The sequence below is a fragment of the Bactrocera tryoni genome, chromosome 2 (assembly GCF_016617805.1).
Source record: "Bactrocera tryoni isolate S06 chromosome 2, CSIRO_BtryS06_freeze2, whole genome shotgun sequence".
In the NCBI taxonomy this organism is placed as follows: Eukaryota; Metazoa; Arthropoda; class Insecta; order Diptera; family Tephritidae; genus Bactrocera; species Bactrocera tryoni.
Genome location: NC_052500.1, coordinates 23032760 through 23247439, shown reverse-complemented (window position 1 = coordinate 23247439; position 214680 = coordinate 23032760). Strand labels below are relative to the sequence as shown.

The 214680-nt window shown below is 37.3% G+C and overlaps 8 protein-coding genes across 16 annotated transcripts; 4 read left to right on the top strand and 4 right to left on the bottom strand.

The window, feature by feature from the left end:
* The first annotated feature begins 5071 nt into the window (after nt 1-5071).
* LOC120768036 (39S ribosomal protein L13, mitochondrial) lies at nt 5072-9561 on the top strand. 4 transcript variants are annotated; one of them, XM_040094532.1, is made up of 7 exons: nt 5072-5207; nt 5265-5388; nt 7017-7270; nt 7341-7492; nt 7777-8515; nt 8600-8928; nt 8998-9561. In XM_040094532.1, the coding sequence occupies exons 1-7, from the start codon at nt 5184-5186 to the stop codon at nt 9458-9460; spliced, it is 2085 nt and encodes a 694-aa protein (XP_039950466.1). In that variant the 5' UTR covers nt 5072-5183; the 3' UTR covers nt 9461-9561. The 4 variants fall into 4 exon arrangements, with proteins under 4 accessions (XP_039950466.1, XP_039950469.1, XP_039950468.1 ...); XM_040094534.1 differs by lacking the exons at nt 5072-5207; nt 5265-5388 and adding an exon at nt 6729-6786; XM_040094533.1 differs by lacking the exons at nt 5072-5207; nt 5265-5388 and adding an exon at nt 6756-6889.
* A 3969-nt stretch (nt 9562-13530) lies between these two features.
* Nucleotides 13531-81441, bottom strand: LOC120767958. Of its 3 annotated transcripts, XM_040094348.1 has the most exons (7): nt 71286-71820; nt 18375-18534; nt 17828-18306; nt 17563-17757; nt 17345-17476; nt 15414-15723; nt 13950-14152 (listed from the first exon to the last, which is right to left on the bottom strand). In XM_040094348.1, exons 3-7 carry the CDS (start codon nt 18146-18148, stop codon nt 13950-13952), a joined length of 1161 nt encoding a protein of 386 aa, XP_039950282.1. In that variant the 5' UTR covers nt 18149-18306; nt 18375-18534; nt 71286-71820. The 3 variants fall into 3 exon arrangements, with proteins under 3 accessions (XP_039950283.1, XP_039950282.1, XP_039950281.1); XM_040094349.1 differs by having other exon boundaries at nt 13531-14152; nt 17828-18534; XM_040094347.1 differs by lacking the exon at nt 71286-71820 and adding an exon at nt 81350-81441 and having other exon boundaries at nt 17828-18534.
* LOC120767957 lies at nt 74730-83419 on the top strand. Of its 2 annotated transcripts, none has more exons than XM_040094345.1 (6): nt 74730-74824; nt 74912-74999; nt 79718-80006; nt 81481-81709; nt 81778-83152; nt 83222-83419. In XM_040094345.1, exons 2-6 carry the CDS (start codon nt 74951-74953, stop codon nt 83350-83352), a joined length of 2073 nt encoding a protein of 690 aa, XP_039950279.1. In that variant the 5' UTR covers nt 74730-74824; nt 74912-74950; the 3' UTR covers nt 83353-83419. The 2 variants fall into 2 exon arrangements, with proteins under 2 accessions (XP_039950279.1, XP_039950278.1); XM_040094344.1 differs by having other exon boundaries at nt 74912-75003.
* Nucleotides 83420-84790: 1371 nt separating this feature from the next.
* On the top strand, nt 84791-85835 carry LOC120767959. Its single transcript, XM_040094350.1, has 2 exons — nt 84791-84872; nt 84931-85835. The coding sequence occupies exons 1-2, from the start codon at nt 84798-84800 to the stop codon at nt 85780-85782; spliced, it is 927 nt and encodes a 308-aa protein (XP_039950284.1). The 5' UTR covers nt 84791-84797; the 3' UTR covers nt 85783-85835.
* Nucleotides 85836-85893: 58 nt separating this feature from the next.
* Nucleotides 85894-86536, bottom strand: LOC120767960 (replication protein A 14 kDa subunit). The gene is made up of 2 exons (XM_040094351.1): nt 86155-86536; nt 85894-86093 (listed from the first exon to the last, which is right to left on the bottom strand). Exons 1-2 carry the CDS (start codon nt 86392-86394, stop codon nt 85992-85994), a joined length of 342 nt encoding a protein of 113 aa, XP_039950285.1. The 5' UTR covers nt 86395-86536; the 3' UTR covers nt 85894-85991.
* A 278-nt stretch (nt 86537-86814) lies between these two features.
* Nucleotides 86815-92962, top strand: LOC120767849. The gene is made up of 13 exons (XM_040094148.1): nt 86815-87307; nt 87987-88144; nt 88217-88477; nt 88557-88753; nt 88822-88905; nt 88967-89241; nt 89360-89437; nt 89505-89693; nt 90003-90182; nt 90332-90650; nt 90712-90876; nt 90948-91242; nt 91307-92962. The coding sequence occupies exons 1-13, from the start codon at nt 87304-87306 to the stop codon at nt 91787-91789; spliced, it is 2688 nt and encodes an 895-aa protein (XP_039950082.1). The 5' UTR covers nt 86815-87303; the 3' UTR covers nt 91790-92962.
* Nucleotides 92963-92970: 8 nt separating this feature from the next.
* LOC120767850 (probable RNA-binding protein EIF1AD) lies at nt 92971-93944 on the bottom strand. Its single transcript, XM_040094149.1, has 2 exons — nt 93779-93944; nt 92971-93674 (listed from the first exon to the last, which is right to left on the bottom strand). Exon 2 carries the CDS (start codon nt 93663-93665, stop codon nt 93180-93182), a length of 486 nt encoding a protein of 161 aa, XP_039950083.1. The 5' UTR covers nt 93666-93674; nt 93779-93944; the 3' UTR covers nt 92971-93179.
* A 2467-nt stretch (nt 93945-96411) lies between these two features.
* On the bottom strand, nt 96412-169993 carry LOC120767376 (protein cappuccino). Of its 3 annotated transcripts, none has more exons than XM_040093355.1 (9): nt 169479-169993; nt 163195-163552; nt 137928-138494; nt 126597-127163; nt 110692-110852; nt 98292-99144; nt 97256-98230; nt 96810-97107; nt 96412-96744 (listed from the first exon to the last, which is right to left on the bottom strand). In XM_040093355.1, exons 2-9 carry the CDS (start codon nt 163514-163516, stop codon nt 96636-96638), a joined length of 3852 nt encoding a protein of 1283 aa, XP_039949289.1. In that variant the 5' UTR covers nt 163517-163552; nt 169479-169993; the 3' UTR covers nt 96412-96635. The 3 variants fall into 3 exon arrangements, with proteins under 3 accessions (XP_039949289.1, XP_039949288.1, XP_039949290.1); XM_040093354.1 differs by lacking the exons at nt 163195-163552; nt 169479-169993 and adding exons at nt 145615-146055; nt 148492-148709; XM_040093356.1 differs by lacking the exons at nt 163195-163552; nt 169479-169993 and adding an exon at nt 148492-148709.
* Nucleotides 169994-214680: the final 44687 nt, after the last annotated feature.

Sequence of the window (214680 nt, the reverse complement as noted above, 5' to 3'; positions counted from 1 at the left end):
AACCAAAAAATTTAAATTGATTTGAAAAAAATTTAATTTGAATTAAAAAATTAAAATTGAATTGAAAATTTTTTTCCAGAGCTCTGAATTTCCACGCTTCTTGTTTGCAACTAAAAATTTTTCAAAACTAATTTTCAGAATAAAAATTTTACTTAAAAAAATTAACTACAAAAAGTTAAAAAAAAAGTTTTGACTATAAAAAACCAAGAATGTACGTACATCTGTATGTATGTACATATATACATATTTGTTTGGATTCAAAAACATTTCGACTTTGAAAATTAGAAATTAATTTTTTTAATTAAAAAAAGATATCTAAAATTATAAAAATAGATTTTTCAATAATTCTCAATTTTACGTTTTTAAAATCAACACAAAAAAAAACAAAAGCTATAACAAAAACTTATTTTTCCAGAGCTATGAATTTTCATGTTTCGGTTTTTTTATCCAAAAAGTTATCAAAAATAGTTTTCACAATAAAAATTTTATTTTTAAATAAGAAAACCACAAATTCAAAACTTATTTGGTGAATTAAAAAAATATATATTCTTTTAACATTTTTTTTTGTGGATCCAAAAAATTTTCAGAAATAATTTTCAAATAAAAATAAAAAAAATAAAAATTTTGCATCAAAAAAATAACTCACAAAAAATTACGAAAATTAAATTTCGCCTATGCCTATATATGTATGTACATTTGTATTTGGACTTAAAAGCAGTGGCAACTTTCAAAATTCGAAATTAATTTTTTTTTAATCAAAAATGAAAAAACTTTAAATAAATTTATTTTTCGAAAAGTTTTCCAAAATTCGAAATTAATTTTTTGAATTTTAAAAAAGTCAAAATATTAAAAAAAATATATTTTTCAAAAATTCATTGCTTTCAAGTTTTCCAAAATTCAAAATTAATTTTATGAATTAAAAAGGTAAAAATATTAAAAAAATATAGTTTTCGAAAATTCATTGTTTTCAAGTTTTCCAAAATTCGAAAGTAATTTTTTGAATTAAAAAAGTCAAAATATTAATAAAATATATTATATATTTTCCTAAATTCAGTGTTTTCAAGTTTCTCTAAATTAGTTTGACGAAAAAAAAATTATTTTTCGTCAGCTATTTGCTTTTCACTTTCGGATCTAAACGCTTAACAAAAATAGTTTACACAAAAGATATTTTATTTCTAAATAAATAAAACACAAACAAATTTCCAAAACTAATTTTTTGGGGTATTTGAAAAAATTATAATGTAATAATTTCATTAATTTTACATAAAAAAATTGTATTATTTAAAAAAATTTATGGAAAATTAATTTTTCAAAACATTAAGATTTTTTTTTCATAAAAAACTGTGGATATCCAAAATTATGCATTTGAAAAAAAGGTAATATAATACCTGAATTCATTTTATACAAAAAAAAAGTTATAATATAAAAAATTTTGTGAAAAAATTATTTATCTAAAATACTAGAAAATTTTTTTCCCTGAAAAATTGTGAGATACAAAAAATTATGCATTTCATAGTACATGCCACTCAGCCCAAATGTATGCTATGTAATTTTTTTCAAATTATTTTTTATATTATAAATTTCCGAAACAAATTTTAAAAACTCATATATGTACAGCTTTTAAATACTTTCAGCAAGCCTAAATGTATGCTGTGTGAAAATGAAGCTTATTATTGTTCAGGCATAAATAATATATTTATCTTCATACTTAGTGCTTTAACAATGAAAAAAATAATAATTAAAAAGCAAGAATTAAAAAAAATTAATTTGAATAAGTATATGAAAAATTAAAAAGAAAATTATTAAAAGAAATTATTAAAAGAAATTATTAAAAAAAATATTAAAAAAGATTATCTAAAACAAATTATATAAAAACAAAATTATTTCCAAAAAATATTAAAAGAAAATTTTTAATTATTAAATTTTTATTTGAAAAATCAAAAACGAAAAAAATTATTTAAAAAATTTCAGATTTCCAATACATAGCTAAATACAAGCATATGTACATTTTGTCGCAATTTTTACAAAGTACCGTTTTTTGCTGCGAAAATATTCGCACGAAAGTGCCATTCAAATGTTAACTAAACACCCAGCATTAGAAAAAAGAATAAAAGTCTTTATTAATATACAATGTAAATTAAAAAACAAAAACATTTATGTAATATAGCTAAAGAACATACATAGATAAGTAAGTAAACAAAGAAAAATGATTGTATATAGTATGATAAATAGGTACTTAACAAAAATTGTAACTATTAACATTATAACTAACTCAACAATAAATCTTAAAATGATTATGACAGAAATAAATTTAAATAAAAATTTGTTAGTTTTTAGTTGTTTCAGTATGTGAAACAGTTGTATTATGCATTGTGAGAAATAAAGTAATAAAAAACAAATAATTAAAAAAACAGGGGCAGAATGCTGCAGGAGCGTGTCGATATGTATGTTGCTTTTACAGGCTGCCAACAACAAAGGGGCACACAAGCAGCGCTTGCAAGGCCAGCATTTTCTCATTTCTATGAAGGAAGGCAACTAATACAAACTAAATTAAAATAAATTTTAAAAAATAATAAAAATGTCACACTGTAACTAATTTTAGTATTCATAGAAAATGTTTGAAAATTATAAAAAGGAATGAAAAACAAAAAACAAATAAACAAAATATTATTACAATATTGAAATTGAGTTGTGTTGTTGCTAATTGAACTTTTTTTACCTAACTCTGGAAGTTTATTTCAAACTAAGGCACTAACCGTTAAGAAAGCAAGACAGAGGGCCATTTTTTTTCGAAGGTGCAACAGACGGGCATTAAAGCGAGCGAATATCGGGCTGCGGAGAGCATCTCTTGAAAATTAAGACATAAATATTTAAAGCATTTGAATCCATCAGATCTGGACTGCCTGATTGTCAAAAAGAGTTATCAAACAATAAGTTGGATATTGTCATCAGAAATCAATCGCTTATGGACAAAATGTTCGAATTTAAAAGTTTTGGACTCGGAATAAATAGAAAGATACTCGGAAACCCTCCCACAGCTCATTTCAATACCCTCACTTAGGAGAAAAAATCTTTTGAACGATTTTTTCCTCAAAAACCGGCGATCTGGGACACAATTTTTATTTTCTAAGTTTCTGGGTAAACTCAAATTTAAATTTTCTTGAATAAAAATATGCCCCATGCGATTCTACAAATTTCTGCATTTTTAGATTTTCTCTACAACCAGTAGTTTAGAAGTTATAAGCATTTTTACATTCATTTGTATTCGGCGGCTGCTTGCTACATGCTCCTGGTCGCCTGGTAGAAATCCGAGATTTTGGCACCAAATTGAATGCAATTTTTCTGCAGCGGCGGCGGGTGCACTGCAAATTTGCGTGGTGTGTTGCATACGCAAAGGGGTAAAAATCGGAACACGGATGCGGCTATATACAACGCCCGGAAGCGGGACCTCGACCGGAAGCGAAGTAACGGTACCACGCTTCCGGTCCGAAGTCCCGACCGGAAGTGACAAACCGGAAACGGAAGTATACCTTATTTGACCGGAAATGAAATGACGGTAACATACTTCCGGTCTGAAGCCCAAACAGGAAGCCACAAACCGGAAACGGAAATTAGTCAACCCGGATGTTGTGAAACGGAAGTCAACTTCCCATCCGTTTCCGGTTTGCGACTTCCGGTTTGGTCCTCAGACCGGAAGTATAGTACCGTGATTTCATTTCCGGTCAAGGACCTTTTCCGGTTTCCGAGTATTGTATATGGCCGCATCCGTGTTCCCAATTTTGCCCCTTTGCGTATGCTATACCCACCGCGCAAATTTGCAGTGCACCCGCCGCCGCTGCAGAAAAATTGCATTCAATTTGGTGCCAAAATCTCGGATTTCTACCAGGCGACCAGGAGCATGTAGCAAGCAGCCGCCGAATACAAATGATTGCAAAAATGCTTATAACTTCTAAACTACTGGTTGTAGAGAAAATCTAAAAATGCAGAAATTTGCAGAATCGCATGGGGCATATTTTTATTCAAGAAAATTTAAATTTGAGTTTACCCAGAAATTTAGAAAATAAAAATTGTGTCTCAAATTGTCGGTTTTCAAAGAAATTATGCAAAATGCCTTAGTATTTTGATTACATTATTTAGTTAAGGTACCAGGTTAAAGCTTTAATAAAAAAAAATATTAGGGTTACAAGAAAAAAATGCGCTCCTCGATTTGCTTCCTTTCATTTAAAACATTTAACCAAATCCTTTAATTGGACAGTTTAGACCTTTCTTTGGCCAGCTGAGAATATCTGGAGGCTCGATTTTTTCAGAGATCTGCAGAAAATCTCGTATGGAATTCCTTGAAAGCATGAAATCACCCCCCATACCAAATTAAGTAAGAACATCTTACATTCATTACATCGTACATTTGTACAACTAGCATACTACTAAAGTGTGAGCTATTCATTAAAGTGAGATTCCTTCAATTCCACTTATGACATGGCTAAGTCCACTCAGCTCGTCATGCTGATCATCAATTGTTTTTTTGTTGTTGTTTTGACAATTCTACATTTTAATGGTTTGAAACTAAATATCTAAAATCAAAACGGATAAAAACTGAAATTTCAATCAATGACTTACTTTTAGGTGCTAGATTTAGTTTTGTGCTGACTAGTAAATTTTTTCCTTCGAAAATTAAACAATTACAACTCATATATTGAAATATAGAAATAGGCAAAACTCGTTCACTGATATGTAAAAATAAAAAATAAAATATTATCTTTGCCAACTTCCCTTTACTGTTTCGTTTCCATACCATCCCTATATTATTTCATTTTTAACATCAAAACACTATCAGCTGACAACAAGCGTCGCCACTTAGAAAAAATAAATTAAAGTGTTTGTTTATTTAAATTATTGCTGAATTATGCGCTAACAACATTTCAGCAAGTTACTAAAAAAGTTTATAAATATTTCATATAAACATATTTTAATTGTTTTGTAGCTCCTGTGCAACGCTCTTCGCATAATTATGCAGAATAATTGAAGTCAAATACAAATCATTTTCCGAGTAATACCAAAAACTAACATCTGGCAACACGAATTCGTTCCAAGCACACCGTCCTCCAGCTGAAATGTGCAGCTAATTAGAAAATTGTTATTTAACAACATAAATCACTAAAGTATTGAATTAAAAACGCTAAAACATGTCGATTGTGAAACGTGTGCAGGTAAGCGATTATAAGAAACTTAAAAATACATTAATAATTGTTAATATACGGTTGTAGCAATGGGCAACCTTTGCGAGAACTTGGCACGTCTATGATTGCACCTGGCAAAATCCCTTCGAGTCGGCGCTGCTAATAAAGACACATTTGATGGGCTTGCATAAACCCATCTATCATCCAATGAGTGAGTAAATCCGTTTCATAAATATTAATGTTAAAGCCGGTTACCAGTATTTCGCCTGTGCGCATTTAATTTGATTTTACATTACCGGTAAACGTAATTTCTTCTAAGTGTCTTCGTTTCTTACAAAAATGGTAATGAATTCCAATATGCTCGTATATTTATTTAAAAATTTTAATTTGAAGTGCATTTGTTTGAAACCTTTGGTAAATATTAAATATTATTTTCCTCTTCAAAATCAATTAATGCGCTTTACTTTTAGGCTGACACTGATTTTCGGCTTTAACTTTAATGGTACTCAAGTATAGCACAATTTTACACTTCTGCACTTCCAGATGACTGTGGTGATCATGTTGTTTGCATCAATACCAAAGAAATTGCGTTGCCCGGTGATGAGTGGATTAAGCGCGTTTACTTCCATCACACCGGCTATCCAGGTGGTGCTTCATGGACGCTAGCGTGGCAGTTGCACGAAAAGGATGCTACGATGATTATCAAAAAAGCTGTATACAATGCGATGCGTGGCAATTTACAACGTAGACACACCATGCAGCGGTTACATTTGTTCGCTGATGATCAGCTGCCGGAAGAAATACTAGAAAACATAACAAATCAAATTAGAACACCAAGAGAAGTGCCACAACGTCTGGATCACATTGATAAGGAGACGCTGGAGAATTTCCCATCTATTATGGATTATCCAAAAGATTATGTTTTACGTTAATAAGTGGAAGTGTGTTTAATAATGTTTACTATTAAATAAAGTTGAATTGTGAAAACATATAGAGATGTTAACTTGCTTAATTGGGATCTTTGCAATAATAATCAATTAAAGTAAGCGGAACACATATCATCAAGTAATATGAAAATTAACACAGCGTTGCGAGTTTTTTAAATAATTTTTAATAATAGTTAAGTTTCTAATATCGTCTTTGATTATAATTTATTTTTTTATATACAATCCTAATTACCGGATTGACAAAAAAATAATTTGATGTTTATAATTAAAATGCAAAAAAGAAATTGTTTTAAAATTCACATATTTTCGTACTTTGTGTTCCGCCATTTTTTTCTTTATTTTTTTAAAACGAAAATTATTTTAATTTTAAAACCGATTATTGAGTTAATTTTTTTTGATAAATGAGCTATTGCTTTAACAATCACAATTTATTTACTTTAAATGTGAAATCGATAGGTTATCGATAACTGCTATTTAATATATGACTTCGCTGCTGTCTGGTTACACTGAATGCTGTGATGTTTGGTTTTAACTGTGTCATTTGTATTTGTTTTGCTTGGATTATTCCATTACGCTTTGCAGATTATTCGTGAAGAAATCTTCAACAATTGTACGTACATTTAAGTGAGAGTCTTTTTTTCAACACATTAATAAAGAAAAAGGTGATTTCATTCCGTTTTTTGGAAAAAAGGAAAAACGTAATAAACATACTAATTTAAACGCGTACATACTTATATGTGTTCCTGTTGAACGTAATATACATATGTAAGTTGCATTTAATAACTCCGACGTCAGCAGTTGCGATAAGATTGGCAATATTTATTACATTTTTACGAAGCAGATTAAAACTTCGAGTAGCACGTACTTATATATTTCTTAACTCCACTTTTAGCAAACACACGTTCAGTTAGCACTCATCGACGCATTCTACAACAACCTTTCGCCAGCAGCAGTTCACTGATTTACGCTCAACAGCAACGCAATATGGGTCGTTTAAGTAAAGTAGATCCCAGCTCTTATTCCGAGCCCGAGCGCATTGTTACCAAACATAGCGCCTTCAAATGGACCGTCGATTTTACAAATACAAAACTGTTGGGCAGTGTAACGCATAAATTTAATGTGTTGGAAGCAAACTTACCGGCTATTGTAAGGATCGCATTATCTCTCGCATTTTTTCTTTATCTGTATTTGGTATTTGCTTTCTCTTTGTGTACAGCTGTTGGATGTACGTGACATCAGCATAAAGAATGCATCTATACTCTGTAGTGGCGGCTCAGCCATACCCATCAACTACTTTATCAGTGATCCAGTGGATGATATTGGTGCTAAGTTGACATTGGAGCTACCGGAGGGTACTGCTAAGGGAGAGTAAGTAATAAATTTAAGATTTTGAAAAAATTTAAGTTAGCGCAGAGATAGTAGCAAATATTTTATCGATTAACAAGGAATTGTAGCCAAGTCAAAATTATCTTTATTACTGGGTAGACCAAAAATTATAAATCATTTTGTGGTAAATTACAAACCAAATTTGCTTATCGCAAAATGTGGTCACTTATTCGCTCACTTGTAACGGAGTGTGAAATGTAGATAGTGAAATAATTGTGCTTTTCGCTGTAAAAAATATTCTTGAATTATTGTTTTTTTTCCATCAGCCTACTAGTACGCATCGACTATGAAACTTCCAATCGTGCTAGCGGTCTGCAATGGCTCACACCCGAACAAACACTGGGCAAGCAACATCCATATCTATTCAGTCAGTGTCAAGCGATTCACGCACGTTCTGTATTGCCATGCCAAGATACGCCCGCCGTAAAATTCACCTACGAGGCTACAGTGGAACATCCAAAGGAGTTGACTGCCCTGATGAGTGCTTTAGTTGAAAAGAAGGAAACCGGTGTAACCAAATTCAAGCAGGAAGTACCCATACCAGCATATTTGTTGGCTATAGCAATCGGCGATTTAGTTTCGCGTCCACTCGGTCCCCAATCCAATGTCTGGGCTGAAGCTGGTATTGTAGAAGCGGCCGCGGAAGAGTTCTCCGAAACGGATAAAATGTTGAAAACCGCATCGGATATTTGTGGACCCTATGTTTGGAAGCAATACGACTTGCTCGTGATGCCACCATCTTTTCCTTTTGGTGGTATGGAGAATCCTTGCCTAACCTTTGTAACACCAACAGTGTTGGCTGGTGACAAGTCTTTAGCTGATGTAGTGGCGCACGAAATTGCGCACAGTTGGACAGGTAATCTAGTAACAAACAAAAACTTTGAGCATTTCTGGTTGAATGAGGGTTTCACGGTATTTGTGGAAACGAAAATCGTGGGACGCTTGCAAGGCGATAAGGAGCGCGACTTTCATATGCTGCGCAATCTGACGGAGCTGAGAGAGTGTGTAAGTACACAATAGGTATTTAGATGAGTTTAATATATACAAAAGTTATAAAAAAAAATCGTTAATTTCACACTTCCACCTTAGATACGCACCCAATTGGCCAACAACCCTGAACTCACTAAGTTGGTGGTGGATCTTTCGAACTGTGGACCAGACGATGCTTTCTCCAGCGTGCCCTACAACAAGGGCTCAACATTCTTACGCTACATTGAAGATTTGCTGGGAGGACCAGAGGTCTTCGAGCCATTCCTACGTAGTTACTTGCAAAAGTACGCCTACAAATCGGTTGTGACTGATGATTTCAAAAGTGCCTTATATGATTACTTCAACAATACCGATAAAAAGGATAAGCTAACCGAAATCGATTGGGACTTGTGGCTTAGCCACGAGGGTATGCCACCAATAATACCAAAGTGAGCACACAAGCTTCAAAGTATATGTAATATTTTAATAATACAATATTTCTGTTCAAACACTTTCAGATTCGATGAAACACTCGCTGCTGTTTCGGAACAATTAGCGAAATTGTGGAGCACCAAGTCCACCACTGAGTTACGCGCTGACTCTGATATAACTAAACCGATTTCTTCACATCAACTAATCGATTTCCTCGGCAAATTAATCGAAAGCAACGAAATTGTTGATTTGAATGCGGAAAAAATCGAATTCCTAGAGAACACTTACAAGCTAAAGGACACCAAAAATTCCGAGGTGCGTTTTCGGTTTTTGCGTTTAGTCATTAGAGCGCGGTTGCTGAAACGTATCGATGAGATTATTGCATTTGCCAATTCCAACTTCCGCATGAAATTCTGTCGTCCCATATATCGTGACTTGGGACAATGGCCGGAGGCTAAACCTATTGCGATTAAAAGCTTCGAGAGTGTCAAAAATCAAATGATGGCGGTTTGTGCGCACACCATCGAGAAGGATTTGGGCTTGAAATAAGCATTTATTAACTCTTACTTTTTTTTATAAATCGTTAAACTAATGTATTAACTGGACGCATAATATTTTTTTTATTAAACAAAGTGTTTAACCAAAGAAAATTCGTTTTTTTTTTATCAAAAGGTTGAGTTGAAATTCTTAAAAAAAGTATTACTGTACATATGAACAGCAAGTAACTGTGGGTGTTCGAAGTTTTTAATGTTGAGACTGTATAAAAAAATATATGTTTTGAATAAAACGCAGCTTGAGACGCTGTTCCCCCCGTCGATTGTAAAGCTTTTTGTGCGCGCACTTTTTGATATTAGTGTTTTATTAAAAAATAAGCAAAACTACGATTATAACAAGATGATTTTCTCTTCCATGCTTAGCCATCATTATTTTACTGATTTTCTTTAATTTTTTTTGCTTTATTTTTGCGGCTGTTTTCTAATGTTCTTTTCGTATGTGTTTTTGTTTACTCTTACTTTGTCAAACGTCACAAAATCAGTGTTGTCGGCTAGCATTTCATTGTATTCATGATTTATTTTGTTTTTTTTTAATCATAATGATTCAATGTTTTTTTGCTTTATATGTTTTTGTTGCAGTGTTTTTTCGTTCATTGTTTTTTCTTCTTATTTTTATTTAAATCTCTTTTTATACTTTTATAATTGTTTCAAGTTACATTTGTTCTTCTAATATCAAATATTATAACTACCGGCTGCAGGATATTTTCCAAAAAAAATATATATATTATTTTAATTATTTGGATGTATACATTTATGAATGATTTTACAGTTTCTTGTTTTCATTTTTTTGTTTTCATTTAATTGATTTTATATTTCTTTCTTATTCGTTTAATTACTGCAAATGATTTATTTATTTAATAGTTTCGCAAATTTGTTTTCGAATTACTTATTATTTTTTTATGTGCCTACAATTTTGTTTCGAATTCTGACTTTTTTGTGCCTATATGCTTTCAAAACCCTAACTTCGTTTAAACGTACATGTACATACATACATATTTATTTCTTTATTCATACATATATCGACGTAGTTACTACAAATGTTGCTGCTGAGGGTTTGCTTGAATGTCGTCGTGCATACATACATATGTACATACAAACTTGTTGCTGCATTAAAGTCTAGAGACAAGTGCGCTTGCACTTGAAAATTGTATTGAAAGAGGGAGAATATTTTCCAATGGCAAGGTAGTGGGTTTTCAGGAAATTTATTGCACAATTGGGTGAATTTCGTGGTTTGGTGAAATTAAAATAATAATTTAAAGTAATAATAAATATATTCATACATATGTATGTGTACATATTTATTTAATATTCTATAAAAATAAATAAAAATATAAAAAAGTAAAAAAGAATTATCCTAAATAGAAAAGCTAATGATTTTCAGAATTTAAAAATTACAAAAATTAACACTGAAATTACGAAATTTACTAGCTTTCTATTTTTGTATATTTTTTAAATTATTGAATTCAGAAAGAAGATACTAAAGTTGTATTTTAGTCTCATAAAACATTTTTAAAATATTTATTTTGTGTAACAAAATTATTGTAATATACATATATAAAGCTATTAATCGTAAATAAAAAATTTTGATTTTTTGAAAAAATAAAAAAAGCAATGAAAATTAAATGTAAATATGTAACGTTAAAACAAACGTATTAAATTTTACTTTGATACAATTTTTGATGTTATGTAAAATAAAACTGACTTTAATTGCAAAATTTTTAAGCTTTTGAACTGAAATTATGAAATTTTATTTTAATTTAATTTTAATTTAAAAAAATAGCCGAAATTATAAAACTTTGTAATTTTTTTTACATTTAAATTCATGAAATGAAACTTCAATGATTAAACATTAGAAAACTTATGCAAAAGTTGTATTTCAGTCCCAACATTTTTTAAAAAATTTTTCCACTCCTTTTTTGAGTACAAATTGAAATTTATGAATATTAAATTTCATTATTGTACAAAATAAGAACAAATCATTTTATAAGAATTTACAAAATTATATAAAATTTGAAAATAATAACAATGAATAAAAAACAAATAAAATTAAAATTAAATATAAGAAATATAAAAAAACTAATAGCAACAAAATAAAAAACTAATTAAAAGAATTTAATAAAAATAAAAATTATTTAAAAAAAACCAATGAAAGTACGAAATAATAACATAAAATAATTTAATAAAAATAAATAAATTTTAAAATTAGTTTAAAAAAAAAACAATTAAAGTAAAAAATTATTGTAAAAAAATAATGTATTATATTTCAAACTTTGATAAAAAAATTTTAAAATTATATGTATGTTTGTATATTAAAATATGATATTTAAAATAATGCAAAAAGAATTAATACTAAAATTAAAAAAAAAAAAAAAACTGAAATATATTTTTTTTAAATATTATAATAATAAGAGTCAGAAATAATTTCAAAAACATAAAAACGAAAAATAAATAATTTAGAAATGTGTTTGTTTTATTAATTAAAAGCAAAATAAACAAAAAAGTGCTGCTTTGAACATTGTACTTTCGACTTCAAAAAGTTGTTTGTTTATAGATAAAGTATTTGAAATATATGAATTTACAAACACAATAATTGTATATTAAATATTTTGTATAAACAAATTTTTCTATACTAATATAAATATTTTATTTTAATTTTCAAAATATTTATAAAATTTCCAAATAAATTATAAAAATTTAGTAGCTTCATTTTAATTTTTTTTTTTTTCAAAAAATATAATAAATTATTTATTTATTTATAAAAATATACAAGATTTATAAATAATTAATTATTAGTTTATAAGAAAATAATGTTCTCAGAAAGTTTTGTCATTATTAGCAAAAACAATTATAAAAATTATTAAAAAAAATAATATAAAAGAGTAAAAACCCACTTACATAGTACATATGTATGTATGTACTATGTGAAAAATATTAACAAATTGTTATAAAAATAAGAGGAAAAATATTTTTTTAAACATTACGTTATAGGTAAAAAATTATCATAGAAGAAACTTAAAAAAATTAATATAAAAAAAAATTAAGAGAAAAAAATACTTTTTAAACATTATTTTATTGGAAAAATAAGAAATTATTATTAAAATTATTTAAAAAAAGTAATATAAAAAAACCAAGGCAAAATAAGTAAAAAAAATTAGTATAAAATTATAAAAAAATAATATAAAAATAAATATATATAAGAGAAAAAAATATATTTTTTAAACATTGCATTACAAGCAAAGTAAAAAAATATTGTAAAAATAATTTAAAAAATGACAATAAAAAAATAAGAGAAAATTATATTATTTAATCATTACATACATCACATTACATTTATACAAATAATTAAAGAAATAATAATAAAAAAAAATGTATCATAAAAAATAAGAGAAAAAAAATTGTTTAAATTAATAATAAAATTTTGGCAAACTCACCAAATGTCAGAAATTTCTAAAAGTATAACTTGGAGTGGCTTGGACTACAAGCCAATTGCTTTCTCTTACTTTACAAACTTACATTTAATCTTTAGCAGCAAATGCAGACAAATGTATTTTTTCAACAACTTCGTAGTTTCTCGACATCATGGGACTCACAAAAATCTGAGTCCCTTTCAAAATGATGATTTCTAAACACTACTGGACGCTTTATTTGGCGCTGCCAACGTTTTGCAACCAAACCAATTGGTTATTCGATATTTAATTGCTATTATTACTTTTGGATTTTCTTTTATATTTTATTCTTTATATTTATTTCAGTACCTAACATACATAAATACATATGTCTGATCGTTACCTACGTTTACAATGTAATTTTAATTATTCTTTGTCGCCATGCTACTTCGTCTCCGTTATTGCAGTGTTTAAATTCATTGAATTCTTAGTGTTTTGCATTTACCATAATTTTTTATATCTTCCTTTATTTGTTTCGTAATTCGTTAAACTCTGTTTTACACACACACATTTAAAACTATTATTTATGTATTTATTATTGTTGCTGTTGTTTGCCTTTTTCACTTGGGTTTCATTTAAATGTTTGTTTCTTTATTTACTTATGTTTTGTTTTTCTTTGTTTTTGTTCAGCTATAAACAATTCGTTACAATTACCAAATGCATTTTGTTTAAATAGATTTTTCTTCAGTATTCGTTGCTGAAACAAAATTCAGCTGCTTAATTATGATTTTTTATTCATTTCTCATACCCGCAGATATACTTTTGCTTTTGCTTTTGCTTTTCTTATTGTTTTGTTGCTTCTCTCTTACTCTCTTTATCTCCCTCCCTAACTGTCTGCAAAAACTAATCGTTAATATGTGTTGCGCATTTTCTTTCAATGCCATTTTTGCAATGCATACGCCTTCTTTGTTTCTTTTGTTGTATTTTTTTTTGCAAATTTTTTTATTAATTTTTTTTGTTGTCTTAATTGTTTTCTATTATTATTTTTTTGCATTTTATATTTTAAATTTATTACATTATTATGAGGAATAAAAACTATCACGCACTAGAATTATCATTGGATCGGGATGTGGATGGACCGGCCCCAATGTCATCGCCTAGGACGAATGTGGGACTCTGGCGGGACGTTGACGCAACTGGTTGATAATGATAGCCTTCACGGTAACGAGTATTTGGTTTCCTGGTTGTTTGGGTGTGACCCAGTGTTGGTCTTTGGTTAATCAATTCATTGGGTCGTTTGGCTGTAAGTAAAAAGAGAATTATGGATATCTTTTTGAATGGAGAGTAATACTACTTTTAAAATTAAAAAAAAAATAATATTGAAATTGTGTAATTTCATCCAGTCGATGAAAAGCTACTATTCCGAATTTCTTCCAAGCTGTTCTCAAGAATTTAGACTGTCTCAAACCTGACAACTTTGCGGATTTTGAGAAAGGGTTTGGAAAGGATTCCAAGACGTTCTCAATAATTTTTGTTCTTATTTAAATATTGAAGCCATTTGACCACCGTAAACCTTGTGGCGTCCCCAAAAGCTTAAAGCGTAGCCTTGCACATGTATGACAAATGCACAAGATATACACCATTGTTTCCGTGGTGCTTTACTCTTGACATTTCCTGAAGTCTTCTAGGTCTGTTAACCCCATTATACAGGCGTGTGCCCCCACCAGTGAATATTCTATGTTCCTCTAGTCCTTTTTATATTTCCGATCTACCGTTTAAAACAAGACTTTTGCACCCGAAAGTAGATTTCTCCATAGCCTTTTAATTTTCTTTGTCATGCCCCTGTCCGGGTTATCGTATGGACAATGCATAATGTTGCACAGGATTTCGTGTGACAGCCGTACATGTTGGCAATCTCAACCGCTATCTAAATGCACTCGATGTCTTTTCTGCTTGAAATATACTACAGAGGTCTAGTCTCTGCCTAACCCTGGGCAGCATATCGCTGCACCAACTTCGTCCTCCATTTTCGAGCCGTTCGTATACATTTTTAACGTGTTGCGCGCAGCTAACCCGCTTTTAGCCAAACATATTCTCAAACTCTGAATCCTCTTTCCTAATTGAACAGTGCGAATTTACCCACCGATGTATGCCGGAAGGTTTTATGTGTTAATTCTCCGCATATTGTGCCGCAAGTCTCTAAGAACATTCCATTGGGTTCCGGAAGATAGATAGGTCTTACAAACGCTATGGAAGAAAGCCCCCACGATGGGCCGAGCACCTGCCTGCACGTATATATGGCATTGCTCGCCTTTCTTACTCTTTCTTCCGCATTCTGCTTCCCCAGTAGTTGACTGTCCAGGTATTAGATGCGGTCTTTGAGAGAGAATTGTGTCCCATGTATCGAAAGGAGGCTTAACGGAGGGATTTTGTACTTTTTAGTGAAAGCAAAACAGATCAGTTTTGTGGATTCAACCCCACACCCGTTCTTGCAAAAATATTTTTCGATTCGATGAAGTAAAAGCTAGGAATTTATACGAAATTCAATAAGTTGCTACTCACCAGGTATATAAGGCTTTTGATTATAGGACGACGACGATGATATTCGATTGTATTGTTGTTGTTGTTGCTGTTGCTGATTATTGTGATTTGATTCGCTGTGTGCAGTGCTATTATTTCGATTGTTATATTGTGTTTGATGGTGTGTATTCGGCACATCAGTACTCTCGATTGGACTCATTGGTGTCATTTCACGATCTTCGATATACATTTCGCTGGCATCATCGGGCACCTGACGATAATATTGCGTCCATGGCCATGAGGCGATGCCAGACAGTATAAACGACTCGATGGCACAAATGTAACCGATAAACTGCGGAGAAAGAAAAATTAAATTTTATGAAATTATTTTTGCTTCTACGAATCGGAGTAGCTATTCGATCACTGATTCTGGTTGTGTGGTTCTACTTATTGCATACTAGAAATTCGCTAATTATATTAATCTATGATAGAATGGATAATCCTTATTTATAGGGGGCTTAGTGAGGACTTTTCTAATATGAGCATTAAAAGAGCTCTCATTGATATCTAAGAACTCGGTAAGTCAGATGGTATAACCGATATAAGCGCCGATGGGAACACATCTGCTGATAACTGTACGATTATGGAATCGGAGTTACCCAATGATTACAGACGGTCGACCGCGGATGCAAAAATTGTATGTCATACAATATACGAGACTTCGGTTAGGGACAGGATGCTTTCTGATGTTCCCTGAGCTCCGAATACACAATTTAGGAATCTACTGACATCTACACAGAAGGGTGTTAGAATATTTAATGTTGACGTTCTGAAATTATGGGTTCTAGAGCTCGAGTTTCGACACGAGACTCACGTAATCCTTCCGCAATTACGGTCCGCATCTTATTAAGTATCTGACTACTTAGGCACATGACCTGCAATAATTGACTATAATCAAATGATATTAATCGCCATTCTATTTGATTCAGTTCTGACGAAACAGCTCTAAACCTCGAATTTGATAGCTTTTCACGAAGAATGGTTTGGGTATTTGCCACAACAACTTCACCAACATATCTAGATCAGATGTATCGCTATTACACTAACTTTCTTATTAAAAAGATGATCCCAGCCACTTCGCTAGGTTCTCGGAAGCTGTGTCAACCGAGACATTTCAACCACAGCCTGGAAAAGCCCGGGAATAGATGAGAACGTGAAATTATGAGTCCCCTTCGACTTCACCATACAGCTTTGGTAACGGGCGTTCGACAAAATATCTTATCGCACCGCGTATGTTCCCATTGAACAGTGTCTAGTCAGAATACTTACAATTGCAGCGAGATTGACTTTGCTAAGTGCAAACAGTTCGGAGGAGGACCTCTTACGATACACTTAGGGCCAAAAGAATAGTGCAGTCACACAAGTTCTGGTTATTGACCAGCGGCTGCCAAGCTCACTGGATTTCTATAGACCTAGCGCTAGAACGCAAGAGAACATCAGATAAGAATGACTAAAAAAAGAATGTCTAAAAAGTAGAAAGAGCTTTGCTTAAACTGTAGGCCTAAACTGTCTAGTATTAACCGACTGAATATTAATGAATCTAGAAAAGAGACTTCAGAATTTAAACTACTTTGTTGCAATCTGACATACAAGTAGTTCAGCGAATCAAAAGACAGCCGCTACGCTGGCTAGGTCATGTCATCCGAATGGATGAAAATACTCCAGCTCTGAAAGTATTCGACGCAGTACCCGCCGGAGGAAACAGAGGAAGTAGAAGACCACCGCTCCGTTGGAAAGACCAGGTGGAGAAGGATCTGAAGAAGAAATATGACTGGCGCGCTGTCGTTAACTCGGCTATAACCGAGTAAAGAAGAAGGAAAAGATTTGCGATTGAGGACTTTCCTCCCGCAAAACATCTCTTGTGGATCGAATAAATAAAAACAATAATTTATACTCATAGTTTCTTGACATACCGCTGAAGTAAACAGTGTGTCTTTGGTGTGCTTGTTGACCAAAACGTATTCCTCAGCATAGAGCACCATATGCATGACCAGTGTCGAGCTCAAAATTAATATCAAACCAATGCTCAGGTACATCCATGTATTCTGCAAGAACCATAAAATATAAATAAAAAATATTTATTTGGAAAGCTATAAATTATATTAAAATTGATAAAAAATCACTTGCTTACAACTTTAGTCCAATTGAATGGGAACATGAGTGCTATATGTGAAATGTCTAGAAATAACATCAGACAGGTGATTAGTAGGGAGAAGATCGCACAGAAGACCATTAATCTCAAGCGTCCGATGAGTGGCAGTAAAAAGAGGCCGACTTGTACCGTGCCGGCGGAGCATTCGCAGGCTAGACAAGCGGCTGACGATAACTGCATAGTAAAAAAGAATATATTATATATAAATACATAGTAGCATAGTATTAATGATTTGACCACTGACCACCAAGAGAATACGCACAATCCCTGTAGGCGTTTTCAAGTGTTGCGGATCACAGTGTAGGGCTACACCCCATGGCAGTGGCGTTTGGCCGCTGCGCTGTTTATAATTGGCGTGCGAGTCCCACGACGTGCACGTGCCCAGCGGCGATTCTAAGGATAGTGACAGCTCACCGGCTCTGCTGCCAGCTATTTCAAAATCCTGTTCATCATCCAGCTGACAGCAGACCGGTTCTAATTCGCGTATTTCGTCCAGTAGGAGTTCTATCTCGTCCGTCCCATATAAATCAGATACAGACGGTATATAACGTTGGGTTTGTTGCATTTCCCGCTGCGGGGGTTGTCCCACATCACCGGATCTTGTGCGAAATTATGATGTATTTAAAAATACCGAAAAATAACACACCAACCGCCAATTTGATGTTTTATGTTGACACTTTGTTGGACGTTAAAGTGGCGCCCACCCCTTAAATCGATGTGCTCCTTTATGCCAGATGTCCAATAAACAAACCGGCGCTTAAATATATATATATATATAAGTATGTTTATACCTTGAATGTTTGTATGTAGTAGTTATTATTAGTAGTAGACGACGGATGGGAGGTATCGTGTTAACGCTGCTGCAAATATGTTTGTAGAATCTGTTTCGAGTTGGGAATTGTAGCCAATTTAGAAGGGTTTGCACTTAACGGACGATCTTCAATGTAAAATCTGTGAACGGAAATGTATTAAATATAGTGAAGTGCTTATATTTATTATTTTTATTAGCCATACATAGAAAGCTATAACTAAATATAATATTTATAAAAAACAAAAACAAACAAATAAATAACTTAAAGGACTAACAGAAAATCAGTTATGATGAAAAAAGCTGCTAAAAACACTTAATAATAAAAAAAATTAATTCCTTAAATTAAATTATTGTTTCTTTAAGCTTTTAATTTTCAAATAAATACTTTTGATTTTGAAATATTAATTGTTTTAATTTTCTTTTGTTTTCTTATTGCCTGTATTGCCGATTCTCACTAGCATTTCGAGGATTGCCTTTTATATTTGAGGATTAGAGAAAAAAATATTTATTAATCATCAAAAGCTTAATTGTTTTGAAAAATATGCTCGATTAAGGTCTATACACTTTTGCATCCGTCTGATTTTAGTCAAACCAACTTTCGAAGCACTTTTGCCACCTTGATTGAGGTATCTCCACAACATGCGTTTTGAATGCATAAAACGCGGGTTCGGGTATCGAAAAACGTTGACCTCTTTGTTTATCTCTTACGTACGGGAATAAAAAGAAGTCATTCGGTGCCAAAACAGGACTATCAAATTGATGTTTTGAGTGCTCAAACATGCAGTTGTTTCAGTTGATGGATGAGAGATCGTATCGGTGGTTTGTTTTCCTGATTTCATGAAAGACAACTTACAAAAAAATGGTTGTGCACCATCGATGAACTCGGACTAGTCTTTCATTGACAATAATCGATGTACTGTTGCTAGGTTAATCCACGGCGAAAATTCTAAAAGATAACCGCCCGAAAATGTTAGCGATTTTTTTTCATTTTTTGGCCAAGATGAAAGACAACTCTACCATATTCCCAGAATACACCACGGTGCCAAAACCCGAAAAATAAAAGGCAACATACATAATTTAAGCTATTTCATTATCAGATCGTTTGGCTGCCGGGTTATAGTAGAATCGCTGGAGACTGCAAAACCGATGAGCTAGCAAGATGAAGCAGCCTTGCCCTGCTAACAGCGGGTGTTTTCGCTATATACCTATGAACCTCACGTGGTCGACGACCAGCTTCTGTGCGACTGCGAGGTCCTTCTGTCCTAGAGTAGAACGCAGGAGTTCTACTGAAGTACCTGACTGAGTGAATGAACCGAGAGTTCTTAGTAGACATTGGACAAGCAATTATGTGGTAAGACTAAAAATCTTGTCGGACGCAAGTTCTCAATGTTGTATGGAAGAAAGTGTGGTAGAAATATCTCAACAATCATACCTTCGGCCATACCTTACACGCCACTTCAAGAAATTTGTGATGGGGTTACAGCGCACTGTCGATTTATGATGTTGTTTATGATCACTTTTATAGAGGTTTTAGGTATCACAACGGACCGGCGACATAAGCAGTCCAGGTAAAGTCTAGTTATAATGAACCTAAAAATTGAGTCCTTAGTGAGAAAGTAAAAACATTCAAAAGATTTTTCGATCAAGCTTATAAGACAGATACTATAGAGACAAGTATTTTTGAAATATAAAAAGTTTTTTCGGAGATCCGACCAGAAAGTGTGAATATTCTCTGTTAATAATAATATTTTCAACAATGCCGATTTTGAAATTGGGTGGCAAATATTGTATGTAATATATGTATATCTTGAGAGCAAAAAGATACATCAATGCCTGCGAGTGAACTCAAGACGACAAAGAGTCAAAATTCCAACTGGTATTTCACATCACACCACCGCCATACTTTCACAACTCAGTTTCGGAGGAGGATCAATGTTCTGAAGTCTTACTTTGCATTCTTCCGATCTAAATAGAGAACTAAATAGAGAAGGTACCATCTTCTATAAGAGTGTACAGCTGCTGGCGTATGCCGATGATATTGATATCATCGGCTTCAACACCCGCGTCGTTAGTTCTGCTTTCTCCAGGCTGGACAAGGAAGCACAGAAAATTGGTCTGGCAGTGAACGAGGGCAAGACGAAATATCTCCTGTCATCAAACAAACAGTCGTCGCACTCGCGACTTGGCTCTCACGTCACTGCTGACAGTCATAACTTTGAAGTCGTAGATAATTTCGTCTATCTTGGAACCAGCGTAAACACCACCAACAATGTCAGCCTAGAAATCCAACGCAGGATAACTCTTGCCAACAGGTGCTACTTCGGACTGAGTAGGCAATTGAGAAGCAAAGTCCTCTCTCGACAAACAAAATCCAAACTCTATAAGTCACTCATAATTCCCGTCCTGCTGTATGGTGCAGAGTTTTGGACGATGTCAACAACGGATGAGTCGACGTTGCGAGTTTTCGAGAGAAAAGTTTTGCGAAAGATTTATGGTCCTTTGCGCGTTAGCCACGGCGAATACCCCATTCGATGGAACGATGAGCTGTACGAGATATACGACGACATCGACATAGTTCAGCGAATTAAAAGACAGCGGCTACACTGGCTAGGTTATGTTGTCCGGATGGACGAAAATACTCCAGCTCTGAAAGTATTCGACGCAGTACCCGCCGGGGGAAGCAGAGGAAGAGGAAGACCTCCACTCCGTTGGAAGGACCAAGTGGAGAAGGACCTGGTTTCGCTTGGAATATCCAATAGGCGCCACGTAGCGAAAAGAAGAAACGACTGGCGCGCTGTTGTTAACTCGGCTATAATCGCTTAAGCGGTTTCTACGCCAATTAAGAAGAAGAAGTTATTCTGGCTGGGTAGTTATAACTGTGACGAAAGCATTCTTTGAACAGAAATATTGAGCCGATGCAGTTTCGTGGAGCGGACTATGGTGGGGCCGGTATATAAATGAAGCCTCAAATTTCACTCGACCAGTAGTAAATTAACGGTTTTATAATTTTAGTAAAAGTGGCTCTCATTATAAAACTAGTAGCTAGTAAGGTAATAAATTTACTCCGCTGCGAGCTCTGATATAACACTTTTTAGAATGGGTTCAATGATACCTGTAAAACCATTGGTGTTGTCCTTAATAAAGACAAAATTCTTCCCATATATTTTGCTATTACTAAAAATATACACTTTTCTTCTTATCTTTAAGGATCCGCAAAATCCGGATGACACGCATTTCCTTCATTGGGATCTTTTTATAGACAGCTTTCACGTTGTTAAAAACGTTATTCGAATATTTCCATATACACAAATATATTACCGTTACACCGTTTTCTAAAACCTGTATGATATATGTAGATACTCTGTTCGAAGTTCTTTTCGACTTCCTTTCAATGGTTAACGGTTATTTTTGTTTGCACGCAAATCGGGTTCATAAATAACGAACGAATGCGCCCAACCAGGCAGACAACACTCACGAGTCAAGTCAACTATAAACAGGCCAAGTCAACTAAGTGCAACTTTTGCACATTACCGTTAGAGTGTGGTGCAACGTGCGATTTGTGTGACAACAACAACTGCAATGCATTGGTGCAACAATATGTCGGCATATTATGCCCAAGATACACATACCTACACACAGACACCACAATCAACACCGAAGCGAACTGCAATGCACGGCCGAACCGGCAAACTAACGGCGCGTGCTGACTCTGTGAACGCCTCAAGGAGTTGCGTATGAAAGAAGGTGCAAAAAATCTATGGCTTTTATGCACTTCAATTGACAAATTTTGTTCGACGATGAGCCGGATGCACAGGCGACGACGACGACAATCGTTTAATGGTTAAGAGTCGCTTGCTGGATCAGGAGGGTGAGAGGTAAGGTGGGTGAAGGCGACAAGTGGTGAATGCGAGTTTTGACCGGAAATAAGTGGGGGCAGAGCGGTGCACTAAAGCCGTTTATATGCAGATGAGCATAATTGATTTCATATTGAATGCACTCAACACGACTACAAAAGCAAATGGGGTTTATCTATGGGCTGTGTGCTCAGCGACTACCGCACTATGCAGAAAAGTTGATATTAGTATGCAATCATATGCCACCGCCTACAGTCATATGAAAATATAAAGGACGTTGTAAGTTTTATTATGCATTTTGAGAGATCCGGTAGGAAATTTATGGGAAGATAAATATTGGAAGTACTTTCTTTAACATTTTTGGTGTAAGCTTTCTTTCGGGAATTAATCTTTTCATGCCGAACATGAAGCGTATGTACCAAATCGAAATATTTACAGGACGGTTCAAGGCTTGAAATAGGAACAGCAACGGAGCTTTTCTATACTAATCTTTCTCAGAAGATAGCTCCAAACTTAAAATCTACGAGACATATGGGCCTACGTACTAACCAACAATTCCATTCACATTCTGGTGGACAGCCAAGCAGCATTTAACGTTATCGGTAGGGTCTCTACTAAGTCTCTGCGTTAGGTTACGCAAGGAGACAATAACTAGAGCCTGAGTGGAAAACTTGATGAAAATGGGTACCCAGTCATATAGGAACAGAAGTAAACGACAAAATAACAAATTGGCTTGTTCGGAAGCCAACGGAAATAATAATTCAGCTCTTTCCCTTAACAGGCAAGAGGGAATTTAGTAATATTGTAGTTGTTATCACTGAACCATCTCTAACTTCCCACATTCAAAAAATTGGTAAAGTAGATTCGGCGAATTGAATCATGCGTGGAGGAAAAAGAGACGCTAGAACACTACCTTCGCGAATGCATTTAGCCGGTTGAGGCGAAATATCTTCCACAGCTTCCAAAGTTCCAACTTAAGTGATATTGGGAAACTGTGGTGAAAAAATCAGGTATTTCGCCAAATCCACTTCATTGCTGGATAAGGCCTAATACATACTGGTCCAAATATAGCCTTTGATGATCTTGCCAACCAATACAAACTTTCTTTAACGTTCCAGATGTTCGTTATAAATATGGGTTTCGGGAATCTAAAATTTCTTTTGTCACATCTTGCCTTCCCGATAACCATTGGCCGATAAATCAAGGCTTGGTTAATATGTCGGTCGTTCCTTTATATTGCTTGCTTATAGTGTTCCTATATTGAATACCTATCGGACCCATCAGGGATAATTCTATTTAGTTTGAGAACACTTAAATTTTATATATATGGTATACTAGGCGCTAACATCTTTATAAAATACCTGGCTCAGCTTTTTCTTCTAATTGTCTACAATTTTTTTTTTTATGTAATTGTGGTCTGGTGGAACTAATTACTAATTTTATCCTTCAAAATACTTTAGGCCGTATAAGAATGCCTTTTGTAAGTATTTTCCAACTACTTGATGTATCAGTTCACTTTGCTAAGTCGGGTCTCCAGCTACTTTCACCTCTATTGGCCGGCGTTTGCAAGACTGAGTCAGAAACATCTCTAGAATCTTACCATCGGCGAACCAAAAGACATATCCGAACTGTGATAGGCTCGAAGCGAAGTTTAAGCGACCACAACGGACCGCCGTCCTAAGCTGTACAAGTGAGATACTTCTTAGTATCGACCTCGGTCTTAGGGTCTATTATTGAAATAAAAATTCTGTGTAAATTTAGAAGGTTCACGCCTAAGATTTCATATTAAACGTTTCCGTTCTTAGACAATCGATTCTCATAACTGGAACGGACACGAATTTTATATCCGGCTAAGCACTGTTAATTCGAGATCCTAACCCAGGTTAAGTTAGATTGGATGGCTGATCCACAGAGATCGCACTTGAACTACTACATATAGAGTTCTTTGTGAAGCCATCGAGAAGTACATAGAACTTCTGTGTTCGATCAAAGTTGTACAGGTGTTTAATTTTCATTGACACCAGTTCGGTGGTAGGTATGCGCACCTAAGTAGTTAAACCATGACCTTCCAAACGCGGAACAGTTAAGAAGGAAATGTTGAGATGCTTCCACCTCGTCTTCTTCCATACAGCTTCTGCAGCTGGCGTCCGCTATTATTCCCTACCTTACAGCATGGACGCCGATAGGGCAATCGGCTCAAGATCTCTTGCGATCGGTCCTGGGCAAAAAGGATATTGCGATAGCGCTGGCCAAGCTCACGCGAAACCCAGCTATCTAGTAGCAGAACACAAGAGGAGAAAGGAGCACCGACCTTCTCCTATTCTACTGATAGCGGTTCTATGGTGCCTTTCCATGCTAGTTCATCAGCTACACAGTTACCTTCTTTTTCGCTATGGCCTGGCACCCATATCAGGCTTATCACAAAGTGATTCGATGTCATTGATAACAAAATTAGGAATTCCTTAAGCGGCTCTGAACGCACTGTTAATGAGATCAATGCTAGTATAGCTGCCCTGTTATCCAAGTGGGATGGTCATTTCTCTGAAAGCGATCCCAATCCATCTCTAAACGAATTTTACTTGTATACAAGTAAAACGGCTTGAATCGAAAAATTAAATAATAATAAATAATGTTTTTTTAACAGTATCTTCCGATAATGACATATTTTCCAAGCGAGTACTTCACTTCGAAATTCCTACAGGGTCATCGGCATATTAAAGTCCCTACTGCATAATGCAAGTATTAGATTATACATACATATAAGCTGATAGGACATTCATGCATCGATGCACCAATACAAATGGGTATATACACGAGTACACACGAGTGAGCATTTATTTTACGAACATATGTGTGTGCGCGCCTAATAGTATGCAAAGCAAATAGCACTTTCAATGGGCTATTGTGTGTGCGATATTGGTGCAAGCAATGCCTGCTTCACGGAGGAAACGCGCAAATAGCTTAAAAAAGAATTCATATAAAAATACAACAACAATGTAGTGTGTTTTGTTGTACTCTAATGTCGTTGCAATTTGATTGTTTTCCCCGCAACGCGAACTATGAAGTGCATGCACCACTTGATGGATGGATGTCGTTGATCGTGCGCCTGCGGAAGTGTAAACGAGCGACAAATAATGCCGCGTACCATGAAAAGTAACAATAGCAACAACATGCGGTATTGAATTCATGCATTTGCACACACTCCCAGCCCCCACACATACATACATTCATATTTGAGTGATAGCGCACGTAACGGCTGCCATTAGGAAGTTAGACGTGTTGCAAATACTTGCTCTAAGTATTTATTAAGTGTTTTTAAGGAGTTGAAACGCTTCTCGATGATATTCTGTGGAAATCGCTTAATTAAGTGCTTCCCATTTAATATGCAGTGCTTATAAAAATAAGCGCTTATGTGTGTGTAATGGGGGCATTGAGCGGCAGCTCCTTAAAAAATGCAGCATCAGTCGAAGGACACGCTTAGTAGTGAGCTACTCAGCGATTTGTAAGCATTTTTTACCCATGCATGCTTTCTATTGTTTGTAAAGAAGCATTCAAGGGGCAGAACAATGCCTGTCTTTAGATATAAAGAACGTGCAAAGAGGTGCTTGAGTGTATAATTACACTACATGTATATTAACTGCAACATTTTCTCCCCCTATTTTGCTGGCTAATACAAAACAGAGGCGGAATTTAAACAATGGAAAATATTGTAATATATACTAGTTCGCATACCGTCCTATATATAAAGATTTCCAATATAAGTGATATGATTTCTGTACAAAAAAAAAAAAAATTCGGAGGCCATTCAATGTAACTATTTCTTGAAATTATCGAATCTCCAAATTTTTCTTGCAATAATTTGGTTGTTGCACGAGCTTGTGTGCCACGTAGGCCGACTTGTTCGAACCAGATGTTATCAAGATCAACTTCTTCCAATTGTGGCCATAAAAAGTTGGTTATCGTCGATCTATACCTCTCTCCATTGACAGTAGCCACGTCACCAGCTGCATTTAGATGAATGTAAGGGTTTGGAAGGATGGAGCCATGTGTAGAAGTTTACGTAAGTGAGGAAAGTTCTTTGAGCGCAATTCACTTGGGAGTGGCCAGAAACGATTCTTTTACATGCGGCTCAAGCAGCTCACGACCTCCGGTCTTAGAACATTTATCTTTTGGGTAGCCAAAAAACATCCGTTTGAAGGCGGGCTAGAGTGAGAAGGCGAAACATCCCTCCACAGGGTTGTGCGCTGGGTTTGGGACCCGACGCATAAAAAAAAACCCTCCAATGAAAAGAAGAAAACAGCTACGAATGAGAGACCTTCCTTTAGATGACGACCGCTGCTAACGTTTTAAGGATTACGATTTAAGAGCAAACACCTGGAATGTCCGCTGATCAGCTGACTGATGTCCTCATAAGAGTAAAGGTTTATATCACCGCTGTCCAAGTAGTGTGTTGGACGGGACAAGGACTGAGACGAGTAGGTCCTTATAGCATTTACTACAGTGGCCATATAAAGGAGCGCGAATTTGGGATTCATGATGGGAGAGAGACTCCGTCGCCGAGTCCTGGCGTTCACTTCGGTGGATAAACGTCTAGCCAAAATCCGCATCAAAGCGAAGTTCTTCAAGATAGCGCTGATTTACGCTCATGCTCCGACTGAAGAGAAGGACGATGCGACCAAATATGTCTTCTTTGAGCACTTGGAGCGCACCTAGGAAAGCTGCTCCCACCATGATGTCAAAATCGTGCTTGTCGACTTTAACACCAGGACGGACTAAGAAGTTATATTTGGCACAACGGTCGGTAAATTCAGTGTCCATGATGAAAAAGCCCCAAAAGGGTTAAGGCTGATCGACTTCGCCAGGGCTCGAAATATGGTTATCTGTAGTACGAGATTCCAGCATAGGAAAATTCATCAAGCTACCTGGCTGTCTCCGTGTCGAAAGGCCACCAAAATAAAGTAACAGCTGCTACGATGACGATCGCAGTGGAAAAACCAGAGACGAGACGCATTTGCAGATAAAAAAAGAGAGAGTCCGAAATGCATGAGTACGAAGAGCTTGACAAGCTGGCCGACAATGGTAGTGCTCGAAAATTTTACTAAAAAATGCGGCAACTAACGGAAGGTTTCAAGACCGGAGCATACTCTTATAGAACTACCAGAGATGATCTAGCGACTGATCCCCAGAGCATACTGAAATTATAGAGGGAACACTTCTCCAGCCTGCTGAATGGCAGTGTAAGCATAACACCAGGAGATGGTGAACTCGATTCCAGAACTGACAACAATGGAGTGGACGTTCCGATGCCAGCCCATGGAAAAGTTCGAATAGCAATCACTCGTCTGAAAAACAACAAAGCGGCGGGGGCCAATGGATTGTCGGTCGAGCTATTCAAATACGGCGGCGACGAACAGATACTTAAGTGTGACACTTAAGTGTGCTCTGGTCAATCCACAAAAAGGGAGACCCCACTAACTGCACCAACTAGTGCCGCCGCAAGTTCTGCTTTCTCCAGGTTGTAGAAAAAAGGGAAGCAAAGGGGTTTGGTAATGAATGATAAGTGAATCCTGTCATCAGAGAAACAGTCGACTCCCACATCATAGATAATTTCGTCTATCTTGAAACCAGCATTCTGATCTGTAAAATCTAAATGAAATAAATACACAACTAACAAGCCCAAAGCCTAAAAAAATACCCCCACACATGCCTGCAGCTACCTCATTTATGCAAATGCATTTTCAAAATTAATTAAAATTGACTTAAGCACACCCTGTGCAATTATGCCGCCTTAATCCAATATTGTTGCGCTGTCGAATGAGAGCCCGAAACTAGTTTTAGGGGAAGTTGCTTACTTCTTAAATAATGAATCACAAACAAATGTATGTGTGTGTATGTATGTGAATGTCCTTGCAGCATTTTACTTCAGTTTTATGTGAAAGGATGCAGCAAACAAATTCCCCTGCTTGCTTACCTTACAAAGATGCAGCTTAAAAAGTTTTATTTCAGAGAATGACAGATGAGTGTGTGTGTGGTTGTTTGTTCATTACTATACATACATATGGCATGTACGCTAAGTATGTCAGAGTCTTATTTGCGAATATGCAACAACTCCGAAAAGTTGGCGCGCGTGTCCTTGCTCCACTTGCCACGCCGGCAACAATAACAAACAATCCGATGTTGTAGCCAAGCAGCCAAAACGAACGAGTCGGTCAGTATTGTTGTATATATATATGTATGTACATATATAAGCTGAACAAAGCATAATACTAAACTATAACAACAACAATAATAATATAGCTAGGATAATAGATTGAATGGATTTCCTTTTGATTATGCTTTATTCGTAAATTTCACATCATTTCACAGTTTCAGCTGAATTTAGGCCAACATGGCAGCATCTGCAAACGGGCTTTACCTCGACGAGTACATACCGATTTACATCTTCATTCGCATTCGACATTGTCTGTCCGCACATCGGTTTTATATGTATGTTTGATGGGGTGTTAACAACGTGCTGTCTGTTTCATTGACTATTTCTGGTGGCCGAGTGAAAGCTGAGCGATTGTGCAACACGCTGTGCACACCAGATTGAACGAGAATGCTTTTTGCTGAGATTTTTTGTGGGTTTATGCATTGATTGATATTTACATATTTATATATACATATATACACAAGCAGCTACGGGATTATGGGCTTTATTGTCTTGTCTGCTTATCCTAAAGAATATTCTTCGTGTTGAGGAAATAGTTATGATGGTTTCCCTTTAAGGATTCAAAAATATATAATATAGTTTTTCGTACTTTATGTCATTGAAACTGCCAATATTATGGATCACTATTTCCTTTATGTGTCTACATTTGCCCGCTTCATAATAGCGAACGTTCTTAACCCAGTTATCCAAGACCAAGTAGTCTCCATCTAACACTTACGAGGATGATTCAATAAGTAATTAGTTTCGCCGCTCGAGGGCGATAGTATAGCAAGACAGATTTATTGTTGCCAAGTTCTCGTAAACGAAGACAGTTGTCAAATTTCTGAGATTCCTTTTTTTGATTTCAAAAAAAAATGGGAAAAAGAGCGATCAGTGCTTCAATTTTGGAAGCGAATCGCACAATGAGATTCCGATCTTGATGGTCTGTATCACTCTGCTACTTCGATGCTCCCTATCAAAAATTAATTTAACGAGTTTCAATGTGGTTGCATGTCCGAACGCCCAGGCGTCCCTTAAATGACTACTTTGGAGAATAACATAACATATGTATGTATGTTCAACCACAATCTCGTATTGCCAGATAGCTTTTTGAAGGCGCGCGATGTAGCTGAGACAGTAAGCAACTCCAAATATCTCGCGAGTGACATCCTGCATTAAATATTGGATAAGAGAAAGCTGCCATCGCGGCTTCTTAGCAACGGAAACCACGAGAATTCACCACAGCTGTAGTTGATGCTATTTATGGGCAGTTCTTGCTCTGACTGGGTACCGTCGACCCGTTTGAATGCGGTTCAACTGATACACAACGGAGTTCAAGGAACGAAAAGGAGCCGAAACAGTGGACATCACCCGATCCTATACAGAAGAATGCGAACATTATTCCATCAATCGAAGCCCGTCCATGTTTCAACGTATTTCTTTGATACTCAACAGAATCTAAGAAACAGTCGAAACAGTGGACATCTTGCGATCCAGTTCCGAAGAAGGCAGAGATTGTGTTCTGAGATTCACAATATGTGAGTGAAAAAGGTAAACCCCATTTAGCGAAAAAATTTGTACTCTTTCACCATGATAGCGCACCGGCTCACACCTTATCCATCTAAATAGTATTTTTTGAATTGGTAACTACTTATTTCTAAACTTAAGAAAGTCATCAGTTGGGAAGAAATTTGTGTCGAATAAGAAGTTTATTACCGCCACGGTATCTTACTTTCCAGACTCCATAGCAATATATTTTTTATATGATATATGTTAATGAAGTTGGAGCATCGCTGGGTCAAATAGTCGCATCTTTCCAAAACTTTGGGTTTTCTTTTGTAAGCTAAGTACTTATTCGCCAGCCGCAACCCATTTAAGGGTGTTTCAATATGGCGTCGAATTTACCGACCGTTCAGCCAAAGATATCTTCTTTGTCCACTCCGGCGTTAAAGTCGTCAAGCGTGGTTTTGACATCGTGACGGGAGCAACTCTCTTAGGATATGTTGCAGAGCTTCGCTTTGATGCGGATTGTGGCTAGACGTTTATCCACCGGGGTGAATGCCAGGACTTGGTGACGGAGTCTCTCTCCCACCACGAATCCCACAACAAATTTGTCCTCCTTTATATGGCCACTGTAGTAAATGGCACAAGGATCTACTCGTCTCAGTTCTTGTCCCGTCCAACACACTACTTAGACAGCGGTGATGTAAACCTTTACTCTTGCGAGAACATCAACCAGCTGAGCAGCAGCAGCTTTCCAATTAAGAGACCGGACATTCCAGGTCGTAAATCGTGATCCTTAGTACGTTTGCAGTGGTCGTCACCTCACAACATATTTAAGTAAATTCCGTTTCGCTACTACTTTTTTTGCTAAGCTTGAGCTCTATCGTCTTGTTATAAATTTGACAAGCATATTTGGATTCAACGCAAAGTAGTTTCAGATGTGTGATTCGGCTGGTGTAAGCGCCTTTCACTCTATTTTTATTTCATTATGCCAGTATTTATACCAATTTGTTCGATTCACTTAGTACTGGCAATAAGAACTGACCATATCTTCTTAAGCGATTGTAGTAATCTTAAATAAATGAACTCTCCACACTTTCGATTGCCGAAGTGCAACAAATAGTTATACACTTAATGACCACAGCAACAACAACACAATCATCAGCGTTGCTATGTAGTCGTAGTGTTGTAGTATGGGAAATGTTGATATAATCCGATATAGAGCATTGGTATATAAATCGTACATTCGGTCAGCCAACATAATCGTTTTCAGCGGTTTTAGCGAATGAGCGAATGAACAATAGTACGCAACTGAGCACACACATACCACAAACATATAATGAAAGCAAGTATGAGTGAATAGAGCTCCATTTGAGTGTGCTCCAACATGCAGTTCGACTCATTTGTACATTTGTGATACAATGTGACTCGTAAACTGAGACTCTTGTTGCGGCTTTATCGATTTTCATCAGCGTGAGGTGAGCCAAATGGTCTGGCTGCTGACTGTTTGTTCGCCGTTCGTTTCGGTTGAACTAGAATTATTTCAGTTTACTGCGGCTGACTGTGGTTTTGTTCTGGCTTTGGTTTTTGGTTTGGTCTCCTATGACAAGGCTTTCTTAGCAACGCATGTACTATTCGGTGTTGTTGTTGTTGTTGTAGTTGTAGTAATTATTGCCTTCATTGGATTCAAAGAGCGAGGGTAATAGCCTTACGTTGTTAAAATTAGTATTTCTGTGAGTATGGCTCGTACTTACATGGGCATGGCATGTGTTGTAGCACTTGGCTTGTTGGCCTAGAAGGCAAGCGACGCGTAACTATATTTAGCAGCATCTAACTTTGACTCCGCACACACATACTTCAAAGCAAACACACACAAAAAAAGAGAGTGTACTAAATTTACAAAACAGCAGCGACATTGCCGCAAAGCCACCAAATGGCCGGCATAGAAAGGCGGCCAAGTAGAGTAGCGCAGTGTCGCGCAGAGCGGCTGGGTCGAGACGCCGCCACTCATTGCAATCAATATTAGTTAATGTGACGTCGTGGTGTCTGTCTGCACTTAGTGCCATGAAATTTCGCCTTTTGCCACGCATTCATTGCATTCGCTACATGAAAGGGTTGTAGGTTAACAACAATAACACCAAATGACATGATTTTCTAGTAAACAGAAATCAATTCCCACCAAAGGCATTGGAACCAATGTTTAATTGTAAGAAATATTGTGCTTTTGCACCCGCGAAAGTAAAAGCGAGCATAAGTTTCATTCTCCTGCAAGCGAGCGAGCAAAAACAAAAAAAAAACAAGAAAACTTATGTGTTAATGGGTTCCTTAGGAACTACTAAACATATTTCAAAACGCGAATAGAATAGAAGTAAAAATAACAATAACAAAAATTAAGTAAAATCTAAGATACCATTCGCGTTTCTCCGCTTGTCTGACAAAATTTATCAGTCATGAGCTCCTAAAATTAGTATTTGATTCATCCGAAGAGCTTCAAAGCTTTTATAGTGTTGTTGTTTTCTTGAATCTACTTTCATAGCAGAGTTAGGAAACAATATATACAATTCTAGGTACTAATTAAATGAGACAAAATAATCTTATTAACGAATGGAAGCACGAGGGGCATGAAGTTCTAAGTGCTGATCTTGGAACGTTAACTCGAACGGCATTAACTAAACCTATTTGCCTACAGTAATAACAATGAATGATTTTCTTCAAATTTTTTGCTAAGGCTCTGGAATAAGAAGGTTTAAGCTTCTCTTAGATTCTTATTTTCAGACAATCCAGAAGAAATAATCATTAGAGAGCTGCAGTGAGCAGCCAGTTTATTATTATTTAAGAATTATCTAAGAAGTTATGGAGGGAACACTTCTCCAGCCTGCTGAATGGCAGTGAAACCATATCACCATGAGATGGTGAATCCGAGTCCCCAATCGATGGTGATGGGTCTGGTAATGAACTAGATAAGATGAAATATCTGCTGTGAGTAGGCAATTGAGAAGTAAAGAACTAATTCTACAAGTCACTCATCACCCACGTCTACTTGGTGCTGAGGCATGGACGATGTCAACAACTGATGAGTCGGTGTTACGAGTTTTCAAGAGAAAGATTCTGCGGAAGATTTATGGCTCTTTGCATTCGATGGAACGATGAGCTGTGTGAGATATACGACGACATTGACATAGTGCAGCGAATTAAGAAACAGCGGCTACGCTGGCAAGGTCATGTCGTCCGAATGGATGAAAATGTTTCAGGTCTGAGAGATTTCGACACAGTATCCGCCGGGGGCAGCAGAGGAAGAGGAAGACCTCTACTCCATTGGAAAGACCATGTGGAGAAGAACCTGGCTACCCTTGGAATCTCCAATTGGCGTCAAACAGTGAAAAGGAAGAATCACTGTCGCGTGTTGCAAACTCAGCTATAACCGCGTAAGCGATGTCTACGGGAAGTGGATTTCATAAGATGGGAATGAAGTTGTATTATCTCAAAGATTGAAGAAATCTCGCGACTGACAACGCTTCTGTCAGATAAAAATTTGAACGGCGTCAACAAGTCATTAAACCCATCGAATAAATTCCAGCCGAGAGGCCCAATTTCCGACCACTTATTCAACAACTGTGTCCAATTTTGTCGAGCTCTTTATCATAGGATGCCGACCTCACATAATTCAACAAGAAAGAAGAATGAATCAAAGATCAGAAATCAGTCTTTTGGTGTACTCGATCTCAAAATGGCTTACTACATGAATTTCGAATTCGAATTTTTGAAGAATAGTCGGAGGAGGATTACCATAAGAAAATAAGTTTGATTCCGAATTGTTCATATTTGAAGAGCTTAAAGCACCAATTTTTGTGCTTTGCTAGTAGTCCAGCGCAGTTTCGCCACCATTGCATTAAGTTTATGGTTGATTAGCGCTCTGCTCAGTTCCTTCCACAAGTTGTAAACATGAGCTTCACTTATCACATATACACACTCCCCCACACAATACAATTTGGAGCATTCATACCAATTTATGACAGCATAATTTCAAGGGAGTGTATTACAATGGGTCCACCAGCTGTCACGCGAGCGCACATAATGAAAACTTAAATACACATTGTGACATGCGTCAAAAAAGTGGCCACTTTACAAACGCACACATATAAACAAAACACAAATGACGACCATAAACACATACAAACACATGCAAAGCTGAATCAAAAGGTAAATTGTCTGTTAGTTGTCAAAGCGTGTCGTGTCCTGTCGCTCATCAAATTCCTATTGTCTTCATTGTGCTTGTGTTTATTTGTATTTTTATAGGCCACATTAAATGCTTACAAACCTTTGTATATGCATGAGTATGTATATGTGTGTGCATATAGGAAAGGACAACAACACCTGTCATAAAGTGTAGCCGACCGCCTGAAAGCATTTTAGGCAACATTATCTTCAGTGGCCTCATTCAAAACGGACACACACACACACACATGACAGAGAAATCCGTAACTTTGCGCTAGCCAAGCCACATGAGTACTGTTAGGTTTGTGTGTATGGATTTGTAATGTTTGTATGTATGTTTGCATTTAATTTTAACTCCATGACACCTCACTGGGGATGTTGCGCACTAATTACAGCCAACATGAAAGCCATCTATCGCCAAACAGCGGTAACAGTAATAACACACATACAGACACATATATTTGCATGCACACATCCTTCAGTGCTGTCAACCAGTATTCCGACGATTTGAATAAAAACGCACAAAGAAAAGAAATTGTGTAAAAAAGTGTTTAAAACATTTTCCAACACGTCACTCATTGCTTTCCGCACACAATCACACAACTAACTATCTTTCTATATACATGTAAATGTGGGTGTGTGAGACGATATTGGTTGCTTTGGCGCGTGTTTGTGCCTCTGTGTTCTATGCTGACGCTTTTCTGCACATTTCAGCATAACTGTTTCTTGTTTGTTTGTGCTTTAGAACATTTAAATGTATGTTCTCTTTGCTTTCTGCCGGCGTTTGAATGAGTAACTGGCGTGCATGTAACACATATGCGCGCTGGTAGGCAAAAGGTACATGCAGGTGTTATATACCTAAGTTTCTATATATCCTGCAGGGAAACGCGTCAATTACAGACGGACTAGTTTTACTGTGCTTAGTACCACTAAGCGCCCGCAAGCTTTTTTCTTAGAGCAAAAATAATTATCTGTTTTTTAGATAAATATTTTATGAAATTAGAGATTTTTGCAAATTGGTCCGGTTTGAACTAGTTTCGGTTTAGTCCTGTTTGAACTAGTTTCGGTCTAATGTTTTCTGGAATTTAGCCCATGAAGTATAAAATGTTGCGAAGATATGTTTTTCACTAGTTTTGGACTAATACTATCTTCGAAATTCACTGCATTTGGAGTAGCACTTGCTTGAAATTTATCGATCGAGTATGGTGGTATGGTATAAGATGTCAGCGGAGATATAGAGAGCTTTTGAACTTGAACTAACTTGAAGTTTACCCTATGAAATATATAATATTATTGGATGTATCCTTTACCACAACTGCTGGACTAAAACTAAATTGTAATTTATTACATTATTGTGTAAAAAGTACATGGAGGAATCTTTTTTGAAGAGCACTTGATTTGAACTAACCAAAAATTTATTCATTGATGTATAAAAAGTACCTGCAGGGACTTTTACAAAAAGTTCTTGACTTTTACTAATCAAAAATGTATCCGCTGGAGTATAAAATTTCCCTGAATGTTTCCTTTTTCACTACTTATAGACGAGTGCTAACTTAAAATTTAGCGCATTTAATATAAAATATCCACGCAGATACTATTTTTAACATGTCCTGAACACTTACTAACTAAAATATATTTTATGAAGAATCGCTGGTGCTGAACTATTTCTAGCTTGAAATTTCGCGCTTAAAATTTCACAGGAAGTATCCATTCGCACTACTTCAGGACTAGTACCAAATAGGAATTTAAGCTATGAAACCTTTTCTCACTAGTTTTGGACTAGTACTGAGTCGGAATCCATTCTATGAAATATAAAATTGTTCTCTTCAAGAAACCTTTGTATTAGTTGTGAACCAGTACCGATACAGAATTTATCATATCAAATATAAAATGGCCCCTTTTTCTCTCTTTGGAGACTAGTACCAACTTACGAAGAGTAAAGCAGCGAAGAAATGAGAAATCTGGACTAGTATAAACAAAGAATTTTTTCTATGAAACACCTGGAGCACATTCTGTTTATAATTTCTACAAGTTTTGCCAAGAAACCCCAACAATTTTTTCTATAGGCTGACTTTGACTACCTACATACTCCCATACATCACACACACATATATGTATATATATATATATATATATCTACATATATAGGTGAAAACTACACTCGTTTTCGTAGCGTGTCTTTTATATTACGAGTGCCGTTGCAAGTGCTCAGGCATATACATATGTATGTGTGTACTTTGTTGGCTCATGTGAAAAGCGTGACCAACTGTAATGTCGCATTTCTGGTAACGAGCCTTAAATGATGTTGTCTTTGAAGCCATTATGGACACACTCATAAAGGACCCGCACAAATGTTAGCTATAAATGTATGTAGATATGATACATATGTATGTAAGTAGGTATAAAGGTACTCAGGGACATTATAATCTTTGCTTTAAACTAAAGCTTTGCAGCATTAGAATAGTTTGTATGCTTGGAAAGTCTATTTTTCGCTGCAATGAGGCGCTAATTTGTATTATTTGAAGAGCGAAAAAGATGGAACATTAATGGGATCAAGGACATTTTATTTTACACTTTAGAAACTATATTTTTTGTCACATTTGTTTTAGTAATTTGCGATTGTCGTGCTTTGCCACTTTTACTATGAAGTTTCGGTTTTGGTGTTTCACCATTGTCAGGTTTCGACAAAAGCTCTATAATTGCGCTCAAGCTATATAATTTTTACACAAGAATTGAGGTACAGCAGCCTAAAAACAAAAAAAAATATATATTTAATAGCTACCTAACCGTGCTATTATAGTCGATTATATACCGGGTCGGTCTACGCTAATAGTAAACGTTGAAAACCCTTCTGGATTGCCACATGGGTAGTTGGACTCAGATACTGATGGAAAGTTACTCATACGCCCTGTAATATTTTTCCAAAGTTGTTCCACTTGTTGTTAAATGACATATATTATTTTCTGATTTATTCCAAGATTCGGCAGTAAAAAATATGGTAGGAGTAACTCTGTTCGTAAAGCTAGCCCTTCATTAGTCGACCATAAGAGGCAAATTAGTTTATCATTACTTGTATAATAAGTAACATATATTAGTGTACATTGCTATATGAAATATTTACAGTTATAATTCTTTTGTATCTCTACAAACCTTTGTAAATATGCTCTACTGTACTTGTATGGTGGAGAATATTGCTTAAAACATCTAATATGTATGTATGTGGCAGCACCGCCATTCAAAGAAATTACGACACTCGCCCTCTTTTTTCGAAGAAGCTAATACATATATACATAGATGTTCAGCTGGAGGAGTATTTTGCAGTCATTCAATTGAAGGGCTAAGTTGTTTAGGATAAACTAGTTGCCGTCATGTTACTAATATTTTTCAGATGATGAATAGGAAGAATAAAATTCCAAGTAAAGAAGTAGATGAACCAATTGTAGAAACTACATTTCATGCTGTGTAGGTATTTGGGTAGTCTGAATACCGGCGAGGCATGCTAATAGAGACACCCTCTAGACGTTTGGTTTTTAATGTGGCAATATATTTTTTTTCCAAGTTGATCTTTTTAACAGCTCTTAAAAATTCTAGCTCTGACCTATTACTTTACCAAATCGTGCAAGTATTGAGGCCAAATGACCATCAAGCGCGTTGCATGTTCGGTTTATGAGCTCAAAATAAGATGACTTTCGCTCCCGATTTTTTCAAGAAATTTTGCTCAGTGATGAAGCTTATTTTTGGTTGAGAAACCAAGTCACAGTTTGGTGTGTTCTATTTGGGTGTATGTATGCCTTGATTAACGACTTTTTCGTGCCTGAGTTGGAGGCTATTGATGTGGACAAGCTTTCGTTTCAACAAGAACAGCCAACGAAACAGTCATTTTAGTGAAGAAAACTTTTGGTGAGCGATTATCTCTTGTCGTGGGCTTATGGCGAAGCCTTCAAGATCGTACAATTGAATACCGCTGAACGGTTTTTGTGCAGTTATGTGAAATTTCTTGTCTACTCAGATAAGTCAGCGATAATTGATGCCTTGGAAGAGCCTAATTGTTGCAAAAAGTGGTCAAAAGCTGGACAACTCGGACTGGACATTTATTCGAGCCGGCCACAGCGGTAACGCTCCCGAAATAATTTTTAAAAATTTGTATATAAAAGCTAAGTTTTTGGCCATAACATAAAAGTATATGCTTTTTATTTCTTCTTGAAAACCACGTGTCTAAAAAACACCCTTTATAAACGTTTGTTTAAAAAAACACAAAGGAAAAATATCCAAACCACTGAAGACATTACCAATAAATCAATTAGCCTTATTGATTAAATAAGTCGAAAAAGTTTTCGAACATCCAGTAATATCCAATATTAAGAGAAATATTTTCCAGTTCAGAAATATTGTCGAGCATCTGCCAAAGGTGCTGACACTGTTGGACATAAATGCTTTATGCTAGTTGGCATAGGTTTAGAACCCAGGTACTACATCACGATCACTGCATAATCCCTTTGGTGCATTAAATTATTGCTTTGAGTACGCTTATTGCTTGCTGCGAGGCTATAAATTACCGAACATGAAAAATTATCATTCTAAATTAATGTCACTCATACGCCATGTAGATCGAATTTGTGAAACTATTATGAAGGAGAAGTTAGAAAATGTCAGGTTATGTTGCAAAATATTTAATAACAGAGTTAATGTGAATGCACTGTAAAGACATTCCCAAAATAGTTTTGAATAATGCAGCCGAGGATCACATTCTTGATCGGCTATAACTTGTGACACCCGGAAATTGTATTTTAATTCCACTGGTAAATGATATATTTAAATAAATGTATTTTGTTAAGTTAGTATGTCTGTCCTTAATTACTATGCCAACTGCTTAAGTCGGTACACCTCAGTAGTGTTTTCAAATCAAAGAAATTGTCTCAACTTTTGTATTTCTAACCAAATTTCGTTGGGAATGTTGAAAAAGGCTTACGGTGGTCAATTTTATCAAAAATACAAGCCTACAAGTGGTGCAAAGCCTTCAAAATCAGTCGAAAAATCATTGAAGACATGCCTTGTTCTGAACGACCTTCGACCTCTTCAACTGATGAAAATATTAAAAAAGTGAAGGCAATGGTGCTTGAAAATCGTTAGGCAAGTGTTCGAGAAATGGAGAGGCTTGACATCTCTCGCGAGTCTTTTAGAGTGATTTTGGTGGATATTTTGGGTATTAAACGCGTTCTTGCTCGACTCGTCCCAATGAAATTGAATTTCTTTCAAAAAGAGTAAACAGATCTCTTTGGACAAGCTTGATCATGCAAATTTCGATCTCACATTCATGGAGAGTATTATAATTGCCGATGAGATATGGTTTTATGAGTTTGACATGCAAATAAGTCAACAATCATCGGAATGTAGGAAAAAACGAGCGGCAATCAAAAAAACCACGCCAAATCCGCTCAAAACTCAAGATGATGCTCATTGTTTTTTCCATATTCGTGGTTTGGTGCAACATGAATTTGTTCCGGATGGACAGACAGTCAATAAGGAGTTCTATTTCGCTACATTGAGAAGTGTGCGTGAGAATATCAGTCGAAAACGGCTGGATTGTGGATTGGAGAAGAACAAAATCATGGATTTTACATGTTGATAATGAACCATTGCATCGAACTACAATTGTGACGGAATTTAAAGCCAAAACGCAATGATCGATCAACCACCGTATTTACCAGATTTGGCTCCGTTTGACTTTCTCTTGTTCCCCAAACTGAAATTGCCGCTCCTTGGAGCTTGTTTTCAGTCGATTGAAGTGATAAAATCAATTTCACTGAAGGAGCTGATGCCATCCTAATAAGTGTTTCGAGGACCGGAAAAATCGTTGATATAAGTGTACTACAGTTGGTGGGCATTACTTTGCAGACGACAAAATAAATATTGATGAATAATTTAATATTTTGCGTTTTATTTACAATTTCCGGGTATCGTTTTTGTTACAGTTCTTTTCTTTTTTTTCAATCTTACACTTAAGTTGTATTAGGTTTCCAAACGATATTTTCGACTTTCTAACCACGAAATGCATTAGCAAGTCTACTAACGAATTGAGTTGCTTAAATGGAAGCCTTTTTTATAATATTTCATATAATATTCATTTCACTTGAACACAAAATGTGCATTTAGTGTTAAAAACACCAGCAGCAATTAGAACAGCGTAAACCCTCTAATTATTCACTTTATGACCATTTAATCATACACCATGGAAAAACTCGCAGTTCCGTCGTTTCTTTAATATTTCTGTTTGCCTTTACGAATATAGTTTAGGCAATTTGCAATTATAGCGCGCATATGAGTGCGCAAAGGACAAAAAAGTAATGTGAAAGCGCATAAAAAATTTTTACAAACGAAAGGCAGAAGAAATGCTTTGCATACGACGCCTAAATGGAAAGTGAAATGCCAACACTATAATTTAAACGACGCGCCATATATACGTATCCATATATTAAGCATATGTATATGGTGTACATGTATGTAAGAGCATGTATTTATGTATGCATGGCATAGGCATTGCATATGCACACGCGACACAGGTGAAGGCAGCACCGCGGCAATTGAAATGGAAGCGCATGAAAATGCTGTTAAACACTTACCGAAGTACAGGCGCACATACACACAAATACATATTTACTTAAATATATACATATGTATATATATATAAACATATGTATATGTATTCTTTTATATACAATATATTTCCGAACTAGCTTCCAAACACGACGGCAACAGGCGAAGAGCAGACGCGCGCTGCTTCGCCTAGGCGAATGCGGCCGAACAAGCAACCGACCGCCTGCCAGCTGACTACGAACGCCACGAACCGTTAGCGTCGTGACACACGCGACAATCAAATAGTTGACAATGACGATTTTCGACACGCGAACTTTTTACGGCAGCTACTTTGCACAGCTTTTAACGCTTAAAATGAGAAAACGTAATGAAAAGTGAGCAAAAGTATGCACATTTCAAAAGCGAAATGACAAAGTAAAAGGAAGCACAAGCGCACACACAGTACGAAATACGCAAGAGAAAATAATTAAAAGCCCAAAAAAGTGGAAAAGTGGCAAAAAATAAAAAAAACCACAACAAAACATAAACAACAACAACAAAAACGGAAACGGAAAAAACAACAAAAATAAAATACAACAACAGCAGAAATAAAATACAACAACAACAATTAGAAATCAACAACAAATATAAAAAAACAACAACAGCAAAATAAAAAGCGACTAACAAAAAATAAAACAACAAAAAAATACACCAACAACAAAAAAATAAATAAAATAAAAACAACAATAACAAATAAAAGTTCAAAATCAAGTAAATACCACATAAATGTTGAGTACGTTTGTGGTGCGCGGCTAAAGCGTAAACGCTGCGGTGCACAGTTACTGCAATTCATACGTAAGCGCACAAGCACAACAGCGGCAACAACAATAACAAACAATTAAAAATAAATAAAATCGCAAATTAAAAGCAAGCGAAATAGGCAAGCAAAGTCGCTGCACCCAAGCGGAATAAGGGAATAACGGTATAAGCAACGCGAACAACATGTAAATAATGCAACGGCACAAATGGCAACAAACACAAACACACACATACGCATATTCGTGCCAATTGCAGCACGAAGCGCCTGCACATAGAGGCAAGTGCATAAAGCGGCGCTTAAGTGCGCTAAAGTCAACAGCAAGTGACTCTTACCATTGCCACACCCATAACACCAAAACAACAACAACAACAGCAGCACAGGTGCAACGCTGATGGACAAGTTTAACGCGCGAGTTCACCAGCTAGCAGTTTAGACGTGGCGTTTAGCCACTTTCACTGAAAATAAGCGGGGGTGACGTTGTAGGGGGAGAGGTGTAGCGTGACTTTGATAATGGATGCGTTTTTTATGTATGCATATACATATGTATGTATAGACTTGCATGCAACTGTCATTGAGTTAATGTGCGAAAATACGAGCGCACCTATGTACACATATACACACATGCAAATAAGCGTGTGTGTGTGTGTGCACTGTGTGGCAGCCCGTTGACCTTGTTCCACTTAACTTGTATCTGCATAAACATAACAGCGCACCATATGCTCGTATTTACTACTTACTATGTACGGCTGCATTTGGAGGTAACAAATTAAACAGATTTACATGCACGTGCATATGCGTGCTTGTATGTATGCATACATGCAAGTATGTATGTCTTATATGTTAAGAAAGTGGCCAGCCATCGAAGCATAAGCGTGCACATGATCTGTCCACAATTGACAAGCCATTGACAAGTTGTTAGCGTCGTGTGTTGGTGTGCTGAGTGTCGCTCGGCATGGCCGAATGTCAATAGTGTGAAGATTTCGGGAATTATTTTCTTCAGGATATTTATTAAATGGTATTTCCTGTCGTAATCAACTTTTAAACCACAGGCGGCAATTGAAAATTTAATTGTGGAGTGTTTGCTGCAGTTTCAGTGGACCTAGGTCAATGAGACTTAAATGAGAATTGTATGCAGATAAAATGTTAAGTGATTTGGATCAGCAACTTCTACTGTAAAGCGCTCAAATTCAAAAATAGAAAGACGACATTTTGATTATCACACTAAGGTGGTGTCTTCTATATGAAAGATTAGGTTAGGTTTTCCACTTTGTGGATAGGGTTGTTTCCACATATGATGTTCACACTTGGAGAATTTCAGTCATATTTGTTGTATTGGCAAATATTTCCGAAAACAAATTACGAGATGTGTTCAAAAAATAATGGGAATTCTAAAACTAAAATTTCGCCGGCTTGGAGAGTCTAATTGTCAAAAACTTTTGTACTCTTGAAACATGTTGCTGCAGAGTATAATAGTTTTGTTCAGCTAATGGTTGTACGTGCCACATAAGTATAAATGATCAGGATGACGAAAAAAGTTGAAATCTGGGTGACTGTCTGACTGACCGTCCGTCCGTGCAAGCTGTAACTTCAGCAAAAATTGATATATCCGCTTGAAACCTGGTACACGCGTACCTTAGTAAAAAGAAAAGTACGAATTCGTAAATGGGCGTAAGCAAACCACTACCACGCCCACGCAACGCCACTCCTCATATAACGGTAATGATCCTAACTACTTAAAGCGCTATAAATTAATAGCTAATTATGCCAGAAACATTAAATGGCATGAGAGAGCTTTATGGTAACCAGAGTGAAAATTGGACGTTGGGCGCGGCACCACCAACTTTTTGGTGAAATCACATATCCCGGGACCCGACCGACCGATTTCGACTAAATTTGGTACGTGTCATTCTTATCATCATCCTATGTGACAGTGCGAAAGTGAGTGAAATCGGACTACAACCACGCCTACTTTCCATATAACACCATTTTAAATTCCATTTGATTCTTTCATTTAAGTAATTAATATAACGGTATAATATTTTGCGCTAATGATTCCCTGAAAGCATGCCACTTTATAACCAAAAGTGCCCTAAATCAAAACAAAAACTGTTTAAGCCCTTCGGTACCGAATATGTGGAAGCCAGTATCCATAGTTGAATTTTTATCAAAAATATCGATCAATGTATAAGAGATACAATTGAAATTCAGAGAGAACATGTATGTTTAATTAGCTCCAAAACTCCAAAAATTACCGAAATATTTACATTTACAACTCTGAATCACTTTTTTGAATCTAGCACCCCCTGGTCTCACCATCTATATGTCGACTAGTGCGTTAGAATCTGCTATCTTTATCGATTGTCCAGTGAGAATTTCATGACATTTCATTGATTGAAAGTGAAGTTATTGCGTTTTAAGTGTCAGTATGTTTGTGGTATCAGTGTAAAAATGAGCTTCGAACAAAGAGCCAACATTAAATTTTGTTTTAAAATTGGTAAAATTTTTACGTTTCACGTTTCAATTGATGAAACAAGTTTATGGCGATGATTGTCTATCCCGCAGCAGAGTGCACGAGTGGTTTCAATGTTTTCAAAGTGGTCGTGAGGACATAAATGACGATCAACATGTGGGCCAATCAAAATCCGTGATCACCGGAAATTCCATCGAAACTGTGCGTGAATTCATCAAAAATCAGCCAAAATCATCATTAAAATTCATGGAAATGGAATTGAACATCTCCAAAACATCGATTTATCGCATTTTGACCGAACATTTGGGCTTACGAAAGGTGTGTGCACGGTTTGTTCCGCACAAACTGACTGACGACCAAAAATTGCTCAGAATCCAACATTCGAAGGACGATTATTTGACCAAACATTACATTTTAACCATTAACCACTCCCCGTATTCACCTGTTATGGCACCGTGCGACTTCTGCCTTTTCGGAAAAATGCATTTGCCCATGAAAAGAAAGTGTTATGCAGACGTAAAGGCCATTGAAAAGGCTTGCACCTGCATACTGGCGGCCACACCGGTCAGCGAGCTAAAACACTTCTTCGACAGGCTTTTGGACCGTGCAAAAAGGGCATTGAAGCAGAAGGAGACTATTTTGAATAAAATAAATTGATTTTGTCGAAAAAACCATTTGTTCTGTTTTTTTTTTTAATTCCTGTTTACTTTGGAAATACCCTTGTTATAATAAGTGAACATTTCGTACTCCCTGCATTGTGTCAAGATATGTTATAAATAAGCGGGTTCTCATATGCTCAAATATAACACAACGCAGCTGATGTATTCTTTATATTATGATTTCATAGTAATGTATTACACACACTGATTTAGGCAAGAAACAGCAGGACTGCCAGTGCGTATGAGTGATTTTTTTTCGATTCACCTAGAAAGGTTATACCATCTGATCAATTATGACCCAAACGTGGGTATAGACAGCGCGGATAAGCCCAATCGGTAGACATTTTTTTCGACAATCGCTTTTTGTATTCATGTGAAGTTTGATCACCACATCTCAATTAGTTTGTGTTTGGCAACTGTTTTTTTACGGCGGAAAAAAATTGTCTGGCGATTTTTGCTGGGAAAACAAATTTATCAACGCGTTTGCTGGAATCGTTGAAAATATTGCATGAAATTTAAAGAATCTCAACATTTGCTATGAATCGATTATATTATTATTTTGCGTATGAAGCGCGTGAATTCTAGAGTCATGCGAAAATATCTGAATTTGCTACAAAAAATACGACGTTTTGCATTTTAAGTGACGATATAAGGTTTATTGCTTCTATGTCAATTGATTCCTTTCTAATTTTGTAGCACACTAATACCTTCAATATAATTGCATTAAATGCCTACAAAAATGATTAATTGCTTGATTGCCAAGTACTACAACAATGTATGGAAAAATCAATACGTACTCAATACACAAAACAACAAAGACAAAACGACTAAAAATAGTAGGTAAAATAAAGAGATCCACTCGAAAGCCATATACTTAAATTTGAATAACATAATACTAATGCTAACACACCTCCTTAGTATTATTATTGTTAAATCTGCTATTTATACTTAAAAATATTCTTGTATGCAACCTGTACATGGCATACCCCACATGTAAAATCTAATTTGGTCCCCTTGTTTTATACCAATTGCCTGCTTCAATGCCAATGGCCGAATATTTGCTGACGGCAAACAATAAACAAAACATTTGCATATAAATAATTGACTAGACACAAATGCATACATGCGTGGTTGTAAACATATCTATATACTAGGAAGTCTTGTCTCCTACACCTTACCTTAAATAATATTGAGTGACCTTAAATGGGTCACATGCTTAGAATGACATTTATAATTATAAGTATATATATGTATGTATATATGTATATTAGGGTGTCCGTTATTTCACAAGTTCATTATACTCTCGCAACAAAGTTGCTAAGGAGAGTATTATAGTTTTGTTCACATAACGGTTGTTTGTAAGTCCTAAAACTAAAAGAGTCAGATATAGGGTTATATGTACCAAAGTGATCAGGATGACGAGTAGAGTTGAAATCCGGATGTCTGTCTGTCCGTCCGTCCGTCTGTCCGTCCGTCCGTGCAAGCTGTAACTTGAGTAAAAATTGAGATATCATGATGAAACTTGGTACACGTATTTCTTGGCTCCATAAGAAGGTTAAGTTCGAAGATGGGCAAAATCGGCCCACTGCCACGCCCACAAAATGGCGAAAACCGAAAACTTATAAAGTGTCATAACTAAGCCATAAATAAAGATATTAAAGTGAAAATTTGCACAAAGGATCGCATTAGTGAGGGGCATATTTGGACGTAATCTTTTTGGAAAAGTGGGCGTGGCCCCGCCCCCTACTAAGTTTTTTGTACATATCTCGTAAACTACTATAGCTATGTCAACCAAACTCTACAGAGTCGTTTCCTTCAGGCATTTCCATATACAATTCAAAAATGGAAGAAATCGGATAATAACCACGCCCACCTCCCATACAAAGGTTATGTTGAAAATCACTAACAAAAAACGTCAGAAACACTAAATTTTACGGAAGAAATGGCAGAAGGAAGCTGCACCCAGCCTTTTTTTAAAAATTGAAAATGGGCGTGGCGTCGCCCACTTATGGACCAAAAACCATATCTCAGGAACTAATCAACCGATTTCAATGAAATTCGGTATATAATATTTTCTTAACACCCTGATGACATGTACGAAATATGGGTGATATCGGTTCACAACCACACCTTCTTTGTATAATATATACATTAGGAACCAATGATGATAGGGAAATAAAACTTTATACAAATACGGTATTTGAAAAATATGTAAATGACGTATTATGAAATCTCGATTATCACTTTATCATGCGAGAGTATAAAATGTTCGGTGACACCAGAACTTAGCCCTTCCTTACTTGTTTTTTTTTGTTTTTGGAAGCTCCAACTGAAGTTATAGTTTTTGCCTTACAAAAAGGATTCAATGTAATAACGCTTTTTATTTTCATTTTAAACTGTGTCTAAATCATTTTACTTTTCCCATATCTATATATTCAAAAGAAAGTCGTATTAGTTACAATATTTATAACTCAAGAATGGCTGACCTGATTTTGGCTGAATATTAGTGGGGAGGTAGCTTAGAACCAGGGGACGGACGTAGGATACTTTTAACCCTTTTATTTTAAAAGTCAATATAATACATAAATACTAAAATCGTAAGCATTTGTTCAAAATTCATGTTTGTAAGAATCAAGGAGGATGGAGTCATGTGTAGAAGTTCACGCAAGTGAGGAAAGTTCTCTGATCGCCATTCACTTGGGAGTGGCCAGAAACGATTCTTTTACACATGGCTCAAGCAGCTCACTACTTCCGGTCTTTGACCAAGTATCCTCTGGGCAGCCTAAGAACATCCGTTCGAAGGCGAGCTAAAGTGAGAAGGCGAAACATTCTCTACAAGGGTTGTGCGCTGGGTTTGGGACCCGCCACGTAAAAAACACCCCCAGTGAAGAGCTACAACCAGCCTCGGATGAGAGACCCCTTTTGATGACGACCATGGCAAACGAAATAAGGACTACGAATTGAGGGCATGCACCTGGAATGTCCGGTCCCTTAATTGGGAAGGTGCCGCTGCCCAGCTGGTTGATGTCCTCGTAAAGACAAAGGCTGACATCACCGCCGTCCAAGAAATGCGATGGACGGGACAAGGACAGAGACGAGTAGGTCCTTGTGACATTTACTACAGTGGCCATATAAAGGAGCGCAAGTTTGGTGTAGGATTCGTGGTGGAGAGAGACTCCGTCGCCGAGTACTATCATTCACTGCGGTGAATGAACGTCTAGCCACAATCCGCATCAAAGCGAGGTTCTTCAACATATCGCTGATTTGCGCCTACGCCCCGACGGAAGAGAAGGACGATGTGACCAAAGATGCCTTCTATGAGCGCTTGGAGCGCGCTTATGAGAGCTGCCCCCGCCACGATGTCAAAATCGTGCTTGGCGACTTTAACGCCAGGGTGGGCAAAGAAGGTATATTTGGCACTATGGTCGGTAAATTCAGCCTCCACGACGAAACATCCCCAAACGGGTTGAGGCTGATTGACTTCGCCGGGGCCCGAAATATGGTTATCTGTAGTACTAGATTCCAGCATAAGAAGATTCATCAAGCTACCTGGCTGTCACCGGATCGAAAAACTACCAACCAGATCGATCATGTTGTGATAGACGGAAGACACGTCTCCAGTGTTTTAGATGTGCGTGCGCTCCGAGGTCCTAACATCGACTCGGACCACTATCTTGTTGCAGCCAAGATTCGCACCCGCCTCTGTGCAGCAAAAACGCGCGCCACCAAACACAAGGAAGGTTCGACGTCGAGAAGCTGCAATCACAACAGACAGCTGAACGATTTTCTACTCGGCTTGCACTCCTGCTCTCTGAGAGCACTCGTCAACAACTCGGTATAAGGGAACTGTGGGACGGCATTTCAAACTCCTTACGTATAGCTGCAACCGAAACCATTGGTTTTCGGAAAATGCAAAAGAGCAACTGGTATGATGAAGAGTGCCGTGTCGCAGCGGAGAGAAAGCAGACTGCCTACCTCGCAACGTTACGATCGACAACAACATGTGCGGGATGGGAAAGATACCGAGGGTTGAAGAGGGAAGTTAGACACATTCGGAGACAGAAAAAGAAAGAAGCCGAAAGCGTGAATATGAAGAGCTTGATAAGCTGGTCGACAGAGGTAATGTTCGAAAATTCTATGAAAATATCCGGCAGCAAACTGAAGGTTTCAAGACTAGAGCATACTCTTCTAGAACCCCAAAGGTGATCTAGTCACTGATGCCCAAAGCATACTTAAATTATGGAGGGAACACTTCTCCAGCCTGCTGAATGGCAGTGAACGCACAACACCAGGAGAAGGAGAACCCGATTCCCAATCGATGACGATGGAGCAGACGTTCCATTACCCGACCATGAAGAAGTTCGAATAGCAATTGCCCGCCTGAAGAACAACAAAGCGGCAGGAGCCGACGGATTGCCGGCCGAGCTATTCAAACACGGCGGCGAAGAACTGATAAGGTGCATGCATCAGCTTCTTTGTAAAATATGGTCGGACGAAAGCATGCCCAACGATTGGAATTTAAGTGTGCTATGCCCAATCCATAAAAAAGGAGACCCCACAATCTGCGCCAACTACCGTGGGATTAGCCTCCTCAACATCGCATATAAGGTTCTATCGAGCGTACTGTGTGAAAGATTAAAGCCCACCGTCAACAAACTGATTGACCTTATCAGTGTGGCTTTAGACCTGGAAAATCAACAACCGACCAGATATTCACCATGCGCCAAATCTTGGAAAAGACCCGTGAAAGGAGAATCGACACACACCACCTCTTCGTCGATTTCAAAGCTGCTTTCGACAGCACGAAAAGGAGCTGCCTTTATGCCGCGATGTCTGAATTTGGTATCCCCGCAACACTAATACGGCTGTGTAAACTGACGTTGAGTAACACCAAAAGCTCCGTCAGGATCGGGAAGGACCTCTCCGAGCCGTTCGATACCAAACGAGGTTTCAGACAAGGCGATTCCCTATCGTGCGACTTTTTTCAACCTGCTTTTGGAGAAAATAGTTCGAGCTGCAGAACTAAATAGAGAAGGTACCATCTTCTATAAGAGTGTACAGTTGCTGGCGTATGCCGATGATATTGATATCATCGGCCTCAACACCCGCGCCGTTAGTTCTGCTTTCTCCAGGCTGGACAAGGAAGCACAGAAAATGGGTCTGGCAGTGAACGAGGGCAAGACGAAATATCTCCTGTCATCAAACAAACAGTCGTCGCATTCGCGACTTGGCTCTCACGTCACTGTTGACAGTCATAACTTTGAAGTCGTAGATAATTTCGTCTATCTTGGAACCAGCGTAAACACCACCAACAATGTCAGCCTTGAAATCCAACGCAGGATAACTCTTGCCAACAGGTGCTACTTCGGACTGAGTAGGCAATTGAGAAGCAAAGTCCTCTCTCGACAAACAAAAACCAAACTCTATAAGTCACTCATAATTCCCGTCCTGCTGTATGGTGCAGAGTCTTGGACGATGTCAACAACGGATGAGTCGACGCTGCGAGTTTGCGAGAGAAAAGTTCTGCGAAAGATTTATGGTCCTTTGCGTGTTAGCCACGGCGAATACCGCATTCGATGGAACGATGAGCTGTACGAGATATACGACGACATCGACATAGTTCAGCGAATTAAAAGACAGCGGCTACGCTGGCTAGGTCATGTTGTCCGGATGGACGAAAACACTCCAGCTCTGAAAGTATTCGACGCAGTACCCGCCGGGGGAAGCAGAGGAAGAGGAAGACCTCCACTCCGTTGGAAGGACCAAGTGGAGAAGGAATATCCAATTGGCGCCACGTAGTGAAAAGAGACGACTGGCGCGCTGTTGTTAACTCGGCTATAATCGCTTAAGCGGTTTCTACGCCAATTAAGAAGAAGAAGAAGAATCATTTGAATATTTTATTAATTCAAACAAGAAGAAACGTTAATTTCGGCTGCACTGAAGCTAATATACCTTTCACAGGTGCATTTCTTTTAGTAACTATGTGTCCAGTTTGTATGGAAGCTATACGCTATAGTAATCCGATCGGAACAATTTTTTCGGAGATTACGTTATTACCTTAAGCAGTAATCCATGTCAAATTTCGTGAAGATACCACGTCAAATGCGACAGTTTTCCATACAAGCCCTTGTTTCCGATCGTTCGCTTTGTATGGCAGCTATATGCTATAGTTAACCGATCTGAACAATTTCTTCGGAGATTACAGTGTTGCTTTAGAAAATAGTTCATACCAAATTTCGTGAATATATCTTGTCAAATGTAAAAGTTTTCCATACAAGCGTTTTTTTCCGATCGTTCAGTGTGTATGGCAGCAATATGCTATAGTAAGCCGATCTGAACAATTTCTTCGGAGATTACATTGTTGTCCTAAAAAATTATCTGTGCCAACTTTTGTGAAGATACATTGACAAATGTGAAAGCTTTCCATACAAGAACTTGATTCCGATCATTTAGTTTGACGTTTGCAAAATTTCTAAATGATATCTTAAAAACTGAGGGACTAGTTCGTATATATACAGACGGACGGACTGACAGACAGACAGACGGACATGGCTAAATCGATTCAGCTGATCATTTATATATATATTTTGTAGGGTCTCCGACGCTTCCTTCTGCGTGTTACAAACTTCGTGACAAACTTAATATACCCTGTTCAGGGTATAAATATAAAATATCAAGCTATAGCTTCAAGAGTACAATCAATTCGATTTTATGTTCCGGTGTGACTTGACATAAGAAAGTCATCATTATACCGAATATCTCCCGACAAGGCCGTAAAGAGCCAGCTGCCAGCTCTCCATGAAGTCACCTTGTGACTTCCAAATTGAATCACATGGAAGCACGAGAGTCACTTAAGCACTTTCCCTGAATGGTGCCTGCTTTTCTTTTATAGAGCTAGCTGGCAGCATCTGAAGGCACCTTGTGACTTTCAAATCATATCATAATGAGACGCGAGACTCACCTGTGCATTGGTCAGGCCACTTTTATAGAGCCAGCTGGCAGTCAGCTCTCTTTGAAGTCACCTTATGACTTCCAAATCACATTACATCGCACCATGAGAGTCATCTGAGCACTGGCCTGGCCTGGTCCGTTGCTTGCATTACTTATATAGCGCCAACTGGCTGTTAGTTTCCTGTGACGTTAGCTCATGACTTTTAAATCACATCACATTGAGACGCAGTGACCAGGCACGGTGCCTGCTTTTCTTTTATAGAGCCAGCTTGCTGCGAGATCTTCCTGTAGTCATCTTGTGACTTCCAGGCACGGTGCCTGTATTACTTATATACACCCAACAGACAGCCAGCTCTTGACTTCTAACTAATATCACATCGAGGCATGAGAGTCACCTGAGCAATGGCCAGGACGTTCCCTGCATTATTATATAAAGCCAGCTTGCAGCTCGTATTTATATAGGATCTTTTCATCTTTCTCAATAAATTATTAATCTCCAAAGCAAATAAATCTGCAATCTTTAAAAAGTGATACTCTAACACAAAATTATGCGTGACTTATGAAAAAGTTAAACATTTCATTAAAAGTTATACGTATCAAATGTACCGTTTACATATAGTACACCATGCCGGATGAGCAACACAGAATGTATAAATCACTTGTATGAATGCCCAGGCCGTTTAAGGTATAACTTTAACTGCATATAACTTTTAAAGGAATGTTCGTATGAAAAAATTCACTTGGACCTTTTTTGTAGAGTGAAAAATTCTAAATTAGAATATCACTTTTTCGAAGTTGTACATTTAGTTGCTTAAAGCAAAATATCAAAAAATCTCATGTTATATATGTATATGGGAAAAGAAAAATGCTCTAAGCGCAGTTTAAATCGAAAATAAAGGGCTTATCTTCGTTGGATCTTCATTTTTAAGACAAAATTATAAACTTCAGAGGATGTTTGCAAAAACACAATCAACTTGAGAAATAACGGATAGCCTAATGTACATATCGTCACCTAAAATGCAAAATAACGTAACATCACCTTTCATAAGTTCACAGACGAAGAAAAAACAATATACTAATTGAAATCACTCATATTGAAATAAAATTTGAGTTTTGGTAATAAAATGGTTATTTATTAGTTATATATTGGTAATCAGACACTCATATTGAGAAAAATTTGAGTTTTCGTTATAAAATGGTTATATATTGGTTATTATATCTGACAGCGATTTTCGATTTTTTTTAATGATTTAGGACTTAGGATGAACTGGTAAGAAAGGAACTAGTTTACAACTAGCAACCTTTGACTAAAAACCCAGCCAGTCAAAACTTGGAAACGAGTTTACTGCGAATATTATCTAATTTATGACGCACTAGTCTCGAAACCTTTATTTAACCACTAGAAGTTTCCAAATAATATTCAATCAGCACACTACTAGTTTCTAATTGAAATTTCAGTCAAAAAACTAACTAGTCTAAATAATACTTGCATAAAAATTATCTGCAAATTTTGGTTCAGCCAAAAAGACTTCGGACTAATAACGGACTAGTCACAGAAGAGACTAGTCACTACTTGAATTTTCGAAAGGAAATTGAATATATCAAGAAATTACTAGTTTCTATTACAAATATAAATTCGGACCAAAAATTAACTAGTGCAACAATTAACTAGTCCGTAATATACTAGTCCAAAAATGAAAATTATACATTGAAATCGAAACAGACCGCATAAAACTAACTTACAATTGAAATTTTACTCAAATTTTCTCAAAAACTGAGGAGCCAGTTCGCGTATATACAGTCGGAAAGATATATGATCATGGTTAAATAAACTCAGCTCATACTGCTGATTATTCATATAAATATTTTATAGAAATTTCGACATTTTGAATGTTACAAGTATCGTGGAAAACTTAATTTAGCTTACTCAGGGTATAGAAATAACTTTCAGTTATGAAAAGATAACCGCTACTACACACGTACTAGTTGGAAAGTATGCGTTATGCCACTAGTTATTTTCACTGCCGCCTACTGATTAAATTAGTACTTATTAAATCTACATATTAGCTTCCCATTAACATTTAAGCACAACTCAATATGCTAAACTACCTATTGTTTACCATAATATGCTTGAAGTTTACGCTTGTCAAGCACAGCAAGTCATATTTATGATTTTGTACATATTTATAAACATATTTAAGCAATATATATTAAAGGGATTGTTATTTGGGCGCTTAATGAGAAATCAATAACTATACGCTTAGCAATTTCGACTCATCTTCCTCATATATATGCACAACGCTGTATAATTAACAGTAAGAACACATGCTTACAATGCAATTATTTGTGTGCAAGTGTAAATGAGCTAAATCGTGCATTGCACTTAAGCTAATATTAGAAAATGAAGGCGTCCATTAAGACAAACCAAACTTCTCAAGGGACCGCTGTCAGCAGCAAAGCGAATTCAGCTCAACTCAGTCGATATTTGGCGTTGGGCGTTTATCACACAAAATCAAAGCATATATTTAGGAGAATTACATACAAATATTATTTATAGAAGTAATTACATAGATATATATATACAAACGCAAACTACAAATATATAAACGCATAAATGAAATAAGTCAATGCTCTCAATATATGCCTCTCTTATCACCTGCCATCAGTAAAAGGCACACTACCCACTCATACATACAAACCTACACAATCGCACAGATTGTTTTTGTTGAAAATATATTTATTACTTATTTATGTCCACATGTTAAGTACACATGTATGTGTGTGTAAGTGCATAATTTATGCTTGCGTGGGAGTAATAAGGTCCTAACAGTGTTAAACAATTATGTGTCAATCCACTGGGACATGACCAAGTACACGTACGCCCTGGCAGATGAAGAATCAAACATGGCAGACAGTGCGAGCTGAGTGCTGTCCCTTCACTGGTGCATTACATACATTACATACAGTTTTTTTTCAACATTAGATTTATGACTTAATTGCTGGTAATGGCCGCTTTATGTTGCGAGGCAATGACAGTTTTAGACAAATAAATTATTGACTAAATAAACTCACTTATTTACATAGGATGCTTGAGTAGATGGAAAAATTGGTTCATAGAGTTCTTGTTTAGAGCTTTATTGAGTCTTGGAAGTCTATGCAATATTAAATTATTTGACTATTAACTACTTGCCTGTTTGCTTTCAACCGAGGACTATCGGAGAAAAAGTACCACTCAGTACAAAATCATATTGATTTAGACTATTTGTCGTTATTACGTCAAAATTCTGTCATTAATTTAGTCGATTTTTCCAACATTTAAGGAACGATATGTGCACATAAATTTCTCTATATTTTCAACGCTTCTTTAAGGAGTAACAGATACGAGAGTTGAAGAAGGAAGCGAGACCCATATGCAGACAAAAACAGAAAGCGGCCGAAATGTTTGAGTACGAAGAGCTTGTGAAACTGGCCGACAGGGGTAGTGCTCGAAAATTCTACAAAAAGATGCGGCGACTTACAAATGGATTATCGGTCGAGGTATTCAAATACGGCGCAGAAGAACTGGTAAAGAATATGCATCGGTTTATATATAGAATATGGTCGGACGAAAGCATGACTGACGATTAAAATTTAAGAGTGCTCTGCCCAATTCAAAAAAAGGAGACCCTACAATCAACGCCAACTACCGTGCGGTAATCCATAGTAAGTATAAGGTTCAAATGAAAGTATTGAATGAAATATTATATTAAAGTCCACCGTCAACAAACTGATTGGACCATATCAGTGTGGCTTTAGGCCTGGAAAATTAGCAAGTCATCAGATATTCACCATGCGCCAAATCTTGAAAAAGACCCATGAAAAGAGGATCGAAAAACACCACCTCTTCGTCGATACAAAACTGCTTTTGACAGGACGAATAGGAGCTGCCTCTGTCTTTATGCCATTATGTCTAAATTTGATATCCCCGATTAGCGAATATGGCTATGCAATCTGACGTTGAGCAATACCAAAAGCTCCATCAGTATCGAGTAGGACGCCTCCGAGCCGTTCGAGACCAAACAAAGTTTCTGACAAGGCAACTTCGTATCGTGCGACTTCTTCAATCTATTGCTGGAGAAAATAACACGAGCTGCAGATCTGAATAGAGAGAGTACAATCTTCTCTAAGAGTGTATAGCTGCTGGCCGCGCCGTTATTTCTGCTTTCTCCAGACTAGATAAGATGGGTCTGGTAGTGAACGAGGACAAGACGAAACATATTCTGTCATCAAACAGACAGTCATCGTATTTGCGTTGAAAACACATCAGCTCTGAGACGCAGTACTCGAAGGGGGCAGCAGGGGAATAAGAAGATTTCTACTCCTTTGGAAAGAACAGTTGGAGAAGGTACACTTGGAATCTCCCATTTGCGTCAAACAGTGAAAAAAAGAACGAGCGGTGCGCTGTCGTAAACTCGGCTATAACCACGCAAGCGGTTTCTACGCCAATAAAGAAGAATTGTAAAATCAATGAAAACTGTTATCAAAATATTTTCATAGAACATAATGAGAATACTGAAGAAAGTTCTCTGATTGCCATTCACTTTGGAGTGACCAGAAATTATTCTTTTACATATGGCTCAAGCAGATCTCAACTTCCGGTCTCAGACCAAGTATTCTCTGGGTAGCCAAAGAACATCGTTTTGAAGGCGAGTTGAAGTGAGAAGGCGAAACATCCACTCCACAGGGTTGTGTGCTGGGTTTGTAAAAAACGACCCGAAGGAAAAATTACCAACAGCTTCGGCAGAGAACCCCCCTTTGGGATCTCCAATTGGCGTTTTGCTATGTAGCGGGGAAGTGACTAACGCGCTGTTGTTAACTCGGCTATAACTGCTTAAGCGGTGTCTACGTCAGTAAATAAGAAAAAGAAGTTCGTCAAATATAGAGGTCTTAAAATGAAAATCATATATTTAACAAGTAAGGAAGGGCTAAGTTCGGGTGTCACCGAACATTTTATACTCTCGCATGATAAAGTGATAATCGAGATTTCATTATACGTCATTTACATATTTTTCAAATACCGTATTTTTGTAAAGTTTTATTCCGCTGTCATCATTGGTTCCTAATGTACTATATATTATACAGAGAAGGCAACGGATGGAATTCAAAATAGCGTTATATTGGAAGAAGGCGTGGTTGTGAACCGATTTCACCCATATTTCGTACATGTCATCAGGGTGTTAAGAAAATATTATATACCGAATTTCATTGAAATCGGTCTAGTAGCTCCTGAGATATGGTTCTTGGTCCATAAGTGGGCGGCGCCACGCCCATTTTCAATTTTTAAAAAAAGCCTGGGTGCAGCTTCCTTCTGCAATTTCTTCCTTAAAATTTAGTGTTTCTGACGTTTTTTGTTAGTCGGTTAACGCACTTTTAGTGATTTTCAACATAACCTTTGTATGGGAGGTGGGCGCTGTTATTATCCGATTTCTTCCATTTTTGAACTGTATATGGAAATGCCTGAAGAAAACGACTCTGTAGAGTTTGGTTGACATAGCTATAGTAATTTCCGAGATACCTACAAAAAACTTAGTAGGGGGCGGGGCCACGCCCACTTTTCCAAAAAAATTACGTCCAAATATGCCCCTCCCAAATGCGATCCCTTGTGCCAAATTTCACTTTAATATCTTTAGTTATGGCTTAGTTATGACACTTTATAGGTTTTCGGTTTCCGCCATTTTGTGGGCGTGGCAGTGGGCCGATTTTGCCCATCTTCGAACTTAACCTTCTTGTTGAGCCAAGGAATACGTGTACCAAGTTTCATCATGATATCTCAATTTTTACTCAAATTACAGCTTGCACGGACGGGCGGACGGACAGACGGACAGACAGACATTCGGATTTCGACTCTACTCGTCACCCTGATCACTTTGGTATATATAACCCTATATCTGACTCTTTTAGTTTTAGGACTTACAAACAACCGTTATGTGAACAAAACTATAATACTCTCCTTAGCAACATTGTTGCGAGAGTATAAAAATTTGATTGGCCGACCTTAATCAAATTTTTGCAAAACTAAATGTTAAAAATTCTAACTTTCATTAATCGTACACTGGAGCTAGACAAAATTTCAGTAATTCAGAGGATCTTAAAATATTAGTTTGCGAATAGCATGAATAGTTTCTGGAACAACAACTTCATTTTGGACAACCTTCACGAAATTCGTTTTGCAATGATCAAAGACCTCGATTGGATTCATCATACCATCGATTAACGTTGATGGAGCTTCATCGCAAAAATTTAATTAAGTTCATCGAAGCACTATTGGTGAGATAGTCTACGTTGATAGCTGTAAAAATTAATCACGCGAAAATCTTTTCAAATTAATCTTATTTTTTGGCCGAGATGAATATTTCAAATTACTGTAAGCAACACAAGTAGCGGTCGTATGGCAAAACGATTTGAGTATGCAATGTCAAACTTTACCATAAAAATATGAGTTGCCAGATTGCAACAGATTGACAACCCCAAATTCCGAAATATCACGAAAGGCAACCTACGTAACGGTTCAAACCGTTCAGCTGAGGCAGCCAAAACGGAACAGACCGCGATTTGCATTCGACAAAGGACTTCCTACTGAAACTCATTTCTTAAACTTATTTTGTTAATGTTTTCTGATAAAACAACAACATGTCAAAATTAAATTCTACATTATTTTCGTCCGCACGGTAACTTTTATTTCGTTTATGTACGGTAATATGAGAGATTTCGTCCTAAAATTAGCTGAACATAATTCCCTTGGTAAAATTTGGCTTCCACACGAACCTAGCTTCCCTTACATATTTTTTCCTGTATACTGGTTGAGCGAACTGACTAATAGACGAGTACAATAAGAATTTTTGGCGAAATGCCGATGTAAAATTATTTCATGTAAATTTATTAATTTCAAAAATATTCGACGCATAAATTACTTATCCCACAGATGATGGACATAGTCAACACATATCCTTAGGTAAGTAAAGGCATATATGCTACATATGTATATGTATTTATGCATGTATGTACATTCGAGTATGTATTCGTATAATTGGTATGCGCCTCAAATATCATGGTAAGTTTTATATTTAGCGTCTTCAGTAATGAAAATCCACCCAAACTATGGAATCCAGCAAGCAACCAATCAACCAAACTATCAGTCAGAGTTTTGCAGCCGAAAGAACTTTGTGCGCTGCAGTGTAATTGTCAGAAGTTATAAATAAACAAACAAAACATAAAAGCAGCAAGGAGTGGAGAGAAACACATATGTAATCACTAGAGAACGAACGAGAGTCGAAAGAAAGAAAACGAGGGAGCAAATGTGTAGGTGTGCGTAATTGTAGTCCTTAAAAGAGCGCATACATAGAGAGAGAGAGAAAGCGAGAGAGTGAGCGAGGTGAACAAGTGATTTGAGCTGTTATAAGGAGCGCCAGGCTGAGCAGGTGCGCTTGATGGAGCGCATGCGCCAAGACAGAAAGCTTTTCACCGCGGAACACTGAGACATTGAGTAGATTCAATGAAGAGAGAAACATGAAAAGCTAAAACAAATAAGTTTGAAGCACGCTGCTGCTTTATAGTACATAGAAATTTGTGTGTATGCGAATGCGGAATACACAGATACAAACACATTTATTTGTATATGAGTTTGCACATACGGAGGCACTTCAAGGAAGTGGAAACGTTTCTGCATTTTGGGCTATAAAAAGAAACACGTTTTCATGTGACGGCTGCGGCGGCTGGCAAACTGGCAGGCTGCTTGGCTGTTAGCTGCTTTGGCTACTTAGTCGTGCCGTTAATGTGAGTGTATTTGTGTGTGTGTAGATACGCCATGTAGGACAATGATATTTCATGAGACAAAGCTTTTTCTTAAAAAAAAGAATAGGAAAATATGTAAATAAAATAAGACTGACAAAAATAAAATATATAAAGAGATCTGATAAAAATATATAGTATTTCGGCTACACCGAAGCTATAATAACCTTCACAAAAAAGAAATTCAACAAAAACTTGTTTTCGAGCGGTCAGTTTATATGACAGCTATATGCTATAGTCATCCGATCTGAAAAATTTGTTATAAGAGTAAACCTTTGCCTTGGAGCATACTCGATACTATATACTTTTTTGGAGATATTTCGTCAAATAAAAGAGTTTTCCTTACAAGGACTTGCTTTAGAACGATCAGTTTGTATGGCAGCTATATGCTATAGTCATCCGATCTGAAAAATTTGTTATAAGAGTATACCTTTGCCTTGGAGCATACTCGATACCATATAATTTTTTGAAGATATTTCGTCAAATAAAAGAGTTTTCCTTATAAGGACTTCATTTAGAACGATCAGTTTGTATGGCAGCTATATGCTATAGTGGTGCGGTATCGGCGGTTTCGACAAATGAGCTGTAAAAAGAACGTGTGCGAAATTTCGTATCGATATTTCAAAAAATGAGGGTCTGGTTCATCTGTATATGTACAGACAAACGGAGAGAAGGCCATAACTAAATCGACTCAGTATATTTATAAGTATATTTTATAAGGTCTCCGACATTTCTTTCTCGGTTTTACAAATTTCAGGGTATAAAAGTAAAGCACAGTATGAAGTTTTTCTTCAACGTTGAGAATTTTCTAATTTTCTAATTTCGAATTTAAATTAAATTTTATCTCGAATTTTAGGATTAATTGAAAATTTAATTTTTAACTACAAAACAATTTTTCAATCCGATACTTAGAATAAAATTTTAGTTTTTAATACGAGATTTAGGGTTAGAAATTTTAAAACTATTTTTAAGTAAGATTTTCTGGCTTACAAAATAAGAAAAAAAATAATTCAATAATTCCAGATGCTTTGAACATTGTAATGTCTAATTCAACTGTTGACCTTATGAAAAACAAGATGAAGACGCTCTGATAATGGATTTTGGTTTAATGGAGTACACTAACTTAAAGCTTGCTCATTTCCTATAGGGTTGCTACACGTGCTTGAAATCTATTCACTTAAAAGGGGCAACTCCAGCAATTTTCATTCAAGCAACTTTTGTTTCCACGAAAATGCTGTAGTGAATAGTGTGACTTAGAGGAGTTCTATAATGTTTTGTTATGCAAAGTTGGATCTCACAAACTACGAAAATCAAAGCGTTTAAATTTGAACAATTTCGAGAAGCAAAATTAAAATTAAAAATCCTTTCAAATTTGGAAATATTTATGAAAAGACCTCCGTGAAGTAAAACTTTAATACTTGAAGTTGTCAATAATTTTCTTAGAGCAGGACATTGATACAACCAATTTGAACCAATCTAGCTTTTTACTTTACTTTTGAGCTGTCCTAAACGAAATAAAACTTTAAACATAGAGAAGGAAAATCTCATCAGGCTAGCGCATAGAAACTGTACTACTGAACTCTGAGAGTAGACATTTTTCCCGTCTTTCCTAGGCTCAGAATAATTTGGTAACGGAATTCAAATCAGCCCGCCGGAGGAAGCAGAGAAAGAGGAATATCTTCACTCCACTACACTTGGAAAGATCAGGTGGATCCAATTGGTGTCAAGCAGCGAAAAGGAAGAACGACTGGCGCGCTGTTGTAAACCCGGCGATGATCGCGTAAAGAGTGTCTACGCAAGTAAAGAGGAAGAATTCAAATCAGAGCGCCATGAAACAGTTGAATGAAGTTTAGCGTCAGCTGAGCATTACAGAGAAAATGTCCACAGTAAGGATATGCTTTAAATGAGAACTCAAATAATGTTTCTATAAATATGGTATGTGGGGAAATACTTTGTATATAATTAGATTCGTAGGAGGAAAATATAACCTGAGAAAATTAGCTGGCTTTAACAAATAAATGAAACGGGATTTTTCGGTATATTTTATAATATCGGTAAGTAAAATTATTCTAGTTTTTGGTGCTAGTTCTCTTATTCATACTGAGACTTAAGTCTGTTCCAAGAGTTGTTCGACACAATGGATAGAGAAATCATCATACATTAGCAGAATGGAATGGAGATCAAACCTATACCATATGTTTACAACAGTGATTCTGGCAGGCAATAATACCCATCCAATACAATTCTGACACTATATAGACACGAACATGTCTTCAGCCGAAATATGTTCGAAGTTTTGACTATGTCTGCCGGGAACTTCCCCCAGCGTACAGGAGGTGGAGTTTGCGTGCGGTAAGCAAGCATGTCGTAAGTGGCGACTAAAATCTAATATGCATTATGCCTGTTATTTGGATGACCTGGAAATTTCAGCATAGTCTTGTCAGAAATAGTGCTAAAACAGTCTGCTTGAACTGTTATTAGGGACTCTTAATGAGATTCCTTCTAATGAAAAGACATTTGAAGTTCAAGCGACAAATGTCACCAGCCATTGAGTTTGATGGGTTCTCAACAGGTAATAGGTCTGACCGGAGGCTTAAATCTGGTATCACGGGGAACAGTTAGCCCTTGGGGTTCGATCCAATCAGTTCGTTGGGTTCGGTCTTTTGGGGAGATTCATAGTGACTGTGGTTTAAACAGGTAAGTACTGAAGGCAGGTAGAATTGAAAATTCCGTTGAGTGTGGAGTCGCTCTGCAGCCAGGTGCCGGACCTACAGCGCTGCAGAGCTATTAGGTTGGTCTCAAACCAGAACATGGTGGAAAAGAAGTCCCTACCACCTAAGCAATTGGAACTAAAGAATACTTTAGTATTTGGAGCGCCACCATCGGCAGGTACTTACGTCAAAACACAACGACTGTTTGCCTGCCGGAGGTCATTCAGGTAGGAATTCGGTAGCCAAGCCCAGAAAGATTACGAAAGATTGCCTAGCCTTATCTCTGGCATTGAGTTATTTATGCTTAAACTGGTTACTAGCCGGCATTGCAAGAAACTGAGTAGCTGATAAGCTTGCTAAGACAAATACTTCAGTCTCAATAACCGGGGAATGGCAACGAGTAGGACTCTGTTGTCTGCTGGTGATTCCCTACTACAACAGTTGTTTAGTCGCAAGGTCCTTCTAGTCTATGGTAGGTAAGTCTACGGAACTATTTGATCTCAGCAAGGTCCACTTTTCAATGGATGTCGAAGCTCAAACTGGACACTACCCGAGTGGGATTCATGTGGTAGAATTTAGTAACTTACCGTATGTCAGCTGCATCAGCTGGAAGAAGATGGGACTCAAATCTTAACACTTCCTTCACGAATGTCAACTGTTAAGAAGACTAGATTGGATATAGTCGTTGTAGAACAGTTGTTCAGTCGTAAGGTCCTTCGGACCAAGCGTAGGTAGATCTTGGGAATTCTTCGATCCCAGTAAGGTTCACTTTTCAATGGGTTCAGGACGCTTTTGCCCATAGCTTGGAGCTTTTCCGTCTGGCTTCACAAAAGATTGTAAATGCGATTCTCGCCACACTGATAAGAAAAGGTTGAGGCAAACCTTAACCCCTTAACCCTTAAAACTATTATCTGGGAAAACTTTCGCGAACGCAGATAAGAAACGATATGTTATAAAAATTTGCATACCAGAAGATAAACTTACATGAAGGCGACATCAAATTTGAGCTTTCTTAAAGCCAAGAAATTTATATATTGTTGAGTGTCTAGGAATTTTTAACTTTCTCTGAGCGGCACTCGCTTGGGAGAGAAACGATTCTTTTGCATATGGCTCAAGCAGCTCACGACTTCTGGTCTTAGACCGAGTATCCTCTGGGTAGCCAAAAAACATCCGTTTGAAGGCGAGCTAAAGTTAAAAAAGCGAAACATCTCCTCCGAAGGGTTGTGTACTGGGTTTGAGACCCGCCACATAAAAAACACCCCCAACAGCCTCGAAGGAGGGATCAGCAAAGAAGGAGGGATTTTTAAACCCTGAATTATATTGACCATAAGGCATAGTGCAATTGATACAGAAGACGAGCCTACTTATGAGTTTAAACCACAAAGTAGCACTCATTTCTTCTAAACAAGCTGGCTGAATTTTCAGCTTTAACCTCAGTATTATGGAGCCTGGAGTTAAACGATTTGTGGATGCCATTGAGTTATGTTAATATATATTGAAAGAGCGGAACGTTTTAGTGTGGGTGAATGCTTCTTAAGCAGATTATAATTGCATGGAATCAGTCGTAAACATAATGGCTATATACACGCCCAAACATAGATAAACACACACATATACACATACACGCGAATAGTAGAGTTATGCCAATGTTAAGTTTGGTCCAATGAATTGAAGCGCGTACAGTCGCGGCGCAACGAATGGGGGTTGTGGAGATTTGTAGCTATTGTTACGTACTGATATTACAGCAAATGTGCCAACAATAACAACAATGAGCTAAGCAAACAAAATCAGAAGCAGCAGCAGCAGCAGCAGTGGCAAGCGACATCAAAGTTTATGTTGGCGCTGTACACAGCGGCGCAGAGGCCAATGTTGCCTTACACAAACACACAACTACAACGTGTATACACGAAGGCGAATGTGTGTGAGTGTGTGTGCGCAATATGTTGGGGCATAAATTTCACATTCGCGTTCGTGCTGGCGCATTTGTTGTTGGCACAATAAACTGGCTTCCAAACACACACATGCATGTGTATGTACATATATGAATGTGAGTGTGTGTTTTTGTTGTAATGGCTACACTTTAGTAAGCTGACATGTACATACATATATGCACTTGTGAGCATGAATTCGCGCTTATTGTATGTTGTGTGGCATGTCCTGCCGCAGGCGTGCTGATAATTTATGAAACTGGGCATAACCTCAACATAAATTTATCATCGGCCGAAGCAGCAGACGTGTCTTCGTGGGTATGTTACAATATTTCTTGAGTATTTTTCACAATAATTCATCTAGATATGGGTGTAAATGCACATGCATGTAACGGCTTTTTAGGTCATTGCGAGCGATATCTTTGCGCCAAGACTTCTTTTACTTATGATTTAATGCTTCTAATAATGTCACTGATTTTTTTGTTATTGTAGCGTAAGGTCGACGTTAAAGACGCGCGCTGCCCTCAAATGAAGCTGGCTTATTGGCACATAAAAATAATGTGTTTTTTTCACATTTGTATGTGTGTGCAAATACACACATACACTTACATATGTATCCTTTTCAAGCACATTCAATTATATACAGCAGCTCCTTTCAAAGCACATATGTACATTTGTATGTGTATGTGTGTGTGTACATATGTGGAAGCGCCGTCCTTTAGCGCCTCTTTGGTATTCACCAGCTTGCCTGTTTTCTGCACTTGACCCACCTTTTTGCAGCAATGCAGCTGTAGTAACTGTAATTTCGCGTGCTTTGCACTCTCACCTTTTCACTTTGTGCGCTCACCAGTTGTTTGTAATGGCATTTTGTTGGCGTAGGTGCACACATTTTTAGCGCACTGACGAATTTTCTAAAATTGTCAACATACATATGAACATGGTGTAAGTGAAAATATTAAGAGTAAGCAAACACGCACGAGCATACAACAACAAGCATGCTAAAATTTTCGTATAGCGAATTTAATGAGCTCAGCGCTCAGTCCGGTTGATATTTTTACAAAGCAGATAACTTTTTAATTTTCAACAAGTTAAATATTGACATTAACGAGTTCGCGTTTAATCCTGGTTTATTTGGAACTGCAATACATGAGGTTTCTGAATTTTTATATTTTCAGAACACGTTGCATGAAGAGTAACTGCTCAAAATCTACAAAAAAAGGCGAGACAAATTGATTTCGAGATGACAGCTTGTCTGTGCGTACACGATATTACGGTGGAACAAGAACAAACCTTTCACAAATACAAACATCTATTTATAAGAACTTTGATAGACCAATGTGTATGGCCGAACATTTCTTCGGAGATGAAAAAGTTTTCCACACAAGTGATTCCAATAGTTCAGTTTGTATGACAGGTGCATGCCGTAGGGGTTCGATATCGGTTGTTCCGATACGTGAGTAGCTAATTGGTGAGAAAAGAACGGGTGCAAAATTTCAAATCGATATCTCAAAAACGGAGGGACTAGTTCGAATACATTGTGATAAAGAAGAAATTGCAATTTAAATTGTCCGGATAAATGATATTCAAAAAAAAAAAAAATGTAGTTTGCTAAGTTGGTAGGACTGTCCTTAATTACTATGCCAAATATGATCACGATTTGTCAATCAGTTTGTTTACAGTAGCTTCTTAAGTCGGTACACCTCAGTGATTTTTACAATGGATCAAAATATTGAACAAAGAATTTGTCGCAAGTTTTGTATTTGTAACCAAATTTCGTGTACAGAATCATTGCTAATGTTGAAAAAGGCTTACGGTGTTTCAGTTTTATCAAAAACACAAGCCTACGAGTGGTATAAAGCCTTCAAAGACAGTCGTGAAGACATGTCTAGTTCTGGACGACCTTCAACCTCTTCAACTGACGAAAATATTAAAAAAAAGTGGAAGATATAGTGCTTGAAAATCATCAGGTCAGACAAGTATTAGAGAGATGGCAAAAGAGCTCCACATCTCTCGCGGGTAATTTCGAATGATTTTGCTAAATATTTTTGGTATGAAACGCTAAGGTTTTTTTTCCAAAAGAGTACCGCAAATAGGTCTCTTTGAACATGCTTGAACGTACGAAATCGAAATTATAACTGCCAATGAGACATAGGTTTATGAGTTTTATAGGCAAATAAGTCATCGGAATAGAAGGGGAAAAACCGAACCTAAACCAAAAAAAAACCACGACAAAAATCAAATTGATTCTCATTGCTTTTTTTTCGATATTCGTGGTGTCGTGCAATACGAATTTGTTCCGGAGGGTCAGACGGTCAATAAGGATTTCTATTTGGCCGTATTGAGGCGTTTGCGTGAGAACATCCGTCGAAAACGGCAGAAATTGTGGAAGAACAATTCATAGATTTTACACGCTGATAATGTATCGTCGCATTGAGCCACGATTGTGACCGAATTGAAGGCCAAAAACTATAAATCAACCACCGTATTCACCAGATTTGACACCGAGTGGTTTTTCTGGTACCCCAAATTGAAATTGCCGCTCAATGGAAACTGTTTTCAGTCGTTCGAAGAGATAAAACAAAATTCGCTGAAGGTGTTAAAGGCCATCCCAAAAAGTGCTTATGAAAAGTGTTACGGGGACTGGAAAAATCGTTGGCATAAGTGTATCACAATCTGGTCCAATGAAAGGGGCTGCATAGTAAGAGTTTTACCACCTCCTTTACAATGATGAACTTGCTCGCTCTGCAGCGGCTACTAAGCTGCTGGGGCCTGAACCCTTCTTTGCAGTGGCTATAAAATAATTATGCCGGAAGGAAGAAAGATTGGAAAGAGATAAGCATTAGCAGCAAGCCAGTGGGTTGCTGGAAGGCTCAACCTTAGGTTTAAACTCGTTAAAAAAATTATATCGTAGATGCTCTAAATATAACGATAACAAAATCCATAAATGCCAGCTTTAGGCATTCTCATAATCTTGCTCATAAGCACAGGAAAGGTGGAAGAAAGGGTATCAGTCACCATAAGGGAGTGCGAGATTACTTCAGCTGAAGTATTTGGGAGTAATATTAGACACTAAGTTAAAACATAAGGAACACTTGGCGTATACTTCAAATAAAAACAAATATTTAATGCTCTATCGAGAATGATGGCCAATAGAGGCTGCGGGCGTTCCAACCAGCACTTTTTTAATAGCAAAAGCAATGAGTTCCGTGATATTACATGCAGCACCAATATGGATACAGGCGCTAGACAATGATATCAAGCGATGCTGCTGAAGTACCAGCCAGCATGTCGTCTATTGACATTCAGGTAGACGAATTCACCCGACTATGCCAGCTATCAGAGCCGTCTAAAAGGAGGAAAAAAGCAGAAAGAACTTAGAGCCTTACAATGTGGCGGCAACGGTGGCAAATCTCATCCAAAAGACGATGGACCCACAGACTGAACCCAGACATTAATTCGTTGAGGGACAGACGATATGGGAATCTGAATTTCCATCTAACCCAAATAATGAGTGGAACACGTATTTTTTCAGTTCTCCCATTTTCTAAACATAAATAATAGCTAAAATCTAGGTAGTATAACGGTGGAACACTTATAGTATGTATCAGTCCTCTGATAAATGGAAAGCTGTCTGCGAAGCGTCAGCTCTAATTAGGACACAACTTAGAAACTCACAATAGATTAGAAGTCAGTCAGTCCGTGCAATTAAAGAGACTTTAATGTATATTTCTGTCACATGAAGTAACACCTAATCCGGTGGTTCCGTAAGAGGAGATCCATGAGTTTGGAGTAGGGTAGGTTTAGCGGGATAAAGTCCGCACTCCGGCTTTTGATGCTTCTCCCTAAAAAAAGGCATACAATGCGTTGTTGACTGGAACAAGGCAAAAACCGCAAGTTTAGAAGAGTTCGAAGTGCTTACCCTTATCAGTTGGACTGACCTATTTCGTGACAAGGGTGCCTGTTCATCGGCGAATAGACAGGAATAGCAAGGTTGATGTGCTAGCAAGGAAACAAATCTTATTCTCGTTATTACCGATTTCTTTCGTTGTCTGCTTGCCGTATTCAGTACAACAGTTAAGCCCGACGAGTCCTGTTATACTGTCATTACAAGCGCAATTCTTTTTCTTCCTTCTCTCTTGCCAAACATTTTCTGATTGGAATTCATGCGGTAAGATAAAGTATTTTCAGAAGCTAAAACTGTTTTTGAGATGGCAAGAAAGAATTATCTTAGCATATACTTTTTGACTAAACAAAGTTTGACTCTCACTTTTTAAATGCTTTTGAAGAACTCTGTGAAAATTAAGCGCCATTTGATTAGTCGTTATACAAAGGTTTAATTTATCTTCCAGAATATTAGATTTGTAAAAGACGCGAGTGTAGTGTTTTTCCCTTATCGCAGTTAAGGAACGAAACCTAACCTCATGGTAAAACCTCCTTATCACATGTTTCTTTAGTGCTTTGCCTGTGAGGCTAAGGGATACTGGTCCAAGTAGAGGTATTTTTTTCAAAAGCCTCTTTTTGACAGATCACACGTGTGTCGAGTAAAGCTGTCATGCTATTTTGTTCAGTATTGTTTGGCATTTCATTATGGAAAGACTTACATACATTTGAACAATGTGTACACGAAGACCGTGAAAAGTCGATTCGGCGCCGTTTGCAGTAAATTGAAAGTGTTCAAAATACAGCTTCCACAAGTTCTGTTTGTACAAGTACTGAAGCCGGTCTATGGGCTCTTGAAAAGTTCCAAGAAGATCCGACGTTTTCGAGCCAAATTTTGTTCAGTGATGAGACCCATTTCTGGGTCACATAAAGAGGCAAAATTGCAACATTTGGTACAAAGAGCAAGAGCTGAAGAGATTCAAGAGCTGTCATTTCATCCAAAAAAACACAACTGTTTGATGTGCTTTGTGGGCCGGTGAAATCATCGTTCCATATTTCTTTAAAAATGATGCCGGTGAGAACGTAACCATCAATGGCGACCGTTGTCGCGCCATAATAACCGACTATTTGATGCCTGAACTTGAAGTTCTCAATCTCGATGACACTTCCCACATATCGCATCAATTAGTCATCGAAAATTGGACTCAACGGATGGACCATCTGAGACTAACCGCGGGCAACATTTCAAAGAGATATTTTTCAAAAATTAATTGTAAAGAAAGTTCTTTCGGATGATAATAAACATTTCTCATTAAATTTGAAGCATCTGTGTTTTTTTTTAACTAGGGAATGGTTCACTTTAGCACCTACTTATCACGTGTTTCTGTAGTACCTTGCCTGTGAGGCTAAGGGTTACTCTTATTTACATGTTTTAGAATATTCTCACAAACTCTACTAGTGTCTCTAAAACCATTCTTGCTGGAATATGAAATGTTTGGCTTTTTAAGTAGTGAGCACTTGTCTTCTAGGAAACCTCTATAAGAAACTTGCATCGAATTTTAAGTAGCTTATTAACTTTAGTACCCACTGTACAACCTATATTCTACGCGAATTATTTCTACGCATATATATTTATATGTGTATATATATGTATGCACATAGGTATATTTTCGTGAATGCTGCTGAGCCTCTGCGTATATTTAGAGAATTTCAACTTGTTTTTTGCTTTACATCATAGTGGGTGTGTATGCAACGTGGGTGTATGGGTGTGCCTTTACAGATGCGAGTGCGAGTACGCTACACACGGAAATACAAACGAAATAGTGTTTGAGTGCGTTTGTGTGTGTGTGTGTTGAAGCTTGCGCGTGATTTTTCCTGGCAGGGGGTGAATTATACATATATTTCCATTCATGCTCAACACTCGGCTTCATGCACAGTCAATGAGTCTGCTGAGACGCGCTGCAAGCCATAGCGTAGCTGCTGCTTTGCTTTCGCCTGCCTATTTGCTGATATTTATTTTTTATTTATATTTTTATTTTTGGCAGCAAAAGACGGCAGAGTTTAAAAGAAATGTCAGAAAATGTTGCATATATTTTTATAAATAAGAAAAATATATATATATTTTAACTTTATGCGCTCTTTCTTTCACTTTTCGTTTTTCTACACACTTCACAAAATATTTGCACGTTACTGTAATTATGCGCAAATTTATTGCTTAACTCATATTTCGATTTTTTCACACTTTCGCACATTTTTTTTGTTTTTTTTTTCGCTCACTCTCCCTCAAAGTCACTTTCTTCTTCTTTCTTTACATATTTATTTGTTATATATATATTTGTCATATTTGCTGCCGTCGTAGTTTTCCCACATTTGTGCTTTATTTCACTCATATTTTGTGTGTGTGTGTTTTTTGTTGTTTTCTTGTTTTGTCATTTGGCTTTTACCGTTGCTGATGGCCGTTTTTACGCACTGCGGTGGACACTGCGGTCCAATGGTGCTTTCAAAATTAATTATTCACTTGCCCTGTTAAATTAACATTTGTTTAAGGCCTCATCATCATCAGCAACAACAACAACAACAGCAAAACTAGCAAAAACAATATCATCATCATTACCATCTTTGCTTGCTGGCCGTATGAATGGATGGCTAACAAGGCTTGCACGAGGAAATTGAGTGCGCGAGAGAATGGTTGGGCAGGAAGTTGCCTGCACATGGACGTAACTGTAAAAAAAGAGCGTTGGGCACACAGCTACACACATTTATATGTATGTACATACATATATAATATATAAACTTATATAGTATATTATATTGAACTCCTACAAAAGTGAGCCGACGTACGAATGAGTACAAGGACTCTATAAAATTTTCAGCCTTTGCGAATGTACGACCAACCAAGCGACCTACCGACCGAACGAGCAACTGTAAAACGGCTGCCTGTGACACTAGAGCGACCAGCAAAACGCTGGCAGCACAGAAAGGCAGAAAAAAATTTAATAATTTCAAAAAAAAAAATTAAGAAAATTAAAAGAAAAATTAAGAATTATTTTGGAAAAATTTGGAAAAATTAAAAAAAAAATTAAGAAAAATTTAAAAACAAATTAAAAAAAAAGATACGAAAAATTAAAAAAACATTAAGAAAAATGAAAAAAAAATTTACGTTAAAAAATTTCATACAAAAATTATGATTTTTCAATTTTTCTTAATTCATTTTGCGTTACAAAAACGTCATTTAAAGACTTGTGTCCAATAAAAATCACAGAAAAAATCTACTAAGGCCTATTGCAGGCAATGCCTTTCAGCAGCTTTACCGTCGTTTTTGGGCAGCGTAACACAAAACCGTAGATCAGTTACACATTTCCGCAACAACTTTGCAGCTTTCACGTATATATTTTCTGCCAAACATAGAAGCGCAGAATTATCATACATAATTTTTTGCACGATTATTACATTTCATTTTCGCATTTGCTTTGCGCACATTTCACATGTAATTTTCACGATTTCCGCAAATTGCACAATTTTCTTTCTTCTTGCTTTTTTTCCACACGATTTTCGCACAAAATCTTCAACTTGCTTTCATTGCTTCATTTTCAGCGAATTCCAATTACCGTGAAAAACTGTTACCGAAGTATTTGATGGAAAAGCACAAAAAATAATGGAAAAGTTGTCGCGAGTAAGGAAAGAAAAAACACAAATTTCTTTAATTCCAACAAAATCCACAACGGCAGCGGCGCAGCACAGCACAGCAAATTATCAACGACACCGACAGCGACTACAACGACTTCGAACGACGGCGACGACTACGACCACAACGCACGAACAGCAACGCCAGTACTCATCAGGCCAAACGGCTCACGTATCCTGCGAACCCAATATTGACGACAGCTGCTCCTGCCAATGCTGCTGCTGCAGTGTACAAGTATAAGCGCCTATTTCTATGCTTTGTGCGATGTTTTCGTTGTTGCTCAGTATTCACCGCTGCAGCAAAGTAAGCGCGCTCACTACACATGCTCGCTGCTCTCTCTCTCTCTACACGCTGCGCTAAATTATGTACAAAGTACTTCCTAGTATGTCGCATTATGTAGCTACGCGCTCTCTTTGGCAGTTCCTTGATATTTTTTTCGTCTTTCAAGTACATTAAAATTTCGAAATATTTTCACCATAGCGCCTTTCAGTTTCCTTTGCCGCTCAAAGCTCGCTGGCATGTGTGCTTTTGTACCCACGCGCGCTGTTTGGTATACTGTTGGCGCTCTCTCTCTCTCTCTCTCTCCTCTTGTAAGAGAACGAGAGCGCCAGCAGGAATTGTGGCGTGACAAGGATAACAGTATATTTGGCGTTTAGTTTGGCGTCAGCGTCGAAATGACAAAAAAAAAACATCGCACAAACCATGTGCTGTTTGGTAAGGCAAATTAGTGTGCCGGAATTCGGATTTAGATTTTTATTTTGAACCAGAGGCTCGGAATCTAGACAATTATATATACAGTTGAACTTCCCTAACTGGAATCACTCAAGATTTCGAGTTATGGAAGTTCACTGTTATATATTTACATATGTACACGAAGACTGTGAAGAGTCGATTCGTTGCCTTTTGCAGCAACTCTGACTGACGAATGGAACGACTTGTCGCCGTTTAAGTCCAGATCTTAAACGGAAAATGTACGATATACAGCCTGGGCAAGAACTGAAGCCGATCGACCTTTCCAAGTGACATCGCTTCGCCATATGGGGTCTTGAAAAGTTTGAAAAACATCCCACGTTTTCGAGCCAAATTTTGTTCAGCGATGAGGCTAATTACTGGCTCAATGGGTATATAAACAAGCAAAATTGTCGCATTTAGGACGAAGAGCAACCTGAAGGGATTCAAGAGCTGCCATTTCATTCAGAAAAACAACGGTTTGGTGTAGTTAGTTGGCCGGTGGAACTGTCGGTCCATATTTCTTCAAAAACGATGTCGGTGAGAACGTAACCGTAAATGGCGACCATTATAACGCAATGATAACCGACTATTTGATGCGACTGAAACTTAAGCTCGTGATATCGATGACTTTTGGTTTGAACAAGACGACGCCACTTCTCACTCATCGCATCAATAAATGGATTTGAGAGATCACTTCGGTAAGTAGATTATTTTACGTTCTGGGCCGTTCGATTGGCTACCAAGCTCATGTGATATCTCACTTATGTATGTGGATATGTAAAGTCTAAAGTCTATGGGGACAATTCTGCTTCGATTCAGGCCCTAGTGCAAAACATCACGCGCGTCATTCGCCAGTTACCAGTCGAAAGGCTCGAACGAGTCATCGAAAGTTGGACGGATGGATCAACTGAGATGTAGCCGCGGCCAACATTTGAAATAGATAATCTTAAAGAAATAAATTCCAAGAGATGTTCTTTCGACTGAAAATAAACATTCCCCATTACTTTTGTAGTTTCTGTGTGTTTCTTTCAAAAAGTAGGGAACCTCGAAATGGTTCACAAAGGTACATTTTTATCAGTAAAAAACGATCTCTCATTTTCACATGTTGGAGTTCAAAAATCATTGTATTGAGTCTATGAGAGCTAAGGGAAGTACTGACCCGATTCAACTCATTTTGGACACACAGGTATACCATTGTCATAAAGGATTATAACGCTAAACAATATTTGGTTCGAAGACGTTGGATCTGCTTGCAACTTTTCAAGAGTCTATAGAGCGAAGCGATGTCAGTTGGGAAGGTCGAGGGCTCCAGTGCTTGCACAAGCTGAACAACGTGAATTTTCGTAAAAAAGTTGAACGATTTATAAACGTGGTTCAGAGCTAAGTCTTTCGATGATGAAATACCAAACAACACTGAACAAAAATAACATGGCAGCTTGACACGACTCACGAAAAAAGTACCTCTACTTGGATCACCAGTTAAATAGGAAAAAATACATTTTTCTTATTGCTTTTGTATATTAATTGCTTTCGCTTCACGCGCCTTTCTGTGATAACGACTAAAATAGTAAAAATAAACTAGTTTTGTTATTGTATATAAAAATAGGCATATTTTCTAGTGGAGACCAGAAAAGTAGCATATTTTAGTCCTCTGAATATTCGTACGCAATAGGGTTATTCACTTTTTAGCTTTCACCCATGGATAAGGCCGAAATCACAATATCAGTGGCGGACCTTTTTAAGCTCCATTGGATATTCCAAAAACCAAAAAATTAGTTCACGTATATAGGACAGACGGCTCATTTTCTTGAACTTACTGCATCTAACCTATGTAAAATCCGACCGAAATTCGTGCATCTTACCAAAAAATTAGTTGCCTCTGCACCCGACATGTACTTCAATTTCGGTTCGGTTCGAGCAGAGCACTACCTTACTTATGGCACTATCTACTACTGCGTGATGATGAATACGCTACTCATTCATTGCTGTTAGTAAAAATCAGCTTCTATGGCGGTCTCTTTTGATTGTGCGCCTCTTCTACTCAACGAAGAGTGTATTTATAATTTGATGATAAGCGGACGGACGCTTGACACACGATCCGTGATAAGAGCAGTTGGCTGGCGCACCAAACAGATTACCCCCGGCGATCCAATTGAGCTAATAATTCAGTTTCAAATCAATACTCAAACGGAATAGACTGACTAATCGCCGCGAATGGTGTTTGATACGGAATAGTGGCTGATGAATTTTTGAAAAAGTGAAGACGAATTTGAAAAAGTGAAGTCGAATTTGAAAATAAAGTAATATTGAAAATTTAAGAAAATATTCGTGTTTTAAAATAAATGAACTTTACTAAAAGACAAACAACAAAAAAGTGTGTCTCAAACGTTCAATTAGTTAATCCAGTGAAGTGGTGATGTGAAAAATGGAAAAGTAAAGTATTGCAAATTGCAATTCCAAGATGAAGTTATTCGCATTCAGCAAAAATAACCGAAATATTTATTACTTTATTTTCTTTAGAATTCTGCGTCAAGTAAAATCGTTTTTCAAAGCCTTATTATGTTTCCTAATTGCCTGCTGTCTGTTGCCGATGGTGATATTGTCCTTTGTATGTAAGTACGGTGATCATGTGTGCGCTTAACTAACAGGCATGATCATCAAATAGTGTATAAAAATTATACAAAAATCATTGTTATATTGAAAAACGAAATGCGGAGTTTTTTTAAATTAAAAATAATACTAATATTACTTTAAAAAATTAATAAAAATAATCAGCGTAAAAAATATAAAAAAGCATTGAAAATTTTATAACAATAATATGCACTGTATATTAGGGAGGTCCTTAAGAAAACAAATGAGTATTTTTTTTAATTTTTTTTAACATATAAAATATATAAAGCCAATGAAATCAAATCACAGTGTGCACATAACAGTACGACTTTGTTCATAATTTCAAAATTCTTAATTTAGTCTTCAAACACTAAGTCGTCTCACTCAAAGTAATCCCGTTCTGCGCCAATATACTTGTGCCAAGGTTTTTTCCAATCCTCGAAACAGTCTTCAATTGATTCAAAACTATTTCCTCGGGGTGGTCATTTGTGTTCGCTGAATAGCCAGAAGTCACACGGCGCTAAATCAGGTGAATACGGTAGTCGCAGTACGATATTGGGTGAAAATTTGACTAGAAACTCACGAAGAATCAATTCAGTATGCGACGGTTCATTATCGTGGTGCAAAAACCAAGAATTCTCGAACCATAATTACGTTCTTTTTTATGAATAGCTTCACGAAAACGATGCATATAACTCAATTGGTAACCCTTGTTGACAGTTTGGCCGGTCGGAAGGAATTGCACTCCGAATTCCTTACCTCAATAATTGAAGAAAACAAACTGTCAACATAGCCTTGATTTTTGACAGGGTTTTTTTTGCTTCGTCTCACCTTTGTCACAATATTCGGCCGATTGATCAAGTTTCTGGCATCGTCATAGATCAAAGTCTCTTCGCCAGTAAAAATACGTTGCATGACATTCTGCTGGTCGGAAAGTATTGTTACACAGACGCTAATGCGAAGCCCTTTTTCGAAAAAAGTTAATGATTTTGGAACCAATCGTGCTTCCTTTTTCTCAGGCACAAATTATCTTTGAAAATGGTTTTCACTGATCTTTCTGATATTCCAATGGTGCCAGTAAGATCTCTGATTGATGGTCGTCGATTCTCAAGCACCAATTTCTATATTTTGTTGACGTATTGATCATCAGTTGATGTTTCTGGCCATACTGAACGTTTCGGCACCAGAAATTAATAAATACTAAACATTAACGATTGTTTTGATGTGACATTTGGCACGGAAGTCACTGACAATCGTACACACCTAAAAAAAGAATATTACGACCAATGGCCTTTCGCACGAAATTTAAATTCAGTCTTACTATTTTTTGCCCACAGTAGAATTATGTGGTCATACTATCAGCGACAGATAAGTATATACATATAACCTTTTTAAAATTGAAATTAATTATACCCAAACTTTGAGCAGCCACTGTATGCATGTCCTATGCAAAGAGTCTCTAAACTCTATGCACAAAAATCATATTCATATATTTTGGTGGCTGCACTTTTTTTTTTTGAAATATTCGGTGATAACAAATTATTGACTACAAACAAACCCATGCACTAGCAATCAAACGTATTTATGTATATATTTTGTACATAGTCCACCTATCAGCTAAATAAATTAAAGCAATGTGAAGGTATAGTGATAGCCGGTGTCGCGCACAGTTCTACAAAAGTTCCAACAAAAATGTTTATTTTTATTCTAAATAATAAAATACTATTTCGGATTTAAAGTTCAAGGCCAGATGCAGGGAAATACAACAACAAATATTGATAATAATATTATATATTGTAGAGTATGCAATGATTTCGAAGCGATGGGAGGAAGATTGTTTTCGAATTCGAAATTAATTTTGAAGCTGACATTGTTGTGGTGTTTATGTTGGTTTCAAGGGAAGCTAAATTAGTTGAGTACATAGCTCAAGTTCAGGCTTAATCGATTATTGAGACTAGGATTTGGACTACATTCACAAACCACAATAAATTAATAAGCCCAGGATAAACTTAGAAGCTTAGAATTTGGAACATATTCTCCTCTCCGTTCTGATTTATTTCGAATAGAACTAAAGAGGTTAAAAGTGTAGTTGCGTCAATGCACTTTTTGTTTTATCCTACACACATACATACATACATATATTTGTATTTGCATTTGTATTTGTAATACATATATGCCACAGAGTGGGAACCTATTCAACTAACCGATCAAATCACATAAATCACAGTGAACTTTGCACACTTCTCGAACTGTGTTAAGCATAAGCGTCATCAACAACAACAATTACAACAACGAAACAAAGTCAGTCATTATGAACTTTGAATGTTTCTATTACTCATTAATCGCCTTTTTCTGTGTGAAGATAAGCAAGCATTGGGCCTCACTCAATAAAAATTGTAAACAAAAAGAGAAAAGCATATATGTACATACACATTATGACAAAAAAGCTGCCGGGAATCGTAATTAAATTCTAAATGATATTTCAAGAAATGTAAACAACCAGGTAGCTTGATGAATTTTCCTATGCTGGAATCTAGTACTACAGATAACCATATTTACTGACCCCTTTTGGTGTTGTTTCGTCATGGAGACTGAATTTACCGACGGTTGTGCCTAAGGTACTTTCTTTGCCCATCTTGGCATTAAGTCACCGCTACTTTGTATGGCCCTGTAGTAAATGCCACATGAACTTACAACGCCAAACGCACTACTTGGACAGCGGTGAAGTCAATCTTTTCTCTTACAAGAATATCAGCCATCTCGGCAGCGGCATCTTCCCAATTAAGGGATCGGACAATCTAGGTGCATGCTCTTAAATTGTAATATTTAATACGTTTGCAGTAGTCGTCATCCAAAGGTGGGTCTCTCATCTGAGGCTGTTTTTATCTTTTCATAAAGATACTTAGCCCAAGACCGGAAGTCGTGAGCTGCTGGAGCCATATGTAAAAGACACGATTCTGACCACTCCCAAGTGAATGGCGCTCAGAGAACTTCCCTCATTTGCGTGAACTTTAACACTTGGCTCCATCCATTCAATTTTGTGTGCGGAATCACATTTCTGGGACCGCAAATTCAGAACGTTGGATACGGTCCTCGGTGATAATTGTTTGTCGCGAGATTAATAGAAACTATTTAAAGAGGGTCGAGAATGCGTTGACGACGAAGCACGCCCAGGAAGGCCATCAACAACTGAACATGTCAATAAAATAAAGTAATTGGTGCTTGAGCATCGACCATTAACAGTCAGCAGTCTTACTGGTATCGTTGGAATATCGGAAGAATCAGTGAAAACCATTTTTAAATATCATTTGGGTCTAAGAAAAGTGAAAGCACGATTGGTTACAAAATCTTTCAATTGTTTCGAAACACAGCGCCGAATTAACGTCTGTGAAACAATAATTTCCGACCACCAGGATGTCATGAAACGTATTATTATTGACGATGAGCCTTGAATCTATGCTTACGGCCCGGAAACAGACGATCAATCGGCCGAATATCGTAGCCCCGATGAGCCGAAGACGAAAAAACCACGTCAAAGCGTCAAAAACCAAGGTTACGTTTACAGTTTTCTTCGATTATCGAGGGGTGGTGCATTCCCAATTTCTTCCGACCGGCAAAACTGTAAACAAGGAATACTATTTCACTGTTATGTATCGTTTGCGCGAAGCTTTACGTAAAAAGGGCCGGAATTACGGGCCGACAACTTTTGGTTTTTGCACCACGATAATGCATCGTCGCATACTGTATTGATTATTCGTGAGTTTTTCACTTAATTTTCAACCAGTATCGTGCCGTGATCACCGTATTCACCTGATTTAGCTTCGTGTGACTTCTGGCTATCCACTAAACTCAAACGACCGCTCCGGGGAAACCATTTTGAGTCAATTTGAGACATTAAACGTGTATCGCTACGCGCATTGGAGGCTATTCCGAAAATTTACTTTAACAAATGTTTTTAGGATTCGAAAAAACGTTGGCACAAGTGTATTGTGGTCAAGGGAGATTACTTTGAGGGAGACGCCATAGATTTTGAAGTAAAAATGAACAATTTTAAAATTAGAAATAAAGTCCTACTATTTGTTGCTCACATTTTATAAATTTGGTTATCTCCGATCACGTCTCCAGGGTGTCCTAAATCTTCTCGGACTAAGATTTTAAAAGATGTTCCAAATATTTGTGCCTATACTCCGAAGATAAAATATAGTTTCAATACCTTTGTAATATGTTGAGAATATAAGTGCTTTGATGCATATGTTATCAAGTGTGCTTTGAATGGAAGTATACTGTATACATATACCTACATATGTATGTATAGACAAGAAACTTTATCGCCAAATAAAAATGCACAATTCAAAGAGCCAAATCTACAACCTTCCAAAATAGATTTATTAGCACTGCTCTTATCACAATGCAAGCTCTGAATATACATAAATAGAATTATATGTATATATGTATACATACAAACAATTATGTATATATATACTATATACAATAACATTCATAAGCACTTTTGTGGAATTCCGAATTAGATCCGGCATGCGGTCCAAAATTCAGATGTCAAAACGGCGCAGTTGTATATACGACTACAGTTAGACTTATACGCATACCAATGCATTTTATTAAGAAATATGCACACTTATTATATAGTCATATATTAGCTTGCATCTACAAACACCCTTTACTTGATTAATTCTTTATTAAACCAATGCATTTCAGGTGTCCACTACAGTGATGAGCTGGTTAATTATGTGCTTAGCATCAAATACCCCACACTCACCATCTCAAAATCCAAGAAGATTCGTACTTTTGTCGATACACCACGCAATGCGGGAATATTTCACTTTCTTCTTCAAATTAAAGGTCAGTGTGACTTTGAACAAATAAGACAGTACTATGCCGACAATCTGACGGATGCGCGTGACAAGGCTGGCTACTTGCGTTTTCCGAAATTGCGCCAAAAGCTGGTGACCTGTTGGGGTCACTATGCTTGGGTGAATGATAATAGGTGAGTATAAATAAATATAAGTAAGGAAGAGTCGACTTTGAACGGAATCGAATGAAAGATACTCGCGTAAACTTTAGGATGGTTTTAGATATGCGTCACACTTATTGGCAGGAAAATATAGAGTACTATTACCGGAGGAAATGGAAAATATGTTTTCTCCTTATACAAAAGATAGGGGAAGTTTTTGTTCAATTTCGTTCTTATTTAGAACAAAACCCTCTTTGTGGTGCGGATACAGATGGAAAACCTAAGCAAACTACCTTCTTTTAGGTAGCGAAGCTTCAGATGAAAACAGTGAACGAGAGAGGGGTGTAGATCGGGGACAATTCATTCCGAGCATGGAATGCTCAGGGGTCTGTATTCTATATCCTTCACGCGCACCGATTTTCTCTTTATAGCCCTGGATAGATCTCTAATTTTGAAAGTTATAATTTATGAGACTGACGAATTTTACTATAATCTTTCCGAGTACGAACAGATAAGTCCAATGCCACACTTGGACAATTACAAACCAAACCTTTGCAGCGCCAAAAATTCGTGGTAATAGTCCAAAAATTTGGTAAAGGGATTGGTTCATATGGATGGCTGAAGGTGTGAAAACCAAATGATTTTAAGTTTCCAATCGCGAAAGGGGGTAGTCAAGAATGGAGTACCAGACACTTCGACTGTAGGAAACATTTTAGCATTACCACATATATAGGAAGAGATGAGCTTCAATAAGTCCAAGAAGCTCACTACACCTCTTCATGGGATTAAGTGAGGTTAGGTTAAACTGGTATGCCAATAAGTCACGCTTAGACCAGTTTTGGTCCTTTGCGATACCGGTTGGAGTTCAATTCCTAGGTCCAAGAGAAGTAAACATCCTTTAGGATGCCTGCGCTTGATACGAATTTTAACAAACTCTATATGTATATCGAAACCTCCTCCAGTGTATCATAGAATGGGGACCCCAGATGCAGAGTATTCGACGCAGTACCCGTCGGGGTAAGCAGAGGAAAAGAAAGAAAGACATCCTTGGGAAAGACCAGGTGGAGAAGGACCTGGCCACACTTGGAATTTTCAATTGCCGCCAAACAGCGAAAAGGAAGAACGACTGTGCCTATGCCAATAAAGAAGAAGACGAAACCCCTTATACTTTTATGGCGTTAGTAAAACAACACTGTAAATAGGTACCTTCGAACCTCTAGTTTGTCCAATATATTGTTACATTTCAAGGAGAAATATGATTAAAAGCAGGGCATTGTCATCCTAAGTGGGGTTCCAATATTTGCAAAAACAAATGAGAATTCAAAAATACTTTTTTGGCGACTCAAATAAAATAATTAAGAATTGCAGGTACTTACCAAGTTGTAAGAGATTTGATCTTGATCCAAAGTTCAATATTTTTCTGGATGTCAATATATAAGCGCTTTACCAGGAACTTCAAAATACTTTTCACCCATGCCTTTTTTCTTCCATGCCTTCCTTCTTTCAGTTCCTTCAATATAAACAATCATGTTGTGCTCAGTGCACGCACGTATCGTGGACGTCCAGTGAGCGACAGTAATATACAAGATTTCGTAAGCGAATTGGCCACTAAGTACATACCGTCCGACTTGCCACAATGGCAGGTAATCATTATACCAACTGCAGTGACTACGTCCAATACAACGAATACAACAGAGGCTGAAAACGAAAATACGTCAGCTGCGACACAAACCATGGTTGGTATACTTACTAACTGATCGCTGTTGAACTCCTTTGTTTATTAAGTTTCTTCTTGCAACCTTAGGCCGATCACTACTATGTGCTCGTGAAAGTACACCATCTAATCATAGCGGAAGAGGAAGATTTACATATTAGCGAAATCTTAATGCTGCAGGAGAATGGACGCAAACCAGTGATAGATATCGATCAATATGGTGGTAGACGGAAGTCGCAAGCCCTATCCTATTTCGTGCGTGAACCCGTGCACATACGACGTCTGCTCCAACACATTGCCGCGCAGATAGTGAATGCCTGGAATGCTTTCATCTATGAGTTTGAATCGCTAGAGACACCAGATGGCTATAGGCCCGTGCATATTACGAACGTTACGCAGTTGCTATCGGTGTTACTGATCGTCAGCGTGAATGTGTGCATCGATTATTGGCGCACAATGCAATTGCGTCAGAAGCTGCAACGGCGCTACAATGTGCAGAAAGATAACTATGGTCGTCTCAGAATATTCACTATGTTGTTGATGAAGGAGATCGAGCGACGCAATATCTCATGGCAGTCGGCTTGGATGTCGATCTGCACTTCGTGGCATCCAACGAATATTGTGAAGACTTGGACTAAATTCTTGTGGCGACTCAATATTAACAATACCATCTTGCTGCCCTACCGCATCTACTGCGAACTGATGGCCATACGTGAGCTCATATTTCGGGGACAAACTCATCTAACGCACACGCATGTGGGTCGCATATCGATATATCTGCCAATGTTGTTGTATGCGCAAATCGAATTTCTCAAGATATGCTATGAAATCTTCAAGGCGCCAGTGAATATTTACGAAGAACTCTTTGTGAAACCTTCAAAAGAAGCGAATATACTGCAATTGAAGTCATATTCTGGACGTAAAATCGTTTCATTCTCCAAGTCCATCAATGCCGCCGAATTGCGTCAACGCCACAACTTTGATGCGACGACTTGTGAATCCGACTTCATACTGGCCTGCCTCGCTGGCGCATTACGTGATTACTTCGCTGTGCAGAGTAGTCAGGCGCCAGTGCCACAGGTGCTCAATACGACGTGTCGCACCATTGCCAAGGGTTACTTCACGGAGAACACGGGCAATAAGGCAGAGAATATTGGTGGTGTGGTCTTTCTACAATTGCCGTTGCAGGCACCCAGCCGTGAGCTCGTCCATAAAGTACACACGATTGTGGAAGATATACGTCGCAAGCAAATCATGATCTATTTGGCGTCGCTGGGGCAAACACGCTTCGATCTGCTGACCGCTTTGTTGCCGCGTGTGTTGACGAAGGTTTGTTTGAATTTCTTCTCACACAATTTTCCCGTTACTATTACGGAGATACACGGCGCTACGTCAGATTTTGAAACACTCTGGGGTCATGTGGTGGAGGATGTATTGCTCTTCAGGCCGCCGCAATCGAAAACTTGTGGGTTTCTTCAATTGTTGTGAAATATGAATGTTAATTACCTGAAATAATTTTTTTATATTATTCCAGGTTTATCTTTGAATATTCATCGCTTTGGTGATAGATATCGTTTGGCGATAATGGCCGATACACAACTGGGTCCGGATCATTCTCAAATATCTCGTGCATTTGAAAATTATATAGAAACATTACAACTATGAAGGGGTTTCAACTTATTCATTCATTTCTGTGATTAAATAATTTTGTAATAAAAGTCGGCTAACGAAATTAAAATATTAATAGTTTAATGGGTTGAGGTCGGTATCAACTAATATCTAGTAAGCATTTCAACCAACTAGTCTGAATCATTCATTGAGTCACGTAACCCGTTCCCACGGTAGTCGGTTCAACGTAACCGGAACGGACCTGGATTTTTATCCGGCCAAGGACTGTCAACTCAGCATAATTCTGCCCCTACAACAACAACATTAATTGTGTCATGGGGTAGTTACTGTGTAGAAGATGGAAGGCAAATATTGAACTGTAAAATCTTAAACAGTGAATTTGAGAACTCTTCTGATATTAATGGCTGAGATCTTAAAGTTCTATTCAAGGAAATTGTGGAAATACAATTGGACATCTATATTTAACGTAGATTGTCAATATCGGACTACTGAAGGACACAGTTCCTTTCTCCTTCTTTCTTTTATCAAATCCTTGAACGCAGATCAAGCGGACCATTTTTCGCTGATTAAGCTAGAGTATGTAGTGGTGTATTTCGGAAGATTTGCAGGTATTCAGAAGATTTTACTGCCTCAGAATTTGCCTAGGTAAAAATAAGACGATAACTCCTGAGGTAGTTAAGGGCTTCTGGCGATTCCGATGTCCATCAAAAGGAATGCGTCAACGCGAACGGCAATAGGTAGTTGACAGTTCTTGGTCGAATGTAAATATTGGTCCAATCGGGTTCGGTCAAGTCAGTTACATAAAATCAGCAGTTCTTGTTGTTGTAGTGGCAGAAAACATTCCTGAAGAAATTTCGACGGTTGTTGCCAAGTTGACAGTACTTGCCTGCATAAAAATCCGGGTTCGTTCCAGTTACTTAGATCCGAATGTCGTGTGAACGGACGTAAAATCGACAGTCCTTGGAAGCGCCTTCGTGGTTTAGCGAATTCTTCGCAGTTATGAACTTGTTTCTGGGAGGATTGTATAACACTTACAACAAAGTGTTCAAATAAAGGAAAATATTCCCAGAACTTTTCCTGTGGACAGGCGACATAAAGTTTAAGGAAAAAGAACAGTAGATATCCGTCCTTTTTGATCAATCCTCTCAACAGTTTTCTGAATTGGTTAGAAACAAAGCTGTAGGTAGAGTACCAGTTAGGTATTAGGAAAAAAAAAAAAATACCACTTCTTAGGTCGTGTATATAAAATCTTAATATTTTATAAAACATATAATGGCCAATATGTACATACATATATTACACTTTGTTCTGAAACGATGTCAGCTACAGCAAAAACTTAACTTTACATCAGATTCACAAGTCAAAACGGACAGATATTTTTGTGATTAGAAAAACATTTTTATGTACAAATCAGTAATTTTAAACTTCTTTTCTCTGCTGTATATATATTTTGTAAATCATTATTAAATTAGCCTTTAGCAATGGACAACACGACTGAAGAATATCGTACACAATGGAAACACCATTTTTTTGATCACATGAAATCGAAATTACAAGTAAGCGGCAAGGGCAGTTAACGGTAGTATCAATATTTATTCATGCTCAAACTTTCAGCCAAGTACCGGACAGACATGCCAGGAACATACGAGTCACATGAGCAAATTGCCCGAATTTGAGAGCTTCAAACAACAACGCCGGCATGCACAGCGCTCCAGCGGTGGGGATGCAGATCGAGCGCTCTACGATATGCATTTTCCCGGTCATAGCAGTCAGGCCGACAGTTATCGCGGTAATAGTTACAACGACAACGGCAACTTTAATCGTCACTACCAGCCCAAATCGAAACAAGCGCCTGCATTACCTTCGTCTAGTAACGCTAATTCACACAAAATGCATGGCATGGATACCAATGTGTATTTATATGAAACTGATTCCAATATGGGCGGCGTTGGACCAGGTTCCGAGGAAAGTAATAAATCACAGAAGTCTTCAAAAACTGTGGTTAGCAAAAAGAGTTCACAAGACTTACGCAAGATGGTGAAATCGCAATGTAAGCTACACGAAGTGATTGATGAGACTTTGAAACAAATGTGTACCACCGAACCGTTTACTTACTCTGAGAGTGTCAATGCTAGCACGAAGGAACAGACGGCACAAATGGGTTTGCAGAAAACACCGGGTTCGTGCAAGCGTTGCACCGATAAAGTGTATACACGTTCAAGCCAAAAAGATGTGATGACTGAAATGTCCAAAGGTGATTTTCTTGAATGCCGCTCAGGCGATACGTTAACTATATCGGTGGATGATGTTGTGAACTCGAAAGTTATTAATCCGATGATACGTAAATTGCAACGCATGTATCTGAACAACTTGCGCGAAGAGATGTCACTGATGGAAGATTTGGAACGTTTGCCACATAAAGTAAATGAAGTTTACAAAGCCACCATATTCAAACAGAAAGAATAAGACGCTGTTCGGTAATGTTACTTGAAGAAAGTTTCTTGTGGAGAATGCGTGAAATGGGCGTTGTGCATTTTAAATACATTTATTTTTTTATAAACACAATTCATCAACGCATTTTTTCGAATAAATATCATTCCTGATTATCGCACCAAACTGTATATTTTCGATTTCAATTAACTGCAAACAAAACAAAAACTTTATATTTAACGGTTTTAACCACTTCTGTAAAGCTCCTTGCAGTTGTTCAAAAATTCTACCATCATATTGTAGGCGTCTTCGTCGAGTTCCGGATCATCTTCGGCAAATAAAATGGACTATAAGATAAAAGCAAAATATGAAACTTACATACTTTAGTAGTCTTTCTCTAATAAATACCTCTTTGGCATCGATAACATCGCTTCCCATTGGCTTGCCAATGATTTCCACCCAGCTGCCGCTACGTCCACCGGTTGAATCATGCAGTTTTACGCGAATTTTTTGTTTGTCCGTCGACATGCCCACAAGATTTGTACCGGCTTCCTCTTCGATGCGCAGGAATATGCTCACATTTAGGCCATTGAATTTCCGTAGCATGCCACCATTTACAAATGTACGCCCCTCAAAAGACGGTGCCATTTTTAATAACTTTTGTGGAAAATTAAGTAAATTAAACAGTTAAGAATAATAAAATGGAATTGCAAAAATTCCGCCAAACGATGACAGTGGACGCTAAATCAGCTGTTAGAAGTGTTGTAAGGCGTAATACGATGTTTGTAGACTAAAATATTTTGTTATTTCTTTCAGCACAACTTTTATACAAGTATTGCGTTTAATTGAAATGCACGTTGCATAAAATATTTTTATACTTTATATAGTTAGTTTTGGAAATATAAAACCATCTTTATAGTGCTTTCAATAAAAATTTACCGTTCTAATACTAATTGCTTTTGAAACTATGGCAACTTTCCAATACCAATCGGAAATTTTATTTTCCAATTGGACCAGCAACCCTGACATTTAATTTTTTTCGCGGCAACCCGGTAAATGTACAAAAATCAATCGAGGCAAATCAAATTCTGCTACTGCTGCCAAAATTTTCAATTTGAAAAAATTCTAAATAAAAATTCTTTGCAAAATTTGCTCATCTTTATTAAATTAATTCCCTTACACATCATGCTAAGATCTTGCAACATAAAGTCGAGTTTTTAATTGAAACATTTGTGAAAAGTGAAGAGATTAAAAAAAAAAAAAAAATTAATATAGAAAAGTGTATGGAAAAACCGTCAAGTCGCTTTTGTGTTCATTTTTTCACACCGCCCATCTACCACCGCAAAAAAACAACATCAACTTAATATTGCTACAATTCTAACAACATCGTCGTCGCCGTCAACGTTTTCCGGGCAGCATAAACAATACAATTGGAGTATTTAAATTTATTCATTAACACAGCAAAATTGAACGGACCATTGATTTTTCTCAGTTGTTTCAGCATACTGCTGGAATTTTTAGCGTTTGGAAGTAGTAGTGCGACAAAGAGCTGCTAAAATGAGTAGGTTAACTTATTAAAAATGTACAATAGAATTAAATATGTTTTTATGTTTTTATATTTTAATTAATTTTATTTTATACGCTTTTATGTCAAGGACAAAAATGCCTGTCATCATGATGGTTAGGAACGATTTGTTTTGACTATATTTTTTCTTTTAATATGTACATATATTTTTTGTTTACATACTATTTGGTATGTGTTGCGATGTCGTCATCGCCGACAATGCCGCAGGCGCACAACAACAAATAATATCCTTAAATTCGTATAGGAAGCATGGGGTAGGATATTAATCGAGTGCCGTGACTCTAGACTTTAGAAGACCTTGCTTGTTTAAAAATGCATTAATTGACTTAATTTCGTTACGCATGTAAGATATATTCTAGTATTTTAATTGTGGCATAAATAGAAATTAATATTGATTTTTAGTTTGGTGAACGTGCATATATAAAATATTTATGAATAAATACATGCATACACTTAATTATTATAATGTCACTAAGATTTTTTTAATTGTTTTACTCCTAATATTTATTTGAATTATAAATGTTTAGTTTCTAGTTTTTTTTTAAATAAATACATATATATAATAATTTTTTTTTTTAATTTAAAAAGCGTTACACTCTGCAGAGACCTCTAAATCTAGTCCACAATTTTATTATTTATTCCTTTTTTGTAACAGGTGAAGAGGAGAACGATAAAGTCACTTTGGATCTCTCGCGGAAGCAATTGAAGAAAGTGCCAAAACAGGATGATGCCCAAAATGTGCGTGTACTCAAACTGGACGAGAATGAGCTGCAGAAGATCGACAACATCGACTCCTATTTGAAAATTGAAGTTGTAAGTGCGCTAACAGTAATAAAAACTACAGTAAAAATTAAAAAAAAAACTTTATTATATAACACATTACAGCTTTCACTTAGTAAAAACCAGCTGCTACGCATGTATGGCGTCTGTCGTTTACACTGTCTGCGCGAACTAAATCTCTCGTTCAATGGCATACTCTCCATTGAGGGCTTAAAAGATTGCATACATCTGAGGCATTTGAATTTGGAGGGCAACAACATAAAAACCATTGAGCATTTAAATAATAATATTAAATTAGAATATTTAAATTTGGCTGAGAATAGTATAGGCAGTATATCGGATATATCGTTTTTGAAGAATTTAAAGGTATGAAAATCATATAAAAACTTATTTAAAGAAAAATAAAAATAATTTGAAAAAAATAATAATTTTTACTGCTTTTCAGGAATTATATCTGCAAGGCAACCGCTTAACGCATCTCCGACAATGTGATAAATATTTACCCGTATCCTTGGAAATTTTAACCTTAGCAAAAAATTCTATTAGCGATTTAAATGAGATCTGCACGCTGTCTAATTTGTCAAATTTGCATAGTCTAACGTTGAGTGAGAACCCATGTATTATGATGACTGGCAACGCCGAGTATGTTTTGCTTATATTTGAAAATTTTGCGGCATATTTTAATACTACTTACCACACATTTCTTACAGCGGCTTCGATCATCGTCCTTTCGTGTTGAATTGGTGTATGAGTTTAAAAGTGATTGATGGCTTTGTAGTAGATCCCATAGAGAGGTATTTATATCGATAGATATTGAAAAAAATATATATTTATTGCTCTTAAATTCAAATGCAGCCTCAAAGCAGAATGGCTCTACAGTCAGGGGCGTGGGCGACAATTTCGCATTGGTGAACAAGCTCCTTTGGCTAAATATTTAAGTTCGGTTTGTCCACTTATTGGCAAAGCTTTGGAGAATGAGAATGAACGCAAATTACGTTTGATACTTAGCAAAGCACAACAGCACCAACGACAGTTGCAAGAGGAAATCTCAGAGAATTCAAATGCGTCGAGCAATAATTCACCTTCTTCGTGTAGACGAAAGACCAGCAGTCGCATACAATCACCGAGATGTAAGAAAATATGCACATTTAATTAATTGTAGTTTCGGTGCAACCGTAGCTGACGTTTTTTCTTGTTTTTTGTTTCGTTGTACCTCACATTTTAATTTCGCCTCTAATTTATTTTTAGTTTCACGTTTAAGTGGGCGTCAAGGCTCACCTGACTCAATGGTGAATAGCTATCATGGCAACACTTCAAGTGAAACGAGTAAGTAATTGGATTTGGAATAAAAATTCTGTAATTTTCAATTTCTTGCTTAAAAATTTTCTTTCAGTTACGAACAATATAAATCATACCACACCGATGACCACTTCTTTGATAGAGAATATTAAACATGATTCGATGCTAATGTCACAAAGCACATGTGATAGCTCAACAACCGGCGGTGGCAGTAATATGAATACACGCACGAATAATTCGCAGGAATCTACGCCTCGCACGATAACGCCAAATCCATATAACGGTTAGTGTGATTGAAATTTGTTGGTTAGGAAATGATATTTTTAGGTTAGGAGATGATATTTTTATAAGAAAATAATATTTTTAGCTTAGATAATGATATTTTTATACTTGGAAATTTTATACTTAGCATATAATATGATATTTTGGGTTAGATATCGTTAACTTAACTATCATAAGCTAATTGTGACGCTATTCGTATGAAATTTTTAGGCTAAGTATCGCTAATTTACCGAACATAAAATAATTAGGTTGCTATTCGTTCACTTTAATCTGCACTAGCTCAAACTAACGGTATTTTTCTATATTACAGATCAAAATTATACCAATATGCCCGTTAACGTTGGAGGTCCTTTGGCTGCCGCCTCCAAAATGGTGCCCGTACCAGAGGCACTCATGAGTCCAGATGTTTGTCCCGCCGCTGTGGCGCAACGCGTCACCGTCAACGCAATCAATACGCAAATGCAAAATTCGAAAACACACAAAAACAAAGGTGATTTCTGTTTGCTGTCAATTTTTTTATATTTTTCATTTCGGCATAAGAGATTTTTGTATATTGTATTTTTTTTACAAATTTTTTGTTGTACAACTGTCATTTATTGTTTGTAAATATGAGAGTCATCGATATTGAAATCGTTTTAGATAACAAACTCAATTCACCAAAGATGCGCAGTCCGCACTTGAAACGCAATACAGAACGCTATAGTCCCAATATGAGTCCACGACGTGGCAGTAGCACTTCGAATATGACACAGCAACATAACAATGTATCGAATTTGAATCGTGCTGTGGCCGCACATGCGCAGGCGCAGGTGGATAATCAAATGAAGTCGCGTCTAACGGGCAATACGATGCATGTGGTGGCGCCGGATACCGGCTCGGGCGGCATCAGTTCGGATGACGACAGCGATCACATAAATATTGACAAGTTGAAAACGATACGCAACAAGGCGGCACAGCGGTAATGCTAAATTATTGCGCTGCTGAGATTTTGGAAAAATAATTTTTATTTACAATTACAGCACACAACAACAACAGAAAGAGGCAAGTGTGCAACATGCAGAGAATCATGCTACAGAGTCTTCGGCGGTTGTTATACAGAAGATTTGGCGCGGCTATCGTACACGCAAGAAAACCAAGGATATTGCAGAGAAGCTGCTTAAGATACGCACACACGAGTATATTGAGTAAGCAGTGATTGAAACTCGCCACGTTTTGGCTTTCCTTATTAATATTATTTCTTCTGCTCTACTTGCAGCAAACTTACCAAAGACATGGAGCTCACCAAAGCGCAACTGGAGAACGAACGTAAAATACAGCAACTACAAATGCAGGCTATAAATGCGCTGTGGAAGAAGGTCTCCACAATGCAGGGTGGCGCAACAGTTAGTAGCGCCACAACTAGTATGACTGACAGCGCCGCAACTGCTACTGTGGACGGCGGTAGCAATATCAGTGTTTCGACGGAGAGTGGGCGTACCTTAGCGCTGGATAACAGCTCCACCGCCGCGGTGCACGACTTGGCCAAGACGTGTACAATGCTCACCAATCAGGTAAAGTCGTTGTTTATCTCTTCATATAAAACTCTTTTTTTTATAAAATTCGCGCTGCCAATAGGTGCAACAACTGCAAGGCTCCATGCGTGACATACTCAACTGCCTAACGTTATTCTGCAACTTGCCACAGGAGAATGTCAAGAAATTGCTTTCAGCCGGCGTAGCCGACGCACTGGCCACCAATGAGAAACGTGATTGCGCTGCTACGCAAACTGAAATCATCGCTGTGCACACACCACAAATTGAGAATCAAAGTAATTTTCCATTCTCAAAAATACGCCCATCAACATTGCCGCTGGACAAGCAGAAATGTGGCGCTGGCGCTGGTGGTTTGGGAAATACAAATCAACAGCAGACTATATCAACGAGCGTTGGTTGTGGCATGCAAACGCAACCATACCAACACTTGCAGCATGAACAAATCACCGAAGTTGCTGAGCCGGCAGAGCAGTTCAATGAGAGCGGCATACAGAGTGAGGACGTGCACAGCGTGGATGAGCAGGCCGATATGTGCGGTGAGAAATCCGATGGTGGCAAGGAATAAGCTGCAATTTCTTAATTTTCATATGTAAAATTTAATTGCGTGAAGTGAATTACCCAAGCAGTATAACGGTGTATATATTTGTTGGGTGTGTATATGTGGAAAAAGTGGAAGCTTCTGCGCAAAAAAGATCGCAGCTACGGAATGTTTCTATTCCTTTTCCACTTTCAATTTTATAAGTGCTATGCTTCTTTGTGATTTTTATACATGAGCAACCTGAATTAATTTCGGCGTCCACTCTCAGCCTTTGATAGTGTACATTTTGAATTTTACTCTTTTTTTGGTTCTTTTGTGGTATTTATTTGGTTTAAGCAAAATTTACAATTTTATGTACCTAATTTTATGGCTAATGATTTGTTAAAGAATTTTCCAAAACGATAAATGCGTAAATAATACAAACGGAAAATTATTTGTAAAACAAATAATGTTTGTACTCTTTTTTAATGGAATTTCGCAGATTTAGTAATTTAAATGAAACCAAACATTGAATGTGTGAACACAAGCTTGTTTTAACAGCTGTTATTGTGCAGCAAACAGAAGTGTAGAAATTAAGTTTTTATTTACTTTTTAATTTAAACATTACTAAATAACACCAAGTATATGTATTGAACGAGAATTCAATGTTTATAACTCGATTTGGTTACAACCAAAAGGATTTAAGAGTATAAGTATACCAAAGTTTGTGGCTTCAACGCTTACATGGCTATGTGTACAATGAGATTTTTCGCATACTTTTAAGAATTTACCATTTATAAACATAATTTATGAATTTTAATTTAGTTCTAAATTTAAATTATTTTCATTTGCATTCCATTGCTTTTAATTAAAAGAAAAGTACTATTCGTTGATAAATGTAGTGAATATTTAGCTTGGTCAACGACTCGTTTGTGAAAAGCTTAAGGCGACGTCCACTGAGGAGCACTGAATATGCTTTATAACAATTAAGATTTAAATAAATGCTTTCACTCATACAATTTAGCGAAAAATATTCACTAATACACAAAAAAGTTAGTGCTATGCTTACGAAAATAAAAATGCAAAAACGAAAATAAAAAAATGTAAATTTCGAGCTTTTGCACTTTTTACTGATTTATACACTCTAAGTAACATTTGCATCTTAAACATTGCAGAGTTTGAATAAAAATGCAAATAAAAGCAAAATTTGGAAAAAATCAACTCAGAAAAACTTGTGTTCGCTCCTATTTATTACAATACAAAACCTAGAAACCTATTCAATTAACATATTACTGAAATACTTTAGCTCTAAATAGTTTATAACATACATACGTAGTTGCAAAAATAACGCAAATTAGTTGATAGCACAGTAAAGCACTCATTTGTTGACAGTATAATGGCTTAGGTTGCTGCAGGTTACAGCCACAATATGACATTTTTAATCGTTATCACTTGAGTTCTCTTCATCCTCGTCTTCATCGCTATCACTATCTTCCTGCGTTTGCGCCGGTCTATTGGGATTTCTCATCAACAAGTCATCACCGTCTGTGTCTTCATCGCTATCCATTTCTACTTGTTCGTGTTCACGTTTTTTACCAAACGCTTTTGGCCATACACCCGCTTTGGTGTATTCCTTTATGTGTTCGGGTGTGAGGATTTTACATATTTCTGCCTTCACTTTGTCACCCTCTTCAATGGGTTCTACCAACACATAATCACCACGTTTAACCCAAACATTTTTACGAAACTTATTCGGCATGGATGCTAGGAAATTTTCCGCATTTGCTTCGGCTGTTTCCACTTCGTGCAGATTATTGCCACGACTACTGACCACACGCACAATTTGTTGCTTCTCGGTGGGCAGCTCGAAATCATCTTCCATCATTTCCTTAAGCACATGTTTGCGGCGTACTACGCGAGACATTTTGTAGCGCTGGTGATTTGTGAAAATAAGCATGTTAATTTGGAGTTGGTGCTTGTAAACAGTAAGCTGTGCGGTGTTTTACTCCGGACACAATAAATATATATTCCACGTACCTTTAGTGTATTCAAGATTTCAACTCGACTCGTTTTCTTATATGTTTCTTTTTTATGCAATGTTGTGCTTGTAAATGCATTTAAAACCAAGTTAATTTGCGAAAATTGCCGCAAAATGCGTGCTTTGGAATTTTTTGTTAACCACGAAAAATTCTCTACAATGACAATCAGCTGTTTGCGCATGAGTTGCCACAGCGTGTGGGAAATTATTTAGCTTCATTAAAACTCGTATTGAAACGATATAGCATATCGGAACGGAAACGTTGGCAGCCCAGAAAGTAACGGGAAATCGTCCATTTGTTGCAGTTTTTCGTCCGGGAGTACGTGTTTTAATTCGCAAATTTTTATTTGTAAGTTATAGTGTTTAAAAGTGTGTAAATATTAAAAAAAATAGTGAAAAGTAGTGAAAGTGAAGTGCGTGTAATGAAAATTACATGAAATTTCGATTCGTGATTAGGTTTTAAGCGTTTAAATTGTGTTTGTAAATATGAATCTTACGGCGTTACTTCCGCAGCCATTTTCAAATCATTCGGTCGCGTCGGGAATGTAGTTCGTTTGTATAAAAAGTTTGGTTAATTCGCGTTAAATATTCGTGTGTGTGTGTAATGCGTCGGGAAACAAGTTCGTTTGTATAATTTGGTAAATTCTGCGTTTAATTTGCGTTAAATATTCGTGTGTGTGTGTGTTAAAAATATGGACACAATTAAAATGCGTCGTTGGAGCCCTACGTTCTTGCTTACATGCATACATATGTGTTGGCGTAAAGGTTAGTGAAATTATATTACAAACATGCTTATGTGCCTATTTACATGTGTATAACCCAACATAGAAGCTGTAGATGCAGGAATTGCAAGTGGTCAGCAGCCATATTTAGAATTCCATTGCAGCAAATCTGTTCTAACGTACTTAAATTATTGAATGCGTGCGTCAAAAACTGACTATTGCTGCATTATTTAATCTATATACACATACAGAAGAATGCAAATATTTTATATTTCGTTACCATGCACTGCAGTACGATTATGTTACTATGAAAGTATCTTCTCTTCTGACTGTTTTTACGAAATTTATTTCTCTTTTTTTTTAGAAGTAATCTATTATAAAGCGTTATCGGTAATAATGACTGGTGTTATTGATTTCTTCATTTATAGTTTGTTAAATATTGCAAATAAATATAATACGACTTATAGAACCATCTAGTTCTCCAGTAATAACCACATAATAAATAGACAGAAGCAAATTTTTACTATGTCGGTAGAATATAAAATGGATCAATAACAATAAGCATATATTATTAAGTATTGAATTTAAATCCGACTTCCATTCCTCATTTTTCACATTTTTTCACTACTTGCCTTGGAAATTTTGCCATTCACACGAAATTCACTACAATGTCAATCAGCTGTTTCTGTGCTGCCAGAGCGTATAAAAAATGTGTTGAGCTGAAAATGTAAATATATTTGTATGGATGTGTGTGCATACATATACACATGCAGAAACAATATTGAATTTCAGAACGGAAATATAGTTGGCAACGCTGCATGCAGCAGGAAACGGTTCATTCATGAATATTTCCTTCCTTAAATATATTTTGGCAGTACATATGGAAATTAAATTAAAAATTTTAAATTATATTTTAAAAGTGAATAATACATTTAAAGTTATGTTATAATATTATCGAAATATTTAATATAGAAATAAATATAAGAAATTTTATTTGGGACTACGTTTTATGCGTATAAATAATTATTGTAAATTTGGCTTTACTTCGGAATCTTCTTCTTGAAATCATATTCCTATAGGAAATCAGTTAAAACTGGTAAATTTGTGTGCGCAAAAAATTGTAAAATTTTTTATTTAAATTTCGAGCGAAAACCCATTCGTAGAAATATATTCTTTTCTAGGTTTGTATGACTGTCAGTGATATCTGTGCCAAATGTCATGATTTTGCACCACGATAATATACTGTCCCATATCGCATTTTTTCTTTGTAAATTTTTCGCCAAATTTTCAACGACCGTTTTCGCTTGATTTAGCTCTGTGTGACTTCTGGCTGGTTATTCAGCAAAGTGAGATGACCGTTCCGGGGAAACCGTTTTGGGTCAATTCCAGACATTAAACGTCTTTTTGGGCAAAGGGTATTACTTTGAGGGGGATGATATACATAGATTTTGAAAAATAAATAAACAATTTTAAAATTATGAACAAAGTCTTACTATTTTTTGTTCATAGTAGTATTTAGTGGAAAATGTTTTTAAATAACCACGATTATTAGCTTTTCATTATTTTACTATTATTTTAGTAACAGTGTGACGGAGTACTACAAGTATTAAAATGAGATATGCTTTGAAAGATTTTTACATAATTATTTATTAGGTTTTTAGAGACAGCTTAAGACTTTAAGAAAATTTCATAGGGGGGAAATCTTGCTTGAATAAGAAAAAATATACTATGTTTTCTATATTTTTCACAATTTTACTTACAAAAAGTTAAATATTAAATAATTGACTGGCTCCAAACTCAATAAATTCGAAGTTTCTTCTGTATATAAGCCGTAGTAAAAAACTTTTTTTTCGTAATTCTTTAATTTAAGCGTTTTTATTTAACAATTTCGAATTAAATATTTTCTGTAGTTTAAAAAAAGAACAAAAATAATATTTCTTATATAAACTTAATTTAGTCTAAAGGCTAATCATTATATAAGGCTACTTAGCTAATATTACAATTATAATAAATACAATGCGTAAAAAGCTTTTAGAGCAATATTAATGTATATATGAATGATTTCGTAAAATAATTATATTTCTAACAATTTTGCTCTCATTCTAATAAAAAAATTCGAACTGTGAGACAAATTTTATTTTTTACTCAATCGCAAGATACGTTCCTTAAGGCAGCCTGGTGTCACTTTTGTCGTTTTCACCTTCTTACGTGATTGTGTTTGTATCTGTTTCGACTTGCGTAACCTAAAAAGTGATACATTTGTTTAAAAAAATTTATTTTTTGTTTTTGTTTTGTGAAATGTACTTACAAGTCGTCATACAATGTGGCTATCTCCTTCTTCCATATGTCCTTAAAGTCATTCGTGAAATTGGTCCAATACTCAAAGAACTGATCGGGTGTGCATTGCTCCAGCGCACGTGATTTTGGCGTAAAATGATAAAAACGCATTGTCTCGATGAAGGTTGAACGTGATTCATCCAAGTCTTTGTTGAGCTTATCAATCGTTTTGGTTGCGCTCTCTATAAACTCTTCCATTTTCGACTTAAACGGCTCCAAAGTGTTGGGGGTTGAGGCGCTCACAACACGTTCCGTCGTTTTTTGATTAGCTATAATGAGGAAAATATATATTATTTAATTTCGCATTAAACATTTTTGTTTCGTTAGTGATATTATTACGGTAAAGTCATTAAAAATATTGTTAAAATGTATTTCACTCTTCTATAACTAATTTTTAACCTCTCATTCTCCACTCACCTTTAAGTTTTTTATGCAGGTCCATTATTTGCTGTTTAACCTCATCGAAATCCACTTGTGCAGCACGCTCTACGTCCGAGGGTTCCGGTATAGGTAATATCATTTCTAGCAACTGTACGCCTTCCTTTCGTCGCCTACTTATATAGGTACGCACGATGAAGTGCAGTAACGTTGTATGTGACTCTTTCGATTTGACATCTTTGAGTTTGCCTAAAATCTCCAATGTAAAACCGTCCGCTTGACCTCTCTGTCGATTGCCACCGTTCATATAGTTACCCAGCGTCAATATTATAGCGAATACATGCTTTAAGTCTTCGCTCTCGATCAGATATTGCGAGAGTTGTGTGACAACCTCTAATTTTCGCGTAATTACCGTGGCGGCCTCTTCGAACTCAGCTTGGAAGACGATGCATGATATGCGCTCCGTAGACATTGAGATCTGTGAGATTTTGAGCAGAAATTGCTCGGGATAGTCTAGCGGTATGTCGCTTTGTGCTGCGTCCTTGATTAGTTCCAATTCCTCGTTTGTTGCTTTAATGTTAATAATCTGCTGCAAAGTTTCCAAACTAACCACCGATGTGTCGACGTGATAGATGGCGTGTTCGATCTCACAGAAGTCAACATGCAGACTCCGGGACACAATACCGACGTTCTGCGAACGTTTACTATCCAGCACCTTCATTGCCTTCACACGTACTACTTTTTTCTCTTTCGGCTTGCTAATGGGCACCACGGCCTGCCGTGAAAAAAGTTCGGTAAATTCGTCGATATTATCGAGATTTGTCTCCTCAATTTCCTGCCAGATTTCTTTGGGTGTTGCTGAGTCGACAGCATCATCTGGTGAGCTACCACTACCGCTGGAGTCTGTGCTGGCTTGTGGTGGTGGCGGTTTAGGTAGTGGTGCGTTCGTAACTATGCGTGTCCAGTAAAGCGGCTTCATAGGTTTGGGTGGGTTAACGGCAGTCTTTCGTAGAGCTGAAAGAAATAAATTCTTGAAGTAATTTAGATTTTCAAATAGCGCATATTTACTACTTACTATTCGTGGTGTGAAACCAAGAGCCTTCCGTTGGATTCGGCAGTGGCGCCGGCGTTGTGGAGGAAGGTGGTTTTGGCGCACCTGGTGGAGGTGGGGGTGGCACAGCTGAAACGTTTAGTGGAGGCAACGCAGGTGGTGGCGGTGGTGGTGGACCGGCTGCTGGAGCTCCGAGCGCTGGTGGTGGTGGTGGCGGCGGTGCCGGTGCATTCATGCCTGGCGGAGGAGGAGGTGGTGGCGGTGGCGGTGCTGTTGATGTTGGCGCTGTTGGAGGTGGCGGTGGCGGTGGCGGCGGTGCCAGTGCTGCATCGAATGGGGGTGGCGGCGGTGGTGGAGGTTTAGGCGCACTCGGCGCTACTTCCGCTTCCGTTTGTATTTCTTGATCACTGGTTTCTTTCGCTTTTACTTTGCATAGGGGACAAGTGGTTGTCGCCGTCACTAATATTTCATCAGTCTGTATTGCTATATCTTGTGGAGATTGCTTGGGAATAACGCCAGTTGGCGCTGCTGTTGGTTTATCAATTTCGTAAATAGTCGCTTCACTAGCATTTAGCAGATCGGTTAGTTCAATGCAGCGCTTAGATGGACGTCGTGTCATTTCGCTAACATTGAGCAGCTCGTTGACCACCGTGTGCACTTCGGTTAGGTTGCCACAGGCAAGCAGCCGCTTGCGGAGATTCTGTTGAAATGTGAGATCACCTGTGGTGGTATCCACTTGTACGCCCTTTGGTATGCGCGGCACTGTGCTGGGTGTACTGCAATGCGGCCAAACGGCTACTGTGTCCAACCGGCCAGGTGTCAGTGGCACAGATGTGGTTGGCGCCTCCGTGTGGGTCCATTGATACATATAATAAGGCTGAAGAAAACGAAAATGAAATTTCAAATAAGGTTAGTTTTTATAGTAATACTATGCATAACATTTTTACGAAGGTAAGCAACATTAATTCTTTCTAAATTTTCTCATATTTTTTTCTTCATACTAATATATTTGAGGGTTTTTGGATTGCTTTTGTTTAATTTGATTCCATTATACCTATAATGAATGAAATTTTCTCTAAAGTGTCAGATATACTCAATACTAAATTTGATCAGAAAATTTCTGAGCACCACTGTAATTTTTTACCAATAGAACTAGTGCCATTAGGAAAGGCTAAACATTGGAATTTCACCAATTTTCATTTAAAAAGTCCTCTTTAATTCTGAATTTTCATTTAAAGCAGGAACAATTGCAAGGAGCGGCACTTAACGAAGAAAAGCTTGTTAGCTACTGAAATACGGACCATGCCAAATTTGTTCGAGAGTGGCAAAAATATATCAGCGGAAACTCTCAGTTCTTTTGTGACCTCAAAATTTTTGGCAGTTTTATAAATGTTTTCCTTAGTTCATGGAGAGCTATCTCACTTTTTATTTTAGATATAGGTTAAGGCGCAAAACCATCCAAGTAGTCCTCTTAAACACTCTGAGCAACCGTTAAGGTAGAGAAGTAAGAACACTTCGAAGCAGTAAGTTACAGCTCAATGTTTTTGAGGTAGTGAAAATAGTCAGTTAGTCAGTCAGTATCAAAACACTGGGATACAAACATCGGAATCAATGAAAGTCCGCGTTATCTCCGATTGATCTCCATATGTCAGCTGTTTGATTTCGATACCAAAAGTTTGTCTGCCGGTTTTTTAGATTGCTACAACCATTTCTTTGTTCATCTGAAGATTGGTCTCCATATATCAGCTGTTTGTTTTCGACACCAAATGTATGTCTAGCAATTTTTACCACAAAAAAAAAATTTAGCAGCGATTTTGCTGGAAATTTTGTGTGTTTCAATGTAATTATGGCTACGGTATCGTTATGTACAGTGTTTTGGGGAGTCTATTTTACCGCGATCCAAGTAATTGAGTGACACATAAACGTCGGTAAGGGTCGTGAAATCTTCAAAAACTTGCTATTAGGTATATACGGGCTCAGGGAAGCACTGAACCGATTCAATCATGACATACAGACAGACTATTATCAAAACAAAATTCTCTCCAAATATCAATTATATATCTCACACATTGACCGATATTTTCATTAAAAAGTCAGCTGCAGGCACTGGAGCATATTCGATTCCTAAGGGGTAACCTAAGGACTTCCGTGGTGTTCCTGTAGTCCGACTTCTCTCAATTTTGCACTTTCACATAGAAATATCAGAAGAATGTTATGTAAAAAATTTAGTTGATATCGCTCCAGTAGGTCCCTAGATATGGATTCTCACCTCTGCCACGCCTACCGTTCAAATTTGTTATCGATTCCTATAAAGCTTTCCCACATAATTTATTGTCTTTGACGCAGTGATTTATTGATTTATAGTTCTTTTAGTATGATTATTTAGCTAAATTTGAACACAACAAAGTCTACTACTAATGATTTAATCTTGGGTATAAGATCCGGGAAAAACGACGCCGTCAACGGAAAACCCCCAAACGTAAATACGCCACGAAACCCTTAAAAGAGATCTCAGAAGTATGTAGGTCCATTCATTTGTCGAATTTTAAGAAGAAGCTCGGTTAAGCATGTAGTAGAGACCTAGGTCTATACGAGTATATGTAAAAATTTCTAATATTACGATCCATAATTCTTCTATATAGTTTTTAGAAGATCCCTTGAAACACGTGGCGTTTTGGTAGATGAAGTGAAGGAATGATATTTTCATCTATTTTTGTAAGATCTTCTACTTAAGAAATACTTAAAATCATTTAAGGCTTTGAGCGACACTCACAATGTATCATTGGCCTCAAATCTTCCTGTGGAAAATTAAATTCCTAAAAACATAACTGAACTGTGTAAAAGCAAAAAATTTAAAAATTTCATTTCCAACAGTATTGCCTCACATTACCTGGAGTTATGCAATGTACAGCACTTGTGACAAAAAAATTCGAAAATCACAACCAGGATAAGCCAACAGGGGACAGTGTAAGAATCTGCAATTCAGAAGTGTCGCGCGAAATAAGCAAAAGGGTAGGAGCAAACAACAAAAATAGAGGAAGAAAAAGAAGAAAAATCGAAAAAATTAGCAACATCATACTTACAATTGCACAAAGAGCGCAGCAACAGCCGTCGCGCAAATGAAAGCTGCTGCAAGAGGGAAGCTAGGAAGGGCTTCGAGTATCGGAGAAGCGCATAGCAATTTGCCAAGCCAAATTGTTAATGCCGAGGGGATTGAATATGCAATGGTATAAGGCAAAGGATATTGCGCGCTAACGAATATGAAGCGGGAAATGTGTAGGTGTGTGTGGTGGCGAATATATGTGTCTACAAACATTGTTTATACCCTGCACGGGGTATATTAAGTTTGCCACGATGTTTGTAATATCTAAAAGGAAGCGTTGGAGATCCTATATATATAAATTATCACCGTGACGAGCTGAGCCGATTTAGCCATGCTCGTCTGTCTGCTCGTCAGTATAGATGCAAAGTACTCTCTTATTTTTAAGATTTTGGTCTGAAATTTTGCATACGTTCTTTTCTCCCCGGGACGCTCCTCATTTGTCGGAACTGCCGATATCGAACCACTATAGCATACAGCTGTCATACAAACTGAGCGATCGGAAACAAGTCTTTCTATGGAGAACTCTTTTATTTGTCGAGATATATTCATGAAGCTCGACATGAATTATTACTTAGGACAATGGTGTAATCTCTGAAGAAATTGATCTGATCGGACCACTATAGCATATAGCTGTCATACAAACTGAGCGATCAAACTTAAGTCTTTGTATGGAGTACACTTTTATTTGTCAGAATATCTTTACGAAACTCGACACAGGTTATTATCAAAGGCAATGGTGTAATCTATGAACGAATGGATCGGATCGGATTACTATAGTATATAGCTGTCATACAAACTGAAAGATCGGAAACAAGTGCTAGTATGTAAATCTTTTTTATTTGTTAAGATATCTTCATGAAATTCGACATGGGTTATTGCTTATGGCAATGGTGTTATCTCCGAAGAAATTAAACTGATCGGACCACTATAGCATGTAGCTGTCATACAAACTGGACGCTCAAAATCAGAATAAAAATATTGGTACACCCTTTTTATGCCATAACAAAGCGCCTACGAAGGGTATTGCAGCTTCGGTGCAATCGTAGTTAACGGTTTTGTTTGTTTTGTTCTTCCTTCCAACATAAATGCTTGTGTATGTGTTGGTATAAACGTAAATGCAGGTGTATATTTGTGTAGCTGCTTGAAGTCATGCAATCTTTTTCAAAGTTAAACGTCACCAAACGTTGATTGGCATAACAAAATGTGTGGGTGTGAGGGGGCGAGGGGAAAAATGCTTGGTATTAAAAGGCTAATAGGTGCTGAGGTGCAAATCTTTACCCACACATATACATTTTTATATTTATGTGCATGTGAGCGTGTGTGTAGATGTCCTGCCGTTCACCTCCCAATTACAAAATTGCTAATACCGAATCACTAAATACATACATATGTATGTGTCCATATTCTATGTTGGATATGCCCCGTCACACACACACATATATACCGTCCACACTTGTGTTTGTTTACCGCTTTTTGTGGCGCATTTTAGGTTTAACAGCCGCTACATACTCCAACACTTCGCATTGAACACACACTCACACATACAAATGTTTGTATTTACCGTTGCATATGCACATACACACATTCATGCCACAAATGCATGTGGTTGTGTTTGTTTGTGCACTTGTTTGCAGAGTGCAAATTATCAACAGTGTGTAAACACTCTTCACAAATGGTGTGAAATGCGATTAAAGGTTCGTGTGTGTTTTTTTTTTCATTAATTTTTTTATTTTCATTTTTTTACCCTTTAAACTTGATTTGCATTTTTATGCGCGAACGTGTGTGGTGCATATGCTAGAGGTTGGTCGGGGAGAGCGCTTTAAAAATTTTCCAAAGTGTTTAGTGCCTTTGAGCGGCTGAAAGAGAGTATTTACTGTGTTTATTGATGGTGGTTGACTTATGAACATATATAGTACATTCATATATGTACTTACTACATACATACATAGTACATGCTTATGACTATGTTTCCATAAGTGCATTTATATATAAAACCACTGTTTCAGTATAAAACAAAAAGCAGATTCAATAAATAAAAAAGATATTGAAACAAAAAAAAAAAAAAAATTATATATACAAGCATTGTATATTGATAGTGTTCGAAGAAAATCTTTAATAAGTTCAGAGAAAGAGGAACGTTGTTAATCACACTTTTGTTGCTGTTGTGGAATTTACTTAGTGCAATTTAATGTTTTCTGCAAACTGGGATGAAATTAGAGGCTTAAGATTATCAAACAAACTTATTTTTTTAGCTTAAAGTGCACTTTTGGATTCTAAAAATTTTATTCAATTAGCAAAAATTTAAAAAAAAATTGTTCATCTGTCCTATCAACTGTCGTGTCGAAGTGTTGAGCCAGTAAACTTCGTGTTTTTCTCGAAATCGGATTTTTCAAATCAAGGCTACGCAAAAAAATTTAACTGTAACTGCACAATATGATTTTCTAGATATTTATCTTTCCACAATTTGACGTTTTCTTTAAAGACTGACATTTTGGAACAAAAAAATGATGTAAAGTTTTAAATATATATATATACCATATGTACATTACTAAAAAGTCTAATGTACATTAAGATCCCTTTTTATACTTTTGCAACATGTTGCCACAGAGCATAATAATTTTGTTCACCTAACGGTTGTACGTCTAACCTAAAACTAATCGATATAGATTGATTTGTAGGGTTATTTATATATAGTTATAAATAATCAGGATGACGAGACGAGTTGAAATCCGGATGCCTGTCTGTCTGTCCGTCCTTGCAAGCTGTAACTTGAGTAAAAATTTGGATATCTTGATGAAACTTGGTATGCGCGTTCTTTAGTTCGTAGATGCGCGTAATCGGACTACTGCCACACCCATAAAACGCCAATAACCGAAAACGTCTAAAGTGCCATATCTAAGCCCTAAATTAAGCTATAAAACTGGCATAGAGGATTGCAGTAGATAATGAAAAAAAATTGGGTACAAAATTTTGAAGTGTGGATGGCCCCGCCCTCTAATGAGTTTAATGCACACATCTCCTAAACTACTAGCGTTGCTACAACCAAATTTGCTGAACGCAAATATTATAAGAACTAACGAAAATGTGAAAACTCACTCCCCATATAACGGTACTATCAAATACTACATAAAGTGTAAAAATTGTACGATATGCGTGGCTTCGTCCACTTTTAGGGGAGAACACATATCTCGAGACCCGCTCGACCAAATTCGGTGTATGTCATCCTACTGACATGTCTATGTATCAATGCGAATATGAGTGAAATCGAACAACAACCACGCCTGCTTTGCATACTCGTACTATAGTAAATTTTAAGTTACACTTGATTCTTTCACTTTCCTGTGTACAAATCAAGACGAAATTAATATAACGGTATAAAACTTTGCACGAACATTGCGTTTAAAGTATGCCACTTTATGACCAAAAATTGTATAAATGGAACCAAAACAGTTCGATCTCCTGGGTACCGAATATGTGGACCCCAGTATCTATGGCTGACTTTTGACCGATAATATCGGTCAATGTGTGATATAATAGGTTGTCAAAAAAGTCTTGCGGTATTTTCGCTAGTTGGCGCTGAAAGCGCGTAGTTCTAGTGTTATTCGTCGCATCGGGTCATGCTATACCTGTTTGGAAAGCTCATTTCACGCGCTAACACGTGTTTGATTGATTGTCGTTTCTCTTAAGTCGTTCGTGAGTTATGGCGTCGCAAACATGGAGCAAAATAAAGAGAAAATCGGCATATTTTACAGTACTACTACGATAAAGGCAAAAATGCATCTCAAGCCGCAAATAAAATTTGTGCAGTTTATGGACCCGAACCATTTTCCATTGGTTTCAACTTTTTCGTTCTGGTGTGGAGGTGGTCGAAGATGCGCCACGCTCCGGAAGGCCTGTTCAGATTTAATACCTTTTTCATTAATCCTAGAATGGTTTTAGTGAAAACGACCTAAAACTATAGTTGATATACCAATATTTTGTTGTTAAACAATTAAAGTTAAAATTTTTATTGTATAAAGTGAGAGCGGATTAAGTTGGACGAACGCGATCGCTTGATCGGATTTTTGACAACCCATTATAATAGAAATTCAGAGAGACTCGCTTCTTGATAGTACTACATTTGTGTGTTAGAAATGGGTTGAAATGGGTTAATATTTCCTTTACCCACCATATTAATAATCTAAAGATTTTCGAACTTCCAGGTGATTTTATACCGCATATATCGGTCATCTTAATAAAATTGAGAGAGATTTTCTGATAACGGTTCATTTTTGTACTTAGAATGAATAAAATCGTATGAAGACCTGCCCTAGACCCCATATAATTAACAAGCCTTATGTACCTGAAAGTATTACCCCGGTTTTAATCCTTGTAAGTTGGAAGATTATAAAATATTCGGTAATACCCGAACTTATTTTTCTTCTTTACTGTATGAGTTCTTCCGCGATATGCATATAGTTAAGTGTAGTGGCAAAAGTCATTCCTGAAGTAAATTCGAGGAATGGTGCCGCGTTGACAGTCTTTGACTGTATAAAATCCAGGTCAGTTTCGCTTCCTTAGAGCCGACTAGGTGGGATAGTAGCTATTTTCTGCTGGTAGCAATTTCACTCTTCAGCTTTTTACGCTCTCAACTTGTGCTCTCTTCTGCTAGTTTCCGCTTGGTTTATGAGTTAAGAAACAGTTTTTTATGCTTGCCTAAACCCTCTTCGATTCGCCAGTTTTGTGCATGCTGTATTTGAGCTTCGTGCCCTTGTACAACCAAAAAATGAGAACATCAATACAACAGACAGTTGAAACCAATAACACTTTGGTTGGTTTAATGCACCAGGATCAGATGCGGATAAAAATCCTGGCAAAGCCTGTCAACTAACTAGCACGCTAATTCAACAAATTTTGTCTAAGCTTAGCTCTTGATTGCAGTAAAGAGTTTAAAGGATATGCTAAAAAAACATATTTTGTTTGTTAAGCTTACTATCTTCCGTCTAGCAGCAAAACTTCGGCACCTTCAAAGACAAAGTTCAGTGAAACAGCAACAATGACATATTGGCTCTCACATTCTGCAGTTATTTAAGAGGAATTTTTGTTATAACCGAGCCAAGTTGCTTAATTATTAATTTAACCTTTACCTACTTCATTTACAAATCCCTGCCGCATATTCCACGATTTACTCCAACCTTAACGGCTTTCATTATCCCTTCTGTAGTTAGTGTGTTAACAGCTGTAAATAAGTTTCGCTATTCTTTTATTGTGTCTACGTGACGCTTAACGGTGATAAAAGCCAAAAGGGCCAATGAAAAACTTAGAACACGTATTCCTAATTATTTCAACCGACCAACAGACTAAATTGGCGTGAAGTCACCTGTCATTTGATTTATTAACTTTGTTGCTTGACTATGTAATCGATTGAGTTAGCGAAGAATGCACTAAGCGGACACGGGCAAACGAAAGCGAAGCTCTAGCCACCTGTATGTCGTAGCCACCACACCGAAGTGGACGCCAGTTTGTGTGGGACTTTGTGGCTGATCAAGGGAGTTTAAGAAAGTTGTAATCGTGCTAAACATATATAATTTGTGTGATAATCATTTTCGATGGCCATCGAAGCTTGTCCTCCCAATCTTATCGCATAAAAATGCATGTAATTGAATAAAGTTCGGCATTAAAGTCTTACACATAAAAAACTCAGCTACGCTTTTCGAACTTTTAATTACATTACTCGGACACATATTTGGTTTTTGCTTCTCTCCCTCGCTCTCGCTCAACCAAAGTTGTGAAGCGAAAAACTCGAAGACATTTTAATAATTGCGCATTCATCAAGCTGTCGGTCTTTATTTACTGTCCAGTTCAAAATTTACACTGTCTCGTCTTAACCACTCAAAGAATTGCGTGAATTTCAGGAAGTGCTAAAAGCAAAGCACCGAAGTCATTTCTTTAGATTGAATCTAAAATGGAAAATGCAATTTTTTTGCGCCGAAAGTCAACACAGACTTGTTGTAAGCGACGAGTCGAAATGTTGCTGAACTTTGTGGCTCTGAAATCTGCGACAAAAATTCCTCGGATTCTTTAAGATTCAGCTTTTCGACTGCTCTAAAGCATTGAAAGCGGCTATGCAGCGTTGCACTCAATGAATTTGCATTAAAAGTACCGTTATCAAGCGAAATAAAATGAAATAGAACAAAATGAAAGGAGTAAAAAGGAAAAAACAAAAATTTTGAAAGAGCAAAGAAGCAGCTCGGAAAAAATTGACACTTGAAACTGGGCACAGTTGTTAATGACACTTAATAACAACAACACTGGCAACAACAACCGTGCCCACGTCAAGCCTTTCATAGCCGTTGCGACCGTTTTCGTATTTTTTTCGCAGCTAAAGCTATCTAAGTTTCTGTGCGCGCTTAACTGTCATAACTCTTCTACGAGGTGCGCTCCACAGTAAACGGAGTTTTGCGAAGTAAAGGAAATTATTGTTTTGTGAGCTCGCTCAGCTCAGCTCAGCTGATCAGATAAATTGGCAGCTCTGCACGATCTCAGCAGTAGGGAAAGAACCTCAGAATGCCTCCTCTAACCAAAAAATATAGAGTCGAATGCTTGGATCTTTCAATGGAAAATTTGCTCCTTTTTTGAGCAACGTTACGCTGATATTGGACAAATAGAAAATAGATGTCTCCTTACAGCCGCCTCTGATTAGGGGATAGCTGTTGTGAGAAGCGTCTTTAAGTCAGCAATATACTCGGCCCTGCCCGATGAAAGAAAATAGTTTCAGGCGAAAACAATCTAATAAGCTTTTCGCACAGCCAAATTAATTTATTACTCGATAAATGATGAGCTGTTATACTTGTTCAGTTATTAATTTTTTACTTTTTCTAATGATTAAATTCATCATTTGATTGCTATTTTAGCAATGCACCCACCAACCAAATTTATAGCATAGACAGAAACCTTCAGAGTTAAACACAGCCTACAGTGTGGACAGAAACCTTCATAGTCAAACTCAACTCAATTTACAGTGTGGACAACAACCCGCAGAGTTGTAGTCCAGTTTCATATCCATTTGAATTCGATTAAGAATTAATGTAGTAAAATAACATTTTTATTTTGTATGGTAAACTGTCCGAATTTGCGCTTTAATTAAGTGAAGGCTGGTTAATTGACCAACTAATTACTTTACGAAAAGGCTATAAAATGGCTTTAGTCCCCTAGACTAGGACTTCAATTTCGCTCTACACTTTTCAGACGGTCTCACAAACACTCAGTGCTCTAAAAAATTCCAAGATACTGCTGGGTGCTATTGAGGAGATGTGATCCATATTAGGGATTATTATAAAACTTTAAGACCTTTAAAGCTGGGTTTACCGTTTGCTGTGCAGTCTAGAATCAGGTGCTCTGAAGTTTCCGACTCCATGTCGCCAAATCAGGTGTTTTCATAAGAGGCTAAACCCAAGTTGAGCAGGTGCGCGAGCCAGCTTAAAATGCTATTAAAATTAAATTTGTCTCTGGAGTTCAAATGGAACTTTTCAACCTTATGAGGTTACAACCCCAGTACCAGCTTTGCCTAGCGTTTGACTTTAGACGGCGTGACCATGGTCAAGCGCCCAATGCAATCATCCTAAAACGGTATAAAGGTACACGTTTTCCCCTTGGAATCTAAGTACATATATGCATAGAAGTTCGGATTACTTCGAAAGCAGAGCCGTAATACTCATGCATAGATCGCCGTCACCTTGATGGTAAGCACTTGAAAGCTAAACGAACAGTCTTGAGTTTAGGAATGTGGCTTTTAATGGAAACCAACTGTGTAGAAACTGAGTATACGAAGATAGAACACCAATGAGGTTTCTGTCTACAAAAAGTACATTGCTGACCTCAACGGTCACGGTAAAAGTTTTGCATTCAATACAATAAAGTCAGCCAAATATTGAAGAAAATGTAGATTGACTTGAAGAGAATGAAGGCTGGCTTGAATTTAATCAGTATTGAGTTTGTCAGTTGAAAAATTTCTTTATCGGGTTTCGAGTTCCAAAGATCTTTCAATTAGAAACTCTTGTTTAAATCCCAACCGATATTCAATGGAACATTTTTTTGTGAAGAAAATTAATTTTTTTTGGAGAAAATAATATTTTTTTTAATTAAAGAGGATGGAGTTTGTCAGTTGAAATTTTTCTATATAAAGTTACGAGTTCCAAAAATCTTTCAATTAGTAACTGATCTGTTTGAATCCGATTGAATTTTAGACAGAAAAAAATATTTTGAAACAATAGAAAATATTTTTTCCAATCTTATTAGGATGGAGTTCGGCAGTTGAAAAATTTCTGTATCGGGTTCTGAGTTTCAAAGATCTTTCAATTAGATACTCATCTGTTTAAATCCGATCCGATTTTCGATATTAAGGAATTGTTTTTGAAAAACGTGATATATTTTTTCAAGATTTAAACAGTTTGCCGGTTGCAAGGTCTCTATATCAGATTTCGAGTTCCAAAGATCTCGATCCAATCGTCGACAGGAAAAAATTAGTTTTGAGAAGTATTTTTTCCAAACTGTAGTAGGAAAAATTTCTATATTAGGTTTCGAATTCCGAACATCTTTAAATTAGTAACTGATCCGTATAATTTCGATTGAATTTTCGTTGGAAAAATTTGTTTTTGGAGCAAAGGATTGCTTTTTCTCTAATATCTTTTCAAACTCTAAGCATAATTTGAAGGCCCCTTAATCCTCAGCAAATTATGTCCACACAATATGGAGCGCACCTTGTTGCTGTTGTGTGAATAGTTTAGTATGAATCGAAGCTGTAGGAAGTGCAAAACACTCGAAGGCAAGTAACTAAGTCGGTTGACTGGCCGGTCGGTGGTGGTGCGCCCGCCTTGACAACTTCAAAGTACTCTGAAAAGTTTGGTTGCATTCTTGCTTGAGCAAAGGATTTGTATTTTTCTTTATTTTTTCCGTTTTCTGTTTTGAGTTTTTTGCATTTTTGTAGCAATGGCTCACTCACGCTGAAGGAGTTGCTAAGTTTTTTAATTCTTAAAAGCACCGTTTTTTGTATTTTTTGCTATTTCTTAAGTTTTCTAAGTGCAGTGGCAAAAGTCACTGAACGTTGGAATATCAATTTTTAATTTGTGGCAGGAAGTGTTGGTTGCGCTTTGGTTTTTTTTCTAGTTTTTAGATTATTTTCGTTCACTTTTTGCCATTACTCCTTTCCACAACTTAGTTTTCGTTAGCTTCAACGGTAATTAATATGCATTAAACTTTACTACAGTTCGACTTTAAATGGTGTCTATAGCGCGCTTGCATTTTACAAATTCAATTTTTGAGTTATGTCATTTATATACTTACGCTGAAGTTTTTAATATCCGTTTCCTCGGAGATCTGCTTTAACACACCCACATTGATTAGATTGTTACAATACTGTATTGTTAGATTATTCAAGTCTTGTTCATTGAGATTACTGCCCGATTGTTGCAGCGATGAAATCAGCCATTTCATTAGCATTTGACCTGTGGAGCAAAAGGAAGTTGAAATTCTGCTTTATAAAAATTCAAGTTATTCAATAAAAATTTCATTTTCTTTTAAAGCAAAATAAGTTTTGTCTCTCTGCTCTGCTTTCTGTCCGCTTTCACTCACTTATCTTGTAGGAACTATAGATCATGTGTAACATTTGTAAGAACGCCACCATACTGTGTAACGGTATATAGATTAGCTCAAAATAGACGCTCTCACACATTGAACTGTTACAAAATTGTTTGAATAGAGCCTTTTATTAATTTTTGTAAAGCTTTTAAAATAAAACGGGAAAAAATATTTTCAAATTGTGACAAAAAAAGAATCAAAAAACGAAATATAGTGGAATTTCTTTACCTTGGGAACAATATTTAAGTATATTTATGAAAAAGTTTTTGAATACAGAAATACACAACAAATTTAAAAAAAATAAATTTTTAAGTTAAGGTTTTAGGATAACAATGAATAAGGCAAGCTACTTGGGAATAATTTTAGACAGGAAGCTTTCATGGAAACCAAAGTTAGATGCTAAGGTGAAGAAAGCAGCTACTACACTTTGCACTTAAAAAAGAATGATGGGGTACTTGGCTAGCTCATTGGCTCTATACAGCAGTTGTAAGGCCGAATACATCGAAAAGGAAATACGCAGTAGAAATAAGGAAAACTTTCATAGATAAGCTATTATATGCATCAGTGGAGCTCCTAGAACGACGCTAAATCAGGTACTAAGTCATTTCACATTTACTGCCAAAGACTTGTTCTGTAAGCAACTAACAGCGAAATCAACTCTTAGACTTAGGCATTCTTTCCTATTAGTCACCTGTAATAAGAGGCATTCAATGAATAGTGCATTGATGTTTTTACCCAATACCACGGGTTTTCGAAATCCTACAAAATTTAACTTAAATTCGGTCCCCAATATTGCCTTTCTATCCAGAGAAGATTGAAAATGAGGTGAGGTGAACAGAGACGCAGGGATAGGCTTCTGTACGTATTGGTACAAACTAGATAAATGAGTTGAAGGTGGTGTCTTCTCAGCAAAATTATATTATATATCAGAATCGCTTTTCGTCTACCAGACACCCCAAGCGGAGATCAAAGGAATTAAACAAAGCCTTTTTGTTTTACAAGGAGTATGCTCACCACAAAGAACCAATTTTTATGCACTGAGTGTTTAAGATCACTAAAGTCTCTTAAGGTTTCATCACAGAAAGACTGCCATGACTTTTTGGTGGTTCTATCATCCAATTGCAAGATAAATCTGCAATGGATTCCAGGACATAGTGTTATACCAAATGAAGCTAGACAGAATACCACCCTACTACTTGCCTTTGACTACTTTTAGATATTTATTGGAAAAATATGTTAATATATAACTGAGTCTCGGTGAAGTCAATATTTCAACAAGCTGACAAACGTGTTATGAATGAAAACATCTTTTATACGAAAGCAATGCTTTCTATAAGAAAATAATGGCAACAATCGGTCGAGGGTTTCTTGACGAAGTTTCGGAAGTTGCACAGATAAAACCTTTTGTGCTGATGTACTTCATCAGAAGCATAAGGTGATGACAATAGATTGAAGGAATTTCAGTCCAGGTGGCATCACAATGGATCAACTGAAGGTACGTCGTCAGACAGCTATTTTATGCTCTGAAGGGTGATAAGTTGTAGATATAATGAGGTGGAAACGTCATAAAATTCCGAAGTAGTTTTGAATAGTAGAAGCGAAGATCTTTGGAACAGTCCGCGTGAGCAATGGGTATCGAAGAAAATGGAACGACGAATTGTATGAGCTCTACGGTGAGATGGTTATAGTTAAGCTCATGAAACTCAACGTGCTCCGATGCTCCAGCGAAAAGCTCCTTCGACTCGAGACCTATGGGTGGATGACAGAAGCAAGGCGCCCACGCAACCAATGAAAGGACAAAGTGCATAGCAACATGTCTGCACTTGGGATGTACAACTGGAGTGAACTCGCAGAGGATAGAGGCAACTGGAGAAGTTTCGTTTTCTCAGCCAAGACAAACCCAAGGTTGTAGTGCCAAAATAGAAGAAGAAGATAATTTTGATTTACCCTCTTATTTAAAACAAAGGAACGAAAGTTGGTAGAAGAGCCAAACAAACCTCTTTCGATAAAAAATGAAGTCGGAAAATCAAGTTCGAGGAAGACTGAAAATACTTTCCCGGAACATCTTTTGTTGGAAAATCGTTCAGATTTTATTGAGTTAAAATCTCATTCTGCCATACACAAGACGAATAATATGTATTAAGAATTAAAAAAAAAGTAAAATTAGTTTACAGTTGATGAAAAGTCAAAGGTAGTATGGGAAATCCGGTAATTGAAAGTAATAAAACGGCGCTAAACAATAAAGTAATGGTTGTGTTCAACTGATAGTTTGAAAAAAGAAGTCGTTCTTTATAACTTCCTTTAGGCAATCTTATCAGAGGACTAAAAGTTATATTTTGCTTGTGTATGATTGGGTATGGGTAATTATGAAAATTGGCTTGTCTGGCAATAACACGTACATATTGTATTAGAAGTGCATTTGGTTTTAGTACTCAATCGTCAGATAAGAGGTTTACAAGAAAAATAAATCAAGGTTGATATTTTTAGTAGAGATAACGTCTATAATCTAAGACCCTGGCCTTCACAATGCCACACAAATGTTAACCACTTTGATTTATCATCATTTGGCTGACAAATCTTCAAATCAAGTACATTCGATATTTTCAATAAGTTTTCTCAAATGTGAATAATTTGAAAATTCTGAGTTAATAACTACATATTATTGAAATTTTGTCTTAGAGAATCTAAGGCTAAAATCGTAGTGAAACAAAGGTGAGAAAATACACCGTTTAAGAAAATTAATCAAAAATTTCCATATTTTCAATTAAGAGGTTAACTCAGTTTCGCATTTTTTTTTTAATTTATTAACTTAAAACAAGGGACTACAATCTGTCTCTATTGACTTCTGATGATAGAACCTTAGTGTTGATAACGACAGCATTTAGCTCCATACTATATACCATACAAAGAAAGAAGAATGTGCTTGAAGGTAAATAAAATTACGTAGAAAGACAAATACATAAAGCAATACAGTAGAGGCCCGCTAATCCGGATCAATTAAAACCGGCCCCTATCCGGAATATAAGGAAATCCGGAATACCAAAGACATGTATTATGAAAAAATATTTATAAATTTTATTACGTATATAACAAATAATACACATGTTCCAAAAAAAAAACAAAAAAAAACTTAAACCAATAAAGCATAAAAGCGAATGTAGTGAATAATAAACATGTGATCCGGATTAGAGAATGTCGGTCCGGATTACAAGCGACATAATAGAAATTTTGAGGTTCTTAACCCTGTCCGGATTACAGTGGAATCCGGATTAGGCCATGTCCGGATTAGCGGGCCTCTACTGTAAAAGCTTTCGGAGAAAGAGACTTATTTTAGTAGAGTGCTGCCACCTATCAATAATTCTAAAACCGGAATTTCGAAGGGTAAAATGTTTTAGGAAGTCTTCCCAAAAATTTTACATCTTTAAAGTAGAGAAATTTCGGAAACATTTGCTTTGAGTAAATTTTTTTATAATAGAGTTGCTACCTTTAAAAATCTAGAACCGGAAGTATTGGAAAATGTTAGTTACCATAGAAAGCGTTTGCTAGAATTTGTAGCTCTTTAAAGTGGATAAATTGTAGAAAGATTTGATGCGATCAAAAGTTCTATTTAATAGAGTTGCCATATTTCACAAAATATAAATCTGAGAGTTTTAGAAAATAAAAAATGTCGTATACAGTAAGCATTTACAAAAGTCTGATATGCTTCGAGTAAAATTTATTTTTAAATAGGGTTGCCACATTTCAAAAAATGTAAACCTGCAAGTACTTCTATCTATTTCAAGTGGAGAAATGTTGGAAATATTTGCTAGTAGTAACATTTCTTTATAATAGAGTTGCTACCTTTCACAGAATTTATAAAAGTGGATTTATTGGCAAATGTAAGGTATCTTAGAAAGCGTTACACAAAATGCGATCCTCTTTTAAACAGAGAAATTTTGTAAGAATTTGCTTTGAGTAAAATTTTTTTTCTAGTAGAGTTGCCACCTTTAACAAATTTAAAACCGGAAGTATTAGAAACTAAAATTTAAAGTGCAGAAATTTTGGAAATACATATTTGCTATGAGCGCAAATTTTTTTCTAATAGAGTTGCCATCAGTTCCTTTAATAGAAGAAGTGGGGTATCTTAGCGAGCGTTCCCCAAAATTTGTTCTTTTTTTTAAATACAGAAGTTTTGGAAAGCTTTGTAATGAAAATAACGTTTTTCTATTAGAGTTGCCACCTTTAAAAAAGTAAATCTGTAGTTATTAGAAGATCTTAGATATCTTAGCAAGCGTTCCCCAAAATCGTTTTCTTTTTAATGAAGAGAAAATATGTAAGACATTTTTTTGATTACATTTTTTTGTAATAGAGTTGCCAGCTTTCAAAAAATGTAAACCTGCAGTTATAAGAAAATGTAAGGTATCTTAGCAAGAGTTCCCCAAAATCTTTTTCTCGTAGATGTAGAGAAAATTTGTAAGAATTTGTTTTAAAATTTTTTTCTAATGGAGTTGCCAGCTTTAAAAAAATTAAAGTTATTTTAAAATTAATTTAGGTATCTTAGAAAGCGTTCCATTAAATCTGTTCGTCTTTAAACAGAGAACTTTTGTAAGATTTTGCTTTAATAGAGTTGCCACATTTTATGAATTTAAGCCTGTGATTATTAGAAAGTGTAACGCGTTTTAGAAAGCGTTCCCCAAAAACGGTAGCTTTGTTTTTAAAAATTTTACAAAACAGAGTTGCCAACTGTCAAAAATATAATAATTTTCGAAAATCTCCAATTCGTTTCGAAAATCGCTTTAAAATTAAATAAATTTTAGAAAGTAGAGTTGCCATCACATCACATACATATCGAGTTTCGAAAATCGCCGTCAAATACTCTTTACAATGTTTCAGCTAAATTTACTCAAGTTAAACATTAATTGCCTCAGCTTTAACTGAGTTGTTTGAACACGGTATAATTATTCGTAATTATCGGTGCTTCGATTTCAGAAATAAATTTAAAACTCTGCTGAGTAACTAGGAAATGTGTTTGTATTTAATCGTTCAACACTTGTGAGAAAACCTAATGAACTAGTAAATAAGAATGAACGGCTGAGCTCCGATGACGTAGGACAATCGGATATATAACACTTGAAAATCATTGTTTTATTTACTTTTTTATTTATTTAAGAATCTTTGTGCGTGTAAGTTCATAAGTATACCGCAGTATGAGTCAATAACACTCCATTTATCGATTGATTATTATTGTTGATATAATTTGTTATTGTTGTCTTTTATATAACTTCTAATCTGGCGCTGCACAGTGAGTTGTCAAAGCTACACCATAAATTTTATTGAATCATTAATTTAATTTTTATTTGTTGTAAACTTACATTTTGCTGCGAATTCGGTGGATGAATAAGCCACTGGGTGCAATTGTGGCAACGCCAATTTATCAGACGCGCCCACGTTGCCATTGTTTGCGATGCAAGGTTGGACGTGGGCTGATAACTTAGGTGCTAATACGGTTAAAGAACGCAATGGGCGTTCAATATGCGCCGCCAAGTAAATATCACAATAGTAAAGAGTGAGAAAATTTTGAAATTTGTGTGCGGAGATCGAAAAATTATATTCCTCATGCGTACTTCGTATGACCTTGAAGTTTAATTTGTCAAAATTTTGTGTCTGTGTCAACTTTATAGTACTGCCGAAATCACCAGCTGACACTACAAGTGTTTTACTTGCTGAAACGACACTTTCCGCTAACTGCTTTAGTGTCTGGTTCCCTGTCGTCGCTTCGCCGCCGTGTAGTACTAGGCTTTGCTGCGTCGGCACATCGATTTTGTAATCTTGCGCATCAATGCTGACCAATTTGGCGAGTAAAGGACACCAACCGGCCGACAACTGCATTTTGCCACGATTTCTCGCTTGTATGGGAGGGCTCAGTGGCGCTATGCGCAGCTCCTGCTCCCAATCACAGTTTTTTAGTTGCATCACAGTTAAGGCGTTCGCTGGCTGGAGTTCCAAGCTCTCGGCATAGTCTATGTCATCGTAAGCAAACGTATCCGCGCTTTCCAGCTCATCGTAGAAACCTTGTAAATTCGGTGTTTTGAATATTTTCTGCACGATCTCATCACTTTTGTGATACTTTTCGCCATTTGTCAGAGACATTGTTTTATTTTCAAACACCTGTTTTCCTAATGCAATGTTTATTCTATTTGTTTGTTTAAATTTTTATATTTAATTTCAATTCTTTTCACATTTCCAGCAATTTATTTTTTATGAAATTGTTTCCGTTCGCGCTTACTTTTAACATTTGCATGCGTCAAACACTCGCGAAAAACTAACAATTTTGTTGACACACTCAACAATTGTGCAAGTCAAGTCAAGGTGTTTTCTAGCTGGCAAACACTTGAAAATGCGTCGAACGCTTATCAAATCACCGGCTTGTAGCTGATAACCGTTGACTGCTGCGCTGAGCGTAACACTGCCAGTCAGTCTGCGAGCAACTGATTTATTTTGGTAACTAATATTTGTTTTCACAAGAGTTGATGTCATTAGAGAGATAGAGCATTAAGTACTTTTGTGTGGCTACCCAGTTGGAAAGCGATAACTAATCTGACACCTCGATAATCGAAAAAAACTGTCAACATAACTTTGATTTATGATACACTTTGAAGAGTTTTTTTGGTCTTCGGCTCATCTTAGCCACGATATTCGTGCAATTGCTCGTCTGTTTCTCGGTCGTAAGCATAGATCCAAGACTCATCGCCCATAATAATACATTTTATGACATCCTGGTAGTCAGAACGCATTGTTTCAAAGGCGCGAAACGCTACTTAAAAAAAATTCTGATTTAGTAACTAATCGTGCTTTCACTTTTCATAGGTTCAAATGGTTTTCATTGATCCCTCCGATATTTCAACGATGCCAGTAAGATCTCTGACGGTTGATTGTCCATTCTCAAGCACCAGCTCTTTTACTTTCTTGACGTGCTGATTATCAATTCAGGTTGATGGCCGTTCTGGACGTGGTTTATTGCCAACGCGTTCTTGAGGCTCTTTGAATAATTTGTACCAATCAGAAACCCTTTGCCCGCGACAAATAATTATCACCGAAGGACTTTTCCATAATTCTGAATGTTTCGTCACTGGAAATTTGATTCCGCATACAAAATTTAATGGAATTGATAGATTGGAGACTAGATTAGAGCCCTCGAAATGGCCTAACTGGGACAATTTATTCTGGGAGTGAACAAATGCAATCGAATTCTATCTTCTAAGCTTTAGTAAACATGTATTTGAGTATATAAAATCTTGTTCTATTACATTATGATTCAAATTGGTAGATTCCAGTCTTTAGAATCCCCTACCTAACTTCTAATCTCAAAAATTTCCCTTTTCTTTTGCGTCAGTTCGATTCTTGTAAGGGCCCATTATTACTTCCTGAGTCATCACATTATTAAATCTCCCTAACACTTGTATGGAAATCAGCTTGAATTCGTCTTCACGTAGGTCTCCTCTTAACTTACTGACGTCCTATCGATTCGTTACAATTGCCTTTCCTACAGGGTATTTCTAAATATGACTATACTAAACAGAGTCTTGTGAGGCATACTAAGCGAGTGTTTAGCATTTGCTTTATCGCACTGATAATTTCTAAACACTCTTCGATCATTTGTTTGCACTGAGCGCAAAATTTAACGTGTGTGCATTAGCTCGATGACACTGCTGTGTGAAATAATTTACAGTTATTAGAAATATATAAATTTATTGTTTTGAAAATAAATGTTTAGCGTGGGCGTGGGAAAAATTGAGTTGTGAAAATTATTGAGTTGTTTTTATTTCTACACATTAACAAAGAGCTTTCTTTTATGAAGTTTCTGTTTTGTAACAACCGTTATACAATGTATTTTGACCTTGAGCTTTTCAAAGTTAGAATTTTTCCAACTTTTACTACAAGTCTGAAAACTTTCTTTACACATTTTAATTTTTAGTATTTTTCAAATATATTGAAGTTTTTTTCAATAACTAATCCCTTTTCAAGCCCGTTAGTACACCATGTATACTCTGTATACTGAGTTTGCTGATTTTGTGTGTTCAGACGGCGCTAAAATTAAGTTCTTTTCCGTATACTTATGCTCTGATTTAGCTAATTCTCTAATTATATATTCACCAGGCTAGTTCTCCTTTTACAAAAAAAAAGCTCTCGCTAGATGGCGCAACAGCAGAATTATTACCAAAAATCGATTTGCTATCGGTTTTGGTTTATATCAGAAATATTTACTGACACCGGTATTGATACAAGGTATGAAAAAAGTTTTTCCGCTGGGTGGCGCTAGATCCTCGATAATAGAATTAGTATTTTCGGTGTAATTATTTTAAATTATATAAAATCCATTGTTTATATTGTAAACTCATGAAGCTTTAAAGGTAATTTAAGCTTTCATCCTAAAATATTTGCTTTTCAAGTGTCAAGTTGGGAAATTCTAAACATTTTATTAAATTTCAGTTTTATCTCTGTCATATGAACTCTGAAATTTAGTATTTATATATTATAATTATATTAATTAATATATCCATAATAGATAACTCCATATCGTCAAAATCATGTATAAAAATAAATTTGTCGTTGTTGTTCACCGAGTGAGCCGAACGAATTTTTGGTATCCGAAAAGCCGTTTGGGATATTAACTGCTTTTATTAAATTTCCTTATCTACTTGTGGTTGGATTTTTTGGATATTAAAGCTTTGCGTTGCGAATGAAAACTGATCAATTTAAGTCTCTTATCTCTCTCTAGTCCAAATATTTGTTATGGTCGATGGATGAGAAAAGGAAACATGCATTGAGGAGGTTCCTATCTTGATTTTTACGATCTTTCACCAGAAGTCACAATAGCTTATCGAAACTGATACAAACTCTCTATCTCCGAAAGTATTTCCTGTGGAACAAGCTAGGCATAACAGAGGGAAACGTTTCTATAAAAGGAATAAATGTAAAAAATGGTTCTCATTTTGTGCTTTTAATATGGTGTCGACATACGAAATGAGGAAATACGAAGAAAAATATGCTAACAGACCGCTTACGCGGTTATAGGAGCTTGCAACAGCGCGCCAGTCGTTCTTCCTTTTCGCTGTTTTGCACCAATTGGAGGTTCCAACTGTGGCCAAGACCTTCTCCATTTGGTCCTTCCTCTTACTTTGCTTCCCCGGACGTGTACTGCGTCGAATACTCTCAGAGCTTGAGTGTATTCATCCATTCGGACGACATGACTTAGCCAGCGTGGCCGCTGTCTCTTAAGTCGCTAAGCTATGTCAATGGCGTCGTATATCTCGTACAGCTCATAGATCCGTCGACTGCGGTATTTGCCGTTGCCAGTGCGCAAAGGATCATAAATCGAAAACTCATAACGCTGTCTCAACATATCGTCCATATAAGTAGCTGGACGGTAATAATGAGTGACTTATAAGAGTTTGGTTTTTATTCGTCGAGAGAGGTCTTTACTTCTCAATGGTCTACTCAGTTCGAAGTAGCACCTGTTGACAAGAGTTATTCTGCATTGGACTTCGAGGCTGACGCATCGCATCGAATGGTTTAGTAGAGTTTTAGTATTGTCACACACCCGTATTAGTTTTGCGGGATTTCTAAGATTTGGCGCATGCTGGCATATCTGATCAGTCATAGATTCGCCAGGCCTAAAGTCACACTGGTAAGGTCCAATCAGCTTGTTGACTGTGGGCCGTAATTTTTAACACAAAACTCTCGATAGAAGTTTATATGCGCCCTTAAGGAGGCTTATTCCATGGTAGTTGGCGCAGTTTGTGGTCTCTCTTTTTGTGGATTGGACAGAGCACACTAAAATTCCAATCGTCCGGCACTTTTTTGTCCGACCACATTCTACAAAGAAACTGAGGCATTTCGTCGTATTTGAATAGCTCGGACGGCAATTCAGACGAGTAATTGCTATTCGAACTTCTTCATGGTCGGGCAATGGAACGTCCGCTCCATCGTCATCGAATGGGGAATCGGTTTCACCATCTCCTGGTTTTATGCTTTCACTGCCATTCAGCAGGATGGAGAAGTCTTCTCTCCATAATTTGCTTTGCTCTCTGTCGTGAGCTGCTTGAGCTATCTGTAAATAATCGTTTCTAGCCACTCCTAAGTGAACGGCGCTCTGAGAACTTTCCTCACTGGCGAGAACTTTTACACATGGCTGCCTCCTCCGGACGGAAAAGCCAAATTTGTGGATGATAGATATAATTTTTGGTGTAAACATAACGAAAACCTCAGTAAAATTTGTCGTTTTTGTTCGACTTTAACTCTAAGCTCTTCAAAGCTTCGAATTTTTGAGATTTCCCAGAGATTCCACTAAAATATTATCTATGAATAGCTATGAATACACCCTTAACACTTTCGTAATATTTTAATTTGTATATTGGTCCTTAAGTACTTGTAATAATTCAATAACTAAGCGAGCACAAGCAATCTTCACTACCTTCGTATCGTAACACCGCTAAATCCATCTATAAAATTTTCAATTCTCAAACCTAACAAAACACACTTTATTTTATCACCCACGTATGCCCTGTATGTCACTTGTTAAAGTAAGATTTACGACTTGCAACCAATTCGTTTTATATGTCATTTGCAGCGCCTCACCGCGACCTCATTACGCCTTCAAGTGCCTATTTCTCAACGCTACTAATTAAACAAACTTCATTTGCGCCATAATGATAATTTATAGCGCGTTCTTCGTGCCACCAACGTCTCACAAAATATCCCAAATTCCTCCCTTTCAAGCCTCCAGCACATTCCCTGAGCACCGAACTGATGAAAACGATAAGCCAATAGCGCATTTGAGATCGCGCGCACCTTACCTAATGAGATAAAATTTTTAATGCGTTACCGGTTAACGGTGTTGCAATGCAAAGCCATCTTCCCGGCTGCAGCCGCACATTGTCAGTGTCCTTCAGCTTGCCAGCAGCGCGCTTATACGGTTGCACCAACAAAGTTTAGATGATTATTGCCACCATCAGCGGTGTTTGCAAAATAAACGCATTCAAGTTGGCAGTCTTCACTGCACACACCCTCACTCCCTGCCTAGTCCACGCTAAACCCGAAGCGCCGCGCTCCTCTCGACCGTTTGTTGTGTGCTTTGACGGTATGGATTTTCGGTAAACAACGAAAATCTGATTTATACGCGACAGCAATAAAACTGACAACAGTAACAGCAGCAGGAAGACAGGCAGGCAGGAAGGCAGCTCGAGTGTTGCAAGGTTCCTTGCAATAACAACACTTGTCGCTGTAAGTATCCTGTGCGCCACAATACAAGTCATCGCAGATGGTTGGCGTGTGAGCTTTCGTTTCACGTCGTGATAAAACTGCTAAAATGCCAAAGGTGGCGGCTGGTGGGCGGTTCTCTGAATGTTGCTGTTTTTGTTATCTCTGGTGCTGAAAGCGGCAGGGTAAGGGAGGAGGGAGTGTCGCTGCACAGATGGTCGCTCCGTGTATTGCAATAATGAAATGCGTTGCCGCATCTGCATCTGTTTGCAATGTAAAATGTTGCATGCACATAATTTTGCAACAATATTTGCACTACGATCACTCTTTGCACTGCTATGCTCTATGCCGTTCAGCGATTTTATGGCATCTGTTTTGTTGTTGCCTTTAATTTTGTTGTTTGCATTGTTTGGTAATATGCAACAGTGTCGGTTGCTGGCTGGCTGGCTTGGTTATGTGGTTGTTGTAATATTCATTGTAGGTTGACTGTTGCGGAATGATGACGCAAGGAAGTTTTGCTAAGCTCAAAAGTCGCACAGTGGTGTTGTTGGGTTGAAAAATGTGTTAAAATATTTTTTTTTATCGATAGAGAACACTGAATGGTCGAAAATATTTTTATCCAGAATAATCTATCACACTTTCGGGTATCGATCTGAAATTTTGCACACATCCTTCTCTCTACAAGAAGCTGCTTATTTGTCGGAACCGCCGATATCGGATTACCATGGCATATAGCTGCCATATAAACTGAACAATCGCTTCTATTGAAAGTTCTTTTATTTGACGAGATATCTTCAAGGAATTTGTCATGATTTATTGTCCTAAGCAGCGGTACAGTCTTCGAAAAAACCACTATAGTCTATAGCTGCCATACAAACTGATCGATCAACGACTTCAATTTTTCTAAGATTGTAGTGACGATATTAGATTCTAGTACCGCTCAATTTTACTTATGGACAAAGATCATGTTCTTCATACCATTTTATGTAATCATTATTTGCACACCTCGTCGATCTGTTCGAACGCAACTTAGGTTTTCAAACCTTGAGTGCTGTGCTGCTAACTAAATCCAATTTCTCAAAGGCCAAATTTTGATAGGTGCGAAGACATGATCATGTGATCTGATATAAAATGATGCTCTCTTCTTCTTGCATAGACATCGAACATATCTCAAATGGTTTTTTGGAAGAAGCAGTAGTTGGTCGGTTATTAATCTGAACCCATTTCGTTTTAATGGTCACAATTGTTGTTAAAAGTTAGACCTCCACCATCTTGTAACATATTGCTCGAGAAAAATATTCGCACCTATCGACAACAGAAATTAATATTTTTAAATCATATCAATATAGTATATTGGTCGACTTATTGTTTTATACTACATTTATAATAAATTTTTTATGAACCAAAGATGTACCAATTTGGTCGACCACTTTTTGCCATTTTTCTGCTAGATATATTATTCTATCAGTGTGTTCCTTTCCACTCCCACCAAACACTGAGCAAAATCTTTCGAGGCGTCAATCCTGGCTTTGCGACCATTTGTTGAGCTTCACCAAGCTTGGACCATGATCTTTTTCGCACATTATTTTCGTAGTTGATCCATTTTTCGTTTCCCATTACCAATCGCTTCAGAAATGGTTCGAATTCATTTTGTTTCAGCAAAAAATCGCAAATGTTAATTCCGTCCCCTAAATTTTTCACAGACAATTCATGTGGTATCCAAACATCGAGCTTCTTTTTGTAGCCAGCCTTTTTTAAATGATTCAAAACCGTTCGTTGATGAATGTTAAGTTCCTTAGCAATGTGATGGCTGCTTATGAGATGGTCCTGGTCAATCCTTTCCATAATTTCATTGACTTTTTCAACGATAGGTCGACCAGAGCAAGATGCGTCTGATACAGCAACGTCTCCGTAAACATCACAAATTTCATTTAGTTTAGTTTAAAAGGTGAATAAATATGAACATTCTAAGATGCCTTTGTTTTTCCTTCATTCATATTGAGCCTTTTTTTTAATTAATTCGGAATCCTTTTGTCTGTTTTAATATTTTATACAAAAGTTTAGGTCTTTTATTTATCGATTGAGGCAGTGCAAGGTTTCGAGTGTCAGCAAGTATATAGTATAATATATACTATATATAACATATATAACATCATAACAAATTTTCATCTTCGAGCTGCTTTTAGGAACAAGCTTAACAAATCAGATTGTTCTCTGCTTACGCTTGTTTATTCGACTGGAGTTGTGTTACTGAATTTCGGTCATAATTTTCAGCGAAAAAGAGCGGTCACTATCAAAATATGAAAATATCTCACTTATTACTTCTTCGGACTTTTACAGTCTCACAGGCGTATCCGTTGTATTGTAAGCCGAGTGTTACTACGATGCTCTTCACTTTATATTTGTCAGTAATCTCGATAGTTTCAGTTATCGCTTATCGTTATGTACCTATGTCGTTTGGTTACCATTCCTGTAGATGCCTTATATTGAGGTTAAGTTTGCTATAACCTTAATATTCTTTGCTGTAACATTCATTGGAGTTTTTTCTAAAACTTATACAACTTATACAAAGATAGATAACTATTACAGATCCTATTTTATATAGGGTTCTGTAATGATTATCAATCTTTGTATTTAAAAAAAAAACTCTTTAATCTCATGGTTTGAAGAATGTTCCATGCTTTAACAAAGTATTATTTTTAAAACTTGAATTGGGAATATGTGGATCTTTTTACTCATCGTCTGCTCGACAACTCTCTGATAAATGATATATTTACTCAAGTTCCTTTTGATCTTTCTAAGTAGTTTCGGCGGCCTGTGATTATTATTGCCTGGCTATATGAGTTCAGGATCGCTTATATTTAATACTTGTAAGGATTACATTTGATCTAAAACTGAGATAAAAGAATAAATTATGTATTTGGACAATAAGGAGCTTTTTATACCCAGAACAGGGGTTTTTAAGTTTGCCACGAAGTTGGTAAGGCCTAGAAGAAAACTACGGACACTATAAAATATATAAAAGAGTCGACTTATCCATGCCCCTCTGTCTGTTTGTTTGTATATACGCGATCTAATCTCTCCGTTTTCGAGATATCGAACTGAAATTTTGCTCATTTGACAGGAATTATCGTTTAAAGGAACGTTATAATCTTTTATAATCCCATTGAAGGAATAACGCATTTTAATATTTTACCTGGGTACAAAAAAAAAAATCCGAGAAAGTTTTAGAGGTCCCTGTGATTATAAGAGCTTATCTTTACGAATACGGGATCTCTTATATTTAGTCTACATATATTTAGTCTATATACTACAGGTAGATCTAAAACCGGATAAAAACCATATCTTGTGTTTCTTGGAAAATAAACAGCTCTCTAGAGGTTGGATAGGACATCTTTTTACATTTATACACCGTTACATTTTTAAATAATAAAAAGACTGCAGAAAATCCTAATTCGAAGCTAAATTTAACACACTGTGCGACTGTTACTGTTCCAACTTTGCAATGTAGTTAGATTAACTGAGCTTGTGGCATCAAAATTTATCAACGCAACTTAAGATATTATTTCATAAAATTCACTTACAGTATGCGACAAAAGTTTTCGCATTCTCGCATAAATTTCAAGGAAAACTTAAGGCACTTTATTAACACTGCTGCAAGAATTTAAACCTTTCAATTACCTACCATTTAACGGCATTACTCTGCTATGTCGCTTGAATTTTTTTCTTGACTGCGCACAATTAAACCGTTTTTTTCGCAGCGAAAAGCTAATCGAAGATTATTTGCCTCAAACATCATTATAAAATTCTACATTAAATATTCGAGAGCTGGAAATTTCCGTTCTTCAAAGTAGGTAACTGAGGAGCTGAGGAGACGGCAAGCGCTGGAAAGGATGAGCGCGCATTGAGTAAGATTCCTTATACTTTTACTTAACGGTAGGTACGTTCGACTTGGCTGATTCTCGAGATTACAATTTCCGCTTACAATATGCGTCAATATTTAAACAGAAATTAAAAGAGAAAATTTCGTAGAAGGGAAAAAATCTTTCGCACAAAGTGTGAGTAGAAAAAAATATCAACACACTCTGATAAAGTTAACAAATGGTAAATACCGGTGCATGAATAATAAAAACGTGTGCAAATTTGCGCACCAAATCACACACAAAAGTGAGAACGGGCGGGGAAGCCAGCCGGCAGCGGCGGCGAAGAAGACACTACACAATGCCATAACATCCTTTCGCGGCGCATGCATTTGACAGGACTAAGGCGTTGCGGACTAAGTAAAGCTAGCAGTAGGGTACCAAGGCAAGCACATAGGCAGTCAGGCAGAGAGGCAGGTTGGCATAACACAGGCACACGCTTGTTTTACTTACCTTCGAACTTTTCATACGCAGCGAAGCTTAACTTCTCCGGCACATAAGATAGACGCCGACAGCCGCTGATATACTCCAAATGCGCGGCCATGCCGGTGGCGCTCGCACTTCCGTTTGCATTGGCGTTAATAGCGTTGGCGGCGGCGGCGGCTGCTGTAGCTGCTGCCTTCTCAGCCGTGAGTGAGGCGACTCGTTTGAGTACATTGTTGCTGGGTGTGGCGGGTGTTAAAGGTGTTGCTGCTGTTAGAACGCCAGTTTCTGTGGATGCCAACGCTCCTGCTGTTGTAGTTGTTGTTGTTGCTGTAGCGTTCGTAGGCGTTGATGCAGCAACTTCCGATGCTGTGCCAGTCGCCGCAGCCGCTGTCGCTGTGGTTGTGGTTGGGGTAGACACGCTAGCGGTTTCCCGTTTCGTTCTTGTCGTTGGAGGCGGTGTCGCTGGTGTTGGCGATTGTTGCTGTAGCTGTTGCTGAGACTGAACAGGTGTTTGCGATGATTTAAACGAAATTATAACGGTTGATTGAGTTTCTGTCGAAGGCGGCAACTGTTTGCTGTTCGTTGTGCTGGCATCTGGCGAATGTGAAGGTGTTGTTGTAGGCGGTTGTCGGTGTTGGTGGTGGTGGGAGTGTGGTATCCGCCGGTGAAACCATGAAAGAAACAAGAAAAAGAAAAAACACACGTTTCTTTGTTAACAAAAATGAGACGAACTTATATTCTTTGTAATTGTTTGCGGGCTCTACTTTGGCAGGCGGTGATGAGCCGGAAAAAAGGAAATGAAAAGAAAAAGGAAATCAGCAAAAAGTAATAAAAAGTCCATATAAAAAAATAAAGAAACAAAAAAAAAGAACAAATGAAAGGCAATGAACCTTGCCAATAAACACAATAAAGGGATAATAAAATAAATAACCTCGGAAAAACAACAGCAACTGCGGCGTAACAAGAAAGAAACATTTGTGCCGTGGTTTGTCTTAAAGCTGCGTTAATAAGAAGTCGATATATGTATATGGTAGATCATGTTTACAATTTGTTGTAAGCGAGCTAAGAAGCTAGACCAAAGTAAAAATTTCCGCATGCTTGGTAGTTTGATGTGGATCCAGTTTTACTTTGTTTCTCGCGATGCTTGCGCTTGAATTGCTTTGAGAAACACAAATGCTAGTAAGATCGGTAGAAAGTATTCTACCTAGCTTATAAAGACACGTAGAACGTGAGATCCCACCTTTTTCGCTCCCGTTACTGCTATGCTGAGAGTACCTACACTTAAAGTACAACCTTTCAAAGCAACCACCCTAAGAAAGATGTAGTTTGGTAGATGAAGGAAAAAGTTATTAGAGCTGTGATACGACTCTCCTCGTAGATACACAGATGGCTTCAGACGAGCAAGCTTCCAACTAATAATGATTCTTCCCGCAGGAGAGCGGCCTATAGACGGATGTTGGGTACCGGTAGTTTCCAGTATAAAGCTTCAGTTTACCGTCCACTGTCGATTCAACAGATTAGTAAAGATTTCAGTTTTGGAATCGGCATGTGAGCTAGCTACAAATCATGCCCCTTAAGGAGCCTTGTGGAGATCGGAGTAGCGGTTAGGTCTACAAAAAGTTTTTTATCGGAAGATTAAGCTTTCAACTAATATTGTTTACAGTAGCTTCCAGTATCAAGCTACAGTTTATCGTCCACAAACGATTCAATAAATTAGTAGAGTTTTTAGCTTAGCTTCGATTGGTGTGCTTCGGAAGGGAGATCTTTTAAATATTAAAGATACCATCCAAAAGAGAACGGTCTATAGCGGGGCGCAACTGGTAGCTGCCAATATCAAGTTCTAGTTTAAAGTCTTTAATTGGTTCAATATGTTTATAGGACTTATAGCTCGGTTTCGATATGCGAACCTGATCTTCAATCATTAAAAGATCGCTGGTGGAGATCTGAGTAGAGGGTATTTGATGAACTAAACTCGAAAGATGCTAGAAAAAAGGAACCTTATCTAAGAATTCTGAAAGAGAGGACAACTCAAAAAGAAAACGGCCTGTAGACGGTTGTTGGATACCAGGAGCTTCCAGTAGCAAGCACTAGTTTACCGACCACAGTTGATTGAATAAATTAGTATAGTTTTCAGCTTGGCTACGGCATGTGAGCTGGCTACAAATCATACCCCTTAAATGATCCTTGTGTAGAACGGAATAGCGGATAGGTTTACAAAAAAGGTTTGCTTCGGAAGCGAAAACTTTCAAATATTAAGGTTGTTTCGGAAGAGCATAATAATGATCCTTCCCGCAACGGCCCATAGACGGATGTTGGATACTGGTACCCAGTCGAATCAATAAATTAGTATAGTTTTCAGTTCAGTTCAGTTCACCTGAAGGATCCTAAAGATCGAAGCAGCGGGTAGGTCTACAAAAAATGTTTGCTTCGAAAGAGAAAGCTTTCAAATATTAAAGATAACTTTCACAACAGAACGGTGCAAGCGGAACGCTTACAACCGACGGCTTCCAATGTCAAGCTACAGTTTACAGTCTTTAGTCGGCTCAATAAATTAGTAGGATTTATAGCTCGATTTCGATTTGCGAACCTGATCTTCAAATCGTAAAGGATCCCTGCGGAGGTCTGAGTAGAGGATATTTTATGAAGTAAACAAAAAATATGCTAGAAGAAAGGTAGCATATCACACAACTCTAAAAGAGGTTTTAGGATTGACTCGACTTGAACGAATGAACAGCACTCGGAAATTGTACCAGTACCATGATCGGAAGAAGTTTTAAGAATGCGGAGCTCTTTCGGAATTTGTTGAAGGAGTGCTTCACGAGGAATGTATTTGAAGTACCGTAGTTTTTTTTCAATCTTATTTCTCGCTTCTTCTGAACGGTTTCAGCAGCCAACTTCAAGCCGTAACAACTATGCGTCAAAAGTAGACAAATTCGGGTCAGCGAACTGGTGGTATGTCGCATATAAACTCTTGGTTCCTGGTGATTTTTGACAGCTCTTTAGAGCTTGAAAGGTCAGCTTATTTATGGTTGTTGTTGTTGTAGCGGCAAAAAACATTCATGCGGTAAGTTCGAGAAATGGTGTCGAGTTGATAGTCCTTGACCGGATAAAAATTCGAATCCGTTCCGGTTACTTAGACCCGACGGTCGTGGGAACAGAGTTTAGGTATGTCCGTTAATTACAATAAAGAATATGGTGATCCTATAGCGTCATGTGTCAAGCCATAAAATTATACTTGTACACGTCATGTCATCACGCCTTTTAAATTACCCAATCCTAAAGAATTTTTCTTTAACCTCGCATCTCTTTTCCCAATGCTTCGACACCCTTAATTTTTTATTTCTAAGTTTCCGGGTTTTGTACATAAGTATTATAATATTTATCATTACTTTTTTAATATTTTTTAACTTTTATGTTTATGATTTTTACAAAAATGCTCAGTGCAAAGACACCAAACAGTCCATTCGTGTATCCCTTAAGTAAGTCGTTTTCCATTTACCCACACCAAATAGGCTATCCCTCCTCATCTCCGTCAGTCTCGAACGGCTCATTTATTTAGCCGAAGCCCTTCTTCTCGTTCGTGAAGTGTTTGCAAAGTAAATTGATTTAATTAACAGTAAAAAAATGTGCAAAAGTACTTGTGTTTGTGCAACGAGCTTTCAATATAATTGTAAAAATGCTTTTAAGGTCAATAAACATGAAAAGGAGACGCAAGAAAAATGAAAAAATTATCTCGATAAAAGCTTAGGCAATAACGTTTAAAAACTTATCGTTTGTGAGAGAGGGAGACGGAGCAGCTACGCGCTTGTTTGTTTGGCGGTGTTAGGAGTAAGAGGTATAATTAATATGTTTGTATTTTTTTGGGTTGAAGGATTTTAATTAGAGGCTAACGGGTGCTCTTGGAAAGTTTTAAAATAACAGCGCATTTGCATACAATTTACAGCTGATAGGCGTATTGATATGCCGGAAAGTTTTTACAGAAAAAAAGGTTATTTATCGCAATTTTATTAGGAAAATATAATGGATGATTGTTATGAAATCAATTAAGGTATATTTTTCTTAAATAATTTTGGTAGAAAAAATGATTTTTTATCGACACTTTCGAGTTTCTGCTTTGTTATTATTAGTAGCGAAGAAAAGTTGTAATGTAACCTAAAAGTTTTTCAATAAATACACAAGGCCAAAGCATTAAGTTGGTGTTGCTATTGTAATAAATGTATCACTAAATTACAAGGTCTGTCGTAAAAGAAACAGGACTGTTAAAAAAAACAACAAAAAATTAATATTTTTCAAAAGTTATAGTTTTTTATTCAAAGTAGTTTCCTTGTGCTTCAATACAGCGTTTAGTCCGGTCAATTAGCATTTCAAATGAGTGCTTAAGGTCATTTTTCGGAATGCTCTTGAGAATATCGGCCGTCGCCTTTTGGATAGCTGAAATGTCCTGAAACCAGTGTCCTTTCAGGGCAAATGAAGTTTTCCAAATAGGTAAAAATCACAGGGTGCCAGATCAGCTGAGTAGGGTGAGTGATTAATGGTTAATATGGAGTTTTTTGTCAAAAAATCAGTGACAAGCGTTGACCGATGACACGGCGCATTATCGTGCAACAGGCGCCAGGACCCTGTCTCACGGTATTGTGGTCGAGCACGACGAATGCGTGACAAAAGACGCTTCATAACACCAAGCTAAAACACAGCATTAATCGTTTGGCAAGGTGGGACGAACTCTCGGTGTACAATACGCTCGGAATCGTAAAAACAAATCAGCATTGTCTTTAATTTTGACATCTGAAGACGACCGACTGCTGATCGTCACAGAGATCCTCACCACTTTCTTGGAATCGCTTAAACCACTCATGCACATTACTACAGGATAGGCACTGATCACTATAAACTTTTTTCATCATTTGAAATGTTTCAGTAAACGTTTTCCCAAATTTAAAACTAAATTTAATATTTGCTCTTTGTTCAAAATACATTTTACGACCGATGACCAAAAGCTGCTGTCACTTTTTTATGGATAACATCGATTGTAGTTATCCAATTGTCTTAAAATTTTTACGAAATGATAACAAGAGACCAAACTTTTTATTTCATATACCCACGAATAGGTGGCACCACCAGAAACAGTTATATTTAAAAAGTTCTGTTTCTTTTGCGACAGACCTTGTACTTTATAAAAAATCATATTCTAAAGTATATTTTACTCGCAACCAAACTTGTTCGTAAATGTCATAAGTCAAAATTTTAATACAAGATACTATATGATTCGTCTTATTGCATAGATGAGGTCTCGGCAGTCATCCAGCTATCGAAGAGTCGCGGCTCGCTACCAACCACTTGGTGGTTTTTGTATCAATTTTTCATCTATTCTGAACAACATTACATGAGGTTAAGCGGAAATTTGTTGTTTTAGTTGTACCTCTCTACGAGGTTTTTGAAATATTTGCTCTATTTATTTGAAAAATTAAAATTTGAAGAAAGCTCTTAGCGCATGCCCGACGGCAGCATGTGAAGTCATGCTTAAGCTCACACCACTTCACCAAGTTATCGGTTAGGTAGCCAAGCACACAGTGCTCCAAATGACAGAAGGGTACGGCAGAGGCAAGGTAATACCATGCCAGCGGATGAAAGAATTAAGTAGTATAATACCATTGGCTCTTCTCCTAAGTGTCAGCATTACTAAAAGGGCAATTTCATCAAGAAATTCAAGGTTAATCTTAGTAGCAAGGTTGAATGGAATGATCCTTCTCGAACTACTGCTTAGGGATAGTAGTAGTAGGTCGTACACCGACGACTCGAAAACATAGGAGGGAATTGGTGCAGGAGTCGCAGGACCATGCACCAAACTCTCAATACCTATGGATATAATCAGAAACGCAACTATCGCAGCGAACATTGACTGTTAAGCGGCACTTAAAACAATCTCTGCCTATGAGATCAAATCGCTACTGTTGCAGAAGCGTAGAGAACAAAGTGCACCTGATCTGCGCCCGGTCATAAAGGTATAACCGAAAATGAACTAGCTGATGAGCTCGCCCGCTCTCCAGCATTCACCAACATGGTAGAACCTGAACCCTTCATCGCGGTGGGTCCTCAAAGGGACTTCTGGTCACAGCTCCAAGGCATGAGCCATGCCAACCTCAACCTCAGCAGGTTTAAATATATAATCAACCTCCCTAGGGACAAATTCAGGTTACCTGTATAAGAAAATGCCTAAAAGACAACAATCCTGTGTGTGCCGATGATTCTTCGGCCAAATTAGTTAATTCGTCGTCTATGAGCTCATAAAATACTATACTCGACCTCTCAACTATCTCAATATCATTGCTTGTAGAAAACGAGTTATGTCATAAGTATACTCTGTCCATTCTAAAAGATCGGTGATGCTATAATCTACACAAATTAACATGAGTTTGGCTTCTTAATATTGCGTACGGGATCTGTTGGCTGAAGCTCATGGAACTTTAAGGGCCGCTTTATCATTGACTGGTTCGCAGCCAACTGACAGTTAAATTCGACATATATAAAAAAGGGTTAAATACCGAAAGAAGGTGGCTTGGTTAACCAGAACTTGACTAACAGATGGCTGCTAAGGCGATATTGGGCGAAACCGAAATTGGATTACTTGTCCACTTTTAAATCAGTTGCGGTATCACAATCGGACTCGGCTTTCTTATCGATAAGACTGGAAATGAGTACTCTGCTCTTAAGAAAGTCAGCACAATATACAAGGAGCGTTCCAAAGTAAACAGGGCTTAGAAAAAACAGAACAAATTGTTTTTTCGGCTAAATCAATTTATTTTATTCAAAATAGTCCAATTCTGCTTCAATACAGCTTTTTGCACGGTCCAAAAGTATGTCGAACGAGTGTTTTAGCTCGTTGGCCGGTATAGCCGCCAGTATACCGGTGCAAGCCTTTTGAATGGCCTCTACGTCTGCATAACGCTTTCCTTTCATGAGCAAATGCATTTTTCTGAAGAGGAAGAAGTCGCACGGTGCCATATCAGGTGAATACGGGAAGTGGTTAATGGTTAAAATGTGATTTTTGGTCATGTAATCGGTCACAAGCGTCAATCGATGAGACGGATTCTAAGCAATTTTTGGTCGTAAGTCAATTTGTGTGGAACAAACCGTGCACACACCTTTCGTAAGCCCAAATGTTCGGTCAGAATGCAATAAATCGATGTTTTGGTGATGTTCAATTCCATTTCCATGAATTTCAATGATGATTTCGACAGATTTTTGATGAATTCACGCACAGTTTCGACGGAGTTTCCGGTGATCACGAATTTTGATTGGTCCACATGTTGATCGTCATTTATGTCCTCACGACCACTTTGAAAACGTTGAAACCATACGTGTACTCAGCTGCGGGATAGACAGTCATCGCCATAAACTTGTTTCATCAATTGAAACGTTTTGGTAAAAGTTTTACCAATTTTCAAAAAAATTTAATGTTGGCTCTTTGTTCGAAGCTCATTTTCGCACCGATAACACAAACATACTGACACTTAAAACGCAATAACTTCACTTGCAATCGATGAAATGTCGTGAACTTCTCACTAGACAATCGATAAAGACAGCAGATTCTAACGCACCAGTTGACATATAGATGGTACCACCAGGTGGCGCTAGATTCAAAAGGTCCTGTTTACTTTGGAAAGCACTTTGTATTTGAGGGATTATCTTCACGAAATTTCGTATAGATTATTATTCAAACCGTCGCCACAATCGCCAAACGTAGTATTAGATCGAACCATTATATCTTATAGCTGCCATTCAAAGTGACCCATTAAAATCAGAATAAAGATTTTGTTTTATCCTTTTTTATGTTATAAAAAATTCAGCTGTGTTCTAACGGTAGTTAACGTTTTTTCTTTTTTTTTTGGAACTTCGGATGCATAGTGATGGCTGTCGAACTATGGTAGACTCTCAGAACTACTTAGTTTGTAACAGGACCAATATTGAAGTAGGATATGTCTTAAAATGCATAAAGAAGTTATCTCATTATCAGTATTACAACTTCTTGTATTTACTTCGAGCTTTTGCACTAGGAATGTTCTCTAAATATTTGGTAATATTTCATGTGTATGTATCCCCAATTATTGCGGTTGCAATTCCGCAACCATTTATTTACTTCGCATACACACGCACTGTCTCGTCGCTAGCCAAATGGAGTCGTGTATGATCTAGGATTTTTTGGTCAAAAGGGTATTTAAATAATTCCCAGCTTGTGCCGAGCACGTGTGTCTATTATATGCATGTGTGTGTGTGTAAACACAGCTGATGCGGTGCATGTACACAGCTCTTACTTATATCCAAGTAACGGTATTGTAATTGTAAACGAATCATTTCTACATACATCTCGGTCTCCTTTGAGCTTGTAGCTTTTTTATTTTGTTTGTATGTGTGTGCATGTGCAAAATGAAAAGCATCCACTGAGGTCACATTCTCACGTCCACTATCAAATTTTAGCCAGCGTGAGTTTATATGCGTCTGTATATGTGTATGTACGTTCGTATGTCTGTTCACATGCAACTCAATTGCGTCGGCAGTGTGTTAAGGGGTAAAGTAAATGTTTTTGCCGCATTTGTTTTGACTGGGTTAATGGGTAAATAAATACTAGCAGCATGCGCCTAAAAGCCGGTCATATATGTTTGACCTACCATATATGTATGTGTATGTGAGTTTGTGTGTGTGTGTAATGTGAGCGCATACCGTAATGGCACGTTGATAGGTTGCCGCTGTTTATTTATTATTTTTACGCAAATGGAGCGCTTAATGGAATGCAAACACGGAGCAGCAAGTGGATGAGCTTAAAGACTTAAATATTTTTATTAAATATTATTTTATTTTGTTTTGGTTTGATTGCCTGTTAAGGCCTCAGCCTTTGAATGCAAATATTTGCAAATGTATTAACTGAAAACATATTAGAAATACTCGAAAAATTACTTGAAATGTTTTTGGAAAATAAATGGTATACCGAAGGAAGAACTTACACAGAGTGTAAGGGCTCTCTTTGCAAATGCAAACAGACTGTTAGTTGGTCCCCAAGGGATTCAGTATTTATGCAGCTACATAACGGTAGGCTTCAGTAAAAGTATTCAATTTGCATTGGCATTCAATTGAAGGTATTATTTAGGTTTGTTAGAATGATTCGATTTAGGTAAATTGTGCACCGTTATGTTCGAAAACTTGTTGTCATTTTGAGGGTATTTTCGCAATATCCCTCTCATAGAAACTCTTGTCGCTATTGGCAAAAACGTGCCACAGTCCATATTCACAAGTTTTTCTTAAGGCAAATTTTCATCAGCAAACTCATTCGCCATAGACGAGAACAGATAGTAATCACCTTTGGTAGACTTATAAAAACTTCTCAACCAAATTCTCTGAGCTTCTGGCTAGTCTCATTTAAACTATTGTCTCTATTAGCACAAAACTGGGATAGTCTATATACACAAGTTTCTCTTAAGTCAAATTTTCTATCAGCGAAATCATTCGCCATAGACGAGAGCAGATTATAATCATTTGGTGCCAGGCCCAGACTATAACGTAGACTCCATAAAAACCTCTCAACCAAGTTCTCTCAGCACCTGACTATCGATATATGTAGAACACAATTTTTCTCCTATTGTTCAAAGCTGGCTGCTTCTGGACGACAGCTTCCTTCTGATGGTCCAATTTTCGACAGTACAGGTCCGTATTAAGAGTTTGGCCGTGGAGAAGCAGCTCATAAGAGAGTAGATACAATCTCAACTCAACACTACAAAATGCAGAAACCTTTCCGACTGTCAATTTTGTCTTACGCTGGCTAATGACCGCTTCTCTTGACGTTTGTCGTAAGTGAAAGGAAAAATGTAGAAACGATTCGTTTTTAGTGCGATTCAGCGTCAAATCGCTGATTCGGTTCATGAGTTTGTTTGGCGTTAACTTTGACATCACTTGATCACTTACCAGGTTTGGACTATAAAGTGGATACATAAGAACTTTCTAAACAAGCTCCTGGAGCTCCTGAGGAGTTCTTAAGCGTGTGTGTATCCTGTCTTTGTCCTGATGGAACACAATGCCTCGTCTATTGGTAAAAGTGGACCGCTTTTGGGCGATTTTTTTTCAGAGGGTTCGAATTAAGAGTTTGATGATATTTAGTGCCATGTTCGGACCATAACTTGAATACATAATAACCTTCCATACAATCTCAAGGAGCTTTTGACGAGTCCCTCACGGTGTTTGTAGCTTGGCCTGATAGAACACAATGTCTCGAACCTTTTTTGGTCGATGGTTTTCTTCAGATGGTACAAATTTAGAGTTTAACGATATTTGTTGTCATGTTCGGACTACAAGGTGGATACATAGGAACCTTCCAAACAAGATCCTGGAGCTTCTGACGAGTCCCTAACGGTGTGTATAGCCTTGGGTTGCCTTGTTGGCTTCCCGTATGTTGGCCAAAACTGACTACTTCTAAACGAATACTTTCTTCAAACGGTCCGAATTAAGAGTTTGACCACAAGGTATCAGCTCATAGTCAATGATTCCCTGCCAATCTCACTAGAAACATAGCGAAAGCGTCCTGGCCGTCAATCTTGGCTAGGTCATAACTGAGATAAAATTGGATGATATCCAGCTAAGTTATTTCTAGTACCCATATACCCATTATAATGTTTGACTTTTACTATGTTCCATATATGATATATCGGCCAATATGTGAGATATTTTGATGAACCTTATCGATAATGCTACTCTTAACAAAAGGTAGACTCCTATAAACAATGGATGACCTTGATTCATCTTTCGGAGGCTATATATTTCCCCGATAGGCTTTGTCTCCTTTATAAAGTCAGTATGTCCCTTGAGAGATCTCACTAAACTCATGTTAGGATGCCTATATTTCTCTAAACTCCTTAAGTCCTCTTTCCGATCTGGAAGGTAGAACTTCAAAATGCACCTAAGGTAAAATTTTTAAAAGAAGTCGGACATTCCCCGGCAGTCAATACTAAACTTCCCAGAATTTTTTACCTTAAAAGTCTGGTGTTCGAAGGCAACCTGAAATTCATATGGAAGATGAACTTAATGCTAATTGGGGCCAAACAATATTTATGCGTGTTATTGCCTTTATATTAAGTAAATTTGTAATATCCGAGGGTTGAGGGTTTGTATTTTAACGAACTTTTACATTTTTATGGGAAGTTCAATATACATACGTATACAAGTATAAGTATAAGAAATCAGGATGGGATTTTCGGCTAATCAAGGTCATGGATCAGGCTTAAGAAACTCAGCCAATGCCTATTATTAAAATACCTTTTTTTGAAATGAGATCTTAAAGCTAATAAAGTATTATAAACCGAACTACACACTCACCTGTTTTCTCCTCAGTTGGCGTTGTGGTTGCTGCCGTTCCCAATCTCGACGATAAATTATGCAATTCGATTTTCTTGGTCTTCGCCAGGTTACCGAAGAGATCCGCGCCGCCCACAGTGCCCACGGCAGCATTATCTTGTGGCGTCACTGTGGCAGCGCTGCCACTACTGCCGCTACTACTCAGCACTTGTGCCAATTTCTTACCCAGCTGCAACGCCATCTGCTCATCCGGACTGTCCGACTCGAGCTCGGGACTCGTATCGGGCACTAATTCCAAGTATGTCGTTTGTGAGACGGACAAATGGGCTACCTTATCGGCGCGATGGCGACGCTGTAGCTCGTGCACAGCACGTGCTGTTGTCGGCGAGAGTATGCCCGAAGTATCGGCCGATGTTATGCTGATCTCGCTGATCGGTCGATCTTTGATAAGCGTTGGCAAATCGTTGAGGCCACGCGCTGCCAAACGATTGTATGTGCGTAAGTGTGTACGTTTGTCCGATTCATTTGCTGCTGTCTCTGCACTGTGTTGCTGTTGCTGTTCGCCAATGCTACGCGGTGATATGGGGTCTGTAAAGAGTGAATCAGAACTTGTTGACAATTCCTTAAGTAAAACAATATCATAGTTATTGTGTTGTTGCTGTTGTTGTTGTTGCTGTAGTTGTGGCTCTTGCCGTGCACTGTGGCGACCGGAGGAGATGAGCATGTTGTTGTACTCATCATAGACTTCCCCTTCATCGAGTGCGTCTGCAGCGGTGCCAAAGCGATTTTGAGTGGAAAATTGTGCCGCAGCAGCGAAAGTGAAGCAAAAGGTGTGGAAGAACAATCAAAAGTTAGAGAAAAGTAGTGCTTTTCATTTTACTTTACTTTATGTTAAGTATCTTAATATACTGAAGCCAAGGTAAAGGTGATAAGGAGGTGAAATGTTGCGGAATTCCTGTTGTTGGGTAAATGGTAGTTTCCGATTTTGTAGTGAGCGAGTGTTCATATATTTTTTTCTAATTAAAATTTTGTCTCTAAAAACACTACAAAATAGAGATGAGGTCTGTAGTTTGAGCGAAATGATTTCTAGTTTATATAACACATGATTAAGTTAATGAGTCTAAATTTTCATTTTTTAATAAATTAGAACTGAATGATTTAAAATATAAGATTTTTTCTATGGTTTTTGATCTCTAAAACTAGAACCATTTTACGTTATTATCGTTAATGATTTCATTGTATCCTTTATATTTGTGGCCAAAAAATACTCCTAAATTAACCTTAAAGTCTCTTCAAAACTTTTTTTGCGAAATAAAGTCCTTCATCAGACTGAGCTATGAAGGTTTTCGAAGAGAAACATTTGTGTAACGAGACAAAATTCAGTCCACTTCTGTAATAGATAAAATTCATAGGACTACTTTTGTAAAGCGCATTTCAGATTATGTTCACTCCTTATAATTTTTATTCAATAGAGAGGTCACTGAAATTATCTTCAAAAGTGAGAGACCAAGAAAAGCTTTGTCTTTCATAACACCACCTCAAAGCGGCACCAATTTACTCTTCGGCTCAATTCAACTAAATGGTTTATCGTTACATTATTCAGAAGATGCGGTTTCCGAAAATGTTTTCAAGAAATCTTCTTTTTAGTAAAATCTCCTAGAAAAGTGTTAATGAAATTAAGAAATTCCTGCTTTAAGCACAATAGAGAGCTATATTAAAATTTTGTTCAAAGTCTTTCGAGGTGCGGAAACTGAATGAATATGATACCGGGTACACTGAGAGAGAGAGAGGACCCCAGCATCTTAAAGAGCGCTTAAAGAGCGCTACGTCCAATTTATAGTCTTCATAATCGTCCTGTCAGATGAACAATTGAGCATCTAGTGGACAAAGAAGTTCCCGTAGTGTTGAGAATATGGCCGCCGCTAGCGCATCAACTGAGGTAGACCCAAATCAGTCTCTCACACGTCTTTCCCAAGCGTTGGGCATCTCTGTGACGTTGTTGTGGCGAATTTTGCGAAAAGATCTTGGTCTACATCGTTACAAGTTTAAATTGACGTAAGAACTGAAGCCGATTGACCACAAGAATCGTTGTATATTCGTGAACTAGGCTGAGCAACAACTTGAATGTGATCCGGATTTGCATCGAGAAATCATCTTCAGCGATTAGGCTCACTTCTGACTCAATAACTTCGTCAATAAGCGTTATTGGTCAGGCGGCAAACCACACGTACTCCGTGAGTCACCGAAAAAATTACGGTTTGGTGAGGTTTGTGTGCAGCGGCGTCCTGTGGCCGTACTTCTTCTGTGATGATCAAGACCGGCACGTTACTGTGAACGGGAATCGCTACCGCTCAATATCGAATAATCGAATATTTTTTGCAATATTTCCAATTGCATGATATGGACTTGGACATTATATAGTTCCAACCAGACGGTGCCGCACGCCACATAACGAATGTTACAATCAATTTTTTGAAAAGCTAGTTTAGTGAACGTGTCATCGCACGAAATGAATTGGTCGTCTCGGTCGTTCGATTTGACGCCGTTAGACTGCTTCCTGTGGTGCTACGTCAAGTCTATGGTCTAAGCCAACAAGCCAGCGACGATTGATGAGCATCGTACGAATATCGAACGTGAAATTGCAGCAGTATTGGCCGATTTATGACTAAAAGCCGTCGAAAATAAGGTTCAGCGTCTGGACTTCTGCAAGCGTGCCCGTGCTGGCCATGCAAAAAAGTTCGAGTATCGGTACCATACATAATGACATCGAATGTACTTTCACAGGAATAAAGACTTTCATTGATATCCTAAGCTGTTTTCCTTTTTTTGTTTTAAATTTAGCCTCGATGTCCGAATTTCTTCCCCCATGTGTACAAACATCAAGTTTTCAATCGATATTTGACTGCTTCCGAATTCCGATTGGGTGTGTTTTTACATCAAACGAAATCTACTTGCACAATTAGTTTAGTTTTTAATAAATAATGATGCCTATCAGCTATTTATAACTATTATGTGTTTACCCAACACACACAGGAATCTATGTGCGATCCACAAAAAAAATCCAATAAAAATTTTTCAAATACTTGTGCGTTCACAATCAATCTTACTACAGAACATATGCTTGGAATAAACAATTAAGCAAAAGATTTATGACATCAAAATTTTAATATGCGGCAAATTTATGAAACCCCTTTTTTACCGAGCTGAGAGATGCTACACATGGCCTATATGTATGTACATACATACTTGTATGTACGCAACTTTTTTTTATTGGCGACCCACACATGACAAATAGAGACTTTCAGCGACAGACGCAAAAGTGACAACGCCAGCATAAACAAAAGTCAGTTGCCAGAAGGTGACGGTGAAGAAAGAATGTAAAAAACAAACTTCCAGCGCTTAAGAGAGCCCCAACGCACATTTACATAGCACGAATATGAGGAAAAGAACAACCAAAATATAGCGACTGGAAGGTAAAGTGGACAAAGACAGAGAGAAGGGCCACAGTAGAGCTGTCAAGCAGGGTGAAAAACAGCCGGTTACTAGCACTGAGCCGGACAGTAGAAAGTATGGTGTCTTAAAAACTAGAATAACAAAACAAAAAATCGAAAAAAGCGATTTACAGAAGAAAATAGAAAGAAGTAAGACATTAAAAAATGACCGGAAACGTGCTAAGGTCGCTAGCTGACAGCCAAAGGTCATGTGTGGTATTAGAAAGGTATTTGGCATACTCATAAACACAGTTGTGTATAAAAAGCTGCACATACGTACATATATGTATGTAATATATTAGCCCGATTGCGATCCACAAATAAACTGTGCCGTAAAAACTGCGCTTCTGTCGCGCTTTGTTAGTTTAAGGGACGCGTTGGAGCATCACACGCACATACTTTTACATAGAGTTCGTACATATACATACATATATGTATGCATGTCTGCCTGTATTTAACAATTTGCTTGTAATGCCATTGGCAGACTGCTATTAGTGGTTACTCGCTTGGAACTGGAATTCATAACACCGGAGTCGGTGAACTGCGGAGGCGGTTGCGTGCAACATGACATGGCTGGAGAATGACCAAAACGTTATACCTAAGTGGCAGCTAAATATTTAGACGAGTTTGCATACACACGCAGTGCGCTATATGCAGCATAGTGAGAGAAGCTCACAAAACAAGAAAAAATAAATTAAAAGTTGTGTTGAACAGTGTTGGTGTGGCTGTAGATGTGCTGCGGTTGGGTGAAGGGGCATAATGAAGCGCTGGAAAATCAGTGAATGAAAAGCATGAAGCTCGTAGTTGGTACTAATTATCGCAAATGTATAAGTTACATATATGTATTTACATATGTATTATATTGGAAAATATAAAAAAACCTTTGTACTCGTAACTCCATTTCTCGGTGCTAGAGATTTCTAATGATTCTTTTTTACAAGACATTTTGGTTCATAATTCTTTCGTTTGATTTTAAAGTTGGATAAACATAAATTGTTATACATACATTTTCTATGTTAGTTGAATTTGCTTATTACATTTTTGTGGGTCATAAGAGTTTTGGGAATTTTTTTGATACTTCTGGAAACTCTACCGAAAAATATTATTTTCAATTAAAGGAGAATCGGATGATCTATCTTTTAGGAGTTTTTGTGAGACACAAACACAAATTTCTGTCCAAGTGATATTCATTGACTTTGGATTAAAGCACGAATATCTCTTCAAATTAGATTGACTTTGGATCAACACTCCGACCTAACTCAACCTAAAGGAGACAACTCTTTTTAGCTCTGCTGTAATTTTTGTTTTTCTTGATCTCTTTTTTTACTAAAAATGCCATTTAAGATTCCAAGAATGTTATAAATCTGAATCTCTACGAAGCTTCGATACAACGGATGATCCAAGTAGACATAGTTTTTTGACAGATCACGCTTGGGTCGTGTCAAGCTGTCATGTTATTTTTGTTCAGTATTGTTTGCCATTTCATCATGGAAAGACTTACGTCTGAACAACGTTTAAAAATCGCCCAACCTTATTACGAAAATTCAGGTTTTGTAAAGAATGTGTTCCGCGCGCTTCACTCAACTTATGGTCAACATCTTCGGCATACTGAGCGTACAATTCGCAACATCATTACCCATTTGAGACCCAGCATTCATTATTGAATAATATTCGACCAAATAGGCCACATCCAGTACACAGTAAAAAAAATATAGCAGCCGTAGCTGAGAGTGTACACGAAGACCGTGGAGTGTCGATTTGGCGTCGTTCGCAGCAACTCAGATCGCCGTATTGAGCGACTTGGCGCATCTTATGTTGACATTTTAAGGCGTACAAAATACAGCTTGCGCAAGAATTGAAGCCGCTTGACCTTTCTAAGCGGCATCGCTTCCCTCTATAAGCTCTTGAAAAGTTCCTAGAAGATCCGTTCAAGACGTTTTCGAGCCAAAGTTTGCTTAGCGAAGAGGCTCATTTTTGGCTCAATGGGTATGTAAATAAGCAAGATTTCCGCATTTGGGACGAAGAGCAGCCTGAAGGGATACGAGCGCTACCATTTCAACCAGAAAAAACAGCGGTTTGGTTTGGTTTGTGAGCCGGTGGAATCATCGGTCCTTATTTCTTTAACAATGATGCCGGTGGGAACGTATCAATGACGACCGTTATCGCGTCATGATAACCGACTGTTTGATGCCTGAAATTAAAGCTCGTGATTTCAGTGACATTTGGTTTCAACAAAACGACGCCGTTTCCTACACATCGCATCAATTAATAGATTTATTTAGAGAACACTTCGGTGAGCAGATAATTTCAGGTTTTGGGCCGGCCGTTTGGTCGCCAAGATCGTGTGATATCACACCGTTAGGCTTTTTCCTGTGAGTATATGTAAAGTCTAAAGCCTATATGGACAATCGCTTCGATTCAGGCATTGGAGCCCAATATCACGCGTATCCTTCACCAGTTATCAGTCGAAATGCTCGAAGAAGTCATAGTAAATTGAACTCAATCGATGGACCATCTGAGATGTAGCCATGACTAACATTTGAAAAAGATAATCTTCAAAAAATAAATGCCAAAGAATTGTGTTCAAGATAAATCTTAGCCTGATAACCAGTTTGCGGACACTGCCCCAGGAAAGTCTAGAAGTCTGATTAATCAAAATGATTTTAGATAACCATAAAGAGAAGTTCTTCGAGATAACAGGCACTCGAAAGATATCAACTAAACGTCTACATCATATCATTCACGAAATTTTGGGTATGCGAAAGTTCTGTGCAAAATGGGTGTCACACATGCTCACTTTTGACCAAAAACAACGGCGAGTTGATGATTCGCAGCAGTCATTGGAGATGTTCAAGCATAATAAACCTGAATTTTTGCATTGATATGAGAACGGATGAAATATGGCTCCATCATTTCACTCTGAAGTCCATTCGAGAGTCATCTAAGTGGACTTTACACGATGAATCCGCTACAAAGCGTGGAAAAACGTAACAGTCGGCTGGCAAGGTTATGGCGTCTGTATTTTTGGATGCGCCTGAAATAGTTTTAATTGATTATCTTGAAAAAGAAAGGATCATCAACAGCGACTATTACATATCGTCGTTCTCACGACAGTCAACTCTACATAACCGGAACGAACTCGAGCTTTTATACGGTCAAATACTGTCAACACTACAGAATTCTGAGCAAAATAGGAACTTCTATTACATAGCAATATTAGATCGTTTGAAGGACGAAATCGGCCACATTTTAAGAAAAAATAAGAGATGTTTCATCAAGAGAGAGTGTCACAAGTCAGTGAAAGCATTGGCAAAAATTCATGAATTCTGCTTCGAATTGCTTCCGTACCCACGGTATTGTTTAGATCTGGCCCCTAGCGACTATTTCCGGTTCTCAGATTTCAAAAATGATCGCTGGGAAAACATTTTCGTCGAATGAAGCGGTGATTGCCGAAACTGTGGCCTGTTTAGAAATAAAGATTAAATCGTACTACAAAAATGGTATCGAAAATTTGGACGTAGCGATAATCAGATCGCTTTATAAAGAGTTTAGAAACTCTAACAAATAGTTCTCTCGGCAGGGTCTACGTAAGAGAAACAGCTCCGGATTTATGCCAAGGACTCGCTATTTGGCAGCGTTATTCATCTTTTAGTTGACTCTAACAACTATACCAACAAGCTCCAATAAGACGGCTTTATGATCCCACAATTTAATATTAAGGTGCTGAACATTGTAGAACTCAAAGAAGACGGATATTTGTTTTTTCGATTTTTTCTTATTTCCGCGTATTTTATTTGTATTATTTTACTTATTATTATTATTTTTTTATTATTTATTATTATTATTTCTAATTAAATTACTTTTTATTATTATTAATATTTTTATTTTTATTTTGATTGCTTTGATGTCATAATTCATTTTCGATTTTTGTGCCATATTTTTTATATTCTTCCGCATTTATGCATTTTTGCGAGTGCAAAGGTTATGAAATCACATGAAATGCAATATATGTATATATGTATCTATATATGAGGGTATGTATGCATATTATGTATATATTCACTACCTTTCACACTACTTTAGCAACAACTAAATATATTTTTTATTTTTGCTAAGCACGCAAAACTATTTTCTTTGATGTTTTCATGCACTTATTTTTTCTTCTTGAACTCTTTCATTTCATCACTACCACAATTTGAACCTTTTCGTTTGCCCACCTGTGGCTTCTTTGCGTGTAATTGCACTTTCTGCTCCCACCGTCTGCTCGTTTACACTTTCGGCTGGCTCTTCTGCTTTCGTTCGCTGCTCTCCACGATATTGAACTTCAACACGTTTTATGGCATTCGCCGTTTTCCACGATTCTGTTTGTACGACCAACTTGCGGACGCACAATTTCTTCGCATTCTTTACACGCTTACCGTCGGTTACGGATTTTTCCGATTTTTCCAATTTTTCACTATCAACACACTGATCCACTGAGGCATTAATTTCAGCTTTAGCTCGTTGCCTCTGATATGTGTACCGCTGTGGCTGGTTTAGACCACAATCGGCAGCAACAATTACATTAATCGATTGCGCCGCGTCGCTGTCTTTGTCACTGTCAGCAATGAGACTTTTTGACGTTTCAACTCGTTTCACGTAAGTCGCCGAACCGTCGCCTGTGAAATGTAAAGCATTACTGAAGTCACACTGGAAATTAGTTTGTGTGACTTGTAGATTGGCAGTTGTAGAACACGGTTTGAGGCTCCAATTGGAGCTGTGCCTGCATTGTTGCTGCTGCTAACGCTGCTAAGCGCAGAGAAAGCAACAGCGGTAAAAAAGAGCAGCAGCAGCGGCTGCGTCGCGTTATTGACTGTTGCGGCGCTTTTGTTGGAGCGCCGTCAGTGTTGTTCATTCTGTCATTTTCGCACTGCTTTGGAGAGTTTAAATGTGTGTGCATATAATATGGCATATGTAATGAGCGGCTTTGTGGTTTGGTGATTTTTAAGGTGTGCTACATGCCGTTTTCTTAAACAGTCATTTATAGTTGCGTGCCGCAGTTGTAAAACGGAAATAAAACATACACATGTGCGCAGTATGAAGGTCCGTCGGGGTCAAACTTAATCAAATTAATAAGCTTCGAGTTTTAAGTATGTAAAAAATTAGTCAGAAAGCAGAGGTCATGTCATTAACGTGTGTAATTTACAGTTAGCCAGTAGATTTTAGCAATGTTTATAGGTGTATATGATCACTTAGCGCAAGGTCCATTGAAAAATCTCCGGCCTGTCACACTGATGGCCCAGAATTGAATTTATATGTTACTTAGTTAACCCTAACCTTGTGAATTATGATCATTTTGAATGCAGCAGCTTTTGTTATTGTGAAAAAAATAGATAAACGGGATTTGCTACAGTTAAAGAAAAACTTAGCTTGATGATGAGTTCCGGACACTGCACCAGGAGAACTAACCATCAAAGAATCTTATGCTAAGTTTAGACATGGTGAAATGAGCATCGAAGATGGTGTACTCAGTGGACCCCCAAAGGATGTTGTTACCGAAGAAAACATCAAAAAAAGACCATATAATAATTTCTGAGGACACTAAAGTGAAGATCTTCGAGATAGCAGGCAATCTAAAGATATCAACTGTACAGCTTATCGTTCTCGAATATTTGGATATAAGAAAGATCTGTGCAAAGTGGGTGAACTCATTTTTGACTAAAATGAAGTACAAGTTGATGATTCGGAGTAGTGTTTGGAGATGTTCAAGTTGAATAAACCCGAGTTTTTGCATTGATATGTGAGAACGGTTGAAAAATGGCTCCACAATTTAACTCCGAAGCGCACTAGATAGTCGTCAAACTAGACTGGCCACAATGAACCCGCTCCAAAGCGTGGAAACATGCAACAGTCGGCTGGCAGGGTTACGGCGGCTTTATTTTGGTATGTGCATGGAATAATTTTTACTGACTACCTTGAAAAGAGTGGGATCATGAACAGCGATTATTACAAAGCTTTATTGGGCTGTTTGAGGGACGAAATCGTAGAAAAGTGGCAGCATTTGAAGAAAACTAAAGTGCTGTCTCACCAAGACAATGCAGGGCGTCACAAGTCAGTGAATTTGATAAAAAATCCAGAAATTGGGTTACGAATTCATTCCGCATCCCCCGCAATCTCAAGATCGGGCTTTTAGCGACTGTTTCCGGTTCTTAAATCTCAAAGGAATGCTCGTTGGGAAGAAAATTTCGTCGGATGACGAGATGATCACCGAAACTAAGAAGAAATGACAACTCGTACTACAAAAGTGGTATCGAATATTTGGAGGGTCACTGGAATCAGTGCATCGCTCTCAAATGGAACCATGTTTTACTACGTTAGGGGACTATTCAATTGACCCGTTGTTCACTTTATAAGGTTACTACCTACAGGATACTTTTCCATTGATCTGTTATTCACTTATTAAGATTTCCGAAGTTTTCTTAAAAATATACGAACAGATCAATTTTCATTTCTAGTCCTCAAACTAACTTCATGGTTAAACTATGCTTCATAATTTCGAAAGTGGTCTATTACTTAATGGGAACTATTACTACATAGTAGAAGTTTAGACTGACTTGAGCCTCTTCTCAGCTTTTTACAATTTCTAGATCACTTTAAGGTATTTCGGAAGCTCTATTACGATCTACGGTTGTTGTGCTCATGACTGGGAGAGCATTTTAAATACTGAAGAGACAATAGTCATAAAAACGAGTAAATGTTATGCCTAAAAAACGAAAAGTCATTGAGCACAAAGCTGCTGGGCAAATTATCCAAATCAAGAAATAACCAAGCTTATGCAAGGGCCCATTACAATATGAAGCGCTTGAGATATGATAACGGTTGTGTACTATATTGCATACAATTCTACACAACTCTACACCAGCATCTACATAAGCTCAACACTGACAACGCGCGCTCTCTCAACTAAGCCTCTCTGCTATAGTGGTTCAGTGAGCACTTGAGTACCACGCTCAACAACACAACCGGCTTGCTGGTACCACTACACCTCTCCGTCACATTCAATGCGTGTTTCATTATAGCCCTACGTTTCGTAGCGGCTTGTTTTTGTACTCTACCATTTTGCTTTGCGTTGACATTCCAATTGGTGGCCGCGTTGTTGTTTATTGTCGGCGTCGTCGATAGCGCTTGGAAATCTTCCAGCGACACGGTGGAATGAACTGTTGTTGCTTCCATTTGGCCAGCTTCCAAGGCATGTTTTCGTGTTTGTTTTGCTTGTCTGCTTCTAGCATTCGTTGTCTCACGCGATATAACACCAGCGTTGTCCACATTGTAGCCGTCATCATCATCGTAGTCTAACGATTCACGCTCTTCGTCCGTTGCCTCAGCAGCGTCGCTGTATACTGTGCCGCCAACGGCTTCGCTGCCGCTATTACTGATGGCCGCTCTCGCTGTGATGATCGGCTTGTGGGTGCTGCGTGTTCAAAATCTCTTGTTGATCTTATTTCTTTGCTTGTCGTTGTTGCTGTTGATTTTGTTGTTTTCACTTGTTGCGCTGCTGTTATCGCTTGTTCTGTGCTTGTGGTGTTTGCTTTTGGAACAACTGTCGGCGTTTCTTTTGTCTCAGGCGGCTTTGCTGCGGGTCGCTTTGGCTTGGTACCTGTCAATTTCTTGTTATCTTCTGTGGTGGCTGCTTCTACTGCCGTCGTCTCGTGTTCCACTTTTCTGCTGAAGAACTTCGATATCTTTTTCTTTGTCGTTTGTGGTTTTTGACTTTTTCCTGTGCGCGTTTCGGATTTATTAAAATTTTCAAAATATTGTTATTGTTAGCATCTCTTATAGGGATTAAATCTTACTTTTGATAACGCAACTTGAACTTTAACTCGAAAACAGGTGGAGAAAGTCCGAACATAACTGCATGCAAGTTATTATAGTACATATGTAGATATAAGAAGGCTTTTAGATATCTATTGTATATAAGAGGAAAGAATAATACATTCTAGTAGAACAATACTAAACTAAAGGTTTTTAAACTCGAATACAAATTTCGTATGACTGATGTTATGAAAAACTAACGGCTTCACAACTCAAATACTAACTTCTTAATAGTGATGTTATGATGAGAGTGATATGGTAGAAACATATACTATATAATTATAAATATATAACAATTAATTGGTTTCACCGCGTCGGTATTTCAAATTTTCAAAGACACCGAACTTTTCAGCTAGGCACTACGAAGGAACTACCTTTCTAAATCTCAAGATTTCGAAATACACAGTTGGTGATGTAAGTATCTCTTTATCTCAAAGGTGTGTAGATCCTCATGATGTCTAGATACTGATGTAACTTTTTAACTTAGAGATCTCTAGATTCTGACGAAATATATATTGAGCATAGATTTCCCAACACTCAACACAAGTTTTATTCAAAACGTAAGCCCTCAGAAGCAAGGTACCTACCAATATTTTCAGATTTGTTACGACGATATCATAGAAAAAGATTTTAAACATATTTTTATATGAAAGGTTTCAAATGTCATCAGAATTCTACATAGAGTTGGTTGATATTGTATGTATAGTATATAGTGACCTCTTGACCTTTTCTACTTTTTTCAGCATTCTATTGTGGAAGATAAAAGTGGTGGTACTTTACATTCAACATAGTTATAACATAGTTATTAAAAAGTTATTTTAAAATCCAAATTTTAAGCGACCTAACTCGTTCTTCATTTACTTGAGTATTCTTTTGGTTTTTCAGAAAGTTCTATATCATAAGTGATCATTATACATCAATAGCTTGAGGATTAAAGTCAATCCGAATTTAAGCGACCTGACTCGTTCTTCGTCTACTTGAGTGTTCGTTTGTTTTATCAGAATGTTGTATTTCGTAGGTGATCATTATACATCAGGAGCTTGAGAATAAATGTCATTCCGAGGTTAAACGACGTAGCTCATTCTTCGTCTACTTGTGTGTTCGTTTGATTTTTTAGAATGTTACATTACATATCAATAGCTTGATGATAAAAGTCATTCCAAATTTAAGCGACCTAGCTCGTTCTTTGCCTACTTGAGTGTTCGTTTGGTATTTCACAATATTGTACATCCTAGATGATCATTATACATCAATAGCTTGATGGTAAAAGTCATTCCGAGTTTAAGCTACCTAGCTCGTTCCTCGTCTATTTGAGTGTTCGTTTGGTTTTTCGGAACTTTGACTTTGTGGTTGATTATTACACATCAATAGCTTGTGGATAAAAGTCATTCCGAGTTCGATATAAAATAATTAACAACATAGCTATGTTATATAACATATTATAAAGAATCTTTAGCAAAAGTAGATCGTACGTTTAATAACCATTTAGATGATATAAGTTCTCTTTATTCTATAGGTTATAATAACTATTATTGAGCTGGGAGACCACATTTGGGGTCAAGGTTCCAGACATTTGTATACTATTCTATATTTAATTTCTGTTCCTACGCTTTTCGTCAAAAATTAATAAATTTATGGAAAAGTTATAATAATTTGTATGAAAGAAACTAAATATTTCTGCAGAGAGTAGACACTGTATAGGAAATTTTTGAAAATTTTCTGATTAGAAAAATCTATTTCACTTACACTTTTGGTACTCTTTAATTGAATTATTAATGAAATCAAAGAGGTTGATATGTATAGCAAATTGTAAATTAGCTTAATAATTTCCATTGTAAGGTGAGCATATTTAAAGAGAGCTTCATCCCTTATATCCTCGATATGTTTCTCGCCGAATTTAAACCTTTTTTCCTGAGTTCTATTCTTAATTAACATTTACAAGGTTTACCCTATTTTGCTTTATGAAAATTTTAAATGAGTTGCATTTCTATAATTGCTCAGACATTCATAAAAAAACGCACACCAAAGACTATTTCAATGCCATGAAAAATAACTGACTCTATGTCCTGTGGTCAAGAAGCCTAAAACTGGAGCTGATGAAAAATCCCTGATAGTGTACTCCACCACCAACCTTCTCCGCAAGCTTCTAATCTTTCCAAAAAAAGCTCACCGTCCCTCATCTCCAGCGAGTCTTACCTTCCAATGCCTCCCATGAAGGTGTGTTAGCGGGGAAACGACAAGTAAGGCTAGGCTCGGCTACCTGGTAATCCTATTATTATTTGAGTGAAATCGAAGTCTCGAAGATTCCATAGTGCGCAGCAGGTATCTAAATACCCAGATTCGTTAGTTTAAGTTCACTGCAACAAGGCAATCAGCGCCATATTTGTTGCGATTCACCACCCTTTGCCGATAGCTCTCCGTCAGCAATACAGGGCAACAGATGTCTGTCATCTTGTTATTGGTAGGTACCTCGGTACTTAAAACTGTCAAAAGATCGAAGACTCTGTTGATGGTAGATGGGACTTTGGGATTTTGTACTTTCGAGTGAGTAAAATTAGTTCAGTCTTACTAAGATTTATGGAGAGACCAACCCAGTTGCTTAAAATGCTTAGGTACCCCTGAGTTCGCTTATACACCGTATTTAGAATTTTTCCCTCAATTCTGAGAGCTACGTTATCCGTATAGGCAATCACTGGACAGTCGAATTTCTCAACCTTTTCCAGAATATCATTGACAACCGTGATCAGAACTGGCGAGAGAACTTCAACTTGTGAGCTGGCCCTACTTACTTACATACCGTTATGTCTGCGCACTGCGCCATTTTACTATGATTGTTCTATCGTAGAATAGTTTCAAAACTATTAGCTTCAGATTCGATAATCTCAAACCTATTCAAAGTTGTAATGACCGCTTCCAAAATTTGAAGGTCTGCGCGTTAGTGAAATGTCTGCAAACTTCTTGTTCCTTATGGTCCTCTCGAGACATGAGATTAGATATACAAGGCAGTGCCAGTAATAGGTATGCGTGGCGCTGATTTCACTTCCACTGATAATAGTAGCTCATTTTGTTAGTTTCGAGGTCATCGAACTCCATTTAAGAAAAAATAATTGTTAGTGTTATAGACGGATACCAATTTCCTTTGGAACTTGGAATTTTCCGAGGGGAATCTTTTAGTTTATGGAACGATTAGTGCAGCTATTTATGAATTTTTCTATGACACCTACTTCGTTAAACGTTTGAGAATTTTATATATCCTTCCCTTTAGTGAATGAAATAAGCTCACATCATTTAGCGCCAAAAAGTATGCAACATAAGTTTTTATTGACTAAATTTTGTGAATTTAGCCACTAACACAAGACTAAATAATTTACCCTTATCTATAAAATTGAGTTTCCTTAGACATCACAGTTTCGAGAAAGAGTTTGAATTTATAATCAGTAGCCACTATGGATTTCAATATTCAAAATACAACTCTGCATAAGTTTTGTTTTTAATTTGCACAAGCGCTACGCTTATGCAATCAGCATACATAACTGTTTTATATCCGTACGATTATAACTGTGCATTTTAATATGCGCGAATTTATCGTTTGCCTATGCCAGATCGCCTGGCGAAAAGTTTATTCTCACACACATACACACTCGAACGCCTGCGGCAACACACGGGAGTTGTCAATGAGCGAAACAGGCAACCAAGCGCATTCGGGAGCGTATGCTCCGCAGCCACGGTATTGATGCACCGTTAGGTGTTGGGGCACGCGTGTGGGTGTGTAGCGGTGCATATTTTGCATTTTGTGCAGCACCGCCGGTAATGACGGCAATGCAACGACATAATTCGGTAGTTGTGCAGCGTTCTGTGGCAAGTTATACTAACTGTAAATGTACATTCAATTACAGTCTCCCACACACACACACACACACACGCATGCGAACCGTGGCACATAAATATGGTACACGCCAGCGCGTTGTTACGTTGCAAACTTAATTGACCACGTTTCAGCTGCGAAACTCCCCGGAGCGCAACGCAACGCAACACGCCGTAACGCTCAACTCGTTCACAACGCAACACCGCAGCAAAGAATCAAATTCACGCGGCAAAAGCGCAGCGGTGGGTAGTGGCACCTACGCACACACATACCAACAAACAACAGCACAAAGAGAATGGCTGAAAAAATGAATTGGAAACCGATGGCGGTGCGGGGCATGTGGGCACAGAAAAATTGCCATAAAAATATTTGAAGCGTACGAAATTTGATTTTGAATTTAGACTTTTGGCCGCGTGACGAGCGGCAACACAAGCGCTGCTGTTACGTAATGGCGTGTGTTCAAATGTGTGTGGCAACACCGTCACCGCGTGGAGGCTGCAGGAAAGTGTCAACAAGTGTGTGCAGGTGTATGTACACACCTGTATACATATATATTATGCTTATTAGGGTGGGCCCAAAGTATTGAAAAAAAAAATTATTTATTTTCAGAGACAAAGATATCAATAATATTTTTTCGACAGATCGAGCTTGAGTCGTGTCCAGCGGTCATGTTATTTTTATTCAGTGTTGTTAGCATTTCATCATGGAACGACTTACGTCTGAACAGCGTTTCCAAACCGTTCAACTTTTTTACAAAAACTCACTTTCTGTAAATAACGGTTTCGCGCGCTTCGCTCAACTTTTGGTCAACATAATCGGTTTACTGAACGTACTACTCGCCACATCATCACCCATCTTGGGACCCAGCATTCATTGTTGGATAATATTCGACCGGATAGAGCACGCCCAGCACGCAGCAAAGAAAATATAGTAGACGAAGGAGGCAGAGAGTCGATTTGGCGTCGTTTGCAGCAATTCAGATTGCCGTATTGAGCGACTTGGCGCATCTTATGTTGACATTTTAAGGCGTACAAAATACAGTTTGTGAAAGAACTGCAGCCCTTTGAACTTCCCAAGCGACAACGCTTCGCTCTATGTATTGGCCACATTTGGGATAAAGAGGGATAAAGAGCAACCTGAAGAGATCCAAGAGCTGCCATTTTATTCAGAAAAAATAACGGTTTGGAGTGGTTTCTACGCCGGAAGAATCATCGAAACATATTTATTCAAAAATAATGCCATTGAGAACGTAACCGGTAATGGAGACCGTTATCGCGCCATGATAACCGACTGCTTTATGCCTGGAATCGAATCTTGTGATCTCGGCGACATTCGGTTTCAACAAGACGGCGCCACTTCCCACACATCGCATCAATCAATGGATTTATTGAGAGAACACTTCGTGAGCAGATAATTTCACGTTTTGGGTTGGTCAAGATAAACTTCAGAAAATAAATGCCAAACAATGTTCTTTCGAATGTTAGTAAACATTCCCCATTAAGTTTTAAACTTTTCTTTAAAAAAGTAGGGAACCTCGAAATGGAGCACCCTTTCTAAAGGGTGTTTTTAAAACTATTGAAAGCTGTCAACAAATCTATGTGTGATATTTATATTGTCAACTTAATATGCGAAAATTTACAGCTGAAAAAGAAGATTCTGATGTGCATCCTAAAGAATTATTGATTCACACTGTCTTAAAACTGAAGATAACTTTATGTAATTTGACCCTGGCCACTGTGAACACACCGTTTTGGACATATCTTCCTGTTTTCGAACCAAAAAAACTGTTTTTGAAAAATGCAAGCCGATTAATCGGACAACTGAAGTCGGCGGCTATCCTCAAACGTCAGTGGCGAGATGCCAGTCCTCCGATTCGTGCATCATCAATATCAACTCGACCACATCATTCACAGCGCTGCACTAGTAAAACAACAGCTGGTCTATAGCACGAAACTAATATCAGCCGCCATATACTACTTGCACTCCATATGGCCTCTGCTGACAGACTAGTTGCGATTGAGCTGCTGGAGTCCACATCCGAAGACAATGTGATTTTTTTCGAAAAACAAAGGCAAATTGACCGACAGGTGGATTTTCATAAGATGCAGACACGCTGATCATACTATAGATCAAATTTGACTCGGACCGATCCATTTAAACTGCGAATCATTAACAATGTTCGTGTGAAGTTTGATCACCATATGTCAATGACTTTGTTTGGCAGCTGTTTATATACGACTCGAAGGTTGCCTCTGGCGATTTTTACCATGGAAAAAATGAACTCACAAGTTTGTTTGAAATTGTGTTTTTCCAATGGAATCAATGCTACAGAATCGTTGAAAACAATTGTGTTTTGAGAGTCCACTTTTTCACCAACACAAGTATTTGAGTGGCACCGGGCATTCAATGAAGGTCGCGTAATTTTCGAAAGCAAGCTTGAAAATCGCTGTATCGACTTCAGAGATAGCAGAGGATCTCAACATCTCTTATGGATCCACTCAACACATTTTGGTTAATGCTTTGATATAAAGCGTGTCAATGTTTAGAACTCGTACTAAAAGATCACAGCGCTTTGCATAAATGACGTCGAGTAGAGGTCGTAATAGAGATACTTGACACTACAGCTGAAGTTCCTACATTCATTAAACGCATTTTTACTGGCGACGAGATGTTGGTTTATGAATATGATGTCGAAACTTTTCAACAGTATCGTGAGTAGTGGTCCAAAAATGGACAGAAATCGATGACAACAAAGTTCGCTCAAAGCATTAAAGCCCATCCCAGCCAAGGCTTATAAGAAGTGTATGGAAAACTCGATTAACCCTTCTTGGCATGCTTGTGTTGGCTCAAAAGGAGACTATTTTGAAGGCGATAATAGTACAAAATTACGTGAATCGAAATATTTTTTGGCAATCCGGGTCAAATTTGATCAGATTGTATATAGTTTTGAGGCTGTTAAGCCGTTTTGTTAGGCCTGTTTTTTTATAAATCACGATTTCTTTACCGTGAGAAACTACATTTATGTAAAGTATGTGTTTGTTAGGAGCTAAAGACTTACGACGTCCGAAAAAATTTGTTGAATTTACCCTACATGATGGCGCAAAATTGGAAGACAGAGTTTATGAGAGATATATTACATTGTCCAGAGTTAGGTATAAGTCAGCCTTTTAAGCTGCCGAAACATTGGAGTTTATTACAAGCAGAGGTCTTTGCGGGAAAGCTGCTGAGCGTGCTTCTAATGCATTAGCAGACCACTAAACTGGTAATTCAAACAGCTATCAAGATCTTAACTTCGTTTCGCATATCGACCTCAAGTGTCTTGGAAAGCAGGGCAGCAGTGGAGAGTGTAGCCAGATTAAAGCGACTTTACTGGATGCCAGGTCACAAAGGCATTGAGAACAATGAGATAGTGGACGAGAATTTCAAGAGTGGTCTACGACGCTCACTCGTGAAAAATCTGATCCATATTGGGAACCCTATGTGGTGTCCATACGACGATCTGGACAGGAGCATGGTAGGCAAAATCAAATGCGATAAAAAGATTTACCTAGATGCTAAACTGCAAAAGTCATGTGTACTAAACTAAAGCTTCTAGCTGTCACTTGATAGAAGCCACTATTGGAACATGTTTGGAATACGCACTGGTCACAGTCTGGTGTTGACACACGGCACTGCAAAGTACGGCTGACAGATCGAAAAGCTTACAGAAATGGTTTAGAGCAAGGTACCAGGGATTCATTAGTGAATCTCTTGTGCATTTGTCTCGCACTGTAAGCACTTGGCGTCCAACGGTATGAGACACTGGAAGAGGTATCCTCAGTGTGTCCAAAGTGTCTGTTGAAATTTGTGTCCGAAAGGATTACTACGCTTCAGGGAGTTCGTAACGTAACACCATCTCAGGCCCGCAAAGAGACCACCCTAATGTTATAGTTATCTAACTGTATGTGTAGGTGAAAAAATAATGTTCGGGTTTGTGTAGTTTTATATGAATGGTTTTCAACCAAAAGCTGATAGGTTTGTTACACCAGCCTCAACGCTCTCTATAGGAGATTGTATGCGTGAGAGATCTCGGTGCTGCCGCCGACTTTAGATAAACAAGCGAAAAACTGTAAAGGTGAATGTATTAACGAACGGATTGAGGGCTTTATGCCGTTGCTTTGACTGTGTCACATGTACTCACATACACACAAACACCGATGCATCCACACAAAAATACTTACAAATATATAGACACACGTAAAAATGTCATTATAATGCGCGACATTGCCAAAGTAACTGCATTCTGTCTGTGGTTGCTTTGGCTATATGCACGAACGCCTAAAAGCACACTTCTCGCTACGTGCGAAAGGCTTAAAAAATATTCAATTCCATTCAATGTATAGCTTATGAATTATGAATTTTGTTGCGATTGCAGTTAACACTTGATCTCTGTGTATGTGTGTGTGTGTTTGTGTGCGCTTGTGTTGGCATTTGTGTGCAAATACAGTTTGAAATAGTTGTTAGTGCTTGTGTACAAAGTATTACTGCTTCAAAAGAATGCAAATCAGTTTTGAAGTGTTTGGAAGCGACGACACTTCTGTTGGTGTTAATAGTAATATGGCTTTCATAAATACATATGTATATACAGTTATAAGTGTATTTATAAATATTTCTGTGAGTTTTCAAAGGATTTGTTAAGCTAAGCGCTTCAGTGACAGCTGCTAAATTTGTGATATTATTATACTTAGTAAAATATAGAAACTGAAATACATTCGGCTTTGCGAATATTTTAGGCATTCGTTACAATTCAAAGGTTATTTTAAAGTATTAAGAATTTGTTCATAAAATCTCTGAAATTCACCCGTTTTAGTTTGATATTTTAATATTGAAACTAAGCTTAATGCCGACCATTGCAGCGTTTTTAAAGCAGCGGATATTGTCTTTGCCGAAGAAGTAGATTTATTCCTTCGAAATGTAACCTGACCTGACCTGAACCTGACTTTACTGACCAAGAGATAAAAATTAGTTATGTACCGCGTTTTATTCATTAATAACTGCTACTGAGCTTGTAAGCCTTTTCTATAACAGTTTTACAGCTATACCTTTACCTGGACCCGAATTGTAAGGTTGATGAGTTTGCAAAGAGGGCACTCTCAGATAATTATCTCCGATCTCCGGGCTGTTAGGGAGCTTTTCTGCTCTTGTGTCATACTAAACGTTAAACTTATGATTACAGAGGCTCTGCAAGATTCGCTACTACAAAATTTTTCTAACGAGAGATGCATTTTGACGGTGTCTAGAGAGCTTCTAGTTTTCATTAAGACTTATATTTTTCGAAATATTGAGACTATGGCTGAATAAAAAGCAAAATTTATTTACTGTCGAAGTATGGAAGATGGTGAGATGGCTCCATTAAAAAATATGTTCTTAATTGAGACTTAAGTTGAAGCGTCTGGCTCTCAGTCGTTTTTCAGTCGAATGAAATCATTCTAAGAGAAATAGTCGCCTTATGTTGAGTTCGAGATCTTCCGTCGATACTTAGTTTTTTATTCCTTTAACACGGAAAGCATTTTTACGGTCTTGTGAGCATCTGTTCTTATTAAGAGTCACATTCCGCTAGATGTAGGAACCCATATTTCTCCATACTCCTTTAGATATAGGAATTATTTACCTACTGTTGCAGCCTGAGTGAAGTTGAGTTGAATTTATTCCAAGTCCGTTTCTTGTTTGAGATTTCAGATGAACCGTCTTGGCTCTTTATCAATCCAGGCAAATCAATTACATATTTTAAATATTCGCCTTAGCATTTTTATGTTGAGTTGCGGATGTTCCATCAATACTTAGGTTTCTTTCATCTTCCTTACATCATTTCAAACAGACATCTATGAAGCTGCCTATTAGGTTAGGTATATTAATAGATCCTTGGGGTCTATTATTCAAGTTTTGGTACAATATTCGAAAGTAAAAGAAGGGTCTGTCTGACAAGTTATGTGTCTCATAAGATCGTTTATTGTTTCATACCTGTGCTGGTCTATTTAAACTGAACTAAGTTTGCTTGAAATTTTGTATTCTACATGGAATCTTGGCTACCGAATCATTTCAAATCTTGCAGAAATGTATTGGGGAGTATACAAGGTTTGTTCCAAAGTAAAAAGGACTTTTTGATTTTGCCGAAAAACCATTTGTTTTGTTTTTTTTTTTTGCGTTAAGTCCGGGTTGCTTTGGAACGAACCTTGTATTTTATAACAAACAGAAGTTAGTGAGTGGCACAAAGCATTCATTGATGGGGGTGAAGCCATCGAAAACTTGCTACATGCGAGTTGTCCATCCACCCTTTGTTAATGACGATAACATCGAAAGAGTTAAAGAAATAGGTCAAAGTAACAGTGCTTTAAAATCGTAGTGTTGGCTTCAGAGTATTAACATTTTTTATAGATCGACTCAACACGTGTCAACGCTACACTCGTACCAAAATAAGTAAATACGCAATCTATAGCATTATTTGGATTGAGTTTTTAGCCAAATACGAAACTACAATCATTGCTTAGCCACCGTACTCGCCAGATTTGGCTTCATGTGAGATTTTTCTTTTTTCGGAGCTGGTATTTAGCGTATATCCTTATTTTTCTAAGGCACAATAGATTTTAGGTCCCGGTGCAATCCTCATTTATTTATCTAATCTAATATCCTTTTTTGTATCCTTATTGCATATTGTCTCCCTATTTATCCTTTAATAAATGAGTTTTCCTTTTAATAATATCCATGGAAGTAGTATATATTGCATTATCAATGCACAAAACATATATTATGGAGCATAGCTGTGCTAATTTCTCAAAATGAGATCTCTTAAAAGAAGGTTTAAAAGCGAAAAAATATCTGGTAGTGCGCAAAAAGTATAGAAGTGACGCTCATCAGCAAAATTGGTACAATGTTAGTTATCTAAGAGTGAAGATAATCTCAAAATCCTATACTGAGGAACTAGTTTAATACTTAATATCTCTCTCATCATATCAGTCGTAATAAATGTTATGTAATCGTAGAATATGATAATAACAGATGAGTTGAAAACATCTGCGAAGGTTCTATGAACAATTGAAACGAACGAGAAGAAATCTTTCATCAGTAGACATTTAGACCATAATAACTAGTTAAGCAGTATATTCAGTTGTGAGTTAAAAATAATATCGGTGTTTTGTTTCGTATAAATATAATATTTTGAATCTACACATATTTGTGAATATTTTCCAAAAATTTGGGGCTAATTCGGCAAATACTTTTAGAGATATGAGCAGTGGCGTAGCTACAACTTCGGGCGCCCGGGGCCAAGGATGTTCTGCCGCCCCCCTTTATCTACCTACCTTCAAGTTTCATGAAGTGGTTCGAACAAAAGTTACAAAATATCTTCGATATTAAGTATACAAAATTTAGGAACTAGAAGCCACGCTAATTCTGAAGTTCCAAAATTCTCTCAATTCGGTTTTTGAGGAAATTGATAGTAAATTTACAAGACATCTTATTAAAAGCTATAGAAAAAACCCATTTTTTTTCCCTATATCTTGTACACTTTTGACACAATTTGCAGGAATTTTTGCCCGAATTGGAGTTTTTAAATACCATTTTTCCGCACCCAAGACGTTGCGCCCGGGGCGATGGCCCCCTTCGTCCCCCACTAGCTACGCCACTGGATATGAGTGTAGTTGTAATAGATTTTTAAGTGAGCGTAGGCAGCTCCTAAAACCTTATATGCTCGAAACGCTGTTTTCAGAGTTGATGAGTAAAATTTTTCCGTAATGGCCGGACTTATCGGGTGAAAGTTGCACATGACCTTCTTTAACTACTTTTTTGCATAGCTGCCATTTCGTCAAAAATCAATCATTTCACTATTATATAGATACATACCTACTTGTATTACTATTTCTCCGTACACTTCACTCCTTTCTCATTCCTCTATGGAAGGGAAGGCAATATTGAGAACCGATTCAAGTCTAATTCTATAGCATTTCGAAAAGTCCGTTGATCATTGCCTATATTCGTCTAAGTGGATAGATAAGTAGTTCCACTCGGATATTTGACAATTTACCAAAGCCTTTAAAACGCTTTTTGTGAAACCACAGGGATTAAAATTCCGTCACTCCTGTTCTCCGTCACTGGTGTTCTTTCTCAACCACCCTGTGCTGTTCTTGAAGTTCATCAGTACAATAGATTTTATTTGTATTACCTCCAAGTTATCGTCAAGAATAGTTGCGATTCTTTTCCTTATTTAACTTCCTGACAGCTTCTATTGTCTTATGGTATGAAGTTCTCAGTCTGCTGGTACGTCTGCCAATTGGACATTGACCCGTTTACACCCCTACAAGAGTTTTTTGTAGCCAGAAGCATATAAATTCTTTTCTGGTGTCTAATTATAGGGTGGTGTTTGCTCCGAGCAATTCATCTGAAATCCCATCGCGAAATAAGAATAGGAAGAGGTCACGGAATTCTTTCACTGTCTATATCGAAACCGTCAAGGGCTTTAGTGATCTAAAAGCCGGTTGGCTATCTGTATATGTGGATACATTTGTTGTCAGAATAAGAGGTCTTTCTTTAACTGTTCTGATCTCCGCTTGGAAGATACTGTAGTTATCTGGTATTCGGAAGACGATTCTGGTGTGTTTTCAACTCTCACTCGATTATCTAGTTAGGACCCATCCATATACAAGTAGATGCTTATTACTTCTTCCCTGTACACTTCACCCCTTTCCCATTCTTCTATGGACGGGAAGGCAATGAGAACCGAATTCATGTTTAATTTTACAGAACTTAGAAAACCCATTGTATTTGGTTAGAGAGAGACGCTGGAACACCTTCTATGCGTTTGTTCAGCATTAAGTATTTAGAACTCGACCCAAGTACCTAGGAGCTTCGGAGTTCAAAAAACTGGACAAAGTATCAAATGTAAACAACAAATCGCTCTTAAAGTTCGCAAAAAACGTTGACGTCCTGTGTGACAAATTCTTCACCTCAAATTAAACTGAACCTCCAACTGGCATTACTAAGGACCAGTAGGTCTATGCATGGCGTTATAGTCGGCCAGTATAACAATACTATATTTATGTCTTTGAAGACTACATACGAATTTCCACAAATGCGGCCGAGTTCTTATCGCTGGGCTCGAGGCAGAAGAGATGATCAGAGCGACTCGCTGTTATTTCGGCGTTGAAACTCTTTTGGGAAAGATAAAAAGTACAAACCACAAGAGAGTCTTTACAATTGTCGGCTATGCTTGCCGTTTTGATTATCGGTCAGACTATTCTTCTGACATTTTCTACAAAACCGTACTTTTTGCCAAATATAGTCGAAGAAAATATTTCAAAAACTTTTTAAGACTTTATTTAAAAAAATTGGATTTTTGAGTCCATTTACGAATTTAACGAAATCGCTTTGGGTATTTGCTTGTATTTAATGAAATGATTTGCCAATTGTTTTCTACACACACTACGCGGAAACTACAACAACATAGAGGAAAGAGGAAAATCGCAAAAAAATTAACTTTCAACTTTTCGCAAAAAAAACTCTTTTTTCTGCGATATTTTCCAACTTTTTAAAAGGCAATCAAAATGTCTATAAAAGTAGCATTAAAGTTAAGAACAGCGAAACATGAAAAGACGAAAGAACGAATAATGAACAATAAATAACAATTATAAAACGAAACGCTAGTAAATCAGCCAACTGCCAAAATCAGTAAATATTTAACGCTACAAATTGCATTTCCGTTTAATTTAAAAATACATAGACATATTTATAGAATTTCGCAACTTCTTCGCAGGAAGTACAGAGTAACGGTAACAAATGTAACAAGCAAACAAGTCAACATGAACAACAATAATAATAAAAACAACAATTTGGTGAAACTTGATAAGCAACTGCTGTAGCATTAGGGGTATATATGTATATATGTGTAAGGGTATATACTATAGAGTAGAGTATATGTGTAGAGGGATTTCAGGAGCAAGTTTTTAATATGTACACCAACAACAAAGTAAGAACCAAACAAAACGGAGGAGGAAGAAAGTAAACCAAAACTGTTTTACAAGACACAATAGAATGAAAGCCACAAACTTACGAAAATCCATTTGTTCATCCTCCAATTGCCTTATCACAGACGCATGACTTTGGCGTAGCATCAGCAGCTCCTCCTCGATCGAGTCATCGTAAGCGGAAGTCGATGTGGGTGTGGCGACGATGGCCTCCTTCGATGCGGACGCTGTCGGCTGTTGCTGCGTTGCTTGTTTCCTTTGGCTGAAACGTGCAAAAACTTTGACTCGACTGCCGCGACGACTCTTCAGCGTGCCACCAGCGCCGCCACCAGTGCCACCACCTGCGCCATTTGTCGGCGTTTGCGGCTCATGAGCTGGCGCGCTATTGTTTGTTTGCGTATTGCCCATACTGTCGGCGTTAGTCGGTGCGCTTGAGCGGGTTCGCTACAATTGCAAGAGAAGCGATGAACGGTGAGGTGTAGAGAAGAGAAGAAAATCAAATAGTATTAAAGTCAATTACAACATTGTTTAATCGTATTAATTTTCTACTTAAATTCAAAGTGAAGTGATATCGAATGAATTCGAGAAAGCAATGTTTTGTTAATGAGTGATTCTTTAGTATTTTCTTAATGATCTTATTGCTACCCCATACTGTCTCGAGTTGATGCGAAAGAAAAAAAATACAGAATATAAGCATTATTTGAGTAGATAACTTAGTCTAAGGGATTTTTAAAGGTTCAAGAATTGCTTTCTTTTTAATAAAGTGGATGAGGAAGACATAATATCATAGGCAAAGAAGAAAGAGAAGGTATCAACAAATTGTGTGAAACCTAAAATTAGCATCATATCAGCCTGTTTAACTAACGTTACCTAAGCTGGGTTCGTGGAATATGTGTCCATTCGCATAGGATAGGAACCCAGTTTAGGTAGGGTTACGTAATCAGGTCGATATTTGAGAGGTCATAAGTAGTCCTACTGAAACAGCTAGAAACGCCGGTACTTTGTAATATCCAGAATTCCTAATAATGAATCAAAAAGATCTGAGAAGGGTTTTGAGTTTGTCCCATATTTTTTGAGACGGTTAATATATATTCGAAGCAATTCAAAGGTATGACTACCAAAATACTGCAGCCTTCGTCGAGCGAAAGCTGGATTGTGTATGAGAGAGTGCCTGAATGATTCCACTGTCCTCCTTCCCAGATGCAGAAGACTAGCGCGCACTGATTTGTTCCCAGTCTAATGAGATTGAAGTAAGGATGACTTTTCTTGCAAGCTCATAGTCTTTGTAGTTCCCAGCGACTCCGCTATTAAAAACAATCTGATAATGAAGTAATTTTATGCTATTACCATTGAGGTCAGACACTTTTTGACTACCCTGAAGGCACTGACAGCGAGCTAAATGTCAATATTACCGTTTTGCTAACAGAGTGCATACTTCGCTGTCTAAAACTCTGTCTAAAACTTAAAGTAATGGGGAGCTTTCGATAGAAAACTTCTCCTCCAACGTTCCCCCTTAGGTTCGATCCATTCGTGATAAAGCGAACTGCGTCTCTTCTCTAGCGACTTCGTTCAACCCAACTAATCATGTGGATATAAGTGCAAAGAAGAAACCATCAAGTGAACATTCCCCGACATTTTCAAAGCTCATCGGATGTTCCCTGCATCATCTTCGAGACTCCCTAACTAAGTTGCCCTAGTACCATTCTACTCAGCCCGCCTCAGATTGTACCGACGTTCCAACTTTTTAATACTATATTTGCAGTACGATTTGTCCTTTGATTTAAAATATAGTAGGCCTCCGTTTCGACGATCATTTCTTCACAGCGAGCATTCTTTTGAGATCTATGAACAGGAAATTGTCACTTGGAGTCAAATCTGGAGAATATGAAGGATGCACAGGTACTTATAAGCTCAACTCATGATACTTGCTATCGTTTACACTGACTTGCTTTTTTTTGGCGATTTCGTCCTTCAAAGGGTTCTATAACGATGTATATATAATAGTCACTCTGTTGATGGTCTTTCCTTTTTCAAGGTAGTCAATAAAACTTATTCCACGCGCATCCCAATATAAAGACGCCATAACCTTGCCAGCCTATTGTTGCGTTTTTCCACGCTTTTCAGCGGGTTCATTGTGTGCCGTCCACTCGGATGATTGTCGATTGGACTTCAGAGTGAAATGGTGGTTTCATCCGTTGTCACATTTCGATGCAAAAAATTGGTTTGAATTCGATTTAATATACTCCAAACACTGCTGCGAATCATCAACTTTTAGTCAAAAGATCCCGCGGCACCAACTTTGCAGAGAGCCACCCAAATATTCGTGAATGGCACATTCATAAAATCTTTACAGTTAACCAAGTGACGGTATTCGGAAGACGCTTCTGGTATCTAATTCTGCCGAAAACCCACTAACTCACACTCGATTATCTGGTTTGGATCCATCTGTACACTTCGCCCCTTTCAGTTTACAGTCATTCAAAATTATTTGGTGAACTTTTTTGTGTTTTCTTCGGAAACAACCTCTTTGGGTGTCCACTGAGTTCTTCTTCGTCTTCTTCTTCCGTCGTCGGTGCTCATTTCACCACGTTTAATCTTAGCATGCCAATCTTTGATGGTTGAGTTTCCTGGGATAGCCTAAGTCAGTGAGGTCAGCCTGCTTAAGATTGAAGCTCGGATATTTCGGTGGATAAACTCACACAATGAATGTCGATGATTTCATCTCCTGGCGTTATATCTTAGTGCTAGACTCTTTATTATTGTTGTCTTTATTCAGGTTTCACTATACCTTGCTGTACATACTCGTAACTATGTGTTATGCTACGCATTATGGGTCTGAATATAAGGACTACACGGTTTCGGTGAATCCCAAGTAAATCTCTTATTATTTGGAAACATTATTTTACTACTTCTTTTATAAACTTGTGCCCGAAAAATAAGGTGACATTGTATTTATTTTGAAAATTCTTTATTTATTCTTCCAAATCAATTTCATCCCCTTCAAAGTAATCCCCTCCCGGTGCAATGCACTTATGCCAACGGATTTTCCAATCTTTGAAACACTGGTTGTTGTCACTTTCCGGGATGCCCTTCAGTTCCGTCTTCGCTGCGGCTTGAATCTCACCTATCGTATAAAAACGGTGTTCCCGGAGAAGTCTTTTGAGCTTGGTGAACAGCCAGAAGTCGCACGGCGCCAGATCAGGTGAATACGGTGGTTGCAGAACGATATGGGTTGAGTTTTTGGCGAAATGATCACGAATTACGAGAGCAGCATGGGATGGTGCATTATCGTGGTGTAAAAACCAAGAATTGTCTTTCCACAATTCCGGCCTTTTTAGGCTGATAGCGTTACGCAAACGACCCATAACGTTCAAATAATATTCCTTGTTGACTGTATGACCGGTTGGAATGAATTCATAATGCACAACACCACGATAATCTAAGAAAACAGTCAACATGACCTTGATTTTTGAGCGACTTTGGTGCGATTTTCTTGGTCTCGGCCCTCTTTTGGCACGATATTCGCTCGATTGATCGGTTGCTTCGGGGTCGTAAGCATGGATCCAAGTCTCATCGCTAGTTAAAATGCGTTTCATGACATCCTGGTAGTCGAAAAGCATCGTTTCACACACTTCAACTCGACGCCTTTTTGCAAAAAATTCAATGTTTTCGGTACCAGTCGAGATTTGACGCGCTCAAAACATCCTTCAAAATGGTATTGGCTGAGGCTTTCGATATGCCAACTTCATCAGCAAGGTCTCTAATTGTTAATCGAGGGTTTTTCAACACCAAATCTTGGATTTGTTGAACGTGAGCTTCGTCAGTTGAGGTTGATGGTCGCCCTGGACGCTCTTCGTCTTCGACACGTTCACGGCCGGCTTGGAGCTCTCTATACCACTTGTAAAATTTTTTTTAGACATAGCCTCATCACCAAAGGCTTTTTGCACCATCCTCAACGTATCCGCTGCCGAAAATTGATTGCAAAAACAAAATTTAATGCAATTTCTTTGCTCAACAAATTTCGACATCGCAAAAAACGAAAAACTCACTTTTAGCAGCTCACAAAACGACACGTATCTCAAACACTAATAAATATTTTGACATGAAATTTGACATAAATGTGACTGACAGTACTACCAACCTAAAAAAAAGAAATAATTCTCCAAATCCTACGACGCGCGCAGTTTAAATTCAAATGCCACCTTATTTTTTGGGTATTATGTGTGACCGTCGAAAAAATCAGAAAACAGGGTATTTTTTGTAACTCGTGTAAGTGAACTCAAACCAACCTCGTTTTCAGTAAGAGTTGGGTACAGTTTCAAGTCCACCTCATGAGTCCCATAGTATGCAAGTCATCGCAATTAAAAATATAAGCTTACGACAAGCTATAAAGTAAATTAAAATTCCAATGAACTTTTGTCATACTCATATCAATTACACTCTTAATTATTGAAAAAATAACCTTTCGGCATTATTGTTTTTGCTGATTAGTAGCACTTGTAAATTACTTATGCATATATTGACTCCGGTGGATTATTTGAAATAAATGTTATGACGCTTTGCAAGTAAAGCGCAAACATATAATATATACATGTACGAATGGGTGCTAACTTGAGTCATACACTCGGAATTTTTAAGATGGATTTTTTAACGTTATCCGATGTTAAGGTGTTAATGTAGCTGAGTGTACAGGGCTCATATGACTTTTTATCAAATGATTTTAAAAGTATTATCTTGATTGATTAATAAACGAGGAAAAACAGCGACCTTAGGTCTATTGTGCTACTTGAACTTCCGGGTTCTCCGAAGAGTAAAACATAGCTGAAAAATGAGCTTTAGCATTAACGCAGTATGCATTCTGTCCCTAGTCCCATTTCCTAAACATTATTGTTGTATACAACTTATAAGGCCTAGTAAAAAGATATCCTTTATTTTTTTATAGTATAGTTAGAATGATCCGATTTAGGTCAAACAAGCACTGTGTGGTTCGATAACTTGCTGATATTTTGAAGGTAATTTCACAATGCTACTCTCATTTTTATTGGCGAAAAGCTGGAAGAGTCGGTTTTAATAGGCTACTTTTGAATTAGGTATTCACCAGCAAAACCATACGCCACAGACAGTAACTGGTAGTAATCACTTGGTACCAAGTTCTTACTATAAGGTGGCTTCCCAGCCATAAGAGCTATCCAGAGCTAATTGTCGATGTGCTGGTCCGGCGTTGTTTTGATGAAGCACTGTTCTGTTTTTTGACACAATTGAATGCTTGTGGGCGATGGTTGCCTTAAGACAGTCCAATTGTTAGCAGTACAGGTCCGAATTAATAGTTTGATCTTATGGAATCAGCTCATTGTAAATTTTACCCTGCCGATCGAGAGTTCGAAGTTATCAATTGGACAATTCGGTGACCACCGTGAAGCATTAGTTACACGTTCTTAGTTCGATGACAATTTCTACTAACTTGGAAGGAAATCCTAGGATTTTTTGCCATGATAAAGCTTCTCTTAAGGTCCATAAGCCATCCCTTACTTTAATTGTTGTGGTATAATATATAATAACTAAACTAGATTTTTGTGGTAGTGGCATTATTGTTATTGGTCCTCATCGCCATTCTCTTTAATTCTGTGATAGTAATATTCAGCCAACTCAGAATCACTCTTGCCAACATGTGCCTCCTTGAACTGAGTGGGAAATTGAAAAGGAAAGTTCCTCTCGACGAACAAAGACCAAACTCTACAAGTTCCTCATCATTCCAGTCCTGCTTTATGGCATGGAGGTATGGACTATGACATAGGGGGTGTTCGAGAGAAAAGATTTGCGGAAGATTTATGGTCCTTTGCGCATTGATAACGGCGAATACCGCGCAGTTGATGGAACGATGAGCTGTACGAGATATACGACGGCATTGACATAGTTCAGCAAATTAAGAGACAGCGGCAGCGTTGGCTAGGTCATGTTGTCCTAATAGAAACTTTGAAGGTTTTCAATTCAGTACTCGCCGGTGGAAGCAGAGGAAGAAGAAGGCCTACTCTCCGTGGGAGATATCAGGTGGATAATGATCTGATCGAATTGGCGCTAAATAGTGGAAAGGAGAAACGACAGGCGGGCAGTTGTTTACTCGACTATAAACGCGGAAGTGGAGTCTACGCCAGTAAAGAAGAGGAAGAATATCGGTTCATCAAGCGTAAAAGCCTTGTCTAAGCTTCTAAATATCGATTTTCTTGCTCTATATATATCGTTTAAATAAATATATGTAACTGTGACTTCCGACCAAAGCATTTCTTATAAACTGCAATGCCGCCCCAAATAAAGCTTTCTTACTAGCATACCGTAATTTTCTTTCTAGACTGAAATTAATACTCACACTTACTTTTAATTATGATTGCGGCTAATTTGTTGGAGGGAAATAATTTCCCTGCGCCGGAATTGCCTGCAATTCTGTTCGAGTGAACTTAAGGCAAACCAAACGTTCCTTTGGTTATGTAATAACCAAATATTTTTGCTTTGATTTGACTTCTGATTCGTTCGTGTGAAAAACGATGGCGTAAAACTGAATTTAATTGTTCGGTTGTGCTTTATTGTGCTCGTTTTTTCTCCGTTACTTAACTTTGAGCTTAGTATTGTTGTGCGACGTTTGTTGGTTCTTATTTGTTGCTTTGTTGATTGTGGAATTTGTTTAGCTTTTTTACATTTGTTTTATTTAAAAATTAGTTTAATAGTTTATGGGAATAGTTTTGACTTTTCTTTTGGTTTGGCGAAAGTATTTTATGTTTGATTTTTTCTTGGTATTTTCTAATTTTTTTGGTATTTTGTTTTTGTAATCACAGTGCTTGGGTAGTTTTTTCGTTATTTAAATTAAAAATGTAAGTTATATTTTTTTTGAATTTTTTATTCGGTTTCTACTAATTTAAAAAATTCTTTAATTCATAAAATAAATAACTTTTTCTTTTATTTTCAAGTTTATTTTAACGTCATTCCGAAATTTTTTTTTATGCTTTTTGTGTATATTATTTCATTTCTTTTAAGTATATAAGGTTTTGTTCTTAGCTCATAATGTTTACAGCTTCCAGCGGGTTTATTGTGCTTTAGAATTGGCTATTATGTGCAGATTTCTTTTTTGTATGCGTATAGAAAGTTAAAATTATTTTATTACAAATATTTTTATTTTATTTGTAATTTGTTTTTAATAATTTTTTTTTAGTTTTAATTTTATAAATATTTTTTAATTATTATTTTTTGTATTGAAATTTTTTGTTGGATTTTAAATTATTTTTTCTTAATATAGTTTTTGTTTTTACTTTAGTTTTAGTTTTTTTTTGTATTTTTTTTATAATTTAAACTTTCATTTTAAAGTTTTTTTTTTCATTTATTTAAAGTTTATTTTATTGTTTTTGTTTTTTAACTGTATAAATATTTTTTTCTTAAGTGTGTGCGTTTTTTTAATTTTATAAATATTTTTTTAAATTTTTTTTGTATTATTTTTTTATTGTATTTTTAAATTAAATTTTTAAATTATTTTTTCTTAATATAATTTTTGTTTTTATTTTAGTTTAAGTTTTTTTTTGTATTTTTTTTATTATTTAAACTTGCATTCTAAAGTTTTTTATATTTATTTAAAGTTTATTTTATTGTTTTTGTTTTTTAACTGTATAAATATTTTTTTTTAAGTGTTGCGTTTTTAAATTTTATAAATATTTTTTTACCTAAATTTTTTAATTTTTTTTGTTATTTTTAAGTTTATTTCAATTTTGATACGAATTTTAATTAAAATTTTTTTTTTTATATAATTTTTGTTTAATTTTTATTTTTATTTTAGCTTCAGTTGTGTTTTTTTTATGTAATTTTCTATGATATATATTATTTAAACTTGCATTTTTAATTCTTTTTTATTGTATTTAGTGTTGATTGTATTTTGTTTTTTTCTTAATATTTTTTTGGTTTATAAATATATTTTTTTATTAATTTTTTTTTAAATAATTTGATTTTTATTGTATTTTATTTTTTTATACCTACATTCGCTAACAGCTATATTATTTTATTAATTGTTTTTAATTTATTATTTATTGAATACATTCAATATTTATTTTCTATCTTTAGTTACTTCCTTTATTATGATCTTGTTCTTTTTTATTATATATTTTTTTAAGGAACATTAATTATTTTTCTATTGTTATAATTGCTTAATTGAATTATTATGTGAGATTATTAAATTTCTCTTTTTAAAATAAGCTCATCTAATATTTGTGGTAAAGTTGTGCATTTTCGTGTATGGTTAAAGTGTGAGATATTTTTAAAATAGTTTGTTTTATTTTTTATTTTAATTCTGCTTTTATTATTTGTTTTAATTTTTATTTTATATATCTCTAATTTTTTTTATAACTTTTACCTAATTTTCTATTATATTTTATTTTACTTCAGCATTAAATTTTTTTGTAATTTTTTTGTTTAATATACGTTTTTTTATAAATTGTCTTCCTAATTTTTTAATTAATTTAGTCCGCTTTTATATTCTTCTTGATAATTTTTATTTTGTATGCTTTTTTTAAATAACTTTTAAATCAAAATTTTTTATAACATAATTTTAGAAAATTCAAATTTCTATAATATAAATTTGGGAAAATTAAAATTGTTTCTAATTTTTTAAAATATTTAGTTTTTTAAAATATGTCATTTAGCTTTTACATTTTTTCGATAATTTTAATTAAATGTTTTAAATTTTTATAATTTTTATAAAAATATTTTTTATCAAATACTTTTAGAATATTAAAATTTCTTTATTTTCACCAATTCTTTCCATTTTTTTCTATTTTCAATATAGTTATTATTTTTTTTTATAATTTTTGTTATATTAAATAATTTTTTGAAATTTTTTTAATATATTTTATAATAAAATTTATGCAATTTTATATTATTGATAATTTTTTTTTTATTTTTATTTTGTTATTATATTTTGCTCTTCCGATCTTTTTATAAATTTTACAAATAGTATTATTTTTATAAAATAATTGTAGAGTGTTAAAATTTATTTATTTTCATCTCATTTTTCATAGATTTTATTAATGCGTTATTTTTTATTTATTTAATTTATATTATTTTTTTTATTTTTTAAAGCTTTTTATAATAAAATTTATGAAATTTGGTATTATTGACAATTTTTATCTTGTTTATATTTTATTTTATTTATTTTGTTTTTATTTTTATTTTTATTATTTGTGTTTTATTTTTTTAATACTTTTATAATTTTTGCAACTAATAATCTTTTTTTTACAAAATAATTTTTGGGTATTAAAAATTATTTATTTTTATCTTCTTTTTCATAGTTTTTATTTGCGTATATTTTTTTTTTTTATATATTTTCCATAATTGTTTTATATTTTAAAAGCTTTTTAAATTTCAATAAATTTTGTATAATAAAATTTATGAAAATTAATACAAATTTTATTATTTTTTAAATTAAATTTATTTTGTTATTTTTTTAAATTAAGTATATTTTTTTTATTTGTTTATGTACTATTAGTAAAACCTCTTTTTGCTCACTTCTCCTTAATTGTGCTAATAATTCGCTAGTTAAATAGATACACAGACATATGTTTGTACAGTTATATTGATAAAGTGCCATTAATTTAGTTATCGCATTATTATCTTCTTATTTACTTTTAATAGTATGTATTTGTTTGGCAATTTTTCATAAGTTTCAACTATAAATTTGGGTGCGGCATTAACTTGTGAGCAATTTGCAACACACACACAATGTTATTGTTGTTGTTTGTGTGTTTTTTTTTGTTTTTAATATTTCATACTGTGTTTGGCGTTGCTCTGAGCAGCATTACTTTTGTTGTTGTTGTTGGTACTTTTGTTATTGTTGTTGCTTTTGCTACTTTTGTTGTTTTTGCCACTTGCTTGCTGTTTTTGTTGTGCGTGTTTGTTGTTTTCTGACATGGTTTTCGTGCATTTTTGTTGCTTGCTGCCGCCGCCGTTCATTCGCTTGCAAATGCGTTGCTCTCGTGACTTTCTCAATTAACTGTAATTTGATTTTCATTGAATTATTAAGGCTACTAAGTGTGCCGACCACCGCACCGACCATATCCTACATATGTACATATATAAACTAAGTAAGAGTGAGATTTATTTGCACTGTCAGCGGTCACTATTGCTGCCTGCGCCCTGGACGCTGCGTCGGCAGCACCTTTTGACGCTGCTAATGGCCGCAAATGATACTTCCGTTCCAAATCGCCAGCATTTATGCGCTCGCTTTGCATTTATTCTTTTCCATTACACATTATTGTTGTGCTTTATAACACATTTCACTGGCGTTTGCACGTTAATGGGTCGAACCGCAGGTCTGCCAAACACACACACACGCACGCACCCACCCACTCATCGCTTTATAACAGTAAAATTTTGCGTTGATTTCTTTTTGCACCGATTTTGCTTTTAATTCCACTTATACTGGGCTGTATTTCTGGGCTTGACGCCTGGCGGTCGCTCCCGCTGTCGCTGCCGTCTTGCCGAAAACCGCCGCAAACTTTATTGGCACTCACTTCCGACTTGTTTTCCGGCGAAATGTCAGATTTTCAACAAACTGCTCAATAATTACGAACACAGTAGGCAACACTAACCTAGAGCAACACGCAACATTTGGTGCAACACAAGCGCGGCAGCAGCAACAACAACTACAGCCATTACGGTGAACGATACTTTGTCAATCGCCTGAAAACCGCACACTTTGCAACTCTTTTTCAAAGCCCGTTTGTAAACAAACAACAAATGACAGCTGATGCATCAGCAAAACTCTCACATTGCACACTTTTCACTCTCGCTCTCGTGCGCTCTCCGTCAACTGCACTTGCAAACTGACATTTGCACTGACAGTTCAATGCGAAATTTCGGCGAGCACGAGTTTGCGCGCGTTTCACTTTCGCACTTTTCAAGCGGCGAAAAATCGATAGCAATAAGCGTCAGCGCTGTGCCACGCTTGGCGTATGACTGGCGACGTGCTGGTGGTTGGGCGTTCGGGCCCGTTCCGACTTTGACCACAGCGAAGAAGCGCAGCATAGCCCGACGATAATGGCATAACGGCATGTATAGTTCGCGTTGGAGGAAAGTACAAAGTGTAGCAACAACAATAATAATAACAACAACAATATAAACGACAATAATATAGACGACAACAACAATGGCAATAATAACAATGTGCTGCAATGATAGCGAGCAATTGTTGAAAATTCAAATGTGATTAAGCTCATGAAGGCCCATGTGTACCCTCATATGCCATATACTCATTTATGAACATATATGTCTATGTACACATAACTAAGCACATAAGAACACACATGCACAACAACAATTTCTTTTCATATGTTTACACTGCACATTACTTATTTTCGTTCTGATAAAGCGATTAGCAGCCAGCCGCTTCGTCAGTCAGCTAATTGTGTACGGCGTTGTCGACGTCATTACTGCCTCGTCCGCTGCCTGCTGCCCATCATCGCTCATTTTATATGGTGTCATCAACGGCGCTTTTGAATCGTTATTGCTCTATGTATTTTTGTTGCTATGTGCTTGCTGCATAACAACTTAGCGCGCAAGTGAAAACAGTTAAACACGCTTTAGCGCTATGAATTTTTAAAAGAAATTACGCGATTGACATGCTTGGCAGAAATTTTGGAGACAAAAATACCCAAAAAATTCAGCAAAAGTAAGGCAACTCAGGCAACTTGTAATAGTTAGGTTCGAGCGACATGTTTTGAGATGTTTGCAAATTTTATCCAAAAAACTTGGGCGTATGAATGCAATACTCTTTTGTAAACGAACTTTTTAGCCTTTCCTCTTATTTTTGGTTCAGATCAGCTTATACTGAAGATAACGTCCTCGATCTAAGCAATTAGCTCGGAGATTTTGGCTATGTCTTGGGTCAAATTTAATGAAGGTATCTTGACAAATAAAAGAGTCGTACCAGCAAAGCCTTGATCATAACCGCTGTTTGTTCAGCAACTATGGTTTAGTGGTCTGATCTGAATAATTTCTTTGGCCATTGCATCAATGCTATAGACAATAAACCATGCCAAATTTTTTGGAGATATCGGTTATACCTTCTTATCGACAAATAAAAAAGCTTTCCATATAAAGGCATGATTTTGATCGTGCATTTTGTAAAGCAGTTATATGTTATACGAGGGCTGCTATATATATTTCATTAAATGACGAAATTAAAAAACGTTCTGAGCCTGATGTTATAAAAATGTCAAACTTTCCAATGGAAATGTCAGATTGCCAGAAATACATATATGTAGCAGCCTCCGTAGTAGTCCGATATTGGCAGATCCAGTAAATGAGTATTTTCTCGGTGAGAAAAGGACGTTTGCAAATTTTCAGACCAATATCTAAAAAAACCAAGCCACTAGTTCGTGTGTATATGAGGTCTAGAAGAATGGGCATGTCCAAACTAAACAAAACGACTCAACTAAATATAATATATAAATTTTAACATCTTAACTTCGCCCAATTTAGATATGTACATACATATTATATATAGCTGGTGATCCAAGTAGCCTTTGGTGATTCAATAGCCTTTCTTTGACAGAAGGGTGGAAATAACAATATTATTTATATGGAGACTTGAAGAATCTATGTATCGATTTAATTTTACTATTTAACATCAAATAGTATAATATGATGAAGAGAGCAACCCTCAAATAATTTCACGAAGCTATCTCAATTATGACTAATAATATATATAGTAGGCATTTAGGGAGCGAAGTTTACTGAAAAAACTATAAAAATTATATTGGGTAAATGGAGATCCCAGAAGAAGCTGTAACCAATATTATCTATTTTTTGCAACAAACCACTTTAGGATTAAGGAAGTCAGAAAATCTAAATTCGTCACACATGGTAAATCCGGAAGCAAGGAGGTTATGTAACGATTTTATTAGTTTTTGACATCGAAATTGTTTTTAAGCACTTAATACGTGATAAATATTACAATACTGATCGATATGTATAAAACGAGGTCTATTGACCTTAATTGAATGCGTGATTTCTTTTCGACTTTCTTCACTGTTGAACTGCTCTGAGAGGGTACGTCGAGTAGGTATAAAATAAAATTTGTTCAAACCAATTATGAAATCGGAATCCCGAATTCCTACTAAAAGTGGGCGGTGTTACGCCAATTGTACACTTTTTGAACTAATAAACATCTAAAGCTGTTGGGTGGTATTTGTGGTGAATACTCGATTTGACACTATGTGTAGTATTACGTGCTGAAATGTGATGTGTTATATAAAAAGCTTTTAAAAGCCTTATGAAGGCTTTAAACCTGCTTCAATAAGTTTGAGATGAGCAGTATTGCCAGATTACATTTCTTTACGTATTTCGGCATAAAGCCGCGTTATGGGCGTGCCACATGTCTGATTCTGTACATATATGTATCAAGCTTCATTAAGAATATATTATAGATAATATCTCACTATGCGAAAATTAGTCAACATTTCAAATTTGACGTTGTTAATTTTTCTCCCTTTAGTTGCGCTCGAACTCCGCTTATCTGTTTTGTGTTTACAAAAAATAAAACTAAGAATATAAGCAAATATTTTTTCATGAAATGTTTATTTTTTGATATCATAAAAATGTACATAATACATACATATGTATAATATTTCTGATCTAATTGATTTTTGCTTTATAATTTCAGGTATGTATTACGTACACATGACATGTATAGTATATGAGTTTATCAAATTCTGTCAAGTAAATGTGGATCCAATCGGCGAAAGTTTACAAGGTGAAAATTGTGGCGTTATAAAATTTTTTTCTGTATTATAATTATTATGATATTTTTGCAATTTTTTTTTCGAATAAACGAGTTAATACTAAAATTTTTACGTTATCTTCGAACCATGACTAATTACTTAAGAGACTAGTTTTTCCATTTTGGATACATTTTTCAACTGTTGAAATATTTTTATAATTTAGTATCTACTATTATATCCTAATATATAAAAAGTACGTGTCACGTTGTTTGTCCGCGATGGACTTCTAAACTTCTGAACCGATTTTAATAAAATTTAGCAGCCTGTGTCCAGTTCGAACCAACTTAGAGGATAGGATTTGAAACAATTCATAAATAAAGAATACAGTGAAAGCTCTCTTAAATAGACGCCATAAAATGTATACCACAGCAACACGTGGCCGGATCTCCTAGTACATATACATATAAATTACGAACTACGTTTGTCCGTGGTAAACTCCTCAACTACAGAACTGATTTTCGTAAAATTAAACACACTTCGTCACATCCCTCTCATTCTGGAGCAGCAGTTTTCTGTTACTAGGATAGCTTTGTACCACAGCATTTTGGAAATCGGGAATTCTGAAATTTTTTTCCAAAGCATCGATAATTTCCGTCCATTTCGCGCTCTTGAAGGCGTTTCGAACGTCTAAAGTCGTAAACAGAACCATTCATTTGTATTTGAGGCATCTATGCTATGCGACTTCTACACTTTAAATGACGCTTCGGTTGGCGCTTAGAGTTGACCTTTCGGGTCTAAAACCGTGCTATCTGGGGGAGAGTCTGCCAGCTGCATTGATAGCCGCTTCCAGTCTAGGCTTAAGTAGTCTTTCATAGAGCTTTCCCACTGTGTCGAGCATGTATAGTGGGCGGCAAGCTGGAATCCCCTTTTCCTGTTCTGATTAGGACAAGCTGTTGTTTTTTCCAAATTTCAGGAAATCTTTCAGCTTTCTGAAAGTCTTATAGTATGTCCCCGACTCTTTTTTGGATGAGAAAGAGTGCATTTTGCCAGGGTTTAAGTCAGGTGGCTTGGTTCGAGCTCTGAGTTTCTTCATAGTTATTTTATGCCCGAGTCCAAAGGGTTTTTTTTAACATTCTCGCGTAGTTGCTCCAATTTTTTCTTTTTGTTTGCCTCAACGGCATGCTTAAGCTCCTTTTCGCCGATTAACTTTGATCGGCTTCTTTATTCTTCTTAGGTCAGCGATATCTTCTGTCCACCAGTAAACTATTGCTTTAGTTTTCTCAGTGAAGTCTTGGGCATTGATTTCTTATACGAAGCATAGTGTGCAACACAATTTCCTGACAACTTTGGGAGAGCTGTTAAGCGGGATATGCTAGTCTAATTCTAAAATTAATTTCGGAGTGTTTAATTACGAAACGTTCCATTTTCGTATCCATGTATTTTTCCTTTTCTGTGGGGCGTTTATTCCGTTGTCGATCATGAAAGATGTATACTGATGATCGTTGCCAGTATAGTTTTCTAGGATTCTCCATCTCTTTAGTGAGCCTGCCATGTGCTCTGATGCTGAGGTAATGTCTGGTGTATATTCCTCGCATCCCGATCTTCTTAAAGTGGTTGCGTTCCACGTATTGAACACTATTAAATCAAACCGCATAGGCATTTCTAGAATGCGTTGCCCTCTCGTGTCCGAGTTTAGCATGCCCCGCTCTATGGCTTTCGAATTTAGCTCTCCGGCGATCAAAATTCGACCTTCTATAGATTTGGCTGTATCTTCTATATTGTAAAAGATTTTTCGTATGTGAATTGAAGAGGAAACTAAAATAAAAATAGCGCCTCTTAGAGGTAAACAATACGGCCAATTGGAGAAAATTTCTTTACGTCAAGCATAAATACAAGTATTTGAGAGGGAAAGATTAAAAAAAAATATTAAAAAATGTGTGTAGCCCCTTATAATAATTACATTTGTTATACAATTATATAATATATATGCACATTTTAGATTTTTATGTTGTTGCCAGCTTTCTCACATCAACTCGATAATTTCGCCACCTAACCGTCTCAACGGCGGCAGTGACAAATTAACACTCAGTCGGCTGCGCTGTCGCTGAGCACAACATTCACTTTTCGTTATATTTTCATTTGAGTCATAACTATTTTTGAGCATTGTTGCTGTTATTTTTGTTTAGTATTTTACAAGTAACACACCACAACATACATATGAACATGTTTGAACAATATATAAACAAATATATATTTATAATTAAACTGGTACTCGTGCACTGGTAAACGACTTTATTTTAAATATAATGAAGACACTATTCTTTATGTTCGTAATTCCAAACGATTAATGAAAATACATATGTATGTACATACAAACACAAGTTTCCTTATCTAAAATTAAAACAAAAAATAATAATGTTTGAGACTTACGTGTTGCCTAACGCGTTTGTATGGTTTCGATAAAATTTTATCAACTTATTATTGTTTTGAAGACGGTTGCACCATATGGATTATAATATTTTGATAGCGGGTGATCGAAGTAGAGGAACTTTTTTCAATAGCATTTTGTTTGTAACCAATTAAAAAAACCATAAATTCGGTTTGGAAAATTAATTTTTATTTATTTTAAAGTACAGCATGTGTGAACATAATCATAAGTTCAGGACCAATTCACTTTTGCTCAATATGATCACCTTTTGACTTAACTATGGTCTTGAGACGGTCAAAAAACGAATTGCCAGCTGCCCGAAAGTGACTCGCCGGTATTTTGGCCCACGCACGGACAATGGCTTTCTTCAGCATCTCGAGACTGGTGTATTTTTTACTTCGGACCTTGCTCTCCGAAAAGGCCCAGAGAGAATAATCCATTGGATTCGTATCTGGTGAATTCGAGAGCCGTTGTGTGGTCGTAATGAAGTTCTTGGTTCACTCGCGCTATGTGAGACCGAAATGCTTGATTGCCCACGGCTTCAAAGCAGCCTCCAGAACACTTTCCCGATAATATGTCGTATTTACTTTGACGCCAGGCTCGATGAAAACAATTGGAGAGTGCCCATCTGCGGTGACGGCGGCCCAAACCATTATTTGTGGCGGGTGCTGCCTCCTGGTGGCCAACCAATGACTTAGATTCTCGTTTGAACGGTCGATCAAGTAAACCCTATCGTTTTGAGAGTTTACGAATTGCTCAATTGGAGAAATTTTTTCGTCAGAAAACACAATGTTCGGAATTTGACCGCTTTCGGCCAAGCGAAGCAACTGCTTCGCTCTCTCAAGTCTTATTTGTTGCTGCTTCGATGTGAGATCATTGGTCTTTTGGAACTTCTAAGGCTTGACCTTGAGCTCATTTTTCAATATGCGTTAAATGCTGCAGTCGGATATTTTCAGTTCTTTAGCCATTTGATTGGCGCTTCGTCGTGGATTTCGCTCAAGTCGCTTCTTCACTTTTCAATTCTATCGCTGATCGCTTTTTTTGCGTTCACTTTTGGCAAAACGCTTTTGTACACTTGTGAACTCCGAACTGTCATTCAGCAAATTTATTAACAGCTGATTCCAGTGCGACAGCTGCGCGAACAGTCTGAAGGTGGTTACACTCTGACTCTGTAGTTGTGTTCAGTATTGTTTCGCATTTTATCGTGGAAAGGCTTACGCCTGAATATCGTTTACAAATCGTTCATCTCGTTCATCGTCCATCTTGGATAATATTCGACCGAATAGATCACGTGGAAAATTGATTTGGCGCCGTTCGCAGCAACTTGGCTGACGTATGGAACGATTTGACGTACTTATATGACATCGAGACCTTAAATTGAAAGCGTTCAAAATATAGCTTGTGCAAGAATTGATGCCACTCGACCTTCCCAAGCGACTTCGCTTCGCTCTATGGGCTGAAAAGTTCCAAGAAGATTCGACGAGCCAAATTTTGTTCAGCGATGAGGCTCATTTCTGCCTCAATGGGTATGTAAATAAACGGAATTGTCGCATTTGGGACGAAGAGCAATCTGAAGAGATTCAAAGCTGCCACTTCATCCAGAATAACCAACGGTTTGATGTAGTTTCTGGCCCGGTAGAATCATCGGCCTATATTTCTTCAAAAATGATGCCGGTGGGGATTCAACCGTCGATGGCGACCGTTATCGCGCCATGATAAGCGAGTATTTGAAACCTGAAATTAAAGCACGTGTTCCCGCAGGTATTTGGTTACAACGAGACGGCGACACTTCCCACACATCGCATCAATCAATTGATTTATTGAGACACTTCGATGAGCAGATAGCTTCACGTTTTGGGCCGGTCGATTGGCCAGCAATTTCGTGTGATATCAGCCAAACTTATATTTGTGATCTGTTTTGGTTGTACTTAATTAACTGGAACGGAACGGAGAACTGTACTTGAAAAAATTATTCACTAGCTGGCGCCATATTGAATTTATGACAAAACATCTTTTACTAGGTCTAGTAAAAAGAAATCCATTATGTCTTCAATAGATGGCTTTAGTGATTTATATCTCGAGTTTGGTGCGACTGGGTTTCGTAAAACCCCTTATGAACCAAGCTTCCGTCTGCAAATCGCATAAAACCGATCCATCAGATGGTTACTGGTAATAAAGAGTGTGTAACTTGCGACCTCCGACAACATCTAACGAAACGACTGTTGTCGAATACGGTGAGTCGGCACAAACCGTGACCTAGACAGGATTGAACGTTAAGAAAATCTACAACGTCTACTATGAGCTGCTTATGTAAGGCCAAATTCTTAATTCCGACCTGTACTGTTAACAATTGGAGCGTTTGAAGGAAGCAATCGCTCAGTAGTGGGCAATTGAAGCTATGGACAGTCGGATACGGACCCAAATTTTTATCCGACCAAGCACTGTCAACTCGACAGCATTCCTTCAAATTATTTCAGCAAATTTTTTCAACCATACAACATAACAACAACAGCCTATAGAAGAAGAACTGTGTTTCACCTACACAACAGCAGGCCCCACGTATCGACAATGACGCTCCTAAGCTCCGTCAGCTTGGTTCAGAGGCTCTTATGAATCTAACTTAAAGTCTAATCCTTAACCTGGAATAAAGTGATTACTACCAGATTCTGTCTGAGGTGATTAACTATACTGGTGAAAATTTCAAGCACTTAGCTTGATGACGAGTTTCCGTACACTGTCCTGGGAAAATAAACCATCAAGGACTGGTATGCAAATATTAAGGTATAAAAAAGTTCTGTGAAAAACGACGAGTTGATGATTCGAAAGAGTGTTTGGAGATGTTCAAGCGTAACAAAACTGAGTTTTTGCGTCGATATGTGACAATGAATAAAACATCCGTAGTCCAATCAATAGTCATCCGAATGGACTGCACACGATGAACCCGCTCTAAAGCATGGAAAAATTCAACAGGTGACTGGCAGGTTATGGCGTCTGTATTTTGGGATGCGCATGGAATAATTGCTATTTACTATCTTGAAAAAGAAGGACTCTCAGCAGGATTATTGGCCCCTTTGAAAGATGAAATCGCCGAAAAAATGGCATTCCTGTTCTCGGATCTCAAAAGTATGCTCGCTGGGAAGAAATTTTCATCGAATGAAGAGGTGGTCTCCAATACTGACGCCTATTTGGAAGGAAAGAACAAATCATACTACAAAAATGGTATAGGAAAGTTTTAGGGTCGTTACAAGTAGTGTATCGTCGGCCGGGGACTTTTCAATTGACCTGTGAGCTAAGCAACTTTCAGGCCAATAAAAATTGCAAAAGCTTATGATTCCTCAGAAAGATCACATAAATTAAGATTTCTGCTGAATAATACAGATTTTTCTTGCAAATCAAAGCATTGCCGCAACTGAAAAATTAGAGGAAAATGCAGACTCTTATCGCCTACACAAGAAACCAATAACAATAATTGTAAAAAAAAATAAATCCGGAAAGCAATTGCGCTGCTTACCTCTAAACAGTAGTAAGCGCATCCCCGGAGCTTTGCGTGCTTTCGTTGACAAAGCGGGAAAATCCACTCGCGCGTCTACGCGGAATCAACTGAGCTAAGAATGTCCGCAGGCGCTCCAGGTACGACAATACTGATTTGCCGTACGAATGTTGTTGCTGCTATTAGCGTGGCGCTACCTCTTAAGCTACTTGCAGGCGTTCGAGCTGAAACGCGTCTTTGCTTGCGTGTATAATCCTCCAGACCAACACAATGAAGACTGCGATTGCTAGTTATTGCGACCTCAATTCCAGAGTGGACGAATAAGCTGAAGGACGAATGTACGGATGGACGGTTGGACGGACGGAATGAAATGGAAAGCAAGTTTATATACCGTCTACTTGGAGCGATTGCACAAAAGCAGCAATAAAAGCGATAACAATTGCAGCTGCAATTTCCCAGCAACATTGTACACGAGCAGCAACATTGCCGACTTGCTGCAATTTGTCAAACAATGTCGCAGCAGCTGCGCTGAGGTGAGCGTGCGGCAGCGTGTAAACGCAGTTGAGTGGGGCACAAGGCGGTGTAGAGTTGAAGGATGTGTCGCTTGATATGCTTTTTCTTTAAATTAATTAAATGACACGCCGCACAGTCTTCATGTTGCTAAGTGTGTATGTGTGTATGTTACATGGCTGCGTGACTTGTGTGTTCTACCCACGCATCAGCTTTTGTTCAGGTGAAGCTGCACACACTCAGCTATACATAAATGCGCGTGCTTGCATGTGTGTCTTCCAGTCGGTTTTGTGTACCCAATAGTTGCAGCTTGCAACAGCTCCACACTTCTTATCTCATTCCGCAACACTTTGTTTCGTTACAGTTTTCTTTTTGGCGTAACTTTGCGCTGTGCCCAAGTTTTACTCCTCGCGGCTGACACATTTATTGCTGCCGCACAGTTCCTGCTCCTGTTCCTGTCGCACTCTTTTGCCATGTTGACAAAAGTATACTTGCAACATCAACAAAAGCGCCGAGTAGTTTGCCCGCTGCACGCACGCATTTATTCATAGCGGGTATATATTAAATATATATTCTTATATACAGGGTCCTCCAGTTTGCCACATATACGTAGAATACTGTAAAACATGAAAAAGGATAACCGAACCTTTATTTTGTCTATAAGGTTCCTGTTGATGAGAAAGCTCAAATAGTTGGAGACGAGGTTATAGCCGGAAGACTGAGTCTCCCCTGCAAAAGACGCTTAAATTAATTTATAGGTTAATTAGCGACCTCTATCGGACAGCTTAAAACACTGGTCCTATCTCTGTATGACGAAACGAGTTGAAATCTGGGTAATTGTCTATATGTTTTTCATTTATAATTTAAAAATCATTAATTTATTCTTCAAAATCTTTGTCATCTCCCTCAAATTAATTCCCCTTGGCCCTTCTACATTTGTGCTAACGTTTTTTCCAATTCTAGAAACAGTTTTTAAAGTCAATTTCCGGAATACTCAAAATGGTTTCCCCAGAGCGGTCGTTTGACTTTCCTGAATAGCCAGAAGTCACGCAGCTAAATCAGGCGAATATGTTGATCACGGTACGATATTGGTTGAAAATTTGGTGAAAAGCTCACGAAGATCAATGCAATATGGGTGCAAAAACCAAGAGTTGTCGGCTCATAATTCCGGCGCCAGCGACGCATAGCGCTCATTAATCCTTCTTGACGGTTGCAGATCGGAAGGAGTTCGGAGTGCACCACACCCCGACAATCGAAGAAAGCTGTCAACATAATCTTGATTTTTGAACTGCTTTGACGTGGTTTTTCGGCATCGGCTCACTTTTGCCACTATATTTGGCCGACTGAACGTTTGTTTCCGGGTTGTAAGCATAGCTTGAAGACTCATAGCCAGTAACAATAAGTTTTAAGGCATCCTAGTAATCGGGAAGCACTGTTTCACAGACGATAACAAATCAATATACTGTTTTTCAAAAAAATTAAGAGATTTTAGAACTAATCCTAATTTAATCTTCCAAAGTGGTTTTCATTGATCCTTCCGATATTCCAACGCCACCAGTAAGATATTTGACTGTTTATCGTCAGTGATTCTCAGGCACCAATTTCTTTATTTTATTGACGTATTGATCAACAGTTGATGTTGATGGCCGTCCTGGTCATCTTGCTCGCGACAAACAATTATTACCGAAGGCCTCTTTTCTGAACTTTTCGTCACCAGAAATTTGATTGCGGACACAAAATTTAATGGACACAAAATTTAATGGAACTTATTGGAATTTGACTTAAGCCTAGGCGGTAACTGATTTAGGTTTTGTAATACTTTTGTAGCCTTAGAATATATACCCGTACACCGGAATACAATAAAATATCGCGTAATCGCAAGCGGCATGAGCTTGCCTGGGAAGCCATACTCAACGCATTAACCGGCGGATGAGCCAAACTGAATATGTATCAGTTTGCGCAGCGTCAGCTGTCTACAGCCGGTGGTCCTAAGAGCTTGTGAGGCTAAAAAATCGCTGTTTTCGATAGCAGACTTTTACTGAACTTATTACTCGTATTATCGTTTTCTCCTGAGCTGAAGCCTATTCACCTCGGCTTTTGCTAGATGTTTAGAAACCATCGCAATAGCATCATCGTATTTATTATAATATTTGCTCGCAAAGTATTTTTAAAAAGGGTGTTGTTGTAGTTCTGGTTAATGATTTCGTATAATTATTACATAGAGGAGTTCAGATGTGGAAAAAAGTGGTACCCAAACAAATTGCATGCTTAGTTCTGTGAACCAAAGGTAGACCAAGCTTTGTTGTTGGAAGGTTCAAAGTAGCTCATAGTTTAACAAAAATTGTATGGATCTGGGCATACATAGATCAATGTATTGCATAGGTTTTCATTAAATATTGCTTAGTCATTTGATCCCCAATTATCTGATTACTGGTATTTCTTTAAAGCCGTTGAGATAGGTCACAATTCCCTGGGAACTAGACCCTCAGTTTTGTAAGTATCGATATGAATTTTTTCACACGTCCTTTTCTCCCCAAGAAGCTGCTCATTTGCCGGAATCGCCGATATCGGATCACTATAGCATATACAAGGCTTCAAATTCGGAATGAAGTTATTGTTTAGAAACTTTTTCAATTGGCGAGATATCTTAAGCGGTTATATACAGTTAAAAATTCCAAAAAACGAATTTTCCAGAATTTTTCTGAGAAAACTTTTAAAAGGATTGTTCAAAAATTTGTACCTTTGGCTGTAATTTAATATTTTGTATTAGTAAAAATATTTATTTGGAAAAGAACTACAGCTGAACTCCGGGAGCTCCTCTCAAAAAAGACGTTTTACGATGATCACTATATCTCTGAAATGGATCATCAAAAACTAAAAAAACCAAACAGATTTCGTTAAAGTAATGTTAAATCTACTAACTAATAAGAAGGAATAAGCAAAACACAATTTTTTGACAAAATATCGGTTATCAAAAAAAAAAAATCGATTTTTCACCAAAATTTTGGCCTTTAATTGTTTATAAAAAAAATTTATCTGTTAAAAAAAATCTTCGTTCAATTACTAAAATATATATTTAAGAAGCTCGTGCTAAAATTTGAAACTAATCGGTTTATGCGTTTTCGAGTAAAGTTGATCAACGACTTTGATAACACCAATTTTTGGAAAAACGCGTTTAAAGTTTGGAACGCCTCTTCAAAGTTTCGTGTAACTTCGAAAATATTTAACGGAACGATATGAAATTTTCTGTGTGTATTCTTAAATATATGTACATTAAAAAAATTAAATTTAAAAAATCGAGTTTTTGAAATTTCTAACTTTTAACCCCCGAAAAAATTTTGCTGCGATAATTGCCCAAAAAATTGTGCAATTTCCGAAGAAATCGTTCAGATCGATTCAAGGCAAGGCGCTATTCAAAGAACTTTACTAGGTAGTACGACTATATCATATAGCTGTCTTATGAATTGAAAGACCCAAATCAAGTTCTTATATGGAAACTTCGGGCAACCAACGTTAGTTTCTTCATAATGATTTCGTTTCCTTTATTTTTTTTTTGCATTTTCTATTTCATTTTTTGCATTTAATGCAATCTTGTCCTTTATTCTTTCTATCACCTTCTATCCATGCTTTCTTTTTTAAATTCGTATATTTTTCTTTCTATGCTTAGTCTTCTTTGAGTTCGGTTTGACGAAAAAAAATCCTATTGTTTTTGCTTTCGTTTGCATTTCCTCTCGTTTCCTTCATTATCCTTCTCTTTCCTAAAAGAGCTTTAGCAAGCTTTAATTTTAGTAGAGGATTTTAATTTTATTTTCCAAAATCACACCCTGTATCATACAGCTCTTGAAAGTTCTCAACACCTTCACACACACATACATATGTATATGAGTATGTGCCCTGCGTTGCTGCACCAACTTTATTTCACTTGTGACTGTGGCAGTTGGCCCTAAAGTGCAAGCGTTCTTTACATCAACTACATACACACGCAAGCACACTTGCAGGAGATCAGCATATATATGTACATGCGTAGTTGGTTGTGTTTCTTGTATGTTAAATTAATTAAAATTAATCTGATTACCTTTGTGTGCATTTTCCTTTTGAGTTTTTCACTTTGTTGCAAAACTTAAACACCATTCTGTCAAGAGCGTAGAAATTTTTCGCTTTCATTTGTCCCATACAAATACCCAGCCGCACACACACATACATATGCATCACAGAAAAGGCAGAGAATTGCACGCACACACACATAGATATATTTACATAAAGAGTGCATTTAAATGAATTCAGAAAGTTGGTCAGAATTCACAAATGAATACCAACGTCACTGAGTGGAATAATCTCAAAACTACTAAATGCAAAATCAAAAAGATAAAAGTAATTAAAAGACTACGAAACTTTATAATTTTTTGTTGTATGGAAGTGAATTATCTTTGCTTTTTTGAGTGCGCGCGTCGAGCAGCTGGTGAGGTCACATTGAATTCAATTACAACTCATCTTATACCCACTTGCTGTACGTTGTACGTAGAGCGCGGAAGAAGGAGAGCCAAAGCCGAAGGATTGCCGATCGAGCTATTCAAATATGGCGGCAAAGAAGTAATAAGGAGCATGCATTACCTACTTTGTAGAATATGACCGGATGAAAGCATACCCGAGAAGTGAAATTTAAGTATGCTCTGCCCAATTCTCAAAAAGGGAGACCACACACCACACATTTATTGTAATTTCTCTGCACAGAATTTCTCTCAATATAACTGTAAAGTAATTTTTCGAAGTGAGAATCAAAGTATTCCCGCCCTTTTAGTTACTAATAATGATATAAAAAGGAAGATATTCCATATTTTGGTACTTAATTGAACTTGTGGAACGGTTGAGCCTGAGGTTGAAAACTTCATTAAGTTCTAAACACTTCGCATTATGATCTTCTATTTAGTTTTTCTCTCTGAAAATAAATTTTTTTATTTGCCTTTGATAAATACTACAATTATCTTCAGATTTAATTTATTTGTGATTTTTACAGCTATAAATCAGATTACTTTTTCAGAAACAACTCTCAACAGTAAAGATATTGTATCTTCCAATAAAGTTTTTAGTATTATAAGGTTTACAATATACAATCCACACTTTTGACTGTCATTTATAGCATTTTTCGTGTTTCAGTACTTAAATGAACTTGTGAAACGCTTATTGTAAACATCACAGGATTGTGGAATTTCGAAACATTTATCGTCTATTCAACTCTGCAACGGACCACCAACTGCACACATCATAATTATGCTCCCTTCTCCTACAATAATAACAATTAAAATATAATAGTAATTGTAACGCGAATGTAATAAAGCAAATCGGCAGCGGCACACCATGGCGTATGAGTGCGCTCGCATATTGTCGCCGCATGTGACGAGTACTACTGTGATCGACTGCATCGATACGCCACAGTCGCGCTGTCACAAATGTCACGAAAGTCACGCATTTGTAAAATTATATTTATATTTAGTTTCGGCGAAATGTAACTAAAAACATTACGTAATAACGGAAAATGCCACCGCGGTTGCGGCACACACGCACCACACAGGCACCGGGCCGGCCAAACGACCGCAGTGAAACAAAATTACAGCGACTACATTTTAATTATGGTACGAATTTGTTTTGGCGGCGTTGAAAATCTCTGTTTCCGAGTTGCATAAAATTCATTACATTACATTTGTGAGGTTAAGTTCGTCCGTTTCCCGTTAGCCACGCCATACTACACGCATTTGCTGGTGACAGGTTTTTTCTTTGTGTGTGTGATACCCTGAACAGGGTTTATAAAGTTTGCCATGTAGTTTGCAGCACCAAAAGTAAATGTTGGAGGCCTTATAAAATATATACGAGTATATGACCTGATCATGTGACGAACTGACTGTCCGTCTGAACGATCAAAGTTAAGATCTTCTAAGAAAAACTCTTTTAATTGACAAGATATCTTCACCAAATTTGGCATGATTTATTGCCTAAAACAGTGGTGCAATCTCTGAAGAAATTGATCACATCGGATCACTATAGCATATAGCTGCCATACAAACTGAACGATCAAAATTAAGATCTTGTATGAAAAACTCTTTTATTTACAAGATATTTGCACCAAATTTTGTTTGAATTATTTTCTAAGTTAATGGCATAATCCCTGAAAAAATTGTTCAGATCGAATCACTATAGCATATAGCTGCCATACAAACTGAACGATCAAAATTAAGATCTTGTATGAAAAACTCTTTTATTTGACAAGATATCTGCACCAAATTTTGTTTGAATTATTTTCTAAGTTAATGGCATAATCCCTGAAAAAATTGTTCAGATCGAATCACTATAGCATATAGCTGCCATACAAACTGAACGATCAAAATTAAGATCTTGTATGAAAAACTCTTTTATTTGACAAGATATCTTCACCAAATTTTGTTTGAATTATTTTCTAAGTTAATGGCATAATCCCTGAAAAAATTGTTCAGATCGGATCACTATAGCATATAGCTGCCATACAAACTACAAACTAAACTATGAAAATCAATTTCTTTTAAGAATAACTTGAAAGTATGAAGGGTATTATAGCTTCGGTGCAATAATTTTTCTTGTTGTTTTTTGGTTTTGTTGTTAGTAATTTGTTTATAATTTATGACAGCGCGCGACATTTGTGTGTTGGCCGTTGAAGGATTGCACTGGTGTTGGTGTTGTTGCGCTTTGGTTGCGCCCTTAGTTGGTTGCTTGATTTAGTTCTGTGATTTGACATCGCGGCTTTGTTGTTGCACGTAATGTATACATGCCATGTGTGTGTGTATGTGTGTATGTAGAACTATATATTATATGACTTTGTCCGCTGACAAGCTAACTGTTTGATATTGTCGGCAACGCTGACATGAGTCCTCAGCTGTGTAGCGGTTTTTGGGGTCTGCGGTCGCTTTGGTCTCCGCATTTGCCGCGCCGACCGCCCAAAAATTTGCGTGTGAGTTCATATGAAAAATTGAATTTTGCGGTTGCCATAGTGCCGGCTCCGCAACGCAGGCAGGTGCGAGCTCATTGGTTTGGTGAATACGCCGGCGACCAGTACGACAAATTATATTCTCTTATTCTCCATCTGTGTTGTGCGTGTGTATGTGTGTTTGTTTGTTTGTGAAACCGCAAAATGTTAACAAAGTTCTAGGTTAATTCGAGCTGTGAGGTTGCACATGCTAGATAGACAAATTAATTATGTTTCCATGAGTTAGGTTCTGCTCACTCAGAGCGTAGCTGTTATGCTCGAGTGAGACTTGCTGGCTGATAAGGTAAATTCGTGTGTACTTTTTCGTTCGTTTCCAAAAAAAACACAAGATAAAATTTAACTTCAGCTGCACCTAAGCTACTTCACAACTGCATATCTTATACTATAAAAGGATATAAAAAGATCTATATATTGCTTTCGGTCCGTTTGTATGGCAGATATATGCTCTAATGTTTTGTGTTGAACAGTTATTTACGCAGAAAGTGAGGGATTATTAAAAAGAAAAGTTAGTGCGTACTTTCTTGGGTATAAGAATCCATTTAGTTTTAGCTTCGAAGGATTTAGTGCCGTAAAATTTCGAATAAAGTACATCATTACAGAGAATAAAATGTAATATGCAATACGGAACTATTCTAGCCATGTTGCAAACTGCGCTTTATTCTTTAGAGGGGCTTAAAGTTCAGCTATATGCAGTACTCATGAAGAGCGGCTTGGGTAGCTTTCAACCTCTCAGGCCTCTAAGCTAAACTTCCTTTCTTAAAGCATTAGAAAAAATCTTGAACGTGCATAACACGGCCGCAGCGCCTCCTAAAAGCTTGTCCAAAGCGCAAGTCGTAAATGGCAGATCCGTAGAGCCTGCACTCCATATATTGGTATTTAACATAAAATGGTTCTTGAATATAAGGAATACGTTCTTGGAGTGTATTCTAAATAGTTACGAGTCAATAGGTGTTGATTCTGCTATACAGCGTTGCGTCAAAAGCCTCTAGGTCTCTAGATGGTTAAAAGCAGAATGAAGCGATGCTGGAATGTCCAAGGAAGTATGTAGAGGTTTTCCACAGGGAAGAAGTATACGCTATGAGCAACACATCAATCATTTATACGGATGGCTCGGAAATACATTACGGAATTGGTGCAGGGCTACTGTACAGAGTTAGTCAAAATACAATCGTTGAAGCTGTCGGGCTTTTGATATAGGGAAAGCCGAGGAGCATTGAGGGCAATGAAATAGAGGAAGGGATTCCAAGATTAGATCACGGCTGTTACGCGAAAACTTGATCGATATTGGTAAATCGAAGTATTGCCTATACAACGATCTGGAAGGGAGATCAAAACTTTATGGAAAGGTATAACTTAAATACACAAAGTATTTTCCGAAACATCCGCAGAGTAAACAGTGCTAACAGTGCTTGAAATACAATATAGAATCCCATCTGAAAACCATCTAGTCAAAAAAAAGCCATCTAATCAATTCCTTTATGTGCCTGATTACGATTTAGTTCAATGGCAATCGAGAGGTTGTGTATGCCCTCTTCCAAATTTTTTCAGAACCGTCTATATTTTTTCAAAGGTACCGAAAATCCAATATCTACTAGCACAATACCGTAGGAAGAGCTTACGGGATCAGTAGATAATCTGGCACATGAACCCTAATACTTCGCCGGAATGTATAGTAGTTATCTAAGAAGACGTATTACGTTTTTTCACGATCTTACAACTTGGTTTGTTTCCTGAAAAGACAAAAAATCTCTATGTAAGGGATTCCAGATTTGATAAGGAATGAATGAACATACTCCTTAGTACATGTATTCTTTTATATCAAACTTACTATCTCGTGTAGAAAAAGATACAACTTTCTGGCGAATTAACTTTGATGGAGATTTTGTGTTTTAAGTGGACCCGTCGATTTCAGCGCTAAAGAATATATTAGGATAACAATTGCTTCGAACTTATGTGTGAGTTAAGAGGTTTCATTGGTTTCCTCGCGTAAAAAACAACCGTTTTTCAAAATGTTTTTCTCATATAAAATTAAATATTTTATTGGAATTTTGTATTGTTACAAACATACACTATTAACAAAGAAATCCTGCAGTTATTGGAAACAATATTTTAAACTAGGCCATTGCGATGCCATTTCTGGCGATCCCTCGGAAAAATGATGCGCGCGCATAACTCCTTACAAGATCATCTCAAGTGAAAAAAAACGCACTTTAGTTAAAACCTTAACTTAGAACTTGGACGAAGGAAAAAAACTGAATATTGAATTTTTGGCAGACATTGAAATGAAAACTTTCGTGCAAATTTCGCAACTCTGTTATTAAATAGTCGAAAAAAGAACTTTAAGAATTGTATCTCAAAGGCCTGTGTAAAATTTCATTCTCGAGAAATCTTGCCAACCAACTTCACTTTGCACTTAGCCCAGCTAGCCTCAAGCGCACAAGTTCTCAAGACTGTATCTCTGAAACTACTACTCGGATCAACATGAAAATTTAAGATAATATTCTAGAGGTGTTATAGAATTTAATCAGACCATAAACCCGTAAACCCATGTAACCCCTTATATATCATATGCTACATTCCTAACAAGCGTAGAGAAATACCTAACTTTTCTATTTCATTCCATAAAATTTGACACCAATTCTAAGACATTCTAACCTTAATCAGATTGTTAGATTAAATTATCGTAATGACAAATATATTCTTAACATAATCTTTAGATTACGTGAACCTTAAAAGGTAACTGTACAACCAGAAAAATAATTTAACAACGAATTTGCATGAAAATTTGTGTTTACAATGGAATTTCGGTTGTATAATCGTTTAAATGTGGGTGAAGTGCTTTGGAGAGTCTATATTATAATGGGTTGTCAAAAAAGTCTTGCGGTAATTTTATTGAATTTTTTTTTTTTTGAAATTGAAATGAATTTTTGGTGACTCATGCCCAGCTCTTGACCGATGCTGTTACTATGCCGGTCTCTTTCGACCAATTCAGCGATTTTATCGCAATTTTCGACGACAGGCCTTCCGGAGCGTGGCGCATCTTCGACCACCTCTACACCAGAACGAAAACGTTGAAACCATCGTTGTGCGGTGGAAATGGAAACTGTATCGGGTCCATAAACAGCACAAAAATTTTTTGCGGCTTGAGATGCATTTGGCCTTTATCGTAGTAGTACTGTAAAATATGCCGTATTTTCTCTTTATTTTGCTCCATGTTTGCGACGCTATAACTCACGAACGACTTAAAAAAAACGACAATCAATCAAACACGTGTTAGCGCTTTCCAAAAAGGTATAGCATGACCCGATGCGACGAATAAAACTAGAACTACGCGCTTTCAGCGCCAACTAGCAAAAATACCGCAAGACTTTTTTGACAAACTAATATATATTTCAGTGACACAAAAAATTCCGCGAAAATCGTGAAATTATAAAAAACTTACTTTATGAGAGCTGAGTGTTGGATCAGAGCCATACAATCCACCTAATGAGGATAACATCAAAAAAACAGTGCAAAAAATTGTTAGAATAGGCTTTTAGAAGAGGATATCAATAAGTTTGAAGGATCGATTCAATCAATTTTGGTTCATGTCTTGGCTATGAGACGTGTCAATGCTAGATTAGTACCAAAAAACCGGAAATGATATACTTGACAACGTATCAAATACATTATTTCTGGTGATGAGACGTGAATTAATAGTTGTTTTGTCAGACCGGGTCAAATTTGGTAGTTTGGTTTGGTGACTTTTAGTTTAAAGTCTTAATTTATCCTTCCTCCTTTGAGTATAACCGTTACCTTCTGAATACTATCTTGTGGTTGAGTTTAAACTTAAACTTGACACTCCGAACTGAATTTTAACTTATCCTTAACCAGATAACCTTAGTAATACTCTTTACTCTAAATCTAACATTTCGTATAACCTTAATATATGTATATAAAACTCAATCCTAATGTTTAACACCTTAATTTTCGGTTTGACCAAATCGTTAATTTAAGAATTAATCTCCATCGGCACATTGCCCCATAATGTGGTTGCGCTTAAATCAGTTTATCGATAAAATTGAATATCATTTCAATATGCTAATGTGGATTTCAAACAAATACCGCAAGCAATTAATTTGCTGTTTAACAAGGTGACCCACAGTGACTACAAATAACGGACAGAATTTCCCAAAGGTAGTCAGTGATTCATGTATTGCGGTTTCTTATCTGCTCGACCACGAACAACATAGGACTCCATACCCCAACACACACTTACACAAACACTTCACTAAACTCACCAACCCACTTCACACCTAAAACGAATTCTCATTTGGCACCACTACACAGATACTGTTGATACACCAAAGGCAACGCTAACGGTATTTATTCATATATACCTATATACATATATGAATCTGTGGAGATTTAGCATTGTTGTATTTATTGTTGTTATCATGCTTTCTATTTTGGCCGAAAGTGTTGAGATAGTGGTAATCACTGTTCATAGATAAATAATTTGAAAATACTGAATACATTTGGGGGCAAGAATCCAATAACTAAAAGTTTAATTACTTTAGCGGTTTGGTGTGTTAATCTAATCTAAGGAAAGGTAAGTTGGGATAACAAAAACGGAGAAAGACGATTGACCGGCGGCTAATTGGGTTTATAGTGAAGTAGTAATATGTTAGATGTGTATATTGGGTCTACAAACATACATATTCGTGCGGTTTGCCAAGAGTTGGAGTAGCGTAATAATTATTCCATTGTTTCAATATTCCAAACATGCGTTGGAAAGTTACTGCCATTGTGCGACCTTTTCAGTATAAAACAATCATTTGGAGCGCAAATAAGACATTTTTTCAATCAAATATGTAGAACTTTGTGTCTGAAAAAATGTGTTGTTGAGGGGATTTCTCCTAATTACTTAAATATGGTATGAAGAAAACCTCAGCCGCAGGTTATTGTACTTTGGTGTAAATCTATGATGAACATGGGCGAGTTGACCGAATATACCAAAGGTGTTGGCTTCGAAGATGAAGAACGTCCTGGGCGGCTAATAAGTTTGAAGATGAGGAATTGGAAGCATTACTCGATGAAGATTGTTGTCAAATAAAAGAAGAACTGCAGAATCTTGGTCAATTGCCTAAGTAGCCTTTTTCAGGCGTTTAGAAGTAGCTGCATACATGTTTTTGGATTGGATTGTGACTGGGAATGAAAATAGATACATTACGGCAACCTTAGACACAAAAAATCAACAGCAGACACGAATATCAATGACACCAAGGCAAAACTCTGTGTTTGATAAGGTCTGTAGTAAGACCTCTGTGTTGGATAAGGTAAGGTTGTATTTTGAGCTTCTAAAATTGGATGAAATCATTAATTGAGGAACACTACCGACAACAACTCATGAAATTGAAGCCAGCTATTGCCGAAAAGCGCCTAGACACGAGTTAATAATTTTCCATCAAGACAACACTCAGTCTCAGGTTGCAAGACCTGTTAAAAGCCATTTGAAAAACATTGGCTGGGAAGTTTTCCACCACCCGCCTTATATCACAGACCTTGCCGCTTCTGACTACCATTTGTTCCGGCCGATGCAGACTGCCCTCTCTGTTATAAGATACGGTTCACATCAGAACAGGATATCAAAACTGAGCTGTATTCTTTCGTGACTGGCTGGATGGAATAGTTCTTTTAAGATAGAATACAAAAATTCCCAAAAGGATGGGAAAGTGTTATAGCCTCTGACGGGTAATACTTAGAGTTTTTTTCGATCAACGTAAAAAATTTGAATAAAAAGAAAAAGTCCGCACGAAAATAGCTATAGACCCAACATAAGAAAGCAGTGTTCAAAGTCTTATATATACACATACAGTCGAGTGGAGGTCTTAGTTGAGCCATATATACATCATTATAGTTGGGCCTCTGTTTTCAAAGGTATAAAGACTTTAATATTTTCTTAATGAACCATATTCTTCAAAGAAGCTAATACATTCCGCTTTACTGTTCTTCGGATCGGTAATTGCTGTACGAATTTCCTCATGATCGGGAAATTATACGATTGATCCATTGGGGAGTCGCGTTCGCCATCTCCTAGTGTTATGTTTTCACTACCATTCAGCAGGCTGGAGAAGTGCTCCGTCCATACTTTCAGTGTTTTTTGGGCCTTAGTCCCTAGATCACCTCTGGGGGTTCTATAAGAGTATGCTCCGGTATTGAAACCTTCTGTTAGTCGCCACATCTTTTCGAGCATTACCCCTGTCGGCCAGCTTGTTAAGCTCTTCATACTCCCGCTTTTCGGCCTTTCCTTTTTTGTCTGCAAATGTGTCTCGTTTTCCTATTCAGCTCTCGGTATCTATCCCATCCCGCACGAGTTGTGGCCTAGCGTAACGTTGGGAGCTAGACAGTCTGCTTTATCTCCACTGCGACGCGGTACTCCTCATCGTACCAGCTGTTCTTTTGTTTTTTCCGAAAACCAATGGTTTGGGTGGCAGCTCTTTACGTACGGAGCTGTAGGAGTTGTTGACAAGTGCTCTCAGAGAGAAGCAGTGCAATTCGAGTAGAAAATCGTTTGACTGTCTGTTGTGAATGCAGTTTCTCGACGTCGACGTCGTCCTTCTCTTCCGTCGGGGCATGGGCGCAAATCAGCGATGCTCAGTTTTGATGCACATTGTGGTTAGACCAGGGTAAATGCCACTACTCGGCGACGGAGTCTCTCTCCCACCGCCAATCCCATGCTAAATTTGCGCTCTTTTATATGGACATTGTAGTAGTCCATCGCATTTCTTGCACGACGATGAGTCAGCCTTTACTCTAATGAAGACATCAACCAGCTGAGCAGCGCCACCTTCCTAAAGAACAGGACCATGCACCTGGATGCCCCTAAATCATAATCTTTAACACGGTTGCAGGGACCGTCATCGAAAGGGGGTCACTTATCCGAGGCAGTTTTCCTCTTTTATTTGGTAGGGTTTTCTACGTGGCTGGTCCCAACCCCAGCGCACAACCCTGATGAGGGGATGTTTCGTCTTCTCACTTTAGCCCACTTTCAAGCGGATGTTTCTTGGCTACCCAGAGGATACTTGATCTAGCCGGAAGTGGGGAGCTGCTTGAGCCACGACTACGTTGAAAGAAACTGTAAAAGTAGTTACCAGCAATATACTCTACACCTTTCAATGATATTTAGTGTAAAATGTGGGAATTAATAATTGCAAATTTTTACCATTTTCCCTAAAAAATATCCATTAAAATAATTTTTTCCTAGCACTTTCATGCTTGAATACTTTTTTTCCTCCATAAATTTCCCTTTTTATTTATTTTTTATTTTTTTTTTTCCTAATTTCACACAATTTATTATGACAATTTCTAATTTGAATTGCTTCAGACAACGCATAAAAGTTAGTCAGCCTGCAAGCAGCAGTAATTTTAATGTTGCCAGCATACCTGCTTGTCTGCTCGCGAGCACTACACGCACCCAATGCCCCAATCCGACTGTCGCGTGTAAATGATTAACGCGTCGTGCATGCTCCGAACATCTATCAGTGGCATCCGTTGTTCGCCCATTGTAATACCCACTGCGGAGTTTTTGCATTCACCACGAAATTAGCTGCATACGCGGCTGTTTCGCGCTGTACTTGTATATTCAGTAGGAGACATTTGTGTGACTATACCCTAAAGTTGTGCGGAAAAATGCACGGTGGCTTCAAGTTTACTATAGAGTGCTTAAAATCTGATTTTATAAAGTTCATTTTCATGCGGTCTTGCTTAGGTGCTTGTCTGTTGTCAACTATTACCAAATAGAATACTTTGTGTTTTGGAGAGTTAGTCGTGATTAAACGAAATTCCGGAACCAGTGCGTCCACAGCATTTTTCAGACACTCCTTACCCCCTTTGCGTTTTCATTAATACCACTTCAGAAAATACGAAATTTATCATGAGTTTCGTATTGAACATTTTGGAGTTCGGTTCTTCACGGAGCGGGAATACGTCATTTTAATTTCCCATCAACTATTTGCGGTCCACGAAGATTTGAACTTCAACAGTTATGTTTAGGAATTTTTCAAAAAAGCTAAGTTTTTTCGGAAACGAAAAGTCTAACTTCCCTTAATCAAAATCCGATCTTGGGTGCAAAACAGCAAAATTCATATGCAAAACGGAAGATCGGAAGTACACGAAATTCCTATTGACACTTGATATAAGAGACTGTAGAGGAGCATGATGAAAATACTAACTAGTCACTGTCTGGTGGCGACACACGCCTGCCTACTCTGCTTGGACTTGGCATCTGAACTTCATCTGGTATCGCAAGGGACCAAACTAGTCTATGCGTGGGTTATTGGCCTAGCCTGACCTAAAAGGATATTTGGCCTATATTACTTCTGCTTATCAGTTGACTGAATTTATTCTAAAAGTGGTTACGGTCTACGCTTCGGCTTGGGGGTACATACATATATCCTTAGATTTCTGGGATAATACAATGAATTTGACTGGATTATGGTATGTTTGCTCAGCTCCCACAAAACAGGAGATAGGTATTGATCTCTTTCTATCTATTATCTTTCGTTTTTCAGATCGACTTTATTATTACTTCATTGTTACACACACCTCTTACACGATTATAATGATTTTTGATTCGGTTCGCATGAACCCTTTCTTCTTCACGCACGTCTTTGTGGCACAAAGTGAATACACCTAGCGAAACCACTTTGGTCTTCACTTGATTTATTCAACGGAGTCGAGTTTTTCTCTGTTTTCTGTTACCACTGGCCGATATTGAATCGAACACCTTCACAGCTGTAATGCTATCGTCCATTGGGATGACTTGACCCAGCCAGTTTAGTCACTGTCTTTTTATTGAATCAAGTAAAGGTGTTTTCCAAAGTAAACAGGACTTAAAAAAACAGAAAAAATGGTTTTTTCGGTAAAATCAATTTATTTTATTCAAAATAGTCCCCTTCTCCTTCAATACAGCTGTTTGCACGGTCCAAAAGCATGACGAACGAGTGTTTTAGCTTGTTGGCCGGTATGGCCCCCAGTATGCCGGTGCAAGCCTTTTGAATGGCCTCTACGTCTGCATAACGCTTTCCTTTCATGAGCAAATGCATTTTTCTGAAGAGGAAGAAGTCGCACGGTGCAATATCAGGTAAATACGGGAAGTGGTTAATGGTTAAAATGTTATTTTTGGTCAAATAATCGGTCACAAGCGTCGATCGTTTCTGTTCTTCTGAGCAATTTTTGGTCGTCAGTCAATTTGTGCGAAACAAGCCATGATCACGCATTTCGTAAGCCCAAATTTTCGGTCAAAATGCGATAAATCGATGTTTTAGAGATGTTCAATTCCATTTCCATGAATTTCAAAGATGATTTCGGCTGATTTTTGATGAATTCACGCACAATTTCGTTGAAATTTCCGGTGATCACAGATTTTGATTGGCCCACATGTTGATCGTGATTTATGTCCTCACGACCAATTTTAAAACGTTGAAACCACTCGTGCACTCTGCTACGGGATGGGCAATCAACGCCATAAACTTGTTTCATCAATTGAAACGTTTCGGTAACAGTTTTACCAATTTTCAAAAAAATTTAATGTTGGCTCTTTGTTTGAAGCTCATTTTCGCACCGATAACACCAACATACTGACACTTAAAACGCAATAACTTCCCCTCCAATCTATGAAATGTCATGAAATTCTCACTGGACAATCGATAAAGATAGCAGATTCTAACGCACCAGTAGATGGCGACACCAGGTGGCGCTAGATTCAAAAGTCCTGTTTACTTTGGAACACCACTTGTATGTCAGTGTCGTTGTATAATTCGTGCAGCTTATCGTTCAATTGTCTGCGACATTCGTCTTAAGCAATGTTCAAGGAACCATAAAACCAAACCATTCAATCGAAAACTCCGAGTACCGTATTAAATACAACTTTAGAACTATAACGATCAACGGTGATGTAGGAGCTAAGACGTCAATGCGTTGACTGTTTACTACATTTGAAAACCGAAGACATTTTGGGTTGGCTTTGTTCACCACCTGACCCATTTGCTTTGCTTCTTTGTCTAGCCGGGTGAAAGTTGAACTAACGGCGCTCATGTTATGCTCTATTTAGCTCTGCGGATTTTATGATTTTCTTTAGCATCAGGTTGAAAAAATCTTGACTGCGCTTTTGGTATTGTTCAGATCGACTTGAGATCGAAAATATTGGTCAGTATATGAGGTAACAGGGTGTTTTTTACGTGGCGGGTCCCAAACCCAGCGAACAACCCTATGTAGGGGATGTTTCGCCTTTAGCTCGCCTTCAAACGGATGTCCTTAGGCTATCCAGAGGATACTTGGTCAACGACCGGAAGTTGTGAGCTGCTTGAGCAAGTGAATGGCCATCAGAGAACTTTCCTCACATGCGTGAACTTCTACACATGACTCCATCCTCCAATTGAGAAGTAAAGTCCTCTCTCGACGAACAAAAGCCAAGCTCTATAAGTCACTCATTACCGTCCTGCTATATGGTACAGAGGCTTAGACGATGACAACAACTGATGGGTCGACGTTGCGAGTCTCGATGAACGATGAGCTGTACGTAGCAAGTAGTAAATAGGCAAAAATATTTCCCAAGCTTGAATATGAGGATTATACTGATTCTTTTATAAATCAACTGAGGACCTAGAACTTTCAGAATTCTACTTACTAATTAATCAAGAGCTGTCTGGATCGAGTTTTAGAGACTTTCTTGAACTCTGCGTTTGAAAGGAGTATGTCTTTTGACTTCGATTAGATCTTTATTAATAGACGAACTCTGATTGGCTCCCAAATGTTTTTTGTTACCCCAGCTTTAATACGAGACGAGGGATATACTGATCCTTACATAAATTAACTTAGAATCCTAGAACTTTCATAATCCTTCATATTTGGTGATACTTTGGAATAAAATCTTTTTGATTTCGTAGCTTCCCAAGTAAACAAATATCTTCCCGAGGACTAGTTTGTTGCTCAAGAGCTGTCTGGATCGTGCTTTAGAAACCTTCTCGAATTTTCTGTTAAAAATGGAGATGTGTTTTGACTCAGATTATAGCTTTATTATTAGATAACCTTAGTTTCCTTACCAATATGGAACTGTAGTCTTCGGATTTTCAATCCTAACCTCATTTCTTTCGGTAAATTACAACACTGTATGCCATAAATGCATTGCCTGGTGCCCCAATTATGGCGTCGTCACGTTCCGATATGTAACTCGGCGCTCCAACGCGCGACGTGTCAAATTTGCAGTGTGCACCCAAAGGAGCAGCAAAGCGCTGGCAGCCTCAGGACCGCACACACATACATCTGCTTTAGGCGCACTAAACTGCGTTAAAATTATGCAAACCTATATGGGAGCAGCTAACTATCTAACGCAATAGCCTACGGTCAACAACTTACAACTACTTAGGCGCGCACACACACACACACACACACGCAAACAAATATGGATAGATGTAATGCATATTGGAGGCTCGTAAATGAGTTTGTATCGGAGGCACATTGTACACGACCCCAGGGAAGCCGCAATGATCAAAGCGATATGCGTTGAGGTGCTGAACAGAAGCACACAAGCACACACAAACGCACACAAACACACACAAGCACATACATTCATCGTCACGCCTCAATGAAAATTCTAAGCAAACTTAATAGCTGATGGGATGCTCAGCTAGCTGCTCACAGCGTCGGGGGACTCAAGTACTCATTGTAAATTTTTGTAAAAGACTGCCTCTCTGTGGGTGTGTGTGTGTGAGTATCTGCGCCCGTGTCCGCGCGTGTGTGTGTTGTGTCTTTGTGTTTTAAGTCACTGAGACTATAAAGTGGCAATCAAATTGATTTATTTTACTTGTTTACGTGCGAGCAGCGTCACAAGTGTATCTTTTTCTTTGTTTACCGTTATTTAAATTAAATAGAGCTAGTCGCTTGTGTGTGTGTGTGTTGGTTCCCTGTTTGTTTACAAACTTTTATTCCGGTCTATAGTGGTAGTCTTAAGTACTTGTGTAAGCACAAATCATGTCTGCAGGCTATGCCTTGTTGGTCCCGGTAGGGCATCAAAGTTGAAAATTTAAATTACAGGAAGTTTAAGCTTTAATTTTCTTAGGTGAATTTGTTTCTGGTGGTTGGAGAGATATTTTACTTGGTTGATTAGTCGGTTCGTTGTAATGTGCAACGTATCAGTGCCAAACTGCAGGCGGCTGCACTACGTTTTACCGAGGATTGTATCCTCGGGCGGTAACTAAATTATGTCTTATTGAGCACCTCAATGGATTTGGTAAACAACCTGTTTCTTTTCCATCCCAGCTAACTAATGTTTTTAAGTTGTAGTATTAGGAGCCGTGGAATATCTTCAGTCTGTGTCTTATAATGACCCCTACAATGTTACTAAGTTTCCTTTTGTCTATAACTAGAAGCTTTTTGGTCTGTCTACCATCAATACTAGCCCAAAGTAATTTCGTGGTAAACCATGTGTTCCAAAGCCTGAAGTGTTCCACTAGGATCCATTGCTTCCAACAACCTTTGAAGGATCTGAATGGTCTGGGAAAGCTGGTGTCCTTTGCTTAAAACAATCACTGAAGGAACTGAAAGGCCTGGGGAAGCTTAGAAGATAGCGTCCCCCGCGAGCGGCTAGGCTTGGTAAGCAGGCTAATATTCGTGAAACATCCCATTAGGACTGCTGTTGCTATAGCAATTAACTAGTTTCCGCTTGGGTGACAAGGTTTGGATTAGTTTTCATCGAAGTTAATTAACAGAAGACCCAGAAATCGTGCTGTTTGGATGGAGGCGGACCATAGGAAGAGGCGTGTTAGATGAGTGGCTATGCAAAGAGATGTTTAGCGTCATGTAGGAACTCACGGCGATTCTGGATAAATAGGACATCAACCTGTTACAGTGTGCAGAACGATGTTAGACAAAGGTCAGTTTAGATTTTCGGAACAACTCGAGCTCTTCGCCTGCAATGAGTGGTGTTTTGACTATGTATTATGCCATTCACTGGGAAGGATGCCAGGTTCCTAATTCTAACTATGAATCGAACAGCAAACAGTAAGGACACTTAAAAACACCCAATCGCCACCTCCAGTGTTCCTCAAAACTACCAGCGGCTAGTCCCTTCATATCATTTGATAACAACTACATTTCCATGTATTTTAGTACACATTTTTTGAGCCAATACAGTCATATCATATTTTTATTCAAGCTCCATACACTTGCTATAAACCTCGCTTGAGACAACCTTCACTACCTGGTTTCGACTCATTTAGGTTGTTGGACAATTTCGACTTCATATTCAAAAACTCACATTTTGCCAACTGTAATAAGGCGTTTGATGATTGTAGTGTCTTCTGCTACGTTCTCAAGCATATCCTTTGCGACCTCTACTCGACGCCGTTTTTGTAAAAAATTCAGTTCATTGAGTAAGTGTTTAGCATTGATATCCAAACCATTAACTTAAATATGGTAAGTCAATTCACAAGAGATGTTGAGTTCATCTGGTATCTATCTGAAGCACAGCTTTTTTCACTTTCTCGATGTTATCTTCAATAACAGAGGCCGACTCGAATAAGGTAAGGTGTCGAGGACTTCACGACCTTCACTGAACGCTCTGTTTAGTCAAATACTAGTGTTCTGTACAAAGTGGACTTCCCAAAACACATCAAAATCGAATCCGTTCCCGTGATTCCATTGAAAAGACAAAATTAAAAAAAAAACAAAAACTAGTTGTTTACTTTCGTTCCTGGTAAAACTTGTTATACTGTGTTACGATTACTGTACTTAAGACTTTTGTATCGCCTTTTTTTTGCAGTTGAAACTAGGTTTACGAAATTATGAGCTCAGCAGTATAACTAATCGAATTACTAAACCCAAGATAAATTAGATATAGTACAGTAGGACCGAGTGTTTATAGAAAACATAGCTTCTTCTTCTTCTTTATTGGCGTATACGCCGCTTATGTGATTATGTCTGAGTTTAACACAGCGCGTCAGTCGTTCTTCCTCTTCGCTTTGCCGTGCAAATTGGAGATTCCAAGTGTAGCCAATTCCTTCTCCACTTGGTCTTTCCAACGGAATACAGGTCTTCCACTGCTTCCCCCGGCGGGAACCGCGTCAAATACTTTCAGAACTGGAGTATTTTCAATCGGAGACCGGAACTGCTTGAGTCATATGTAGACGAATCACTTCAGGCTACTTCCAAGTGAATGGCGCTCAGAGAACTTTCCTCACTTGCGTGAACTTCTACACATAACTTCATCCTCCATAGAAAACGTAACACTTAGACCCAACCTTAGGTATTATATGAACGTAAATTGCTGCAAAATGCTCATACAGAAATTTTCTATACATTTAACGTTAAGTTCCTCTTTATCCTAGAACTTGTCTCTCAATTACCTCATTACAACTAAGTTCGTATTGTCGACTATACAAGAAAAAAATCTTCAGGATTATAAGAGAGATCATAACCATTAAGTCGATCTGACGGGCGGTACGTCAGTGTACAAAAATATTGTTCACTTTAAGTACAAGTGAATTAAGCTGTCTCCCTGAAAACCCTGTTCTAAAAAAATTGATTTTGTGAAGTATAATGAGACTCTGCTGACTGCAACGTTTCCACATTCCGATCCAAAAATGACAAAACTTTACCAAATTGAACAAAAGTCTATAGGTCAATGTTGTGATGAGTTTTTTGGTTCTTTGGAAAGATTGAATTACATATCATCGCCGGTTCCGATCCTCTTATAAAAGATCCCCACGAATATTTTTCACCTTCTGCGCCTATCTTCGAAACGGAATTATTAGGAAATAGGTGAAGAATTACAAGGGACTGAGCAGACACCGCTATTAAATTTATCAAAAAAATTGAAATGCTTTTGTATTCTTGGCTCTCAATCTACTTTATTGCAGAATAGAGAACGAAACGGTTAGCTAAGATCTCGGTAAACACTTGTTTGGTATTAGAACATCGATTTATAAGGCTAAGACGTTGTGAGCTCCAGACACAACGGACATTTGCGGTTTTTTGTCAATTTTGAATTCCAAGTTTATTCATTTCTTTCTCTTCTCCTTGCTTTAGTGGTGAATGTTGTGGCTTCCAAAGAGTATAACATTTTCATCTTTTATAGGACGGTTTAATTCATGGTTCCCCTTATGCGCCACTCTTCATTATCTTTCATTGTTCCAAACATTTCTTTTAGGATCTATTTTACGGAGATTTACCGTTGAGTTTTGTCTTTTTCTAGTAGCGTCCGTGATTCTGCCCAACAATGATAGAATGATGATCTTTTAGAGGGCCAGTTTCTATTACTGAAAGGCTTTCATAGTTTCAAATCTGAATTGGTCAGTTTCATCTAACCTCAACTTGGTTCTGAACCCAGTCATTTCTTTAAAATACTGACACATAAAGACTAGAAAGCTATCTAAATCTTAAGAAAAACCCGGTTAACTAGGCAACTAAGTAAGCGGTACTCAGTAGAGTTTTCAGTAAACAATATGCCTTACCAGCTTACATCTCTCGCATCTCTCACATTTTCCTCTTGAATATCAAAATATTTAAGAGGTCAGGGGGAAATTGTTTGAACAATAATAAATGAGCATTTTAGTCCTATTGACTCGATGTTTGAGGCCTTAAATATGTATGGGCGTAATGCTGTGCATATTTGTTTAGTTTCCAAGCTGTATTTAGTAGTTTGTGTGAGTTATGTTCTCGTGCCTGCCATATTTTATGAATAATACAGCATGGCATGCAGCAAAGACTTCTAGCATGTTGCTCTGCTGCGCTGCCGCAAGGCAAATTCCAGTGAACTAGAAACAATAGGATTTAAACACGTTACTAGGCCAATGGCGTTTTAGCTGCAAGCGACTTAAACACAAAACAAAAACAAACAAGCGCTTACATGCTAAGGAAGCTGCATAAAGTGAGCCGACGAAATCACAGTGTCAAAAAGGGAGGATTTCATGAGAAGCAGAGCGTCAGGGGAAATTCGACTCGACGGTACCTAAGCCAGTACATGCTGTTGCCCTAAGTTATTATTAAATTTATGAAATTAAACGTGTTTACATAAATATACGTATACGTATTATGCCGTATCTTGCCTAGACGGAACTTAAAGGCAAGAAAAATTGCAAGTAAAGTAGTTGAAGTTTCATAAACGTCAGGTTCTTAAGACTACGTACTTTTTTTTTGTAACCAAATTTCATACGCTGAATCGTTGCGAATGTTGGAAAAGGCTTACTGTGATTCAGTTTTATCAAAAATACAAGTGGTACGAAGCCTTTAAAGATGGTCGAGAGATCGTTGAAGACATTCCTCGTTCTCGATAACCTCTTCAACTGATGAAAATATTTGCAAAGTGAAGGATGTGGTAATCATCAGACAAGTGTTAGAGAGTTGACAAGAGTGCTCAACATTTCTCGCGAGTCCGTTCGACTGATTTTGGTGGATATTTTGGGCAAGAAACACGTTCTTGCTCGACACGCCCTGATAAAGCTGATCTTTTTTTTTCAAAAAGGGTACCCGAGTCAAGTCACTTTGAACATGCTTGCTCATGCGAATTCCGAATTAATGTAGAGCCATTTAACTGCGGAGATGAGACATAGATTTATGAGTTTGACAAGCAAACAAGTCAACAAACATCGGAATGGAAGAGGGGAAAAAAACGCCAAAGTCGCTCAAAAATCAAGGCTATGCTTATTGTTGTTTTCGATATTCATCGTTTGGTGTATCATGAATTTGTTCCGACGAGACAGATGGTCAATAAGGAGTAAGGCCAAATAGTATTGAGACGTTTGCTTGCGAACATCCGTCGAAAATGGCCAGAATTATGGCAGAACAGTGCCTGGATTATAAACGCTGATAATCATCGTCGCATCGAGCCACTATTGTGACCGAATTTAAAGCCAAACACGCAATGAATACTATCGATCAACCACCGTATGTAGCAGACTTAGCTCCGTGTGATTTTTTCTTGTTCCCATACTGAAATTACCGCTCTGTGGAACCTGTTTTCAGTTGATCGAAGAGAGAAAACAAAATTCGCTGAAGGAGCTGAAGGCCATCCCAAGAAGTTCTTATGAAAATTGTTTCGATGACTGGAAAATTCGTTGGCATAAGCGTATTATATCTGGTGGGAATAACTTGGAAGTCGACAAAACAAATATTGATGAATAGTCAAATATTTTACGCATTATTTACAATTTCTGAGTACTTTTTGTAAACACAATGTACCTTAGGATAGAAGTTGAGATTGGTCGAGCTGGCTTTGGTATGAAATTCTTAGAAGTGCTATCATAGTAACTTAAATATATTCGTGGGTTTTTTTTCAAATTTGAACGTTAGTATTAAAAGCATTGCCTTATGGGACTTATAACATTTTTCCATAGTTCTGATAATTTGTGGATCCGTCCCAAACGAAGAGCGCCGGTTTGACAGCCAAGAATGAATCAAGCCTACTTTTGTGCCGACCTGGTTGTTAAATCAAGCCAATCCCTATACCTGTTTTGAAATGAACCGTATTCCAGAGAGGCCATTCTACATTAACCAAGGCAAATGGTAGTCAGAAGGGGCAAGGTTTGAGCCATTAGTCCGGTGAGGCAAAAAGTAGCGTACAAGCAGAATTTCTGATTTGCAAAATAGCCTTTCAAAGTCTGTTGACACTTGACTGCGGGTTTCACCTGCCGAAAAATACTTACATCAGGTGATTCGGAGCACTTACGTATGTCTGCACATGAGAGTTTTTACAAAATAATTTGTATCAGTTGACGTAGCGTTGACATTTGATATGAAATGTCGCATGCGAGTAATTACTACAAGAGAGCCTACACACATCATATCCTCTTCTTTTGTCGCTAATGCAGCGAAAGCAATAACACAACTTAAATATCTCATGACACACCAGTGACGACTGAGAAGGAATGAGCAGAATAAGCACTCTCGAACAACACAAATGAGCATCAATGTCACCAATAACGGATCAGCTCTTTTGTTTATGAGCAACGAAATGAAGTGAACAAATATTTTGACGCGAAAAGTTGATGCGGAATATTTTATAGTGAAAAATTAAATTGTATTAAGTGTTTATAAGTGTTTAGTGAATATTTTTGTGAAATTTTATCTGTCAAGTTAGTGCGCGTTCTAATAATATGAAAATAAAATAATAAAATGTGTGGTGCTTGTGAATAAAGTGTTGTGAAAGTTGCGATTCATGCTTGTGCGTATTTCATTTCTTTTGTTGTAAGTAAGTCAATATGAAGGCTGCTGAGACAGGAGCGATGCTGTATGACTGGAAAGTCAGGATAGCAAACGGTAAGACCATATTTTATCGATGTAAATGCATGCCTGCATAAAAATGCTTATAATTGCTCAAATTAATTATTACATTTTAATAATAATATATTTTTTAATATATTTATGTAAGATTTTTACTTGTTGAACAGAAAATTGTCAGCAAATATGTTTAGAATTTCTATATGGTAAAATATATGTACATACATATATAGTATGCTCAAAAAAGAGGGTACGAAAAACAAGATTTTAATGCAATACTACGACCCTTTAATAATTTCTTTCTCTTTCTTAACTATGTACTTTTTTCTATAATGTAAAGGAAGACCATCTTAAAACCCATTTGAAAATATACCGTCGAGTAAAACTACTATTAAAGACTTTGACTGTTTAGAGAAGAATTTAAGTTCGGGTCAATTCGGTTACGGAGCGTTTTGTTCTTGTGTTTTTGCCTATGTTATATTAATTCAATAGAAAATTAATGAAATCAGCCGTATATTTTCATTCCGAACCCACAACAAATAGAAAGAGGAAACCTCAAAACTGTCAAAGTGTGGCATTGTAACGAACATTAATTGCTAAAAGTTAATGATTTTCGAAAGGGAACGCAATAAATGCATTTGTACACCACCTTGTGTTGGAATATTTTCGGCTGATTTTAAGCATTTTAAAATGGCACAGCTTCTGCGATCTCTTCTTATGTTTGGCAACAATCTACATACAGTAATGATTGCTGTTCTTCTGCTTCAAACTTTTTGGCGTTCTTTGACAACGACTTTAAATTCATTTCTGTGTGTTTGAATGGAATGCGGTTTTAAATGTGACAGAAGTGTTTTGGGGAGTCTTCTTTATCACAAACACAAGTTTTTAAGTGCCACAGAGCAATCAGTAAAGGTCGTGAAGTCATCGAAAACTTGCCGATAATGACGATGAAAAAGTGCCTGGAAATTGTCGTGTTGTCCTTAGAGAACTAGCTACAGGGTTTGTCCGGAAAGTATTAGGACTGAGTTGATTTAAAAAAAAATTATTGAACCAATCGTTACAGTTCTTTAAAAAATTTCGAAATAGGCTCCTTTTGCGCCGATGCAGCGCTGCCAGCGCGATCTCCAAGCATTGAAGGCGTCACGGAAGGCATTCTCCGGAATAGCCTTGAATGCCGAGGAGCAGGCTGGTTGGATCCTCTCTGTCGTCTGGATCCACAAAATGCTTGCCTTACATCGGCCTTTCCAGGCAAGGAAACAAAAAAAGTCCGGGAGCTACATCTAGGCTGCTGTGGAAGCGTTGGAAAGCCGACCTTGGTTAGGTAGCTGTTCATAAGAAAGGTGGTGTTAGCCGGGGCGTTGACGTGGTGCAACTTCCAATCGACTGCGATGTCTTGTCGGACCCGATTGAATCTTCGCTTGAGTCTCTTTAGGACTTCCACGTAAAACTTGGCGTTGACGGGTTGTCCAGGAGGAACAAATTCATGGTGGACGATGCCTTTGATGACAAAATAGACAATGAACATCGTTTTCATTATGGATTTGCTCATTCAATAGTGATCTCTACCCGGCCATCCCAAAAGGCCTGGTGCCACCGAAGCACACCACTTCTTGCTAAAGCAACATCTGGGTAAGCCCGCTTGAATATATCAAATGTCTTTGTCGTAGATTTACCGAGTTTCACACAGAATTTAAACGCGTACTTCTGCTCTAACGAACGCTGCATTTTCGGCTTGCACCACTCGCAGAAACACGTCGTGCGAAAATGTTTGTCCTTAGTCTCCAGGTGCTCGGAGACAACTGATCAGCCGTTCGTTTGTTAGCTAGGAACGCCCTATACCGAATCCATTTGTTGCGCGCATTCACCGAAGTACAGTCACGGCGGAAAGAAATCAGTCGTATTACTTTCCGGACAAACCGTGAAAATGCATTTTTTAGTCAGTCTGGGTTAAATTTATTATCAAATGCAAAGTTTGGGCTTGCAAAGCCGATGAGCTTGTCAAAAATGCACTCTTGCCCTGCTCAGATCGGAAGGGGACCGAGTTCTCCATTGGCATCCTGCGTTCTGCGTTCCAGCACAAGACAGTGGACCACGCTTGCATTTGGCTGGCGTTGGTCGACGAACCGCTTCTGTGCGAATGTAAGATCCTTTTGCTCTATACTGGAACGCAGGAGATACTTGCTTTTAGCGAACTCATGTTTCTTCCTCTTCTTGTCGAACGCAAGTTGTCAAAATTTATTGGAGGATTGTGATGTGGAAACATCCAAGTACTTTGTGCAGCCTTTGCAAAACTGAGGTTAAAACCGTCTTACCTTCGGCAAACCAAGAGACATAGCTGAAATTGACATTAGCCACCTCAAAGCGCTTTATCAATATGTGAGAACCTTATGACCAATTATATAGAAGTTTTAGATAACATAACCGGCCGGGGTTCCAAGCGGTCCCAGTGAGGTCCCTGTGAACGAATATCGACGTCGAAACCTAACTTAATCTAATGGGCCATTTCTGGTAGATCTTATGTCTAATTTATGTATAGCGGCAATTATTCTTATCATATAAGTAAACTTCTTTCTCCTGCGAATATTTTAAATTCGCTGAAATTATCTATACGCCAATTAAGTCCTTGGCCGCCTTAAGTAAAATGAAATTATTTACATTCTCAGAAACACAATAACAGTAAAAGGTGAGTAGGAGAGATTAGCTGTACATTACCTTAACGGCAGCCGCGAGCTTCCTAACGGTAAGCGCTTATCTCGCACACAAGCATAAACGCATTAGCTAAAGCGTATTATAGGTTTTGCAATTTTGTGGTAAATGAGATGCAGCACTGTATTTATTAACGCGCTCCATCTCTCTTACTCACTCTTCTTGGCGCTCATCACATACAAATCCACCATTTTACTTTCACTTTGGAGAATTTCGCGGTTTTCTACAATTTTGTTCGCGGCTCTTTGTATTACTACATTGTTGCTGGCAAGTGGCGTGGAAATCTAAAGGAGATTTATGAAAATATACGCATAGAAAGTGTGTGCAACAACAACTATGCAGCATTAGCAAAACAACTTCAACATTACTTTAAAAGTACTCGAGAAACCGTTTTTCGCCTACTTTGCATACTTTTAGGGGCGCCATGAACTCTAAGTAACCGAAAAAATGTGGACGAGTACTTCGTAATATGATTTCGACAGTTCACCGCCGAAATGTTGGTGTGAGCAAGTTTCGCTAATTTTTTGTTGCCTTTTTCGCAGACATTCCTTCATCCGTTGTAATTCGCACTTTTGAGCGATACAAATTAGAACGATTCGTTGCAAGTAGTGCCCATGTGTTCGTGTAGCCGAGCTTGGCAAACGACTTCGCAATCTGTTTAACATTGCACGTAAAATATAAGCCCATTTTGTGGAAATTTGATGCTTATCATTAAATTGTTTTCACTCCTCGCCAGCAAAATGGCAATCGGAGAGTGTTTAATGTGCGTAACGGCGACAATGGCAACAACAATTGCGACAAAAAAACAGTGAAAGTAAATGCTTAATCGTATTGCTGGCAATAACAATTACTGCACCTTTAAGTATTCACTTAAGATTATGGCAGATATTAAGAAAATCGCTTGCTCGAGTCGCTTGAAGTAAAATTGGAGTGAATAGTAGGCGATACAGCGTACCTGCAACTTATAATTAGTTGTAGGTGGTTGACACTGTATTTTCATGTTAAGTGCTTTCAATAAAAGAAATCAGTAAGTTCTTCTTGCCTAAATAGTATCTACTTAGGCGGATATCCGTTACTTATTTTTCAATCATGCCAAAAACACTTTTCGAAAAAATGAAAGAGATCCCTCGCGTCGAAAATAGGGCTATTGGTTAGGTCCTTCATTCTTAACCGAAAATTTAAATACCTAAACCATCACTTAGTAACTCAAAATAGTTATAAAGATGATCCATTTCGAGGTTCCCTACTTTTTTGAAGGAAAAAAAAACAGACTTCAAATTTAATGGAAAGTGTTTATTACCATCCAAAATAACATTCTTTGGCAGTTTAGATTTTACATATCCGCCGTCTTGTTGAAATCAAATGTCAGATCATGAGCTTCAACTGACGACCTCACTTCCTCAGTTAACATTATTTGATTTCCCATAGTTATTTGCAGCTGAATATAGCTCCATCGACGGCTTAACACCTAGATCGTAAATCTCCAGGTACATTAATCTAACCAAACCTATTTCGCATCTATGACCACTCAATTTTTGATAAGCAGAATCTTGAAGAAAACCTCGATATTAGTATTTTAGAATGCAGGATATCTTTCAGCTATCCAGAGACTATTTTGTCGAAGACCGGAAGTCATGAGCTGCGTGAACCATATGTAAATGAATCGTTTCTTTTCATTCCCGAGTGAATGACACTCAGAAAACTTTCCTCACTTACGTCAACTTCTACAATTGGCTCTATTCTCCCCGTGAGAGTCTGAAGTCCACCGTCAACAAACTGATTGAACCTTTTTAGTGTGGCTTTAGAAATGGAGAATCTAAAACCGATCAGTTTTCACCATGTATCAAATGGGAAAAGAACCGTGAAAGGAAGATCGATACACACCACCACTTCATCTGGTTTCCCGCAAAACTTATGTGGCTGTTTAAACTGACATTAAGCAATACCAAAAGCTCCATAAGGGTGAGGAGGGCCTCTCCGATCCGTTCGATACCAAACGAGGTTTTAGCAAAAACGACTAGAACGCAAAAATTTCGAGGTACAGAGCTGAATAGAGGAATGTACAACTGCTGGCATATGCCGATAACATCGATATCAATGGGCTCAATATCCGCGCCGTTAGTTCTGCTTTCTCTAGAATGGATAAGGTAGCGAAGCAAATGGGTCTGGTGGTGAACGAGGGCAAGACACAGGCCCTTGGTACTATGTATCCAAATGCGGATCATATCGGCTCAAAAGGTCTCAATAGCACCCAGCAGGATACTGGAAATTATCAGCGTGCTTGGCCCATGGATTCGTTGTGACACAACATATCTTAGATAGCGATGCTCGCTTCAATAAAGAAGGAAAGTGAAAAAATTTCATAACTTTTGATGTTCAATACTCGAACTAATATCCATTACCAAAGTGAAGTTAAGACATTCACAGTGAATGCCCCAAAAACTGAGAACTAAAATGAAGCTAAAAAACGCGTGGTGGTCAATTAAAGGCAACCATACTTCGGCCCTCCGCTCAAGCGCTCTCACATCAGATAGAACGGCGAACCTAACCTAATACATTAATTTTATTCGTGCATTTGTTTGTCGATGATTTTATATGCGAACATACCAATACACCCACACATGCACCTTACGATGCTGTTGTTGTTATTACAACACTAGTTCCGTTGTGTGCATTTGTTAATTAAAATTTCAGAAAAAGCCAACCAGTTCTTCTATGCGATCGACTTACCTGCATCGATGGTTTGTGCGTTTTCGGCTCGTTCAGCGCACGTTTGGGCGCCTGGTGGCAGGCTTCATTGTTTGCTATTGTAGGGTTTTCAGCGCTGCTCGTGGCTTTGTTTGGTTTGTTTATCTTCTTGTTGTGGCTATTGTTTTCCTGGCTATTGCTGCAGCTCAAGCTTCTGCTTTTGTTGGTATTGTTGCTGTTGTTGTTGTTGCTCTTTTTGTTTTCGCTATGGCAGCGCCGTACGGCATGCGTTTTTCCTGTTGCTGTTGCTATTGTTGTTGTTTTTGTTGTTGTTGCTGCTGCCTTCGCTTCCACATACTCTGCATATTGAGTTGTTGTTATTGCAAATAACGGTAGTATTTCGTAGCAACAAGCTAAAATGAAATTGATGCAAATACTCAGCGTTCGGCGAACATTTTTCAATAATCCCTTCGTCATTCGGTTGCGATTCACTGCCTCGTGTGCTCTCCTGCCTTAGAACTTCATGAACACGAAATCGGGTATCGGTTTATTGCTGCTCGCTGTGCTAGAATGTGTGGATGTATGTATGAATTTTGTTTTTATTTTCTATCGAAGAATTTGGTTTTAATTAGCGAATTTTTATGTATTTAAAAATTTGGTTGACATATTTCACCGAAAGTTTTCGAAACTGAAAATGTAAAGTCGAAAAGATTTTAGACACAAAAGGCCATA

What these genes read in the sequence shown, in the direction of transcription:
- LOC120767850 (XM_040094149.1), bottom strand. Translation starts at nt 93,665, where the DNA reads ATGTCTCGCGTAGTACGCCGCAAACATGTGCTTAAGGAAATGATGGAA.
- LOC120767957 (XM_040094344.1), top strand. An exon ending in CAGCTGCGACACAAACCATG is followed by an intron (nt 81,710 to 81,777) that starts GTTGGTATACTT and finishes TTGCAACCTTAG; the next exon opens with GCCGATCACTACTATGTGCT. An exon ending in GCCGCCGCAATCGAAAACTT is followed by an intron (nt 83,153 to 83,221) that starts GTGGGTTTCTTC and finishes ATATTATTCCAG; the next exon opens with GTTTATCTTTGAATATTCAT.
- LOC120768036 (XM_040094532.1), top strand. Translation starts at nt 5,184, where the DNA reads ATGTCGATTGTGAAACGTGTGCAG. An exon ending in CGATTGTGAAACGTGTGCAG is followed by an intron (nt 5,208 to 5,264) that starts GTAAGCGATTAT and finishes ATACGGTTGTAG; the next exon opens with CAATGGGCAACCTTTGCGAG. An exon ending in ATGCCACCAATAATACCAAA is followed by an intron (nt 8,929 to 8,997) that starts GTGAGCACACAA and finishes AAACACTTTCAG; the next exon opens with ATTCGATGAAACACTCGCTG.
- LOC120767958 (XM_040094347.1), bottom strand. Translation starts at nt 18,148, where the DNA reads ATGCAACAAACCCAACGTTATATACCGTCTGTATCTGATTTATATGGG. An exon ending in TTGTGCGTATTCTCTTGGTG is followed by an intron (nt 17,758 to 17,827) that starts GTCAGTGGTCAA and finishes TTTACTATGCAG; the next exon opens with TTATCGTCAGCCGCTTGTCT. An exon ending in ACACACTGTTTACTTCAGCG is followed by an intron (nt 15,724 to 17,344) that starts GTATGTCAAGAA and finishes CTTTCTCCGCAG; the next exon opens with TTTATCGGTTACATTTGTGC.
- LOC120767959 (XM_040094350.1), top strand. Translation starts at nt 84,798, where the DNA reads ATGGACAACACGACTGAAGAATATCGTACACAATGGAAACACCATTTT. An exon ending in ACATGAAATCGAAATTACAA is followed by an intron (nt 84,873 to 84,930) that starts GTAAGCGGCAAG and finishes TCAAACTTTCAG; the next exon opens with CCAAGTACCGGACAGACATG.
- LOC120767960 (XM_040094351.1), bottom strand. Translation starts at nt 86,394, where the DNA reads ATGGCACCGTCTTTTGAGGGGCGTACATTTGTAAATGGTGGCATGCTA. An exon ending in ATGTTATCGATGCCAAAGAG is followed by an intron (nt 86,094 to 86,154) that starts GTATTTATTAGA and finishes TTTATCTTATAG; the next exon opens with TCCATTTTATTTGCCGAAGA.
- LOC120767849 (XM_040094148.1), top strand. An exon ending in GTAGTAGATCCCATAGAGAG is followed by an intron (nt 88,906 to 88,966) that starts GTATTTATATCG and finishes ATTCAAATGCAG; the next exon opens with CCTCAAAGCAGAATGGCTCT. An exon ending in GTACAATGCTCACCAATCAG is followed by an intron (nt 91,243 to 91,306) that starts GTAAAGTCGTTG and finishes CGCTGCCAATAG; the next exon opens with GTGCAACAACTGCAAGGCTC.
- LOC120767376 (XM_040093354.1), bottom strand. Translation starts at nt 148,609, where the DNA reads ATGGAAGCAACAACAGTTCATTCCACCGTGTCGCTGGAAGATTTCCAA. An exon ending in GCCAACTGAGGAGAAAACAG is followed by an intron (nt 127,164 to 137,927) that starts GTGAGTGTGTAG and finishes CACATTCGCCAG; the next exon opens with ATGCCAGCACAACGAACAGC. An exon ending in CGGATATTAAAAACTTCAGC is followed by an intron (nt 99,145 to 110,691) that starts GTAAGTATATAA and finishes CGTTTTCTTCAG; the next exon opens with CCTTATTATATGTATCAATG.